This window comes from Zalophus californianus, chromosome 10 (assembly GCF_009762305.2).
Source record: "Zalophus californianus isolate mZalCal1 chromosome 10, mZalCal1.pri.v2, whole genome shotgun sequence".
NCBI lineage: Eukaryota > Metazoa > Chordata > Mammalia > Carnivora > Otariidae > Zalophus > Zalophus californianus.
In genome coordinates this window covers 88,611,428-88,899,103 of record NC_045604.1, presented here as the reverse complement: position 1 = coordinate 88,899,103, position 287,676 = coordinate 88,611,428, and the positions used below count along the sequence as shown (strand labels likewise).

General features: G+C 45.3%; 3 protein-coding genes across 18 annotated transcripts; 2 read left to right on the top strand and 1 right to left on the bottom strand.

Annotated features, from left to right (window-relative positions):
- The first annotated feature begins 30,629 nt into the window (after nucleotides 1-30,629).
- TNRC6A (trinucleotide repeat containing adaptor 6A) lies at nucleotides 30,630-133,475 on the top strand. 8 transcript variants are annotated; one of them, XM_027609822.2, is made up of 25 exons: nucleotides 30,630-31,081; nucleotides 31,461-31,508; nucleotides 55,451-55,538; nucleotides 64,128-64,149; nucleotides 84,188-84,619; nucleotides 94,268-96,850; nucleotides 98,253-98,429; nucleotides 99,594-99,769; nucleotides 100,948-100,980; nucleotides 102,537-102,617; nucleotides 102,967-103,018; nucleotides 106,984-107,126; nucleotides 107,498-107,644; nucleotides 107,812-107,949; nucleotides 108,440-108,499; nucleotides 108,907-108,984; nucleotides 109,232-109,442; nucleotides 112,604-112,735; nucleotides 122,010-122,168; nucleotides 123,367-123,507; nucleotides 125,006-125,113; nucleotides 126,428-126,649; nucleotides 128,926-128,996; nucleotides 129,730-129,869; nucleotides 130,321-133,469. In XM_027609822.2, exons 1-25 carry the CDS (start codon nucleotides 31,077-31,079, stop codon nucleotides 130,694-130,696), a joined length of 5,823 nt encoding a protein of 1,940 aa, XP_027465623.1. In that variant the 5' UTR covers nucleotides 30,630-31,076; the 3' UTR covers nucleotides 130,697-133,469. The 8 variants fall into 8 exon arrangements, with proteins under 8 accessions (XP_027465623.1, XP_027465622.1, XP_027465625.1 ...); XM_027609821.2 differs by having other exon boundaries at nucleotides 30,631-31,081; nucleotides 108,371-108,499; XM_027609824.2 differs by lacking the exon at nucleotides 98,253-98,429 and having other exon boundaries at nucleotides 30,631-31,081; nucleotides 108,371-108,499.
- Nucleotides 133,476-153,417: 19,942 nt separating this feature from the next.
- On the top strand, nucleotides 153,418-198,987 carry SLC5A11 (solute carrier family 5 member 11). Of its 3 annotated transcripts, none has more exons than XM_027613261.1 (16): nucleotides 153,418-153,859; nucleotides 163,289-163,445; nucleotides 165,260-165,331; nucleotides 166,534-166,638; nucleotides 167,854-167,913; nucleotides 168,576-168,680; nucleotides 169,852-169,957; nucleotides 172,475-172,555; nucleotides 174,279-174,484; nucleotides 186,655-186,790; nucleotides 193,657-193,764; nucleotides 194,120-194,270; nucleotides 195,989-196,157; nucleotides 196,524-196,739; nucleotides 197,372-197,540; nucleotides 198,680-198,987. In XM_027613261.1, exons 2-16 carry the CDS (start codon nucleotides 163,311-163,313, stop codon nucleotides 198,880-198,882), a joined length of 2,022 nt encoding a protein of 673 aa, XP_027469062.1. In that variant the 5' UTR covers nucleotides 153,418-153,859; nucleotides 163,289-163,310; the 3' UTR covers nucleotides 198,883-198,987. The 3 variants fall into 3 exon arrangements, with proteins under 3 accessions (XP_027469062.1, XP_027469063.1, XP_027469064.1); XM_027613263.2 differs by having other exon boundaries at nucleotides 153,623-153,859; nucleotides 163,289-163,389; nucleotides 198,680-198,882; XM_027613262.1 differs by lacking the exon at nucleotides 163,289-163,445 and having other exon boundaries at nucleotides 198,680-198,882.
- Nucleotides 198,988-202,312: 3,325 nt separating this feature from the next.
- On the bottom strand, nucleotides 202,313-286,421 carry ARHGAP17 (Rho GTPase activating protein 17). Of its 7 annotated transcripts, none has more exons than XR_003522992.1 (22): nucleotides 286,249-286,421; nucleotides 252,585-252,624; nucleotides 249,182-249,286; nucleotides 243,943-244,016; nucleotides 242,931-243,042; nucleotides 242,598-242,674; nucleotides 239,157-239,268; nucleotides 236,766-236,834; nucleotides 236,525-236,606; nucleotides 231,624-231,751; nucleotides 229,723-229,834; nucleotides 229,077-229,158; nucleotides 226,672-226,752; nucleotides 224,769-224,882; nucleotides 223,335-223,426; nucleotides 221,253-221,409; nucleotides 219,321-219,551; nucleotides 216,897-217,057; nucleotides 210,986-211,606; nucleotides 209,782-209,817; nucleotides 208,002-208,050; nucleotides 202,313-202,860 (listed from the first exon to the last, which is right to left on the bottom strand). XR_003522992.1 is itself a non-coding variant. In XM_027610970.1 (21 exons), exons 1-20 carry the CDS (start codon nucleotides 286,299-286,301, stop codon nucleotides 208,043-208,045), a joined length of 2,511 nt encoding a protein of 836 aa, XP_027466771.1. In that variant the 5' UTR covers nucleotides 286,302-286,421; the 3' UTR covers nucleotides 202,313-202,860; nucleotides 208,002-208,042. The 7 variants fall into 7 exon arrangements, 5 of the variants coding, with proteins under 5 accessions (XP_027466771.1, XP_027466770.1, XP_027466769.1 ...); XR_003522994.1 differs by lacking the exon at nucleotides 209,782-209,817 and adding an exon at nucleotides 203,710-203,793 and having other exon boundaries at nucleotides 202,731-202,860; XM_027610970.1 differs by lacking the exon at nucleotides 209,782-209,817.
- Between the last annotated feature and the right edge of the window lie 1,255 nt (nucleotides 286,422-287,676).

The window sequence follows — 287,676 nt, the reverse complement described above, 5'->3', positions numbered from 1 at the left end:
ACGTGACCAGATTGAATGCTTTAAAAAGAGCCCTCTGGTGGCAGTGAGGAAAGTGAACGGGGTTTTAAGAGTCAAGGCAGGGCCATGCCGTAGGATGTCTGGTGTGGGCATGGACCAAGGACAGTGAAGGTGACACTAGGACTGGAAGCTAAAATATACACATTGATGAGGATTATTCCTCAGACTCCAAATGCTCTGAGACTGTGGGACTGTGGGACAGGCCAGGAGAAAATTTGGGAATATTTTTTCATTCATCCAACACGTTTGTTTGAGCTCTTCTGTTTCAGCACCGTGCTAGGTGCTGGGGAGAGAGCAGTGAATGAGACAGACACAAATTGCCGCCCTTGTAGAGCCAACATCTTAGTGGAGGAACAGACGATAATGAAAATGAATAGGTACACATATAAAATTGGTTATATGGTGCAGCAGGGAGTCTGCTTCTCCCTCTCTCTCTGTGCGTGCGCGCTCTCTCTCCCTCTCTCTCTCTCTCGCATACGTGCACTCTCCAATAAATAAATCTTTAAAAAAATTTTTTTTTAAATTTGTGATATGGTGATCCATCCTGTGAAGAAAAATTTTAAAAAGGGAAAAGAAATAACGAGTTGGAAGGGAAATTATTTAGGGGCGCCTGGGTGGCTCAGTCGTTAAGCATCTGCCTTCAGCTCGGGTCATGATCCCAGGGTCCTGGGATCGAGACCCGCATGGGGCTCCCTGCTCAGCAGGGAGTCTGCTTCTCCCTCTCCCTCTCCCCATGCTTGTATTCCCTTTCTCGCTGTGTCTCCCTGTCAAATAAAGAAATAAATCTTAAAAAAAAAAAAAGGAAGGGAAATTATTTAGCCAGAGTTTCCTAATCCATGCCCCTCAAAAGTAGAGGTTTTTCTCAACAAAAAGCCTTGAGTACCTTTCCGTATTCTGTGGCTGACTAGGGACACAAAGGTAATTACTATTATGATAAAATAACCCAAATATTTATTGGGTGCCGACTGTATGAAAACCCAAAGCATTGTTCTAATCTGTTCACAAATATTATTTTACTTAGTCTCCATTTTATAGATAAGGGAACCAAAAGCCAATAATGAAAAGTAAGCCACCCAAGATGGCATAGTGACATTAGTTCTGGACCTGGGTCCATTCAACAGCATCCTGTTTTCCTTTTTGATTGTATGATGCTAACTGAGTAGGGTCCCAAGTCCCGTTTCTCAGCAGCTACTAGCGGTAATATTAGAAAAGACAAGGAAAGAGAAAATGAATTCATTATGAAGGCTCTGTGTGCCTAGATGAGTAAAATCTTCCAAAGGTATCCATGAGAGGAAGTATAAAGGTTTTTAAAGGGTGAAGATAGGGGCACCTGGGTGGCTCAGTCAGTTAAGTGGTGGACTCTTGATTTCAGCTCAGGTCATGATCTCAGGGTTGTGAGATCGAGCGCCACGTGGGACTCGGCACAGAGCATGGAGTCTGCTTGAGATTCTCTCTCTCCCTCTGCCCCTCCTCACCCCTCACTCTCACTGTGTGTGTCTCTCTCTAAAAATAAAGTATTTAAAAATAAAGGGTAAAGGGGTGCCTGGGTGGCTCAGCCGTTAAGCACCTGCCTTCGGCTCAGGTCATGATCCCAGGGTCCTGGGATCGAGTCCCGCATCAGGCTCCCTTGTTTGGCGGGAAGCCTGCTCTCCTCTTCCACTCCCCCTGCTTGTGTTCCTGCTCTTGTTTTCTCTCTCTCTGTCAAATAAATAAATAAAATCTTTAAAATAAATAAATAAAGGGTAAAGATGTTACAGGATTTCTTTTTCTTAAGACCAAGAGCCAAGGCTCTTGGTCACACCGCTTCAAAGGAGGAAGAGGTAGACCAGATGAAGAGTGGTGGGCACCAAAGCCAAGCTTATTGAGTGACAGTACAAAGCTACCAAAGAGGGAGGAGACCCAAGGAGGTGGCCACCAGAGTTTCTAAGTCTAGGGGTTTTTATGGGCTTGTGGGTGGGTTGTTTTAATCTGATTAACCCTTCATGCGCCTGCCATCCAATCAAGTTTTTGCCATCTGTCATGAGGGAAAGGGTAGAGGGCTCCTTCCAGGGCAGTGTAAAATCCTTTTAAGGGTGGTTTCCTCTTCGGGTGGGGTGGGGGAGGCTTGTCCCTCCCTGCCTTTCTTCCAACTCTCCATCATCAAAGATAGTTAAGGCTGACCTCAAGAAGCGGCTAGCCTTTTCACCACAATTCTTGCTTATCTCTATCTCTGTGGCCCCCACATTTCCCCATTGAGCACCCATAGTCATCACCTCCAGGGGCTGCCTGGGGTTTGTGGGAGGACAGGAACAGACACAGAAGGTAAAGAGCTTTGGAACTTGGAGCACTGAGTCAACCAGATTTCAGCGAAAGGACTCCTTGTTCCTTTCTCAAACAAACAAATATTGTTATGGAAACCACTTGGGGGCAAAAGATTCAAGGGCAAAAAGAGCAAAGGGTGCTTTGTGGATACCCTTACTTGGGGCCACTTCACTCCTCTCTCACTCACATGTCTGTTTGTTTTTTTTTTATTGTGAGTTAAATTGTTGGAATGCTATTTTAATTGTATACATAATACTTGAATGGATTCTCCTTTTAAAAAAGAATTAGGGTACTTGGGTGGCTCAGTCAGTTGAGTGTCTGCCTTCGGCTCTGGTCATGATCCTAGGGTCCTGGGATCCAGTCCCGCATCAGGCTCCCTGCTCTGGGAGAGGCTGTTTCTCCCTCTGCCTCTGCCCCTCCCCACTACTCATGTGTTTTCTCTCTCTCTCAAAAGTAAATAAATCTTTTTAAAAAATTTAAAAAAGAATTAAAATGTGACAGATAAAGCTAAAGTCCCCTTTGGTCTCCATCATCAATCCTGAACCTCTTTTCCCTGCCCTTGTTCAGGGTGTTTGGAGTATATCCTTCTAGATGTTTCTCTAAACAGATCCTTTTCTATAGAATTTATATACTGTTTGCTATGTGCTTTTTTTTTTTTTAATTACACAAATAGTGTCATACTGTACATGTAATTCTGTAATTTCCACTCTTTATTTAAGAGGTAGTCAACCCTAGGGGCACCTGGGTGGCTCAGTCAGCTAAGCCTCTGACTCTTGATTTAGGCTCAGGTCATGATCTCAGGGTCATGAAATCAAGCCCCAAGTTGGACTCCATGCTCAGTGGGGAGTCTGCTTGAGACTCTCTCTCCCTTTGCCCCTCCGCCCCCATGCTTTTTTTCTCTCTCTCTCGCAAATAAATAAATAAATATAAAAAAAAAAAGAAGTAGTCAACCCTAGATATCTAACACCTCACCAGGAATTGTTCTTCGTGAAGACCCAGGGAAGAAAACTAATATTTATCACAGTTTCAATAGGTGCCAGACACTGCAGTGAACCTTTTATTGCAAATCCTACAGGTCTCAAATTTGAGTCAAAGCTATATTTAGCTGAGGGTAAATTGGTAAATACATTCCCAACTGCTGTATATTTAAAATAATAATTTAATAATAATAGTACTATGAAAAAGTAATAAACATACTCTGACAATAGCAAGGTGACTTAGTGAGCTGTGGAGTCTTAGTTTGTTCCCACGAGATTTTTTCCCTCCCTTGCTCTATGAAGAAAATCAGACTTTGTGTTCCCTCCTCTGAAGGGGCTTGGGTGGTATGGAAAAAAGCAGAAGTAACCTCTAAACAACCTCCATCTCTGGCTTTGTTCTCCAAAATATTGTTTGTCGTGGGACATATGTTGGGTCATCTCTGAGGATGAGGGGAGAAAGAAAAGTAGCTTAGATGGAGGGGAAGCAGGAGGCCCCAGGACTAGAAATGGGCTGGAAACTCAGCAGGTCTTTCCACCCTGCCCCCCCCCCCGCCCCCGCCCCGCCATCCCACCTCTTAGGACACCTGGGAAGGAGGCAGTGCCCCCAGGGGAAATGACCTCACAGGCTCATTTGGACTGGGGCCCGCCTGGGTCTCCAGCTTAGCCAAGGCCCCTGTGCTCAGCACCGGAGCAGTCAAGCCACTTAAAGCCACTTATCTTTAAAAAACCCAACACGCGGACTCAGACGATCCAAAGGCCAGACTGAGAGCTCTCTGAGGCCCAGCACCCACTAACGGCTGAGCTGACACTTCCAACAGGTCCAGCAAGCTGTTGGGGCTCCCAGGCCTTTCATGTGATATAAGAAAACCCACAAAGTACTGTAACTTTCCTGGCACCTGAGTATGCTGGGCCTGTCCCACCAAGCTGGCTTTCTCCTTCGGTAGCTGAAGAAACTGAGATTCTCGGAAGTAGGGTCAGGCATTTAGCAAGTAGTGGGAGGACGAGCTACCCTCCAGTTTGTCTGACGCTGGAGCCCTGTGTACAATCACCCCAGAGTACGATGCCTCCCTGTATTAGCTACGGTGCTTTCATCTGTCTTGTGTCACCTAATACAATGGTCCAAGCATGCTGTACGTAGGTCACAAACCCTGTGACTCTTCTTTTTCTCTGAGTCTCCATTCCACTTCCTCAGAGTTGGCTGGGTTTTCAGTTATGGTCACCTCCTTGGGATTTCAAGAGGGCATCCTGAAGTTCCTGAAGCTGTGGCCATCTTTGTTGACATGCAGCATGGAAAAGCAAGTTTGCTTCTCCAGCATCTCAACCCAAAGCCCTGGATCGAGTCTTTTTAGCTCTGCTGATTGGTTTCACTGGTGAGGTTTGGTGGCCACGATGAACATCTCTCCTTGATGCCCACATGCCCTCTCCTGATCCTCTAAGGTGCCACAATGCCCAAGAGGCTGCCACTGGGGTCACTCCCTGAGAACACCCTTGTTAACAGGCCCAGGTGTTCCCAAGGAGGATAGCCCCTTTATCGTGGCGCTGGGCTCATCAGAGTGACTGCCTATCAACCGGTAATGTCAGCCATTGTGTGGGGGTCCGGGGGGAGGAGTGCACGGCAGCTCAGATCTCTGGGGACTCCAGTTCTGCTGACTTCAGCTCATCTATCAGAGCACCAAAAATGCTAAAGAGACTCATAATATGCATCACTGAATAAAAATAAGGGGTAGATATGGGCATAGGGAACTCACATCTCACAGTATCTTATTTCCAAAGGACATTGCATGGTTCAGAAGCATTCTTAGCCTTGACGCTGGTTCCTCGTGCTAAAACATAAGATTGGTCCAGTTTTCAATCCAATGATTGATTTGGCCCTGAACCAATCTCTAGTTAATTTTATTTTATTTTTTTAAAGATTTTATTTATTTGACAGAGAGAGCACAAGCAGAGGGAGAGAGAGGGAGAAGCAGGCTCCCTGCTGAGCAAGGGGCCCGACGTGGGACTCGATCCCAGGACCCTGGGATCATGAACCGGGCTGAAGGCAGCCGCTTAACCGACTGAGCCACCCAGGCGCCCCAAATCTCTAGTTTAGTGATGTGGGGCCCACTGATCCGGCTTCAGTTACAGGCTCCACCCCTTGAGCCTGAGGTTGATCAGTTTGCCAGAACATAGAGGGGTGCCATGAGGATGGGCTGTGGATGTAGTAACCCTCCCTCCAGGCAGTGTCACAATGCTATTGCCTCAAGAAGGGGAATGGCTGATTGAAGAGGGGGTGGCGTGGAGGGCTGTTCTCCACTGCTTTCTTCGTGTATCTGAGAGTTTGAGAAGCTTCCTGGGGAAGAATTCATGCTAAAAGTGTGTCTGGGTTCAAAGACAATGGGTCAGAGGTGAGACTTCTGAGACCAGCCCTCATATTATCCTCTCAGCATCCCCCCTTAGACACAGACAGCCCCGAGACTTGGAGACAGGAAGATACTATTTTATTAATCCTGTAATCTGAGTGTGACAAGAAGTGATGTGTACAGGCCTCTGGGCATAAGCACAGACGGTGGCTGAAATTGCCAATTGCTTACCTAATATCCATCCTTCTCGTTCTTCCCTGTTTCGTTTTGGGCAGGACTGTGCACAGTCACCTTCTCATCCTTCCTTGAAGCTAGTGGTGGCCACGTGAAGGCATTCTTTCCAATGACCTGTAAGCAGAGCTTTGCTAGAGGTGTGTGTTGGTTAGCTTTGGCTTTTGTATTAAAAAGGTACACTCAGAATTGGCCCTCCCCTTTACCCATCCCCCTTCTTTTTGCCTTGATCACTGACTTGATGGCCGGAGCTGAAGCAGCCATTCTGTGGCCAAGAAAATCACAGCGACACAGACTCTGATAATGTTAAAATGTTAAACCAATGGCAGATACTACCTACCTCTTGGTATCTTTTCATTTTTCTTTTTCATACTCTTTCTAAAAATGTTTGTTTATATGCTTGCTTTTCACAGATTTCTGAGAAAAACAAATGCTTACTGTTTAATTTAGGTCCTTGTCAAGTAAGTGTGATCCGCAGACCCGCAACATTGACATCACCTGGGAGCTTGTTAGAAATGCAGAATCTCAGGCCTGCCCCGGATGCCAAATCAGAATCTACAACATCCTGAGTTGATTCATAGGTACATTAAAGTGTGAGAAGCCATGATTTCAGTAATGTGTAGGAGTGTGGCTGAATGCAATTTAACCAATACACAGAGATTGGCTGGACCCCTGCAAGATCGCATTAGGCGCCATTTTTTAAATCATCAGTAGTGGGAGATCATCACAGGCATCTGGAGTGGGAAAGAGGTAACATGGCAGGGCAGCCAGAAGGACTGGTTTGTGGAGCATTTTCTGGATAAGTTTTTTTTTTAAGATTTTATTTATTTTTCAACAGAGAGAGACAGCAAGAGAGGGAACACAAGCAGGGGGAGTGGGAGAGGGAGAAGCAGGCTTCCTGCTGAGCAGGGAGCCCGATGTGGGACTCGATCCCAGGACCCTGGGATCATGACCTGAGCCGAAGGCAGACGCCTAACGACTGAGCCACCCAGGCGCCCCTGGATAAGTATTGAATACTTATATGGTGTTTACAGTTCCAGGCACTATTACAAGTGCTATGCCAATGGTAGCTTACTTAATCTCCATGGCACCCTTAAGATTCATTTCACAGATTAGTAAAACTGAGGCACAGGTAGGGTAAATCGTAGAGCTGGTAAGTTGACTCTGGAAAATTCTGTTTCTGGGATCCATGCTCTCCCCACTGTCTTTGGGGAGAATATTAAGAGAGCCGAAGAACCTATTATAGAAAGGGTAGAAGGTGGTTAAGTATTCTTTCATGCTCCTATTTTTACACCCAGCTAGTGTGGTCTGAGAGGCCTGGGCTAAACAAGTATTATCTCATGTCACCTCCAAAACTTCATTCCTTCAGGACGTATTTGTTGAGTGCCTGGTATGTGCCTGGAACTGGGGACACAAGAATGAGCAAGACAACCCTCCAGCCTCCACAGACTTGTGGGGGGCGGGGTGGGCAGGTAGAGAGTTCTGGGTGTGGTGTGATTAGTCCTATGCGGAGGATAAGCAAAGTGAGTAGCACTGTGGGAGTGCAGAAGAGGGACACCTGACCCAGGAAGTCTTGCAGGAGAAAGGAAAAAGCCCGCTGAGGCCTGAAGGATGACCGGGAGAGTTTCAGGCAAAGCTGGGTTGTGTAAAAGGGGCGTCTGAGGGCACAACAAAAAACAGATGGGCAGAAAAGCACCACGCTGGCGGGCCACCGCTACTATTTCTTCCACAGCCAGCCCTGAGGGCTACAGATTATTAATTCCCATTTTACAGATGTGGAAATAGTCTCCAAGAGGCTAAGCAATGTGCCACATGTTAGTGTTATATGGCAAATAAATAGCAGAGACAGGCTTTTAAAGTTTTTTTTTAAAGATTTATTTGTTTATTTGTCAGAGAGAGTGCACAAGCAGGGGGAGCGGCAGAGGGCGAGGGAGAAGCAGGCTCCCTGCTGAGCAGGAAGCCCAATGTGGGACTCAATTCCAGGACCCTGGGATCACGACCTGAGCCAAAGGCAGACACTCAATGGACTGAGCCACCCAGGCATCCCGAGACAGGCTTTTAAATCTAGACCTGACACCAAACGCTATGTTCCTTCCACTACACTTTATCTAGCCCTTTCTAGAATCAGGGACCCTATACCTCCTGGTGTCCAGAGACTTTGACCTGCAGTAACCCCAGTATCTGATAATAACCGACATCAAAATTGTCCCTGAGGGCGCCTGGGTGGCTCAGATGGTTAAGCGTCTGCCTTCGGCTCAGGCCATGATCCCAGAGTCCTGGGATCGAGCCCCGCATCGGGCTTCCTGCTCCTTGGGAGCCTGCTTCTCCCTCTGCCTCTCTCTCTCTCTGTCTTTCATGAATAAATAAATAAAATCTTAAAAAAAAAAATTGTCCTTGAAGGGGGTGCCTGGGTGGCTCGGTCGGCTGAGCATCCAACTCTTGATTTCAGCTCAGGTCATGATCACAAGGTTGTGAGGTCAAGCCCCCTGTTGGGCTCCACGCTGGATGGGGAGCCAGCCAGATTCTCTCTTTCCATCTCCCCCTGCCCCTCCCCGCCCTTAAAAAAAAAAAAAAAAAAAAGGTGTCCCTGAGGGATACCTGGCTGGCTCACTTGGTGGAGTGTGCAACTCTTGGTCTTGGGGCATAAATTCAAGCCTCACATCGAGTGTAGAGATTACTTAAAAAATTTGGGACGGGGGGGCTCCTGGGTGGCTCAGTCGGTTAAGCAGCTGCCTTCCAGTCATGATCCCAGGGTCCTGAGCTCCAGTCCGCTTTGGGCTCTCTGTTCAGTGGGGAGTCTGCTTCTCCCACTCCCTCTGCCCCTCTCCCGCTCATGTGCAAGCACTCTCTCTCTCTCTCTCAAATAAATAAATAAAATCTTTAAAAAAAATTTTTTTTAAGGTGTCCTGGAGATTTCCCTCACACTCTTCCCATTCTCCTGCTGCATTCCTGAACTCTCACTGTCTGTGGCTCTCCAGGGTGGAGGTGCTTGGTTGGCTGTGCTCAGTAACTAGGTTCAAGGTGATGGGTGCTGAGCCTATCCAGTAGGCCTTCCCAAATGAGATCCCGGCCCTGGGGAATATCCCACCTACGTGTTTCCATCCCCGATCCCTGATCTCACACCATTCGACATTCTCCACTTCTCAACACATTAATTATCTTTTCCAGCTTCTTTAACAAAGCTCTGGTCTCCTCCCATTCCACCTTCTCCTGTGGCTAACAAGGAGGACTGACACATTATCACACAGACTTCCCTCTGCTCTTTGGATTTCTTTGGCATGGACCCAATGCCAGGAGGCTGCCAAATGGAATCTGGTCATCCCAGGCTGAATTAATGAAGGCATAGGGCCCAGAACCCGGGAGGTGGACTTGGATCCGTCCTCATCGGGCAAGAACATTCAGTTCTGGCAGGAAGGTTGCCAAAGGCAGCCAGTTCACAGGAGATTGTCCAGAGTGAGAGGCCCAAAGCCAAGATGTATGAGTAACACTGAAAGAATTGGGGTTGTCTGGCCTGAAGCAGAGATGACTCAGGAGGAGGTGGCTCCCAAACAAGGCTGCAGGGAACTGGAGGGGAACCCTTCAGGAGCCGGGTCTCCTGCCACTCCAGAATTCCTTCCTCTGCTGGCCACAGGGCCTCTGATGCTCCCCGAGTCCCCTCTGAGTTCCCTACCCGCTCCCCCTCCCCTTACTAAACCCTCAGCAGCTTTCCCTGCTCCTCAAACCCACCATCCTGCTCTCTCTCCTCTCATTTTTGCAAATGATTGTGCCTCCTTTCCTGAGAAAATCGAGGCCAGTAAGGAAAAAAATTCTCTACGCCACCAGCTAATTAGTATCTGATCTCATCTGTTCCGCCTTCCTCTGGTCTTATGGAAAAGAGACTGGACTCCCTCCAAGGTGATTTCTTCCACCCAGACTCTGGGGTCCATCCATCAACCTCATGCCTATTCCTTCATCTCCCCTTCTGCTGGTTCTTTCTCCTTCTCCCATACAGAAGGCCAGGCCTCAGACATAAGCTCAATCAAATCTCCAGTCCACACCCGGGCACCTGGGTGGCGCAGTAGGTTGAGTGCATAACTCTTGGTTTTGGCTCAGGTCATGATCTCAGGGTCGTGAGATTAAGCCCTGCGTTGGGGCTCTGTGCTCAGTGGGAAGTCCGCTTGAGATTCTCTCCCTCTGCCCCTCCCGCTCATGCTCTCTCTCTCTCTCAAATAAATAAATAAATCTTAAAAACAAAAACAAAAAACTTCAGGCCATACCACAGTCTGCCAGTGCTATTGAACACACTGTCAAATACTAGGTTGAACCATATGAAATTGCCTTTTTTCTGGCAATAGCTTTATTGAGACATAATTCATATACCCCACAATGCACACATTTAAAGTGTACAACTCATGGACACCTGTAACTAATGTAACATTATGTGTCGACTATACTGCAGTAAAAAAATAAAGCGGGACGCCTGGGTGGCTCAGTCGTTGGGCGTCTGCCTTCGGCTCGGGTCATGGTCCCAGGGTCCTGGGATCGAGCCCCGCATCAGGCTCCCTGCTCAGCGGGGAGTCTGCTTCTCCCTCCCCCACCCCCCGCTTATGTTCCCTCTCTCACTCTTTCTCGGTCAAATAAATAAATAAGATCTTTAAAAAAAATAAAAATAAAACGTACTATTCAGTGGTTTCTAGTATATTCACAGAGTTGTGCAACCATCACAATCAATTTTAGAACATTTTTATCACCCCAAAAAGAAATCCCAATATCCTTTAACTGTCACCTCCCAGTCCCCCAACTCCTCACCCATACTCTAGGCAACTACTAATTTACACATCTCTATGGATTTGCCTATTCTGAACATTTCATATAAATGGAGTCATATAATATGTCATTTTTTTTTTCTCTCGGGCTTCTTTCCCTTAGCGTAATGTTTTCAAGATTCATTCGTGTTGTAGTGTGTGTCAGTAATTCATTCTCCCCCCTTTTTTAAAGATTTTTTTCTTTATTTGAGAGAGAGAGCACAAGCAGGGGGAGGGAGAGGAGGAGAGGGAGAAGCAGACACCCTGCTGAGCAGGAAGCCCAACATGGGGCTCGATCCCAGGACCCTGAGATCATGACCTGAGCTGAAGGCAGCTGCTTAACCAACTGAGCCACCCAGGCATCCCCCAGTCCTTCATCCCTTTTTATGGCCAAATAATATTCCATTCAGTGGATATGCTCCATTTGTTTATGCACTCATCAGTTGATAGACATTTGGGTTATTTCTACTTCTTGACTATTATGAACAGAACTGCTGAATACATTTATGCACAAGTTCTTGCCTGGATATGTGTTTTCATTTCTCTTGGGTAGATACTTAGACATGGAGTTGAGGGATCCATACGGTAACCATGTTTAACTTTTTGAAGAACTGCTACATTGTTTTCCAAAGTGGCTGCACCATTTTATGTTTCCAACCACAGTGTATGTGTTCCAACTTCTCCACATTCTTACCAGCCTTGTTATTATCTGTCTTTTTGATTACAGCAATCCTAGTGTGATGAGTGATATCTCACTGTGGCTTTGATTTACGTTTCCCTAGTGACCGATAACGTTGAGCAGATTTTCATGTGCTGTTGGCCGTTCATATAACTTCTTGGTGGACTGTCCACATTGGTCCTTTACATGTTTCTTATTTGGGTTACATGTCTTTTTATTCTTGAGTTATAAGAGTTCCTTCTATTTAATTTCTAGATACAAGCCCCTCATCAAACATATGAGTTGCAAATGTTTTCTTAAATCATATGGGTTGTCTTTTCAATTTCTTGGTAGTGTCCTTGGACACACCAAAGTTTGATGAAGTCCAATTGATCTATTCAACTAATCTATTTTGTTCTTGTGTTTCTTGTGTTTTCAGTATCATATCTAAGAAACCATTGCCAAATCTGAGATCATAAAGATTTACTCCTATATTTTCTTCTAAGAGTTTTACAGTTTTTAACCCTTACATTTAGGTCTTTGATCCATCTGGAGTTGTGTGTATGTGGCATGAGATATGGATCAAGCTTCATTCTTTCACATTTGAATATCCTCTGTCCCAGCACCATTTGTTGAAAAGACTACTCTTTTCCCCATTGAATTGTTTTAACATCCTTGTTGAAAATCAACTGATCACAAATGTGAGGTTTACTTCTGTATTCTTAATTTTATTCCATTGATCTGTCTGTCCTTGCCTTAGTATCAAACTGCTTAATTACTATGTTTTGTGGTAACTTTTAAAATTGAGAAATGTGAGTCTTCCAACTTGGTTCTTTTTCTAGATGCTTTTAGCTATTCTGGGTCCCTTGCATTTCCATATAAATTTCAGGGTTGGCTTGTCAATTTCTATAAAGAATACAGCTGGGATTCCAATACAGACTGTGTTGTATCTCTTGATCAAGTTGAGGAGTGTTGCCACCTTAAAAATATTGAGTCTTTTGGATGTCCTTCCATTATTTAAATCTTTTCTGATGTAATTGCTATTTTTGTAATTCCAAAACAGTTGAGTATTTGCAATTTGGTATGGTTCAACTTCATATACAGTGAAAAGAAAATCCTTCAAACTTTTCCACAAAGCCAGCATAATGTTGATATGCAAATCAGAATAAGTAGCACCGCAGAACCATAGTGCACCACAACCTGTTAGCAAGGACGGTGGTGGTTTCCTGTGGGGAGGGGTGTAGGGTTAAAGCTGGGAGGAGGATATGGGGATCTTCTGGGAGTGGAGTTGCACGTGTGTTATTAACCTTAATAACAGTTCATCCAGCTTTGCACTTTCCCATAAATACATAAGTTTATTTATTTATTTAAGATTTCATTTATATATTTGAGAGAGAGAGAACATGTGCACAAGCGAGGGGGAGGGGCAGAGGGAGAAGCAGACTGCCCACTGAGCTGGGAGCCTAACACAGGGCTCAATCCCAGGACCCCGAGATCATGACCTGAGCCAAAGGCAGATGCTTAACCAACTGAGCCAGCCAGGTGCCCCTGGTTGATTGTTTTATAAAGGAGGGGGCAAAGGCACAGAAAAGCTAAGAAAGTTGCCAAGTGGGCAATTGGGAGATCTAGAACTTGAACCAGACAGTGTGACCCTCAAATTCTTTGTCACACAGACTCTTCATTGATATTAGAGGAACCCTTAATAATGACTACAGGAGAATGACCACATGACCCTTCTTAGAGACTAAAAGAGTATTTAATAGGGGCGACTGGGTGGCTCAGTCGTCGAGTGTCTGCCTTCCGCTCAGGTCATGATCCCGGGGTCCTGGGATCAAGCCCCACATCGGGCTCCCTGCCCAGCGGGAAACCTGCTTCTCCCTCTCCCACTCCCCCTGCTTGTGTTCCCTCTCTCGCTGCGTCTCTCTGTCAAATAAATAAATAAAATCTTTAAAAAAAGAGTATTTAATAAATTTCAACATCCATTATTGACATGATAAAAACACGTTTCAGTTTTAAAATGCATCATGTTTAAGATTGGGTGCTAGAAGCATTTTCCATTGAAGCTGGCAATGAGATAAGAGGAATGTATTGCCACTATTATTTAACATTATTCAAATGTAACAAGATTAAAAAATAAGAATTTTAAGAATTCCGAAGTAGAGACAATCTGATAGTTATTTTTAAGTAATAGAATTGTATATCTAGATAATCCAAGAATACTAATTGAAAGTCTCTTATAAATAGTGAATTTAATCAGAAAGTTAGTTAGTTATAAAATGAATACCCCAAATCAACAGCATTTCTATGTTTCAGAAAAAAGCTAGGAAAAAAAAAGAAAGAAAATATTGTACTTAAAAAAGCGCCAACACCACCTATTACCACATCAGCAACAACAAAAATGAAGGAAAATGAAAGAAGAAACAAATGAAAGACATACCCTGTTCACCAATAAGAAGATTTGATGGTGTTAAAGATGCATGTTTTCGCTACACTAAACTTTACATTAATTTTATATCAATAAAAAGTACACTGTGAGGGTTTTTTTTGGAAGTTGACTCACTGAGTCTAAAGTTCAAATGGAAAAATAAACAAGTGAGACTAGCCAGGAAAATTCTGAAAAAGGAAAGTAATGAAGAAGGATTAACCCTAGTATGTATCGAAGCATACTATAAAGCTGTGTTTATGAGAAAAGTTTGGTACTTGTACATGAGGAGAAAGGCAGATTAACAAAACAGATTAGAATCTAGAAATCAACCCAAATATATTTGAGAAGCTAGTATACAGTAAAGCTGTTTTTGAATCAGGGAGGAGAGCGCCTGGGTGGCTCAGTTGGTTAAGCATACGCCTTCCGCTCAGACATGATCTGGGGGTCCTGGGATCAAGTCCCACATTGGGCTCCCTGCTTCTCCCTCTGCCCCTCCCCCCACCTTGTGCACATGCCCTCTCTCTCTCTCAAAAATAAATAAATAAAATCTTAAAAAAAAAGAAAAAAATGAATCAGGGAGGAAAAATAAAATTATAGTGCAGTAATTGGTGTTGGGGTGATTGGCTAGCCATTTGGAAAAATATAAGTTAATACTGGATGCCTATCTGATTCCATATACCAAATAAATTCCAGACAGATAAATAATTTAAATGAAACAAGGAGGGGCGCCTGGGTGTCTCAGATGTCCGACTCTTGATTTTGGCTCAGGTCATGATCTCAGGGTTGTGAGATCAAGCCCCATATAGGGCTTCACGCTGGGTGTGGAGCCTGCTTAAGGTTCTCTCTCCCTTTCCCTCTGCCTCTCCACCCCCTCGCATGTGCATGCACACATGTACACACACACTCTCTCTCTAAAAAAAATTTTTTTAAATGGCTGCACAGTATAAAAATAGCACAGACTAGGGGCACCTGGGTGGCTCAGTTGGTTAAGCACTTGCCTTTGGCTCAGGTCGTGATCCCAGGGTCCTGGAATAGAGCCCCGCATCGGGCTCCCTGCTCAGCGGGGGGTCTGCTTCTCCCTCTGACCCTCTTCCCTCTCGTGCTTTCTATCTCTCATTCTCTCTCTCTCAGATAAATAAATAAAATCTTTAAAAAATAGCACAGACTAAGTTAAAATGTAGGTAGCAAGCTAGAAAAAAAATAGTTTTAAAATCCAGACAACAGATAAAAAAACCCCAATGTCCTGAATATACAAAGAGCTCTTATAAATAAAAAGGAAAAGAAAAAGGAAGAAAAAATTGGACAAAGAATATAAAGATGTAGCTCAAAAAAAAGAAATACAAATTGCTTATAAACACATAGAATGTTTCTCAACTTCACTAGTGACTAAAAAATATAAATTTAAATGAGATAACAGATTGGCAAAGATACAGGTGTTTCATAGTGCCCCAAATAAGTAAGGAAATAGGTGCTTTCATAAATTTCTGGCAAGAGTATAAATTGGCACAATCTTTTTGAAAGGCAGTTTGATAATATTTATTATATTTTTAAATGTTCATATCCTTTGACCCAACTAGTCTACTTCTATGAATCTATGCCACAGAGATCTCAGAAACGATAGAATAATTTTCTTTAACCATCACAAACTAACAGAAAAGTGGAGGTACAGAAAAAGAACTTTTTTCTGGAACTAACTGCTGACACAATCTGGAAATAGACCCAAATACATGTCTCATCACCATGGAATAAGTTATGTTTCCCTACAAGCTAGGAAATTCTCCTCAACACAATCACTGAAATCAGGAAATTAACATTGATGTTATCTAATCCTGAGACCACTTTTAAGCCCATAATTATCTTAATAATGTCTTTTTAGCAAGGGGATCCAGCTGAGAATCCCAACATTGCTATTTTTTTTTAAGATTTTATTTATTTGGGGGGAGGGGCAGGAGGAGGGACAAGGAGACTCGAGGATGAGCAGGGAGCCCCAAGTGCTGCTCCATCTCAGGACCCTGAGATCATGACCCGAGGTGAAATCAAGAGTCAGCTGTTCAGTCGACTGAGCCACCCAGGCGCCCCTCCAACATTGCTTTTAGTTGCGCCATCTTTCGTCTCTTTCAACCACAAACAGCTCTTCAGTCTTTCCTTGACTTTGATTAACCTTGACACTTGAAAAAATAACAAGCCAGTTATTCTGAAGAATGCGCCACAATTTTGTTGGTCTGAGCTTTCCTCACGATTAGGTTCAGGTTATGCACCTTTGAGACGAACAGAGCTAGAGCTTCTCACTGCATCCTACCAAGTGCTGCTAGATTTTGAGGTGTCCCATTCCTGATGACATTCACTTTGATGGCTCGGTTAAGGTGGTATCTCTCAGGCTTCTGTATTGTAAAGTTACTCTTTTCTCTTTAAGTGTCTTGTGGGAGGTGTTTCGATATTATATAAATATCCTGTTTCTCGTCAAACTTTTTGTTTGTGGAAATGGCCTATTGCATATTTTAAAATGTGTAATCTGGTAAGTTTTGACATATGTATACAGCTGTGAAACCACCACCATGATCAAGATAATAAACCTCCATCACCCCCCCCAAAATTTTCTCCTGCCTTTTTGTAATCTCTCTCACCTTTCCTGCAGCTTCCCTATCCCCAAGCAAGCACTGATATACTTTCCATTGCTATAGAATAAGTTACGTTTTCTAGAATTTTATTTGACTTGAGTGATAGTTTCTTCTTTCTTGGGGTCTGAGTTCTTTCTATCAGCATCATTATTTTAAAATTCATCCATGTTGTGTACAACAATAGTTCATTCCTTTTAAGTGCCGAAGAATATTCCATTATATGGATATACAGCAATTTGTTTCCTCTGTTGATGGATAATCAGGTTGTTCCTAGTTTGGGGGTATTACAAATAAAGCTTCTGTAAACATTCACACACAAATCTTTGTATGAACAAATGTTTTCATGTCTCTTGGGTAAGTATGTAGGACTGTAATGGCTAGGTCATATGTCAGGTGTGTGCTTATTTTCTTAAGAAACAATCAAAATGGACCTTATTTGAACAAGCTTGCCTTTATTGAGGACCAAACCATGTAATGGTAACTTGGACTTGAATAAAAGGGAAATGAGTTTGAACTGGAAAAAAAAAAAAAAGGAACAATCAAAATGGCTTTCCAAAGTAATGGAGTGATTGTACATGCTTCCCAGCAGTGTATGAGAGTTATAGATGCTTCACATCTTTACCAGCAACAGTACGACCAGTCTTTTTAATTTTGGACACTTTTATAGGCGTGTGGTGTTATCTTACTGTGGTTTTAGTTTGCATTTCCCTAATTAAACTAAAGACGTTGAGCATGTGGGTATCTTATGAACTGAAGTGTCTGTTCAAATTTTTGGCTCATTTTAAAAAATAGGTTGTTTTCTTATTATTGAGTATTATATCTCCTTTGTATATTCTGGATGCAGATTCTTTATTGGATACGTGATTGGCTGTATGCATATGTTAAAACTTATGTCCCAGTCAGTGGCTTGTTTTTTCATTCTCTGAATAGTGTCTTTTGAAGAGCTGAATTTCTCAATTTTTATGCATTATGGATCATGTTTTTGGTAACTATGAAATCATTGCCCAACTCAAGGTCACAAAAATTTCTCCTATATTTTCTTCTATAAATTCCATAGTTTTTGTTTTCATATTTAAGCATAAGGTCTGTTTTGAGTTTATTTTTGTATATGTATTTTGTATATGATATAAGGCATGAGTTGAGGTCCTATTTCTTCCATATGGATATCCAGCAGAATTGTCTTAGTACCCTTTGCTGAAAACAGATTGACCGTAGGTGTATAGGTTTATTTCTGGATTTCCTGTTCTGTTACATTGACCTATTTGCCTCTCTTGATGCCAATAACCCACTGTCTTAATTATTACTGCTTTCCAATAAGTCTTAAAGTCAGGTTGTCTACATCCTCCAATTTTGATCTTTTTCTTTTTTTTAATTTTTATGTATTTATTTTATTTTTAAGTAAAGCTCTATGCCCTACGTGGGGCTTGAACTCATGACCCCAAGATCAAGAGTGGAGTGCTCTATGGACTGAGCCAACTAAGAACCCCAGTTTTGGTCTTTTCAAGATTGTTTTGGCCATTCTATCTCCTCTTCAGTTCTATATGAGATTGAGAATCAACTTGCCAATTTTTACCAAGCCAAAAAAAGCCAAGCCTGCTGGGATTTTGATTATTATTACATTAAATCTGTAAGTCAATTTGGGAAGAATTGACGTCTTACCAGTATTGAGCCTTCTGATCCTGAAACACAATATACCTCTCTATTTATTTAGGTATTCTTTAATTTGTCTCAGCGATATTTTGTAGCTCTCTGTGTAGAGGTTTTGCACATGTTTTGTCAGATTTATCCCTATTTCATATTTTTTGAAAATGGTTGTGCTTTTAGTCCCAATTTCTTTTTTTTTTAAGATTTTATTTTTAAGTAATCTCTACACCCAACGTGGGGCTTGAACCCACAGCCCTGAGATCAAGAGTCATACACTCTACTGACTGAGCCAGCCAGGCACCCCTTTAGTTCCAATTTCTGACTGATCATTTCTACTGTACAGAAATGGCAACTGATTTTTTTTCTGTGTTGCTTTTGTACTCTACAACCTCGTTAAAGTCATTTATGAAATCTAGTAGCTTCTTCGGAGAGGCCATAGAATTTCTGCCAAGATCATCATATCATCTGTGAAGAAAGATGGTTATATTTCTTCCTTTCCACTCTTCTGCATTGGCTAGAAGCTCCAGAACAATGTTGAATAGAAGAGGTTCAAGCAAGCATTTTTGTCTTGTTCCTGATATTATAGGAAAAATATTCAGTATTTCTTCATTAATTGTAGAATTTTTGTCCATGTCCTTTACCATGCTCAGCAAGTTCCCTTCTATTCCTAGTTTTCTATGAGGCTTTTGCTTTTGGGGGAATTTTTTTGTTTGTAAAGATTTTATTTATTTATTTTAGAGAGAGAGAGCGTGCACAGGCATGTTAGAAGGGGGAGGGGCAGAGACAGAGGGAAAGAATCTCAAGCAGACTCCACTCTGAGCACAGAGCCCCACACAGGGCTCGATTTCACAATCCATGAGATCATGACCTGAGCTGAAACCAAGAGTTGGGCACTCAACTGACTGAGCCACCCAGGTGCCCTAACTGATTGCATTTCTGGAATAATACCACTTGGTTGTGGAATATTGTCTGTTTTATATAGGGCTGAGTTTGGCAAAAAATTTTAAATTTGTACATTTGTGTTCATTAGAGATACTGGTCTGTGGTTTTCTTTTCTTACAATATCTTAGCCTTTGTCACTGGAGCGATGTGGACCTCCCTGAAGGAATTGGGAAAGAGTACCTTCTCTTTAATTTTCTGAAAGACTTTGATAGGATTTGTATTATTTTATGTCTTAAATATTTGGTAGAGTAAATGAAACCAACTGGACCTGGAGTTTAATTCGTGGGAAGTTTTTAACCACAAAGTCAAATTTTTATTTTTATTTTTTGTTATTTTTATTTATTTTTTTAGGGGGAAAGGGGCAGAGGGAAAAGGAGAGAGACAGTTTTAAGCAGGCTCCACACTCAGCCTGGGTCTGACATGGGGCTCGATCTCATGACCCTGAGATCATGACCTGAGCTGCAATCAAGAGTCAGATGCTTAACTGACTAAGCCACCAACGTACCCCACAAAGTCAAATTTTTAAATAGATATAGGACTATGCAGGCCATCGATTTCTTCCCGAGTGAGTTTTTCAGTTTGTGTCTTTCAAGGAATTTGTTCCTTTTACTTGTCACTGATTTTGTGGGTATAAACTGGTTCACGGTATTTTCTTATTGTCATTTTATTTTTTTATTTTTTTTAAAGATTTTATTTATTTATTTGAGAGAGAGAGAGCACATGAGAGGGGGGAGGGTCAGAGGGAGAAGCAGACTCCCTGCCGAGCAGGGAGCCCGATGCGGGACTCGATCCCGAGACTCCAGGATCATGACCTGAGCCCAAGGCAGTCGTTTAACCAACTGAGCCACCCAGGCGCCCCTTATTGTCATTTTAGTCTCTACAGAATTTGCAGTAATATCACCTCACCTATTTCTGATATTACTACTTTGTGTCTTCCATCTTTTGTCTTGGCCAAAAGTTTGTAAATTTTATTGATTTTCTCAAAGAACTAGTTTTTTGTTTCATGGATTTTTCTCATTTATTTTTGTTTTCTGTTTCACTTATTACCACTCTGAGCTTTATTACTCCTTTTCTTCTCTTTATTTTGATTTTCATTTGCTCTTTTTTTCTAGTGTCTAAAGGTAGAAACTAAGGTCATTGATATGAGACCCTCTTTTCTAATATGGATATTTAGTGGCTATAAATATCCCTCTACTGCATTAGCTACATTCTACAAATTGTGGTGTGCTGTGTTTTCATTTTCATATATTCATACATTCTAGTTTTCCTTTTGATCTCTCCTTTGACCCTTGGGTCATTTAGAAGGGTGTTGTTTTGTTTCCAAATGTTTTTTTCCCATCAGGGATTAATGTCTTTCATTACTTGATTTTCAATGTCTTAAATACTGTTGTTTTGTAAATTTTGTGTGTGTCTTTAGTTGTTTTAGGAGGGAGGGTAAATATAGCTTTGTTTGCTCCATCTCAGTTGGAAGTAGAAGTCTTTGTTCTTCATCAAACATTGGATGGATGGATGGATGGACGGATGAATGAATGCAATCCATTTGTATCTATACAAACATATAGTTTCCTATTTTATTGAGTGGGTTATAATCCCTTACTGTCCTTATTTTTTTTTAAGAGTTTGTTTATTTATTTGAGAGAGAGAGCTTGCACACAGAAGGAGAGGGAGAAGCAGACTCTCCACTGAGCAGGGAACCTGATGCGGGGCTCGATCCCAGGACCCCGAGGTCATGCCCTGAGCCAAAGGCAGATGCATAACTGACTGAGCCACCCAGGCATCCCCTTTACTGTCTTCATTTATTTTAATGTTAAAATTATCCCAAGTTTGGTCATTGAATATAAAAATTTTAAAATATAAAAATGCTTTCAATGCAACATTTCTCCACCCAAATGAATGGACTGAGAGTGAAGAAGATTGGCCCTCAAGGAAAAACAGGATGCCATTATCACTTGGTCCATTCATAGAAAAAAAAATCAGAAAACAACAACTGATTTTTTTTTAAAGATTTTATTTATTTATTTGAGAGAGAGAGAATGAGAGATAGAGAGCACGAGAGGGAAGAGCGTCAGAGGGAGAAGCAGACTCCCTGCCGAGCAGGGAGCCCGATGCGGGACTCGATCCCTGGACTCCAGGATCATGACCTGAGCCGAAGGCAGCCGCTTAACCAACTGAGCCACCCAGGCGCCCACAACTGATTTTTTTTTGAAAGATTTTATTTTTAAGTAATCTCTACATCCAACATGGGGCTCGAATTTACAGCCCCGAGATCAAAGGTCATATGCTCTACCAACTGAGCCAGTCAGGCACCACAATAACTGATTATTTTAACAGTGAATGTCTGAGGGACTTAGTAAGGGGCAGAAGCACCCACTTTCTTCTCAAACAGTGAAGGCACTTGGTCGATCTGATGGAAAACAAGTGCATTATAGAAAGAATGTTGTTTGCATCAACAAGATAAAGCAAACCCCAGAAGATCTAAGAAGCCAAGCAGATGTTTAGATGAATCTAGTTCTTGCTGGCAGTGAAGACGGTAACAAGCAAGTACCTGGGAGAACAATGATGCTCCTTGACACAGATTATGAACTGCTTGGAACAAAGGCATTCATTCTTCATCATTCAACAAGTATTAATTCAGTGTTTAATACTTCCTAGGCACTGCTGTAGGTCTTGGGGAATACAATGCTGAACCCAACAGACAGGTCCCCACTCTCTGGGGCCTTCCATGCCAGCAGTGCTTGGATAAAATGAGTTATCTCATGAGAACATGTGAAATTCCAGCCATAAAGGCTCACGGGGTTCTCTCCAGAGGACTGAGTTTCCACCTGAATAGGAGGGGACAAGAGTCAGCGATGTCTACGTTAGTACTGGTACTTGAATCCCATCTACATCTTTATGAGGTCCAGAGAATCCCAGGGAAGGCTAGTCAAAACATTTGAACCAGGCTTTGAAGCAGGAGTTTGTTAGGTGGACGTAATAAGGAAGGTGTTCCTCTCAGAAGAAATAACCTGTTCAAGTCATAGAGGCATTGAAAAACATGAGAGAGTAGGGATGATTCAGTATCATTGGAACACAAAATAAGAATTCTAAGAAATTGGGCAGGCTTGATTAGTAAGAATTCTTGAAAGGCCTTTTATGCTAGGCAAGGGGGTTCAGATAGTATCCTACAGAATATAGAGAGCTAGTCAGGAATTTCAAGCAGCAGCAATACCTGACCAGATTTACTTAGTGAAAGACCATTTTGGTGGCATTGTGGATGTTTAGTTAGAGGGAGGGGAGCAATGCATGGAAGAACCACTCCTTCACTTATTATTATTAAGAGCCTAATATGTAGTAGGCATTGTGATAGATGCTAAAGATACAGTGAGAACAAGGCAGGCATGGTCCTTGCGCTCCTGGAGCTTACAAAGAATCCAGAGAATCAAAGATTAAACAAATAATGACGGAAATACTACATCGCAAATGTGCTCGTGCTTTAAAGAAGTAGAGAATGCCTTCAGAATATGTAACTGGGACGCCTAACAGGTGGTGGTCAGAAAGTCCTTCCCAGGTGTGTTACACAGGGGTTGGAGAATGAGTGGATGTTGGCAGCGGGCCGGGTCAAGGAGCTGCGCACCTTTTAGAAAGTGAAAGAAGGTCCCTTGGATTACCTGGACTTAAGAGCAGGGGGAATGACCAGAGATACCACTGAGGAGGCACCACAGACCGTATTAAAGATGTTAGGCTTTGAATCAAGAGCCTTGGAAAGTCTTTGAATTATTTTAAGCTGGAGAGTCAGATGATTAAGTTTTCATTTTAAGAAAAAATCATGAAGGATGCTATGTGGAGAACGATTTCTTTCTTTCCTTCTTTTTTTTAAAGATTTTATTTATTTGACAGAGACAGACACAGCGAGAGAGGGAACACAAGCAGGGGGAGTGGGAGAGGGAGAAGCAGGCTTCCCGCTGAGCAGGGAGCCCCATGTGGGACTCGATCCCAGGACCCTGGGATCATGACCTGAGCCGAAGGCAGACGCTTAACGACTGAGCCACCCAGGCACCCCTGGAGAACGATTTCAAGAGGTGAAGAGTGAACACGTGCAGTCCTGGCCAAGAATGCGAGCAACAGAACTCTTCCCGGGTTTGGAAGGGTAACCTAGTGTAACCACTTTAGAAACATTCTAGAGTTTCTCCTAGAGTTAGACTCTCATATACACTTATCCTGTGATTCAGTAATTGTGTTCCTAGCTATTTATCCAAGAGAAATAAAAACATATGCCAAATGTCCACAAAAAAAGATGCGTACAAGAAAGTTCTTAGCAGCTTTATTCATAATAACCCCAAACTGGAAATAACCCAAATGTCAATCAACAGAAGATGGTGAACAAGCTGTGGTACATTCACTCAATGGAATACTTCTCAATAATAAAAAGAAACACATTTCTGATACTTTCAACATCAATATCTCTCATAGACATTGAGCGAGAGAAGCCAGGCACAAAGGGTAGATACATTGTATGACTCCATTTACGTGAGTTCTAGAACCAACAATACTCATTTATGGGGACATAAGTCAGAAGCACAGTTTGCTGGTGTCGGGCGTATGGATGTGTTGCGGGTAGCAGATGAGCGACTGAAAAGGAGCCCAAGGGAATATTCTGGGGTGATTGACGCGTTCTATATATTAACTGTGGTAGTGGTTACATGTATGTATTTATTTGCCAAAACTTATTGAATTTTTCAGTTCACACAGGTGCGTTTTATTTTACAAAAACTATACCACAACCAAAAAATAAAAGAGGGAGAAAGGGGAGAATCTGTGGAGTTTTTAGGGAGGTGGCAGTGGAGAAACAAAGGAAGGGAAATGTAAGAGAGAAGTTTAGAGACAAAATAATTTGATGCATTGGGTGAGGGGGAGGGAAAAGTCAAAACTGACTCTTAGGTTTCTGGCTGGGCAGCTCAGTGACTAATAGTGTTATTACTAATAGTGCTATTACCCTTGGGGATACGTTTGTGTGTGGTGGAGGAAGGGAGCAGAGCAGGATGAAGGAGGCTCAGCTTTGACATGTCAGTCTGAGATGTCTGGGAGGCATCACTTGACCCCATTATGCTATACTTACCCTGTTTTTCCTCCTCTCTCATTGGTTTCTTCCCTGGAGTATGAAACTTCCTCAAGACTATTCTCATTCCATAGCAGTGGTTCTCAATAAAATAATACCTCACCTCCATTCCTCAAGGGGTTTGGGAAAACCATTAAAAGTGGTTTTAGTTGTCACAAAGTGGTGGAGGGTGTGCTAAGATTCAGTGCATTGGAGCTATGGGTGCTGGAGAGTCCCACAAAATGGAAAACCCTCTCTTGCTGGACACTCACACAGGTGAAAGGTGTGTTTATAATTATCCGAGGACCTAACTCCTTATGTTTTCAGTTTTAATAGACCCTAACATTAATGCAATTGCCATGTCAGTTGAAGGAGAACTATTGCCTAGTTGTTCAGAACTTGAAAGTTGTTCTGTATTCCAGAAAAATTTTGCCTCCAACATCACTACCGTTCTTAGTGTGTGAGTAATCAATGTGACACCACCGTGTCAGTCTGCATTTGTAGCAGGGATTCTGCACATAGCTGCTGGCATCTGCCTGTTTTACTGAAGCTTCCAGTGGAGACCATTCCCAAGCATTTACCTAGTGAAGGATATTTCATTTTATACTTGCTTTTCTCTTATTTCTCTTTTAAATCAGAGATAAGTCATTATATACACGTTTTGAAATTATGTGTTAGGTAGATTATATTATCTATGATGATTTTGGCATAGTAAGGGGTAGTGTTATAAAATATTTGTTATTGGGGCGCCTGGGTGGCTCAGTTGGTTAAGCCACTGCCTTCGGCTCAGGTCACGATCCTGGAGTCCTAGGATCGAGTCCCGCATCAGGCTCCCCGCTTAGTGGGGAGTCTGCTTCTCCCTCTGACCCTACCCCTTTCATGCACTCTGTCTCTCACTCTCTCTCAAATAAATAAAATCTTTTAAAAAAATAAAAAATAAGGGGCGCCTGGGTGGCTCAGTTGTTGGGTGTCTGCCTTTGGCTCAGGTCATGATCCCAGGGTCCTGGGATCGAGCCCCGCATCGGGCTCCCTGCTCTGTAGGACACCTGCTTCTCCCTCTCCCACTCCCCCTGCTTATGTTCCCTCTCTCGCTGTGTCTCTCTCTGTCAAATAAATAAAATCTTAAAAAAATAAAAATAAATAAAATATTTGTTATCAAAAGGTCCTGCAGAGTTTACTATGGTTGAGATAAACCAGTCTACAATGTAGTGGTTAGTAACATGGGCTCAGGAGTCAAATTGCTTGGTTTTACTACCACAATTTGTGTGACTTTGGGCAAGTTAATTATCCTCATCTGTAAAATGGGGATCACATTCCTACCTCATGAAGCCATGTGAGGAAAACAATGAATGTTTAGTTAATATTTGTAAAGCACTTAGAACAATGCATGCCTGGCATATATTAAGTGCCAAATAAATTTTAAGAAAATAAATACTCTCTCCAGGAAATCTAATTCATGTTCATGTCTTCAACTCCCATCTATACATTATTGTGGAAAATTTTCTAAATTTAAAAATATTTTGAGTGAGCTTTGCCTAAAAAATACATACATAGATATATCATGATGACATATGGTAAAGACTTGGGAGAAAAAAAATCATTTTCTTTCAAGCACATAATTTCCCAAGTCAAGGTAGTCATTTACTCTTCCCAGTGAGATAAAGAAGAGAGGGTTAGAGAACACTTATGTTCTGGTAACCTCAGAAACCAAAGAAACAAGAACCCAAAGAAAGACGAATGGAGAAAAGGTCTAACTTAAGTTTAAATTTGTATAGCCTCTGTTTCTTATTATGCTCACTAAGAAGAAGCAAGAAGTTTTCTGAGATAGTTACAGGTTATTTCATAAAAAGTTATCGTTGGATGTTAAACAAACAAAAAAAGAAGGTAGTAGGAAGGGAAAAATGAAGGGGGCGAAATCAGAGGGGGAGATGAACCATGAGAGACTATGGACTCTGAGAAACAAACTGAGGGTTCTAGAGGGGAGGGGGTGGGGGGATGGGTTAGCCCGGTGATGGGTATTTTTTGTTTTATTTTAAAAATTTTTATTTATTTATTTGACAGAGAGAGAGACACAGCGATAGAGGGAACACAAGCAGGGGGAGTGGGAGAGGGAGAAGCAGGCTTCCCGTGGAGCAGGGAGCCCAATGCGGGGCTCGATCCCAGGACCCCGGGATCATGACCTGAGCCGAAGGCAGATGCTTAACGACTGAGCCACCCAGGCGCCTCCCAGTGATGGGTATTAAAGAGGGCACGTACTGAATGGAGCACTGGGTGTTATATGCAAACAATGAATCATGGAACACCACATCAAAAACTAATGTAATGTATGGCGATTAACATAATAAAATAAAATTTAAAAAATGTTATCGTTGGAAAGGCATTTCATGTTATATCCAAATTCTCAAACTGTAAACTTCAATAATGAGCCATGCAAAATATTCTAATATTCATTGAATCTAGGGAATATGCTTATCGTAGGAAATGGCATTTGCTTACTTCAATGAGCAGTGGTAATGAAACCCATTACTCTATATACAAGACCTTGTTTCTGGTTTTGTTCCGAACTGATTATGCGAGTAAAATAAAAATGGTGGCTCCAGTGGATTTAAAGCCAAATACAATGCAAAGCCTGTTTTCATCCACAAGGAGGATGCCCAAATGTAAATTCCCAGCCTGAGAACTTTCCTCTCCTGTTCCCTGGGTCCTGGTTGGCTGCCCCTCACCCTTCTGGTCTCAGAAGCTTGACATTTTCAAAGAAACCTTCTTTGACCACATACTCTATGTTATGCTCCTTTGTTTTACACTTGCTTAGAACAACATTCCTTCTGTGTACTTGTCATCGTTTGTAATTATACACTTCATAGTTTGCTTTAAAAAAAAATCTCTCTGCCCCGTTAGACTTACTCCACCAAAGTAGTCCCTCACATATGGCAGAGAACCAGGCCCTAACACGGTAGCTAGCATACAGTGGGTGCTCAATAAATATTCGTTGCATGGGTGATCTGTTATTTTGGCATTTTGCGGTATACACGTGAGATATGGGCTAAAGCTAGGAATTTGAAAATCATCCGCATTTAAACAGTGTTTAGACACAAGAGAATGTATGAGAGGGCGCCTGGGTGGCTCAGTTGGTTAAGCGACTGCCTTCGGCTCAGGTCATGATCCTGGAGTCCTGGGATCGAGTCCCGCATCGGGCTCCCCGCTCGGCAGGGAGTCTGCTTCTCCCTCGGACCCTCTTCCCTCTCGTGCTCTCTCTCATTCTCTCTCTCTCAAATAAATAAATAAAATCTTAAAAAAAAAAAAAAAAAGAGAATGTATGAGATCACCCATCCCAAGGAGAAAGTGGAGAGAGAGGGTGAAAAGTCTGGAACAGAGCCTTGGGGGTCCCGACATTTATTTGGTATTAATCAGGAAATGTGGGCAAAGGATACGAAAAAAGAAGGAATGGATAGAGAGGTAAAAAGAAATTCGGGGAGAATGTGCTGCCAAGAGAGCCAAGAGACGAGACTCTCAAAAGAAGGTAGGAGTGGCTGGTTGTGGAAATACAGCTAAGAACTAAGACCAGGTGAGAAATATTGCCATTGAGTTTGACAGATTCAAGGTCATTTGTGACATTGATAAGAGCAACTTGGGGGGAGGAATAGCAATGTCAGGTGAAAATGGCTTGGGACAGGAGGTGAGCAACTGGAAGTAGCTGGTGTATAATACTTTTCCAAGAAGCTTTGCTGAGAAGGAGAGCAGGAAAACGGAGCTGTGGAGGAGTGAGGAGGCATCAACTGAGTTTGTTGTTGTTGTTTTCATTTATTTATTTATTTTACTCTACCGTCTTTATTGTTTTAAAACAACTGTCTACATGAATTCCAGAATGGTCAGCAAATCCATTCAAAGAAATAACCCATTTCTCCATGTGAGGAGCAAGGAGCATTTTTAGAAAATCATTTGAACACGTATCTTTTTAAAAATAAAGTATAATGAACATACAGTGCTATATTAGTATCAGGTGTATAATATAATGATTCAACAATTCTGTACTTTACTCAGGGCTCATCATGATACGATACGTGTACTCTTTTTTTTTTTTTAAGACTTTATTTGTTTATTTGACAGAGAGAAACACAGCGAGAGAGGGAACACAAGCAGGGGGAGTGGGAGAGGGAGAAGCAGGCTTCCCGTGGAGCAGGGAGCCCAATGCGGGGCTCGATTCCAGGACCCCGGGACCATGACCCGAGCCGAACAACTGAGCCACCCAGGCGCCCCATGATATGCATACTCTTAATCCCCTTCACCCATTTCACCCATCCCTTTACCCTGCTTTGTATGTTTTCTTTTTAAATTTTAATTTTCCAGTACAGTTAATATACAGTGTTATATTAGTTTCAGGTGTACAATGTAATGATTCAACAATTCTATACGTTATTCAGTGCTCATTGTGTTAAGTATTTTTTTTTAAAGTGGAAGTTACTAGCATATGTACGATAATGTGAAATATTCATAGAAAGAGAGACTACTTATTTAGTAATGAGAAATGATAATAAGAAGACAACATTCCTTAGAAGTTTACTGATAAGGAATCCCTGCTGGCCTTACAAGGTCATTCTTCTTTGATCTACCTCTATGCATAAGAGCTCATTAAAAAGTGATTAGCATGACTTCATAATGCAGCCCTGGAAGGGTCATGTCAAATCACTCTGGAAAGATCTTCAAGAAATGCTACTTTCTCAGCTTCCCTGGGGCTGGGAATTAGCTCTAGGGTTTCTCAATCTTAGGTGCTAATGGCATTTTGGTTCAGATACTCTTGTGTTGTGGGGCTGTCCTTTGCATTGTAGGATGTTTAGCAGAACCCCTGCCCTCTACCCAGTAGATACTAGTAGTTTCCAGTTGTGACAACCCAAAACCAGACATTGCTAAATGTCCCAATTGACAACCAGTGGGTTATTCAAGCCTAAGGAAGTCTAATTAAAAAAAAAAAAAATCAGCTAATCTTAACAGCTCTGTAAATGTTGATAGTTTTCATTGTGTTACGCTGTCATGGAAAATTATTCATAAACCTGGTATGAAAGCATACTGTGCTATACATACATGTTCATATTTTTTAACTCCTAAAGAAGTGATGTAATATAATTTTTAACATTTTAAGTAGAAAGAACCATAAAAGAAAAATCAGGCGCCCCACCTGATATTTTTTTTCTTTTTAAGATTTTATTTTTGGGGCGCCTGGGTGGTTCAGTGGGTTAAGCGTTGGATTCTAGATTTCCGCTCAGGTCATGATCTCAGGATCCTGAGATCAAGCCCTGCCTTGGGCTCAGTGCTGGGCTTGGACCCTGCCTAAGATTTTCTCTCTCCCTCTGTCCCTCCCTCCTCCCTCTGGCCCTCTCTCTTAAAAAAACAAATTTTATTTTTTAAGTAATCTTTACACCCAATGTGGGGTTCAAAGTTACAACCCCAAGATCAAGAGTCATATTCTCCACCACTGAACCAGCCAGGCGCCCCTATAAACTTGGTTTTCTTAATTGTGTGTGTGTTTTAACATGCTCAGTGTATAAAAATGAAACAAAACAAAAAAGCCAGATACATTAAAAAAATTAAAATCCTCATAATACCATCCCTGAACATTTTGGTGCATATCCTTTAGGACTTTCTGTGCAATCATTCATTTATTCATTAACTCATTTATTACACATCTCCCTCAGAGAGGATAAAAACGGGGCAGTGAAAGGAGGTTTTGTTTTTTTAATGGGAGAAATTTGGGCATGTTTTGAAAAAGCCAGTGGAAAGAAAGACCTAGTTTAGAAAGAGGAAAATGGGATGATCCTTCGAGTGAGGTTTCCGAGAAGGAATGGATTTTAAGCACAGAAAGGAGGGATCATCTTTTGATTAGAAAAAAAAAAAAGGCGTTTTGAGAGGACGGAAAGAAGATCCACATAGACACAGGAACACATGTATCTTATTGTATCTACATGTAAGTACATTGCTGTATCTGCTTGTAGGTATGTATGAATCTCCCTGGACACTTAGGTAGATATTTTTACTTTACTACACATATATATCGTATTGTATCTACGTTTCCTACCGTGGGAGCGAGTTTGGAACCCGCTTTTTCACTTACTCTATTGTAACCACTTTCCCCCACGCCGTTACTCTTCCCATCATTTTTGCAGTACCGTAACGCACGCCAGTAGTTGTTTTTAAACCCACCTCAGTGTTGGACATTTTGGCCGTTTACAATTTTTCACCATCATCATTGCCGTGACTTAACATGTTGACGGTGAAATATTTGTAGATACCCAGGATTGTTTTCGGAACAGAAATTCGTGCCAGTGGAATTGCTGAGTCAAACAGTCTGCAAAATTCGGTGGATAAAAATCGCTTTTAAGCCTCATAGTCCGCCTCAGGTATGCATTCTTTACCTGAGGAGGAAGCAGAGGAGCAGAGAGGTTAAATAACTGGCCCAAGGTCAAAAATAATTACAAGTGGCGGATTTCAAAAGCCGCGCGAGCTCATCTTGCTGCGGCAGGGGTAGAATTTGCGGTTTAGCTTTTTTTTTTTTTTTTTTGTGTTTCGGTGGGGGAGGGGCCGGGCGGCAGGGAAGGAAACTTGTGTCGCAGCAAAGAAGGAGGAGGAGGAGGGGCGGGACTCCAGTCGGATCGCAGCCGGACGAGGCGACAGAGGCTGGGCCCGGGCTCGGCGGGCCCCCCAGCCGCTGTGCGGGGCGCCTCGGAGGCGGTGACCCACCCCGCTCAGGGAGGTCTGGCCGCTAGCCGCGAGCCGCAGCCGGGCGGTTGTCAAGGGCCTACCCCGGCTGCTGGGTTAGTTGCTACGGCCTCCATCTTGAGGCCGGTGGCCGCGGCGCCCCCGGAAGGGGTTGCCGAACAGGGCATTCACTTCCGGTCTGGGGCCTGCGGCGGCGGCGGTGGCGGCGGCGGCGGCGGCGGCGGCGGCGGCAGCGGGTCGGTGTAGAAAATGGCGCTGGTGCAGCGGCTCGGGCCTCTCCCCGCGGCGCTGCGGAGGGTTTGAGGCTCGCGAGCCTCACTCGCCGCGCCCCACTTGCTCGTGCACTTTACACACATGAGGTGAGTGGGGCGGGGGCCTCCATCCGGGCGGGAGGAGCCTGGGGCGCTGCCGCAGGGCCCCGCGACCGCGGGCGGCGGCGGCAGCAGCGGCGGCGGGCGTCCCCGAGATCTCGGGCCCCAGCGGGGGGCGGGGGGGGTGCGGGGGCGCCGCTGCGGAGGCCGGGCGGGAGGCCCGGAGGGGCAGCGCTGCGCCGCTGGGGCCGGGCCGGGGGCTGCGGCTCGCCCGCGCCGCCTGCCCGCAGTCCGGGCTGCAGCCCCGCAGCTTTGTGAGCACCCCCGGGCTCCCCTCCCCCCCCCATCCGCCTCGGCGCGAGCCTCTGCCGCAGCAGCTCCGTTTTCATGCGCATCTTTCCTTCTCTCTCTTTCTTTTCTCTTGCAGAGAATTGGAAGCTAAAGCTACCAAAGACGTAGAAAGGAATCTTAGCAGGTAAGATGGGCGAGCTTCCGTCTGTCGCCCCATTAATCGTGTATTTCCACTCTGGTTCGCCCTTTCTGGGTTTAGAAGTTCCCCCGTGTCATTTTCTTTTCGCTCGCAGGGAATAGACATTGGGGAGAAGAGGCCGGAGGGAATATTGGATGGAGGGATTGCGGGGAGATGCGTAATTACGCGTGTGTTCTTTTCTTTGGGGGAAGAAAAAAGAGCGAAAAGCAATTCTTGTAAACTTAGTTAAAGCATTCGCACCCTTTTAGAATTTAATTAGGGGACTTGTGCATTAATTACTATTGTAAATGGTTGCAGGCATTGTGTGACTCATGATTGAGGCGGCCCTTATGGCGGGCTGTCAAACTGTTTTGGCTTCCCCGTTATTACTTTGTAACTCAAATTGTTGCCTTTATAAGAAGATACTATGTTCGCATTTTCCCTCCCCAGCACATTGTAGTCAGGCAGATTCTGTTGCACTGGGAACGGTTTTGCCCTTGAACTTTACTGAGCATAAACTGCGTTTTGTTTTCTTTTGAAACTACATTTGTGTCTATGTTCGGTGTGTGCTCTTTTTTTATCAACTGGTAAAATAATTAAAAAATCTGTTCCCAATAAGTGGTTATCGTTTCTACTGGGCCTGAGTGTTTTTGCACTGGTAACTTAAATCATCACCACAAAGGGAGTTTTTTGGTTTTTAAACGTTGCCTTTATGGAAACGTTTAGCTTTAGTGAGCTGTAATTGCTTAGAGCATCAGAGTGTTGCACCGTATTTAACTCTTTTTCAAATTCATTTTCTTATGGTCTTTTCTTTATTGGCCGTTTTCTTTTGAATCGTATCGGGAGACTCAGAGAAACTTCTAGATGAACCTTATCAGTGAGCTGCTTTCTTTTTCACTTGGACAGGATAAAATAAAATCTCTCCTATTTCAGGTCTTAATGTAGTTTGTCCTTGACGATTGTAAGTTTTAGGTTTATGGTGAGGTTAAATAACAGTTCAAATCATATGAATATTTTTCACCATATAAAATCATCCCAAATTGCTGGTCTTTGAGTTTTATAGATATTAATCTGTTAAGGTGATAGTTAAAAATCTTTTCAGTGGGTGAAGGATGGACATCATTGGCTTACCGAATAAGAGATTTTCTTATAATTATCATTTCTTATAATTTTAGGGACTGGTTCAAGGAAATTAAGCCTGACATCACTGATTAAACAACTGTTCTTTGGACATTTAATAAGTTTTGTTGTCAAAAGTTTAAAAAAAATTGTTAAGATATGAGACCATTAAAGAAAACAGGTTGAATTTTCAGTAGCAGAAAGGAGCTTGGAGTCTGTTTCTCCTCCCATTTTTGTTTTGTCAGGTAACTATATCAGTATAATTTCTATGGAGGTTTTCTGGGGCTTAATTAAAAATTGCCTCTACCGCAGGTATAATTTTCATTATCTATTATAGTTGTAGAGAACTTAAGAGTCTCTATATGGGTTATGTATCAGAGTTTGAATCCCAGCCCTGCCACTTACAATATGACCTTGACTTTTGGCAAATCACTTAGCTGCTTTGTGTGTAATCTATAAAACGAGAGGTTTGGGCCAGTCAGTTCCTAAGGTGTGTGAGCCCCCTTGGGTTGTATAAAAAGGAGTTAAATGTCATCTCTGGCCACAGAGAGCATGTACAATCTGGTAGGAAGACTGTCATATGTCCATAAATAACTAATACAAGGTAGACGGTGTAGAGGTTAAGTTACCATGTCATTCCATATTTGAGGATGACTCTACAGTAGGTCATCAGGCATGAAAAGGAAGAATAATTACTAGGAGGTTACAAGGCAGCACATCAAGACTGTGAGAGGGTAGTGTTGCCTAAAGGTTAAAAGGTTCCAAAAAGGGAGAGGTGTGATTAGGTGGGCAAATGCTTTCCTTCTACTCCATCTCTAGCTCTCTGCTTCCTTTTTTCCAAATAAGGAGAGTGTGTATGTCTTGAAGCATTTATGCTTTCCCCGGGAAATCAAGGCATTATTCTGTATTCCTTTAGCAAATATTTCTTGAGCATCTTCTGTGTTCCAAATGCAAGGCTAGGCACTTGGGAGGGGAAGAGCAGAAGTAGCTAAATGTACTGAATGCCTACTGTCTGCCTGGCGCATTCTTCTGAAGACTTGCATGGACTCATCCGATCCCTGGATCACTGTGTGAGGTAGGTACTATTATTCCTGTTTTACACATGATGACTTTGAGGCACAAAGAGGTTAAGTAACTTTCAGGAAGCCACATCACTGGTATGGGAGGAGCTGTCAGGCTTCGGATCATAGTGTATCGTCTCTTACTAGAGCCATGGTTCTTCATCTTGAAAAATTTGAAAATATCTTTGAGGAGGCAGAACCCACAGGTACATTCGGTACTGCTAGATCAGAGTTTCTTAACCTGGGCTCTGTTGACGTTTTGGACCAGAGAGTTTATTATTGTGAGGTCTGCCCTGTGCCTTGTGGGATGGTCAGCAGCATCTGCTTGTAGCACTCCCCGCCCAGTCGTGACATTCAGAAATGTCTTTAGATATTGCTAAATGTTTTCTGGGGGGCAAAATCACCCCGGGTTGAGAACTGTCATTCTAGATCTTCATATTCCCTGAAGATAACCAAACGTATGAACTTTTAATGTTAAATATTTAAATGTTAAATTAATTTTTACATCTTTAATACCATGGAAGTCCAAATCCTATTGTGTGGGCCCCTAGTTTGAACCCTCTAGCTTCTGAATGTCAGTGTTGTGTTGCCATTCTCCTTTCTCTCTGCTAAGTGGCAAATTTTTTTTTTTTTTTAAGATTTTATTTATTTGAGAGAGAGAAAGTAAGTGAGAGAGAGCACGAGTGGGCATGAAGCAGAGGGAGGAGAAGAGGGAGAAGCAGACTCCCCGCTGAGCAGGGAGCCTGATGGCGGGACTCGATCCCAGGATTCTGAGATCATGACCTGAGCCGAAGGCAGACGCTTGACCAACTCAGCCACCCAGGTGCCCCAGCGGCAAATCTTCAAGACAGTGTGCCAGGTAGCCGGTGCCAGTTAAACAAAATCGGCACAAGAGAAATTTAGTTTACTACCTGGGGTAAACTATATTTCTTAATTCACTGTTGGCCATTAAAATTGTCACTTTATGTCAGTATCATGGGCATTCAAATGAGGGAACTGTAATGTCTAGATGGGGGTGGTCACCATTGGAACTGAACTTTATTATTATTTTTTAAAATATTTATTTATTTGAGACAGCGCACAAGCATTAGGGGGCGCAGAGGGAGAGGGAGAAGCAGGTTCCCCACTGAGCAGGGAGCCTGATGCGGGGCTCGATCCCAGGACCTGGGATCATGACCTGAGCCGAAGGCAGACGCTTAACCGACTGAGCCACCCAGCCGCCTCTAGAACTGAACTTTTAAAGTATGAAGTCAATTTTGAAAGGCAGAGAAAAGGGCAGTGTAAAAACAACAGAACTAATGGCACAAAATCCAGGAAGTACGGGGAGTTTTGAAATAGCAGTGGGTGGTTTGGTTGGGTTGGCGCCGAAGAGCAGGGGCAGACGCAGAGGTTCTTGACTATTAAGTTGGGGACTTCTGGCATAGATCTTTTCGGTAGTATGGAGCTATTTATTACATGCTGTTGGGTAGGGTAGTGTGATATGATAGAATAAGGCAGGTGTTGTTGAAGACCTGAATTACAGTGGTGGGACAAAAGAGCTGAGAGTGGGAGATACTGAGGAAGTGGAATCTGGGATTTGGCAGCTAACTAAGCTGGGATTAGTTGTGAGAAGGGGCTAAACACCATCTTGGGTGAATGGGAGATTGACCCAGCCTCTGAACAGAAGAGAGGTCAGAACAGAAATAGGAGTTTGGTGAGAGAAGATGGTAAGTTACATTTTCTAGTTGTAAGAAAAATCTAAGGCAACTGATATAATTTTAAAAAATTATTTTGGGGGCCAGAGCCATAGAATCATTCAGTGTTTAGAGAGAGACTGACCAGTATTCTGATCTCTTCCATTTTACAAATGAGAAAGCTATGGTTAAGACAGATCCAGTAACTTAGTCAATGTTCTCTCAAGTGACAGAGTTGGGATTCCAGTGGGCCTTTTGACTCTAACTACTGAGGTCTTAAAAATGTGCAATATTTTATACGCACAATAGAAAAACAACTTTGGTTTCTCCTTTCTTTCTGAAAATGTAAGAACATTTATCTCAATGTATTTTGTTCCATTTTAGTAATTAATTTATTACTATAATGTAGGGTAAATTGTCTAACAAAAATGTTACGCACTTCATGTTAGCTGATTTTCCCCCCAGACCAACTCTTAGAACACCATCATTTAAGAAAAATTGTTAAAGATGCTGTAATGCCACATAATGCAGCATCTAAACTGGGACATTGTTGTCTGAGGCACTTTTGCCTGGGACAGGTGCTAAATAAGAAAAGACCAGGGACAACAGGAATAAACCAGAGCATTAGGTCTCTCTACTTAAGGTGGACCCTACTCTTGGAATTCATCAACCTTTATTTGAAAAAATAAATATATATATATATATCTTCCAATTTTGTTAAGCTTTTCTGTTGCCTTCCTGTGATAACGGCTTGTAGGCCCACAAATTCATATCGGTAGGTTTCTTTCTAGCTTAATTTGGCAGCTATGTGGTAAGTCAATTGATAGAATAAATGAATCACAAACTGTAAGCTTAATTTAAAAATGCATAACAACCCTCTGGAAAATTTAAATATGAACATCATTAAAAAGTCTGAGTACCACTCTGTAACCTCTTGTGTTTTTGGCATCTGAAGTAAGTCTGCAAGTATAAATTAAAGTCCCTTACAGTTCTGTTTTCTGTCAACCTCAGAAGCATTTCCCATGATTGAAGAGACTAAAATAGAATGTGCTGTATGTTTTCTGCTCAGACTTATGACAGTCTCTCACTCAAAGTCAAGAAAATGTCCTCCCATTTAAAATTTTTAAAAAATCATTCTGACCTTCAGCAAAATAGCAAGAATAAGGTGGTGAACACCTGTATCTCTCCCTAGGTTTACCAATTATAATATTTTGCCATATCGTTTTATCATGCCAATTCATCCCTAAGTAAGACAACACCCGTCTCCTGAGAACAAGGGCATTCTGTGTAACAATCACATTATCACGCACGGGTAAGTTTAACTTTGTCACAATGCCTTTCTGTCCATATTCAGATTTTCCCAACCATCCCAGTAATATCTTTTTAAACATGTTGGGTTTTTTCCCCTTCATTCCCTCACCCAGGATTGCTTTTAGTTGTCTGTATTTCCCTACCTCAGGAGCAGCTCCTTACCCTCTTCTTCCCCTTTCATGACGTTACATCTTGGAATGGTCCCGACTAGTTTTTGCGGGCCTCAGTTTGGATTTTTCTGATGGTTTCTGTAGGTTTAGATTCAGTGAAACCTTTTTGGCAGGAATAGTGCATAGGTGATGTGCTCTCAGGACATCACATCAGGCTCCTTCCCCCACTATTTTTAAGCAAATTAGCTGAAAGTGGACCCAGTACTTTACTTTTACCTTCATGCTCACTCTGTTTCTTTCATTTTCAGACATGCCAACAATTAGGTCAAACAGATATAATTTTAAATAGTTGAGGTAACAGTAATTACAGGTCTTCGTGTTTAAACTGATCGCTTGTAACGATTGCACTTTTTTGAAGGGTCGTTCTGAAGGTAGCTCCCTAATTGTTAGACATAAAAATTGCTTGTTTTCAGTTTTCACCACTGATAAACTGACAACCTGGGTAAGAAAATGAAACATAGGGCTTGGGCTTCTGATCTGCATCCTGAAAGGATGCCCCACTGAACAGAGATTTTCATCCTGGATTCCACACAGGGATACAGATGGTATGAAGCAGTTTGAAAAATTGAATGTGTGCTTTAAAAAAAAAAGATGGTCCTTAGCATTTATCTGGTTTCAAAGGGTCATGGCTCCCCAACGAGTAAGAAACAACTTGTTACAGGGAGGATATCAGAGGAGCTGAATAGTAGCAACAAAAAGGGAGATTTTAAGATTGAAAGAGAGAAAGTAATGTTCGACAAAGGCGTAGTTTCTTTCTTAAAGAAAAAAAAAAGACCCATGGAAATAAATATAGTTTAAATTTCCTATGAAGGTGGTCTTATTTTAAAAATGATTTGCATACTCTGGGCGTGTGAGTTGGCTATGAAGCAGAAATCCTAGCCTTTCTACTCTTGTAACTAGGGAAGAGCATTTTGAATCTGCAGCAGTATGTTGTATGCTGATGACTCAGCCGACTTCCCACTTCAGATGGAATGTGCACGACAGATTGAAACCCGGTTAAGGAATTTTATACTTTGAACCTTACAAGATATTTTCTGCAAACAGCGATTGATTGGATTTGGTATAATAACCAACAAGATTAAACCGAGTCACTTGTTTGCTGTTCTTACTAGGGGTTTTGAGTCAGCTAGCATTTACTGAGCAGCTTGCTGAAGTGATAATTGAATATTTTTATAATTTTGACATCTGTGTTTTGTTGACTTTGGTCTTTTCTTATTCTTTTGAAGTATCCCTCTAAAACACAAGGAAATAGTACTGTGTGGTGCTCAAATATGCACTGCTTTTAAATGTGTTTTTAGGCATTACTTCACTGTTTGATAATTGACCATACAGAGGATGTCAGAGAGAGAGGTTTTGCTTAGTATTCTCCTTGTGAAGCTCTAGGTGATGTGAGGCATATGTGTATGTGAGACTCTTTCATGTGAAGATAGGAAAGGGCATCATGTGCATCCTCTACACTGCTGCAACTTTTTTTTTTTTTTAAGATTTTATTTGAGAGAGAGAGAGAGAGAGAGAGAGAGAGAGAGCATGAGCAGGGGGGAGGGGCAGAGGGAGAGAGAAGCAGACTCCCCGCTGAGCAGGGAGCCCGATGCGGGGCTCAGTCCCAGGACGCTGGGATCATGACCTGAGCTGAAGGCAGACGCTTAACTGGCTGAGCCACCCAGACATCCCTACACTGCTGCAACTTAATCAACCTCAAGCCACAGTTCTGAGCTTGTCCCTTGATATTTCTTCGAAACCTTGGCTAGCTCCCCAGTGACTAACTGGAAGTTAAGCCCAAACTCTTGCTGTGCTCAGCTTATCTATCTCTTTAGTTTTGTCCCTTCTACACTTGCCCTATCCTCAACTCTTCCTCTGAATGTCTCAGTTTCTCCCTCTTTTTTTTTTTTTTTAAGTAGATTCCACACCCAGCATGGACCCCAACACAGGGCTTGACCTCACGACCCTGAGATCAAGAGTCTTATGCTCAACTGACTGAGCCACCTGGGCACCCCCATCTCCCTCAAAATTTTTTTTTCTAAAGATTTTATTTATTTATTTGACAGAGAGAGCCAGAGAGCACAAGCAGAGGGAATGGCAGAGGCAGAGGGAGAAGCAGGCTCCCAGCTGAGCAGGGAGCCCGACGCGGGGCTCGATCCCAGGACCCTGGGATCATGACCTGAGCCGAAGGCAGACTCTTAACCATCTGAGCCACCCAGGCACCCCTATACCACATTTAAAAAAAATATTTTATTTATTTGAGAAAGCAAGAGAGCACAAGCAGGGGGGAGTGGCAAAGCAGGAGAGTATAAGCAGGGGGAGTGGTGAGAGCGAGAGGGAGAAGTAGGCTTCCTGCTGAGCAGGGAGCCTGATAAGGGACTTGATCTCAGGACCCTGGGATCACGACCTGAGCTGAAGGTAGATGCTTAACCAACTGAGCCACCCAGGCACCCCACACCAGGTTTTTTTTTAAAGCTTTTCCTTGTTTATTTATACACTCAGTGTGGGGCTTGAACTCACAACCCCGAGATCAAGAGTCCCATGCTTCTCTGATGGAGCCAGCCAGGCGCCCCAATATACCACATTTTCTTTATCCATTCATCAGTTGATGGGCATTATTAGGGTTTTTACTTTAGGGCTATTATGAAAAACGGTGCTGTGAACATATGCTTTCAATTCTCTTGGCCACATACCTAGAAGTGGAATTGCTGGGGCATATGGTAATTGTGTTTAACTTTGTGAGGAACTGCCAGACTGTTTTCAAAGTATCTGAGCCATTTTACTCTCCCACCAGTGATGTATGAGGGCTCTGGTTTCTCCTCACCAACACTTGTTACTGTTTGTTTTTATTGTCATCATCTTGGTGTGAAGTGGTATCTCATTGTGGTTTTGATTTGCATTTCCCTAATAACTGATAATGTGAGCATCTTTTTGCATGTTTATTGGCCACTTGTGTGTCTGATTTGGGGAAATGTCTATTCAGATCCTGTGTCCATTGTAAAATTTGGTCAATTTTCTGTTGTTGAGTTATAAGGATTCTTTTTTTTTTTTAAGATTTTATTTGAAGAAATCTCAAGGGACGCCTGAGTGGCTCAGTCAGTTAAATGTCTGTGTTCAGCTCAGGTCATGATCTCAGGGTCCTGGGATTGAGCCCCATGTTGGGCTCCCTGCTCAGCGAGGAGCCTGCTTTGCCCTCTCCCAATGACCCTCCCTCCCTGCGCTCTTGCTCTCTCTCTCTCTCTCAAACGAATTAAAAAAAAAAAATCTTTAATCTCTACACCCAACATGGGACTTGAATTTACAACCCTGAGATCAAGCGAGATCAAGAGTCTCATGCCTGGGTGCCTGGGTGGCTCAGTTGGTTAAGCGTCTGCCTTCGGCTCAGGTCATGATCCCGGGATCCTGGGATCGAGTCCCGCATCGGGCTCCCTGCTCCTTGGGAGCCTGCTTCTCTCTCTCCCTCCCTCTCCCTCCCCCTCTCCCCCTCTCCCCCTCTCCCCCTCTCCCCCTCTCCCCCTCTCCCCCTCTCCCCCTCTCCCCCTCTCCCCCTCCCCCCTCCCTCTCTCCCTCCCTCTCCCTCTCCCTCTGTCTCTCATGAATAAATAAATAAAATCTTAAAAAAAAAAAAAAGTCTCATGCCCTACAAACTAGCCAGCCAGTGCCCTACTATAAGGGTTCTTTATATGTTCTAGATACAAGTCCTTTTTTTTTTTTTAAAGATTTTACTTATTTATTTGAGAGGGAGAGAATGAGAGAGAGCACATGAGAGGAGGGAGGGTCAGAGGGAGAAGCAGACTCCCCGCTGAGCAGGGAGCCTGATGCGGGACTCGATCCCGGGACTCCATCCCGGGACTCCAGGATCATGACCTGAGCCAAAAGCAGTCGCTTAACCAACTGAGCCACCCAGGCGCCCTAGATACAAGTCCTTTATTGGATACACGATTTACAAATATTTTCTCCCATTCTATGGGTTGCCTTTTTTCTTGATGTTGTGCCTTGAAGCACAAAAGTTTAAAATTTTGGTATATCCAGTTTACCATCTTAACCAATTTTGATTGTGCATTGCAGTGACTTTAACTACATTTTCACAGTGTTGTGCAGCTGTCACCGCCATCCGTCTCCACAACTCTTTTCATCTTGCAAAATTGAAACTCTGCACCATTTAAACAGTAACTCCCCATTCTTCGGTCCCCTCAGCTCCTGGCAAGCACAATACTGTCTCTGTGAATTTGACGGTTCTAGGTGCCTCATGTGAGTGGAATCATGTGATATTTGTCCTTTTGTGACTAGCTTATTTCCCTTAGCATAATGTCCTCCGGGTTCATCCATGTTGTAGTACATCAGACAGTTTTTTTTTTTTTTAAAGATTTTATTTATTTGAGAGAGAGAATGAGATAGCATGAGAGGGAAGAGGGTCAGAGGGAGAAGCAGACTCCCCGCTGAGCAGGGAGCCCGATGCGGGACTCAATCCCGGGACTCCAGGATCATGACCTGAGGCGAAGGCAGTCGCTTAACCAACTGAGCCACCCAGGCGCCCAGTTTTTTTTTTTTTTTTTTTTTTTAAGAGAGAGTGTGTGTGCACTCACACACGCCAAGCAGCGGAGGTGGGGAGGATGGCAGGGGGAGAGAGAATCCTAAGCAGACTCCACAGCCAGCATGGAGCCTGGTGCTTGGCTTGATCTCACGACCCTGAGATCATGACCTGGACTGAAATCGAGAGTTGGATGCTTAACTGACTGAGCCACCCAGGTGCCCCAATCAATTGATTATTGTATGTTGATCTGTATCCTGCAGCTGTGCTAAACTTAATATTTCTAGTAGTCAGTGTGTGTGTGTGTGTGTGTGTGTGTGTGTGTATTCTTTAGGACTCTCTCTCTACAACATCAGTGAACAGAGATGGTTTTATAACTTCCTTTCTGATCTCCGTGCCTTTTGTGTATTTTTCTTACCCGGTTTTTTGAATGGAACCTACAGTATATGTGTATTTTTCTTGCCCAGTGTTTCTGAATGGAACCTACAGTACAGTGTTGACTAGAAATGGCAAGAGCAGACATTCTTGTCTCAATTCTCATCTTGGAGGAAAAGCATTCAGTTTTAACCATTATGTGTGTTGTGAGCTGTGGGCTTTTTGTTGATGGTCTTTATCAGGCTAAGGAAGTTTCCTTCTATTTCTATTTTGAGTGTTTTTATCTTGTCATGAAAGGGTGGATTTTGGGGCACCTGGGTGGCTCAGTCATTAAGCGTCTGCCTTGGGCATAGGTCATGATCCTGGGATCGAGCCCTGCATCGGGCTCCCTGCTCAGCAGGGAGTCTGCTTCTCCCGCTCCCTCTGCTGCTCCTCCTGCTTGTGCTGTCTCTGTGTCAAATAAATAAATAAATAAATCTTTTTTTTAAAGGTGGATTTTATCAAATGCTTTTTCTGTATCTAGTGAGATCATCCTGTAGTTTCTGTCCTTTGTTCTGTTAATATGTTGTATTACATTGATTTTCATATGCCAAACCAACCTTGAATTCCAGGGGTAAATCTCACTTGAGCATGGTGCTTAGTCCTTTTTGTATGTTGCTGGTTCAGTTTCTTAGTCTTCTGTTGAAGATTTTTGTGTCTGTATTCATAAGGGTTACTGGTGTTGGAGTTTTGATATCTTTGTCTTCTTTTGGTACCTGGTACTTGGTCTGGTTTGGAATCTGGGGTCTTGAATTGTTCTGGCATCTACCTCATTCTTCGTTGTGCTTTAATACTTGTTTTTATGTATTGAGTTCTGTTTTCATTTTTGCTTTTTAATTTTTTCTGGCTTTATAAGGATATGATTGATGACTCATTCCCCCCCCCCCCCCCCCCCAGTGGTTAGTGCATTGCCCTTGTGTGCTGTTTTTGTTTTTGTTTTTTTAAGATACTGGACTCTAACTGTGTAAGTTGAAGGTGTAGAGTGTGCTGATACGATACGTTTATGTATTGTGGTATGATTACCACCATAGTGTTAGCTAACACGTCTGTCATGTCATGTAATTAGCATTCCTTTTTGGCGAGAACATTTGAAAGCTAGTCTTTGAGCAACTTGAAGTATATAATATAGTATTGTTGGCTATAATCACTATTCTGTTCATTAGATTTGTAGAACTTATTCCTCTTCTAGTTGCAAGTTTGTATACTTTGCCATCTCCCCAATTCCCCCATTCTCTAGCCCCTGGTAACCACTGTTCTGCTTTATTTCTGCAAGTTCAACTTTTTTTAGATTCCATGTATAAGTGATATACAGTATTTGTCTTTCTCTGACTTACTTCACTTAGCAAAGTGCCCTAAAGGCCCATCCAGGTTATCGCAAATGGTAGAATTTCCTTCTTTCTTGTGGCTAAATAATATTTCATCGTGTGTAGAGACACATAACACAAGACACGCGTGCACCACATCTACATCATTCACTGATGGACACTTGGGCTGTTTCCATATCTTGGCTATTGGGAATCATGCTGCAGTAAACATGGGAGGGCAGATACCTTTTTGATACGTTGGTATTATTTCCTTTGGATATATACCCAGAAGTGGGCTTAGTGGGTCATTGGTAGTTGTATTTTTAACTTTTCAAGGAACCTGCAAACTGTTTTCCGTAGTGGGTTCACCATTGTACATTCCCAGCAGTGCACACAGGGTTCCTTTCTTCCGTGTCCTCACCAGCACTTGTTACCTTTTGTTTTTGTCTTCTTGATGACAGCCACTCGAAGAGCTGCATCAGTTCTGTTTTCTACTGTAGGTTCTCCCTTCAGTTGGAACCTTTGTGTCCTAACCTTAGCTTTAGTGCAGTGTTTTGTACCTAAGTCTTGTAGCTAACAATGAGTGTACAACATACTGTGCGTCTTTTAAGTGCTTTCTCTGCATTACCTAATTTAATTTTCACAACAGCCCTTGGGAGGAGGTACAGTTTGAGACTTCTCATAAATGAGGAGATGGAGGCTTAAGAGAAAAGAAAGAAAGTGCTTACACAAGTAGGTATTGGAGACTGAAGCCCTTAAGTCGGATGGTCCTTAAGCAGAATGTGGGTAGAAGTAAGAGTGAAAAAAATGCTTCTTTGGTGGTTGGTGATAGGGTTAGAGCATTAGTAAAAGCAAGGAAGCCTGAATTTAATTGCAGTGCCCAATGCTGGGGAGTACAATACAAGTAGAACTGGTTTTTGCCCTCAGAGCAGCAATTAGTCCTATTTGGAAGAGTGAGATTAACATCTGAAATAATTAGAAAATGAGCATTGTTTAATGAGAGGTCAAGGGTGAGGTTTGTGGGAGTTGGAAAGAATCAAGAAGGAACTAGTAATTAACTTAAGCCTCAAAAGAAGGTTAGAGTTTATTTTATTTTATTTTTTTAAGATTTTATTTATTTGACAGAGAGAGACAGCGAGAGAGGGAACACAAGCAGGGGGAGTGGGAGAGGGAGAAGCAGGCTTCCTGCAGAGCAGGGAGCCCAATGTGGGACTCGATCCCAGGACCCTGGGATCATGACCTGAGCCGAAGGCAGACACTTAACGACTGAGCCACCCAGGCGCCCAGAAGATTAGAGTTTAGGAGGGTAGTTTAGCAAACTAGGTTTTGGGTCAGCCTTACCACTACCTTGTACCTACTGTACAGGTCACTTCGACTTTCTGATCCTTGGTTTCTAAGTGTCAAATAGGAAGAACATCAGTTCTGTATGTCAGCATTGTAGGTTCCAATGGATAATCTCTCAGAGCGCTTGCAAACTGTAGAGTGCTTCTGTCATTGTGGAGGGTATCTGTTTTCCTGTTTCTAATCTCACCCAATTGTCCTCCACCTAAGTTTCTTATTTTATTTATTTATTTATTTTTAAAGATTTTATTTATTTATTTGACAGAGAGAGACACAGTAAGAGAGGGGAACACAAGCGGGGGAGTGGGAGAGAGAGAAGCGGACTTCCCGCTGAGCAGGGAGCCCGATGCGGGGCTTGATCCCAGGACCCCGGGATCATGACCTGAGCCGAAGGCAGACACTTAATGACTGAGCCACCCAGGCTCCCCCTAAGCTTATTATTTTAAAATAATTTCAGATTTAGAGAAATTCTGCAAGAATAGAGCAAAGAATTCCTGAATAGCCTTCACCTGTATTCCTCAAATGCTAGCATTTAACCTCATTTGCCTTATCATTCTCTCTTGTTACATACATACTGTTTTTTCCTGAACCCTTTTAGAGTGACATGAAGGCATGATGTTCCTGTGGCCCTAAAAACTTTTAAATAGTCACTTCCTAAAATCAAAGACTTTTTATTAAGTAGGTTGCCAACACAGGGCTTGAACTCACAACCCTGAGATCAAGACCTGGCCTGAAGTCAGATGCTTAAGCGATTGAGCCACCCAGGCACCCCAAAGACATTTTCTTAGTAACTACAGTACCATTATCAAAATGGGGAAAGTAATATTGGTTCAGTCTTAATAGCAAAGCTGTAGACCTTACTCAAATTTTGCTAGTTGTTTCAATAATGCCTTTTAGAGCAAATCAAAAAATTGTTTTTTTCTCAGAGATTCAACCCAGGAATACAGGTTGCATTTAGTTTTCATGTTCGTTTAGTCACCTGCATGGAAGTTTCTTTGTTTTTGAAGACCTTGATACTTTTTGAAGAGTCCAGGCTAGTTATTCCATAGGATGTCTCTCAGTCCATATTTGTGTGATGTTTCCTCTTGATCAGGTTCGGGTTATGCATTTGTGGCAGGAGTAGTCCAGAACTGATGTTGTGTGTTAGCTAGTGCGTCCTGTCAGGAGGTGTGTGGTGTTCATTTATCTCATTACCAGTGATGGTAACTGCAATTACTTGCTTAAGGTGCTATATGTCAGGTTTGTGACCATAAAGTTCAGATTTGTGCTTTTGTAGTTAATAATTATTGTTGGGAGAACTTTGAGACTGTGTAAAATACCTTGTTTTTCATCAGGATTCTTGCCTGAGTCAGTGGCTCGCCAAATAGTGACTTTCCAGGGTTGTCATTCTTTCTATATTAGTTGATGTTCTGCCTCAGGGTCTTTCCCTTTATCCTGTTCGTTCATCGACCCATCCATTTGTTAATATCAGTAAGGACTCACGGATTCTTACTTTATTCTATTCAGTGGGTTGTAATCCTTTATTTGCCTTATTTTGTTGCTCAGATTATGGGGCCGGTGGAAGCCCCCTTTATGCCCAACCTCTTACTTTTTGAAGAGATCCAGACTGTATCATCAGATAAGACATTGCTGTCTCTGTCCTATTTTCCTATTTTCCCCTTTTTTCTTAAAGGGAAGGTTTGCTGACTTCACTACCACCCGTGCCTCCAAAGCTAAGCTTTCAGTCTGTGCTTTATGGTTCAAAATCACATAGTATCTAGAAATACACAGTATTGTTGCCATCCTTTCTCTGGTCCTTTTGCTCCCCATATTCCTGCCATGAATAGGTATTATTATTTATGTGTGTGTTTCCAGAATTTCTTCATACAAATACGAACACATGGGGATATATATTTTTATCTCTTCCTTCCTCTTAACACAAAACACAGTGTACTGCACCTTAGCTTTCTTCCAGTTAACTGCACGCCTTCCAGATCCTTTCCTACCAGAACGTGGAGGTCTTCTCTGTTACATAGTTGCACAGTATTCCATTTTATGGACGCGTCACTTTTATTGAACTCCTTCAGCATTTGTGGAGATTAAACTAGCTGTGACTGGAAACTAGCCTCTCTTGTGCCACCCTCTCTGCCGCCACTTCTCCAGTACTTTTATTCCCTGACCCCTTTTCTACCTACAAACAAGTATTAGTCATCTTTATTTGTAAAACTTCATTTTTATTCTGTTTTCTTCATATCACTGCCAAGGGTTTTGAAAACTGCAAACCTCTGATTTCATTCTTGCCTATTTTTGCTGCAGCTGGGTTTCCATCTCTACCATGTGGCGAGATCATAGTTTTGACGGTTCCCGGTGGCTTTGTACTGTGGGGTGCTAGACTGGCTTTGGTGATTAGCTTACGTGTAGGAGGGCAAGAAGGACAAAAAGGGAAGGGAGGGTTGGCAAGCAGCTAGAAAAGAGGAAGCAGGAAGGCTGGGAGAAAATAGAATAGAGTGTAAGGGGAAAAGTGGGAGAAGAGCATTTTTGGCAGAAGATGTGAAAGGTATTTTCATAACCAGCTTGTCACCTAGAGCTGGCTTCTGCTTGGTGACGAGCAGCCTTATGGCAACTTGCTGACTGATAGGCTAGTTGGGCCCTCTGGAACGCTGCCCCGGGTCTTCTGTTTCATAAAACAAGATCTAACCTCTCGTCCCATTACCGTATGATCAGTTTTAACAGCAGAGCCTCCATTTCTAAATGTTTGCTTTCTAAAATCTGGAGTTGTCATTAACCTAGCTCTCCTGTCGTTCTTAATACTGTCAACCATTCCAGCTTCTCATGATTACCTTGGTGTTATTCTTTGCTTTTCATTTCCAGTTCAGTCCGCCATTGTGGCTCGGTATTGCACATTTACTCGAATAATTACAGCGGCCTTCTCACCCTGTTTAGCAATTTATGTCCTACTTTTACCCAGCTTTTCCTTCCTTTTTCTTTCCCTGTCCGTCCTGCTCCCTGAAATCACCATGCTGACAAGTCTCCCTGCTTTGCTGGTGTCTGTGCCCTTCTGTGCTCCCTGGCCTGAAAAGGCCCACCTCTCTGTCTCTAGAAGAGTCTTCTTCAAGATCCTTCAGGATCAACTTCTTAACTGCTCCTTGAAGCCTTCCATAGCTGTAACAGCTCATGTGCATGTCTTATTTTCCTAAACTTGCTTACAGCCTCTATCAAAAGACTGCTTGTTTCCTTCTTTCAGGTGTGTCCAGTTGTTTCTACAAAATTATTGTTTAAAATCATGTTTTCTGCTTAGGTTCTCCCAGTCCACAGAGACTGCTTGGCTTATAGGAATTCCTAAGCACAGTTTTATTGGTTTATTGACTAAACATTGCATAGGTTATCACGAAATAATTTTGGATTCAGAGTCAGCTCATCCAGGTACCTTGAGGGTCTGCTTCCCTGCTGTACTGTGGAAAATGTGTACTTTTTAATGGGATTTTCCTCTTGTTTTTCTAACAAATGATAAATTGATCTGAATATTGACCTTCTTTTGACTCAGCAGTGTGTCCTAGAGATATTTATCTGTAAAGCCATATTTGTCAGGTGGTCCCCAAGACCACCCTCAGGTTTGATGATTCCCTGGGATTCAGCACACAATTACACTCATGGCCATGATTTATTACATCAAAAGTATCAGCAAAGGGAAAAGGCACATTGGACAAATTCCAGAGGAAACTAGGTGCAAGTTGCCAAGAGTTCTCTCCTTGTCATGTCACACAGGACATGCTTAATTTGTCTAGCATTGAATTATGACAACATGTGTGAAATGTCTACCAGGAAAGCTCATTAGAAATTCAGTGCCCAAGGTTTCTGATAGGGGCCAGTCACGTATGCATCCTCTGTCTAACACGCACCAAAATTCCAGATTCCCAAAAGGAAAGGTTTTCAGCATAAACTGTATTGCTTGTACAGTTTACTCTTATCAGTTAGGGAATGGTGGGAACCTCTCTGAAATCCAGCTTCCTTGACACCAGCCAACGGCCAGCCTTTCTAAGGATCACAGTCGCAGACCTGCTGTGTTAACTCTTTTGCACACCATGGAAATCTACAAACCTCCTTCCATTTCTTTCTCTCTCTCTCTCTTTTTTAAGATTTTACTTATTTGACAGAGAGAGAGAGACAGTGAGAGAGGGAACACAAACAGGGGGAGTGGGAGAGGGAGAAGCAGGCTTCCCGCGGAGCAGGGAGCCTGACGCGGGGCTCGATCCCAGGACCCTGGGACCATGACCTGAGCCGAAGGCAGACACTTAATGACCTGAGTCCCCCAGTGCCCCCCACCCCTTCCATTTCTTAAACTACTGTGTAGGATTCCATGGTATGAGTACATTATGGTTTGTTAACTTTTCTCTACTGACTGGCTGTTAGGCTATTTTGCAGTATCTGTTTCTTTACAATTTCTTTTTTTATGGGTTTTGATTGGAATTGATGGGTCATAACGTAGTGACATTTGAAAATCTGATATGAGATACTTCCAAATTCTTCACCAGTGGGCTTTATTAGTCCATACTTCAACAGCAGTTTCTAAGAGTACCCTTTGGAAGTGATCACTTACGATGGTAGTCATGTTGGCGATGTAGAAAAAACTGACCCATCAAGCATCAGGAAAAGCAGGACAAGGAAGGACGTTCTAGACCCCAACTGTGCCCTGCTGCCATCACGGGCACTCGCCTTACCCACCTCTTCCTGCTCCCGGGACTCTTGGTTCTGACACTCTTTCTGCTTCTTCCTTTGTCTCTAATCTCCCTTCTTGTTGCCTTTAATCATTTGTGTGGAGGCTTGTAATTTTTTCTTTTATTATGGAAAATTTCAAACATACACAGATTAGAAGAGAACAGAATCAGGAAGATACATGCACCCATTACCCAGTTTGCATTTTTCTCTTTTCTGTTTTTTTTGAGCAGTGGGGTGGGGCCTGGATAGTGAAAGGAAATTCTGGACATTATGGTGTTTTAAACATTACTTTGGTACTAATTTACAAAAATGTACACGTAACACAACATTTCAAATTGAGATACATATATATATATATATAAAAGATTTTATTTATTTATTTGACAGAGAGAGACACAGCGAGAGAGGGAACACAAGCAGAGGGAGTGAGAGAGGGAGAAGCAGGCCTCCCGCTGAGCAGGGAGCCCGACGCGGGGCTCGATCCCAGGACCCTGGGGCCATGACCTGAGCCGAAGGCAGATGCTTAACAACTGAGCCACCCAGGTGCCCCGATATATATATATTTTTAAGTTTATTTATTAAATAATCTCTACACCCAACGTGGGACTCGAACTCCCTACCCTGAGATCAAGAGTCAGATGCTCTTCTGACTGAGCCAGCCAGAGCTGAGATGCACTTTTTAAAAAATGTAATAATTTCTTTAAATACTTGGTCCAGTTGTGAGGTTACTCTGATATTCCTAGTTCAGGAGGGTGTTTCCTCGTGTCTTTCTCTAAATTTGTATAAAGTTGTTCACATACACATACAGCTTGAATAAAGTACGGGATAACATGTTCACATTTCTGCAACTTGCTTATCTTATTTTAAAAATGGAACATTCCTGGGGCACCTGGCTGACCCAGTTGGTGGAGCATGTGACTCTTGATCTTGGGGTTTGGGGTTTGAGCCCCACGCTGAGTGTAGTGGTAACTTAAAAAAATAATAAAATCTTTAAAAAAATTTTAAAAAATTTCCTTTGATTTAATAAACAGATCAACTCCTTTTCAGTACAACATGCTATGCTATACCATAGAAAAGCCATTTCTTTATTGAGGGACATTCTGTTTTTCTGCTTTTCAGCCTTTGTGAACCTTGCAGTGAACTTTGATGTGCACATGGCCTTGCATTCTAGGGGTTTATTACCATCAGATACGTTCTGCAGAATGGGGTGGCTGGCTAGAATGTATATAACTTCAGTTGTTAAAATTCTTACCACATTACTTCCCAGAAGATTGTAGTAGTTTTCCACTGGCAATGTAAGAGAACCTCTTAACTCTCATTCTTGCCAGCACTGGATATTACTACTCTTGAACATTTTATCAATAAAATTACTAAAACAAAAAAAAAAAGAAAAAAGGTATAACATTAGAGTTTCATCTTTTAATTTGCATTTATCGAAAGGAAAAACTAGCAGTGTGTTTTTAAAAAAATAGTATTTATTTAAAGATTTTATTTATTTATTTGACAGAGAGAGAGAGAGAGAGAGAGCGCACAAGGGGGGGGCAGTGGCAGAGGGAGAAGCAGACTCCTTGCTGAGCAGGGAACCCGATGTGGGACTCGATCCCAGGACCCTGGGATCATGACCTGAGCTGAAGGCAGTCGCTTAACAGACTGAGCCACCCAGGCGCCCCAAAAATAGTATTTAGAATTTGGTTTATACTAACAAATGCAAGCTTGGTTCACTCCTAGAAAATCGATCAATACAATTAATCATACTAGCCATCAAAAGATGAAAATCATATAACCATTTCAATAGATACAAGAAAGAAATCTAACAAAGTATAGCATGCACCCGTGACCGAATCTCCCAGCAAACCAGAAACCGAGCGAGAACAGTCTTTTACTTTTTAAATATTAAAATTTACTCATTTAATATTAATGGTTGGATATTTTTTAATAATTAAGTTTTTAAAAGATTTTACTTATTTGAGAGAGAGAGAGAGCACAAGTCGGGGGTGGGGCGAGGAGAGGGAGAGGGAGAAGCAGACTACCCACCCAGCGGGGAGCCCAATGCGGGGCTCAATCCCAGGACCCTGAGATCATGACCTGAGCTGAAGGCAGACGCTTAACCTACTGAGCCACCCTAATATTTAATTTGTTTAATGCTGTCATTCACAGATGAATCAGAAATTAAAATATATGAAAAGGTTTGTACAGTGAGAGACTTCCTCCCATCCCCCACCTGCCCAGTTCCTCCCTCCTCCCCACAGTCGCTGTTTGTTTCTTAGGTGTTCTTTCACAGTCATTTTGTACACATACAGGGAAAGGGGAGTGCATATGCTCTCTCTTGCTTTTTACACAGATGATAGCGTACTGTGTACTCTGTCATGCACTTGGCATTTCCATGAGTTTTTCCTCAAGGACATTTTTTTTTTGCTCGTTTCTGGTACCATTCTAGCTACCTTCCTATTTCTCTCTCTTTAAGTTATTGAACTCCTCAGATGTGGGACCTTACAGCCATTCACTAGTTGCATCTAGTTGTTTCTCCCACATCGCCCTCCCACAGACATTCACAAAATAAATGCTGCAGTTGTGTTTTTTTTAATATTTTATTTATTTGATAGAGACAGCAAGAGCAGAAACACAAGCAGGGGGAGCGAGAGAGGGAGAAGCAGGCTTCCCGCAGAGCAGGAAGCCCAACGTGGGGCTCGATCCCAGGACCCTGGGATCATGACCTGAGCTGAAGGCAGACGCTTAATGACGGAGCCACCCAGGCGCCCCTGCAGTTGTTCTCTTAAAGATCACCAGTGCCTTGTCCCCTCTTGAGACCAGTGGCTGTTCAGTCTTTGTCTTTGATTTTTTTTTTTTTCCCCTGTTCTTGCTCCTGATCACATGGTTCTGGGAACTGTAATACTTTGTCTTTCCTGCAGTACATTCTGTTATAAGTGTTCTTGTACAAGGTGGAAGGAAATAAGGAAAGGATTGGGGAGGCACACAGCCTGGGGAAAAGATATATTGTAAGTAAGAAGATCTGGCAGTTAATCTGTCTAAGGCAAAAGGATTTATTCTCTGTGGCTCCTAAAAGGAGCTAGTACTTTACTGTGGGAGGTTTCATACTGTAGAGGAAAGACCAGGACATTGAGAGCCTTGATTTGAATCTTGTCTCTACCCTGTACTAGCTATATGACCTTGGACAATTCATTTCACTTTGCTGCGCTTCAGTCTTTTCATCAATAAGAGGGTAACATCTATCATTTTTTAAAAAATAATAATGAAGTGGGAAAATATACATAAAGTGCCCAACATAGTTACTCACATTTACTTAAATTATTTATTTATAGAGGGAGAGAGAGGGGCGGGGGCGGGGAGGGGCAGAGAGAATCTTAAGCACACTCTACGGTCAGCACAGAACCCGGTGCAGGGCTTGATTTCACAACCCTGAGATCATGACCTGAGCTGAACTCAAGAGTCCAGCGCTTAACTGACTGAGCCACCCATACACCCTTAGTCACTGACATTTTAATCACTCTGAGGCTTGTTCTCATTCCTAGGTCTAGGACTTGCAGATTTGGGGTACCCTGCCACTAACCTTCAAGGAGTGAATGATTGCTGACCGGAATGTTGTCTTTGTGGAGCATATGTCAAATATGATGACCACTTTGACCTATCAGATCCAACCCTTGCTCCTTTTGATAGATATGTAAATGAGGGAGTCAGATGTCTTAAGTAAATCTACTAGCATTTAAATCTGAAAGCCGAAGTGTTTGAGCACAGGTGTTTGGGCACAGGTGGTATATTTATATTTATATGTATTTCCCCTGGACTTTCTGAAGGAGGAGATGTGGATCAGGTGTGGTCAGTTGGCTGTAGTGACAGTGCTGAAGAACAGAACTCTCCCCTGTGCTTACAGTATCAGCTGATACTGTAATAGTTCCTTGAGAGCTAACGTGCTACATCTCTTAACTACTAAAGCCACCATTTTGGGCCAGGAAAACACTTGCTAACCTCATCAAAAAGCCTTCAAAATGAAATTTGAGAAGAGAGAAAAAATTCCAGGTAAATCGTAAGGGAGCAGCCATAGGCTAGAATTATAGTGACAGAAAACAAGATTGGACAAGGACCTGTGTCTAATTCACGGGAGGACACAGAGAACAAATGCTGAAGATTCTGATGTTTTTGCATCATAAGTGCCCATAAAATCTTGACAGAAGTAAAGACAGTCCTGGGTGCCGCTGAGAACTGGTGAGTGGAGTTCATAACTAGGCATTTGAGTGCTCACTAGAGACACTGTGTTAAGAAAGTGCTCTCCATTTAATCCTTACAAAAATGTTATGAAGTAGAAGTACAGAAATTAATCTCCAATTTTAAGGAGGACACTGAGGCTGTAGAAGGTTAAGTAATTAGAGCTAGTAATCTGCTTTTGATGGATGACATGACAGTGATGTAAGTTCATTTGTTTAATGATTTTACTTTTAATCATATGCTGTGGCTAGGTCGGTCCCTGGCTTACCCAGGATTACAGTGTGAGCTCACTTGCTTACTCTCCTTGCCTCCTTCACACAGAAGAGGCGAGAATGAGTCATGGTTGTGGTTGGCGTGAGTCTGTTTTGCTACTCCGTTAGCCACATGGCAGTTCTACTGGGAACAAAATGACAAGGGAATATAGCAACAGTTCTCTCTTTTCAACTTCTGACTGATTTTAGCAGTCACATACTCAACCTTGCTGGATCACCAGCAGTCATCCAAGATGTCACTCTTTTTTCGCTGCCTGCCTACCTGTGGCTTCTCTTCAGTTCCTCCGTCAACAAGCCAGCTTAAGTTGAGTGTGTTCCCCTTGTGGCAGCCCTTGCAGTTTCCTCTGTATTTGCTTGTCTTTCTCATTTTCTCTTCTGCATCCCCACTGCCATCTGCATTTCAGCCTTGATAAATTATTTGCAGTTCCCCAAATGTCTAGTTCATGTTCCTTGAACCTTGCCTTGTCTGTCTGTTATTGATAATGTTCCCTCTGGGAAGCTTCCTCCCTTCCTCAGGGCAGAGTTAGGTATTTTCTCTTTGTTGATTTTCTTCAAGTATCTGATTTTTGGTTGTCTGTTGATATTATGGATGAAGGTTTAGGTTCTAGAATCTAGGGTTACTAATGTAGGTAACTGGAGTAAGTCTCCTCTTAACTTTTCCTCCAATTTTCCACATTCCTTAGTGGCGCCTGCCTTGACCAGAATGGCTGGTACTGAGCTCTGTGTCTGAGAAGTGTGGTGATTGGCAGGCTTCACTGTAGGGTGTGATGGAGGAGAGTGGTGGTCGTTTCCAATAAAGAAGACTTTGATCTGGGGCACCATACCCCTTGCAGGAGCCCTGCCTGCCTCCTGCCTAGGTTTTGTTTCTTTAGAGAGTGTTTCTTCAGTTTTAGGCTGGATCAAGTGTAGCTGCTGTGCATGGCCATGTCGTCAAGGGGTGGGAGGTGGGTAGGAGGGGTTGAGTAGTTTTGGCCTTTCTATCCTTGGGCAGTCTTTTTGCTCCACGCCTGTTTCTGCTCTCCTTAGCTCTGTTGGAACCTCTTTAGAACTCCACGGGAGGATGGCACATGCATCCATACAGGACTTGTCTCCTGTTTATTCTTGCGCTGTAGCTTTCTTTGCTTTTGTCTGTATGCCTCAGCTCAGAAGAGATACATTACCTTGTTTCCTATCATTTCAATAAGGTGGAGTGGAAAGGAAGAAGTGGACCCATTTACCCAGTCTCTCTATCATTTTGAAATCCTGAACCAGGGGTTCTGTTGACAGCTTTCAGCATTTGTGATTTTAAGAATTGAAACAAACTTCTATAATGAGTGTGTTATTGATTCCCAGAATAGTTTGGAATGTTTATGGGATATGAAATTATTGTAAAGCTGAACTACATGATTTTTTTATGAATAACTTATGTTTAAAAAATAGTTAAAGCTTTTTAGAGCAAGGAAAGCCAACGATACCCCCACATACCTGGGCAGGGAGGGGATTGTGGGGAGGTCTGAGGCATTGCTACTAGCTACTAATTGATAATTGGGGCCAGAAGCAAGGTAACTCTGGTTCACATGGTGTTTACGTTCTAGAATCAGAGGGAGTAGCTTGTTTCCCAGAGTAAAATTTGCTAATTTTAGGTTGTCTTCTTTGACATGAAGATCAAAGCTCTGCTACTTGTGACTTACTAAAACAGAGTACTAAATAGTAGCTCCAGAGTTAGATGGAGGTTGCAAGCTGGGGTTTATTTCAATGAATGATAATAAAAAGAGTAATTTCCATGTCTTCTAATAAGAGTGAAAATGAATCTGTATGCAACATTATTTTTATCTCTTAATACATTTTGGGAAAGTTAATTGCAACTGTGTGGTTCAGGGATTTAGTGCAAGAAGAAGAACAGTTGATGGAAGAAAAGAAAAAGAAAAAAGACGACAAGAAAAAGAAGGAAGCTGCTCAAAAGAAGGTAGTATATATGTATCAACTATCTATATTAAACGGTCTGAATAGATTTAAAAGGAAAACTACTCTTATTGGATTTTTTAAAGCATTTGATCGAATGTTTTAATTTCAGTGGAGATTCATTTTAATATTTAATGTTTTTGATTATACATATGTAGTAACTTGCCAAGTGTGTACAATTTAATGCATAGTTATTTAATCTTGCCAATAGTTTTTTTTCAAAGGTAAGTGCTTTTTATAGGTCTTTATCTTTCAATTAGCTGTTCCTAGGTTTTCATGATATATGCATCTCTCTGTACGTGAGAAGAGCATTGAATTTGTAGCTGCATTGAAATCTGGCTCTCCCACTTGGCGTGCTGTGCGGTGTGTCCTTCAGCTTTGTTTAGCCTCTCTGAGCCTTAGTCTCCTTATGTTTTGTAAGATGAGAGTTTAATAAAATGAGATAATGTAATACACATAATGCATATAATAGGAAATAAAGTGTCAGTTTCATTTTCACTTTTTGTTTAGTACCTGGGCTGATTTCAGGAATTTGCTGTTTACAGTAAGATATTTGAAAATAACCCTAGGACATCATTTGCTGCAGAAGATCTCTAACCCATATGTTGTCAGAAACTGGAACCAAAACAATACAAATTATAGAAAAAGAAAAGATTATGTTCATAAGTATAAAGATTTTTTACAAATTAATATGAATCCTGATGACAGCTGGGCACTCATCTCCTGCTGTATCAAGGTTTCAAGGACCTTGAAAATGTTCTAAAAGGTCACGTGAAATTACTGTTCCACTTCTGTATTCAGTGACAGTTCTAATTTCTGACCTATACCTCTTTTGTGCCCGGTACGGTGTTACAGCCGCACACTTCTCTTCATATTATTTAATAGGGAAAAACACAGCAACCAAATCTGTGGTAGGTAGGGAGCTGTTGAAACACAGAGAACCGCTTCACTCAGCCTGGAATGGGGCCGACAGAAGGGAAAATTTTCTTAGGGTAGAAATTAGCCAGGTGAACAAGGAGTGGAATAGAAAGGGATTCCAAGCAGAGTAAACTCAGCGGTGGTGAGGGCCCACGGCCTTACAGAAGTATGGGTTTTGATTGGTGGGGGTGGGACGCCAAGGGCAGAGGTGTCAGAGGATGAGCCTGCAGAAGGTGGTGTCAGCTGTGGGCTCTTACCCGGGTTTCAGCTGCTAAGTGTTGGGGAAAACACTGAAGGCATTTCAGTAGACTGATGTCAAAGTTTGTGCTTGAGAATGTTTACCTGAGCAAACTGTGGGCTTGGATTGGAGGAGGTAGAAATTAGAGGCTCAGATGCTGGTGGAGGGACTGTGGAAAGAACCCACAGAGTTTGTTGGAAGGATATGAAGGGAGAGTGACTTCGATTGATGCTCCGGTTCCAGATTGAGTGATGGGAGTATATCTCGGGAGCAGTTAACCAGGTTAGGGAATAGAAAGGGGGAGAGAGAATTTCCGTTCTGGAGTGCTGAGTTGACAGCGTGATCATCCAGTACTGGGGTGGGGGGGGGGGGTTAGAGCATAGAGCATTGGACGATGGAGAGTGAGGAGGTGATAGGTGGCCTTAGCATTTGGCCTTTTGCTTGCTCTCAGGAGTGACCGGGAGGGATGCGTCTGTAATTGTCATAGTCATGGTTTAGAATCAGTTTCTAGTATAGAGTTTTGGCATTAAAAATGCCATAGACCTGTCAGAGGCCTGTTGATACAGGTTGGTCTTTGCAATGTGATCAGTCTTTAGCTGAGGATTTGTTGTGGAAAACGTATCCTCTGTGAGTTAAGTTTGGGGGAAGCTTTTGAGACGCTTGGTCTGTGCTGTGAAGGCCATTTACTGAGTGAAGAGAGCTTCTGAGAAACTCCGGAGACTTGTTGAAGAAGATGCTTAGATGTACTTTATGTAGAATTGGTAGTTTGGCAAGCATCTGAGTGTTGTATTAGCCCCTGTTGATTCCTGCTTCTGAGGTATTCCGAATGTAGCTGGTAAGTTAGGATGTCTGTGAAATGGCTAGAGAAGAAACCTGAGGTACTAACTATATAATAAAGCATGTTTATTTAGGATTTACCCTATTTAGTGAGAAAATTCTGAGAAAGGGAGGAGGTCACTGGAATGATTTCTTTAAAATTTACAATTTTAAAATGTGTGATGTGAGTAAATTTTTTAAGGTTGTAACAAATTAGAATGGCTCTAATTGCTAAGGTTCATCTTTATATTCTTTCATAACTAAATCTCTGACTCACCAAGTCAGTGTCTTTAACATGTGAATGATGACTTTTGTGTCATTTGGCCTCTCACCAGATCTGAAATGACAGCTTTTCACACTCTTTCCCGCCCCATCCCTGCCTCACCCCGTTCCAGGCTCTCACCCTAACCACATTCTACTGGAATCATCACCGAGCCTTAGCGATGATGGGGAGTGTTTTCTTCCTTTGCCAGATCTTCAGCATTGGTAGGGTATTGCTTGTGTATCCTGTGGACACAGTAATATCTAGCCACCGAAAACAATGTATATATATTTTTAAGATTTTATTTATTTAAGAGAGAGAGAGAGAGCACAAGTGGGTGGGGGGGACAGAGGGAGAAGCAGACTCCCCGCTGAGCAGGGAGCCTGATGGGGGACTCCATCCCAGGACCCTGAGACCATGACCTGAGCCGAAGGCAGATGCTTAATTGACTGAGCCACCCAGGCGCCCTGGCCACTGAACACAATATAAAGGAAAAGTTTAATATTTCTAATAAATGTTAAGCATAGTAGGGGAGACTGCCACTGTAAATAAGACTGTTCTTCAAATTCCAAATAATCAGTTTACAACAGAATTTGAATAACACACATTGGTGAAGCGAGGACAGCTGGTATTTCTATAGGCTGTTACCAAATAGCTATTAAAAAAACAAAACAAAAAAGAATCCCAAGTTGGCACGCTTACAGCCCATATGAAAGATTGTGAGTCACAAGAGTTTTAAGACAAGTTTCCTCAAGCTTGTTTTTTTGTCTGTAGAAGGAGCCAGCAGGTGTATGCAGGTAGGTGGCAGACATCTACATAAGACAGGCAGGCCCATTTATATGAATGTTGGAACATAAATTCACTACAGTAAAACAGTCTGCCTGTTTTATGTAATGTATGCACATGTTAAAAACCTATATATTTTTATTTCTGAAAAAGACTTCAGATAACTGTTCTGATCTATTCATTAAAAAAAATTTTTTTTAAAGATAGAGGTCAAGCATTAAAATGAGTTAAAGTGGCCAACTATGGTTTTGTCAGGGTAACAGAACTAGGAATAGGATGGGAAGCTCCTTAGACCCCCAGCTGACACTTTTCCAAAATTAGGTTGCCATGGTGTTGTCCTTTGTCCTTTTTTTTTTTTAAGATTTTATTTTTATTTATTTGACAGAGAGAGAGAGCAAGAGAGGGAACACAGCAGGAGGAGTGGGAGAGGGAGAAGCAGGCTCCCTGCTGAGCAGGAAGCCCGATGCGATGCGGGGCTCCATCCCAGGACCCTGGAATCATGACCTGAGCTGAAGGCAGACGCTTAACGACTGAACCACCCAGGCGCCCCTTAAGATTTTATTTTTGAGTAATCTCTACCCTGCATCTAGGGCTCAAACTCACAACCCCGAGATTCAGAGTCGCGTGCTCCACTGACAGCCAGCCGGGTGCCCTTCTATCCTTTATACTTTTTGCTTTATTTTTCACAACCTAAAGGTGAACTTTAAAGCCACAAATAATATATCGAGGTAATTTCTGTAAAGCATTTAACAAGTCTTTATTCCGTGTGTACAGAAACTTGGTCCCCAGTGGCCACTGTAGTATTTTTAAGGAATTCAAATTCAGATCACAGATTATTTTCTATTTTAAATAAAAGCCAGGTAACACAGCTTCTGTAGATGATAATGTTTTTACTATGATAGTTTTTTATTTTGTCTATTTAAATATAAATTTTAAGTATCTAAATTCCTCTTTGAAGAAATTGTACGTGAAAATGACACGCTTTTCATCATATTTCAGCCTCGGTACATCTCTCACAATGAGATCAGTGACTGGATGACTTTATTTTTAGTTTTGTTTTTTGAAAAGCTTTCTATTTCATATCTAAGAGTCAGGGCTGTTTACTTATCTCTTGTAATTCCAAGACTTAGGAAATAACTTGATACAGTATATGGGAATGTAGCTTCTGCACTTTAAAAAGGGCAACAATGGTAGCAGGAGCTTGTTACCATGGATTTATCTTCAGGTTCTGTTTTTAGAAGAATTCTAGAAGGAATCTTGAGAGAAATGTAGTGAAGGGAAAAGGAGGTTGAGAAATAGGTTAATTATAGAGGGATAATTTAGTATAACCTTTACTTTAAGCATGTAATTGTTCCTAGAAAGCATATAATGGTTGAGGGGCCAGAGGGAAGCAACAATACAAACTGGGATCTTTTAGTGTTGAGAATGTTTTAAAGCCAGCGTTCATTACTATTTTTGTTACTGTGTTAGGAGCTGAGGGGATTGTTATAGGCTTTGTGGATTTAAATGTACTCAGTTTGGGTTTAAGCAAGACTTACATTATAGAAAACTTCGAACTTTTGTTCCCCTTTTCAGAAATTTTAGTATCAATCATCATGTCTCCCGAAGGCCGTGTTGGTCTGAGGCTACGGATCCTGTTCAGCGGTGCAAGGAGCCAGGGTGGTAACATCATCAGGCCTGGAGCACTGCAGCCCTCTAGGGCAGCCAAGTGTTGGCTTACAGTCCTGCCCCCGATTTCAGCTCACTGGTCTCCACTGGTCTCGGTTCCTTTTTTTTTTTTTAAAAAAAAAAAAAAAAAACAAACTCTGTATGCAGCCGACCTGAGGTCTAGGCTGAATGCTGCTTGCTAAGTCTTAAAAAGCTTTCTGACCCCTAATTATCTCATTCAAAATAGGCGAATTTAGCCATCAATTCTTTATTCCTGATGTTAGTTTCGGATACCTGGCACTGTGAAGATACGGTAGATGATTAGGAAAAGAAAAAAAAAGAGACTTGGGGGTGCCTGGGTGGCTCAGTTGGTTGGGCGACTGCCTTGGGCTCAGGTCATGGTCCTGGAGTCCCGGGATTGAGTCCCCGCTCAGCGGGGAGTCTGCTTCTCCCTCTGACCCTCTTCCCTCTTGTGCTCTCTGTCTCTCATTCTTTCGTTCTCAAATAAATAAATAAAATCTTTAAAAAAAAAAAAGGACTTGGGAACCTGGAGTGTGTTTGAGTTGGGCCATTTCCCAGGGTGAAAGGACTGAGCCAGGGCACCAGCTCTTGCATGCTTCCTGCGTGCCAGGCAGGGTCCTTAAGCATGTGCCTGCCCCCCCCCCCCCCAACTCTTCATGATTTAGATACTTCTAGGCTCACAACTGCTCTGGGGTAGGTGTTTTTGTTCCAGTCTTACAGATGAGGAAACTGAGCATTAGAGAAGTGAACTAATTTTAACCAAGGTCACATCAAGTGTTAAGTGGTAGAGCCAGAATTCAGAGTCTGGCTTCAGACACTGAGCTCTTAGCCGCTCAAGTATGCTTAGGGAGCTTAGGGGTCAGGGGTTGGGACAAGTGGTGCAGAGCCTGACAGAAACAGCGTGGCATGCTGTGTGTCTGCCAGTTGTCTGATACCTTCCTTATAAGAACTGAGGCAATTGTAGTAATTGCTTGTGGAATCACAGCTCAGGGTTTTTTTTAAGTAGGCTCTATGCCCGACGTGGGGCTCAGACTCATGACCCCGAGATTAAGAGTTGCATGCTCCACTGACTGCGCCAGCCAGGTGCCCCTGTTTTTGTTTTTGTTTTAAGAAAAAGGTATTCAATATGGAAATAATTTTGCTTCTAGAGTTGACAGAATCCTTTAATTCTGTTGTACAAGAGATTCTACAGTGATACCTCACATTTGAATAATGTAAAAAGTCTTTCTGTGTTGTACTTGAGCCTCATAATAGCCCTGAAAGGTAAGCAGTACAGTCCCCCCCCCAACCCCCCTCTTGAGGAATTAGGAAACTGAGACCCAGAGGGTTGTTTTTTTTTTTTAAGATTTTTTATTTATTTATTTGACAGAAGCACTAATAGGCAGAGAGGCAGGCAGAGGGAGAAGCAGGCTCCCTGCTCAGCAGGGAGCCTGATGCGGGACTCAATCCCAGGACCCTGGGATCATGACCTGAGCCGAAGGCAGCCGCTTAACCGACTGAGCCACCCAGGTGCCCCATGAGACCCAGAGGGTTTAAATGACAAGGTCATGTAAAAGTAAAAAAGAAATTTGAAGTTAGTTTTAACATATTTTATATAACCACATATATCCAAAATATTCTAACATGTAATCAGTATCAAATATTATTAATGAGATATTATACCATTTTTTTTTTAAAGATTTTATTTTATTATTATTTGAGAGAGAGAGAGAGAGAGCACAAGAGGGGGGAGGGTCAGAGGGAGAAGCAGACTCCCAGCTAAGCAGGGAGCCCGATGTGGGACTCGATCCCGGGACTCCAGGATCATGACCTGAGCCGAAGGCAGTCGCTTAACCAACTGAGCCACCCAGGCGCCCCTATTATACCATTTTTAAGTATAAAAAGTAAAAATCTGGTATTTTACACGTAGCAGGTTGGACTCAGTTTACCTCAGGGATCAGTAGCCACATGTGGACATGGCTGCCATTTTGAACAGTGTAGACAGATACTCTTTGTTTTTCTTTTTCTTTTTCTCTTTCTTTTTTTTTTTTTTTTTTTTGAGACAGATACTCTTAAAATCACTGATCCCGTTTGGAAAATTATCTTTTGAACAGTTTGAGTAATATGCTAAGTCCCTGGACCAACCCACAAAGACTTATTTTAAAGAAGTGGCACTTGCTGAGTTCTGTTTCCTCTTAATCTGTTAGGAGCTCTTGGGTTCTGTTACTCACATTCCTTCAGTATATGAGTCAGTATTCTGATGGGCTGACACCTTTGGATGTTTTCTTGATTCCATTCTCTGTAGATGACAGAATACCGAATGAGGTTGACTGTTGTTCTGAAGCAATGTGGACTTGTTTTGGAGTTGTTTTTCTGGCCTTTATGTTAAGGCCTGCAAGAGCAACACGGTTTATCTTGGGGTTAATGTGATCATGGCTTCTGTGTATTGTAAGTTAGTTTCCTTTTGAAGTAAACTGGAAGAGACTAGGAGAGTTTTTAAAAAAGATTTTCAGCATGTAAAACAATTTTTGTGCTATAATGTTTTAGCTTCAGAAAATTATGTATTTTGTTTGCCATGGTACTTCTCATAAAGTATTCATATACCAAGTTCTCTCTAATAAGACTGTTTTTTCTACCATCAGATTTTAAAACCAACTTCTCCAGAAGTAAATTAAGTGTTCCAGCTAGTTCACTGGTCTTGCCATTGTCCTTCCATCAGTTTTTTGTTTTTTTGGTTTTTGGTTTTTTTTTTTAGTTTTTGATCCATATGAAGTGAAAGATGGGCCTCCATTATTTAGCATAACAGTAGTGCTCTAAAACTTGGTAAAGGAGCTCACTGCCTAGACTGACTCACTGGCTCTCCAGGGAAAGATTGTTAGGCATGGCTTCAGGATTAGGATAATTGCCATGTAGTCCTTTACCGTCTAATTCTATAATGATCTAATTCAAAAAATGCTATTTTTAATAACAGTAATTTAATATGACTAACCAAAATTATTGTGTCCCATAGCACTTAAGGAAACCTTTATCTTTATTTAGGAACAATTCCTGGTTATTTGGCTATGAATTATTCAGTTTTTCCTGCCTATCCTTGTATCTTTTATTTTTAGGACTCCCATGTAATTGGTCTTAACTAAAAAGTTGATTTTTGCTTGTGGCCTCTGTCTGTAATCTGTTCCTTCTTTTTGGGGCCCTTGAAGTTTGAGTGAGGTACCTTGAGGCAGCCCTGTTCCTTGTTAGGTCAGAGACAGTGGACAACGGGGCAGGCATGGCAAAGCAGGGTTGGTGTCAGTTTAGCTTCTGAACACAGTAATTTTAATGAATTATCAGATGTGTCAGAAGTGACAGGTGTGTGTGAAATTTTTTCCCCCCTCAAAAATACTTAAAAGTTAACTGTGTTTAACTGAAAGAGCAGCCTAACCTCCAGGAGTGAAATTTATTACTGATTTGGCAAAATGGTTATATTCAGCTTTTCTTCCAGAAAACTTAATTCATTTTTTTTATCATTTGAAATAAGAATTTTTGAAGCCATTTTAAACTTATGCAAAACTGAGTAGATCCATCACATGTTAAAGGTGACAGTTATAGAAAATTCTTTTAAAAACTAAATAATGAGAAAAGTACAGTACCATTTTTTTTTTTATAATTTACTGTCATACAATGATGTCTCCTCTGCTTTGTATCTAAAGAAACATTTCAAACTTTTTTAATAAACATTGTATCAGGGACAATGGGGCACATCTGTGGGAAAAGCATGCTTTCTTTGCATATCTTTTCCTATGCAGTTCACCTAAATGACAAATTCCTTATTTAATAAAAGTGTGTATGTCTTATATAATAGTAAAATATGAACATTTTATCATTAACAATCCATTTCTTTCAGTTTCATATTTACATTGTTTTTTGTTTGTTTGTTTTTATTTTAGGCCACTGAACAAAAAATCAAAGGTACGTTGTTTAAAGCTATTTTTATCCTTTTTTTTTTTTCATGAAAGCAAGGTTGTTGATATGCATTTTATTCACCTCCAGGATTGGGGGAGAGCAAGGAGCATGAAAGAACAGAGGGGTGGGGACAGACTTCTTCAGTGACATTACCTTGGAGTCATCCCTTGGGGTTAATGGTTTCCTATATTACCACTTTTAAAATATATCTACCTTACAGCTGTCTCCTAGGATGGGCACCATTTCCTGATATACTCCCTTGATTTGAGTCTTTGAGCACATGTACCTTCCCTTCAGTCTTCCATGTAAAAAAGTCTTCTTTTCTGGGGTTATCTCTGGGACTCTCACCTCATCCCTTGCTTTATTCCTTGGTCTCTGTATTCACTTGTTCCCCACTCCTTCCTGGAGGCAGACTGTGATAACCCACTCTATATTTAATTACTGAGAATAGTAGATTGCTAACCTGATGGTCATTTTGCCAGCTGAACAGCTCCCAGTACACATCAAGCAGGAGCTTTCCAGCTGCTAAAGAAACAGGAACATCATTCCTCTCAGATTCTGAATAGGAATTCTTCACCCTCCCAGGAGTTCACCGCCTGGTAATGAAAGGTGTAGGGCTCTCAGATGCTGAACTTGTTAGGCTTGAAGATTCTGAATTTTTACGTGTAGCTGAATCAGAGGTATGATCTCGGCATTTGTTTGAGATATAGAGCTCAGTAATGCCTATTTTTATTTGAGGTCAGCATTTGTTAAGGGAACATTTGCTAGGTGCAAGTATGTGAGAGTGAACAAGAACAGTCTTAGCTTATATTTTATCAGAGAGAGTGGCAATAGAAGGACACACCTAAACACAGCATAGTATGTGATTTGCTTCAGGTAGAAATGCCATGTTGTCCTGGAGCACAGAGGAGTAATGAGTAGCTTATTTGACACAGGGGGTTAAGGAAAATCTCCTTGAGGTTATGAATCGTAAAAGATGAAACAGCCAATCCAAGAAAGGATGAAATGGCAGAGGGATCAATCAGCGTGATTGAAGGTACAAAGACAAGAAATAATTTGGTGATATTTGCAGTAGATATTCCTAGAGCATTAAATATCCAGCAATAAGTGGATAGGGTAGAAGGGTTTTTCTGAAGAGATAGGTGGGGGTTAGGTCAGAGGAGGCCTTATATGCTCTGTGTACTAAGGAACTTGGACTTCTGTTTTATAGACAGGAGCCACTGAAGGGTTTAAGCAGAAGAGTGACATTGTTTGTTTTTGTTCTTTCTTAAAAGCTGTCAGTCACTGTGCATGGAAAGTGTTGGCTGAAAGATGGAGCGAAGAGAAGAAAGGCACTCTCTGGGCAGAGGAAGCAGGTGGACAAGAAAAGGGAATATTCAGAGAATAAGTGTGGGAGTTTTGGGGGGAAGGGACAGAATATAGGCCTGGAGGTAGGGGGAAATCGTAGGGCTTCATGCTCGTTAGAGGGGAGCCAGCCTGGGTGATACATGGAATTGGTGAATCACTATATTATACACCTGAAACTCATATAACACTGTATGTTAACTCTACTGGAATCAAAATAAGTAAACTGTCAATTTGAGTCTTAAAAAAAAGAGTGGAGAGCCAGCAAAGGTCACAGTCATAAGCTGTGCTTTAGGAGAGTTTCTTTGTCAGTAATGTCTAGCATCACCAACAGAGGCAGTACCAGAGAGGGAAGAGGGGGAGTAGAGAGGGTAAAAATGATTTGAACTGAGGTCTTGGCAGCAGGGGTAGGAGATGGATGGAAGATGTGTGAGGTCTAGAATTCACAGGATTGCAACTGGTGAGATCAGAGGGGGGAATTGAAGGTGACATTGTGGCTTTGAATCTGGACGTGTAAGAAAGTTACAGGGGTGTGGAATGATGTAGGGGGGAACATTGCCAAATTAATTTAGTAGGAACATGACCAAATTCAACTTCTTCAAGCTCCACTTTCTGCACACCACTCCCCTCTATAGGGATGTTAAGTTGTCCCTTTGCTCTGCTTCAAGACCAAACTCCTGCTTGGCTTTCAAGGCCCTCTTTAACCTGACCTCTCATGATCTAACCAGCCTGTTGCCCCTCACTCCTTTATACTTTTCAGAGCATTCTCATCTCTTTCATGTTCATTCCTGTTTATTTTTCTTTTTGATCCAACTCCTCAGCCAAGGAGGCCTTTCAGTGTTTCCAGACCTCACAGAGCTCATCTTCTAATGGCTTGCTCCAATGGCCATTGTTTCTCTCTTCCTGATTTCTCAGGATGTTATGATGAATCTTAAATTTGGGCTACTTGAATTATAGTCCATCTTAGAGTTTTGACTGGCCCATGGGTATTTGTTTCTCCAGCATGATCTTTGAATGCCTACTGTTTATATTGTTTCCAAATGTAAAATCATCCTTTTACATCCATACATAAAATATGAATATATTTGAATCTTCTTGATTTTAGACTTTCCACAGTTCTGAGTATGTTAGGCTAAGTGTATGAAAGTCGCTTCAAAATGTATTATGTTGTTTTGCCAGCTATTTTACTCCATCCCTCTTTTGATGGCAGCTCCGTGATTGGTCACATTATTCTGATTTATGAAAATGTATTATTTATTTTTTGTGCCGTGTATAATATCTATATGGTATTTGTGATTTGGGGTTCATGATGATTAGAGATTACAAACTGGAGACTTGTGGGACAGGTTTGGCACACACAGTTGTTACTGTTTACTAAATGTCTGGTTTCAGAATGATTTATGACTTACAGAAAAGTTGAAAAGGTAGTAGAGGGTTTTCCCACATACACCTCAGTCCGTTTTCCCATGATTGACATCTTGCATTTCTGTGGCACCTTTGTCAAAACTAAGAAACTGATACTGGTATTAATGGAACTGCAGACTTTTATTGAGATTTCCCTCTGTCTCCCATTAACTTATTTCTAAAATCCAGCGCCAGGTACAAAAATGCATCTAGTTGTCTTGCCTCCTCAGTCTCCTTTGGGTCTCCACGCAGTGTTTTTGTTATTCTTTATGTTTCCGATTGCCAACATTTACAAATCAGGAGACTCTGTGTAATTGAGAATTGCAGTTTCTCTTGCAGTTTTTACGATCTGCATCATTTTTTGTCCTTCTATAGTAAAGTCTGTATCAGGCCCGGGTCTAATAACTTCTGGCTATCAAGTACTTGAAGGAAATGGGGCTGCTGTGACTGAGGAACTGAATTTTTTTAATTTTATTAGAGCCTTTGTGATTGTCGGGAGTCCTGATCTTAGTGTTCAGACTGAGCGTGACTAGTTAGGCTGCAGCACCCTCTATGAATTCTGCCTTAATGAGCTGTTCCTTCTAAGGCTACTGCCATTTCTGGTTAAATAACACTAATGTTGCTTCCACCCAGTGGTAAGACAGTTTGTATAAAAATGGGGTTTTTGTAAAGTATCATAAATTAAATTCTTGACCAGCTTTCTTACATGAAGACCCGTCAGTGTTTATTTCTTGGTGCAACGGATTCATAACTCATCTAATGAAAATGTGGACCAACATAATGTGAGACATAATGAAATTCTTGAAAGTTTTATTCTTACCTTGTACTTGAACTTTGAAAAACCATAAGGAGCATGCATATTTGAATGTTTGAATATGTGAAATGTCTTTTAAAAATATGTATGAGTATCTCCTTGAAACAGCAGGGGAGTGAAATGCTGAAAAATTTATGGTGAGGTATAGGAATAGATGGAAACATTTTAAGATGCCCTGTGGCCTACATAATGTAAAGGCAGGGAAGGAGTTAATATTCCCTCTTCAGAATGCCTTTGGGAACTTGATTAAGAAAAGTAATTTTTCAAAAACACAGCTCTGACACTGGCTTGTTTTGGAAGCATGCTCATGATACATTCCTTGCAAAAGAATAGCGCTGTTAATTTTTGACAGCTAACACCTCTCTCTCTCTCACCCACCCTCTCACAACCCCCCTCGTCCTCTGTCTCATGCCGGTGCTTTCTTCAGGTGATTTTATAAGCAAGTTAATATTCCAAACAATAACAAACTGCAGAGCTCTGAAGAGAGATGAGAGGAGGCTGGAATGGAAGCAGGAATGGAGAATAGTGGATAAAGACTTTTTTTTGGTTTTCTGGTGATCCCATAGGGAAGCATAGTTTGTTGCTGCTATTCTCTTTCTGGACTAATTAAAAACTCTTAATGAAAATTGAATCAACATTTAAAACACATTTTTGTTCCTTTCCACATTTGGAACCCATTATTCTTGCTCAGTTCTTCTTTATTTTAATTCTTAGGTCTAGCCTCACAATTTTTTTCAAAGATTTATTTATTTGAGAGAGAGAGCGAGCGAGAGAGAACGAGAACCAGTGGGAGGAGGGAGAGGGAGAGAGAATCCCAAGCAGACTCTGTGCTGAACGTGGAGCCAGACACAGGGCTCGATCCCATGACCCTGAGATCGTGACCTGAGCTGAAATCAAGAGTCGGACACCCAACTGACTGTGCCACCCAGGTGCCCCACATTTCTTTTTTTAAGTCAAACATGATTTTATTGTTTAGCTCCATTGCTCCTGGGGAGTGATCAAAATATTCAAGAGCTATTAAGTCAACGGCATGTCCAATCATATTGGAGACATCATGGTAACTAACTTTGAGCACCTACTATGTGTCAGGCACTGCTTTATATTTACTTCATTTAATCAAGGGGAATATTCTAAATATTTAATCACTAATAATGAATGGTTACCAGTGATTCAGAACACATACTGGAGCAGAGTCCTAAAACCTTCATATGCTAAGAGTAATCTTTTAGCTATTGAATTTTGGGAAATGTTTGGGACTTAGAGGGGGGGGCCAAGGCAGTAGGCTGGGAAGTCTGAGGCTTCATGAAGTAGGATATTTAAAAACTAATATGGGAGCAGGGCTTCATCAGTGTGTACTAGAACAATATAAATCTGCATTTAATCCCTTCAGCAGCCCTATGAAAGTAGATCATAGCACATTTAGAAGTCAGATTGAGGCTAAGAAAAGTGACTTGCATTTTGGTTATGCAGCCGGTGAGTGTCTGAGCCAGGATTTGATGACTAACTCTAGTGAGCTCTGCTGCTGCTTTCTCTTTGAAAACAGTCCTGTATTTACACGGAAAACAAAGTAGGAAGGCTGCGCCAGTGCTTTAATAATATTCAGTGAATGAGCTAAGACAATGCATGTTTTAAAAATATTCCCAGAAAGATCTTTTAACAGGTTTTATGATATTTCCCCGAGCACAAAGAAATAAATAAAAAATTGTATCACCAACATAATTTTGTGAATCAGGGAGCATCTGACAACTGCAGTGTGTAAAGTGGTTGGCTTTTCAGGAATTATTAGAGAAAGCTCTGAAAGTGTGTACTTCATCTTTGTTGATGAAAAAGCATAAGAGTTTTGAGGACCAAGCAAGAAGCTGATTTTCTAAAAGCTTCCTCCCTGTGTTAGACCTCTACACAGTGAAAACCAGTCCCTTTTTGGGACAAAACCTGACTTCTAATTAAGTTTGAAATGCCTTGTTCTGCCTCTTTTGGAGAGATGTAAAGAGACTTTGACAAAAAACCCACCAAAAAACCCACATCACCTCCATTTCATGCATTCTTCAGAAGGAGAGACGAAGTACCTTCTGAGGAGCTGGGCAACAGACAGGTCTCTTCTTTTCAGTATGCTTATTGACCGAGAAAGCTCATAAAGGCATAGGACACAGTTTAACTGTGGCAATATGATTGAGATGACTGTTTGAGTCAAAGGAAGAAAGTGTTTAATTTGCTCCCTTCTCATTAATAAGTAAGCACTCTTTCCGTTTTCATTGTCACTGCCAATATCAGCTGTGTTGTGCAATCTCATGAGGTCATCTTGGGAAACAAAGATAAATGAAAAATAATTGTCTGTTAATCCGTTCCTCCGAAGTTAGGATCCATAAAATGTCATTGTTTTTTTTTTCGCTTAACATTTGTGAAATATTTATTGTGTGCCGACCCTGTTTCGTGTACTGTTGTGGTCACTGTTGTGCATGAACAAAACCAACTCCTTGTCCCAACTGTGCTTCTGTTCTGATCTTTGTTTTAGTTTAGTAGAGGTAAATATATTTACCTGTGGTCTCAGTGTATTCATAAGGCCTTAAGTCTCTCAGTTGCAGTCCTCTGATAATGAAATTCAGGAACTTCGGTGGCTTGGCAAAGAGTTCCTATACTACACAGATCTTTCAGAGGAGAAACTGAGGCCTAAATAGCTGTGACTTGAAGTGTGTTGCCTGACCTTTTCACATAGTGGCTTACATGGAAAATTGATATTTGTGGGACTGTTAGGGAAACAGAAGGGGCTGCCCCCAGCTAACGCTGGCAGGCACTCCTGCCCTCGGCACACCTATGACCATTTCTGTCACACAGGTAAGGAAGTTCTATTAGAATTGGGGCTTCCATGCAGTGTTTTTCTCCATAATAGTAGAAACATGACTTCTGTGTTATAGGCAGGTATTAAGTAATATTGGGCAGACCAGGTTCTGATTCCAAATGTGCCGTCGAAGTACGTTCACTTTACGAGAAATTGTGAAGGCAAGGAGAAGCAGAGTTTCTTGCTGGTGAAGAATTTACTAATGGCAAACGTCTTTCTTCCTATGGAAGATGTCTTTGAGCTTTGTAACTCTTTGTAGCTCTGCACTAACAGGAGGGGGGGAAATGGCCTCTGCTTCCAAGGGAAATGGTAGAGGTTTAGGTATATCAAAGTCACCATTTTTCCTTTACTTATATTGAGAAAGGAAAGTGATTTGTATAGATTTATATATAAATCTAAATTTATATACTCAGTGAGGTAGTGAAGGATGCTGAGGACCCCTTTATGCTTGTAAGATAAGGGCCATTTTATTTCTAGCAGATGTAGGTGTGTTTGCTTATAAATACCAACAGATTATTAAATAACATGAAAGATTTTGTAACTTCAGATGTTTGTGATGAGCCTGGGGTGGGGCAAAGACGGGGAAATAGGAGAAAAGCAGAGATCAGTGAAGTCAACAAAGCAAACTGTTGTTGGAAAGTAGATTCAGGGACCAATGATCCCATAGTTGTTGGATGCTTGTGGGAGTATCCTAAGGTTGTGTCCTAAGCCCTGAGATTCTGCCTTGACAACAGTCAGGTCTTCAGTTTCAAAGAAAACAAATCAGGGACGCCTGGGTGGCTCAGTCAGTTAAGCGTCTGCCTTCAGCTCCGGTCGTGATCCCGGAGCTCTGGCATTGATCCCCATGTCCGGCTCCCTGCTCCATAGGGAGTCTGCTTCTCTCTCTCCCTCTGCCCCTCCACCCTGCTCATGCTCTCCTCTGGCTCACTCTCAAATAAATAAATAAAATCTTTAAAAAGATAAAACTACGGAGGAACAAACACACCTTTAAAAAAAAAACTACAAATCAGGAGTCTTCTGGTTTAAATTTTGGAGAAGTCAGGAGAGATTAGCAAGAATAGCTTTATCAGCTATAACCAGGTAAGAGAAAGCTCCAGACTAGGAAATAACACAGTATATGTCCTAATTTGCACTTTTATGTTCTTCAGTTCTAGTAAGAGCAGTAGCTGTGCTTCAGAACGTGTACCGAGTGAGAGCGCTCGCTCTGTTATAGCCTCAGTGGAAATGCGCTTGATAAAACTGGCTGCAAAGACAGCATTTGGCCTGAAGCAAAAAGTATTGAATCTTCTACTGAAGATGATAATCATGGAATTCTAGCATAAATACCACATGGTGTTAAAAGTCCAGGCTTCTGAGTGAGATAGCATTGGATTTGAATATTGTCTTTATGGTTCTTGTTTTTCTGACCTTGGGCAAGTTCCTTAACCTCCATGCCTCAGTTTGACTCTGTGGAAAGGAGGTAATCCAGGCTACATGATGTGGGAATGAAATAATATAGAACATAAATCACAGGACCGGAGGCTAGTAAATGCTGAGTATAGACATCTTATTATAGAAATTTTTGATTTGCAGCTTTCAAAGTGACTAAGCTATAATTAGTGACTTTCCTATTTTTGGTTAGTTTGATTTTGCTCTTGTAAGTAAGGGGAAACTTAATTTGTACTAGGAGGAACACTGGTTTAGGGGTCTAATTAGTTTTAAATTTCAGCTCTGCCATTTACTAGATGTTTGATCATGGGCAGCCTTTTTCTAAGCCTTAATTGCCTCGTCTGTAAAATGGAAATAATATTTCAAAATTACAGAATCCTGAGGCTAGAGCGATATCAGATATAGTGCCTGGCATCCAGCTGATACTTAGTGAATTTTAATTCCCACCCCTATGGTTGCGCAGTATCCTAGCAACCTTTCAGCCTCTTGACTGGGCATACCAGCAGTGTCCCCAGTCACTTCAGAGTTCCTCCTCACCCAGATGATGATTTGGTTTTCCCTCTCATTAGAGTCCAGCCCAGCATGGGTGAGTCACAGTGCGGCGTCTCTGCCATGGTGCAAGGAATAGGTCTTGCTACACGAGAATGGGATATATCTTTATAAATTCGGCAGGCCCAAATTGGTACTTCATTGCTTTGATTTATATTTGTTTTTATTAGTAAAAGGGAATATCATATGTTTAATTACTTGTGCTTTTTTCATTTTATGAATTGCCCATTCTTGTTCTTAGCCCATTTACCTCCTGGACCTTAGAGCTTTTGTTACCAGTTTACACGAGCTCTTTGTATAATACACTTATTAGCATTCTGTCTCATATAGTTGATGCAAATATTTCCAGCATTATGGACTATATCATATGTTTGAAGTTGTTCTGAGGATGAGATACCAGGCAGAAATATCTAAATTTTGCTCAATAGTAGACCCTGCAAGGCAATATATAGGCAGAGGATGCAAATATATATTTCAGAAGAAGAAAAGCAAAATTAAATAACCTTTATATTTTTAGCTTAAACTCTGGCCCTAAACTCTAGTGACTCTGTGGAATGTTTCCTTGTGTTAGCTTTAGGGGCCTTACCCCAAAGCAGTACCTCTTTTCCTTCTGTTAGGGAATGTTGGGGTAGGCAGTGGGAGGGGAGAGAGAGTCCCTTTAACTTGTTCTAAAGGGCAAATATTTTTCCAGTTTGCCTTTTCATTTGGAATAAACACACACACACACACACCCTTGCAAAAATAAACTATACTGCATAATTTTATTTGGTCAAACTTAACAATTTTTTATTAATTACTTGACTGACTTATGCTGAGAAAACCTACCGTTTACCCAGATTTAGAAAAAAATTTTGCCCGTGTTTTCTTTGTTTTTTTTTTTTTTTTTTAAGATTTTCTTTATTTATTTGACAGAGAGAGACACACCTAGAGAGGGAACACAAGCAGGGGGAGCAGGAGAGGGAGAAGCAGGCCCCCTGCCAAGCAGGAGCCTGATGCGGGGCTCGATCCCAGGACCCCGGGATCATGACCTGAGCCAAAGGCAGACACCCAATGGCTGAGCCACCCAGGCGCCCCTTGCCTGTGTTTTCTAAAAGCTTTTAAAAATGCCAGCATTTTATAGCATTATTAACTGTTTGATTTATCTGAACTTTATTTCATTTTTTTAAGAGAGAGCATGCAAGTGGGGGGGTGCGGAGAATCCTAAGCAGGCTCCATGGGCAGCTTGGGGTCTGATATGGGCTTGATCTCATGACCCTAAGATCATGACCTGAGCCGAAATCAAAAGTCGGATGCTTAACCAACTGAGCCACCCAGGCGCCCCCTGAACTTTATTTTTTTTTCTAATAAAAAAAAAAATCAACTAACCATCCTGTATTTCCTAAATAAATTTGTTATCTTCAGTGATTTAGGACATTTCCTTTATTGCATAACCTTTGTGGTCCTTCTTAATTTTTTTTTTCAAATTTCAGTGTTTTGGGGACTTTGGTTGTTGCTCCTGTTACTGACTTCTAGTTGAATTGTTAGGTGTTAATCTTTTTTTTTTTTTTTTTTTTGAGTCACAAATGGAAGTCAGAAGCTCTCTAGATGTAGCTGCAGTATCTGCCAGAACAGTTTTCCAAATTTACTTAGACATGAGAACCACGTGTGACCCTTGTTTTAAGAAATACAGATTCTGTCTTAGTAAATCTGTGAGGCTAAAGAATCTTTTTTTTAACAAGTATCCCATAGCAGTTATAATTAAACAAATTTAAGGATCACTTCTAGAATTGTAAGTTATGAAAGAGACTGCAGGGCAGTCTTTTTTTCTTTTAAAGCATGTGCCTCTCTTCCTGAAAACTGTATCTTTTATCATCCCACTGTTGTGAATCTCACATATTTGGACAAGATTTGATGGATAGGTTAACTACAGATCTTGGAAATACCATGCTGTGAATATTGTGTGGATATCCGCCAGCTGTTAGAAAAGGTCTGTACTTTAGAACAGATTACTCAGGCATTTTGCTGAAGAGTAGAGGATTGTATCGAGGCAAATCAGCTATGTTTTCTCTTTGTGTTAGTAATTTGAGGTGGGAGATGTTTGAGTAGGAAGATTGAGTTCCCGGAGGGATTGGAGGTAGGTGCTTCTCTAAGACCCAGGAAAAGGTATGCTTGCTGTTTCTGGATGATTTGTGAAGCGAATTAAAATTAAATGAATTCAGTGTAATACTTACTTTAAATTCAGTATTTAATTTTGAATCAATTGTTTATGATATCTTGTTGCATGATATTTTTCCTTACTTTAGGAACTTTTTAACCGAAATATTAAGATTTTTTTGTACCTGTGTAAAGTATAAATATGGTGTGTTATATTTCATATTAGTTTTTAAGTTGTAAGTTGTATTTTTCAAGTTGTCAAAATAGCCATTTAGTTCAACCTACTTGGCTAAGGATTAGCAGAAGTTAATGGATTGACAAGCATTTAGGTATTTTCCAGGCTGACTAGTGGCACTTAAAACTGCAGCCGTTTGTCCACAATGAAAATTCTAGCATTACCTCTGTGTGTATCAACTTAAAAGCCAGACTTGCCCCCTCTGTGCCCTTCAGCATTCCAGAACGAACTGAAGTTAGTATAGGACAGGGAATGTGTATCATACAGGGGAATTATATTATAAATCATCCAGGATACTTATTAATGAATAAGAAGAGGATTTTTATAGTAATACAGCGTTTGGCCAAGTTGTAAATAAATTTGATTTATAGGCTCAATTTTAATCGAACAGAACGCACTTCGCATTGTTTAACCAGCTGGCTTCTTGTTTCCCCTCCTGTCCCTCTTAAAATACAAGGCGATGGAGTTTGAGTTACTGGGCCTCAAATACAGGGGAAGCTGGCGACCAGTACCTCCGTAGCAGTAAAGTGACACTGTACCTTTCCTCCATTTTCTGTGGAAAGCAGTGGAGTTGGAAGGCAACAGAAGTTGGAAACCCCCTTCTTTGGAATTTGTTGGTATAGAGAATTTTCTCATCTGCTTGAAGTTTTCATCAGGTGTGTGCTTTTTGAAGCTGTGTCCCGATGTGACATTGCTACTGCCGTTCATCAGGAAAGCTGGAGAACTGATTGCACCTGTGCTTGTTTGCGCTGACTCTGATCCTGAGGCAGATTCTGTCAGGTGAAGACTAGTGAAAACTGCAGGCAGCTAGAATGATTGGTTTGAGAGTTTAGGCTTAACAAGATGATTGATTACTTATTGGAAACATTAACTGTAGGGAAGAAAGACAAATCTTATATGTGGTGTTGCTTGATAATGCAGTTACAATTTAAATATACTACTTGGTAGCATGTTACCTTTTTTCCCAGAAGTTATTTTGTGGCTTGTAAGAGCATAAAATCATTCTCTGTGATGAAGATTTTAAAGAATGTTTATAGATGACTTTTATTTTTTAAAATACCATTTGAGCAATGGTAAGGATTTTCCTAAGTATCAAGCATTTGGAGTTTAACCTAATTATTGACAGCTAGAAATGTTGCCTTTTATTTTCTGGAAACACTGGCTTGTTACTAAGTTGCTTTAGTACATTTTTATCTTGTTGATTACACCTACTGATATTTGAGAAGGTAGGAAATTTTCTCTTAAAAAAATAAGAAATTCTTAGGAAAATCCTGTACTTTTGCTTTTATGTGAGAATAACATTTTCCAACTAGGAGCTTTCATGGGTACTCACAATTTGCCTTCAAAGAGCTTAACATGATGGTTTTGTTTTTCCTGTATAATGATAAATTTTGAGATTAGAAATAGTTACTTTAGGTAAATTTAAAGTTTACCTAAAGCAGTCTTAAAAAGCACCGTGTATTCCATAGATGTGTATTAAGTATTATTTTAAACTTTTAATTTCAACTATTTCAATTCTTTTAAGAATTCAAACACAAATCTGTATATGGTTTTTATTTTTTGGAGAGCAATTTAATGTTTCATTCTGTTAAAATGAAATCATGTCTTAAAATGACATTTTTGTATACTATGCTGTTACTTAAGCCAGTATTTCTAGAAGATTTACAATGTAGCCAATATGAAAACTCTTACACAAAGCTAAGTTATAGACTTTGGTGGAAAGATACAAAAAAAAGGGAAGGGCTTGAGGTATTAAGTGGTGGTAATTCAGGGTGTTGATGCTGCTTTATATTTAGACTGTTGTTTCTATTAAACTTGTAGATAGCCAGTAGGGAAGTTCACTCATTTACTATTTTCTGAAATAAATTTATATAAATGGCATTTTAAATGTTATTTTAAAGCTTAAAAGAAGTAAATATTAATATTTTAATTATTAATAACAATAATAAAATATTTTTACAAATTGAGAACTTGGTATATTTAGGATTTGGGATATTAAATTGTCTCTTATCTGATCTTGGTTTTTTTTTTTACCTGAACGTAAGACGGTTGCTGTGGGGTTCCCCCCCAATTAACAGACTGTTTTTTCGAATAGCTTCAGGTTTACAGAATGATAGAATATTTATACATAAGAAATATCAAATACATGAAAGCAAAAATTAATAATTTAATTGTAGTATTGGTTCTTTTATTGTTTTGCAAAGTGGGAAATCTTGATCTGGATCATGATTTAGGAAAATGTTGGTTTAAATTCTTTGCATGAGTAATTTCTCCATTCTAAAAAAAATTTTTTTAATTGTTTATTTCTGGGCCTATTCATATTTTGCCCATCTGCTTTAAACCGTGCGAAAGACCAGTTGGGTCACAGTATGGCAAAAAAATGTAACATAAAAAAATTGTAGTGCCTATGTGTGTTTTGTACTGACTGAATGAAATTCCTTCAAAATACTTTTCTGGTGTTAAGGACAATATGATGTTATGGCTGATAAGGGTATCTTCCCAGATTAACAGTCATATTAACTTGTTCTCTGGATGCCGGCTTTGGGGTTTTTGTTTGTTTGTTTGTTTGTTTTTTGAGCAGAGATCTGTAACCACTGAGTTATCAGCAACATACTAACCAGCTACCATCATCTTCCTTACTCTTTCTGCTTCTCTTTATCATTCTCTTTCTTCTTTACTGGTTCTCAATTATTTCACCTCTTAAATGTTAACGTGCAATGTCATTCGGTACTGTTCTGTGGGTTCACTCATCTTATATGCTGGTAGTTCTTCAGTTGTTCATTCAGCTAGCAGTTCTTGACCATTTGCTGTATTTGGTGCTGGGAATGCCAGTGATAAAGGGAAGGAAAAGCCAGCACTTAAAGTAAGCACGTGCAGTGAAAGGGATGCATTAAGAGTTTTTTGGGAATAGAGGAGGGTAAATTGCTTGTCATAAAATGCTTTTAAGATTAGCAGAACATAAGGTGGGGGTGGGTGGCGATTAGTTGTTTCCTAGGAAAGGTGGACACAGATTTCCAAGAAATGCATCAAGTCATTTTAGACACAAAGAACATCATGAAAAAGAATGGTACCTTTTGGACTGTTGTACACACTTGGTGTGAGAGAGAAGGAAACGTGTGTGGACGTAACAGGATATGAATCTGGCCAGGCCAAGGACTTTAGATGATTTCTGAAGTTACTTTAGTGATATAGATAACTTGGGCAGAGAGATGAGAGATTTGGGGGAGAGGGTGAAAATTGGGGGGGTGTCAAGATGTAAGCCAAGGAAGACCAATCAGGAGGTTTTTGCAAGAGTAAATTGATGGAGGGCCAAAATCACAGCAGGGACATAGATGATAAGGATGCATTTGAATTCTATCAAGGAGATAATCTGGGGATAGGGAGAATCTGAGGAAGAAATCCCTGCTTGAGTAAATAGACCATTTTCTAAAGTAAATGACCCGTTCTCTCCTACCTCTCTAGCAGTCCTGACTTATCTTGCCTTTACTTCTCTTCTGTCTGCTGTGGGAACCCAACCTTTAGGTCTTGCCATTTCTTCTCATTCTACTCTCATGATTTTTTTCCACCTGTATGATGAATCCTAAATTTATATTTTTAGTTCATATTTTTACTGAGCTTTAGAACCATATATTCAGTTGCATTCTACACATGGCTATCCTATATCAGTGGTTTTCAGAGTTTATCTGAAGATTTCTGAGAGGCTGCCTGAAACTGTCATGAGATCCACAAGGTCGAACTATTTTCATAATGATAGGAAGACTTTGTCTTATTCACTTTTTTTCTCATGAGTACATAGTGTTTTGTAGAGGTTCCATAATGTGGATGTTACAACAAATTGGATGCAGAAGCAGATGTGAGACTACCTGCTTTTCTGTTAAGCCACATATTAAAGAAATTCGGAAGAATGTAAAACAGTGTATGCTTTTCAACTGGCTTTTTGTTTTGGAAAATAGTTATTTCAGAAAATATATATTCATTCATGTAAGAGTTTATTTTTTAATGAATTAATATTTTTTAAAATTTCCCTGTTTAAATGTCAAATATGGTAAATATAATTGTAACCCACATAGATGATTTTTGGTGTTTTCAGTAACTTTATTTTTTAAGATTTTATTTATTCATTTGAGACACAGAGATACAGAGAGAGAAAGCATGAGCCAGGGAGAGAGGCAGAGGGAGAAGCAGGCTCCTCGCTGAGCCAGGAGCCCGATGTGGGGCTCGATTCCGTGACCCTGGGATCATGACCTGAGCTGAAGGCAGACGCTTAACCGTCTGAGCCACCCAGGTGCCCCTCAGTAACTTTTAAAAATGCAAAGGGGTCTTGAGACCAAAATCTTTGAGAATTGCTGTCCTGGAGTAACAACCAACCTAACACATGAAAAACTAAACTCTCTCTCGTGCATTTCCCAAACTCAGTTTTTGTCTTCTGTTTCATGTTTTGGTAAATGGTACCACTGACTACCCACCTTCCAGGCCAGAAACCTGAGGGTCATCCTTACCCCCTTTTTTTTTTTAACCTAGGTGGTAAATAGTCATCACTAACATTTATTGCGGTGCCTGGTACTATTCTTCAGTTCTTTACATCCATTATCTTGTTAAAACCTCACAACAACCCTACATGGTAGAGGTATTCATACTTATCCCTGTTTTACAGACAAGAGAACAGAGGTACAGGGTTGTTAAGTACCTGGCCCACGGTTTTGCATCTATTAAGATGCAGAGCCAGGATTTGAATCTAGTCAGTCTTTTGAACCTGCACTTCTTTGTTCTGGAACAGTTTATATAGATTGATATAACGTTTCTTGAAGATTTTATATGCACATTCCCTATAAAGTCATCTGGGCCTCGTGCTTTTTAGAGAGGTAAATCTTGGAGTTTTTCAGTGTCTTCTGCTGTTATTATAGGATCTTCTCCTCTATAAGCTGATCTTGGTAAATTATATTTTATAGAGCAGACGCTGAACAACTATAGCTTGCAAATTTGGCCCATTGCCTATTTTTGTATATCAGGTTTTGCTGGAACAGAGCCACATCCATTCATTTATGTGTTGTCTGTGGCTGGTTTTTGTGCTACAACAGCAGAGCTGAGTAGTTGCAAGAGAGACTGGATGGCCTGTAAAGCCTAAAATGCTTACTATCTGGCCCTTTACAGGAAAGATTTGCCAAGCCATGTTATGGAACACTGTTCCATTTAGCTGGTTTTCTGTTTTACAGGTATAGGTTATACATAGTATTTTCTTGTATTTCCAGAATCTCTACATTTGGAGTTATGTCTTTTTTTTTTTTTTTTAATCCCTGGAACTACTTGTATTTCTTCTTTTTTCTCTCCATTGTTTGGGATTACTAAAATTTTGTCAGACTTACTTGTAACAGTGTTGGTGTTCCATCTTCTGCTGTGCTCAACAGTTTAAATAGCATTAGACTTAGAGTTCCATGTTTCTTAAAAGTATGCTAGTAAAAAAAAAAACGTATGGCAATATTGATCAAACTGTCTGATCCTGATGGGTGATTTCATCAATTCCTCCATTTCTTCTATGCTAATTAATCTTTATTTTCTTGCCTCTTTGGGGGCCAGTGTTAAATCCTTCCTCCATCTTTTCACACTATTTATAGAGTTGAACCTAAAGAAATATCTTAATTTTAAAAAATCATCTCATTTTTTTCCATTTTTGTTTTTTAAAAATTAGGTTAACTAGTTAATTTTTTTCATAAAGTCATGCCTTGGAGTTATTAGTTTACCTCTAAAGTCATTGATTGCTACTTTTATCTTCACTGATTCCTTCTTCTGCTTCCTTTAGTTCATTTTTTTAACTTGAGTAAGATGCTTTATATTCATTCTTGTTTGTTGAAAATAATTAAGACTAGGAATTTTTCCCTTACTGCTGGTTTAGTCATATCTTAAAACTTATTATGTGTATTGTTTTCACTGGGACTTTCTTGATAACCCTGCAGTTCTGGTATTTCTTCTTCAGCTCAATACTTAAGGCATTTTTATTTGCTGGTTTTGTTGTTTCTAATGTGATTGCATTGTAATTCAGAAATACCATCTGTATTATTTGTACTTTTTGTAATTTAGTGATGTTTTCTATAGTGCTGTATGGTTGTGTGTGTGTGTGTGTGTGTGTGTACACATACGTACTTTCTATGACTATTCCATGGGTATTTGTCAAAAAAGGTGTTACCTGTTTTTAAGGTAGGTGGTTTTGCTTTTTTTTTCCTTCAGTTTTTCTGTCTCCATTTGATTTACATTTGATACTAAAGTTCAGTACATAGGATTCTTAGCTGTTTATATCTCTTTAGTTGGTTTCTTTTATCAGTATGAGATATCTCATTCTTTATGATGCTTTTCTGATTGAAATTTTTAAACCTGACATTAATGTTGCTTTTATTTAAATTTTGTTAGCATTTTTGGTCCTATATCTGTCTTTGTACTCCCCCCCCCAACTTCCTGTATTGTTTTATTTCAGGACTGATTTTTGCAAAGTATTCCTTAAGTTTTTATTTTCTTAACAAACTAAAGACCCTTTATTAACAAGTGAATTTAACTCATTCATATTTATTTTGATTACAGATCTTTGGGGCCCTATGCTGCGCATCTTCTTCTGTATTTCTTATTAACTGCAGTTCTGGAATAATTCTTTTATTGCCTTTTCTGTATCTGTTGAATGGATCAGGTTTTCTTGTTTCTCATTTTTTTCCCTCTTTCCGGTGGTTTGGATATTTACTGACATAATTAACGTAAATTTTAACTGCACATACACAATAGCCAAAATTACTCAGTAATTATATCTGTTACCCAGCAACCCCATCCTTACCTCCCTACCTACATACACACACTGTTAACTTCTCCTTTATTCTTCTAGTATGTTTCATGTTTACATCTGAGATTTTACTTCAGATTATTTAGTTCAGTTTTATAATCAATAGTTACATTGTCTTAATGTTTTTACTGGTTTTGGTGAAATTTTCTGGCCCTAGAAATGAGGCCCTATCTCAGCCTTACTTTCCCCATGACACTTCATCGATAAGTACAGCAGCTCTCTGAATTTGAGGTAGGGATGGGGCTGCTACATGACAGACGTAAATCCTGCTTCTGAATTCGTGGTCATTTTTAATGGAGTGTTGAGGTTCTTGTACATTCTTCGTGTAGGCCCTTCACAGTGTTTGCCTGTAGGTTATCTTCTAGTTCCTTGAATGTATTAAAGAGCATGTTCCTGTTGCATCTCATATAAATATCTTGTTTGGGTTTTAAATTGTTAAAATCTTTTCCTGTTAGTAATAAAGTGGCAGGCAAGCCTGTATTTTAGTACTGGATAGTATTATAAGTGTTACAAGGTTACATTCAGTTGCAAAATACCAAGCTGAGCCTGGTACTAAACACATAAAGGCTGAGTTCGAGTTTTTGTGTTCTCCTTGATTTCATAGTTACATGTACTTTATCTTTTTGTTTGTTTCAGAGGTACTTTAGAATATTCTAGTACCTTACTTTCCTTGTGACAAAGGAATATACATTATTGGTACTTTCTGGAAGCATTAAATTGTCTGGGAGACAAAAGTTTCATACATAAAGTAATTAGACCTAGAATGTACTTGACTCAAATTCTTAATGTGAGGCTTTTCAGTTGCCTTCAGGAGGAATGAAAAGACTCCAAGCCACAGATAGAATGCTTGTGAGTTTTCAGTGCAGGTCCTTCTGAATGACAGTTTGCTTGTATTACTTCAGAAAAATCAGTCATATTTGAAAAAGGCTAGATCACGTATAAAAAATATATTAGCATGAGTGATCTAGGCTGAGTCCACCAGTGGCTCAGAGAGAAGGCCATAGTGAGGCCAGACTGCTAAATGAAGGAGACTCTGGGGGCGAGGGGCTGGGGGGGAGAGGAGAGGTGACATGGGGTTCGGGTGGCTTACTGGAAACCATACTGGTGACCTCTTTGCTTCAGCATCATGCACATTGTAGGCATTGGACAAATATTGCCTTTATTTGGCTCACGGAAGAGCTTCTGTTTACTTAGTTTTTACAGTGTACTGGGTACTAGACCAGGCCTGCCTGTACTGTGCAGGCAAGGAGAAGGACGCAGAGATAACCCAGTTCTGAGGTGGGCTATTCAAATTTCAGGCCTGGAGCTCTCAACCCTTGAGCAGTGCTTTCTCCGAGTGTCCTCACTGGTCACATGGAGACATTGCACTTATTTATCTGACAGTGGCATCTGTAAAGATGCATCAAACTCACAGAAACGTTCAACTGTTAACAAAAGTGTAAGGTGGTATTGTGCCAATCATTAAAAAATACCCACTATTTGTATAGCCTTGTATTTGGTGCTCTGTAAGTGGTAACATACTTAGCTTTAGGGTAGCCCTGCAAGGTATAGGTTTTATCCCCATCCTACAGAGGAGACCATAGGCTCAGTCAGGTATACACACCTTGCCCAAAGACACAAAGCTTAGTAAAGGCAGCACTGGGATTAAAACCTGGGTCCATCCGGCACCAAAAGTTCATACACCATGCTGCCTCTCTGTAGTTTCAGAGATTGGGTATATCTTCACCAGTTTAAGGGATTTCTATCAGTTTATTTATTTAATCTCTTTTAAGAGTCTAGAAATCCACTTTATAACTTCACATTGTTCATAAGTAGACAAATGGCTCTTTCAGATTTGCTTAAGACAGGGTATCTAGGTTATTTCTCCAGCTTTGATTAGTTTCATAGATTTTGCTCTGTAATATTTGTGTTGACTCCTGCTTTCTGAGTTTGTCCTGTTTGATCCAGACGTTACATTTTAACAACAAAAAATGCTGCTAACTTTGCTTTTTTGTAAAGAAACAGATTGTTTTCTACTCTTTCTATCTGTTCTTGTGTTACGTTTCAAAGATGAAGAATAGAGACCAAACACATTAAAAATGAGGCAGATTAAGAATAGTTTCCAGGCAATTGAGGATTCTTTTAGGATGACCAAAACTTGATTCGCCACTTTTGCTCTTTGAGCTGTTGTGAGTTCCATAGTTGTAGAACCAGTGCTTGTTCTCTGATTAGAATAACACGGGCCAGAGCTGGTGAGCAGGAGGTGCCACCCAGGCCAGGGGATGCCACTGGCATCCGTGCCCTTGTTGGAGGGGTCGTTGCCGAAGTAAAATTGGACTCTCCCGAGACAATCTGAGCCTGTGAATGAGGGTATCCTCGCACTCTTGAACTTTCTGTTCCTTTAGGGTTGTTTTTCTTAGTGCCTTTTTACTTAGATGGCTTACTGTGGAGGTACACTTTACTGGCTAATCTTTTCCACCCCTTTTCTTTTGTTGGGATTAGTGCCAGAACAGATAAAGCCCAGTGTAAGCCAGCCTCAGCCTGCCAACTCTAATAACGGCACTTCCACAGCAACCAGCACTAATAATAATGCCAAGCGAGCCACAGCCAACAATCCGCAGCAGCCACAGCCGCAGCCACAGCCGCCACAGCAGCCGCAGCCACAGCAGCCGCAGCCACAGCCGCCACAGCCACAGCCGCCACAGCAGCCGCCGCAGCCAGCACAGGCCTTGCCTCGGTATCCTCGAGAAGTGCCACCACGATTTCGCCACCAGGAACACAAACAGCTTCTAAAGCGGGGTCAGCATTTTCCTGTCATAGCAGCAAACCTGGGATCTGCTGTTAAAGTGTTAAGCAGCCAGTCAGAAAGCAGTGCTTTAACAAATCAACAGCCACAAAATAACGGAGAGGTGCAGAACAGCAAAAACCAGTCAGGTGAGAGAAGGCCTTTCTTACCAGACTCCAACCGTCCTCATTAGCAGTGCAGCAGGGTGACACATTCATGGCTTGTCGGGGATCTGTCTGTCCATCAGTATCTGCGTTGCAAAATAAGAGTTCCGTGCAGGGAGTTACAAATGGGGAATCCTAAAAGGTGCCCTGTAAGCTGACTGCCCATCCTACTTTTTAAATGATTGTTTTAATCACCTTCTCTCCAGGTTCTACCCATTTTTATAAGCAGCTTATAGCTTAAATCGATAAGACTACAGCTAAAATTGAGCACACCCCGCCCCCCCCATAAGCATATGTCCTAAGCGGTGGTACATATCATTGCAATGAATCCTCAACAGCCCTGTGAGGCCTAAGTTATTCTTATCCTCACTTTTCAGTAGAGGAAACTGAGGCACCAAGACTTTCAATCATTTGCCCCATGATCGCTCGGTTACCCTGTGCCCAAGAAAGACTGCCGCAGGTGGAAATGGTATTCAGACAGCACGTGCATTCAGTGATGGCCACAGAAGGGCCTTTCTGAGCTCCGTAATGATGGGGAGGCAGAAAATGTATGTGATTACGGTTTTCTCAAAGGCCAGTTTGTTTCAGTATGTTCTGAAAGGCTCTGACGGTTTTTTTGTCTGTTCTTTCTCAAACTGTTTCGAAGCATTTACTACAAGCCAGATAGAGAATTGAGGAGAATCAAGGTTCCCACGCATGAAAACACTTGCATATACTGGTTAAGAACAAAGTCTCTAGAGCCAAATGGACTAGGTGTTTAAATCCTAGCTTCACACACACCAGCGTTTGTGACCTTGGTCACAACTTAATTGCTTCATTGCTCCATGGGTCTGCGTCTCATCTGAGCAGCCATTGCTCACCGTCCCAGCAGGAGTTACGCTCTATCTCTGTGCTCTCTCCTCTGTATCAGGAACTCCTCTGTCCATTCTGTTATGGTACTGCACAGCAGCTAAGCAGCAGAGCTGGCGTTGATCAAGATCCGCCTGACTCCAAAGCTGTGCTTGTAACAGCCTTGCTGTACTTTGGCAGCACACTGGATGTGGTAGGTAAGGACGGAGAGGACACAAATGTGATTTTTCCAGCATGGGTAATTAGAGCAGCACATTATTATTGGAAAGGATACAAACTTAGACTATGACCCTGAGTTAGTACTACCCCCATAGCCACTTACTGCCTTATGTGGGCTTGGCCAAATCACTTAACTTACCTCAATCCTCTCCTAAGCTGTAAAGTATGGACATTAGTGCCCAACCTATATGGTTGCTTTGAGTATTAAATTTTTTTTAAATTTTTATTGTTATGTTAATCACCATACATTACATCATTAGTTCTTGATGTAGTGTTCCATGATTCATTGTTTGTGCATAACACCCAGTGCTCCACGCAGAACGTGCCCTCCTTAATACCCATCACCAGGCTAACCCATCCCCCCACCCCCTCCCCTCTAGAACCCTCAGTTTGTTTTTCAGAGTCCATCGTCTTTTGAGTATTAAATTATGCGATGGGTTTAAGCGCATAGCTTAGCACCTGATATTTGGGTACTGAATTAATTTCTTCCCTCAAACTTTTACAGAAGGACCCATACTTTTCAGGAAGAGTCTGATTTAGACATATGACATGTAACACCAAGCAGTTAATTTGGCTTGACGTTCATCTGAGAAATGAGATTGAAAGCAGATACAGTTGGTCATCAGTATGTTTTTTAAAAATGTGATCAAAGCCTGAGGAGAGGTTACTCGCACAGCGAATGCTTGAGTACCTATAACAAGCTAAACAATGGTGGTATCACACTTAACAAAATGAACAAGGAAGTGGGCTTAAATTTAGAAAATGGTATGTTGGGTACCATTTTCAAAATTTGGAAGATGAAAGAACAAAGCTGTTTTTGAAATGGAAACAGTAGGAGTGTAAGGTTTCTCACAAACGGGTATGGGTCAGAATCCCAAAAGTATTACAGATACGCATTCAAATGAAAGGAAGACCTATGTGAGCATAGGCAGAAGTCTTCAACAAAGGCTGAGAAGGACAATTCTCTTGTTTCGCAGAGGACTTTACGAGGGGGCACTGCGTTCATGTGGAGGTGGGGATAGAAGCCAGGAGGGTGCAGCAGTCTCTGGCTGAGGTCTGGAATTGATGTGGATGATGAAGGCAGAGCACTCTGCAAGAAAACCTGATTTGTGCTTTTGTCTTTTTTAAAAAGCATTTGTGAATCCCCACTTACCAGCATATGTCATTTTAATTTACATTAAAATATCTGTGTAGGTGCTACGAGGAGTAGCAACCTGAGCCACATAAGAGGCCGTCGGGTATCTGAACTAGGGAGGGCTTCTTAGACTGTTAGGTCTGCCCTGGCCTCTGAGGTTATTTACAATGCTAAGGATCATACTGACCCGGTGACTAACCCTGATGGGGTGTTCGCTACAGCACACACACTATGTTAACATTCAGTCCTCACCTTACAGATTAGAGATCAGTGAAGAGCAATGTCGTGCACATTATAAACAGCATCAGTGATAGTCCGGAAACACAAAAGTTGTGTGTTGTGAATCACAGGTAGTTCAGAACTGTGCAAACATAATCTTAACTGCTTTTGTTTTTGTATTTGTGTTTCACTTTTCTGTTTCCTGAGCAAATACAGTTAATGGAATAGGTTTGATGGGTAGGTCAATACATACAATAAATACATACACAGATATTTACTTAAGTTTTCGTGATAAAAGTGAGGGATGCAGTGCTGGATACACCTTCCTTGTCCTCACATAATTCAGTTCTTGTTCATTCCATGCAGTCAGAGAGCAGGGATAGTCCTTAGGTGGGAGTAGGTACTTTATAAATCAATCTGAGGTCCTAAGCTAAGCACCTTCGCAGGCTAGCAGGTAAGTGAAGTAGAAGATGAAAAAGAGTGATGGGAACAGGGGTAAAGACACTGACTTTGTACCCCACCCGAATACCTTTACACACCTTTAGAGCCCTACTCTGGTCAAACCACACAGCGCTGCGGGCTCAGCTGCTGGTTTGTGGCTAGACCTCAGACACTTGGTGATGCTTTCAGTCAACATCAAGACTTCTCCTGGGCAGTTGATTTCTTAGAGCCTTAGGATGTTGGGCTCTGCTACTGCCCAAATAACTCTTCAAGCTGGGGGGACTTACAGGGCTTCATGTAATACAGGATCTGGGAGGGGGGGACTCATACACCTAACAGGGCTGGTGGCAATTGTACTTATGGTCCAGAGTGGCCCAACCCACATTTTATCATTCAACTGACATGTACCGTAAAGCTAAAAGAGTAGAGAAGCAAATACCCATGTCCCCTGCACCCAGATCCAGCAGTTAATGTTTTCACATGCATACCTCCTTCCCACTCCTCCTTCCTTCATCTTCCTTGTCGACCGGACGTGTGCACCTTCCCCATCGTATGTACATACATATGCACATTCATTATACTTCACCTTTAATACTTCCACAGGAAATTCCCTAAGAGTAAGGATAGTCTCCTATACAACCATGATACCACGATCCACCTTAGGCAAAAGGGGAGACACATTCAGCAAATCCTGTAATAGGTAGTTTGTGTTCACGTTTCCACTGGTTGTCCCAAGAATGTCATTGTTTGTTTCTAGTATGATACCATTTATATAAAATACAAAGCTTTCATATTGCTTAGGGATGAGTTCAGATTTTGAGTGGTTACCATTCAGTGACCCACTGGGGAAGGACGGGAATGTGGTCAGAGAAGGGGTAGTACACAGGAGTTTTCTTTAGAAGTTAGTGTAGTAAGGGGAGGAGTATGTGGGTGTTGTCTGTATCACTCTTCATAGCCTTTAGTACGTTTGAATTTTTCTTTTTAAAGAACCTCGACATTTGAGCTATATTGGTGAGCGACCAGGAAATGGGGCCGTTTTAATGAAAAGAAATGTTAAAGTTCCCAGAGACATGTAACGATGAAAATACTGCCCATGTGCCTCTGCTCTTCACTGTCTTTTCACTGATGCCCTCCATCCTTCTTGTCCTGGAACTTCTGCTCCTTTCTCTCTACTTGGACCTCTTCCCCCTTAGTTACATTTGTATCATTAAAAAAATTGAACCCCCAGTCTCTTGAGGACGTTACAGACTTTCTCTCCTCCCCCTTCTTACAGAATAGTCTATGTTTGCAGTCTCTAATACATGACTTCAGTCCTCTGTAGTCTGGCTCCTTCCCACTTGACTAAAATAGCTCTTACTAAGGCCATTGGTTTTCTGAATGTCAAATCCAGGCTTACTGATTTTCAGTTGGAGCTGTGGTAAAAACAGCCTTTTCCACTTTCATCTTAATAGACACATTTTTTTTTTATTGTTGATCACTTCCTCTTCCTTAAAGCTCTTTCATTCTTGCTCTCTTCTTCGACCAGTTTTCAGATTTTATTCCCTCCCATGACTTTGCTTCAGATCTCTGAGTGTTAGATTCATGCCTTCCGGATGTCTTCAGCTGATGCCGGGCCCCTCAAACTCCACACATCCAAAATTGAACTCCTTGTCTTGCCGCATACCAGTGTCATTTGCTGAGTTCTCTTGCTCAGAAGGTTGGCACATCCAGTCACCACCCACCTAGAAATCTTAAAATCATGTTTGGCCATCTCCGTGTCTCATAGGCCACTGGTTTCCCATGTCCTGCCGATTCCAACTCCAAAACACCTTTCCGCTCTCCTCTCTTGTGTGCACGGCCGTCACAATGGACCTGACCCCGTGGAGGGCCTCGCCATCCGGTCTGGAGGGGCAGCCCCTAGATTGTCTTTTATGGCTGTCTCCCCACCACCCTCACCTCATCTCTCAGACCAGAGACCAGTCCTGATCCATGCCTTGCATTTGGTTGGGAGTATTGCTTTTGTCATCTTTAGAACAGAGGGTGGCTTGCAGCCCATTTCGGTCTGGTTTTATTGGAAGGCTGCCATGCCCACTCATTTACATGTTGTCTCCGAGTGGCCGTGGCCGCAGTGGCAGAGTGGTTGCCGCAGACACCGCTCTGGCTGGCAAAACTGAAAGTATTCACTAATTGGGCCTTTACAGAAAAAGTTTGCCAGCCCCTGGACTAGAGGCCAGAATACTGAAAGAAACATTTTGACCTTTGTCACTGAGTGCTGTTTGAAATGGTGCCTGCCAGGTTCTCTCATATTCCCAAGTGATACTATGTCATACTTCCCAGAAATACTCTAAAACCAGAGTACATTTACTTCTGAAGACTTTGCCCTTCTGGTGAGAATGAAAAGTCTTTAAGGCAGAAGGCACATGTTTAACTATTTTGTTTGTTACATGCTGTATATTTAATAAGAAAAATAAATTATTTTTTCTGGACCTAAATTCTTCCTGAGCAGATTATTGTTTTTTTACAAATCACTTGAATCATCGCCAGTCTTTGCTCTGCCTCCACATAATCCCCTTTGATCTTTGGGAATAGGTGCTATGAGATGCACTATTCTTTCGGAGGTGTGGTGCTCGAGTTGCCCCCAGTTCTCATAAGGTAATTTTGTGTGAGAATAGGAGCTGATGGTATTATTTTGGATTTCCAGTGTTCTTTAGTAAGGCATAATCTTCCAAATCTTCATTTGCCTACATCAGTGCAGTGTGTGAAAATTTGTATTTTGCACCATGCTCAGTAAAACTCAGCTGCCCCCTTTCCTCCCACCAGCTTGGGGCCTCACAGTCTTACTGTTTCTCACTGTTCCCTGGAAAAACCTAACAGGATTGTTAATTATGTTCCTCTGTGTTTATCCTCTGGATCATTTGTGATGATGGGTTTTGGCTTCCTGTCTGTAAAGGAAACACTAAAATTTTCACCTCTCCCCAATCTGAAAGAGTCTCAGTCTCTGTGAAACATTTTAGTTGAGATTGCTGAGGAGTCTTTTTTTCAAAGCTTTAGTTAGACTGGGATCTCCCCACTTCTGTCTGAGCTACACGTTTTTCATAACCAAAAGATCCTTGGTGAATGCAGTTTTTGATATAGCCTTTTAATTTGGGGTTTTTTGAAAGTAGCAAGTAGTTTTTAGATTAAAAATGAAATTAAAAAAATTTTTTTTATAAAATGAAATTTTAGCTAGTAAATGCTGATGGTGTCTCTCATTTTCTGAAAATACGTAAGGATATATAGCAAAAGACAAATTTAGACCATGCCCCGCCCCCATCCAAACCAGGTCATGACCAGATTCTGAGAGAAATTTTTACTAACATTAAAGGTGGTAGAGTTTGGTTTGCAAAATGGATCCTGCTATTTGCTGGGGGGTTTTTTTGTTTGTTTCCTTGCTTGCTTTTGATGTATTCTGACATAAAATGACTTCACATTTTGGGTAAGTAGTCAAATCTGTGTCATTTCTCTTGTGGTGTCTTTGCTTTTATGTATAAAATATTCTCATTCACTGGTAACTTCATGGTTTCATCTTTTAACACATTAATCATTAGACGAAATTATTTTTGATTGTCTGATTTTAAGAAATCTTTTTAAAGTACCAAATATTCCTTTTCTCCTGATTTAAAATACTAACATTTGACAAACACTTGGGTCTGTCCCTGGCTTCCTGGTGCCGTTCAGCTGAAGCTTAGCTGCTCAGCTGGTGTGGCGCTCGTTAGCTGTCGCGTGACCCTGCGGCGCCCCCTGCCCCCCATCCCGCTACTGAGATTCTCTTTCTCATTCTGTCATGTTTTATGTGAATTTTTAAATCACTTTAACCAAGTTGCAGACTCTTGTTAGCGATTTCTTGTAATTGAATTATACTTTAAGAAAGAATATTATTCTTTCTTCCTATCCAGGAACAAGTTTCTGTACTTAATCAAGTTGTCTTCTGTGGCCTGCAATAAAACTTAATTATATATGACTTTACATATTTCTGTTAGCTTTATTCCAAGTTGCTTTATAGTTTTTGTGGCTGTTGGGATCTTTTCTCGGTCACATTTTCTCGTCGACTACTTCTGGTATATAGGAAAACTACTGCTTTTTACATGTTAATCTGTTGTGTTTCTTTTCCACTATCCTTCCCTTTTTTCTGGGTCCCCTTTCATCGGTCAGTACTTCCAGCAGAAGGCTGAGTATTAGTGTTGAGGACAAGGACCCTGCCTTTTCCCTGTCGGTATGAGAATGCTTCTGCTGTTGCGCTGTTAAATTCCGGGTTTTGTGTTCAGCCTAGGTCGTTTTGTCTGATGTTCCCAATCTTGCTTTCTTACTCCTGCTGGGTGGAAGTGGCAAGAAACGCTGGCATGTGTGAGAAAAAAATTGTGGCAACAGGTACTTTTACTCACATCTTTGAGGTGATGATAATGGTGATGGTGGCTTGACTGTTAGATCTGGAGAAAAGTGGATGAATTTGGGGCTTGGTGGTGTTTGGGATTTGCCATGCACAGTAAGGTTTTAGGAAACTTAGATGAAGAAAACCATAAAGAAAGGATTTTTTTGGGTTGTGGGGGGAGAGGCATCTGTGGGGGAATAATCCAGGAATTAGTGTTCTGTTTGAGATCTTTAAGTAGAGACTTAATGTAAGCAAGTTGTATGATTTCTAATTTTGTTCTCCATGAGATAGACATGGTGGAGTGGAAAATGTGCTTTGGAGACAGGACTGAAATAATCAGCAGAGTCGTCAGTATGTATTAATTAGTGATAATAGCAGCCCTCATTTATTAAGTACCTAATTTGAATCAGATATGGTTCAAAGCATTTTTAATTATTAACCACTTAGTTTTCCAGCGACTGTTTCAGCCAGGTGCTATTATTGCTCCGCCTTTATAGATGAGGAAACTAAGGTACAGACAGATTGAGGATCTTGCCTGTGATCACACAAGGAAATGGCGGAGTGGCTTTGAAACGCAAGCAGTCTGGCTGCACAGTTGGGCTATTAATCACTGTACCAAACTGCCCCTTGCTTGCAGAGCCCTTCTTTGAAGCTGGCACTGAGCTAAATACTTCACAAAGGATAGTATAGTTAACAGCTGGATAAAGAGGTACTGTTTGTAGCCCTGTCTTGCAGATTTGGGCATACAACTGCTGCATAGAGACCAGACATGAATCTTGGTGTCTGTGAGAGTACCAGCCATGTTCTCAGTCACCTTGCTTTATTATCCAATGCTGAATCCTGCCTTCTTCATGTGATTTGCTATAACTTAACCTCTGGGCCTCGATTTCCCCATCTACAAAGTGAAGGTAGTACATCTGTGCTCTAGGATTGTTCCAAGGAGTTAGTGACAAAAATCCATAGAAAACATGTGATCCATGATCTGTGCTGAATGATGTTGCTGGTGGTGCAGGTGCTGGTGTATTTGTTTGTTTTGACCCCGTGAGACAGACTATTCGGTATCCTGTGTTTCGTGAGAAAAACCTTCTCATGGGCACTGAAAGATGACACACTTCGTTTGGCAGCTTAAAACAATGATTCCCAAACAGGGAGTGGAGATCAGAGTCTCTTATGGAACTTTAAGATTCATGTATTTGGTGAATTATATATACACTTTTGGTCTCTCTCTAGTCCTTTTTTCTGCTATTCTTTCTAGCTCATAGTGTTTTGCTGCTTGACAATTGTGCTTTGCGAGAAAATGATGCGAGATGAACCTGATTTTCCATATTAGCAATATACCAGTAGTGAGTTACATTTGTTTTCTAGGCCTGCGATCCCTGGCAGTTGGTTCATTAGGTCTGGGATGGGACTTGAATGTGTGTGTTACTTAAAAGCACCACATAGGATTCTGAGTACTACTCTTATCAAGAACTACAATATAAGCCATCCCCTAAAGACAGTCTAAATGCAGACATCTTATGCAGGTTAATATCTCTGAGGAACTTTTAACTACCAGATCCTTAAATCGAATGACAGGAATGAATCTGGGGAAGTATTAGAAGCATGAGAACTGCCTGCCTCCTACCTGCAGGAAAACAACTAGATGATAATATATAGCGGTGAGTCCAAGATTATAGGATTCTGTGATTGGTCATTAATGGTGTTTAATGTCAGCACTTGATTTTTTAATTGTCATAATTCTCTGATCTCTTATAATACATGGCTGTGAAGGAGAATGCAACTAAAAATACTTGTGTGCAATATTTCAGGTTGAATAAAAACACTAATGAAATGGAAATAAAATGGAAAAGGCTTTGTAGTTTTTATAAACTTGTTCTAATACCCAAAGAGTTGCGTGAAAAAGCTCCCCTGAGAAAGGGAAGACGGGAAAGGATTTCTGGTATGTTTCTAATACATGTAGTCAAGTTCGTCCTGTTCACTTGTCCTCACACATCTCCTTCCCAGCCCCTTCTGTCCCATGTCAGGCCTCTAGGCTTGGGTTGCTTCATTATCCCAATACATTACTACCACCTAGTTCTTCTTCACACCAAAATTCTTTTACTTGCTGATAAATACCAGTTTGTTCATTCAGCAGTTATCTACTGAGAGGAGCTCTTATGTTCCAGGTACTGCCCTAGGCTCATAGGATAGCATCAGTGAACAAAGCAGCAAAATACCCTGCCTGAGTGGAATTACTAATTGGATAAGAAAAGTTGGTGGCTGGGATATAACCAGTGCCCTTGTAACCATACTGCCAAGTTAATGTTGAGGAACCACATACGTTTATAACATTTATTGCCTTTTCAAACACTTCATAAGTTTTTGTACTTCTCCTTTATTCTAGATATAAACCACAATACTTCAGGATCCCATTATGAAAATTCGCAGCGGGGACCTGTGTCTTCTCCGAGTGACTCTAGCACAAATTGTAAGAATGCTGTTGTAAACGACTCCCCTGAAAAAGAAGCATGGCCCTCAGTCCCTGGCAGTGATCCAGAGTTGGCTTCAGAATGTATGGATGCTGATTCTGCCTCCAGTTCTGAATCAGAGAGAAACATCGCTATCATGGCTTCAGGAAGCACCAGTGGTGAAAAAGATGGCCTTCGGAATAGCACTGGACTTGGTTCCCAAAACAAGTTTGTGGTTGGTAGCAGCAGCAATAATGTGGGCCATGGAAGTAGTACTGGGCCATGGGGTTTTTCCCATGGAGCCATAATAAGCACATGTCAGGTCTCTGTGGATGCTCCTGAAAGCAAATCAGAAAGTAGCAACAATAGAATGAATGCTTGGGGCACTGTAAGTTCTTCATCAAATGGAGGGTTAAATCCAAGCACTTTGAATTCAGCTAGCAACCATGGTGCCTGGCCAGTATTAGACAACAACGGACTCGCCCTCAAAGGGCCTGTAGGGAGCGGTAGTTCTGGCATCAATATTCAGTGCAGTACCTTAGGCCAGATGCCTAACAATCAGAGTATTAACTCTAAAGTGGGTGGTTCTTCCACCCATGGTACCTGGGGAAGCCTTCAGGAAACTTGTGAATCTGAAGTAAGTGGTACACAGAAGGTTTCATTCAGTGGTCAACCTCAGAATATTACCACTGAGATGACTGGACCAAATAACACTACTAACTTTATGACCTCTAGTTTACCAAACTCCGGTTCAGTACAGAATAATGAACTGCCTAGTAATACAGGGGCCTGGCGTGTGAGCACAATGAATCATCCTCAGATACAGGCTCCGTCGGTTATGAATGGCACTTCCCTTTCTCACCTTAGCAATGGAGAGCCAAAAAGTGGAGGCTCTTATGGTACTACGTGGGGTGCCTATGGTTCTAATTACTCTGGAGACAAATGTTCGAGCCCTAACGGCCAAGCTAATGGTGACACTGTGAATGCAACTCTAATGCAGCCTGGCATAAATGGGCCTATGGGCACTAACTTTCAAGTGAACACAAATAAAGGAGGAGGCGTGTGGGAGTCTGGGGCAGCGAATTCCCAGAGTGCATCCTGGGGAAGTGGAAATGGCGCAAATTCTGGAGGAAGTCGACGAGGATGGGGAACTCCTGCACAAAACACTGGCACTAATATACCCAGCGTGGAGTGGAACAAACTGCCTAGCAATCAGCATTCCAATGATAGTGCAAATGGCAATGGTAAGAAGTTTACAAACGGATGGAAGTCTACTGAGGAAGAGGATCAAGGTTCTGCCGCATCTCAGACAAATGAGCAGAACAGTGTGTGGGCCAAAACAGGAGGTACAGTGGAGAGTGAAGGTAGTACAGAAAGCACTGGACGCCTCGAGGAGAAAGCAACTGGGGAAAATCAGAGTAGAGACAGGAGAAAAATTGATCAGCACACATTACTCCAAAGCATCGTAAACAGAACTGACTTGGATCCACGTGTCCTCTCCAACTCTGGTTGGGGACAGACTCCTATTAAGCAGAATACTGCCTGGGATACAGAAACATCACCTAGAGGGGAAAGAAAGACTGACAATGGGACAGAGGCCTGGGGAAGCTCTGCAACACAGACTTTTAACTCAGGGGCATGTATAGATAAGACTAGCCCTACTAGTAATGATACCTCATCTGTATCGGGGTGGGGAGATCCCAAACCTGCTCTGAGGTGGGGAGATTCCAAAGGCTCAAGCTGCCAGGGGGGATGGGAAGATGACTCTGCTGCTACAGGAATGGTCAAGAGCAATCAGTGGGGGAACAGCAAAGAAGAGAAGTCCGCGTGGAATGATTCGCAAAAGAGCAAACAGGGATGGGGTGATGGACAAAAATCAAACCAAGGGTGGTCCGTTTCTGCCGGTGATAACTGGGGGGAAACTGCAAGGAGTAACCATTGGGGTGAGGCTAATAAGAAATCTAGCTCAGGAGGTAGTGACAGTGACAGGTCCGTTTCTGGTTGGAATGAACTTGGTAAAACTAGTTCCTTTACTTGGGGAAATAACATAAATCCAAATAATTCATCAGGATGGGATGAATCTTCTAAACCTAATCCTTCCCAGGGATGGGGAGATCCTCCAAAGTCTAATCAGTCTCTAGGTTGGGGAGATTCGTCAAAGCCAGTCAGCTCTCCAGACTGGAACAAGCAACAAGACATTGTCGGGTCTTGGGGAATCCCACCAGCTACAGGCAAACCCCCTGGTACAGGCTGGCTGGGAGGACCTATACCAGCCCCAGCAAAAGAAGAAGAGCCCACAGGCTGGGAGGAACCATCCCCAGAATCCATACGTCGCAAAATGGAGATTGATGACGGAACTTCAGCTTGGGGAGATCCGAGCAAATACAACTACAAAAATGTGAACATGTGGAACAAAAACGTCCCAAATGGCAGCAGCCGTTCAGACCAGCAAGCACAGGTACACCAGTTGCTACCATCTGCAAGTGCCATCTCAAACAAAGAGGCGGGCAGTGGCTCCGGTAAGTTTTCATTTAACGGAGTCCGACAGTGTTACAAGATACTTCACAGTGTTGTTAGCCTCGCTTCAGTGTACTGGTGCTGCTGTAAGATTTGTTTAACAGAGTATTTGGATATGGCACACAAAGGGCTTTTCCCCTCTGATCCAGGAGGAGCTTCTAGGGAAGAAAATAATAGGGCGTTTAACATCAGGGAACAGAGCTCTGCCTATAGCCGCATTGGTTGCGGGTCTCACATGCTCTGTTCTCTGCTAGGAAGACTTCAGAAGGCAGAGTTGGGAAAGTGATGTCAAGTAGGAATTCCCTACACTTCTCAGTTCTTCTGAGTCAGGCTGTTACTTTTTGGTTTTGTTATTTGATTACAGTGTCCCCAGAAATAAAACAAGCATCCAAGCATAATACTCTTTAAATACCAGGTGCTATATTTGGCCTTAGAAGGGATTTATTTAAGTAGGCATGAAATCCAAGTCTGTTAAGTTATACAGCGTGTATGTTTGTGTACTTAAAACATTTGGTAGTACCTTTCTGACATATTCCCACTCTCATAACAAGGAGCTAATTCCTATCTGCAGATGATCTTGACAATGACATTTTCATGTCATTTTCATTAAGTGTCATTGGAACGCATTGTCTTTGTTAATGGACGTTTTATTGAGTAATAATCAGTCCCTTCAGAAGTAGCGTTAGGAGTGTTCATGAGCGAACCTTTCAGCATCCAGTTTTTTTCCCTCAAGTATAGTTTATTAATTTAGATTCAATTCTTACAAGAAACAGGTTACGTATCTAAGGGAAAGGCTGTTTTGGTTCTTTTGAACAATGTTTATGGCTTTGCTTTGGACAACCTGATACCTCAGAATTTTTAAGAAGCATTGTCCAGCATGTATAAAAATAGGATGCCTAGGTATTTTTAGTCTTGTAGTTATTTTATTTTATTTTATTTTATTTTATTTTATTTTATTTTATTTTGCCCCAGAACGGTGATGTTGAAAGGTTGCACTTATGGTAAAAATTATATACACATACCGTTACCCAGCTTGATTACCTGCTTGGAATCAGTAGGTTTGGCTTAGAATGACTTGACTTTTCCAGGAATTAAATTCTTCAAAGGAGGATGACTTGCTATAATTAAGGTCATTCAAAACAATCTGCTCTACACCCAGAGGGCAATTATGAAAGAAGAGGTGGGGGAAAAAATTCACACCGTGTAGTTAAATTATGATAATGGGAAATGATTTGTCTTCTTTGCATAAAACAGATGCCATTGTTTTTGCCCATCGCAGCATCATTATTCGATCTGTGAATGTGAAGGTCTTCATCTTTGGTTCCCTAAGTATTCCTTATTGCCCCTATTCCACCGCACCACCCTACCATGTGCTGATGACTTCTTTTCCCACACTTTCTAAAGGCTGGGGTGAGCCCTGGGGGGAGCCTTCTACTCCAGCCACAACTGTGGATAATGGTACTTCAGCATGGGGTAAACCCATAGACAGTGGTCCCAGCTGGGGGGAGCCCATTGCTACGGCATCCAACACATCCACGTGGGGCTCCAGCTCTGTTGGTCCTCAAGCATTAAGCAAATCTGGTAAGTTACTGATAATTCCTGGTAGCTATTTTGTCGCAGTGGTGGTCTCTCATTGTCTATAATTAAATAATTGGATAATGCTTATATCATTGATAAGTGTATCCGTGTCTCATCATACTAGATGATTTCACTATTTGCCTCTTTGAATTTGTAACTTGGTTTGCTCTTTTAGCTTTCTGAATTTTCTTGTCTTTACTTAGAATTGTGTTAACTAATAGGGATTTGCATGTACTTCACCAAATCTAAGTTATTATTTTACCAAATAAGATTACGTATTCAAGCAACTTTCATGTTACCTAGCATGAGAGACTGGATATATAATCGTGTGGACACATATCCAAACTGTCTGGCTCAGGTTCCAGATTACTCCCTGAATATTATACAGAAAATGAACAAAGTTCAGGAGGGACCTGATTCAGCATTTGGGTGAACGTTGTCACTATCCCATAAGTTGTGTGTGGGGTACCCCATAGGATCCTATTCCAAAGGCTGAGTCTAGAGTTGAGATACTCTCTGCTTATGACTTGCAGTACTTTGTGGCCATCCTCTTTGAAAATATATATCAAAATGAATTCTTTGAAATTTCCTCATTCCTCTTTGCCCTGTGTGTTGCTATGCAGATTATTAAATGAGTATGAATAAGAAGGCCACCATTGTTCCATGTTAGGAGACTTCTGTTTGTAAAAAGCATGGGAAATGTTTCATTGATTTTTTTTTTTTTTTAAGTAGACTTCACACCCAGTGTGGAGCCCAATGCAGGGCTTGAACTCATGACCTGAGATCAAGACCTGAGCTGATATCAAGAGTCGGACACTTACCTCACCGAGCCACCCAGGCACCTCTGAAATTTTTAATTTAAAAAAATTTCTTGCTTAGGCGTGCCTGGCCAGCTCAGTTGGTAGAGCAAGCGACTCTTGATCTCAGGGTTGTGGGTTCAGGGCCCATGTTGGGTGCAGAGATTACTTAAAAAAAAAAAAAAAATCTTGCTTAGTGGAACCTTCAACTCAGTATAAAACATACATTTCTACCATGCAGATTTGGGAAGGGAAATAGGGGTTTTCTTAGGGTCCCACCCCCACCTGGCCCCCTTAATGAGTGCTCATCCTCCAGAAAGAATTGTTTGATTAAAGCATGTTTCTCTTTATATCACAAATCCACGATCAGGGCCAAAATCTATGCAAGATGGCTGGTGTGGTGATGATATGCCGTTGCCTGGAAGTCGCCCCACCGGCTGGGAAGAGGAAGAGGATGTAGAGATTGGAATGTGGAATAGTAATTCATCTCAAGAGCTTAACTCATCTTTAAATTGGCCACCATATACAAAGAAAATGTCATCGAAGGTAAACATTTCAAGGGCAAAGCCCTTGAAACTTTATTCCAAAGATAGTTCACCCTCAGAAAATTAATGTTCTTCCTGCCCATTTGTGGCAGTCAGTACAGTCCAGGCAGTCCCCAACTTAGCTATAGCCTCTTGTATGGGCGGCCACCTAGACAACCATAAGACCGCAGGAACTTCTTTGTCCCCACTGCTACAGCTTGGGATTTCTCTCCTCCTCCCCCTCCACCAGTGCTGGCTGGGACACCCGTCACCCCGGGGTGGTGCCTGCAGTGGTGGGGGTGAAGAGAAGGGCAAATCTCCTTGTTGACGCTTTCCATCCCACTGCCAGTTCATCTCCCATTCCACCTCACCTGCAGTCCCCGACCTCCCCTTCCACCCAGAATCACCATCTTTCTTTTTCATCCCCCATCTGTAGCCCTTCCCCGCCTCCCCGCCCCGAAAGGTCCTATGACAAAAATCCCTAGGAATGAGCAGAGTTTGATTTTTCTCTTTCTTGTATGTGGACAAATCTTATTCGCAAACCTGTTGGTACATCAGAATCCTATGGCATCTGTTGCAAGTACAGCTTCCTGTACCCCAGGCCTACTATATAGTTTTGGAAATTGGACCCCAAATGTGTCTGATGTAGAGCCAGAGCTGAGAAGCACTGACGCAGACCACTGGTTCTTAAGAGGTGGTATTGGATGCTGGTGTCAGATTCTCTTGGGGACCATTTTCAAAATATGTGCCCAGACCCCTAGGTGGTTCTCCCCTCTCACCCTATTTGAGAACCAGTCCATCTCCACCCCACCCCCCACCCCTGTCCCCAGACCTTAGAGGTCAAATATCCAGGAGTTCCACTAGCTGCCCACCAGGATCCCCCCGTTTTAATCCTTGGGTTCTCAGTCTAGGACCTACCATTTTCATTTAAAAAGATGTTTCATTTGGCTGAATTTGCCTATTGCCTCTCCATATAGCTTATGAAGTGCTTTCCCATATTTTACATAAGCCATTTGGTCCTCATGACCTTCTGAGGTAGAATACCGATGAGGAAATTGAGACCGGAAAAAGCGGTGACTTGCCCAAAGATGCATAACTAGTAAGTGACAGAGCAAGGACTTAAGTTTAGGTCTTCTGATTCCAAACCCTGTGTTCTTCCCACTGGACCATGCTGTTTTGTGACTTTGTCTTTCCTTACAGGGTCTGAGTGGCAAAAAAAGGAGAAGGGAAAGGGTGTGTAGCCTTTTTACTCTTTCTCCTTTGTTTCTGCTAGTAAAAATCTTTTAGAAAGCGACTGCAAACATTTATTTAGCTTCTGCTGTGTGCCAGGTACTGTGCTTGGTGCTGGGGGTTCAAAAACACTAGGAAATGAGCTGTACCCTCGAGGAGCTCGGAGTCTAGTGTGGGGCTGTAGGAGAGCACTGAGGAGTAGCCACTTGAGTTTGGAAGATGCCTGCGGGTGGGATGTGCCAGGGAAAATAGTAGTCTGATATACTAAAGTGTAGAATTTCTGGAAAGAGGTAACAAGAGATCTGGCTCAATAGTTAAATTAATGGCAGGTAGTAGAGTCTTTTCAATACCATGCCAAAGATAATTTGAACTTTATTCTGTATAAAATATGGAGCCAATGAAATTTCATAGAACGCAACTTGAGTTGGGTTTTTTAAGTTACTTTCTTTAAAGAAAGCTAACCGGTGATCCTATGAAAGATAATTGGCACAGAGGAGAGACCAGAGTTGGGGGATCCCAGTCAGGAAGCTTCTGGTGAGAAGTGAGGGCCTGAATTGGGAAGCCAGAGTGGATATGTAGTGCAAGGGACTGATCAGAGAGGCATTTCAGAATAGAAGGGACAGAAGGCCTTGGCAGCCATATAGGCATGGGGCGGGGTGGGGGCCAGAGGAATCAAGGAGGACTTCAGAAACCTTGGCAAGGGTTAGGTGCTTGCTTCAGAGACCTGCACTTTGGGGGGTGGGAGCGGGCAGTGTGAAGCTGTGTTCTGTCCCACGGTCAGAAGGAACAGGCGGTAGCAACGGGAAAGGGGAATTAAGGCGACAGACCGAGAATGGCTGGCCCCGTGGTCTTCGTATTCACAGGAGACCTTGGTCCCTGCGGTGTCCAGCCTCCCTGTCAGCCAGGCTCGTCGTCGTGGACCATATTCCCTCAAAGAGTGTCTCAAAGTCGTTTCTCTACTGCCCATGCCCAGCCAGCCATGGCAGCCAGCACCAAGGCGGGGAGTTGGAGGACCCCCAGCCTCAGCTGCCGCTGGGGTACTGTGTTCTCGGCAACACGAATTAAAATTTTAAAATAGCTTTTCATTTGGAAACATGTGGTGCTTTCTCAGTACAGTGCACATAGCATAATTAAATTCCGGGTCATGTTGGTTTCTTTGGGCTAACCTGTGGAACCTAACAACCGCTTTTACTTTAGTGTGGTGTCAGAACCCCACAAATCCAGATTATAATTAAGCTCTTAGAACACAGTCCAGTTGTAAACTGGAGACTGTGATGAGCAGTTCTCCGCCCTTTGCTTCCGTCTTTTCCTTCTGACTGCTTGCCTTTAGAGATTTCTCTGTACGTTACAGCTATACCAGAGGACTGGAGCAAAGGAAGCTGAAAATCAAATAAGTTGATTTGTAATTGTTAACAACTCTGCTAAGAGTTGGTTGGAGGAGAAATTAATTGGCTAAAAATGAGAGTGGGGATTGCCTTGAAGTTTTATTATTAATCCATCACTGTGCCCAGATCAATAGAGGCGGCCATGGTAGCTTTCTACTCTTTTGTTTTGCAAAGGGAACCATGAAAGGTGGAAACAAACAAGAAGAAGCATGGATAAATCCATTTGTTAAACAGTTTTCAAATATCAGTTTTTCGGTAAGTGTATTCTTCCTAGCAGCCCCCTCCCCTTTTAATGGTCGTCTGTAAATTTACCCTAAGTTCAGTTTTTTATTTTCTTAACAAATTATTATTATCTTTCAATCCTTATGAATATGCTGGAGGTTAGAGTAAAATTGGCCACAAAGCCTTCTTTATTTTTATAGTTTTAGCTAAAAACATTGATCATGTATCTTATTTTTAAAACTTTTTCTTGTTAGGCAGTGAAAAGAGTTTTGCAGTCCACTTGATTTTTGACAAATAATGAAATAAAGTAAAATTTTTCATTTTTAATTTATTTTCATTGATAAATTAAGGACTGCTAACACACTGTGTTTTCTTACTTCAGAGAGACTCACCAGAAGAAAATGTACAGAGCAATAAGATGGATCTTTCCGGAGGTAAGGAAAAGTTAAATCAGTTGGGGTTCGTATTCCTCATGGATGGACAAATGTATCTGTGACGTGTTGGTTCTAAGTGAGCACTGACCTGGACCAGGAGAGGGGAGATCTGGGTTCCTATCACAGCATTCCTGTGCTCTCAGCATACACTAGAGTGTGGTGGTGTATGAGTGGACTGCCTTCGAAGTACAAATCACTGTGCAGATCTAAGGTCATGGTGATTTTAGTCTTTGATTACCTCGGATCTAGTCCTGTCAAGGAGGAGTTATTCAGGTTGGGTGATAAGAGTCTTAGTAATTTCGGAAACAGTAGTAGGTGCAAAGGCCCAGATCATATGACAGAGACAGCTTGAACCGTGCTGGAGAAATGGAAGACGTTGCATGCAGTAGGAGAAGAAATGTAAATTGGTTGTGGTGGTGGGAGTGTGGTGAGGAGAGAAGCTTTGACTAGGGGAAGGTGCTGGAAAACGAGGCAGGTGCTGAATCATGAGGAGCTTTGGGGGGGGTTGAACTTCATTCTGAAAGTACGGGATTAAGTAATTTTAAGCAGGAGAATGACATTGGGATTTATGTTTTTTTAAAAAATATGGCTACAGGTTGAAAAGATCCTAGGACAGAAAAGATTGGTGGCAGAAGACTGACAAAAAGATACTAAACATACCAAAAGCAGTTCGAGATTTGTTGCAGTAGCCAGTGAGGATTTCAGAGCTCTAAACTAAGATAGTAGTGGGAAGATTCTTAATTCAGTGGAGATGAGGGAATTAGAATCAACGAAAGTTGATAACCAGTCTGTACCAATTCATTATAGAGGTAGGGGAGTGGGCGTGGTAAAAGCTGATTTCCAGCTTTTTCTTTTCTTTTTTTTTAAGATTTTATTTATTTATTAGAAGGAGCAGGGGGAGGGGCAGAGGGAGAGATTTCCAGCTTTCTTGCCTGGACGCTTTAGTAGGTGTTAGTGTTATTCTTTTAGTCTGAGTCCAGGCAGGAGAGCGAACTACACAGTGATTTGAACAGGAAGGTTTATTGATAGAAATATAAAGAATTATTAGCATAATAAAGGTTTGGCTAGTAAGAGGTAAAGAGACCACAAAAGAATATAGGGTAGCAGAGGTAAGGAGAAGTCACTAACCTTAGGACAGAGCTAGTGTGCCCATGGAGGAGGGCATCTGAGCCAGGGCTGAGATCCAGACTCCTGGACCTGGCCCTCTGCTCATCGCGTGGCAGACATGTCACTGTGGTGCCACTGCATGGAACCGCAGGAGATCCGCCTTCTGGGGTGGTGTCTCACTTGAGCTCTGGTACAAAACCTCCAGAGCGGCTACTGGGGGGAGCCGTGAGCCCGGCCAGGACCTGCGGCTGGGGCAGCTGCCTGTGCTGCAGGAGAGAGCACCCACACCTGGGAGACACTGTCTGTCTTCTGGCTGTGTCTCCTGCACCCTCTACCATCAGCTGGCAAAGGGAAAAATATGTAAAGCATCCAGATCCGTTTTTTTTTCAGGGCAGTGAGAGCTGAGAGGCAGTGGGTCGATGATTGGTACAGTTCACGCCACCCTCTGATTGCCCATCTTCTGCCTGCACTTTTGTTCCACTGTAGTGGCAAAGCGACTCCATCTCTTTTCTTAGCGAGGTACAGCTTTCTTTCCTACAAGTGAGGAGGTCTGCCCTCTCACCAAACTGAGGAGACAGATATGGTCCCAACAGTCATTGCACTTATCATTGGCTATATTATTACTGCTCAAAGTCCGTCACAATTGAGACCGAAAGACTAAGTCGTAAAGTTAACTTTCAACAGCTTGTGAATAAAATAAAAATGGGAAAGAGAAGGAAGAAAGTGGTCAGCCTATACAGACAACCACGCTTCTGTAACGAGCCTTAGAAAGCATGCCGAGCGAGTCCTGCCCTCATTTCTGTCGTGATCACAAGCTGTGCTTGGTGTCCATGGCTTCTTTCTTGCAGCACCCATTCCTAGTGCCCTACTCTCAGCCACACCTCAGCATCCTGGGTTCCTCTGCTGGTGGAGTGACCCAAACCTCTGTTCCCAGAGGGTCTGAGCCCTTTATTCATCTGCCTTTTCTTGATTGCTGTAGTTTTTCATTAACCTTTACTAGTGGGCCTGGAAATACTAAGGAGCCCCCCCTCCGGCCCCCGGAGGAATCCCCCTGGGTTCCAGAGTCCTCGTGGCCTTCATTTTGTAATAGAAAACCCATGTCCCCTTGGGATGAGAATCAATCACTCCAGCCAGTAGACAAGCCCCTTTTTGCCTTGTGGTTCAGTGGCACAAAAGAAGGCAAAATGACAAGGTGCAGTGTGCATCTTACAGTTCAGCAGCCTGATGTGTGTCCTGGTAGAAGCATTTTCTCTCTTGAGGATTAAGATCTCCAAACTTGCAGAGTTGCCAGACCAGGAAGCTAGAATTCTCTGAGTGGCTTATGAGGTATGATGGTGAGAGAAGCCACTCCAACTCCCACCATTTGATTCCTAGACCTCTTTATTCTGGTGATGTGGGAGACACTGTGTCCTGTGAGACAGAAGCCTAGCCCACCCCCCTCTTTTTTTAAGATTTGTTTATTTGAGAGAGCGCACAGCAGGAGGGAGGGATGAGGGGAGAGAAAAACTCAAAAGCAGACTCCACATGAGCACAGAACCCAACATGGGGCTCGATCTCACAAACCTGAGATCATGACCTGAGCCAAAACCAAGAGTCGGACGCCTAACCAACTGTGCCACCCAAGTGCCCATCCTTTAAGGATGTTGTCCCCTGACTTGCTTTGTAACCAGTTCTACCTATTAGTTTGGCTAGCTACTTTTGGGTGATGATGTATGTGGTCGGACCAGTTGATCCCATGGGCATGATCCCATTACTGTTCTCCTTTTGCTGTGGAGTGAGTTCCTGGCTCAGACACAGTTGCTGTGAGAATAAGGCCTTCTGCGAGACCATGGATGGCAGAAGCTTTACAGGCAGGAAAAGCAAATTCATATCCAAAATATGGGTCTATTCCTGTGAGGACAACACTCTGCCTCTTCCATGGCTCACTGAATGGCAGAAGTTGCTGTGTTGCTGTCCTGGTGGAACTTGCTGGAAATCTGCCCTCTAGGGTGCTGGGAAAAGCTGTTCATAGAGAGGTGTCTCACCGTTTGGAGGTATGTGGGAATGCTGGGAGACCTGGCCAGGGGGTGTTGCTGAGCACTCTGCACAGCCAGAGTGGGGCAGTGGAGAAGCTGCCAAGTGAGCACATTGAGCTTCCTCCTGCAGCAGCCCTCCAGCGCCCTCTACTGACAAAGCCTTGGTGCCAGGTGGCAAAAGAAAAATGTAAAGAGTCCACATGTGCTTTCACTGAGCAGTCAAAAAGGGTGAATTTGGAGCTGAGAGACATTAAAGCAATCAATAAGTGGCCGTTATTAGAGATAAGAAATATATAGGAATAATACGTTCGGTAGACAAGAAATTGAGTTTAAAGTTGCAGAGAAATCAAAATGAGAGTAATGGACAGAGGAAGACCCGAGAGAGGGGAAAATGTGAACCGGTCTGGTCTGCAGTTTCCTCATCTGCCAGATGGAGGTGATAATAGTAGCATTACCAGCATTAAATTCGAACACACATTTTGAACAGTGCCTGGCACATAGTGTGCATCTATTTGATGGTGATTTGTCTTGGCTGTTTTTGTTATTTGTAACTGGGAACTATGTTTTTATTATTATGTTAAGCAGATTAAAGATGACCAAAGAAGTCTTAACCATTTTATTACTGGTCTGTTTTCAAGTTAATTGTTTTAGTAAAGTAACAGGATCTGCTAAACCCAACTTTACTTCTGAGGAATGCAAGATTTATTGAATGCATTTTTCACCTGTTCTTGTCAAGGCAGAAGTCATCTAGGGGGAGTGAATATTTTGCTTTCTGCTGTAAATTTATCTGAAGCCAGTGAGATTGTCTTCCTACATGATAACATAGTGTCCTGCATTTCTTAGGAATGTTACAGGACAAACGAATGGAGATAGATAAACATAGCCTAAATATTGGTGATTACAATCGAACGGTCGGGAAAGGCCCTGGTTCTCGGCCTCAGATTTCCAAAGAGTCTTCCATGGAGCGCAGCCCTTACTTTGATAAGGTAAGTCATTTGTTTTGTTTTACCCCTGTGGCTGATAAACCAGTACACTTAATAGCATAATTTTCTCATTAGTTGTCTAGGGCATTTAATATAAGGTACCGTAATCCGGTGCTATTACTGGACTTGTAGTTCATTCTCCTCTTTATGTTTCAGTTTAGCGTAGGGATTGCATTTGTATTTTCTTCTTAATCCCGCAAGATGTGTCTGGTTCTTTTTATGTACTCTAGAATTAACACTAATCTCTTCTGTTTTCTACCCGTTTCCTGTTGGTGCTGCAATGTCACGTGACTTCTCTTCTGTTCCTGCAATGATTTCTCCCTTCTGCTTGTTTGCTTGGCTGGTGTTGCACATCTTTCTGTCTGTCCACTCAGGATGGCATTGTAGCAGATGAATCCCAAAACATGCAGTTTATGTCCAGTCAAAGCATGAAGCTTCCCCCTTCAAATAGTGCACTACCTAACCAGGCCCTTGGCTCCATAGCAGGGCTGGGTATGCAAAACTTGAATTCTGTTAGACAGGTAAGTCCACGTGTGTATTTTAGGCTCTCTGTTGAATGATTTGTATAAGTAATGAAATCTCTCTTACATGTAGTTACCGTGTTTAAATCAATAAAACAGTGTGGTATTACGATGTCTACCCCTAAAGAATCCCACTGGTATTCTGTCGCTGTTTCTTGGTTTTGTAGAATGGCAATCCCAGTATGTTTGGTGTTGGAAACACAGCAGCACAACCCCGGGGCATGCAGCAGCCTCCAGCACAACCTCTTAGTTCATCTCAGCCTAATCTCCGTGCTCAAGTGCCTCCTCCATTACTCTCCCCTCAGGTAATCACTCCCGCCCTGCTCTCTTCTCTTGACCTGGAAAAATGTGGTATTTGAATGAGGTGGCTAATTGCTCATCCTTGTGTCTTTGAGATGCAGCTAATTCAGGATCAGCTGTCCTTACGGAAGGATGTGGGTAGGGTGAAGAAAATGAGTCCAAGTTAAATTACCTTCCGTAAAACATCTTAAGGGGAGGAGGACAGTAGCAAAGTAAATGGGCTGGTTTAAGATTCACCCCGTCATCTTTCAGTTAACCCCGGAAAGTATACATGAACAATAAAGCAGAGGAAGACAGAACATAACCAGCCTTCCAAGTACTAGTCCAAAGATTTAATTGCTCTATTGACAGTTCAGAATACACTGTACATTTAGTTAGTTTTGAGTTATTTGATCAACATTATTAACTTGCCGTTGTGATCCTAAGGTTCCAGTTTCATTGCTGAAGTATGCACCAAACAACGGTGGCCTGAATCCGCTCTTTGGCCCTCAACAGGTAGCCATGCTGAACCAGCTATCCCAACTAAACCAGCTTTCTCAGATCTCCCAGTTACAGGTAAGTAGAGTAACAGCCTTAGTCACTGTATGTGTATTGAGTGCCTACGGTGTGCAGGAAGTGTCGCAGCAAACAAAGCCGGTGCAGTCGCCCCCAGGGAGCTTACGGTCTGTGGGTGAGGACAGATGGTGAGCTCGAATGGCAGGATGCTCTGCGAGCACCCCCAAAGCACCCCTAGCCGGGTTGGGGAGGGCGGGGGGAGGGTGATCGGGGAAAATGTCCCTGAGGAAGTGCAAGTTTAGATTGAACGAGAGACCGAATTGGACAAGGGCTTGAGGCCAGGGAGGCCCAGGAAGAGGGGATGCCAGATGAGGTTGCGCCGTGGGTGCGTGCGTCCGCTGCAGTCACCTGAAGCGCGCAGCTCTGACACCGCGACACTGACAGCCTTTTCGCCCTCTTCCCTCCAGCGATTGTTAGCGCAGCAGCAAAGGGCCCAAAGTCAGAGAAGCGTGCCTTCTGGGAACCGGCAGCAGCAAGACCAGCAGGTAGATGACATCCTTAACCGGAACTCAGTGCAGTGGAATTGTAACGCGAGATGCCTTTATTAAAATAGAATGAAATACGTGGTTTGTTAAGTCTCCTGTTTGCCCAGAAGTCGTATTAACTGGTATACGGTGACCGTGCGCCTTCCTGCTGAGGAGGAGGGGGTGAATTCGGCGGTGAGGGGGAATATGTGGCTGTCTGGGAAGCCTTGCTGTCCTCCAGGTTTCCCAATCATCTCACTGTTTCCAGGGTCGACCTCTTAGCGTGCAACAGCAAATGATGCAGCAGTCCCGGCAACTCGATCCCAGCCTGTTGGTGAAGCAGCAGACCCCGCCATCTCAGCAGCAGCCGCTCCATCAGCCAGCCATGAAATCTTTCCTTGAGAACGTCATGCCCCACACTACACCTGAGCTGCAAAAAGGGCCATCACCAATAAATGCTTTCAGCAACTTCCCAATAGGTGGGTTTCTCGTTGCCCTGAGCATTCAGCTGATGCTCAGGGGCCACAGGCTTGCTGGGTCTTCTCCCGGAGCGGCACAGTTCCGTCGCCTCGGGAAAACCACGCTGGCCCCAGGACCCGTTCCTCTCCCGAGAGCTGCCTTGCCTCCTGCAGGTTCAGCCCATCTTCTTGCTTAGGGGAAGGCCTCTCTCCATGCAAGAAAATGACGCTGTTTCTAAAACTCTTTCACAGTGGGTTAGAATAAAGGTGAAGTTGCTCTTAAGCCCCAGGTAGCTTCATCGTCGGGTAGAAGGGGGAGGGTTATCAGAAACCACGTGCGAGAGACACCCTGAGCCACACTGCTCTGCAGGAGCAGCTGGGAACAGTCACTTCTGTGCTTTCGGAACCTGGAATTGTGATTCTCGCCTACATACTTAGGGATGGTCTTGGTTTGAGTGTAGAAAATTGAAGCGAGAGAAGGATTGCCTTGGTTGCCCCTGCAGTTGCTCCCTCTTCCCTTTATTCGTTCTGTCCCCAGGCTTTTATTCCTTCTGGAAATTTCAGGGCTGGATGTTTTCTCCTTCTTTGGGTCTCTTTTCTCTTTGTGCCTTTGATTCTCTTTTGAGCCTTGATTGTTCACACCCTCTTCATTTTGCTTTTTCTTTCTGTCTTTTCTCTTAATGGTATTTTCTTGTAAATCAGCTTGGTTGGTTACTGGCTCAACTGGGTCTAAGATGGTTAGTTAGGTCGCGTGTTCTGGGCTGTGGGCAGGGCCTGGGGCCTGCTCTTGCTTCACTCTGGCTGGACTGTACATGATTTGGCTCTCCCTGGTATTGCTGTGGACTCTCAGCTAGGACATAGGTTGCACTTGGAGTCCTTGGGATTGTTAGCAGTCTCTCTGTGTTTCTAGAAGGCGTTCCCTTGTCAGTTACCACCGCAGGTGAGTACCTTAGAAGCCACTTGTTGGTGACCTGATGATCCCAGAGACAATAGAGTGGTGAAAGAATACTCAAGTACAACTGAGACATTGTGATCTTACCAGTGAAGGGAAGTGACTCTTGCCTTTTGCATACTAGACATATAAATTAGGCCAGTGAGGAGATAAGTTTCTGACTAATGGGATTTCCTGTTCTGACTGGCTTTATAGCAAGAGATACTTCTTCCAGGGGTACCTGGGTGGCTCAGTCCAGCTCTTGGTTTTGGCTCAGGTCATGATCTCAGGGTGGTGAGATTGAGCCCCATGTCAGGCTCTGTGCTCAGCACGGAGTCTGCTTGGGATTCTTGCCCCCTCCCTTTCCCAACCCTCCCTACGTGTGTTCACATGTGCATGCATACGTGCCTGCTCTCTAAATCAATCAATATCTATCTATCTTACAAAAAAAAAAAAACTACTTCGTCCTGGTTAAGAAGTCTGCCAAACCCACACAAACGCATATGGTTGTCTAAATCAGGCATTGGCAAACTAGAGCCTGTTGACCAAATTTGGCCAGCTGCCTGGTTTTGTAAATAAAGTTTTATTGGTACACAGGCATGCTTTTTTGTTAATGTATTATTCTGTGGAGCTTTTTTGCTACAACAGAGTTGCATAGAGACACTGAGACTTTGTGGCCCACAGAGCCTGAGATAGTTACTGTCTGAACCTTCCCAGGTTCGCAGAAAAAAAATTTGCCAGGTCTTGGGTCTAGTTGAGGAGTGCAGAGAGCAGCAAATGTAATTGTTCTCCCCAAAAATGGGGATGATATTAGAGAATTCACATTGTTAAAGTTTTTAAGTTTGACTGACCTGATATCACATGGACTGTCATGAGACCCGAGTATTTAAAACCATTTGCTTTGAAATTTTAGAACAAGAACCACCTGACTGTGTGTTAAACAAAAATTCTGGTTCCCACTGAACTCTTTTTTTTTTTTAAACAAGCATCTCAGATGATTATCCTGGCTTAGCGGTCAGTTTTCTGACCAGAATATCTAAGATGGAAATTTCCATCCTTGTTCCAAGAGAATATCTGAATTTGATGTGTGTCATCAGCAAAGTTCAAGGAAATTGTGCCTTGAGAGTCTTCTCACCGTTAAGTATAATTGTTAGAGGAAGGTATTTTTACCTTTTTTTTTTTTAAGATTTTATTTATTTATTTGACAGAGAGATAGCAACAGCAGGAGCACAAGCAGGGGGAGTGGGAGAGGGAGAAGCAGGCTCCCCGCAGAGCAGGGAGCCTGATGCGGGACTCGATCCCAGGACCCTGGGATCACGACCTGAGCCAAAGGCAGACGCCCAACAACTAAGCCACCCAGGCGCCCAAGACATTTTTACTTTAAAATGACAGTGTTTTTTGTCTGGCCAGCCAGTTGAAAACTGTTGTTTACAAGCAAAAGATAGCAACTGAAAGTGATTATTAATATTTCTTCATGTGTGGTGCTCTTGGGGGAAAGCTAAAGAGATCTATTTTAGGGGCACCTGGTTGGCTCAGTTGGTTGAGTGTCTGACTCTTGGTTTTGGCTCAGGTCATGATCTCAGGGCTGTGAGATTGGGCCCTGTGTCGGTCTCCACGCTAGGCATGGAGCCTGCTTGAGATTCTCTCCCTCTCCCCCTGTCCCCCACCCCCCCGCCCCACCTACCCGCCCTCCCCCATGCACACACTCTCTTGCTCTAATACATAAATAAGTATTTTTTTTAAATAAAAAAGATCTGTTTTATTGGAGATAAACTTTAAAATTGTCTCTTACCAAGGAATTTAAAAATAATCAAAATTATAAGGAGAAATAGTTTACCACAGTTGATGCAATTATGGTTTTAACAGTTTTATGGTTTGAAAACATTGGGTTACTGAATATTAGAATAGTTGTTTAGGATTTCTATTTGTTGCTCTTTCTGATAATGTAGCCATGGCTCTCTCTTGATGTTATTTCTGCACAGCCTTGGCCAGGGGCCCAGAGTGTCTGTTCTGCCTGCCTTGCCTTTGTCTGTAATCATTTGGCTGTGCCACATATGCAGGGTGGTATTTATTAAGGAACATTCACAGGATTGAAAACACATTAGTTACATGTACTTTTCTAGAAGATGGAAGTTGTGGTATCAGAAGGAAGGAGGAGGAAAGCAAAGCTATAATAGTAGGTGTGGAGCAAATCGCAGACAACTATAGTTTATAAACTGGTTTTTCTGTTAAAGTATTGTTTTATTTTTAGGCTTGAACTCTAACTTGAATGTAAATATGGATATGAACAGTATTAAAGAGCCACAGTCAAGACTAAGGAAGTGGACTACAGTGGACAGCATTTCTGTGAACACATCTTTGGATCAAAACTCCAGCAAACATGGTAGGAAATACATTCTTGTATATTGCACTTAAAAAAAAAAAACCCTGTAGAATACTAAATTTAGGCCTTTGTTTTATTTTATTTATTATTTATTCATTTGGTTTTGGAGGGCGTGGTGGGGAGGGGCAGGAGAGAGAATTTTAAGCAGGCTCCACACCCCGTGCAGAGCCCGGCTCAATCTCATGACTCTGAAATCATGAGTCGGATCCTTAACCGACTGAGCCACCCTGGCGCCCCTAGGCCTTTATTTTATTTTAAATGTCTTTTCATAGCCAAATCCTTAGAACCTTTCCTCATTATTAAAAAATGCTTTATTAGTTATTAAATCTTAGTTAAAATGAAAAAGCAAAATTAACCTTTATTACACTACTGCACAAAGTAGAGATTGAATATACATTTGTATTTTAAAAATTATTCCCCCTTTGATGGTCATTTAGGTTTTTGCAGTTGATTTTATTGTTCTGATGTTCTGCTTAACATTTACTCAATTTAGTATGATGGGGAGGGCATTAAAAACTCCAAGCATAATTTGATTTCTGCCAGTTTTTTGTATAATGGCACATTTTCTTCATACATTTTGTTGCTGTGTATAAATCATGTAGGTTCAATATTATTGTTTTCTCATACGTTAATTTTTTTAGAAACCTTTTCATCTTATTTAATATTATCAGTTCATCTAGCAGATGTTAGTGGAATATCGTCTTGCTTTCCAAGGACTGTGCTGGGCCACCTGGAATACACAGATACATATGGGCATGCATGCACACAGTCGAGCATATGTAAGCCAGGAACAATACCCTGAAGGAACTCATCTTTTGGTCGCAAAAATAAGCATGTGAACAGCTTTAGGTATGCTGTGATAGGTGCTATAAATGTGAATCCATATAATGGTACAAGTAGTATGATAATGCGCAGTGCATTGGAAGATTGAGTCAGGAAATGAGGAACTGTGGGTGTGGTGGGTGTGGAAGCCTTTACCACACAAAGAAGTAGAGAAAGAATAACAAAAGAGTATATAGCATTTGAAAAGTTCAAAAACAGGACAGCCTGGTGGGTTCTGTTGTGTGGGCCTATCACGGAGGTGAAGGGGCAAAGAGGAAGGAGGAGGAAGGCAAAGCTACCATAGTAGGTGTGGAGCAAATCGCAGACAACTTTATGCCATAAATCATTTAAAATTTGAAAGTGGTGGTTATCCAGAGGCACAAAAGACTCAAAGCAGTGTGAGACAGAAGGCAGTGGACATGGAGGGAGTGCATCAGAAAGAGTCTTAGGATTAAGGACAGGAGGGCTGGGTAAGTAATCTAACTCTTTGGGTGAACACATCATTCGTGATGTACCTGCGCTCGCGTGGTCGCTCCATTGAGCACACTGTGGCACTGTGAGCATTCTCGGGGCGGGGAGTGTGCGAGCTCAGGAGTGCAGGTAATGGTGGTAGAAATAGGGGAATCAAAGCAGGTGTGGCGGGACAGATACTGAATTGGTTTTAGGCTTGTTGAGTGAAGTATTTTGGGGATGGCACAACATGGAAAAGACCAGTAAGACATTAGGAATAGAGGCCAGCACTCAGAAGAAAAAGCTGAGCGTAGAATAAGGTTTGGTATTCATCAGAATGTTGAGGTCATGGACATAGGTGAGGTTGCCCAGAGGGACAGAGCCTGGAAAAGAAGAAGGACCGCATCCCAGAGCTGCTAGTGGTGAAAGGAGTGTCTGGAGAGGTCAGATGTGGAGAGCTAAGAAAATGCTTCTACCATGTGGTTTTCTGTCTGCTTGAGTTAAAATGGATGTTTCTGTGTCTGCCTTGCTTATCTGAGCCTCAGTTTCTTTGTAAAAATGACCTACCTCTTCCCTTCCTTGCACTGCTGTGGCAGGTGGACCGTCCCTCATACGTTCTCTGGTGTTTGGCGTCCTGGCAGATGATGTGTGTCATACACAAGGGGTTCTCGGGCAGCGTAGGTTTTGAAGTCAGATAACATCCCCATCCCCACTTAAAAAAGTCTTTTTTAAACTTAATATCGATCATTTTTTCACTGCGTTTTATTGCATACACTGTTTTCTTTTGCACAGATCTGTAGTGTGAGCAGTAAATTGTTTTTAGTAATTAGCTTAGACATTAAATGTCTTTATTCTTATATACATAGCAATCCAATGAATATTCTAGGAATGTTCTTCTCTTCAGAATAGGAAGGAAGAGGTCAATACTTTTTTTTTATTTCAGTCTAGATCCCTCCCATTCTTTTTTTTTCCCCCCTACTATTCTTCATGTACTTAATTTGACACTTGAAACTTAGTCATTCTTGGGCGCCTGGGCGGCTCAAGTCGGTTAAGTGTCTGCCTTCAGCTCAGGTCATGATCCCGGGGTTCTGGGATCGAGTCCCGCATCCAGCTCCCTGCTCAGCCTGGGAGCCTGCTTCTCCCTCTCCCTCTGCTGCTCCCCACTGCTTGTGCGCGCATGCTCGCTCGCTTGCTCTCTCTGCCAAATAAATAAATATAAATAAAAAAACGAAAGAAACTTAGTCGTTTTTTCTCTTTGGTTTTTTTGTTTGTTTTTAAAGATTTTATTTACTTATTTGACAGAGACACAGCGAGAGAGGGAGGGAACACAAGCACGGGGAGTGGGAGAGGGCGAAGCAGGCTTCCTGCGGAGCCCGACGCGGGGCTCGATCCCAGGACCCCGGGATCATGACCTGAGCTGAAGGCAGACGCTTAATGACTGCACCCAGGTGCCCCTCTCTTTGTTTTTTAAAATTATTTTTCTGGGACACCTGGGTGACTCAGTTTAAGTGTCCAACTCCTGATTTTCGGCTCAGGTCATGATCTCAGGGTCGTGGGATTAGGCCCCACGTCAGTCTTTGCACTCTGCGTGGGGTCTGCATGAGATCCTCTCTCCCACTGTCCTTCCCCCTGCTTGTGCTTGCTTGCTTGCTGCTCATACTCTCACTTCCTCCCAGAAATGCTCCTTGATCAGTAGCTCCTCCTCTTATTCTCTCTCTCTCCTGGCAGAGACTTAGAATCTTCTCAGGCACATTCTTTTTATTTGTTGGCTTTGTTTTCCCTTTTCCTTACATTAAAAAGAGAGAAATGTTGATCATCCTGTCCCTTATACTTTAGCATAGTTTCCCTTACAAAAATAAAATTCACATTTAGCTGTATTCAGGAGAGCTCCCAAAGCTGCCAGCCCACAGACTGATGTTTTGTTAGACCCTCACTATTTTGAAAGTCATCTTTCTGAACCAACATCTATGTAAACATTGAGGAACTTTCATGTACAGATTCAGACTTCTGGCATCTCCTTGGAAATGCGGAGGTCTAGCAGCACCGAGCTCCGAAGCAGTAAGCACCCAGAGCGGAGCAGCTGCGGCCCGTGTGCTTGTGGCTCGTTGCCCCTCCCCGTTGTCTTCTCTACTCAACTCAGTGGTGGTGTCATTTGCCATTTGCCTCTGCACTTACTGGGGAGTGTGGTTTGTTTTGTTTCATTTCTCTTCTCACTCCCCTCACACCCATTCCCTCCCCTGCACTGGTGGAGAGAGATTTTCTTATAGTCCCTAACCAGAGAAATATTTGCCTATAGTCATGCTTCTATTTGGGGAAGGACCATGGGATTTTGCCTGTAGCCAGCCTCCTTCACTTCTTTATAAACCCCAAGCGGCCTTGTTGGCATTTGCATTTCCCTGTTGTAGAGAAGAGGATCTGTTGTCCTCCAGCGTGGAGCAGTGTAGAGGTCATTGTCAGGAGGGGCAGTGTGATAGTGCTCTTCAGGCTCACATCAGACCTAAGCTGAGCCCAGGGAGGGAAGAGGACTACGGGGAAGGCCTCAGGCTGGCACTGACCACTTGCAGCACAGTCTTAGGTGGGTTCTCTTTTTATCACCATTTAGTGAAGCTTAGAGAGCTAGTAAGTTAATTGTGGAGCAGAGAAGAAAGGGCAAATGCAGGAGACCTCCTGTGTCAGAGGTTCCCAAGACCACTTTCAAGTTCAGTGATTTGCCAGAAGAATTGACAGAACTCAGAAAAGCTGTAATACTCATGGTTATGGTTTATTACAGCAAAAGAATCAGATGAAAATCAGCAGTGGAAAAAGGCACATAGGGCACAGTCCAGGAGAAGTTTCCTATTGTCCTCTCCCAGTGGAGTTTCACAGACCTAATTTCTCCAGAAACGATGTGTGAAACCACATACAAAGTATTGCCAGCCAGAGAAGCGCCCCCAAGCCTTGGTGTCCAGGGTTTTTACTGGGGGCAGTCACATAGGCATCAGACACCTGCATGACTCGATCTCCAAGCCCCTGCAGACCTCTCAGAGGTCAGACATAAACACAGTATGACCCAGGCCTCAAGCAAACAAAAACAGGTGTTCACCAGAAGTCATGTTGCCATAAACTGTCTGGCCTGGCTGAGGCCCAGGGTCTGCAAAGGTGCTCTTATACCTGTGGGATGTTTGCGGGCTTAGAGAGAAACCCAGGAGTGGTTGAGGGCCAGGCCTGAAGCGCTTCACAGTATGTATGCCAGGCCTACTGTGCTAGCCCTTTACTGTGCACCCTCCAGGGTAAGAAAAGCCAGATTTGTTAAGGAAAGTAAGGTGGAATGGAGGCAAGGACATCTGACCAGGAAATTGTGCGTCACAGAAGGCTTGGACTGTTATTTGCCATGCTTTTTGGTCCTAAGATCCTGTGACTAGAAGGCAGTTTATAAAACCTTTTCCCTTGTAAGCCAGCACCCAGCACAGTGTTCTGGGGAGGGGGCGCATATATAGAAGAATATTTCAGTCTTCGGGTTGAGGGCATGGATTCCGGAAGGCCTGTGATCTCTTAAGCTGAGATACGAAAGATAACAGGAGTTAACCAAGCAGAGGTGATGGGAGGGGACCCCAGGGGTGGTGTGGAGGCCTTATATATGAAGACTTAGAGTGCTAGCCCCTCTGTCCTGGAGGGCTCACTGTTGCAGTGTGTTAGGCCGGAAGTGGCATGATGTGTGTTTGGAGATTATTCTGGCTGCAGTGTGGCCACCTGGGGAGTGGAGGGGGACGGCTGTAGCCTGACCCAGTGTAGCAGTGCTCTGCCATCAAGAACTGTGCCTTCATTTCACAGTATATACAGATACCGAATCGTCATGTTGTACACTTGAAACTAATACAGTGTTCTATGTCAGCTATATTTCAGTAAAAATTTTTTGAAGACAAGATTAAACAAGTTAAAAAGACACCCACTAAAACAAAAATAGAAGCCCTCCACATTTTCAGAAAAGATAGATACCACGTTTTCAAAGAGTTTTTAAAGAATCTACAAAGAAATAAAAGGCATCATATAAAATAATGAGAAACTGGGACCAAATATACGCCAAATTGATAAATATACATGGGCCGAACTAATTTATTTAAAAAAAGAAATTCACATTGAATCATAAAGCAGAATCCAAATCTTGGCTGCATACAAGGGACCGAAAACAAAATAATTTAGAAATCTTTACAGTTGTGCCAAAAAACAAAACAAAACAACTGTAGGAAGCAGAATTGATAGGACTTAGTGATTTAAGATAATGGGAGGGGAGCCAGAAAGAGCCTCTCTACTTTCAAGCTTAAGCGACATCTGTTCCTCTGATTAATACCAAAAGGACATTTTTGTGACGTTCATTCCTTTCTGTTGGATTTTATCCTGAAACTTTATTTGACTAAACTTGGCTTAAAGGTCAGTTTGCTGGTTTGTAAACATTGGACTGATGATTATCGGAAATTGAAGGTGAAATTGACATGTGGTAGAAAGAACATTGGACCCTAAATCAAACAGACCTGAATTCTAAGTTGAATTTGCCACTCGGTGGCACATCACATTTGGAATTTTTCTTTTTTTTCTTTTTTTTTTTTTTTTTGACAGAGAGAGACACAGTGAGGGAGGGAACACAAGCAGGGGGAGCGGGAGAGGGAGAAGCAGGTTTTCTGTGGAGCAGGGAGCCTGATGTGGGGCTCGATCCCAGGACCCCGGGATCATGACCCGAGCTGAAGGCAGATGCTTAACGACTGAGCCACCCAGGCGCCCCTGGATTTTTTCTTAAGAGTGGGAATTGTAGGGACACCTGGGTGGTTCAGTTGGTTGGGCGTCTGCCTTCGGCTCAGATCATGATCCCAGGCCCCTGGGATCAAGTCCCGCATTGGGCTCCCTGCTCACTGGGGAGCCTGCCTGCCTCTCCCTCTGCTCCACCCCCTGCTTGTGCTTGCTCGCTCTCTCTCTTTCTCTCTGATAAATAAATAAAATCTTAAAAAAAAAAAAAAAAGTGGGAATGGTAGTTGACTCGGGTGACAAAATGGCAGATTAATACAGACCCTGGATTTGAGAGCTTGCTGTGTTGCTTATTAGCTACGGTCAAGTAATTTAACCTTTATCTGCTAAATGGGAATATAATATAGTACCTCCTGTGGTGTTCGAGGCTGAATGAGGCAACACCTGTGACGCACTGACGCACCAGGACAGGGTAAGACACTTAAGTGGCCCGTCGGTGGGGGCTTCCTTATTGTTGCTGCCTCCACTGTTGGCTACCCCCACGCCTGCCTCTAAGAACAGCGTGTGTCCATGCGAATCCAGCCTGCTTGCATCCAGCTGCACCTGCCACCTGGACAAACATACCTTCCATTTTCTGCACCTTCTCCCATGTAGCGGTTAATAGAATATGATTGGATCATAGCTGCCTCTGGGTCAAGCCTATTTTCCTTTTTAATAAAATGAAGTTTTAATAAGTAGAAATGGATTTTTTGTACTGAAAGGGAGGAATACTTTTATCAGCTCAGATTCTTATTAATCACTTAAAATGTGGCATCTCTGTTCGCTTACTGTATTGCTTGCAACTGCTACTTTATTCATACCACTGAGCTCCCAAGTGGTTTTAATTCACTTTACAGAAAAGATACACAGTTCATTCAGATAAAAGTAACTAGATAGGGAAGTCAGAGAAGAGAGGGGTTGGAATTGGTGGACTAACTAGGCCCTAGTCACGGATGGGTTAGCGCCCACCAGGGATGGTGCCCTGAGGTCTCATCAGGCCGTCTCTGCCCCCGAGTCACTGATACAGAAGCTTGGGTGTTGTGACTGCTTCCAGGGGAACGTTGGTCACTGAGTAAACGAGGCTAAAGCAACATTCAGGGCTCTGCTGTGTTTCTCCGGGAGCTCACAGCATCTGTGACCAGGGCTTTTCCTCAGACCTGCCTCAGAGCTGGCACGAATGGGCGGGTGTTTGGTTTTCCTCCTCAACCCTCGCTCCTCCTCAGCTAACAGGTGTGCCTCCTTCTATCGGGTTATTGAAGCTAGAAGCTTGAGAGAGATCCTCTCTGTCTCTCTCTCTCGTAAGTTTATTTACTTATAATACATATAATTTAAATATAATACAATTCTCTTGATAAAGTGTTCCATTCGGTGGATTTTGGTATACTCTGAGTCGTGGGAGTCGAACGTTTCCCTGGTCCCAGAAGAGTCCCTGAGGAGTTGCTCCCCGCGCCTCCCGGACTTCCCTTCCCTCCCAGCCATGCAGAAACACAAGTCTGTTTTCGGTGGCTTTGCCTCACTGGACTGCTCGCGTCACTGGAAGCATGTATTATCTGGTCCTTTGTGACTGGCCTTTTGGGGGCGTAATGTTTTCAAGGGTCATCTGTGTTGAAATATGCATTAGCGCTCGTTCCTTTTACAGTTGTGTTGGATGATGCCGCCTTTGGTTTATCCAGCCATCCTGTGCTGCCTATCTGGGTGTAAGAGATGTTCTCAAGGGGCACCTGGGGTGGCTCAGTTGGTTAAGCGACTGCCTTCGGCTCAGGTCATGATCTCAGGGTCCTGGGATCGAATCCCGCATTGGGCTCCCTGCTGGGCAGGAAGCCTGCTCCTCCCTCTCTCGCTCCCCCTGTTTGTGTTCCCTCTCTCGCTGTCTCTCTCTCTCTCTGTCAAATAAATAAAAAATCTTTAAAAAAAAAGATGTTCTCGATTTCTTCCTTTCTCCGACTTCCACATCAGTCCATCTGTGAATAGTGCCCATTCTCCTTCCAAAATGCACAGTCCGAGCATCCGTAGCACCTCACCACCTCAGCAGCCGCCTCACGGTCTTGGCTCCCCTGCTTCCGTTCTCCACACGCCAGCAGCAGGGACCTCAGATGGATCAGGTTGTCTAACTTCTCTCCTTACAGCCCTTGCTGTGTCCTGCAAAGCCCCGCATGAGGGTGTTGCAAAATCTGATGCCTTCAGGGGACAGGCAGGGCCAAGGGCAGCGGGAGCAGGCACTCCTCACCTCAGGACCTACCGGGTCATCTCTGCAACGCCCTCATGTTCTTCACTCTCCCGCTGCCTGGTTTTCGAAAAAACAGCCTTTCTGTTCCTCACACAGGCCAAGCTGCTTTTGTCCTCGGGTCTTTGTGCAGGCTGTGCCCACTGCCTGGCATCTCCTCCCTGGACCCTTTCTTCACGCCAGCGCGGCCCCCCCCCCACCCCTCCCGTTGCCCTATCTGTGCTCGGCCCACTCCCCGGGCTGTGGGGAGGACCTGCCCCAGCGTCCGCCCGCCTCCCCGGGGCCAGCACTTAGCGTGGCTGCCGGAGCTGGTCCACTGAGGGAGGGGTGTGCTTGCTGCGTGTGTCAAGCATTAGTCATTTTAAGATGTGCTCAAAGATGAGTGTGGAGAATAAATCGCTGGAAAACAAATGACCATTTCTAAGCAAAAATAAGTTGTCTTTTTGTGGGATTTCACACTCATTTGGGTAACAGGTATCTTTACTGATGCTGTGTATAATCGTAAGGGAGTGTGTATAGGTAGAAATGTAAACCTCCTCATCGAAAAGGATATTTGTTTTCATTATATACAGGGGTGAGAGCCAGTTCCTGGATTCTCGGGTACACCTCTCTGCCACTTAGAATGTTCTCCACCACAATTCTTTCTTTACCGTTGTATTTCTTCCCCCTGGTGCTCCTCATGCACCAACAACACACGCAAAATACGGGTGTTTTAATGATTTGGAAATAAACTGGGACCCATACTCTGGTCACTTATTGATGATTATGATCCTTCTTATCCTCCTTGAAATAAAATTCACTATGATAATGTTTAGATCTCAGGACATAAGAGAGTTAAAAGTGATTGACGTCTGGAAGAGTTCGGAGCTTGCTTTCCTCCTTGACTTTTCACACTGTCTACAGAATGCAGTTTGGAACCCACAGATCTCATACAGGGTATCCTGGTGATATTTGAAAAACTACAAGAAATAAATTCACTCATGTATTTTGCCTCACATTCACTATCATTTTTTCTCTCTTTAGGTGCTATTTCAAGTGGTTTCAGGCTGGAAGAGTCTCCATTTGTTCCCTATGACTTTATGAACAGCAGTACTTCTCCAGCCAGCCCTCCGGGTTCAATAGGAGATGGCTGGCCACGTGCCAAATCGCCTAACGGCTCTAGCAGTGTTAACTGGCCACCAGGTAAAGTGCTGACCGCTTCTTTCACGAGACTCTGCTTCCCTTACTTGTCATTACCGCTAGATGTGCTAGTGATATAGGCCCGTTCGGGCGGGCCGGCCTGAGCTCTGCCACGGGTGGGAAGGATGCACACAGGACGCACGGAAAGCTGAGCATCAGGGCTCAGGCAGAGGAGCCAGTCTGGCCTGTTACCAGTGCCTTTATGCTCCAGGCAGTGAAGGGGGAAGGAGTCCCGCCGGCCGGCATGAGGAATAAAATAAAACCTTTGTTCCGGGTTCCTCTTCATCAGCACCAGGGGTCTGGACTGAAGCATTACCAGGAATGGACTTACAGCTTTTTTTTCTGTTTGCTTTGCTATGGCTTGTGATTTAATAAAGCATTTAAAATGTTACCGTTAGGGGCGCCTGGCTGGCTCAGCCGGTAGAGCACACAACTCTTGATCTCGGGGTTATAAGTTTGAGCCTCACATTGGGTATAGAGCTTAAAAATAAAATCTTTTTTTTTTTTTTTTTTTAAGATTTTATTTATTTGAGAGAGTGTGAGAGAGAGAGCACAAGCAGGGGGAAAGACGGAGAGAGAGAAGCTGACTCCCTGCCGAGCAGGAAGCACAGTGTAGGGTTTGAGCCCAGGACCCTGATATCCAAGATCATAACCTGAGCCGAAGGCAGGCACTCAACCGACTGAGCCACCTAGGTGCCCTTATTATTATTATTTTTAAGATTCTGCTTTTGGGGTGCCTGGGTGGCTCAGTCGCTTGAGCGTCTGCCTTCGGCTCAGGTCATGATCTCGGGGTCCTGGGATCGAGCCCCGCATCGGACTCTCTGCTCGGTGGGGAGTCTGCTTCTCCCTCTCCCCTTGCTTTTCCTCCTGCTCATCCTCATGTGCTTGCTCTCTCTCTCTCTCTCTCTGTCAAATAAATAAAATCTTTTAAAAATAAAATAAATTCAAAAAGTAAAATGTTACTGTTTAAAAAATATATAAACCCCGAGAAATGATTCCAGTTGCAGAAATACGCAAGTTATTCATAAACAGCAGCTTATGCTACACTAATAGTAGTACTGAATCAGTCTCTCAGAGTGCTGGCATTAACTGGAAAATATTTGATAATTGCATAGGCTTTAGGAATACAAGTTTTGCTTTTTTAATAATGGATCTCTAAGTGATGATTAAGCCTGAACTAATTTTAAGTTTTCATTTCCAGAATTTCGCCCTGGTGAACCATGGAAAGGTTATCCAAACATTGACCCTGAAACTGACCCTTACGTCACTCCTGGCAGTGTCATAAACAATCTTTCAATTAATACTGTGCGGGAAGTTGACCACCTCAGGGACAGGAACAGTGGTACGTAGGCGGGTACAAGACAGAATTTCTGAATGATGCCGGATGACGCTAAAGTTTAAGGATGGTTCACAGAGGATGTGATACTTTCAGCCCATCACAGCATCTGACATCCGAGGGAGTCATGAAAATAAGTGAATTCTCAATTTTCCCATAGGTGGTTCTTTGCCACTTTAAAAATGATGAGGATTTATTATAATTTGATATAGTAAACATATACATTCACCTAACACAAAGGACCAACAAAATTTGCTTTCCATGAATTATAGTAGCAACTGAAAGGTTGTTACCTACTTTATAACAAGTTTCAGTGTTGTGATTAAGAAATGGGTGTTTCATATAAAAGATGTTATATTATCATTCATTTATACATTCTTATTAAGGAACTTTTGTGTGAGGAAGCAATTTAGCTTTCTTTGTCTCTCCAAAAGTGTAAATTAAGACCAATTGAAGGGTCCCTCCAGTTCAGATGCACTTTTTAATGGGTTATCAAACACAGTCATCCTACCACCTACCGTATAGTTTTCCCTCACCGCAGTCATTTAAAGTATTCTCTGCATGCACCTGAAGGAAGGCGAAGGGAGTGAGAGAAAATCCTTTGTTTCCGTTCGAAACCTACATCCTCCTATTCCTCTAAACAGTTTATGACACATAAAACCGCATTTTACGTTAAGTATATGATTTTGTTAAGAGGTGTTTGCCGTATCACAATGGTAAGGAAAGAATCCTCATTCTAAAATGGCTGAACAGACCACTGTATAGAAATAGTTAAAGTACCTGTCGCTGTCCCAGCAGAACAGGGACAGAGCCAAGGGGAGAGCCTCATGGCCTTGTATGTAGTTAATAGAAGAATCTGGCAGCTTGCAGAAACAGGCTTCTTTGTGGAAGATTGTTAGTCAGGAGAGGAGTTTAGATTGATGTTAGAAGACATGAACCATTGACGGTTTTGAGTGGAAGTCTTGCCATTGAAGGCAGGTAGTCTGACAGTGGCGAGCAGAAGGGATGGAGTGGGAGGCTAGGTCGGAGTTATTACAGATCCAGACGACAGTCCAGGCTGGAGCGGGGCCTAGTAGTCGAGGGGGTCTCGAACAGAGGGGGAAAGCCTAGGTTTGGGAGGCTGCTGTGGGGCATGATGGAGGGTGAGGGCCTGCTGGTGCCAGGGTGCCCCGGGGGGAGGGGGTGGTCTGGTGAGAAGTCGCTGGAGTTCAGTCAGGGGTTTGGGGGCAGGAGGACCTAGCCCGTCTTCTGGAGCCCAAAGTGGGACGCAGAGCCAGTGTGGTCTCAGTGTCAGGCAGAGGAGGGAAGCTACCTCGCTGAGCCACAGTCAGAACAGTGAGCCAGCCCCCTGGGCGTGCTGTCGTGAAGGCAGGAAGGAAGGTGCAGTCATGGGCACCGTCCTGGGACCCCAGCATCCGTTTCCCTCACCGGAAGCTTCTGCTCATTCTTCAAGCGCCATGCCCCTTGCTCTGGGGATAACTAACCGGGCTCTTCCCCTACATAGGGTCATCCTCATCCTTGAACACCACGCTGCCTTCAACTAGTGCCTGGTCATCCATTCGTGCCTCCAACTACAACGTTCCCCTCAGCAGTACAGCACAAAGCACTTCAGGTGGGCCTTATCCTGGGCTTGCCGATGCCCTGTCAGAGGAGCGGGGTACTCAGCACCTGGGGCTGGGGCTGCTGTGGGGCAGTCTGCTCTTTACCTGAAGTCTTCTCGGGGAGGTAGGAGAGTATATTTTGGAACCTGAGAAGAGACTTGTAGCACTATTTGTCCCTTTCTGAGATTGACTGGACCCAGCAGTCATTTCTAAAACAGTCCCCTTTCCCTGAGCCGCTCTCGCTCTCTCGTCTGAGAGCCAATTCGTTAAATGCAGTTTCATTCGAAGCAATTCTCAAATGAGGCAGCTTTTATTTTTGTAATTTCCAATCCTTGGCAGACTGATATTTCTGTAACGTATAGCAAACGTGACCTTGGAATTGCTGGAAAAGCAATCATACTTGAGAGCCGGGGCCATGTCTGGTTGCTGTCTGCTTTTGGACGCTCGCTCTGCATTTCTGTGCTTGTTCTGTCAGAGACCAGGGAGAGCCCGTGTGGTGACCAAGCTTCCCACCACACTTCCAGTCTCGCTGACTTAAAGGATGTTCACTTTATGAATCAAGTAGAGACATAGTGAACAGTGACAGAAGTTACAGAATTTTCCATCCACTTCTGCCCCCTTGTGGTTTTGTAGGATTATGTTGAACGAGTTGCACACCCCCATGGCCATGAGGCAGCACACATCAGGAAGTGAGCTTTCTTCTCCTCCTCCTCTTTTTTTTTAAAGCTACACAGGCCTGGGGTTGAATCTTGGCTGTGCACAGGACCCATAGGCAAGTTGTTAACCTCCCTGACCTCGGTAGGCTGTGTGTCAGGACTAGAGCTAGTCTGCACCAAGTGCTGCTCGGCACGGAGAGGTGCCCGGTGGACGTCGGCTGTGAGGACTCTCCCTGAGTTGGGGCCACTTTTGTGGTCCTTTTTCCCATGTGTAAATCAGAGTTCTAAAATGTATTTAATGACCTATGTGACGCTCTCAAGTGACTCAGTTATGGTCATAAAGGTAAGGAGTTCCCAGTTGCTGTTTTAGAGCGGTTGAAAGCAGTGTTTTTTGTTTTGTTTTGATTTTGGTTGCAGTATAGTTTTGTACACTGGGCTAAGAATTTCATAAGTCTTGAAATTTTTAATAGACCAATGGTTTGAGTGTTTTGAGTCAAGGGAGCAGCTTCCTTTTGGCTTTTGTGGGGTTTTTTTGGCAGTTTGAGTTGGGGACTTTTAATAGAGCTTCTTTTGGGGGGAGAATTGGGTGCTGTCGTTATTTAAATTTTCTCTTTGCTAAAAGCATTATCTCCCCCCCACCCCCCCGCTGTGTTTTTTCCCTGTGAGTAGCCAGAAATAGTGATTCCAAATTGACATGGTCTCCTGGTTCAGTTACAAACACCTCTCTGGCTCATGAGCTGTGGAAGGTCCCTTTACCACCTAAAAACATCACTGCTCCGTCCCGCCCACCTCCGGGACTGACTGGTCAGAAGCCACCCTTGTCTACGTGGGATAACTCTCCCCTTCGTGTAGGTGGAGGATGGGGGAATTCTGACGCCAGGTACACCCCAGGTGAGACGAACATGATGCTCGGGATGGTTTCTTGCTGTTTCTTTGCTGAACAGGAATGCACAGTTGAGTCTAACAGAGACCTGTGCGTTACCCGCTATAAAGTAGGATTCAAACTTAGACGTGCGACTCCCCGCACATTGCCATCTTCCGCAATTTTTAGGTCTTTGTGAGTCTTAAATTTTACTTGAAAATGTACCTGGTTTACTTAAGAACACGTGGCCAAAGCCACACTAGTCAGTGGTCAGGTTAACAGAATGGACGTCACGTCTCTTTCAGAAGTTCCCCGGAGCCTGAGAACATCTGCTCACGTCCTGCTCGTGGCAGGCACGCAGGGTCGCAGCGTGCTGGGCAGAGAGGCTGGGGAAGGGGGAGCAGCCCGGCTGGGCCTGTTTGGGTGGCAGCTGGGCCTGCCCGTGTATGATTTCAGCAGGGACATGTGAGAGTGGAAGGAGGTACTGGGAGTTAACCATGCGGGGCCAGCAGTCCCAGGAAAACCGCCCCCCGGCGTCCCCTTCCTGCTCTTCCTGCACATGACTCGCACTGCGTTCGGACTGGCATTGTGTCCCCACCCTGACACTCACACACACAGATTGAACTAGCTGTCTACCAGTTGTACCAGCAAACACAGTCTTGGTCTTCATTCTCCTCCATCCCAGGACTGTAGCCGACCTTCTCATCTCTAGGCTGAAAATAGTAAAAACTTCATAGCGATGTCCGAGCTTTAGATAGGTGGTTGGCTGAAAGGAAGCTTGCCAGTGTTTCCTTTGGGAAAAAGTTCTAAGGGACGGGGAGTGGAGTTTTGATTCCATGGAAGGGTACAGCTACTGAATGCACATGGATGGAGTCGGTGTCCTGTGTGAGCGGTTCTTTCGGGCCGCAGGCGCTTCTGGGCACCAGCTGCATGGCCGGTGGTGGCACGGTGACGGGAGAGGGTACGGTGCCCGGGGCCCCGCACCCAGGGGGGCTGGTGGAACCGAGTAAGGGTTGACCAGGCAAAGCAGAGAGGACACGTATGCCAAGGCAAGCAGGCCAGGAAAGCGCTAGCAGTCCTGTGGGAGTTGCCAGAGACTTGGGGTGGGGTGAGCCAGTGCAGGGAGAGATGAGTAGGCAGGCGCCATGTCACAGCGCAGTCTTCCTCAGGCACGCCGACGTGTTGCTGAGGTACCTCAGACACTCAGGAACGACTGGATCCAAAAGTCGTGCTGCTGGGAGCTCGGGCGCCCTGGGGCTGAGCAGGAAGGTCAGTCTGGGAGCTCCTCGGGAGCCAGCCAGACACAGAAACATCTGGGCGATTGCAAGCTCACTCTTTCCGATTGAAGTCCAGTGGACACACAGCATGCGGTAGTTTCAGACGTACGACTCAGTGATTGAGCAGGTCTCTACGTGACGCTGTGCTCACCTCAAGTGTAGCTACCATCTGTCCCCACACACTATTCCAGTACCATCGACTGTATTCCCCATGCTGAACCTTTTCCTGTATCTTCTTCATTCCCTAACTGGAAGCCTGGACCTCCCTCTCCCCCTCCCATTTTACCCACCCCAACCCCCACCCACCCTTGCCCCAGGAACCTTCAGTTTGCTCTCTGTGTTTATAGGTCTGATCCAGCTTTGTTTGTTTGTTTGTTTTTTTAAGTTCCACATACAAGTGAGATCGTATGGTATTTGCCTTTCTCGGACGTATTTCAGTTAGCATAATACCTTCTAGGGCCATCCATGTTGTCACATGAGGCGAGATCTCATCCTTGTTTGTGCCTGAGTAATACTCCATTGTGTATTTATGCCACATTTTCCTTATTCATTTGTCTATTGAGGGACACTGATTAAAGGTTTTTAAATCCCCTTAGAGATTGACACCCTGTGACATATGCCTGCATAGTCATCAGACCATACCTTAGATCATCACAACCGAGGCCTTTCCCCAGAAGTTCTATTTTGAGATCGTTTTAGCTTTATAAACCAAAGGATGGCAAAGGGTTACGGCCCTTTGTGCTCCCTTGCCTGCTGTGTGATGAGCTGGGGGCTGTCTGAGCTCACTCTCCCCAGAGGCAGAGCCACCTGGCCTGGGGAAGTAAGGCCTGGTCAGAGCTGGTATGAGCGGCCCCCAGAGCCACGGGGAAATTGCCGCAGTAGAAGTGCAGGCGGCTGGGCGGGCAGGGCAGGGTGCCAGGGGCCCAGGTGCTCCTCCCAAGCAGCCATCACTTGACTGGAATGTGTTTGTCCTCAGTGTCATTCGGGCCCCAGCTGTGGAAAACTGACTTGCCCTTCTTTGTCCTTAGGTTCCAGCTGGGGTGAGAGCAGCTCAGGGAGAATAACAAATTGGCTTGTTCTAAAGAACCTTACACCTCAGGTAAGAATATCAGGCATCCTGGCCAATAGGCACAGGCCAGGTAGCACGGGAACAGAGGGTTCCAGGCTTGAGAGGAGGTCCTACCCAGGCCTCCCACAGGCTACTGAGTAGACCAGGCCGAGGAAGTAACAGAGGATGATCTTTGGATGGCTCAGGCAGGCTGTGGTCTGCCCCAGTTTGTTTACACTACAAAATGTGCACGGAGCGGACCAAAATTGATTCCTCAGTCTCGCTCCAGAGATGCTGCTGGAGTAGGAGTAGGTCCGGGCTAGAATCGGGGTCTGTACTTTCATGCAGGTGGTCCTTGTACTGCAGTCGAGAAACCCTGGCCTGCCCTCGTAGATGAGAACATCTCCTTAGGCCCTGGACCACCCCTCCTCTGGAGGCTGGATGTTAAGAGCCCACCCCCTCCTCTCCCAGGGAGCAGTGCCTTGATGAATCCTGTCCTCAGGGCAGGGAAGAGAGAAGACATGAAGCCACAGCAGGGGCATGGCTAACTAAGGAAGTGGGGATCTGGGGAGTGTCCAGGAATCTAGAGGCCACAGAGGTATGGCTCTGGGACCAGTGGAGGTGGGGAGGGGGGCACAGCAGTGAGTCCCAGTGAAGAGTGTCAGCAGGAGCACAGAACCTCGGGCAGGAAAGAGAGGAGCAGAGTCCCAGCCTGGGACAACCTCCCTGGATGGTCCTCGTGACGGATCATCTAATTGGCGGCTCCCCACACTCTGTCTCCTAGATCGATGGCTCAACTCTGCGTACTCTGTGCATGCAGCATGGCCCACTGATAACATTCCACCTGAACCTCCCACATGGAAATGCTTTGGTCCGTTACAGTTCAAAAGAAGAGGTAGTGAAGGCACAAAAGTCTCTGCACATGTAAGTTGGCTGTCTGGTGCCCTCATGATTGGAAGAGTTTGAGTTCCCTTGTGTGTGGAAACAGCTGATGACACTGTGTGTCATCTCCGGGCCAGCATGTGGGGCCCTGCAGTAAGAGTGCTTCGTAAGGCGGCAGCCTCGCTCTGTCTTGGGTTCCAAGGTCAGTACGCCTAAGGGGAAGCATCACCCCTCAAAATGGCCCTAGACAAATCTCTTAAATCACTTATAGGAGACAAAAAAAGCCTTGATCTGTCTAGATACCACAACCACACGAGTGGGTCAGGTTTTGCCGTGGGCCCTGAAGAGCCCTGGGCCAGGCCTGGCGCCACCACCCCTCTCCGCCCCTCCTCCCCTCACCTTTTGAGCAGAGGCTGAGTGCTCCCCTCACTTCGAATCAGACCCTTGAGACGCCCCGAGTCTTCACCGCATCCCCTCTGTCTCTTCCCTCCAGGTGTGTATTGGGGAACACTACTATTCTTGCTGAGTTTGCCAGTGAAGAGGAGATCAGCCGTTTCTTTGCACAAAGTCAGTCTCTGACCCCTTCTCCCGGCTGGCAGTCTCTCGGGTCCAGCCAGAGCCGGCTGGGCTCCCTCGACTGTTCCCACTCGTTCTCCAGCCGGACCGATCTCAATCACTGGAATGGTGCTGGGCTGTCGGGAACTCACTGTGGAGACCTTCACGGCACTTCACTCTGGGGGACCCCACATTATTCCACAAGCCTGTGGGGTCCTCCCAGCAGCAGCGACCCCCGGGGAATTAGCAGCCCATCCCCCATTAACGCTTTTCTTTCTGTTGACCACCTGGGTGGGGGTGGAGAGTCCATGTAACGTGTCAATGTAGACTCACGAACTGTGACCTCAAGAAGCGTAAAGAAAGGAGCACTAAGTTGGGCTCGCCGCCTGCAGCCAGGGGCCACCTGTGGGAACAGCTCTTCTCTGCACATTTTCCACTTTGTTTTCCCTGAAACATATCAGTTTGAATACTTGAATCATGCAGGCCAATATTATAATGTGAAAAGGTATCTATCTATTTACACTCCCAAATAGCGCCATACATGCTAAACCGTATAGAATGAGCTCACTTGTGTATATTCATCATGTTTAGCCTTTGGGTTCTTTTTTTTCCCCTCCCCACCCCGTCTCTCCTTCCCTTCCCAATTTCCTTCCCCATCCCTCACCCCCCGTTTTCCTCTCTCTCTCTTTTTCTTTTTCGCTCTTTTTTTTTTTTTTTTTTGCAAAACCATTTTTTTGGGCTGATAATGTATGAGCTTTTAACTTTGCACTGAATGATGTTCTCTCGTCTAATCGGCAATATGGGGGGGCAGCTGTTCCGGTGTAAATGTTTACTCAAGGATGTTCTTAAAGGTGTGCGCTCTCTACTATGCCTTGATGTTTGCCTACCTTACTGTGGTGTCGTGGAGTTTAAAAGACCCGAGTTCTGATGCTGACGTAGGACTATAAATGAAAGTATTGCACCAGTGTTTTCATGTTCTAAAACTAAAGAATTTCGCTCTGCAGTTTGAAAAACTGTGGCCACAGCTGTGACTTGCAGCCCCCCTGCCACCCAGGACGGGCCCTGCACTTTGAATAGGCTTTCCATTTTGTTTTGAAGGTTCCCACGGTGAACCTTCTTGTTTACAGATTTTTTTGTTTGTTTTTTGAGAAAAAAAAATGTTTACTCTTCCATCATTTAAAAAAAATTTAAAAGACAAAAAAAAATAAAAAACAATGGAGGATGATTTACAAGATGCTTTCTATCTCTGGGAAAAAGGAGCAGCATTTGGCCATGTTCTTTTGTTTTCTATTCCTGTCCTAAATCCAAGAGCATGGTTCTCAGGAAAACCAGTTACCCAGTTAGGAAAAAAAAAAATTTTAAAAATAAAAAAATAAAAAAATATCTCCTTGTAGTTTCTTATAGGAAAAAAAAAAACACGAAAACCCCAACTTTTAGCACTGATACTACGTATTGCTCTGTTAAAGAATTTTCTCTGCCAAAAAAAAGAAAAAAAACAAAAAAACGCTTAAAGCTGGAGTTGACATTCTGCTTTCAGATGCTTTTTATTAGTGAGTGATGATGGTTTGCTAATAATCAATAGGTGATAATTTTTTGTAACCCCATCAAGTGGCTCTCTCTGTTTCTGCTCTCCTGTGACTGTGTTAATGTTGAACTGTTGTACCTTAAAGCCGAAATCAGTAACTATGCATACTGTAGCCGGTATTGGGCTTACAGAATTGTTCGTTGTATAAAGAAAATTTTAAATGTTGTTGCAAACTAACGAGTTATACCATTTTTAAACTTACTTTCTCCTCGCCCCCTTTTTTTGCCCACAAATGGTATTATAATGCTTGCTTAGTCAAAGAAGACGGGCCAAACAAGGGTAAACATTTTAACAGCGCAGAATTTGCCATCATTTCATTGCCTTGATCTAACTGTTTGTGTCCTAAGATGCAAAAGAAGTCAGTGGCTTTTAACTGTTTACAAATAGAATGTGATTGTAAAATGTACAGTTTGGTTGTGTTTGAATTATGAAATCCTTCCCGATATAATAAACCATGACTTTTTGGCTGCTCAACATTAATTGTCTCTTTTTTGTGAATTTCTTTGTACGCTCTTTTTTACAATGAACGTTTCAGCGTTGCTGTATATGAGGGTCCTCATAGAGCAACCGAGTACAAATCTAAGCAAATATTTGAACATTCTATCCGAACTTCTCCACAATTTCACCCTGAAATAATGTGAGGACAATGGGAAACTGTAGCTTGCTCCTTCCTACCCTCTCTGAGCATCTTTGGGATCTTGTTGCTCAAAGCTCTCCTGTGACTTCATCTTCCCCACCATTTGTGCCCATCTCAAGCCTCAGCAAGAGACCATTTGGAACATGAAGCTTAATGACTTGCCAGTGTTCTAGTGTTAAACTCTCATACCTCTGTTACAAAATGAGAAATGCCACAACCTGGACTGGCCTTTTTCTTCCCCCTTCATGGCCCTCTCTCCTGACCGCGGGAGCTCTGGGGCAAAACCTGTGTGTGTATCCCAGCGTATGACTTCAAATCCTGCTCCGGCTTGCCAGGTGTGAGCTAATGTTGGACACCTTCCTATAAGCAAATGTTGTTCAATGCATTCAATGTATATTGACTTCCATACTGGTTTTTCCAAAAACCAAAGGTAGCTTTGAAAAACCACGTTTGGAAATGTTTGGAACGTTAAGCTGATTGACCTTTTGGGGCTTTGAGTAGTATATAATTGAATTCATAACTGCGTTAATTGTATTGTTAAAGTGTTTGGGAGTTTTTTGCGCTTGTTATGTGGAAATAAAGTGTTTGATTTAAAAAATTAAAAAGTGGTTTTGGTTTTTGCCTAGTCCTTAAATCATTACAGCTCTATTCCCTGAGCGGCCGTGTGACTCCGAAGTCCACTGTAACCTCTCTCAGCTGCTGGGGCCTTAGTCCAGGCCCTTATTCTGCCCTCGACATTCCCCTGGCCAGATCCCTCGAGTCACGGCCCGCCTGTAGGAGGCGCTCTAAACGCCTTCGCACATCCGGTCATGCATTATTCCCACGTACAGCTCACAGCAGCCACGAGGTTCCCGCAGCCCCGGGAGCGTGCCTGGCCCGGCTCACCCGCGTGCACGTGCTGTCCCCAGCACGAGCAGGCACCTCTGTCCCACCCCCAGTCACAGTCGCTTGATACGGGAGCGTCATCCCCCCTCCGGTCAGTATCTTGAGGCACTGGGCCAGGCCACCGGCTGGTGGCTGAGCTCTTGCTCATCTGGGTAGGCCATGTGCTCAGACGCGTGGTAGGTGCCAAGTAAATACTGGAAGGAATGACAGCCCATCCCCCCTTGACATTTGAGAACCGAAAATCGCCGTAGTGCCACTAGTCGAACTGGGTGCAGCGGGGACAGTTGAGGTGAAGTTCTTGACAGGTGGGCGGTGAGTCAAATCTGGGTTCAAGGGTACGGAGAGAAGAGCGTGAAGAAGGGTGGGGGGTGAAGGGGGCAGATTGTGTGTTTGGATCACACACAAATGGAGGTCGCACTGAGCAAGTTGGCTCGCTGTTGGGTTAAAAGACCATTTCCGAGCATGGGAGCACTGGTCTCCCCCTTCTCCAAAACTTAGACCAATTCCTGTGGAGCCTTTGGTGCCAGATGCAGGCAGCGGGGTCACTGAGCCAGAGCCAGAATCGCAACCCCAATGAGCTTTGGGGGCCCCTTCCAGACACCCAGCCCCGGGCCCTGGCAGGGCTTCCTCCGAGCAGGCATTCACAAGGTCATGGGAAAGGGGAACGACTGTGGTGGTTAAGTTAAGGGTCTTCCGCATGCCCGGTGCTTCAAACTCCTCTTTCTCCCCCGGCCTTCAGAGCACCCCAGCCCGGCCCTGGAACGGGAAACGAAGTCTTAGCGCAGTGGCTCTCAGGTCGCCCGCCAACACACCCCTAAAGTTCAGTAGAGAATGGAGGAAGTGCATCTTGGGATTGGGGGCAGAGTTTTAAGCTCTGCATTTTAGAGTTAAAACAACACCACGTAGGAATGTTGCATTCTCCGTGGTATCTGTTTTCATCTAGAAATAAGTGTTTTCGGGTAGCCAGTTACATTGCTCTGATGCGTGGGAGCGACGGGCCATGGTGAGGCCCAGGAGCCCCACTTTGAGAAGCAGGCTCAACCCTTGGTTCTGGTCGGCTTGAGTAGCAGAGACTGAGCTCCAGCAAAGGGGCAAGAGAGTGACTTCCCCGAGTCTCGGAGCCCCGTCCAAGCCTTGGAGATGCTCCTGTCCTGGCTGGCTGTTGACCCACTAGGTAGGGAAGCACCCCAACATGCTGGTAGAGCAGGACTCAGCTCTGGACAGTGAGGGGAGCTGCATCTGAGGTCCAGCCAACTTACAGGAAAAGACAAACTTCAGGTGACCCTGGGACCTGAGCAGTCCGTAGGCTGAATCCAACTCATGGACCTCCATTACGACATTACCCCACCACTGGACCACCCAGGGTTCCACTGACTTACTTGGTTTTTTAACCAACTTTTTAAAATCAATTTCTTGACAAAGTTGAAAATTGGCCATGTCCTTACCGTGTGGAAAATCAGTGCCGCTTGCCATACACAAACGGGGGCTGTCAAAAACTCAGGCACACAAAAATGTCCTCAGTTCTGTATTCAATCCAATTCGGTCAAAGTTAAAGGGGGAAATTAGAAAGTTGGGGAGAGAGAGAGAGAGACGTCCTGCCCAACGTGGCCAGACGCACGGCCAGGGCAAATCGGTATTTGTGCGTGATGCAGTGTTACCTCCTTCGACTAAAAAGCTCTCAGGTTACCCTCAGCCCCGGGGGTGGTTCCCCTGCACTCAGCAGAAACCCCAAGCTGCTTCCCTCGGCCTGCACAGGCCCTGCGTGCCCTGCCCTCCCCCGCTGCCCTCCACTAGCTCAGTGCCCTGGGCCCTCTGGCTTCCCGCCCATCCTCCAGCACTCCTGACTCTTGCTGTCCTGTAAACTGTGGTGGCCCCGTTGGTGAGGGCTGGCTGCTCCTCACAAGGGGCCTGGGGACCTCCTCCTCCTCCTCCGGTCACAGCCTTCGGGAGCAGCCCCTCCCTGCAAGACTTGCTGAGGAAAACGGAATCGGTCCATATTCAGGGATGGGAGAGATGCAGTTTCCCCAGCGATGCAAGGACCAGCGCGAGCTCCTGCTCTGGAGCTTCAGCGGGCAGAGTGTCGGGGGTGGGGGAAGGTTGTAGGAACCCGGGGAAGAAAACTGGGTCTGAGCCGTCCCGCTGTCCTAGAAAGGCGGCCATCTGGGCGGTGTGTGCGAATGGTGATGGGGGAAGAGGTCAAGCCGGAGAGGGGCTTGCAGTGAGAGCCTGACAGACCCCGGCAGAGCACGGCCAGGTGAGCACGGCCAGGTGAGGGGAGTGCAAGCTGCCCAGAGGAGCCAGGCTTTGGAAGAGGCAGGAAACAGGGTTTCCGGAAACCAGAAGCGGAGGGAGGGTAGGCAGGGGAAGTTCCAAATCCAGATTGAGAGTAGAGTTTCAGAATAAACAAGACGGAATCTGGGATGGTTAATTTTATGTGTCAGCTTGGCCGGGCCATGGCCCAGTATTGTTCTGGAGGTTTCTATGATGGCGCTTTTGGATGAGATTGACATTTAAATCAGTAGACTTTGAGTAGACTTGAGTAGAGCAAATTGTCCTCCAATCAGTTGAAGGCTTGACTAGAACAAAAAAGGCTGCCATCCCCTGAGCAAGAGGAAATTGGGCAGCAGACAGCCTTTGGACTTGAACTGCACCATCTTCCTGGTGCTCCCGCCCTTGGACTACCCTGCAAGTTCTGGACTTGCCAGCTTTTATAATCATGTGAGCCAATACCTTAAAATAGATCTCCTTCTCTCTCTATGTACACATCCTATTGTTTCTGAATTTCTGGAGAACCTTGATGAATGAATCACAGAGTGAGACCGTTCTCAGAAAGCTGTTGAGTGTGTGGAAGCTGGGTCAGAACCGCTCGTGAGTTACTGGATGTGGAGTAGTTAGGAAAACAGTACTTAGCAAAACTGAAACTATTTCAAGCGTATGTCTCCAGTAGGTTGTGACTTCTGCTCCCACTCCAAGAGCATTTACTTGTTTTTTTTCTTTTTAAGATTTATTTGAGAGAGAGAGAGCATAAGCAGTGGGGGCGGGGGGAGAAAGAGAGCATCTCAAGCAGACTCCGTGCAGAGCCCAACCCGGGGTTCGATCCCACAATCCTGAGATAATGACCTGAGCTGAAACTAAGAGTTGGACACTTAACCTACTGAGCCAGCCAGGTGCCCCTCCTTCTCTCTTTTTTTTTTTTTAAGATTTTTTATTTTTAAGTAATCTCTATGTCCAACGTGGGGCTCGAACTCACAACCCTGAGATCAAGAGCTGCATACTCCGCCAACTGAGCCAGCCAGACGCCCCTACTTCTCCTTTGTTAATAACAGCTTTATTGAGATACAATTCGCCTGCCATACAACTCACCCACTGAGAATGTATACACCAGTCACAAAGTTTGTGCCCTCGTGGCTTCAGTCGAGTTTAGGACCTTTCCATCATTGAGTCCTCACTAGAGCACTGATTACATATTTTCTCTCCAACCACCCAGCCCCAGGCAACTACTAATCCACTCTGTCCCTAGAACTCTGCCTCTCCTGGACACTTCGTATAAACCCTCTAGGGCCTACATTGTGTATCTGCGTCCGGTGAGCACAGGTTCCACGGAGCATCGTGTTTTCCAGCTTCCTCCACGTTGTGCCATGGGCCCGCATGTCCTTCCTCCGATTGCTGAGCAGTATTCCACTGTACAGATGGACCACATTGTGTTTATCCATTCATCGGTCGACGGACCGTTTGGGCTGTTTCCACTTTTTGGCCGTCGTGGATAAGGCCACGCTGAACATTCACAGTGTGTGAGCGCAGTAGCTTCCACAGAGAATGTGATTGCCTGCTTCTCGACCATGTGGTTCATGGCGAGCGCACAGCCACCATGCAGGGCACGAATGCTTGTCCACGGTCCCTAGTATTTCTGAGTCCGCTTCTTCAGGTATAGGCCTATGAGCTGAGTCTATCTGAAATCCAGAAAATGCTGGAAGCCAGAGGCTCTTTGGTAAGTTTGTCGCAAACCGTTTGGGGCAAGACTGGAGGCTCTTCACTGGTCTTATTGATAGCGTGAAAGGTTCTAGGTCTCACTGCAGAAATGGAGATGTGCTTGATGATGGCTGACTGCCCGAGTCCTTATCGAGTGTTCTGTAAAATACAGGAAGAACGACAACAGTGGCAACATCACCACCACTCCCAATAATAATAAAGGTGTTATCTGTACAGAACTGAGATGAAACGGAGTCTCCCAGATCCAGCCCCAAGAGTTTGGAATGAGGATAAAGCCCACCTCCGGGGTGACGGTGCGGGGATTAGAGGAGCACCGTGTCAAGAGTAGCCATTGTCGGGGGCACCTGGGTGGTTCCGTCAGTTGGGCGTCTGCCTTCGGCTCAGGTCATGATCCCAGGGTCCTGGGATCGAGTCCCATGTCGGGCTCCCTGCTCGGTGGGGAGCCTGCTTCTCCCTCTCCCTCTGCCTGCAGCTCTCCCTGCTTGTGAGCTCTCTCTCTCTCTCTCTCTCTCTCTCTGTGTCAAATAAATAAAAATAAAATCTTAAAAAAAAAAAAAAGAACGGCATTGTCGCCATCGTGGAGTGTGGCGTCAGGTGGGCAGAAGCTCCCATTTTGAGGAAGTTCACAGTCTGCTGGGGAGGGTGGGGGAGGCACATGGCAGGAGTTTTACAACTGAGTCCAGAATGCCAAGCAACAGATAAGGTGAGTAAACTGAGGCTTTCAGATGTTTATGTGCCTGGTCCCAAGTCACGTGGCTGGTGAGCAATGGAGCCCAGGGATTTGAACCTACATCCTCCCGACTTCAGAGCAGCGGTCTTGGGGAGAAGGTCAGAGAAGCCCCCTGAGCCACAGGAGCTCTGTTACCCGCCGGTGAGAATGTAAAAGGGCACGACCAGTCTGAAAAATGGTTTGGCAGTTTCTTAAATAGTTAAATATACACTGACCACGTGATCCAGCCTTTTCCCGCTTAGGTAGTTACTCAAGAGAAAGGAGGAGATGTTCTACTCGCAGACTTGTGCTGTTCGTAGCCCTTTATTTACATTCATCTGAAACTGAAAAGAGCCCACACATCTGTCAACATGGATAAACAAATTGTGTTATCTCCATACAGTGAAACTATTGATAAACACGATATGGATGAATCTCAAAATAATTACGTCAAGTGAAAAGAGCCAGAAGAAAAGAGTGCATATTGTATAATGCTTTGGGGGACAAAGGATCATATCTTGTGACGGTTTCATACGTGCACGCATATGTCAAGACTCATCCATAGGACTTTTTTTTTTAAGATTTATTTATTTATTAGAGCACACGCGTGCAGGCTGGCGGGGCAGAGGGAGAGAATCTTCGAGCAGACTCTGCTGAGCGCAGAGCAGGGCTCCATCCCAAGACCCTGAGGTCATGACCCCGAGATCACAACGTGAGCCCAAACCCAAGAGTCCGACACTTAACCGAATGTGCCCTCCAGGAACCCCCCTCCCGGCGCTGGACATTTTTTTTTTTTAAAGATTTTATTTATTCATGAGAGACAGAAGGACAGAGAGAGAGAGAAGCAGAGGGAGAAGCAGGTTCCCAAGAAGCCGGGAGCCCGATGCGGGACTCGATCCCAGGACCCTGGGATCATGACCTGAGCCGAAGGCAGACGCTTAACCATCTGAGCCACCCAGGCGCCCCGGCGCTGGACATTTTTAATGCATGGTTTGCGATGCATCTATTATGCTTCCACATAGCCATATTTTTTTATTTTTATTTTTATTTTTTTTAAAGATTTTATTTATTTGAGAGAGTGAGAGAGAGAGAGAGAGAGCCCAAGAGGGGGTAGGGTCAGAGGGAGCCCGATGTGGGACTCGATTCCGGGACTCCAGGATCATGACCTGAGCCGAAGGCAGTTGCTTAACCAACTGAGCCACCCAGGCACCCGCCATATTTTTTTAAAGACAAAAGAAAAAAAAGAAAAGGCTCTCTTTGGTCAGTCTGGCATTATAGTGTTAAAAGTACTGAGCAACACTTACGTGACCTAATGCTGTAGCTGTTCTGGCGGGGCGTGGCCTTGAAGCCCCCCAGCCAGCCTCAACGAGAGCATAACCCTCCGTTGCTGTGGGTTTTCCAGCTCTTAGGTCTGGGATTGCAAGGTCTTTTAACCCAAGACCCACTTGCCTGTAAGTGGAGAAGGCGGCCACCAGGAGGCGCACTGTGACTCCCTTTTTCTGGAAGAAGCCTTGAGACGCTAACTAGGAGATTAGCAAGCAGGCTTTCCCACGCGATCCTACTTAAACCTTTGAAAAGACAAAATCAAAAACGGCCAAGCAAACCACAGTCAAAAACTTTTGTAAAGGAAGACGCCTGGGTGGCTCAGACCGTTAAGCGTCTGCCTTCGGCTCAGCTCATGATCCCGGGGTCCTGATTCTCCCTCTGCCTGCTGCTCCGCCTGCTTGTGCGCCTGCATGCGCACAAATAAACAAATAAAATCTTAAAAAAAAAAAAAAAACTTTCATAAAGGGCCGTCTTCCATGGACCAGCAACCCCATGTGGAGGATCTGACCTAGAGAGGGATGCAATCTCTAGAGCACAGTATTCACTGCAAGAATGGAAACCTGCAAACAAGGGAAACGCCCTTCATTAAATGATCAGAGCACTTCTTCTCAGACTTTAATGTGCATGGGATCGCCTGGGGATTTTGTTAAAATGCAGAGTCTGGGGTCCCCTGGCTAGTTCAGTCCGAGGAGCAGGGGACTCTTGATCTCCGGGGCATGAGTTCAAGCCTCATGTTGGGTATAGAGATGACTTAAAAAAAAAAGTCATGCTAGAAACAAAATTTCTCCCTCTTTAAAAAAAATGCAAAGTCGGATTTCTCAGATGTGGGGTGTGGCTCAGGCGACGCGGATGCTGCTGGTTGGAAGGCCACGTGCTGAGGGCCACGTGCTCCACCAGCTGGACTGGAGACCCCAAATGCAGTGGCTTCGGCAACAGAGAACTGAGGCCTCTCTGTCACTCAGCGGTCTGGCTGTAAGGAGTCCATGGCTGGTACCCATGCTCCCTCTCTCCTTGGTTTCCTTCATCAGCAGGGACTGCGATATCTCCCTCCCACAGTCACGTGCTAGCTAGTGAGAAGAGAGACAGTGGCCCGGGGAGGGCAGGACCCCAATGCTCACGTCCCATGAGGCAGAAGTTTATGGCGCCCACCTGGGAGGCTGTGACTTGCGATCTTTATTCTGAATGTCATGCCCTGCTCGAAAATGTGAGTGTTCTGTTATTAGAGAAGAAAGGGGAACTGGATATTTGCCAATAACCAGCAGTATTTGCTTCAAGAAAGGGCTGGTCAAATATGAGCTATATTGTTCATCTAGAAGCTGGAATGTTGGGCCACTAAGTCAACAAGATGAAGCTACGTCAACCACTACGGAAGGGGTCTCTCACATTCGTAAGTGAAAAAGGTCGTTGCAGAAGACCCTCTAAGTTTCATCTCGTTTTTACTGGAGGGAAAATAAAACCAGTGGGTTGCACATGCATCCTAAGCCTATAGTGCTTAGTGTAGAAAGAGTCTGGAATGGTTCACAGGTGCGTAGGGATCCCCAGGGGGTTGTGTGCTAGGAAAGGAGTTACAGTAAGAAGATAAAGGCCTGTATCTATCAGGCACATCCATCCTCTCCCAGAAGGACATCCGATTTCCGAGAGGGGAAGGATGTGGCCACACATTTGTGGGAGAACCCATCACAAGCCGTGTCCCAGCCAGACGTTTTTCATTCTATCCTCCTAATGAGTCCTGAGCAAAGGCAGTAGATAGATATGCATTGGTTTTGTCTGTCCAGCATACCTTCTCCCTTCTAGAAATTCCTTGGGAACACCCCAAAGATCTCAGGGACAAAGAGCTTGCCTGCCGTGGCCCCAGGAATTGGTTCAGGAATAGGCATGTGACCAGGGTGGACCAGTAAGAGTCAGGCCAAGGACTAGAAGGGTGATTGTCAAGTCTGTTGAGGAAGCTTTGTTTCCTACAGGATTTGAAACTGAGTGGCTGTTAGCTGGGGCTTCTCAAGACCATGATGAAGAAAAAGGCTGCTTGAGGACAAAGATAAGACAAGAAAGCACAGCTGGAGAAATCAAGTCCTGCTGACATGATCTGAGACACTGGATCTTGCCGGACCTGAAGCTTTGGATGGTCCCGCTGTGTGAGCCAGTATTTTTGCTTAAACTCCTTTGAGTTGGGTTTCTGTAGCTTGGACCCCAAAGCAAATTTAATGATGCAACTCCCCATTGCCTGTAGGAAAAAAGGATTTTTTAAAAAGATTTTATTTATTTATTTCAAGAAAGAGAGAGAGCGCGAGGGGGGAGAGGCAGAGAGAGAGAATCAATTTTTTTTAAGATTTTTAATTTATTTATTTGACAGAGACACAGCGAGAGAGGGAACAGAAGCAGGGGGAGTGGGAGAGGGAGAAGCAGGCTTCCCGAGGAGCAGGGAGCCCGATGCGGGGCTCGATCCCAGGACCCTGGGACCTTGACTTGAGCCGAAGGCAGACACTGAACGACTGAGCCACCCAGGTGCCCCAGAGAATCTTAAGCAGACTCTGCATTCAGTGCAGAGCCCAACTCGGGGCTCGATCTCACGACCCTGAGATCATCACCTGAGCTGAAAATCACTTAACCAGTAGAGCTACCCAAGCACCCCAAGATTTTTTTTTTAAATCAACTCTACCCCCAGCATGGGGCTCGAACTTGGACCCAAGATCAAGAGTCACCTATTCTACCCACTGAGGCAGCCAGGTGCCCCAGGAAAAAAGAATTTTTTAAATTACTGCTTGAAACAACAGACAGCTAGACCCAGGGAAGACCTTCTCCTGGAAAACCCTACTGAACTTTTGTCAAAAAATAAAAGTATACTTACGCACCCAAAGTTCCAGGAACAGAGGAGGGAAGGTAAACATGTGGGAGAATAAAATCCCAGTAGAATGTGTCATAGGGAATTTGTCCTGCTGACAGTGGGAAGCCTTGGGAGTCAAGATTCTGGCATGAAAGAGAGATCACGCTCAAAAGAACTTAAGTAAAGATAATTTCATAAAGAAACTGTTTATTGAGATTTATGCAGCATTAGTAGCACCAACGAGGGCTGGTGAAGCACCTGTAGTCAGGCTCTCGTGGGAGCAGTTATTCCTGGGCTGAAGAGGGTTCAGGAATAACCTGCAGAGCCATGGCCTGGAGGAATGAAGCCACCCCCAAACCCCAGGGGGCCAGTGAGGGAGCAGGGCTGGTGTGGGGCAAAGGGAAACACAAAATCCTCAGCCACCCTCCTCCACCCTCTGATCTCCTGCTGGTGCCTCCCATTGGCCAAATTTAACTGGATGCCGGATAGCAAAGCAAGACCAGGTGACACAGCCCATGGGACTCAGCCTCCCGGGGCACAGAGCCCAGCAGGCAGAGCAGAAAAACGATCTAGGATGGGCGATGTGGTTGAACCGTGGAGATTAACCATTTCCCCCTGGATGGTTGTGGAGGAGGAACTGGGATGGGAGTTGAGGTTAGCAGGGAAACTGGAGTGGAATTAAGGCAAGACATTAGAGCAGTCTGAACAAGGACTGTGGTGTAGAGGTGGCGGAGAAGCTAAATGCAGCGGGGGAGAACCCGTGAAATTGACTTGGCTCTGTGAAGAGTGAAGGAGAGGAATCTAGGACGGCCCCCGAATTTTTTACTTCGCCAACTGCTACTATCTGGGCAGGGGTCCTAGAGTTTAAGAGTGGGTTTCCTGGTGGAGGGGGTAGCAGAGAGTTTGGTTTGGGTCTTGATGAGTCAAAGAGCCTGGCGAACAGCCCAGTGGAGCTATCTAGTTGGCAGCTGGGTGGACGCTATATGTGGACACTGTATTTCCTCATCGCTGTACCCTTAGCTCCTAGCCCACGGCCTGGCACATAGTAGGTACTCAGAAAATATTTGTTGGAAAGAAGGAAGGAAGGAAGGAAAGCTGGAAGGAAGAAAGGAAGGAGGAAGGGAAGGAGGGAAGGAAGGACAGGTGGATGGATGGACTGGTGGATGGATGTGTGGGTGGATGGACGGATGGAGGATGGATGGATGAGTGGAAGAGTGGGTGGAGGGATGGATAGATTATATGTATGTATAAGAAAGAAGTCACAAGGACACCTGGGTGGCTCAGTTGGTTAAGCGACTGCCTTCTGCTCAGGTCATGATCCTGGAGTCCCGGGATCGAGTCCCACATCGGGCTCCCTGCTCAGCGGGGAGTCTGCTTCTCCCTCGGACCCTCCCCCCTCTCATGCTCTCTCTCTCTATCTATCTCATTCTCTCTCTCAAATAAATAAATAAAATCTTTAAAAAAAAAAAAAGAAAGAAGTCACAAGTAGAGATATCAGTTGGGGTAAGGGCTGATGCTGTGGAAATGGCAAAGGATGTAGAGTGAGGGTTCAGGTAACACCATCATCTGAGAAACAGAAAGGAGCCTAGATGCCGGAGAAGGGAGAACCAAAAACTAAAAGAGGCATGGGTGGAGGGATGGCAGGAGAAAATGGAATCTCAAGGGCGCCTGGGTGGCTCAGTTGGTTGGGCGACTGCCTTCGGCTCAGGTCATGTTCCTGGAGTCCCAGGATCGAGTCCCACATCGGGCTTCCTGCTCAGCAGGGAGTCTGCTTCTCCCTCTGACCCTCTTCCCTCTCGTGCTCTCTATCTCTCATTCTCTCTCTCTCAAATAAATAAATAAAATCTTTAAAAAAAAAAAAAGAAAATGGAATCTCAGAACCTGGGGGGTGGACAGACAAGTGGCCAGTGCAGACGAGCCTCTCAGGGAACTGGTCTACAGAGAGAAAGAGGGACAGACTGAGCAGCCCCTAGAGGGAGAAAGAGGGCCAGAAAAGTTTCCCTGCGTTTCTGGATTTGAAACACTCGAGTGTGGTTTTCGGCTGGAAGGAGGAGCCCCTGGAGAAGGTGAGCCTACAGAACGAAGGGAGAATAATGATGCAGTGGGGCCCATGAGCGCAGGTCTGCCCGGAGCTCTGCTTCATCCCCGGAGCTCAGAACGTGGCCTGCCACAGAGCTGCACTTACCACATGATTGAATCCATGACTGAATCCATTCGGGACATTTTAACACTGAAGGGAGGAAACAGAGCACCAATGCATATGCCGTTTAAATGTAGAAATGTACTGAAAAGAGGCACCAGGACATCCAGATCCTCTCCATCTTCATTACCATGCCTGGTGGTGTGCACACGACTCCGTGGACGCTCCTAGAAGCCAGGCAGTTCCCCCAGCCCTGATGCTCTTTCTGGGCTTCCATCCTTGCCCTTGTCTTTCATGCTGTGATGGTTTACGTTTCTCTGTAAGAATATGGTTGTGGAAAAACTTTTATGCTTTTTTATTTTTTTATTTTTTTAAAGATTTTATTTATTTGAGAGAGAGAGAGAATGAGAGATAGAGAGCATGAGAGGGAAGAGGGTTAGAGGGAGAAGCAGACTCCCTGCCGAGCAGGAAGTCCGATGTGGGACTCGATCCCGGGACTCCAGGATCATGACCTGAGCCGAAGGCAGTCGCTTAACCAACTGAGCCACCCAGGCGCCCTATGCTTTTTTTTTTTTTTTAAGATTTTATTTATTTGAGAGAATGCTTGTGCACGAATAGGGGGGAGGGGCAGAGGGAGAGAAGCAGACTCCCCGCTGAGCAGGAAGCCTGATGACACGGGGCTCGATCCCAGAACGCTGAGATCCTGACCTGTGCTGAGGGCAGACACTTCACCGACTGAGCCACCCAGGCGGCCTTAGAAGAATAATGTTTACATTAAAATCCTCAAAATAAGGGAGCCCGTGTGTCTCAGTCGGTTGAGTGTCCAACTCAGTTTTGGCTCAGGTCGTGATCTCAGGGTCCTGAGATCAAGCCCCGTGTCCAGCCCCACGTTGAGCCTCACCTCAGGCTCTGCACTCAGCACGGAGTCCGCTTGAGATTCTTTCCTCCTTCCTTTCCCTCCCCCTCTGCTCCCCACCCCCTCCGCTCTCTAAAATAGATAAATAAATAAATAAATAGATAGATAGTAAGATCTTTTTAAAAAAAACCTCAAAATAAGGTTTTGTACAAAATAAATTTTATTTTGTACAAAATAAAATGTTTGTAATGGCCTCTTAGTCAAACCAGAGGCTTCCAAGAATGGCTTATTTTGTTCCAAGACAGTCGCTTTGGACTATGTTCCCTTCCACTCACATTTCTACCCCGAGGGTTTTACTGTGTTCTGAGAGGAAAAGATGGGGACAAAAGTCTTTGCTGTCAGTGCCTTGTACTCTGGGGACACTAATCCACCAGGTGATGCTGTAGGCAGGAGGGCAGCAAACGTTTTCAGCAAAGGGTCAGATAGTAAATATGTGTAGGCTGTGCAGGTCTCTGTTACAAGTACTCAACACTAGTCACCGTAGCACACAAGCTGCCAGAAACAATATGCAAACCAATGAGCATGGCTGTGTTCCAATAAAATTTTATTTACAAAAACAAGCAGGGGGCCATAACCAGTGGGGAGGTGGGGAGGAGGAAGGAAGCATAGTTTTCTGACCTCTGTAGGTAATGGCATATTGCGGAACGCCTCCCCTTCTGCTGCTCATGATGGGATGGCCTTATTATGATGATGGGTGTTGCAGAATGTAAAGGACATTAGAGACAATGATATAATAGGTGACCTGAGTCACCTATTATATAGTATTAAGGTATACACTAGCAGTGATGGCAACAGGTACTGTGAGCACAGTGACATTTCCTAAGGCACAGCCACTGGGTCCCATTGTCTACCTTCTTTATTTTAATCCCTGTCCCCATGGTCTGTGGCTATGTGGGGACAGGGAGGGACCTGGGACTGGAAACCAGATGTCTCGGTGATCACCCGCTGGACAAAACACCTGCTAGATTTGGCGATCAAGTAAAGATTCAGAACGACTGCAACAGGTGGGAGTTTATGAGGCAATCTCTACCAGAAAATTCGAAAACAGTCACTAAAATAAGAACACTCACTTCTTTAGCATTTACACAATAAAACTCAACAGCTCACATGGATTATCTCATTGGAGGCTTACCACTATCCTGTGTGGGAGGTACTCTGACTTCTCCCTCCCTTAACAGATGATGAGACCAGAAGTAAATAGGGTAGGGGTCACTCACTCAGTGGAGTCTAAAAGCAACGTTGGGGACTTTGCACAGGAGTAAGAATGTGTCACTCATAGGTTTTCTGTAACGAGACAAAACTAGGTGTGTCCTTCTGGAGACAGACAGCAGGGTCCTAACTGCAAAGTGCACTTACCCAGTGCTTCCTCCATTTTGCAGGGTAAAAGGCTGGGCTGTCCTAACCCAGACCCATTTAGTGCGTGGGAGGCTCCAAGTCAGTGGCTTCTCTGCTTTGTCGAGAGCCCAGACTGCTGGCCTCCAAGTCACCATCCTGTCCAGTGGGAAGGTGGGAAAGAGTGGACGTTCCCGGCCTGGGGCTCCCTCTTAAGCAAGGGAGGCATTGCCCTGGTTCCATCGGCCGCACCCCACCGCACTGGGTTGGCCAGTGGGGTCCGAGAAGGAAGAAGGGCAGATTTTGCTGGCCAGACCCCACCCCGGATCATTCTCTTATTTAATCCTTAACAACAACCCCATTTGACAAGCGGAGAGCCTGAGAGGCACGGGCGGGGGAGGAAGTTGCCATAAACCACAGTTAGTAGGGCCGGAATTTAACCAAACACAGAAGGCAGAGCCCAGGCACCCGGGTGCACCCAGCTCTGGCACTCACGGCGCCTGTGACAATGGGTCGACCACACAACTGTCTCTTCGAACCCAGGCTTGGGCTGGTGGCAGTTTCAGTCAGGCTGGCTTCCACAGGGCCCTGTTCTACTCTGATAATCTCCAAATGTGTAGAAGTGACATTTCAAATACCAGCCTCTCTGCTGTGAATGACCCGCTGTTAAAGCGTTTAGCAATTAAGTTGTAGAGTTCTTGTTCATTCATTAACGATCCACTCCACACTGACCAGCTAGGTCTCTGCAGTTGCAAACATCTCTCCCCACATGGACCCTCACACCACAAACAGGCTTTCTAAGGAGGGCTTACTTGCCGCAGAATACACCTTTTCACACCTTGCATGGGTTTGGGTTTAAAGAGAAGAGTTCACAAGAGTTTCCCCCCATGCACAGATTCCTACCAGCAGTTCTCAGACTTTCTGGTCTAGGACTTTTTACAAGAACCCCAAAGAGCTCCTGTCTATGCGGGGTTCTATCTCCAGCAACTTACGGAATTAGACATTTAAATGAGGAAGCAATTTAAAACATGCATTAATTATTTAAAAAGTAACAATAACAAACCCATTGCATGTTAAATAAATAACTTTTTTTTTGTTTTAATGAAAAGCAACCATCTTTTCCTAAAAGATTTAGTGAGATGGGTGGCATTGTTCCACATATTTGCAAAGCTCTTGAATGTCTGGTTTAATAGGAGACAGCTAGATTCTCACATCTGCTCCAGCATTCTGTCCGTGGTGACATCTCATTTCATGCGGCTTCTGGAAAACTCCACCGGATATTCGGGAAATAATGAGAGGAAAAAGAGAAAAGTAGCATCTTAGCAGTATAAAGAACATTATAGGAGCGCCGGGGTGGCTCAGTCGGTTAAGGGTCTGACTCTTGGTTTCAGCTCTGGTCGTGATCTCAGGGTCCCAGGATGGGCTCTGCGCTCAGCGGGGAGTCTGCTTCTCCCTCTCTCTGCTCTCCCCAGCCCCCACTGCTCATGAACTCTCTCTCTCTCTCTCTCTGACAAATAAATAAATAAATCTTAAAAATAAATACAAAGATGAGGCACCTGGGTGGCTCAGTCATTAAGCGTCTGCCTTCGGCTTGGGTCATGGTCCCAGGGTCCTGGGATCGAGCTCCACATCGGGCTCCTTGCTTGGTGGGAAGCCTGCTGCTCCCTCTCCCACTCCCCCTACTTGTGTTCCCTCCCTCACTGTGTCTCTCTCTGTCAAATAAATAAATAAAATCTAAAAAAAAAAAATACAAAGAACATTATAGGTATTATCTCATTGAGGCTTTCTGATAAAATAGCTCAGCACTATGATGACATCTTCATTTTTCAGAGGAGAGAATGTGGGCTCAGAGCACTTGATTCATTTATACCAGAACACACAGCTAGGAGCAGAGAAGCTGGAATGAGGACCAGGGTCTGCCTGCCCTGTCCCCCGCCAGCCCCCCACCCCATGGTCCTGCAGCTACTGGCAAATGGAAGTCCACCCAGGTTTGTGAGAACCCTGACCTGAGGAACAACAACAACAACAACAACAAAAAAAAAAAAAAAAAAAAAGAGAGAGAGAGAGAGAGAGAGGAGGAAAAATGAAAAATGTACAATTTTTCCTCATTGGATCCATCAAAAAGAAAAAGGCTTTGAGATTCTCAACTAAATGCAAGGCAGGCAGCTCATGGTTTAACTCCGGGGTTAGGTGAGGAAGGGAAGGAAGGAACCAACGTGGACCGTGGACCGAGCACCGTCCCAGGGGAGATGCTTCTCAGGGGATCTTGTTTAATCTTCGTTTATTCCCCTGTGAAGTGGGCATTAGGAACATCCCTTTGCACCGGGAGGGAGCTGAAGGCTCCTGGGAGGCACAGAGACTTGCTCCAGGTCTCAAAGTTACTAAGTCAAAAAATGTGTCTCGTTTTACTCTTGCGTTTACTTATGGGCTTGGTTTTACTGGACTTACCAGGTTTCCTCGGAACCACCCCAGGCCGTGCGCTAGAAAAGCTTGCCTTATCCAGGGGTAAGTGTCTGGGTGGGTGTCGGTGTCTCTAAAAGACTGTGGAAAACCTCAGGGAGGAATCCCTACCTGGAGTTGAGGTCAGCCTGGGTTCCAGATACTAAGATTGTGACCCCAAGCCCACGACCGTGTGGGTCTTTCCCCCACACCACCACGCAATTCTGTGACATCAGCGGGTGTCCTACAATTCGGCTCAATTTTGACACCGATCTACTTGGAGACAGTGTGTGAACTCACAGGTGCCGGGCTCGGTCCCACGAGACTGCCCCCTCCCCCACTTTGGAAGTCCCAGTCGTCTCCTGTGCTTCTGACCCACTCGCTCTAGATGGAGGTTGCTAGAGTGGCTCACAGAGCTCAGAGAAACATTTTACTTACTGGATTAGCTGTCTATCACGTAAGGATCCATAGGCAAGGCAAGGGGGAAAGAGGGGTGGAATTTCCACACCCTCTCTCTCCAGGGACCCCACTCTTCCCCAACCCCCAAGTGTTCAACAACCCCAAAGCTCTCCAAACCCTGTCCTTTTTGGTTTTTTATCGAGGCTTTATTACACAGCCACGATTGATTAAATCATTGCCACTGGCCATTTATTCAACCTCCAGTTGCCGCTGTCCCCAGAGATCAGTGCGTGGGACGGAAGGTTCCAACCCTTTTAGGCGCAGGGTCCTGCCCCCACCCTTTTGGGTGGGTCCCAAAGTCACCTCATTAACATAACAAAAGTCACCTTGATCTCTCTTATCTGCTCAAAAAATTCCGAGGGTTTTAGGAGCTCCGTGCCAGAAATGGAGACGAAGACCAAGTATCTGTTATTATAAATCACAACATCAGTATCACACAGGGTTACAAATGACAATGTTTTAACTTCTTTTTGTTAATATCAAATTACTTGCCAAACCTTATAAATCAGGAGGGTTCACGTAAAACCCAGACTTAACTTTGGCAACATTGGGACTGCATTCTCCAGTGGAGACAGGAGGCTGGGACTAGCTCCTGGGAAGTAATAGTTGGGCAAGGATCACAGCCTCTACCACCAGAGAAGCACGGACTGAATTTGCACAACTCCTTGTTGGTACATTCTCTCCTGTTTTTGTTTTTTAAGATTTTATTATCTGAGAGGGAGAGCGACCATGCAAGCACGGAGGGGCGGGGGACAGAAGGAGAAGCAGGCTCCCCGCTGAGCAGGGAGTCCGACAAGGGCAGAATTCGATCCCAGGACCCTGGGATCATGACCTGAGCCGAAGGCAGGCGCTTAACCGACTGAGCCACCCACCCAGGTGCCCCCACCTTTCCTGTTCTTGAATCTCATAGAAATGGAATTGGAAGAGGACTTCAGCAACCTTTCACTTTGACCTTAACTTTTCTAATTTGATTAAGTTCTTGGGCATCTGGGTGGCTCAGCCTGCATCACCCTCTCCCTCTGCCGCTCCCCCTGCTTGTGCTCTCTCTCTCTGCCAAAAAAATAAAATCTTTTAAAAAAAATAACGGATTAAGTTCTTTCCAGCTCATCTCAGAACTCAAGCAGAAGGCTGGGCAGGGAAAGCATCCTGCGTCGGACCTGAAGCTACCCCCTCCAGCAGTAAGGACAGCCCTGAGCCAGCAAGACCCCACCCATGATTGACCCAAAGACACTGATGACCTGACCTTCACTGCCTACCTTTGATTCACGTGTTCCTTATGTAAACCTGGAAGTATTTTCCACACTCTGGACAAAGTTTCTCTGCCTTTGGAAAGATTTTGTTGGCGGCTAGCGGCTGGACCTGGTCTGTGCGGGGACCCTGGAGCCACACCCCCACGCTCCGGCTCCAGAATCATAAGGTATGTTTCCTCCTTCATGTCTGCCTCAGCTTCTGAGGTCCATCTGTGGTGGTGCCTGCAGTGGCTTGTTCCTGCTGAACACCAGCAGGGTCTTCCCCATCCCTTCGCCCATGGATGAATCCTGGGCCTGTCGTGAGCAAGACCACAGGGTAGGTTTGTGTACAAGTGGGAACGCCTCTTTTCATTTCTCCAGATAAACACCTGAGAGCGTAATTGCTGAGCCACAGAGTGGGGGGGTGTGTTCACCTGGGTAGTAAGAAACTTCCAGAATTTCTCCCAGCTGGTTGTGCCATTGTCCTCTCCTGTTCTTCACAGCCCCAAGAGAGGGTAGAAAATCAGGGAAACGGTCAAAGGGGATGAGCCCGTGGCCAGGGAGCCACGCCTGGCACGCACAGATGAACAGTCATGTGACTATACAAAATTTTGGACTTATGTTTCTAGAACAAGTGGAAGGTGTGGCCCCATTGGGCCTGGGTTCCCCACATTAGAGCTGGGTCATGACTCTCCCCTTTGGCTGGGACACATGCTCTCCAGTGCACGTCCACCTGGCCGGCCTGGCTCACCCACATGCCTCCTCTGTAAGTGCTGTGACCCCCAAACATGCCTGTGGCCCCCCACGCACGCCCAAGCGGTCAGGGCTGGGCCCCCCGGGCTAGGGGAGCAATGTAGCTTCTGTAGCACCCACTGCCTTCCTGGTGTTGTGGCCTATGGCCCCAGACCACAGGCGCAGGCTAGCCATTCCCTGGCCTTCTGTCTGCTCCCCTCTTCCAGGCCCAGCGGTCTCCTCTGTATGCCCGTCCTTCCAAGGCAGACTACCCCTTCTCCCCTGCTCCTGTAGGACTCTGGGTTCAGATGCGAATCCTGCTGTTCACAGCTGGGTGGCCTCAGGCAAGTTACTGGCCTCTTTTTAAAAAAATATTTTATTTTGAGACAGAGCATGTGCGTTCACTTGTGAATGAGGTGGGGAGGGGCAGAGGCAGAGGGAGACAGAGAACCTCAAGCACATTCCACGCTGAGTGCAGAGCCTGACCCGGGGCTCGATCTCACGACCCCGAGATCATGACCTGAGCTGAAATCAGAGTCAGACACTTAACCGACTGAGCCACCCAGGCACCCTGTTACTGGCTTGCTGTTTCAGTATTTCTTTTCCTTCGGTGCCCGGGGTTCTTGGTCAGTCCTCTTTGAAGAGCGAAGAGGTAGACCAGACGAAGAGTGGTGGGCAGCAAAGCAAAGTTTATTGATCAAAGTTTCTCAGTCTAGGGTTTTTAGGAGGTTATGGGCGAGCTGTTTAATCTGCTTCACCCTTCATGCACCTGTCACCCAATCACGTTTTTGTCCACGTGTTCATCTACATATCAGGTAGTTGTTCACATGGGAAAGAGGGGAGGGCTTCTTCTGGGGTGACCTAGCCTCTGGGACCAAAAGGGTGGAGGCCACCCCTGCCCTAAGGCATGCCAGCCAGCCTTAGGCCACGGATCAAGCTCTGTTTAAATAACCCAGTGGCTGTTGAGCTGGCCCCCCGGGGCTTGGGTTAGGCCACCCAAGGCCATTCCCTTCCTTTCTGGAAAGCCTAGAACTGGATAGGGGGCTTTTTCCTTTTAAGGGTAGTTTCCTTTTAGGATGGGGACCCTAGTCCCTGCCTGCCTGTCTTCCCACTCTCCTCCGTTACTGCCTTTACCTCTCCTTCCTCATCAGTGAAAGGGAGATAGTCAGACAATTTGTCTTAGAGGGTCGTTGGAAAGACCAAGTGAGCAAAGACATGGAAAGCAAGCCCTTGGAAGGAACGAAGCCTGGTGCGTAGTCACCATCACCGGCCTTTCAGAATCATGCTGTGCTGGGCCCTGTGCACCCAGGGCCCAGCTGGGGCTACTGAGGGAGACAGGTGGGCTTGAGGTGGGGGTCTGTGGCAACAAAGGGTGGCCATGACTCTGCTCTGGCCAGTTGCTGTCCTGTGACCATGTGGACTTGGTGTGGCCAGATCTTCAGAATGTCCTGTGAACGTGGGAAATCAGAGCCTTGTTTCCAGTCTCCTGGTTTGTACATGCTAGTACCTATTTTTTTTTCCCCGTGAAAGCCTTCTGCTGTCCTCCATTACCTGCCTGTCCTGGTGTCATGGGCCCCTGGCCGTGGCTGGGTCACTCCTGACAGCTCCCCGGGGCTCCAGATGCCTTGTCTTTTTTTTGCCCTGCCTTGGTCTGGAGCACACCCAGGGAAAAGGGGCTGAACAAAGCTTGGGCACTGTCCCTGAGGCCGCGGTGGTGGGGCCCTGGCTGCAAGGGCCCTCCTGGGATTTTTCCGCTGTCCCCGGCCTCCCTCGGCAGCATCCCTCCTCCCCCTCCCCCCAGCCCGTCCCAAGCCCGCCTGTCCCCAGCGTGGAGGCGGGCCGTGGAGGAGTGGGTGAGTGAAGCAGGACAGTGCGGGGCTCCAGCTCCCCTGCCCCTCCCTGCCATGGGCCCCCCTCCAGGTGAAGGCCCCCCATGGAGGCTGCGGAGGGGCGGAGCTCAGGGCATGCCCTCCTCCCCACACGGGCCTGCGTGGAGTTCAAGTTCAAGGGTTCAGGGCTAGGCCTAGCCGCTCCTCTGCCTGGGGAGATCATTCTCTTCCTCTGATCCCTGCTGCAGTGAGGCTGGAATTTGGAGTTTGACCCGCAAGGAGGCTCTCAGCTGTAGGCGGTGCAGGAGAGGGTGGCCACTGTCCTCTCAAGCTTTGGCTGTGAGGGGAGAGGGAGCCCAGGCGTTCCCCCATCTCGCAGCCCCCTCCTGCCTCCGAAGCCACGGACGGCCCCCCGCCCCGGGCAGGCGAGCCCTGAATCTGGAGGAAGGTAAGATTCCTTACCTGCCCCCCCCCAGCCAACCTGACAGCCATTCTCCAAACTGGGGAGGTTGGTCTGGGGACAGGAGGACATGGTGGCAGAGAGGACTCCAGCTGTGAGCAGGGGGCCCGGGGGTGGGGGTGTGGGGCATGGCTCCTCTCCCTGGAGAAGGCTCCTCGCATACCAGGCCACTGGAGTGCGTTTGGGGGGGGACAGCCAGGGACACCAGGCATGTGTCCCTGTTCTTCCATATCCCAAGTTCAGAGACTCAGCTCACTGAGCCTCAGATTCTTACCTGTTTGTTTTTTTTTTTAAGATTTTATTTATTTATTTGACAGAGAGAGACAGAGCGAGAGAAGGGAACACAAGCAGGGGGAGTGGGAGAGGGAGAAGCAGGCTTCCCGCAGAGCAGGAGCCCGATGTGGGACTCGATCCCAGGACCCCGGGATCATGACCTGAGCCGAAGGCAGACGCTTAACCTAAGACTGAGCCACCCAGGTGCCCCTCAGATTCTTATCTGTTAAAGGGGATTATAAACCCCAGCCCAGCCCAGCCTCTAGGCGTGGCGTCTCCGAAGGACCCAAAGAAAAATGCGGGTGGAAATATCTATGTAACAGCAGAAGGCTGGCGGGATACGTTGCTGCCACCAGGGCAAATCTGAGTTTCACTGAAACGTGCTGGGCACGTGCAGAGGGTCTCACTGGACAGTCATCCTGGTCTCACTAGGACACAGCCACCCTAACTCACAGACGGACAGAAAGCCATTAAGAAACATGCCTGAGTTTGCACGGATCGTGAGTGGCAAAGCCAAGACTCAACCGTCACAGCCGCGAGCTGACCCACAACGTCTGGGTTTCCGATAGTGTTCTTTTGAGTGATCCTGGGGACGTGGGAGGAGAGAAGTGCCCTCCCCAGGTCCTGAGGATAGGACTTTGGGGAGGAGGGCCCACAATGTGCAGGGGTATATGTATATAGCAAAAGCTCTGAAAATCCCATGTTTGTTACACAGATGTATATTGAGTGTCAGCTTTGGGGACACCAAGTGAGTAAGGCAGACACAGTCTCTGCCTTCAAGGAGCTTCCAGGGTCTCGGGCACAGGCAGTGATGGGACTCGTACAAATCAGATGTGCTGTTTGATTCGACAGACAGTGAGGAAAAAATGTTTGCTATGATGGCAGATCACTTAAGGACCCAATTTAGATTGAGGCTGAAAGAAAGCTCCTCTGGGGGGCGCCTGGGTGGCTCAGTCGTTAAGCGTCTGCCTTCTGCTCAGGTCATGGTCCCAGGGTCCTGGAATCGAGCCCCGCATCGGGCTCCCTGCTCTGTGGGAAGCCTGCTTCTCCCTCTCCCACTCCCCCTGCTTGTGTTCCCTCTCTCTCTGTGTCTCTCTCTGTCAAATAAATAAAAATCCTTAAAAAAAAAAAAAAAAAAAAGAAAGAAAGAAAGCTCCTCTGGGGAAGGGACAGTTGGGTGACATCTGAAGGATGGGTCAAGCTGGTCAAGCTGAGGCCGTAGGGAAGAGCATTCAGGCAGAGGGGAATGAATTAGGGACCATCAGATTCTGGGAATCGAGAAAGAGACACTGTAAATGCTTTGGTGGTGTGTTGGCATGCCGTGGCTGCTGCTGTCCTCAGGCACATGGTAGGTGCTCACGGACCACTGGATGGATAAGTCAGTGATGACCGCAGGACTTTAGGCTCACGAGTGTCTTGTATGAGCATCAGGGTGGGCGAAGTGGCCTCTTGGGTGGGATGGGGGTGTGCTGAGGTTGAAGAGCATGGTCTCCAAGTAGGATGTGTTTTGTTGGAGAGGCCATGTTGGCATTTGGATGCTCTATTCTCTAGGAAATTATGAGACAAGGTCATCACTCCTGGAATTTTCCCTGCCAAGGGTCCACGTGCCAGGCGGTAGTTACGAGCTCAGGGGTTAAGCCTGGGCTGGACCTGGGTTCAGTCATTTACCAGCATTGTGACCTTGGGCCCGGGGCCTCGGCTTTGTTTTCCTCACCTTTCAATGGGGTTAATCCAAGACCTGACCTCTTGGGGTGCTCTGCATTTAAAATGAGATTTACACATGCAGGTGGTCAGGATCTGCTGGACCACAAAGTCCAGGCTTTTTTTTTTTTTTTATAACAAGGACAGGGACAGACCCAAGTATTCTAGACCTAATCATGTTATATAATGAACTCACCTAATGCTCTTAACAAACCTGTGACAGGTCTGATTACTATCTCCATTTGTTTTTTTTTAAGTAGGGGCTTTTTTTTTTAAGATTTTTATTTATTTGTCAGAGAGAGAGAGGGAGAGAGAGTACAAGTGGGGGGGGCGGCAGGCAGAGGGAGAAGCAGGCTCCCTGCTGAGCAAGGATCCCGATGCGGGGCTCGATCCCAGGACCCTGGGACCATGACCTGAGCTGAAGGCAGACGCTTAACCGACTGAGCCACCCAGGTGCCCCAAGTAAGAGCTTTTTTAAAAAAATTGTTTTATTGTTATGTTAATCACCATACATGACATCATTAGTTTTGGATGTAGTGTTCCATGATTCACTGTTTGTGCATAACACCCAGTGCTCCACGCAGAACGTGCCCTCTTTAATACCCATCACCAGGCCAACGCCCCTCCCCTCTAGAACCCTCAGTTTGTTTTTCAGAGTCCATCATCTCTCATGGTCCAAGTAAGAGCTTTTTTAATGCGGGGCTTGAACTCAGAACCCCGAGATCAAGATCAGACACTTAACCGACTGAGCCACCCAGGTGCCCCTCTATCCCCATTTTGTAGATGGGGAAACTGAGCCTCAGAGAGTTTCCTGGCCCAAGATCACGGAGCTAGTAAGAGGTAGAGTTGGGATTTGAACCAGGCCAGCCATGTAGTTCTAACATCTTTATTAGAGCACATCTCTTTTCCGGAGAGTTTTTGTCTATAATTAAAACTTGTAGTAAAGCTGTCATCTCTGGTCCCTGCAGGGCCCCTCCCTAGTATCTGTCTGTCTTTCATTCTCTGTCCCCACTGATGTGTTTGACATTCTTCGGCAAATAAGCCTGCACCCTGGCAAAATACTCGAGCTATTTTGTGTCTTGGAATGTATTTAACATACGCAGATGGTTTTACGCTGTAAATTTTGTTCTGTTCATTTTTCTTTTGTTATGAAATGTTTCAAGATGCACAAAAGCTAACGAATGATGTTGTACGCTTCCCCGCCCACCGTGGATGCACACAGGGGAGCCAACCTACAGAACCAAATGCCCCCACCCCACCTGCAGCCAAGTTTCCCAGTCTTGTCCTCGCACTGGGGCATGGAAAATTTCCACATCTGCTATGGCAAATTATGTAACGGCTGCAAGGAAAAGGGTGAGCAGCCGTCCCTGGGTGCTGAGCTTCCTTTGTTCTCTGGCCCATCGGTGACTGCGAGGCCAGGGTGTTCTGACAAACAAAGCCGATGTTACAACGCTGGCTTTGTCCAAAGCCAGACTCCCCTTAACCCGGCCCTCCCACACAGAGGGTCCCTCACAGGAGGGGAAGCCGGAGCCCACCCCCAGCTTGGCCATTCTGGAGCAGTGCAAGGGCCAAGGGCTGCCAGGGGCTGGTGAAAGAACCCACCAGGACAAGGGACCATGCCCGCCTTGCTCACTACTTTGTCCTCTGTGTCTAGCACAGAGCCTGGCACATAGCTGGTGCCTAATGTGGAAGAAAACCAGAAGGATGGAGGGAAGGAGTGAGGGATTTGAGCAGATGGGGAAGGAGGTTGGGAGGAAGGGAGGGAATAAAGACAGAGCAGTCAGTATTGGGTGATGGCAGTGCCTGCAGTTGAGGACCTGGTTTTGAATCCCACCTCCGGCATTTCTGTGCCCTAGAAGCAAGGGGCTAGGACCCGAACCCCAGCTCACTGTTCCCTCTTCATGCCTCCCTTTCACACCTGTAAGGGGACTGGTAACTGTGTCTGCCTCACCAGGGTGACCAGATGCGGTAAGAGGCCAGCTGTGAAGTGGGTTCCATGCCTGGTGCACAGTGCTCACGGAATCGCCGAGAAGGGGCGCGTTAGCTTGTGAGCGTGTGGCCCAAGCGGCAGCAGCGGGGTTCCCAGCTTCACTGGTCCCTGCTCCTAGTCCTGCTGTGCAGAAGGGCCAGTCCCTCCTGGCCCCTGGCAGGGCCCCCACCTCCCGGGCACTCAGGAAGAGCCTGGAGCCGGTGCCAGTCTGCCCAGAGCCGCGATGAATAAGTTGTTTATCCGCCCCCACCGCCCTCGGTGCCTGGCGGGCAGAGGCCTGCAAGGGGCAGCTTGGGGGAGGGGCTGGCCCCATGGTCGGCCCACTGCCCGCCCCTCCTGCCTCCCTTTCAGACCTGTTGGGTTCTAGAACAATCTACCCTCCTGCCCAGTTCAGCATCAGTCTCCACCTTGAACTGTTTCCCAAGCTCCTAGCCCTCACCTTTCCCAAAGGCCCTGGATTTGGAAGCAGCAGGTTGAAGTGTTTAAAAACAGGCTGTGAAACCATACAGATGTGGGTTCGAGCCCTGGCTTTGGACATGATGCCAAACCTCCCAGAGCCACAAGCTCTCACCTTGCCTGTAATGTGCAGTAACAGTACCTAATAGGGATTTCATTCCTGAGATAACGTGACAGACCATCTCCTCGAGCCTCCAGAATGTGCCTTTCCCTCCTTTGTTATTATTTTTTAAAATTTAATTTTAGAGAGTGTGAGTGGGGGAAGGGGCAGAAGGCGAGAGAGAGAGCGGGGGCGGGGGGAAGAGAGAGAGAGAGAGTCTCAAGCAGACTCTGCACAGAGTACGGAGCCTGTCTCGGGCTTGATCTCTTGACCCCAAAATCATGATCTGAGCCAAAACCAAGAGCAGGATGCTCAACTGACTGAGCCACCCAGGCACCCCTTTCCTTTATGGGCCTCTGTTCCCCCCCTAGAAACTGCAGCCTCCTTCCCACTTCCTCGCACAAAGGCTTTGCAAGTATCTGGTCCAGGTGGGTTCGTCCGGAGCAGGTTATTACCCCATTTCATAGATGGCAATGATCATGAAATCTAGACTGAGGGGTGAGGGGAATCCCGGCTTCTGCTACTTCCTTCCTCCCGCATTAGGGCACAGTAAGTGTCTGAGCTGGACGAGCCCAGGAGCGGCTGTCTCCCTTCTCTTCCTCCCTCTCCCGCTCTGTCATTTTTCCTTTCCATCAGTGCAGTGGATCCCTGCTTGCTTGGGTCCTCCTTCCCCGGGAGAGGGCCACCACGTCCGAGGTCTGAGCAGCGATGAGCTCCCTTGCAACAATACAAAGCAAGGTGCAGCCCCAGGGAGAAGTCCAGAGCGTGGGAAGGGAACTTAAGATCCTGGAGCGCCCCCCTGAGGCATCTTGTCTAAATGAACATCCAGCTGCCTTGTTTAGGGCAATAAGACATCTCGTAGCAGGAGGTTGTTAAACATCCTACAGTGCACAGGATAACCTTCCCACCCCATAACAGAATGATCCAGCCCAAAATGTCAATAGTTTTGAAGTTGAGCGAATTTACTCTAGGAACAAAGAACATCCTGCTCAAGTAATCAGGTAGTTCTGTCTGTGGGAGGCTCTGATCAGAAGCACGAAAGAAGCATTACCCTGTTGACTAATCACCAAGCCCTACTGATTTTAACCCCAAATTACTTCTCAGATCCTCTGTGCCCCGCTCTCTACTTCATCTCAAGTCTGAGTCATTACACTGTGACCTTCCTGCCTCCCTTCTTCTACTCAAGCTTCCCCCACCCCTGTCTGATCACACTATTCACTTGTCCCTTAACCTAGAGCAAGGGCATACAGCGGATGCATTGCTGCCCATTGGGAGATGCACTGAACATGTATGGGAGCACTTTCAGTTGTGACCATGATTTGGGGGTACCATGGAGGCCAGAGATGCTAGACTCCCCGAAATACACGGAACTGCCCCATGCAATATGAACTTTCAGATATTCTACGAGACCTTCATGTGGGTGAACAACATGCTTATAACTGAGACTAAAACCTACCTTCAGTTTACATGAAACACAAAATGTTGGTTTTTTTTTTTTAATTTTAAAGCAGTGAACGTGCCCGCTTTTATCTCGACAGCATTGTCTCAGATATTTTTCAGAGTGCTTGGTCTTAAAAAGATGGCATATCATGGCAATTGCTTGGACCTTTTTTTTTTAAAGATTTTATTTATTTATTTGACAGAGAGAGAGACAGCGAGAGAGGGAACACAAGCAGGGGGAGTGGGAGAGGGAGAAGCAGGCTTCCCGCTGAGCAAGGAGCCAGATATGGGACTCGATTGCAGGACCCTGGGATCATGACCTGAGCTGAAGGTAGATGCTTAACCATCTGAGCCACCCAGGTGCCCTTTTTTTTTTTTTCTTTAGATTTATTTATTTGAGAGAGAGCGCACGAGTGGGGAGGGACAAAGAGAGGGGGCGTGGAAGAGGGAGAAGCAGGCTTCCCACTGAGCAGGGAGCCCGATGCGGAGCCCGACCCCAGGACCCCGGGATCATGACCTGAGCTGAAGGCAGACGCTTATCCGACTGAGCCACCCAGGCGGTCTGGACTTTGGGGGATCCTGGCTGGCTCAGTCAGTAGAGCATCTGACTCTTGATCTCAGGGTCATGGGTTCAAGCCCCCCACTGGGCATGGAGCCTCCTTAAAAAATAATGAAATCACAAAGTATGCTCACAAATGCAAGCATTTTGTGTATATACACTTGACCCTTGAACAACATGGGTTTGAACTACACAGGTCCACTGACACATAGATTTTTTTTTTTATAAATACAGTGCAGTACTATAAATGTATTTTCTCATATTTTTTTTATATTTTATCTTCTCTACCTTAATTGTAAGAATACAGTATATAGTACATATAACATACAAAATATGTGTTAATCAACTATTATTGGTAAGGCTTCTGGTCAACAGTAGCCTATTTGTAGTGAAATTTGGGGGAGTCAGTAGCTACCTGTGGATTTTCTGCTACACGGGGGTGGGGGTCAGAGGCTGTTCAAGGGTCGACTGTTCAGTTTCTATGCTGGTGTTCCTTTGCAGATCCACTTTTTATTCTGAGTTTGGGGAATAAAATGGCTTCTGACTTTATTTCTCTTAAATTCAAAACTTAGTATCGTAGGTACAAGTGTCTGACTGCCTCTTAGGGTCTGCCCGTGGAGTGAGACAGAATGCAATTGCATGTTGATGTATTCATCATTTTATCATTAATTGATTTCCTTTTATTTCTCTTGGAGTTAAAGCATTGACTTTTTAAAAAATTATTTATTTACTTAATTTTTAATTTTTTGTAGTTTCTTATTTAATTTTTTTGAAAATTTTATTTATTTGAGAGAGAGATTGAGAGAATGTGTGGGAGGAGGGGCAGAGGGAGAAGCAGACCCCCTGCTGAGCAGGGAGCCTGATGGGGGGCTCAAACCCAGGACCCTGGGATCATGACCTGAGCCAAAGGTGGATGCTTGATGACTGAGCCACCCAGGCACCCTACTTACTTTAGAGAAAGAGAGAGAGTGGGCAGAGGCAGAGGGAGAGACAGAATCTTAAGCAGGCTCCACACCCAGCATGGAGCCTGATGTGGGGTTTGATCTCAAGACCCTGAGATCATGACCGGAGCTAAAATCAAGAGTCAGCTGCTCAACCGACTGAGCCACCGAGGCTCCCCAGAATCTGGTGGATTCTTAACTGTGACATGCTTATTTGCACCTCAGTGTGTAGATGCTGTTGTCTTGGCCTGGAATGCTCTCTTATCCCTGCTCTCACATCTAGAACCACCGACTCATTCTTCAAAACTCAGCTTTTATGCTACTGTTTGGATCTCTTCATTGACAGTGAGGTGGTCTTTACCTCACTCACTGAATATTGTAGACAATCCTGTTAATCATGATAATAATAGTGGCCAGAATTTATGGGGCACAACTGTGCAAGCAGTGCACACAGACCTTCATAAGTATGAGCTCACCGCGGTCTCTCAATACACACTCTTATTGACCATTTAGAGAATTTGTCCTGGTTCTCAGGATTGCCCAGTGGTGGAGCCAGCTCTGTGGCTTCTAAGCCCCCATCCTTAACACATCTGCCTCTAAGCACCTCCCCTATATGGAACATCTTTATGTTGTTATCTGATGAGTGAATTTCCCCATTACTGGGCTGCCCGTCGTAGAGGTCAGGGACTGAGTCTTTTCATTCTCATCACCCCAGAGTGGAGTCATACATTAACACAGGAATAAGTCAATGCTTAAATCACTTATGGTCAAAAATCACACTTGGGAATTTTATTAGTTAACAATTACCAGCAGTGTAGCAGCTTGAAACAACACAGGGTTATTATCTTACGGTTCTGGAAGTCAAAAGTTCTAAGTGGGTCTCACTGGGCTAACATCAAGGTGACAGCAGAGCTGAATTCTTTTTGGATGCTCTAGGATGGAACGCATTAATTTGTGTTTCCAGCTTCTAGAAGCCACCTGAGTTCCTTGGTTTGTGGTCCCTATTTTTCCATCTTCAAAGCCAGCAACATTCGGCCAAATCCTTCTCACACAGTCATCTCTGGTTGTCTCTTCTGATTCCCTTTCACTTTTAAGGACCCTGTGGTTGCATTGGGCTCACTCAGATAATCCAGGAAAAAATCTGCAAATTTGATTGTCCTCCGGCCATGTAACTAACATATTCACAGGTTCTGGGGATTAAAATGACACATCCTTGAGGGGGACATTTACCTGCCTACCACAGAAATCCCTTAAATTACACACAAATGCAGGATACTGAGAAACAGCTTAGGATAGTAGTTCAAAGTATGGATTCTGGAGCAAGATCGTTTGCCTTCAAATCCTAGCTCTGCCACTTGAGCTGTATTACCTTAAGCAAGTAACTTATCTTCCCTGTGCCTCAGTTTTACCATCTGTAAAATGGGGATGATGACAGTAGCACTTACTAATAGTAAACACTTAGAATGATGCCCAGCACTTAGGAGGCACTATATGTATCACTAAATATGTGCAATTTTATGGGCCATCCAGCATTGGAATAAGATAGTAGTGTCTAGCTGACCCTCGGACAAAATGGTCAGCTTGACCTTCACCCAGCTCAGAGGTTCCTCAGAAATGGGGAGTAACCCAGGTGTCTTGCTTTACTTACACTCTTGGAGTGGGAAACCGTTTGTACTATTCATGCTGTTTATTCTTTTTAATATTTTGCCAAGTGAGTGACTGAATTGCTAAAAAATCAGCAGTTGATTGGATGTGACTTCACTGTATATGCTGAATGAATGAGTGAACGGATGGACGGACAGATGGGTGGGTGGCTCTGCCTTCCCGGGGGACGGGTCCCCACTACACATCCCCCTGCACTGTCCTCTGGTTTGCGTGCTCCGAGGAGGCAGCCGCGGAGAGGGTGAGAAAAGCGCCTCTGGTTCTGGCATCTGATGCACATTTGCACTTCCCGCAGGAGTGAACGTTTGCTCAGGACCATGGAGAGCAGCTCCAGCAGCCCTCAGCTCACCCAGTCAGAGCCCCTGGAGGCTTTTCCACAGAGGAACCTGGAGCCAGGTGACATTGCCGTGCTGGTTCTGTACTTCCTCTTTGTCCTGGCTGTGGGACTATGGGTAAGCCAGGCCAGGGAAGGCGGGGGAAGAAACTCGCCTAAGGTCATCAAGTAATCCAAACTTGACACTTGTAAAAACGGACCGAGTGTGGATCATAAATCAGGTGTTGTCTTAGGCACTTGCAAATTTGTGTTACCCCATGTACTTTGCACAGATGTCTATGAAGAAGACACTACTACTGTACCCAATTTATAGGCAAGGAAACTGAGGCTCAAAAATGTAAGCTCCTAGGGGCGCCTGGGTGGCTCAGTCATTAAGCGTCTGCTTCGGCTCAGGTCATGATCCCAGGGTCCTGGAATCGAGCCCCACATTGGGCTCCAGCCCCACATTGGGCTCCCTGCTCGGTGGGAAGCCTGCTTTTCCCTCTCCCACTCCCCCTGCTTGTGTTCCCTCTCTCGCTGTGTCTCTCTCTGTCAAGTAGACAAAAAAATCTTTAAAAAAAAATGTAAGCTCCTTGTATGTTAGTTAACAGAGCTGGAGTTAGAAGCCAATATTTCCTTCACTTTGAAAGTCATGTTCTCTTTTCTTTTTTAAAGGAAGATTTGTTTTTTGTTTTGTTTTGTTTTGTTTTTTTAAAGGCAATACAGCCTCATGGTTCAAAAATAAAAGCAACTTAAAATGACATACAGTGAAAAGTCTCACTACTACACTTCCCTTCACAGGTAACTACTGTTGTTAACTTGTTCGCACGTTAGTTTGAGTTTCCTTATGGAAATCCAAGCAAATATTATTGTGTGTATTTACCTCTTTCTTAAATGGGAAATTGCTTATTCTACACATTTTTAAAAAAGATTTTATTATCTGACAGAGAGAGACACAATGAGAGAGGGAACACAAGCAGAGGGAGGGGGAGAGGGAGAACCAGGCTTCCTGCAGAGCCGGGAGCCCGATGTGGGGCTCGATCCCAGGACCCTGGGATCATGACCCGAGCCGAAGGCAGATGTTTAACGACTGAGCCACCCAGGTGCCCTACATGTTGTTTCTTCACCTTGCTATTTTTCACCTATCATAGTCTCTTGGCTATTTTTTCATATCAGTACATAGATGCTTCCTCGCCTTAAAAGTTGCACAGGATTCCATGAGATGATCGTACCGTGATTTATTTAGCCTGTTTTCTTCTGAGGGTCATTTGGATTGCTTCCTGTCTCTTACTGTCACAAACTATGTTGCAGTCAACAAATCAACAAATCTTATACACTCATTATTTTGGATGTGTGCAACTATAATGTAGGATAAATTCCTACAACGTATGAGGTTGTCAGACTGAAGGATGTAGGAGTCTGTAATCATTGAGACCTGGGTCTGAATTCCCGGCCTTTCTGCTCTCTAGAAATATGGCACAAGATAAGTAACTTTGCTTCCAAGCCTCAGGGTCTTCATCTGTTAGGTTGTGGTCTAATGACACCAACTTCATAGAGGTTGGTAGGGAATAACATGAGATGAGCTCTAGAAGCTTAGCATGGTGTCTACCAGCTCTGTTACTGTGATGCTATGCTGCACTCGTTCTCAGGAAATGGTGCCCATCATGAGCTCTCCTACATAAGCCCTGGGTTGAAAACTCAAATACGTAGGTGAGCCGTACATATGCGAAGCAGGGTGTGGCAGGAGTTGTATTGACCCGAAGAATTTGTCTCCTCTAAAGCATTCAAATTAAAATCCTCTTAAACCATGGGTTTAAAAAACAAAACAAAACAAAAAACCCTAAACTATATTTGATGTCCAGATCTGGCCTGCTGGACTCTAGTGGTTGGTAATCTATGGCTCAGGAGCTCTGGGATGCCTCTGATTGTTACCTGCCCTCTTCTTTGTTTCAGTCCACAGTGAAGACCAAGAGAGACACAGTGAAAGGCTACTTCCTAGCTGGAGGGGACATGGTGTGGTGGCCAGTAAGTGATCTTTGATTCAATTAAAGTCACTTCTCAAAGATTCTTCGAGGGCTGATGTTCTGTTTAGCCTTGGGTCTCGCAGGACTCCGGTTGTATGTAGTGTGAAAGTCACAGTCTAGAGAAGGCTTAGCTCCAATGCAAATGTGTTTGAGCAAAAAAGATTCATCAGCTCACCCAAGGGAAAAATCTAGTTAGGCTGGTTTTAGGGATGGCTGAGGGCAAGGGCTCAAGTGTTGTCACTAGGACCTGTTTTCCCTCCCTCCCCTCATCCCTTCTTTCCTTCTTTCCTTCCTTCCATCTGTCCATATCAACTTTTCTTCTTCTGGATAGACACTATTCCCAAACAGGGCCAACTTCATGGCAACAAGATGGCAGACACTGCTCCGGACTTTTCATCTTCTTAAGTTCAGTCCTGTATGGGAAGAGCACCTGCCTCCATGGCAGTATCCCCGGAAAATATTTTATCTCTGATTGTGTCCCATGCCCACCTCTGTGCCAGTCTCTGCCAATCCTCCTGATTACATAAAATAGAAATTCACAGTTTAGTACTAATATATCTTTATCAACCTTCCATCACTGGCTAATCTCTATGTTTAGCCAAGAGAATGCCGGCCTCAGTGATCGAAACTAGCTAGGATTTAGTAACAGAGATTGTGTCCCAGTTCCAGATTTGCAGGAGAGAAAATGTAATTGATCCAGCTTGGGCCAGGTGCCCAGGGCTGTCTGGTCCAATCAGTTGAGACCAGGGATTGGGATCACTGAATATAAGCTTGGCCACTTAGTGTTCTACCAGGAGGGTTATCTACATGCTAAATTAGAAACAGAACTGGAATAGAACACAGGCTTCCTGATTCTCATCATGAAGCACCTTCCACAATACCCGTCATCCTTTTCCCTGGGGTGCTGCATACAGTTGTTCATGTTGTGCACTGCACAACCCTATGGCGCACAATTCACATTTTAGCCATCATAAATATACATGTTTATTATGCTAATTTTTGATGGTTGGAAGTAAAAGAGTCTTGGGGAAGAAGAATCTTTTTCTAATTTGGAAAAAAAAGGTGTCAGATAGGCTAGGGATGGCCCTGCCTCCTCTACTTCTCCTTCTATCTTGGTCCCTCTGGAGCATGGGAAGAACTGAGGGTGGGGAGAAGGTACCATAGACCATAGCTCCAAGATCGGACTTGTCCATCTCCTAACAGGTGGGCGCATCCTTGTTTGCCAGCAACGTGGGAAGTGGACATTTTGTTGGCCTGGCAGGGTCAGGCGCTGCTGCAGGCCTTTCTGTCACTGCTTATGAATTAAATGTAAGTATTTTACCAGGGCGGGTACAGCTCACCCTTTGCCTACTAGGTAGATCCTGGGGGACAGTGTGAATGCCTCATACTTTCATTTATTTATTTTTGTTAAAGATTTTATTTATTTATTTTAGAGAGAGAGAGCAAGAGAGGGAGCGTGAGTGGTGGAAGGGGTGGAGGGAGAGAATCCCAAGCAGTCTCCATGGCTGAGCACAGAGCCCGGGGCGGGGCCAATTCCCTGACCCTGAGATCCTGACCTGAGCTGAAACCAAGAATCGGATGCTCAACTCACCAGGCCACCCAGGCGCCCCTACCCCGTACTTTTTAAAAATAGAGTTGTACTTCATGAGAAAACAAACAAGCACCAAAGGCACCCCTGGTCAGCAAAAATCAGTTTGATCTGCAAGCTTCAGGCTTGTCTGGGTTTGCTTGATCCTGGGACCAGAAGGCCGGGACCCTAAAACACCAATGTGCAGGAGAAGAGGACTCAGAAGCTCTCCCTTGTGGATGCAGAAGATAGAAGGACCTGAAGGGTACCAGTCAGCCATCACAAAAATGTAGTTCTGTGGTTCAGTGGTTCTTAACCTTTTTGGCACCCCACAGACACCCCAGAGATGGGACACACTGTCCTGTGTAGCAGGGCTCGTGCAGGGCATGATGTTCATTGACCGGGCAGGCATGTACTCTTAGTAGTGAGTTTCGTCTTCACAGTGACTAACAATTTTTTTAAAAAACAAGCTTTATTTATTTATTTATTTATTTATTTATTTATTTATTTATTTTTAAGTCGTTTCCACACCCAGCGTGGGGCTCGAACTCACTACCCCGAGCTCGAGAGTGACTCGCTCCACCCACTGAGCCGGCCCCTTAGTGACTAACATTTTTAAAATGCTCATTCTGTGCTGCACACTGCAGTACACTACGCATATTACTGTATGATGGGGTTCACTTAGGGAGCCCATCCTGGCTCACGCCTGGATGAAGGGGGACGACGTGAGGTTTTGGGGGACATTGAATGAGGAGTCACGGGAAAGCTTCTATTTCCACGCTTCCCTCCTTCTTCCCCTTCTCCCATTATCAATGTGGGAATATGATAACCCGGGGAGGATGAGGTACTGAACCCAAGCCTGAGCCAGGCCAGGTGACCTCCAAGTGCGGAGGGAAATCCAAATCAGCACCTCGATGTAGGTGGGAGCTGAGTCCTGATTCTGTTTTCTCGGGCAGGGCCTGTTCTCTGTGTTGATGTTGGCCTGGATCTTCCTCCCCATCTACATAGCTGGGCAGGTGAGTTGGGGTGCTCTGGGATGCGGAGACCCTTGGGGAAGGTCACCCTCGAGTTCCCTCCCTCCCACCTGAGGACATCCGTTAGCCAGTCCCTGGGAGCTCCCTGCATGGTGAAGGATGCTGCCCAGGCGATACCGGGGAGCCCTGTCCTCAGCACCTCCCACCTCCTGGCCCATGAGGAAGATGGGCACAGGCTTTCAGATGTTTCATGTTTCAGAAACATTTTTTTTCAGTGCCTCACACAGTGATAGATGGGTATATCCCCCTGCACAGAACCCCAATTCCTCCACACCCCACTCCTCTGCCCGTTTCCTCCTTCCTTCTTTTTTTTTTTTTTTTTAAGATTTTATTCATTTGAGAGAGAGAGCGAGCACAAGCAGGGGGAAGGGCAGAAGGAGAAGCAGGGTCGCCTTGGAGCAGGGAGCCCGACTCAAGACTCGATCCCAGGATACTGGGATCATGACCTGAGCCGAAGGCAGATGTGTAACCCACTGAGCCACCCCCTGCCCCCATTTTCTCCTCCCTTCTTAAGTCTATGATTAAGAAGACCATCAGTGCTGCTGAGTTTGGAGAGGACATGGGGAGGGGAGGGGAAGGGCCAGTGCCCTGAGGCCATTTGCCCCAAATTGGGTGGGTGGTGACCGCTCAGCTCTGGCCCCCAGGTCACCACGATGCCAGAATACCTAAGGAAGCGCTTCGGTGGCAACAGGATCCCTGTCATCCTGGCTGTGCTCTACCTGTTCATTTACATCTTCACCAAGATCTCGGTAAGGCGGGGACGCAGCCTGGCCACGTCCCTACAGCCTGGTGAGAAGATCGATTACAGCCATTAGTCGTGTGTCCTGCGCATGCATTTCCTACCCTTGGGCAGGCTTCAGGGAGCTTGGTAGATGGGAGGGGTGGGGAAGAGGGTAAGCATGGGGAGGAAGTTGGGAGAAAAGGTAGAGGGAAGGACACCTCTTTCCACTCCCGCTTTGGCAACATGTCAGGGTGGTGCAGGTCTCAGAACGGGACTCTTTGAGAGCCCTGCCAGGCCTTGGTGGGGGGCTGTTCTTTTCCTCCTGGGATCAGGCCGTCATCAGGTATTCATCAGGTGTGCTGAGGCGCATTGGGCCTGCCCCATCCTGGCCTTTGGTTGGATGGGCAGATCTCCAGAAAGAGGCCAAGAGCAGATGCACTGCAGCCTCCAGGCACGTGTGCTCAGCCAGCCTGACTCAACGCTGATGCTGTCTCCGCTTCCAGCTGGGGCTGGGGAGAGCTTGCCCCAAGTGGGGGGGTGGTGCAGAGAAATTGCATTAATCCAAACAACAATAATGGACTCTACACCAGCTGCAGGCTTGAAAGACAGACGTTCGATGACAGCATCCTTTCAGAACTCTGCCTCTCAGTCTGGTGGGAAGCTATAGATGTGGGGAAGCTTTCACAGGGGAAGTTATGACCGAGGATGATTACCAACTGGGGAGAGGGGGACTGGCATTCCAGATGGATGAGCAGGGCTTGTTAGGGAAGCAGGGAATGTGAAGGGAGTGAAGGAAATGAGGCCAAGGGGCGAGCAGACTGTGAAGCTTGGCATGCAATTCTAATGTATTTATGTAGACATTATCATGGGGGCCATGGGGGGGCACTGAAGAATTTTAATGAGCAGGAGAAGGATGTTTGATCATGACAGTATTTGATAAAGGTTGCAGTGTTGAGGGTGGAAGGTGGAAGCCCAAGAGTAGAAGCAAGACCACTGAGGAGGTTGTTGTATTAGCCCAGTGAATGGGTGTCACATGTAACTGCCCACAGGGCTGCAATTGGAGAACCCTGATCTGGGAAGAGGTGGCTGAAGAAAGGGGAGTAGAGAACTCTTCCATGTTTGCCAGAATCCAGGCCTAGCAGAGCCTGTGCTGAAAATGTCCCTCCTTTCATTCATCTGGCAACTTCCTGTCTCCCCAGGTGGACATGTATGCAGGCGCCATCTTTATCCAGCAGTCTCTGCACCTCGATCTCTACCTGGCCATAGTTGGGCTGTTGGCCATCACGGCTCTGTACACTGTTGCAGGTGTGTCTGAACAAGGGGTGATGCTTGAGAGACTGTGGCCCACCGCCCCCCCAATCTTTTCCTGGCCCATGTTCTGATGTTCCCATGTGTTAAAACCATTCATTTATTACATCTCACTCCACAACCCCAGACAAGGTGATTTCTCTTAGCCATTGTCCAAAGGAAGAAGGTTTCCCAGTTAGAAGGAGGATTTAAAAATGCACCACAACTGCATCAAGCTATTTTCCATTTGTTTATTGAAGAACTATCAGTGCATATTTATTCACGTGCACTCTGTAAAGCTAGAGGGTAAGCGGCTCTAATTCTGGAGCTGAGGTCAGGCAGCCTCCTCTTTCCCCATCAGAGCTGCATTGTAGGAGAGAGACTGGCCTATAGTAGGACCCGGACAAGTATCTGGTTTGGAATATTTGCCTTTTTATTTTCATTCTGCTCCAGCTTCACCCTTGTCTGTCTCCTTTTGGTGTAATATAATCCCTTCTGCAAATATATCTGTATATTACCTAGTATGTGCGAGACATCATGCTAGGAATGGGGCAGAGCAGTAAACAAAACAGACAAAACCTTTACCCGAAGGGACTTTATATTCTAATGGGGAGACAGACAACGAACAAGGAAACGAAGATATTTCTTGGTATATCATGGTATATCAGGATATATTAGTATAATCTGATAAGTGTTCCGAAGGAAGTTTAAGCAGGGCAAGATGGGGAGTGATGGCATAAGGGAGTTTTGTTTTTTGTTTTTTTCCACATAGAATGTCCGGGGAAGGCCTTTGTAAAGTGATGCTTGAACCACATTTAAATGATATGAAGGCAGCTCTAAAGAGAAGCGCAGGGGAAGGGAAGTCCAGGCAGAGGGCATTTGTAAGTAAAGACTCTTAGGATGAGAACATGCTGATTTGGGAAACAAAAGGGCGGTCACTGTGGCTGACGCTGAGCGAGCAAATGGTTGTTCGGGCCACGTCCCGCTCAGCTCCAGGGGCCGTTCCCACAAGCCAGAGAGGGATGCACGCCTGGCACTGTGTGGTAGAGCAGCCCTAATGAGGGAGAAAGACCAGCCACCAGCGCCTCGCAGGGGACAAAATGTGCCTGGATTTTGTTCTAAGTGCCGTGGATCTCCACTGGAGGCTCTAAGCGGAAAAGCAACTAAATTGAACATATGCAAAGGCCCCCCGAAGGATCTCAGGGGGGTCAGCACTCATGGAAGCCCTGTGCCTGGAGCCCAGGAAAACAGAAGGGCTAGTGGCAATAGCCGGTTTATCTTTGTGTTTCCTTGTTTGGGGGTCTGTGTCCCCATTACACTGATCTCTCTGAGGACCGGGGACATGCTGTTTTGTTTGCCTCTCTTTCCCTACCACATAGAGCTTGGCGGGGCGCTCCCCAGAGATTCGGTGAACAATTGAATAAAACACTGAACCCAGTGCGTGGCGCATGATAAATGCTCATAATCGTCAGTATAGAAATAATGCTGGCTTTTAGTGGTGGGATCTCACCACGCTCAGGCCGGCTAATTGCAGCAGTGGGCTGGGGCCACAACAGACCCCGGCTCTCTCTCCACGTTTGTGACGGGGCCCTGTTCCCACTGGCAAGGAGGCAGAATCAGAGTAGAACACCACAGCTCTGTGCAGCGTTTTTTGTTTTTTTTAAGATTTTATTTATTTATTGTCAGCATAAGGCAGGGAGAGTAGCAGGCAGAGGGAGCAGGGAGCCTGATGCAGGACTCGATCCCAGGACCCTGGGATCATGACCTGAGCTGAAGGCAGGTGCTTAACCGACTGAACCACCCAGGTTCCCCTCTGTGCATGTTTTGTATTGCATACTGACTTTGCCCACTAGTAAACGTGCTCATATCAGAGAAGCATCTCTTTCCCCTTTGGGAAGAAGGAAGAGGGAGGTATGGTACAGAGAAGAGACTGGAAAGATCGCCCTGTCCAGATGTCGACAGACTTGCTGCCATTAATTATATGACTATGATCAGCTGGTCTCACCGGGCTCTGTTGAGAACAGGAGGTTGATGACATCTGGCACGGCTGTCTGGGGCAAGGTGGACTCACTCACTTGGGCGGCTGGTGGTTGGCATGGGCTCTCAGCTGAGCTTCCCCCCACCCCATGTGAGCCATCACCCTCTGGGAGGCAAGCGTGGGCTATTTAAAGAAGCACGGTGGTCTCAGGACAACACGAGAGCAAGAGCAGAAGCTTCCGGGCCCTTGAGGCTTAGGCTTCGAGCTGCACAGTATCACTCCCACCATGTTCTGCTGGTCAAAGCAAGCCATCTGGCCAAGCTCCTCGTTAAGAGGTAGAGAAATCAGCTTCACCTCAACATGGAAGGAGCAGCAAAACCACAGTGCAATATGGGCATGTGCTCAGGAAGGCAGTACTTTGGCCATCTTTGCAAACAACACTAAGAAATCTCCTCAGGCAGGTTGAACTTGCAGGTTCTGTCTGCTCCCCAGGGTAACTCCTCTCCACCATGGTACCCGACTCTCACCTCGGTGCTTATGCCCACCCCTACCCCCAGGTGGCCTGGCTGCTGTGATCTACACGGATGCCCTGCAGACTCTGATCATGCTTATAGGAGCACTCATCCTGATGGGCTACAGTAAGTGGGGCCCCAGGGCCACTTGGGTGGATGACAACCCCTCTCTCAGTGACATCTGCTTTCATCACTGTGATCAGCAAGCCCAGGGTCAAAGCATACCACGGGGGCATTCCAGTCACGGGTGATTTGCTTGAGACATGGTTATTTTAGCTGGAAGAGAACTGGGCTTATGGAAACTTACTGTTTTGTTTTGTGTTTTTTTAAGATTTATTTTAGAGGACAGGGGAGGGGAGGGCAGAAGAAGAGAGAATCTCCAGCAGACCCCCTGCTGAGTGAGAAGCCCCATGTGGGGCTCCATCCCACGACCCCAAGATCATGACCTGAGCTGAAATCAAGAGTCAGCCTCTTAAGCGACTGAGCCACCCAGGTGCCCCTAAGTGGTATATACTTCTCTGTCATTTTACTTTGAACCTATCTATGTCTTTATAAACATAGATATGTGTTTATACAAACATACATATATTTCCTATTCTTTATATTTTAAGTGGGTTTCTTGTCGACATCATATAGTTGGGTCTTACTTTTTATCCAATCTGACGATTTCTATCTTGTCATTTGCATCTGTGGGTCAAGTACATTTATGTACTGATTGATAGGGATGGATTAAAATCTGCAATCCTGTCAGCTGTTGTCCATTTGTTCCAAGTGTCCTCTGGCTCCATTTTTCTTCTTTTAAAAAATTATTTTGGTGTTGGCCCTAAAGTCTACAATGTCCATCTCAGTCTTACTTCTAATATTATCCTACTGCATCATGTATCATTTAAGAAGCTTACAATATTCCACTCCCAAATGCTCCCTCCCGTCTTCTGTGTTATTGTTATCATACATTTACACATGTCCTAAACCCCGATACCCTGCTACAAGTTTTGCTTTACACAGTAGATTATCTTTTAGAGTGATTAAAAAGAAGAAAAAAAGCCTTAAAAAAATCTTTTGGGGGCACCTGGGTGGCTCAGTTGGAAGAGCTTGAGACTCTTGATCTTGGGGTTGTGAGTTCAAGCCCCACATTGGGTGTGGACATTACTTTAAAAAAATCTTAAGGGTTGCTTGGGTGGCTCAGTCGGTTAAGTGTCTGCCTTTTGCTCAGGTTGTGATCCCAGGGTCCTGGGATCCAGCCCCGCATCAGGCTCCAGCCCCGCATCGGGCTCCTTGCTCATGGGGGAGCCTACTTCTCCCTCTCCCTCTGCCTGCTGCTCACCCTGCTTGTGCTCTCTCTCACTACCTCTTCTCTCTCTCTGCGTCAGATACATAAAAATCTTTAAAAAAGAGAAAAGAAACCAAATTGTTATTACAGGGGAGCCTGGCTGGCTCAGTTGGTGGAGTGTGTGACACTTGATCTCAGGGTTGTGAGTTCGAGCCCCATGTTGGGCATAGAGAGTACTTAAAAATAAATAAATAGTTATTAGACCTACTGCTAGGTCTTACTGTTTAATGGAGCAAATAACTACTAAGCCACAGTTTTTGTGTTTTGACAATTGCTGTCACTATATCCGGTTTCCTTTATAATCCTATGTATTTTGTATTATGCATTGTTATTAATATTCTGAGAAGCAATACACAATCACCACCAAAAGCATAAAAACAAGGCTGAGAACCTTTAAGGTGAATAACTTTCCTTGTTAGCGCTGCTACAAGTAGGTTGTCACCCACCCAGCCATCGCCTGACCACTCGCCATGGATTGCTTTGAGTTTCTGACAAATTTGGGCTTCCTCTGCGTTTTAGGTTTTGCTGCAGTTGGTGGGATGGAAGGCCTGAAGGAGAAGTACTTCTTGGCGGTGGCGAGCAACCGGAGTGAGAACAATAGCTGCGGGCTGCCCCGAAAAGATGCCTTCCATATTTTCCGAGACCCCCTGACTTCCGATCTCCCTTGGCCCGGGACCCTACTTGGAATGTCCATTCCGTCCCTCTGGTACTGGTGCACGGATCAGGTACAGGGCAGCTGATGAGGAAGCACCTCCGGGACGCTTCTTTGCTTGAGGGGCTGGAGACTGGGCTGGTTTCCTCCATCTCTTCTCTTGTTTGCTTCCCCCACCCCCGCCCGCCCCCGCAAGCTCGACTACACCTTCTTTCCTACTGCTCTACATTATTTTACTTCTTGAGCTTGCTCATGTAATGGCAAATCCAGGGCTACTAATATTTGCAAAGGGGAACTGTTTTTTGTTTGTTTTTAAAGATTGACTTAATTATTTTGAGAGAGAGACAGAGCAGGGTGAGGGGCAGAGGGAGACAATCTCAAGCAGACTGCTCAGCACAGAGCCCGATGCGGGGCTCGATCCCAGGACCCTGAGATTATGACCTGAGCTAAAGGCAGACACTTAACGACTGAGCCACCCAGGTGCCCGAGATGATACATTTTAAATGGAGTTTAAAATTGATTTCGGGTATCATTTACTCAACAAATATTCACTGGGTGCCCTCTGTGTACTAGACACTTGGAAATCATGAGTACACACATCAGACAGGACTCTCTTCTCTCCTGGAGCTCACTTTCTTCTAGTTGGGGGGTAGACAGACAATAAGTAAATTATATGGAATATTTAAAAGTGATAAATGCAATTTTTTTTTAAAGCAGGGTAGGGAAAGAGGGGTTAAGAAGGTGGGAATGCAGTTTATTTACTTTTTAAAAAGATTTTATTTATTCCTTTGAGAGAGAGAGAGAGAGCACGAGCAGGGGGAGAGGCAGAGGCAGAGGGAGAAGCAGGCTCCCCATTGAGCAGGGAGCCCAACGCGGGGCTCGATTCCAGGACCCTGAGATCATGATCTGAGCCGAAGGCAGTCACTTAACCAATGGAACCACACAGGCACCCCAGGGCTGATGGAAGTTTAAAGTAACCATCACGGAGTAGGGCAACTGAATTTATGCAGGTGACCGTGCCAAGAACAGAGCCCAGTTCCCCCCATGGGCCAGAGTTCCTCTATACCCGGGCAGTGGTGGGCACAATACGCATGCCCCTTTAAGGCGAGACCATCATTGGCAAATCTCCTTTCCCCCCACCAAGCAAATCTCAGGTAGGAGAGAGTTTGGGACACAGTATAAGATCTAGGCTAATAGCATGGGCTTTAAATGTCACAGGCCTAGAATCAAGTTCTGGGGGCATTGGAATACTAACATCTTGTTTCCTTGTTTCCTTACTAACAGTGTGGTTACTAATGGTTACAGAAGAGGGAAGCATGAGGAATTTGGCCATAATCCTTTGGTCACAGGGACAGTTAATAAACCATTAAAAACATTTACATTTTTGCGATGGTTTATGTTAGTGCTCTTGACACAGCTCACCACCAGCTGATACTTCTGAATTTATACAAATATTTCCTTGAGATGCCTCAAGCCCTTCTTAGCTGGAATTCCAGCATGCACCCTGTGAAAGCCACCTCCAACCCACCGGAGTTGTTCAGGAGCCTGGGGACTTAGTCACAGAGGACTCAGTCTCCTTCCAAATGCCAGGCAGGGCAAGAGGGCCTAGAAACCTAAGCCCACCTTGACCATGTGACTTTGGTCTTGATCACACGGTGTAGCCGCTGACCTGGGTTCTGCAGAGTCCCGAGACTACATTGCTTCACTGTGCTGGTCCTGCCCTAGGGAACGTAGAGCTTTGCTAGCTAATTTTAAGATTTTATTTATTTATTAGAGGGAGAGGGAGAGCTCACGGGCATGCGTGTGCAGGGGGAGATGCAGTGGGAGAGGGAGAGAGAATCTCAAGCAGACTCTGCACTCACCACAGAACCCCACACAGGGCTCGATCTCACAACCCTCAGATCATGACCTGAGCCGAAGTCAAGAGTTGGACGCTCAACTGACAGAGCCACCCAGGTTCCCTTAGGCTAATTTTAGAACAGGAGAAAGGCAAAACTAAGCATTTGTGATTCACTGACAGAGAATATTCCAGATCTTCCTGGGTTGAGACTAAAAAGATAAGTAACAACGGACAATCGTAATGGCACTTAAACGTTTACTGCTGCTGTGCTGTGGCCAGTCCCTGGTCTAACCATTCTACATGAATTAATTCCTTTTCATACCATCCCTCTGAACTGTGGTTCCGTTACTTGGGCCTGGGGGGTTGTCCTACAGGGGGATCCCCTTCCCCTCGGGCTTGTGGGTTTTCAAGGAACACAGATCTTTTCAGACATACTCAGCTGCTTCTTAAATTGATGTTTATATTCTCCACTTCACGGGAATAAAAGCCAGAATCCTTTTTGGTCACAGTTTTGGATCTCTAGTAGAAAGGGCTTTGTTTTCCAAAGCTATAAATGCTTTCCTCTCAGCTTCCAGAGGGACGGGCTAGGATTAAACCCTGGGTGCCTCTTTGGGCACCTTACTGAAGCAGCCAGATGTATTCTATAGACCCTGATATCCTCACATTTTACTACCACATTCTAAAGTGTTCTAGAAGGCTGCCTGTGTGGCTTAGTCGGTTAAGCGTCTGCCTTCGGCTCGGGTCATGATCCCATGATCCCTGCACTGGGCTCCCTGCTCGGCTGAGAGCCTGCTTCTCCCTCTCTCTCTGCTGTTCTCCCTGCTTGTGCTCTCTCTCTGTCAAGTAAATAAATAAAATCTTTAAAAAATTAAAAAAAAAATAAAGTATTCTAGAAAACCTCAGTAGGTATATATCTGGAGTTCTAAAAAATAACATAACAGTTAAACCAAATTCTATAAATTTTTTTAAAGATTTACTTATTGATTTGAGAGGGGGAGAGAGAGAGAGAGCATGAGGTGGGGAGGGGCAGGGAGAGAGGGAGAGAGAGAAACTCAAGCAGATTCCACACTGAGCAGGGAGCCCAACACAGGGCTCTATCTCACAACCCTGAGATCACGACCTGAGCCGAAACCAAGAGTCAGATGCTCAGCTGACTGCACCACCCAGGCGCTCCCATTAAACCAACCTCTAAACAAGGATGGCTAACTTCCCAGCTCTGAATTGAGGGCCTCCATGCTCCCCACCTTTTCCTCACATAAGCCAACCCTACATTTTAGAGTCTTTCGCTTTATGGCAACCAAACAAATATAATTTATGCCTGTCAGGGTACATTTGGTTGCAAGTGACCAAAAAAAAAAAAAAAAAAATTTCAAACTGAACTATCTCACAGAAAGGATGGGGGATGTAGTAGCTCATGGAATACAAACAGGAAGTTGAACGAACCTTCAGAAACTACTGGAACATATTCTGGTTTCCCCCTCCATCATCCATCTTTATCACCTATAATTTTGTTGCCTCCCACTGCAGACCAACAGGAAAGAAGCTGGAAACTCCCTAAGTCCCAGTCCAAAAATCCTGTAGAAGGGTCTAGCATGGGTCAGGTGCCTACCCCTGGATTAGGCAACTGTGCCCAAGATGATAGTGTAGCCATGTGGACAGGGCGTGGGTTTCAAAAGAAGGAGCAGGACACTCTAGGAAGACTACCCAATTAATGCCCACTGTCAAAAAAACTGGGAAGAATCCCAACTTTGTCCTGCTCATCATAGCAGTGGTAATGATTTGAGATTTCATTCCCTTTCTTTAAAAAATAATTTTTATTGTTATGTTAATCACCATACATTACATCATTAGTTTGTGATGTACTGTTCCATGATTCATTGTTTGGGCATAACACCCAGCGCTCCACGCAGAATGTGCCCTCTTTAATACCCATCACCAGGCTAACCCATCCCCCCACCCCCCTCCCCTCTAGAACCCTCAGTTTCTTTTTCAGAGTCCATCGTCTCTCATGGTTCGTCTCCCCCTCTGACTTAATTCCCTTCATTCTTCCCTTCCTGCTATCTTCTTCTTCTTCTTTTTTTTTTTCTTAACATATATTGCATTATTTGTTTCAGAAGTACAGATCCGTGATTCATCAGTCTTGTACAATTCACAGTGCTCACCATAGCACATACCCTCCCCAATGCCTATCACCGAGCCACCCAATCCCTCCCACCGCCCACCACTCCAGTAACCCTGTTTGTTTCCTGAGATTAAGAATTCCTCATATCAGTGAGGTCATATGATACATGTCTTTCTCTGATTGACTTATTTCACTCAACATAACAACCTCCAGTTCTATCCACGTCGTTGCAAATGGCAAGATCTCATTCCTTTTGATGGCTGCATAATATTCCATTGCATATATATACACATCTTCTTTATTCATTCATCTGTCGATGGACATCTTGGCTCTTTCCACAGTTTGGCTGTTGTGGACATTGCTGCTATAAACATCGGGGTGCACGTACCCCTTCGGGTCCCTACATTTGTATCTTTGGGGTAAATACCCAGTAGTGCAATTGCTGGATCATATGGTAGCTCTATTTTCAACTGTTTGAGGAACCTCCATACTGTTTTCCAGAGAGGTTGCCCCAGCTTGCATTCCCACCAACAGTGTAGGAGGGTTCCCCTTTCTCCGCATCCCTGCCAACATCTGTCGTTTCCTGACTTGTTAATTTTAGCCATTCTGACTTGTGTGAGGTGATATCTCACTGAGGTTTTGATTTGGATTTCCCTGATGCCCAGCGATGTTGAGCACTTTTTCATGTGTCTGTTGGCCATTTGGATGTCTTCTTTGGAAAAATGTCTGTTCATGTCTTCTGCCCATTTCTTGATTGGATTATTTGTTCTTTGGGTGTTGAGTTTGATAAGTTCTTTGTAGATTTTGGATACTAGCCCTTTATCTGATATGTCATTTGCAAATATCTTCTCCCATTCTGTCGGTTGTCTTTTGGTTTTGTGGACTGTTTCTTTTGCTATGCAAAAGCTTTTTATCTTGATGAAATCCCAATAGTTCATTTTTGCCCTGGCTTCCCTTGCTTTTGGCGATGTTTCTAAGAAGAAGTTGCTGTGGCTGAGGTGGAAGAGGTTGCTGCCTGTGTTCTCCTTTGGGATTTTGATGGACTCCTGTCTCACGTTTAGGTTTTTCAACCATTTGGAGTCTATTTTTGTGTGTGGTGTAAGGAAATGGACCAGTTTCATTCTTCTGCATGTGGCTGTCCAATTTTCCCAACACCATTTGTGGAAGAGACTGTCTTTTTTCCATCGGACATTCTTTCCTGCTTTGTCAAAGATGAGTTGACCATAGAGTTGAGGGTCCATTTCTGGGCTCTCGATTCTGTTCCATTGATCTCTGTGTCTGTTTTTGTGCCAGTACCATACTGTCTTGATGATGACAGCTTTGTAATAGAGCTGGAAGTCCGGAATTGTGTTGCCGCCAGCTTTGCTTTTCTTTGTCAACATTCCTCTGCCTATTCGGGGTCTCTTCTGGTTCCATACAAATTTTAGGATTATTTGTTCCATTTCTTTGAAAAAAGTGGATGGTATTTTGATGGGGATTGCATTGAATGTGTAGATTGCTTTAGGTAGCACTGACATCTTCACAATGTTTGTTCTTCCAATCCATGAGCATGGAACGTCTTTCCATTTCTTTGTGTTTTCTTCAATTTCTTTCATGAGTATTTTATAGTTTTCTGAGTACAGATCCTTTGCCTCTTTGGTTAAATTTATTCCTAGATATCTTATGGTTTTGGGTGCAATTGTAAATGGGATCGACTCCTTGATTTGTCTCTCTTCTGTCTTGTTGTTGGTGTATAGGAATGCCACTGATTTCTGTGCATTGATTTTATACCCTGCTACTTGACTGAATTCCTGTATGAGTTCTAGCAGTTTTGGGGTGGAGTCTTTTGGGTTTTTCACACACAGTATCATATCATCTGCAAAGAGTGAGAGTTTGACTTCTTCTTTGCCGATTTGGATGCCTTTGATTTCTTTTTGTTGTCTGATGGCTGTGGCTAGGACTTCTAATACAATGTTGAATAGCAGTGGTGATAGTGGACATCCCTGCTGCGTTCCTGACCTTAGGGGAAAAGCTCTCAGCTTTTCCCCATTGAGAATGATATTCACTGTAGGTTTTTCTTTTTCTTTTTTTTTTTAAAGATTTATTTATTTATTTGAGAGAGATAATGAGATAGAGAGAGAGAGCATGAAGAGGGGAGGGTAGAGGGAGAAGCAGACTCCCTGCTGAGCAGGGAGCCCGATGCAGGACTCGATCCCGGGACTCCAGGATCATGACCCGGGCCGAAGGCAGTTGCCTAACCAACTGAGCCACCCAGGCGCCCTCACTGTGGGTTTTTCATAGATGGCTTTTATGATCTTGAGGTATGTACCCTCTATCCCTATACTCTGAAGAGTTTTGATCAAGAAAGGATGCTGTACTTTGTCAAATGCTTTTTCTGCATCTATTGAGAGGATCATATGACTCTTGTTCTTTCTTTTGTTAATGTATTGTATCACGTTGATTGATTTGCGGATGTTGAACCAACCTTGCAGCCCAGGGATAATTCCCACTTGATCATGGTGAATAATCCTTTTAATGTACTGTTGGATCCTATTGGCTAGTATTTTGGTGAGAATTTTTGCATCCATGTTCATCAAGGATATTGGTCTATAATTCTCCTTTTTGATGGGGTCTTGGTCTGGTTTTGGGATCAAGGTAATGGTGGCCTCATAAAATGAGTTTGGAAGTTTTCCTTCCATTTCTATTTTTTGGAACAGTTTCAGGAGAATAAGTATTAATTCTTCTTTAAATGTTTGATAGAATTCCCCTGGGAAGCCATCTGGCCCTGGGATTTTTTTTGTTGGGAGATTTTTGATGACTGCTTCTATTTCCTTAGTGGTTATAGGTCTGTTCAGGTTTTCTATTTCTTCCTGGTTCAGTTTTGGTAGTTGATACATCTCTAGGAATGCACCCATTTCTTCCAGGTTATCTAATTTGCTGGCATAGAGTTGCTCATAATATGTTCTTATAATTGTTTGTATTTCTTTGGTGTTGATTGTGATCTCTCCTCTTTCATTCATGATTTTGTGGATTTGGGTCATTTCTCTCTTCTTTTTGATAAGTCTGGCCAGCGGTTTATCAATGTTGTTAATTCTTTCAAAGAACCAGCTCCTAGTTTCGTTGATCTGTTCTACTGTTCTTTTGGTTTCTATTTCATTGATTTCTGCTCTGATCTTTATTATTTCTCTTCTCCTGCTGGGTTTAGGCTTGATTTGCTGTTCTTTCTCCAGCTTCTTTAGGTGTAGGGTTAGGTTGTGTATTTGAGACCTTTCTTGTTTCTTGAGAAAGGCTTGTATTGCTATATACTTTCCTCTCAGGACTGCCTTTGCTGTATCCCAAAGATTTTTTTTTTTAAAGATTTTATTTATTTATTTATTTGAGAGAGAGACTGAGAGAGAGAGCATGAGAGGCAGGAGGGTCAGAGGGAGAAGCAGACTCCCTGCTGGGCAGGGAGCCCGATGTGGGACTCGATCCCGGGACTCCAGGATCATGACCTGAGCCAAAGGCAGTCGCTTAACCAACTGAGCCACCCAGGCGCCCCCCAAAGATTTTGAACAGTTGTGTTTTCATTTTCATTGGTTTCCATGAATTTTTTAAATTCTTCTTTAATTTCCTGGTTGACCCATTCATTCTTTAGTAGGATGCTTTTTAGCCTCCATGTAGTTGAGTTCTTTCCGACTTTCCTCTTGTGATTGAGTTCTAGTTTCAAAGCATTGTGGTCTGAAAATATGCAGGGAATAATCCCAATCTTTTGGTACCGGTTGAGACCTGATTTGTGACCTAGGATGTGATCAATTCTGGAGAATGTTCCATGGGCACTAGAGAAGAATGTGTATTCTGTTGCTTTGGAATGGAATGTTCTGAATATGTCTGTAAAGTCCATTTGGTCCAGTGTTTCATTTAAAGTCTTTATTTCCTTGTTGATCTTTTGCTTAGATGATCTGTCCATTTCAGTTAGGGGGGGTGTTAAAGTCCCCCACTATTATTGTATTATTGTCAATGTGTTTCTTTGCTTTTGTTATTAATTGCCTTATATAATTGGCTGCTCCATGTTCGGGGCATAGGTATTTACAATTGTTAGATCTTCTTGTTGGATAGACCCTTTAAGTAGGATATAGTGTCCTTCTTCATCTCTTATTACAGTCTTTGTTTTAAAATCTAATTTGTCTGATATAAGGATTGCCACCCCAGCTTTCTTTTGGTGTCCATTAGCATGGTCAATGGTTTTCCACCCCCTCACTTTCTTTTTTTTTTTTTAAAGATTTTATTTATTTATTTGAGAGAGAGAATGAGAGAGAGAGAGAGCATGAGAGGGGAGAGGGTCAGAGGGAGAAGCAGACTCCCCGCTGAGCAGGGAGCCCCATGTGGGACTCGATCCCGGGACTCCTGGATCATGACCTGAGCCGAAGGCAGTTGCTTAACCAACTGAGCTTCCCAGGCGCCCATCCACCCCCTCACTTTCAATCTGGGGGTGTCTTTGGGTCTAAAATGAGTCTCTTGCAGACAGCATATTGATGGGTCTTGTTTTTTAATCCAGTCTGATAGCCTGTGTCTTTTGATTGGGGCATTTAGCCCATTTACATTCAGAGTAACTATTGAAAGGTATGAATTTAGTGCCATTGTATTGCCTGTATATTGTCTGTGTTCCTTTCTGATCTATGCTGCTTTTAGGCTCTCTTTTTGCTTAGAGGACCTCTTTCAATATTTCTTGTAGGGCTGGTTTCGTGTTTGCAAATTCCTTTAGTTTTTGTTTGTCCTGGAAGCTTTTTATCTCTCCTTCTATTTTCAATGATAGCCTAGCTGGATATAGTATTCTTGGCTGCATATTTTTCTCGTTTAGTGCTCTGAAGATATCTTGCCAGTCCTTTCTGGCCTGCCAGGTCTCTGTGGATAGGTCTGTTGCCAATCTAATGTTTGTACCATTGTAGGTTACATATCTCCTCCCGAGCTGCTTTCAGGATTTTCTCTTAGTCTCTGAGACTCGTAAGTTTTCCTATTAGATGTTGGGGTGTTGACCTATTTTTATTGATTTTGAGAGGGGTTCTCTGTGCCTCCTGGATTTTGATGCCTGTTTCCTTCCCCACATTAGGGAAGTTCTCTGCTGTTATTTGCTCCAATATACCTTCTGCCCCTCTCTCTCTTTCTTCTTCTTCTGGGATCCCAATTATTCTAATGTTCTTTCGTCTTATCGTATCGCTTATCTCTCGAATTCTGCCCTCGTGATCCTGTAGTTGTTTATCTCTCTTTTTCTCAGTCTCTTTATTTTCCATCATTTGGTCTTCTATATCACTGATTCTTTCTTCTGCCTTATTTATCCTAGCAGTTAGTGCCCCCATTTTTGATTGCACCTTATTAATAGCCTTTTTGATTTCGACTTGGTTAGATTTTAGTTCTTTTATTTCTCCAGAAAGCATTTCTCTAATAACTTCCACGCTTTTTTCAAGCCCAGCTAGTATCTTTAAAGTCATGATTCTGAACTCTAGGTCCGACATCGTACTAATGTCAGTATTGAGTAGGTCCCTGGCAGACGGTACTACCTCTTGTTCTTTTTGCTGAGGTGATTTTTTTCGTCTTGTCATTTTGTCCAGAGGAGAACAGATGAATGAGAGAACAGAATGCTAACAGGTTAAGAACGTCTCCAGCAAATATGCTCTATACAAATCAGAAAAGACCTGAAACCAGGGGACAATAAAGGGAAAGAAAGAAGAGAGGGGAAAAAAAAAGGAAAAAGAAAAAGATAAAAACAAACAAAAACAGAAGAAAACAAAAAAAAACAGAATATGATCAAATATGATCAGGCTAGTGCGTAGATCAGTGCCACACACTAGCTTTTGGGCATATTTTGGTCTGTTAGAAGAAAGTGCCTGCTAAAATTTTAAAGGAAGAAAGACATATATGTACAAAATAAGGGTTGATACAATGAAGGGATGGCAGATGACTGTAAAGATGAAAATTATGAAAGATTTTATAAAAGGAATTGATAAGTTGTTTTTTAAAAAGAAGGAAGAAGATTTAAAAAGAATAAGAAAAAAGAAAAAAAGAAAAAAAAAGGGAGAGAATGTGATCAGGCAGGAGAATAGAACAAAGCCATACACTAGTGATTTAGGGTATATTTTGATCTGTTAGAAGAAATTGTATCTCAAAATTTTAAAGAGAGAACAACTTATATATATATGCCAAAAATAGGGTAACTACTATGAAGGGATAAAAATAGACTCTAAAAATGAAAAATAAAAAATGTTTTTTTTAAAAAGGGATTGATAAGATGTTGTTTGAAAAAGGGAAAAAGAAAAATAAAAAAAAAACAGTTAAAAAATTAACTTTGAAAAACTAATGAATTATGGTAAAAAAGCCATGAATTCTATGTGCAGTATTCCCCTAGCGCTGGAGTTCTCCCGTTCTCCTTGATCGGTAAACTTGGTCTTGGCTTGCTGGCTGTTCGTGCTGATCTTCTGGGGGAGGGGCCTGTTGCCGTGGTTCCCAAATGTCTTTGCTGGAGGCGGAATTGCCCCGCTTTTGTGAGTCCGGGCTGGGCAAGCTGTTCCGGTTTGCTCTCAGGAGCTTTTGTTCCCTGCAAGCTCTCGGTACAACTTTGGAGGACCAGGGTGAAAATGGTGGCCTCTCAATCTCTGCCCAGAGGTGCTGAGAACTCGGGGCCCCGCTCCTCAGTGTGCCCCCAGAGAAAAGCAGTCACTCCCATCTCCCCGGTCTCCGGCCGCATTCCGTGCTCACCTGGCCTGTGACCGAGCGTTGCTATCTCTGGCACCCGACCCCGTGTGGAGTCTCCAAACCCAGCAGATCCCTGCGGTGCACTTCCGCGCCACTCCTCCCTGGGGAGGAAGGGGAGTCTCCCGGCTCTGCCGCTTGTTGGGTCCCTGCTGGAGGAGCAGTGGCCCGACTGGGCCACGGATCACAGTTTATGGCAACCCCGAGCTGAGAGCCCGTGCCTCGGCTCCGTCTCTGCAGCCGGCTTCCCCACTCCGATACCTGAGAGCTCTGCCGCACTCAGGCACCCCCAGTCTTTCTGTGACCCCGAGGGTCCTGAGACCACACTGTCCCGCGAGGGTTCCACCCCCCACTTAGCCACTGCAGCGACGTCCCTCAGCGGAGCCGACTCCTAAAAGTTCTGATTTTGTGCTCCATGGCTCCACCACTTGCCAGAAGCGGCCAATGGAGGCCCCCTCCCCCGCCGTCTATCCTCCCGAATATCGCCTCGGATTCACTTCTCCGCACGTCCTACCTTCCAGAAAGTGGTCGCTTTTCTGTTCAGAGAGTTGTTGCTATTCTTATCTTCGATCTCCTGTTGAGTTCGTAGGTGTTCAGAATGGTTTGATCCCTATTCAGCTGAATTCCTGAGACCAGACGAAATCCAGGTCTCCTACTCCTCCGCCATCTTGCCACACCCCCTATAGTCGATTTCATTCCCTTTGTCCATAGTTCACTGAATCGGCTTGGCTTGTAAAGGCTCTGGTAACTCAACAAGGCCTCTGTAGCTTCTGCAGATGCTTCAAGACTCAAAGCAGAAAAAAATAGGAGAGAAAGTTCTGGGCTCATGTCAATTCAGTCTGAAGGCTGGAGGAGGATTTTGGGGGACCACTCTCCTACTCAGAAAACACTCTGGAACAAGTTATTCCTTTTCAGTAGATAAGGTTTTTTTTTTTTTTTAATTATGTGATACACATTTTTAAAGATTTTATTTGAGAGAACATGAGTGAGGGGAGGGGCAGAGAGAGAGGGAAAAGCAGACTCCCCATTGAGCAGGGAGCCTGATGTGAGGCTCGATCCCAGGACTCCAGGACCATGATCTGAGCTGAGGGCAGATGCTCAAACAACTGAGCCACCCAGGCACCCCGAGATGACTTGAATTTTAAAGAATCTTTCCAAATACAATGGCAGAGGTGCAGCCAGTGGTCTAAGCTCCTCTCATAGTTGGCAATTCTAATGGAGGCTGTAGGTGGTAGGGTGCTTCTTTCCTTTGCCTCTTCTAGGAAGAAATTCCGTGGGAAGTTGTAACTGGCCCACCTTGGATTCATACTTTTCCTCAACTGATCATGGTAGCCAGAGAAGTGGAGAAACTCTATGTAGAAATCGAATTGGCCAGGTCCAGCCCCAGGATAAAGGAGTAGGGAGGGGATGGAACAGGATTCTTAGCTTCCTCAACTGGACCACAGGGATTGGGAATAGGAAAGTGATGTTTCCTCAAGGAGAAGCTAGACAAACCAAGATCCCAGGTCTGCGATGCCTACCAAGAAGCTTTGCACACTTAGCCACTTTGGCCTCCAACCACCCCACTGTTTTCCAGGTGATCGTTCAGCGGTCTCTGGCTGCCAGGAACCTGTCCCATGCCAAAGGAGGCTCTCTGATGGCTGCCTACCTGAAGGTGCTGCCTCTTTTCATGATGGTGTTCCCTGGAATGGTCAGTCGTGTCCTCTTCCCAGGTGAGTAGACAGTGGGGAGAAGAGATCATCTGTCTTTGAGTCGCAGACCCTATGAAGTGTTCTAAACATACGACTGCCATCAGATATTGGGACTGGAGTCCCTGCAGAGTGATTTGGCTGAGGCATCTCTATCCAGACATCTGACTCTATCCTGTTTCCTAACAAGGCTTCAACAGGAATGTCTAGTAGATGTCCCAGGCCAGTACAGGGGAGACCTATTTGGGGCCTTGCCTTAAAAGAATTTTTTTTTGAAGCCACAAACTACAGGCTAAGATCTTGTGCTTCCAGATGTCAGTTTCTTAAAGACTAATGTGAGAGTTCCTGTTGTACTTTTTAGTATTTCAGCTCAATGGTTTGGTTAGTTTGGCCCAGTGTAACCCCTTTGGGGGTACATAACAAAAACCAGGGGTGTCAAAGCCTCTAGAATATTTGCCTTAGATTTTTTTTTAAATGTGGTAAAGTGATGAGATTTGCACTGTGTGGATAAACAGGACTGGGGGAGGGTGTCATTGGGAGTCACCATGATGTCAGGAACTGCTGATCTGTAGGGAAGAGAGCTCCTCTTTTTCTGAATCACTGAGCTTTCCTCTTGTACCCACCAAGGCTGTTATTAACTCAAAGGGGAGGGTAAGGTAGGTAGAGAGCTCCCTCCCCTGCATTTTATCCTACACAGTGTCATGCACAGGTAAAGAAAGGGTAGGATGGCCTAGAAGTTTTGTCTAAATAATTTAGGACAATAAGCCTTAGGAGCAAAAAGCTGGGGAAGGAAGGGGGCGGGAGCTCTCCGTGGTGCTAGACTCTGGGCTTCCCGCTCCTCCAGCGCAGAGGGCATGAAGAACCTAGTCACTGGTCCTGGTTCCAGGGAAGGTGCACAAGACTTGGGAAAAGCCAGGTCAGAGTAAGACCTGGGATTTGGGATTTGTGGTGACTTGATGGAAAATACACAGCTTTTGGGTAAGGCTTGACATATGAACAAAGAACATAGCTTTAAACAACCTACGTTCATCATGCTAAGAGTCTTACAGAGAGTGTGGTCTTTCTGAATATGGACTCTGATTTGAATGTTGCAGCCAGAATCCTGGCTCTGCCACTTCCTAGCGGTGTGACCTTGGAAAGCCACTTGCCTCTGTTCCCTCACTCATAAAATGGGGATAATCCTTCATGAGGCTTAAAGCAGTTCTCGGCACAAGGTAAGCACTACAGAAGTGTTTACTCTTATTTTATGTATTATCTCATTTATTCCTCAAAACAGCCTTATGAGGTAGGTACTGTTAGGGCTCTTTACTTTTCTTTTTTTTTTTTAAAGATTTTATTTATTTATTTGAGAGAGAGAGAATGAGAGACAGAGAGCACAAGAGGGAAGAGGGTCAGAGGGAGAAGCAGACCCCCTGCTGAGCAGGGAGCCTGATGTGGGACTCGATCCTGGGACTCCAGGATCATGACCTGAGCCGAAGGCAGTCGCTTAACCAACTGAGCCACCCAGGCGCCCCTAGGGCTCTTTTCATTTACAGATGAAGAAACTGAAGCTCATCCACTCATTTATTCTTTCATGTGTCCATCAAAGATTCTGAGAGCCAATGATCTGCCAGGCCTTATTCTGGGAGACCCTGGGGATCCATAAGTGAACGAGACAAACACAATCCCTGCCATTGGTGGGGCTCACATTCTAGTGGTGGAGGAGACACACAAGAGATAAGGAAATAAGTAAATGAGACATTCATTGATTATGTTGAGAGCTGTGAGCCATTCGTTGTGTTGAGAGCTGTGAGTAAAAGGCACAGGGAGACATCAGGGAATGCTTGGTGGGGTTTCTTTTGATAGGGTTTCCAGGGATGGCCTCTGTGAGGAGGACGAGGCAACAGTTGATCCATATGGGTCATTTTTTTTCTTTTTTGGGGGGAAGGGCAGAGGGAGAGAGAGAATCTTAAGCAGGCTCCATGCCCAGCACAGAGCCTGATGTGGGGCTCAATCTCACGACCCTGAGATCTGAGACCTAAGCTGAAATCAGAGTCAGACACCTAAACAACTGAGCCACCCAAGCACCCTGGGTGGTTTCAAAATACGTTTCAGAGTGGATCCAACAAGATTAATGATGGGTTGGATGTGGTGCATAAGGAAGAGCAATCTAGACCCCTTCCTAGGTTAAGTAACTTCCTAGAAATTAACCTGGCTAGTGCTGTGTGAGCTGGAATTGGAACCCGGGTGCATCTGCCTCCAAAGCCCAGCTCTTAATGATGGTATTGTCTCTCTTAGCAAATTACATTTCAGGCTTTGGGTCAGTGTCTGGAAGATCAATAGCAAGATCTTGACCATCATTCTTAACAGCCAACAATCATGTCAATCAACAATCATGATTAAGTGAAACATAATGCTATGCTCTATGTCCCTAAGGACTTTTTAATGTAACAGATGAGTATGGTACTCATGAAAAAGCAAGATAAGATATAAATCAAAACACTCTAGCATATGGTACTAACAATAAGCAAAAGGAATTTGAGAGTGAAGTAGGGTGGAGACGGTGAGGTGGTGAGGTGGGCATGGTGTGTTGGAAGGCCTGGACAAGTGTTTCTCAAAGTGTGGTTCCCAGTCCAATAGCATCAATGTCACCTTGGAACTTGTTAGAAATGCTAAGCCAAGATGTCTTTCAATGGATGAATGGATAAAGAAGATGTGGTTCATATATACAAAGGACTATTACTCAGCCATCAGAAAGGATGAATATCTACCATTTACATCAACATGGTTGGAACTGGAGGGTATAATGCTAAGTGAAATAAGTCAATCAGAAAAACATAATTATATGGTTTCACTCATATGTGGAACATAAGGAATAGTGCAGAGGACACAAGAGGTAGTGGTGGGAAATTGAATGGGAAGAAATCAGAGAGGGAGACAAACCATATGAGACTCTTGACTCCAGGAAACAAACTGAGGGTTGCAGAAAGGGAGGTGGGTGGGGGGATGGGGTAACTGGGTGATGGGCATTAAAGAGGGCACATGATATGATGAGCACTGGGTGTTACACTGAACTGATGAATCACTGAACATTATATCAAAAACCAATGATGTATTATACCTTGGTTAATTGAATTTAAATTAAAAAAAAGAAATACAAACTTTCAGGCCTTGTCCAAGACCTGCTGAATCAGAATCTCTTGAGGTTGAGGCCCAGCAATTTAATAAGCTCCCCCCAAAATTGAGAAGCCCTTGCCTAAAGTGCCAGGCTCCAGGCCAAGTCACTCTACCTTCCTGTTTCCATGTCTCCCTCTATGTCTGCTCTGCCAGTTCCCCCTGAATCTTCAGTTGGGTCCAAAACCACCCAAAAGGATGCTCCAATATTGAGCTATAATGAGCCTGGACAACACCTTCTTCCGCTTATCCATCTGATAAATGGTACACACTTTGAAAGGACTCATAGTGGAAATTAAAAGAGAAGCAAAACCACCCCCCAAAACAGTAAAACACAAGTCTAGAAATGTACCCATTTACAAACCCAATCGTCCCCGCCTGAGCTCTGGAATACCTTAAGGGTATGAGACCTATTCATGATATTTACTAGCTGTTTGATTTGGGGAAGCCTTTCCACCTTTCTGGGCCTCAATTTACTTATCCTTACAATAGGTGTAATAACCACATCTTCCCCATGGAGTTGTGAAGAATACAGTGAGAATTGTATTGAATTGAATATTAGCATTTGGAAATAGGAGATTTTGTGTTGTTTGGATCTGACCTTGCCAGAAGCATCCTTTTTTTTTAAAGATTTTATTTATTTATTTGACAGAGAGAGACACAGCGAGAGAGGGAACACAAGCAGGGGGAGTGGGAGGGGGAGAAGCAGGTTTCCCGCAGAGCAGGGAGCCTGATGTGGGGCTCGATCCCAGGACCCTGGGACCATGACCTGAGCTGAAGGCAGACGCTTAATGACTGAGCCACCCAGGTGCCCCCAGAAGCATCATTTATGTCAACTATCAGAGGGCCTGATAAGAGAACCCACACCATACATGAAATGGTTGATTAATTAGCCCAAGATAGGTAGGTTGTTGTTACTCAATGGTGGGTTAATGATCCATAAGGCTGTTGGTTTCAGTTGTAGCTTAGCCAACTAATATCCTAGGATGAATATATATATATATATTTTTAAAGTAAGCTCCATGCCCAGCATGGAGCCCAATATGGGGCTTGAACTCATGACCTTGAGATCAAGACCTGAGCTGACATCAGGAGTTGGATGCCTAACCAACTGAGCCACCCAGGCTCCCCGGATGAAGCCGAACAGACAAGGACAACTGCCACAAACATGCTTTGTAAACTGTGTCTGTCACGTTTCATGGCTGAAAAGTGCATGTCTGGAAGGTTAAACAACCTAAGGTTAACAACCAAAGGTTAAACTATGTAGTTAATTAAATATTCCAGGGAGAGTCTTGCTCCATCTCAGTGTACCTTGAAGAGAGGAGCTTTTGGGGGTGCCTGGGTGGCTCAGCTGGTTGGGCTACTGACTCTTGGTTTTAGGTCGTGGTCTCAGGGTCCTTGGCTCAAGCTCTCTCTCTTCCTTTCTCTCTAAAGTAAATAAATCTTTAAAAAGAGAGAGAGAGGGCGCCTGGGTGGCTCAGTTGGTTAAGCGACTGCCTTCAGCTCAGGTTATGATCCTGGAGTGCCAGGATCGAGTCCCGCATCGGGCTCCTTGCTCAGCAGGGAGTCTGCTTCTCCCTCTGACCCTCCCCCCTCTCATGCTCTCTCTCTCTCTCTCATTCTTTCTCTCAAATAAATAAATAAATAAAATTAAAAAAAAAATAAATAAATAAAAAGAGAGAGAGAGGAGCTCTTGGACAAAAAGAGGTAAAGTCCATATGATCTGAATGTGAATAAGACCTTTGCCTGACCTGGGAGGCTCCTTACAACATTCTGGGCATGGGAATGAAACTATTTCCTTATCTTCTTTTAAGACTTCTCAGAAGAATCATAAAAAGCCAAGAACTTTGACCTGTCAAAAGCATTTTTCTCAAGATTTGTTTCTGCTCAGGACTTCTCTTCAAATATCACTTTTTGTCTACAGTCTTAATTTTGTCTAAGGCTTGAACCAGAGCTTTGGAGGCATCTACTTCTATTCGGTAGCAATTGCATTATTAATTGTGGCCACAACACCCATTGGTGTATGTTCGTGAGTCGAAGGGTCTCAGCCTTTGAGAAGACATAATAATGTGTGGAGAAATTTTATGAAGACCAGTTTGCCCTTGGACTTCCCAGTGGATGAAAGGGCCTAGGGCTATATCCATTTCTTAGGTCTTACATTACATTAAAAAGAAAAAGAAGATAGAACAATACTGCATTTTAAAATTGTGGTGTCCTTTAAGTGGTTATATTTATTCAATTAGCAGTTTCAATGCAGGTAAAAATATAGAGACTAAGTGTACAACCTCATCTGGAGATACTGTCAAACATCTACACTTGGGGTCTCAGTTAAGTGGTCATCATGACCTTGATAATGCACTGGAACCAGGCAGGAAATTGGCATGAGCAGCGGAGGGCTTCACGTTCACTTGTAAACTGAGGTTCGAGATGCGGACAGGCAGCCCATCACCCTTCAAAATGAGAAGCAAGGACTGAAGACTTTGCATTGAGCAGAGGGGGCTCAGGAGGGATTTACGGGAGTTATTTCTCAGTCCACCTGGTGAAGGAGACTTGAGAGGTAGTAAGTGGCCCAGCTGGGGTGAGTGGTGTTGGGTAGGCATTGGGGCATTGGTGAGGAGCATTGGTTAACTCAGATGTCAGGAGCTGAGGAAGTCAGAAGGCGACAAGAAAGGTATCCTTCAGATGCAGGTGTCAAACCATTGAGACCATACAGAGTTCTGAAGGTCCCAGTGGCCAGGACTAAGTCTTGGGTAGGGTGCCTGCCAGACTCATTAAAGACAGAAAAGCATATACTCTCTTGGTCTTCCTTCTCTGAAAAATTGGATTTCAAGTCAGGAGACCTGGGTTTCAGTTCTGCCTCTGGCATGACCTTGCTGGGTGTTTATACTCAGGTCCCTTGCCCTGATTCTTCATCTGTGAAACGGTGGAAGTAAGCACTGTGATAGCTAGCTCTGTTCCATAGAAATTTGTTGAGCTCCTGCTCTGCCTCATGCTCTGGACTCCAAGCAGGAGTATGGACGTGTATGCTTGGGGCGTGTTCATCGTCATACTAGGAAGAGATGACGAACTGCAGATGCCAGGAAGGCTGGGTGGCTTTACACCAGAAAATCAGAATGCTGCTCAGGAGAGCAAAGACCCGACACAGAAATGCAGGAAGAGGGGGAGAGAGATATTCAGCTAGCACAGCTGGGTTGTTAGGAGCCTAATACGAGAACAGCTCTTGAGGAGCTGGGGAAAAAGAGGGATTTGGAAAATATTTGCCCTGTGTGGGGCAATGGCATTCTCCTGTGCATCCCCAAGGAACTGTAGGCAAGATATGAATTGCCTGTGTCCCCATTTCGGGGGGCCTGGGGGATGCAGCCTGATGGGGGACGCTGTGGAGAATGGCCGCTAGGTGTCTCAGTTTTATTTGGGTGAGAGTAATAACAGCCGAAGTGCATTCAGTGCTTCCTACGTATCAGTTTCTGGGCCAAGCACATTACATCTGTCATCTCGGCAAACCCTCATGATAATCGTACAAAGTAGACTTACATTACTGTCCCAATTTTACAGATAGGGCAAGGTTAAGTAAGAAGGTCGTGGTTTATAAAATCTAGGCTCCTTTTTTTTTTCACTGAGCTATACAGGTATAGACAGTCATCCTGTCTCCTGGTATGGGCCTACGTCAGGCCATGCTAGTGGCTCGGCCTGGGCTCAGAGGGTCTGTCTGCTCACCCTGGGCCTTGTTTTTTCCACAGATGAAGTGGCTTGTGCAGATCCAGAAACCTGCCTGAAGGTCTGTAGCAACCCCTCTGGCTGCTCCGACATCGCATATCCCAAACTAGTGCTGGAACTCCTGCCCACAGGTAATGTCCACTCATCCCTAAATGGAGTCCCCGTGGTGCTCCCGGAAGGGAAGACCTTGGCCAGGCCCTGATCTGAGGGAGGGACAGGATGGGAGGGCAGCAGGAGGGAGTGCACTCTGGGCTGAGGGACTGAGCCCCAGAGCCAGGGCGCTCAAATAAAACCCAGGTCCTGGCTATGCTCCCTGCTCCAGCCCCTGTCCCTCCTCATGGGTCCCACCCCTGAGTTCTGCTTCCTCCCGGTGGCACCTACTGAGATCAGCTGGTGCTGTGGGCCTGGGGTAATGGGGTCATGAGTGGAGGCAGCAGCAGTTAGCAGGAAAAGCTTGAGGCCCATAGACCTCCCTTTTGCCCCCAGGGCTCCGTGGGCTCATGATGGCTGTGATGATGGCGGCGCTCATGTCCTCCCTCACCTCCATCTTTAATAGTGCCAGCACCATCTTCACCATGGACCTCTGGAATTACATCCGGCCTCAGGCATCAGAGAAGGAGCTCATGATTGTAGGCAGGTAAGGTTGTACTGAGTGGGCCTGGGGAAGGAGAGTGAAAAGTTTAGAAACCCAGGGAGGAGAAAGCTGAGCCCACCCAGAGGCAAAGCCCGACCAGCCACTCATCCTGGAGGCTCAGCCTCTTCTGATGGCAAAGGTGACGTTCCTTAAAACTCTGTATGAATAAATCACTCATTCAAGAGATGTTTGCTGAGCACCTACTATGTGCCGGGTGGCTGGACGCAGAGCAGGGAAAAGCAAAGATTCAGTTTCTGCTTTCACAAAGCTAAAGAGAAGATAATTAAAGAGAGAGGATAATTAAGAAATCACAACCCCAATGAGTGCTATGAGGAGGAGCCAGGAGATGTAGGGATTCAGAGGAGTCCCTAGCCTCGACTGGGTGAGACCTGAGGGATGAATAGGAGTTAGCCAGGTAAAATGGAGGAAGGGGCTCTGGGGACTGGGCCAGGGTGGGGGGGTGGGGAAGGTTTCCCTACTAAGGCTTCTGTAAGGTCCTGAAATCTAGTGGGGGGGAACAGAAGGGACCAAAATGGACAGTATGCAAATCTTATGTAAAATACATGCTAATAAGCATCTTGGGGCCCCGAGGGCTATCTTAGCTTTTGGTTAGGGAAAGAGTTCTTAGGTCTGACACTGAGAACATAACCCATAAAAGAAAAAAAGAAACAAAACAAATACATTAGACTTCATCTAAAGCTAAAACTTTTTCATTTCAAAAGACACTATTAAGGAAATGAGAAGACAAGCCACAGATAAGGAGAAACTATTTGCAAGTCATGTAGTTGGCAAAGGACTTTTGGTCTAGAATGATCTGCAAAATGAGATCATAACCCTAGAAAACTATAGGGAGATACCATGACGCGCTCACTAAAATGGCTATAATCAGAAAGACAGAGGGACGCCTGGGTGGCTCAGTCGGTTAAGCGTCTGCCTGCCACTCCCTCTGCTGTGCTCTTTCTGTCTCTGATGAATAAGTAAAATCTGAAAGAAAGAAAGACAGACCGACAAGGAGATAGAGAAGTTGGAACTTTCTTAACACTGCGGGTGGGAATGTAAAATGGTTCAACTGTTCAAAACAGTTTGGCAGTTTTTTAAAAAAATTAAACATACAACTTATCATATGACCGAGTAGTTGCATTCCCAGAAATGAAAACATACCCAGAAATGAAAACATACGTCTACATAAAGATTGCATTCCCAGAAATACATAAAGACACGAACACAAATATTCACTTAGCAGCTTTTGTTTACAAGAGTAGAAAAATAGAAAAAACTCAAGTGTCCACTGACCACCGCAGGATAAACAGTGGCATGTCTTGGTAGATCCATTCAATGGAATATTTTTCAACAAAAAGAATGACATACTGTGATCATGCACGATGCATGGCTGAACCTCAGAAGCATGCTACGTGAAGGAAACTGCTGCCAAAGACCCCATGCTGTTTTTGAATCCTATTTCTGTGCAATGTCCAGAAAAGGCAAACCCATAGAAACAGGAGCAAATAAGGAATAAATTGTAAATGGGCGCGAAGGAACTTGTTTGGAGTAATGGACTTGTAAAACTTGATTGCATCGCCCAGAGTTACAGGATTGTACTCTTAGAATGGGTGAATCTTGTGGTATGTAAATTCTACCTCAATAAAACTGTAACAGAGAAAGAGCAGTAAGTGTTCCTGGGGAAGACATGCTAATGAGGGGCTCTCTCCGCCTGGCACTAGGGTGTTCGTGTTGCTGCTGGTGCTGGTCTCCATCCTCTGGATGCCCGTGGTCCAGGCCAGCCAGGGAGGCCAGCTCTTCATTTACATCCAGTCCATCAGCTCCTACCTGCAGCCACCCGTGGCCGTGGTCTTCATCATGGGATGCTTCTGGAAATGGACCAATGAAAAGGTAGCTCATCACCCATGAGGATGTCTTAGTGACATTGGTGGCATTCTGGAGGATGAGTTCTGGGGACGGAGGTGTGGGGAAGGGGCCACCTGGCCTTTGAAGAGCAACCATGGGGGTTCTGTTTCGATGCATTGTGTCATGAAACAGGAAGCTAAGTTCACAAGGAATGAGTAAATTATTCATGAGTGATTAGTTATGTGTGAAAGATAAACAGATAAGTAGCTGCAATCCTTTTCAAATTACTGACGCCTGCATCGACCGTCCCTAGAAAGGCAGGCTCTTGAAAATGGCTCATCGAGGTCTGCAGAGGCTCAGGCTGCCCCGTAACCCTGGACGTCTCTAAGATGGCCTTGCTCTGATTTGCAGGGGGCCTTCTCAGGTCTGATCTTGGGCCTTCTCCTAGGCTTGATTCGGTTGGTCCTGGACTTCATTTACCCGCAGCCTCGGTGTGACCAGCCAGATGACCGCCCCACCGTGGTGAAGGATGTTCATTACCTGTATTTCTCCATGATTCTGTCTGCAGTGACTCTGATCTCGGTGTCCATCGTGAGCTGGTTCACAGAGTCGCCCTCCAAGGAGATGGTACCTTTGGGTTTGATACCATATAACCACTGAGATCCTTGGCCGCGAGTGACAGAAAACTGACCCAAACTGGCCTCAGCGAAGATGGTTTGATTGTTCAAGAAGCTGGGACATCCAGGGTTGGGCTTTAGGGACAGCTTGATTTGGGATGGAAGACCATCCGAATCCATCCTTCATTTCTGCCCCAATTTTCAGGCGCCGTGTGGGGCTGGCAGTTTCCAGGGATTTTATCTTTTCTCATGCTCATTAAGCAAAAGCAGAAACACGTTTGTCCCAGCATTTCTGGCAGAGTTCCTGATTCCCATCGATGCAGTCAGCTCAACACATGTTTACCCATGAACCAGTTCAGTTTCTGTGGCTAGAGAAATGCACGTGCTGAATGGCTGATGGGGGGGTCCCCCAAAAGCCCCAGGTTAAGCTCTGGGGGGCCAGAATGAAGGAGGGTGAGATCCCAACAGAATTAGGGCTGCCGAAGAAAGCCAGGGGAATCGTGGGGGAAATGTCCATTGATTCTTCAGAGGGCAGGGAGCTGGAACTTGTTGGAGGTGCGGTGATGGGGGGGGCATTCTCACATGTGAGGCGGAACATGGGTTCGAGCAGGGGACCCTAATCTGATCCATTCTGCTCCTTAGGTAAGCCGCCTGACCTGGTTTACTCGTCATGACCCCATGGTCCAGAAGGAACAGGTACCACCAGCAACTCCCCAGACTCTTACCATCTCTCCGAATGGGACACCAGAGGCCAGCATCACCAACATCCAGTTGGAGATTGTTCAGGAAAACAGAGCCAAACCCCACTGCTGTGAGTTGCCTCTCCTCGGTTACAGTAGAAGCCCAAGGAGCATTAGGTGTTTAAGGGGAGATTTTTCTACCAAATCACCAGCCAGAAGGGGGGTGTCCTTGGAATGTTAGCATCCCCTGGCCCCCAGTATCTGTTCTAACTTTCAGCAGATGCTCAGTGGGGAGCAATAACAACAAACGCATGTTGAGTGCTTGCTAAAACATGGCTCACTCAATCCCCATGAAATCTCACCAGGTAGGCTGGAATGCTATTGGCTTTCTCTAAATTGCTGGTTTCAAATTGGCAGCTTGCAGACATACTGTGGTATAGTCCACCTATCATTTTAATAAAAGGTGCGTTAACATTGAAAAATCAGGAGATTTCACATAAAATTCCAGATTTCCATCTCCTTTTGAAACGTGGGAAGATGTAACAACACTGGGCCCCCATGTCTGCATGACTCACGTTGTCCGGAGCTTGGAAAGCAGGCCCTTCAGACCTGGGCTGTGCCCTTCAGTGAGCCAAGGTCCCCACCCACCCCTATTGCCCCATGACCCTGCGGCCGTGGGCTGTCAATTTACCATCACACGTGGCCCTTTACATCTATCAGTATACATGTACATACACGTAAAAACGTTCTGTGGCTTTGTATCCATGTCAACCTAACGAGATAGATCCAGAAGACCGTGTGTTTCAATAAAAATGAGAGTATCTTTCCTGGTTCATATTTTGACAAGTTTAATAAGCAAGGTGGCTCCCCCTGACCATGTGCCCGGTTCTAAAGGCCGTGGAGCTTGCAGCCCCAGCTTCAAATGGGGAAATAGTTTCCCACAAGAGTGCCCTTCTCGGCCTTGGGCCTTCTGGCAGGCAATGTGATAGAGAGGAGGGAGTCAGACAGATTTGACTTCTAAACCCACCCCTGCCACTGCTTACCCACATGGCCTCACCCAAGTCAGTCAAGTGAGGCTCTGTCTCTTCATCTGAAAGTGATGACAAGTCTGAAAATACCACTCTTCCAGATTAGGTATTCATGAATACTTTCCAGAAAAGGTACGGAAAATACTTCTCACGGGGCACGGAACACAGCTGGTCGGCCCCTCTGCTCCCTTCTCTGGGAGACACAGCCCACATCCTCATGACCTTCCTTTGGGTTCTTTTAGGTGACACGACCCCAAAGCGGTCCAAAGTGATGCGAGCCATCTTGTGGCTCTGTGGAATGGAGAGCCTGGATAAGGAGCCCCCGAGCAAAGCGGAACCTGTCATAGTTTCCTTGGAAGAAAACCCCCTCGTGAAAACCCTTCTGGACATCAATCTCATCATCTGCGTTAGCTGTGCCATCTTTCTCTGGGGCTACTTTGCTTAACGTGGGGGGTGAGCCCAGGGGTCCAGTCTGTTGTCCGCGCCCTGTTTTTGTAATGAAAGGAAATAAATAATAAAGCTTCGTTTGTTTACCGTGAGGCTTCAAAGGAGTTCATGGGCCATTTTCAACGTGACATTTAGCTCTTTTCTTCTTAAAAGGGAATGGAGGGTAGAAGGTAGGGGAGAAAAGAAGTGTCAAAGCTGCCTCTTCTCAAAAGGCTATTCACTCTTCTTGTCTATTGCGTGACACCAAGGGCGAAATTCAAACAGATAAACAAGTGAAGAGACCTGCCAGACCCCCCAGCCTGGCAGCAGCCCCATCTCCAGGGCCGAGCACTAGCATTCGGACTTTGCCCGGCTCACGTTCAAAGCGCAAGGAATGGGACCCGCAGGCCACCGCTTGCCTCCACTCCTGCTGGCTTTGGGTGAAGGAATAGCTGGTCCCCAGAGCTTTCTTTGCTGTGACACTTGCTTTTCCATATGATCTCTGGGAAGTAGACCAGAGGGGACGCCCTGGAATCTTGTGCTTTAAGAAAATCGGGAAATGTGTGCACTTCCCAAGTGCTGGCATTGACTCTCTTTCTCTGCTTAATTCCCATAAGGCTGCTTCCCCTCAAACAAGCGGCCAGAAGGATGGGCAACCCCACAGCAAATCTCTACTGGCCGAGGGGCAGTGGGGCTTTGGACCTGAAGAGCAGCCACCCCCTGTTCCCAGCCATCTTCCTTTCTGTGTTCTGGGCTCTGCTGGGGTCTGCCGGAATGACCCACACAGGCTGTTTGCCGCGTGCACGGCTAAGATCAAGGGCAGGCCCACAGAGCCAGCCCTGACGCCATCTCTGGGGGAGGCCAGTGCCTCGAGTCGTGATTCTGGTCCTGGGATAAAGGGAGCTGGGGCGGACTGGAACCACTTATTGGCATAACAGAACTCGGAACTCTGTTCTCAGAGCAGTCTCTCCAGGGACCCCGATTTCCACACCTGAAAGGAATACGGACAGGAAACCCTGAGGCTGAAGAGCCACTGGCTTCACTTAGTCACCCAGTGTGTCTCTGGAGTCCCTGCTGGTTGCTCTCAGGACCTGGGGCCAGCCTTGTCAGAGGCCTGGCTCTGCCACATTGGTCCCGAGGTCAGCGGTGGGTCCGGCGAAGGCACATCCCTGCCTTTGTGGGGAGCCGTTCGCTAACGTGGCTACTCTCCAGACCCTCAGGAACTGGCCCCTGACCGGAGCCTGGGACGGTGTGCAGCAAGTGGGCTTCAGGGGGAGGCTAAGTGTTCCTTCCCAAGGGCCCGAGGAGGGGAGGGGAGGCCCAGCAGGCTCTGCTGGGGTCCTGAGCTCCTTCCCCACGTGGCCCCCCAGCCAAGCCACAGAAACCTCTGCTGCCACTGGTGGGGGTTGGAAGTGCGTCTCAGTGGGAGCCATCACGACGGACACGCAGGCTGATGCCACCTCTCCCCCGGGTCACTGTCACAGCCTCCCGACTGCTGGCCTTCCTGCCTCCAGTGTTGCTCATTGTGCGGCCACAGGCAAAGAGAGTGAATCCGACTGCGCCACTCTTCTGCCTAGAATCCTTCAGTGACTCTCCCAAGCTCCCGGGATGAAGCCCACATGCCCTGATGGGAATTACCCCTCATGGCCAGGCCCCTCTCTGGCTTTGACTCTGATCACTCTCCCCTCGTCACTTGGCCGTGCCAGATCTTTCCTTGTCCCCAGTGCTGCCACTACGACGTTCCAAAGTGGAGGCTTAGAAACATCCACCAGTGAGCTGCTACCCCATGTGATGCAATAGACTGAGTCACAGATGTCACTTGGTGCCCCGGAATGAAGAGATGGCAGAACAGGGTCTACGGGAAGAGAGGGAAGGCTCTGGAATATGGTCACAGACCGCCAGGGCCATGGTGCTGATGGGAAAATCAGCTGGTGGGAACAAATGTCAGGTGGAGAAGGCAGTGGAGGGTCTGTCTTCATACCTTCAAATATGAGCACCTGTGGGGCTCACTGGACTTGTGGGGCACCAGGAGCTGGAGTCCCAGGAGGGGGACAAGGGTCTCCAAATGCTGGACCAAGAACAGGTTAGATGGGTCCTGAATGCAAGGCGTGGTGCGAGGAAGAGGGCCTTGACCCTGGTGTTGCCATGGGTGGGGGAGCAGAAAGAGAAGGCCTGAGCACATAGGGCTAGAACGTTCTATGAGAAACTGTTCTGAGGGAAGGAAACGGAAACCAGCATCTTCCTAGACACCAGCACCTTCCTGGATGACCAGGGATGACCACTATGAGTTTAGATTATAAAACCTCTCCTCTCTGATGGTGTTAGTGCCAGAAGGGGACAGCAAGGTGGTGACAGTCTCAGCAGGGGTAATCACGTCTCTGCAGGACCTCACAGATGCTTCCACCATGATGCGCTTGCAGCTCCGAATGTAAGCCGAGCCCCCATCAAGAAGATGGGCAGTAGCCTTGGTTTGGTATTTACCTTTGACACGCAGACAAAACCAAATTATTACCATTTTTCTTTAGATTGGAGCTGTTGGGGTTGGGAGATTTTAACAAATGAAGGAGAGTGAAAACTGAAACATTCTTCAAATAAAGAGGGTGTGTGTTGCGTTTCAGAGCCAGCAATAACAAAACACATGTGCCACTCTGGGGAGAATGTCCAGCACGGACCTTCCTGGTCCCCAGGCACCCACACCATCTCCTCGGCAAGCACGGCATCTCAGTTTCCTCCTGAGCACCAGCGCTGCAGACGAAGCACGTCCAAGGTGCCGCTGAGATGCCTCACTGCGCACAGCGGGCTCCCTGGAGAAGGGGCTCAATGCCGATGGGCAACCGACACTGAGACCTTTGGTCTCTACGAGGAGCTTGATCTACAGTCAAGGGGGGATGGCTTCTGAGGAGGGAGAGAGTCAGCCTTAAGCAAATATAAATTTAAGATATGGGGGAAATGGGTTTATGGGTGTATATTTTCAATGTCATTAATAAGTATAGGAAGTACTCTGGAGGCACAGGGATCTTTGACGTCTCACCCAAATTCTGTTTGGTTAAGTAACAAGACAACACGCATGCATGCACACACACACACACACAAGCCACAGTTTTGTTTCCGAGAATTATAAGGTTTTCATATAAACCACAGAATATATTTAATTCAAATTAAACATGAAACTAGAATAATGTTCGGTCCTTATCAAGTAGCAATTACATTGTTTAAAAAAAAAAAAAACAGTACATTTCTTTCTACATTCTGGCAATCCAACAAGGCACAAGTCACATCCAGTTTGCTGAGGTGACGGATCCAGCAGTCACCATCAATGCTCGTGATTTTGAGGGGGTTGGGGAGGCACGACCATACTTCATACAAAATGATTCTGCAGCAATTATGAAGGAGAGGAACCTCCCTCCTAATATATAAGAATGAAAGTCCAAGTAGCAGGAAGTAGGCGATTTGCATAATGCATGTATTTTATTAAATAGATAGTTCACGCGCTGCTTCTTCTTCATTCCAAATTGCCTTTCGTGCCACCTGCCTCAACGGCAGTGACAAAGATTCCTACACACATCTCGGCAATAATACTCTTTCCATTCTGGGTACTTCTTTTTTTTTTCATTTTTTTGTTTTTCATTTTTTTGGCATGATTTCTTTCCCGTGTAAAGAAAGCCAACTTCAAGACACAGGTCATTCAGCTTAAAGTGTCAGCCTCCACCTTCTCCTGGGGCTGTGGGAAGGCGAAGGCCTGCATGCCAGACCTTCTCTTCCCTTCACTGCAAGCTCTTCACTGTTTGGTCTGCAGAGAGAAGCGCGCACCTGCGCCTGTTCTGTTCACCAGGGTGAAAGGGGGCGGGGCGGGGGCGGGGCTTTCTTCACAGGGCGGTGCTTTCTGTATCGTTGTCTATATCCAACAGAATGCGTCCGGGCAGGTCTTTGCTGGCTGAGTCTGAAAGCAGGTCAGGAAAGGTGCTGCGAAGCGGCTCTGAAACTCTAGAACTGGTGTCTGGACAAAAACAGGAGACATGCTGTCAGCGTGTGGTGATGCCCACGAGGCCGCCCGAGGGCGCTCTAGTAGAAGAGAAGCTGGACAGTCCGAGTCAGCCCATGCACACACACCTTCGCGCACCACGGGCACCGTCAGCCCCTGGAAGCTGGATCGAGCCTCTCAGACCCCAGGGCAGCCGAGTGGCACAGCCCTGCCTCCTGGCTCTGGTGGCCCTTCCCGGGAGCCCTCAGAGTTGCAGCCCTTGCAGGGGGCGCTCGTTCTGACCGAAGAGAGGAAACCTCATTCTCACCAAGCCTCTCATGTGCTAACTAAAACCTCCTCACAAATCAGGGCTGAGGGGATAGGTGAGCCTCACTGGAGAGAGCCCCCTCCTCTGGGGCCCAGGAGTCTGTTCTCCTGTTACTCATGCTATGCCAACCCTGGCACCAGTGACATTTTGGGCTGGATCAATCTGGGTTGGGGGGCCGTCCTGTGCCCTGTAGCAGCCGTCCTGCCCTTCATGCATGAGATGCCAGTGGCAGACAGCCCTCTCTCCCCCAGTGTGACAAAGATGTCTCCAGACACGGCCAGATGTCCCCCGTCAACCCCTGGGTGACAATCACTGAGGCAGAATCACCAGCCTCTCACAAATACCGATTTCTCTTCTCCTTCTAATACTTATACTCAGTTCCTTTTTCATGTCTTATTATGTTGGCCGGAATTCCTCTAGCAAGAGGGCAAATGTGGAATCCTCAAGCCGTCGGTCCCTCACTCCTCAACCCACAAGAGACATCTTCACCTGTCATGGCCAGCCTCCTGGTGAGGCCGGGGAGGCTCAGATGCATTCGTTCATGAACAAGTACTTACTGAGCATCTACCTGAGATGGCACAACAGCGAACAAGCCAGACACAGCTTTAATGAAGCCAGCAGTCCAGTGGGGGAGACGGCCTCTGATCAAAACAGAATCATTTGTTTCTCTAGGAGGTGTGTGTTTTAGCAAATCGTGAGGGCCTAGTTAGAGGTTTTAGGGCCGGTGAGGGAGAGAAGGGAGAGGTTCAGATTTGCTGTAGTTTCACGTTGCCGGGCTAGAGTGCGCTGGGAGTCTCCCCGATATGTTTAAGAACTTCTTTTAATTTCTCTTTCACCTGCTCCTTCTCCACACAGGCCGGGGGCACACGCAGGTGTGCTCTGGGGGCCGCACTACTTTGAGACTGGTTCCTGCTCCAGCATAACCCTACAGTTCTGAGCTGAGCGATCTATTTACTCCCCTTTCTCACAAGGGCTCTTGGGTTGGTGGCCCCAGCCCTCCAAGTTTCCTATGCAACCACAATTCAAGAGAAATTTCTAGATTTATGGATATGCCAAGGTGTGGGGGGGGGGTTCAAGTGCTGAATGCACTTGACAATTCCGGTCTTACAATAATTGTAAAACCAACTGAACTGTGCTGCATTGCACTGTCCAGTGGTGCAGTCAAGGGTGGGCTGCGTGCACAGAACAGGGATCCAAATGTCTCAGACTTGACCTCAGCAGAAAGGAAGTCACGAGAGCAGGGACTGTGTCTGTTTTGTTCAGTGCATCCCCAATGCCTAGAACAGTGGCTGTTTAATGGCTCAATCTCAATAAATTTTGTGGCTGGCCAGCTGGATGGATAGATGAGGAAGAACCCTCCAGCCCTCCCATTTTTCCAATCCTCCCCTCCTATAGTCTCAGGCAGAGTAGTCACGTCTCAAAGACAAGACTGGTACAAGAAATCCATTGCAAATTCAATCCCTAACCCAACAAGACAGATGGTGCCACCAGTCAGCGTCTCTTTTTAGCCCAAAGAGTTTACTAGAGACTATGGAACTGCCATGCCTGGTGGGGGATGTGTGATGCAAAGGCACTATACGTACTGATTAGATTTCTACGTGTTAGTATGTGGATTTACATGCAAACCAACACCGATCAGCCACAGATCCTTTTCAGAGGACAAACTTTCTTTTCTTTTCCTTTCTTTTTTATTCCTTTTCTTTTCTTTCTTTCTTCCCTTTCCTTTCCCTCCCTCCCTCCCTTTCTTCTTTCCTTCCCAACACATATAAATAATTTCTGGATTTGTACTTTCCTGAAATTCTCTATTTATGATGAATACACACAAATTCTACACTCAGGAAAAAAAGTGTGTGGTGGGAGCATAAGGGACGTTCCTTCCCTCTGCCTCCTGCCTGCTCGCCTGGTTTGCCTGAGGTTGGCAGGTACATTATTTCCCAGCCCCGCGCCCCCTTACACAAACCATTTTTAGTTTTTATTTTTTTAAAGGCAGCTGATTTTATTTTTATTTATTTATGATTTTATTATTATCTTTAAAGTTTTAAGTAGATTCCATGCCCAACATGGGGCCTGAACTCATGACCCTGAGATCAAGAGTCACATGCTCCACTGACTGAGCCAGCCAGGCCAGCTGAACCATGTTTAAAAAGAAGACAGCAAATCTGTTCCCACACAAGAAGTAGTAAGAATCAGGATGTGTGCAGAGCCAGCTTTCAGAAGGAGACTACTCTTCATCACAATGGCTGGACCACTGAGCAGCTACCACATACCAGGCATGGTGTGGGGGGCTCCACACACATCATTGTGTCAGTTTACTGGCCCCCCCCGTGAAAGGACCCCAAGGCAGCACTAGTGTCACCGGAGAGGTAGAAAGGAGGACTCTGAGAGACTCAGTTCCACACGGAGGATCAGAGCCAGATGGGTTGGACCCTGGAGTCTGGTTCTTCATTGGCCTAGTGCTCTCCCTCTGCCCTGCAGGAGTCTGTGCGTCCTCGGGTGAGGGTCCTGACAGAGAAGATGGCCTCTGAGGATGTAACGCGTGAGTCTTAAACACTCTAGTTCATTGTAGCAAAAAGGTGGAAGAGGTTATTTTAGAAAGATTCTATTTTTTAGAAAATCTTTTGAAGGAATTCTATTTTTTAAAAATGCCTCTGGGGCGCCTGGGTGGCTCAGTCGGTTAAGCTTCTGCCTTTGGCTCAGGTCATGATGCCAGGGTCCCAGGATCGAGCCCCACATCGGGCTCCCTGCTCAGCAGGGAGTCTGCTTCTCCCTCTGCCCTTTACCCCACTTGCGCTCTCTCTCTCTCTAGCACTCTCTCTCAAATAAATAAATAAAATCTTTAAAAAAATTATAAACATGCCTCTAAAACCTTCTGGCTGCAAATTTACATAAGGCATCATTTTTCTTATATGCATTCTAAGAAGGGCTGGTTTGAGCATAGAGTTTGGAGCTAAGGTCACATGACTGATGTTATATCAAAAAACCCAAACCAAAAAGACAGAGACAGCCAGCACACTGTATCTCCTCTCGGGCAGAATGTTACCCCTGATCGGCGGCTTGGACAAATCTCACTGGGTTCCTTTCTTTTTTTTGAGTATCTGTATCAAGGAAGTTAGTCCCCCAAGGGCCAGAATGGGCCCTCTATAATTTAGGGTATGATCCTACAAGGTTTATTTGTCACCTCAACAAGATGTGCTTGTCCAAGTTTATTCGAATGGTCACTCTGAGAGGGAAGAGACCCAAATACAACCTTGAAATTAAACTTTCCAGGCATAACCACAGGCGAATCAACTTCCCCACCTGACCAGTCTGTAACCTGAGGGAAGGACCCCCTTCTGCCGCTCACCAGCTCGCTAGGGCCGTCAGAGCTTTGGCGCCCAGTTTTTATTATTTTAGTCAAAGGAGAGATCCTGTTCAGGTCTCACTGGATATTTACCTTGACATGATTCTGATGTCTAGTTATTAAAAATAAACTGCAAGTAGAAGTAAAAGCCACTGAAATGTCCGGCTATGAGCAAAAATACGCCTGCTTAACGTTAAGGAGTCATTTGAAAAGATGGTTGTCAAAACTCCATCATAACATGGGATGTAGCATATGATGCAAGATCAAAACCTATTTTTGCAAAATAATTATGATCAGGCACCCCCTGGACTTTTAGGAAAAAAAAAAAACTAGAGAAAAAATAGAATATGAATAGCAAACTTCTCCAACTGTAGAAGAGTGCCTTCTAATTAGTTCTAGTTTCCAAGTCTCCTTTAATATCCATGGTTAATTTTTTTAAATGTGTTTCTTTTGGCATATAAAAAGAGGTTAGTTTTAAAAAAGAACACTGTGAGAACCAGCAAAGTGTTGCGGTTTTAAGGACGATCCTGAGAGCGACATGGTGTATCACTGGACAGAGGATGGGTACCTTGTGGGTATTCTCAGGCTCATGAAATATCATGGAATATTAAGAAATATCTTCTACTCCTGAGCATTGTCTTTTTAACCCACGAAAGAATCGATATTGGGAAAATCAAGTGGTGCATCAGAATCTAAATATGGATGCCTGGGCCCCAGCCCTCCCGTGTCTGGGTTCTAGAAGGCTGGGTCTGGGCATATGAATTTTTAAAGCGTTGACCTATGAATCTAATACATAACTCTGAGTATCTACTTTTTTCCAAGATGAAAATTATCATAAATTACTTAGGACCCCGTGAATATTAAGAACTGTAAGGGCGCCTGGGTGGCTCAGTCGGTTAAGCATCTGCCTTCGGCTCAGGTCATGATCCTGGAGTCCCGGGATTGAGTCCCACATCGGGCTCCCGGCTCAGCGGGGAGCCTGCTTCTCCCTCTGACCCTCTCCCCTCTCATGCTGTTTCTCTCTCGCTCTCTAATAAATAAATAAATAAATAAAATCTTTAAAAAAAAAAAGAACTGTAAGATGTTTTCTTATTTTATCTGATTTAACCCCTTCAGGAGAAATTCTCACAGACGTCACCCTCTAACTGATCAGCCAGGCTGTGCCTTATCTGATGTGACACAGAGAACTGCAATTCTAATTTGGGCACGTCGGAGTCTACAGTGTCTTCCTTCTACTACACCTCAAGCCTGCCTGGTATAGGAAAGAACAGAAGTGAGAGAAGTAACAGGGCCAGTCCCGTGAGCACCCGTCACACATCTGTGAGCACACTTCGTATCCAGGGTGATTGACAGCAAGCATGAACGAAGCCAGCCTCCTTCAGTACATGCGCTGTTAGTAGGGATGCAAGCAGGCAGGGTCAGGGTGCCCGGTTAGTAACAGGCGTTAGTGCACAAACATGATCATAAAGTAGCACAAATGCTTTGGCCAATCAGGTGCCTTTTCCTTACCATTAAATATTCCAATTTCAGTTCCTACTGAATATGGCAGGTCATACATCTAAATTATTTAATAAAATGTTGAAATTAGAACACTCTTGGCTAGAATCTATTCCTTTAAAAACAGCAAGATGTAAACTCTCTTACTTTCGAAGCTAAAAGCCTTGTCGTGCTTTCTACAGTAACAATGAAGAAGGGATTCCAGTGACACCAGAACCCCTCCGTTCTCCCGGGCCGGTGCTGAACTGCCACAGGTTGGCTGCCAAAGGTGTTTGGCAGCAACAATCTCCCCCAAGAGTTTATCCTAATCCCCAAGCCTTAATTCCACCTTTTTGGGATTAACTGCTCTAAACGAATAACGTGTTTCCAGGAATCTGTCTGTGGTTTTCCATGTAAAAACACACAATGTCGTAATAAAGAAACGCCTTCCTCGGAAGTTAGGTTGAAATACCCAATAGCCATATCCAGGAATGGTTAATAATAGCGGACTCGTGAGTCCTAAATGCTGGCCTTCTGTGCGCTTCTGCGGGCAGTCTGGGCGTTTTTAAGCAATTAAAAGTTAATTCTGCAATACAAAGGTCATTGTGGTGGCCTGGAATTTCTTGAGCTTAGGAGAATTCATAACATAGATTGGTTTTTAAATACTTAGCTAATATCTTAAGGAAAAGTAGTTTTTATATAAAATTTCCCTGGCCTGATAATTATCAAGTACAGAGCCTTGCAGGACTGTACCGGATCAGTAAGATAGCTCTCTGGAATAAATACACCTGGGTGGAGAATGGTATTAAATAACAGACAGGATTCTGGTTTGCAGTTTTCTGTCTAAAAAGAAGGAAAGATCTGGGTGGAGGGGGAGAATTTTGGTGTGTCCCAAGTATTGACATGTTAAAAGGCTCAGCCTTGATTAGGGCTTAGTTACTTTACTGTTTGTGCATGACTTCCACACCCCATCAGGCAACGCCCGGCTTCTGGGTTATGAGGAGTCGGGAAGGGGGACTCATCCCTGGGCTCTCCTCTGTGTCCTAAAGGTCGCACTCTAGTTTTTCCCTTTCCGGTTTCTCCAGAAAGTCTAACTCAGACCAGAGCTGTGAATACTCTGTCGAAGTGGCCCACCAAAGGTTTAAGGCTCAGCTCAGCGGATGAGAGCAACCGCACACATAACGACAGTCTTACGGTGTCCAAATGCGGACCCAAAGGCAGGGTGTAGATGAGCCTCACGGTGCCCTTGGAAAAGCTCATATGGTTTAAGAAAGCAAAATGTAAGCATGCTGGAATGCAAAGGAATTTAGTGTGGGATCTTTGGAGGAAGATTTTTTTTTTTTGGTCCTGAGTATTTCAAACATCAAATTAAGAAGCTCCATGCGGTTAACTTGCACTTAAGATATACAATTAAAAAATTAAAGCTCAAGACACAGGGAACACGATTTTCTGTGCTGACTGCACCCGAGTCCTCTTTGGTTGGATGTGATGAGCCAATCGATGAGAGGTAAATCAGTGAGAAGAGCAGGACCCTTTAGGAAAGGCTTACCAACAAGAAAGAAGACACTCCTCGTATCTTATGAGAGTAGCTTGAAATTGGGTTCTCAATCTACTGACATCTACCTCTTGAATTTGGAGCACTGCAGCTCGGAATGCTTTTGGTAAGAACATATGGAATGTCTAATGCTACAGAACGGATGGCAGGGGCGTCAAGTAGCTGCTCCTGAGCACATAGTCACAAGCACATATGCAAAACACGGCTAAGCAGGAGCATTTGGAGCTGTGGTGCGAGCTGCTTGGGGGGGTTACAGACCTTAGTCCTGGGAACCTTCCCCACCTGTCAGGGCATCTATTGGGAAACAAACAAACAAACACACCAATATGGCTTTGTTTTTTTAAAATAAATGCTGGAGTGTCATCAGAAATTATTAACCATTTACAATACGTGCACTTATGTAGTATATTCCTGGAAAAAAAATACGGTTATCAAAAGATAGACTAGTTGGTTAACCCTCATCATTTGGGGTACCAGTCCAGGGGATACCGTTGGCTCATTTCAGCAGAGAAGTTGTGCAGTACAGCTGGTCAGCCCAGAGGTATAGTTCAGCTTCTTCTCTAAAACTAGCTCCAAGCAGGAAATTTAAAACTAAGCTGTTGTGATTCAGAGCTCCTAAGTGCCATTTTTAAAAACACATTAAACCCCCCCCATCCACCCCATCCTTAAATCAAATAGTGTATTAGAGCCCTTGGGGTAGAATTTTTTAAAGAAATAATAATTAAATAAAATGATCATGTTCTAGACTACCTGTAAAAAACAAAACAAAACAAAAAACACCCCATTAGGTAGCCCTCTGAAATCTATATAATCACCACCACCCAAAACAGGTTTCCACAGGAATTATGGGAAATTCTTGATCCTTCCCCTCCCTCACCACTTGAGGCTCGCACTCTGATGTGATCACGCCCCAAGACCTCTCTTCCCAGAGCATCCAAATGGGCACAGATCATGTTTTTTTAAAGTTATACCTGAAATGCTTCACTTACTATGAACATTTTTAGCTTTAGAAGGAAAATAAGTATCTTAAGGCGGAGTTCGCTAAGAGATGAATTTCATGCTCATGTTGTACAACACCTTCTACCTGCATTAGGTCATTATACTTAGAAAAAGGTAAAGGTAGATAGGTCTTAAACACATATGAAACTATAAATCAGAGGCCAACTAACTTCAAGGGCCAGGTAGTAAATATTTTTAGGCTCTGTGAGCCAGATACTCTCTGATAGGACTATACCACTGTTACATTAGCACAAAAGCAGCCAAAGATGGTATGTAAACAAATTAGAGTGGCTGTGTCCCAATAAAACTTTATTTATAAAAATGGGCTATGGGCCGGATCTGGCCAGTGGGGATAGTTTGCTGCCCCCCTGCTGAAAACCAAGGCCTAAACTGAAAGGGGAGAGTCCAGAAGCAATGTAGCATGGATGAGTGGGGGGAAGGTCTGAGCCGATTTCTCACTTACCTGTTACTATTTTGGAAGCAGTGGGAGCTGCATTGGTGAGGGTGCCATCCCCAGCCAAGTGGGAGCCAGGAGGATGTGGGGGTGGAGGCACACTGGGCCGGTTCCTCGGCTTTGGTACTGGTCTCGGTCTTGGTAAAGTTCCGGTGTGTGGCTGCGCCATCTCAGGGTTACTCATTGCCTGGGTCTGAGAAGCTGGCAGGCTGGGGTTCTGTTTTCCTAAAGGTGGAGTCCTAGGGGGCGTTGGAGACTGGGGAGGGGTATGAGGCGGCTGCTCAAGTCCAGGCTCACCGGGCAGTGCCACGGGGGCAGGCGGGCCCTGGCTACTCGGTCTGCTGTGCCCCAGCAGCGCGGCCTGCGTCGGGGGCTGTGGCGGCGGGTGACTGGGAGCTTGTATTGGGGACAGGCTGCTGGAGTACCTCCGGGGTGCAGAGGGCTGCGAGGTGGTGCAGGCCTGGCTGGGGGCTTGCCCCGCGTGCTGGGCGGGAGGAGAAGGGCTGCGGGTGGTTGGCTTTGGTGACAGGCTGGGTGGGTGCGGAGATGTTCCTGGAGAGCTCTGGCCCCCAGGGTGGCCAGGAGGTGGGTTTCCTGGTTTCGGGGGTGCAGGAGCAGGTTTTTTAACAGCTGCACAAAGGGGGAAAACACCTTTCAGTAAGAACAGCACAGCGAGAGCCAACACTGCCTTTATCAGGTGAACCTCACCACGGCGGATCCCAAGCACCCTGTGCAAGGACGCAAGTGGGAGGGCACTTCACCTCTGTGGTCTCCCTCCCCCAAGCCCCCAGGCCCAAGTCTAACCAGGAGAACAGCAGATGACAAACTCGAATTGAGGATGTCCTTCAAAACGCCTGACCGGCCCTCCCCCAAGCCGTCAAGGCCACGAAGACACAAGGGAGGAAGGAAACTGTCACAGCCCAGAGGAGACTCAGGAGATGAGGTGGCTGCATGCACCGTGGTCTCCTGGATGGGAGCGAGCCTGGGACAGAATATGGACGTTGGTGGAACTGGTGGAATCTGAACAAAATACAGAGTTTCGTCCATAGTAAAGCAGCGGGGTTGGTTTCCGGGCTGTGATAAATGCACCCTGGGGACCTGGGACATTAACAGTCGGAGAAGTGGGTGAGGGGCATATGGGGACAACCCACACTGCCTCTGCCACCTCTCTGGAAATCTAAAATTATTCCCAAACAAGAAGTTTATGGTAAAAAGAAAAAGTACCTTATACACATAGGGACCTTTAAAGACCTGCTGTTTATCTTTCAATTTAAAAAATTTTTACTAGGGCGCCTGGGTGGCTCAGTTGGTTAAGCGACTGCCTTCGGCTCAGGTCATGATCCTGGAGTCCCGGGATCGAGTCCTGCATCGGGCTCCCTGCTCAGCGGGGAGTCTGCTTCTCCCTCTGACCCTCTTCCCTCTCGTGCTATCTCTCATTCTCTCTCTCTCAAATAAATAAATAAAATCTTTAAAAAAAAATTTTTACTAATCTCTACACCCAATGTGGGGCTTGAACTCATGATCCCGAGATCAAGAGGTGTATGCTCTACACACAGAGGCAGCCAGGTACCCCAAGGCCTGTCGTTTGAAAAGTTCAATATGAAGAGAACTCAGTGAACGGGGGGGCCTCCTCCCTACACGGAATCGCTGCTCTAAGCCCACTGAGCTGCCCACTTGTCAGTGTCCTTCCCGCGTGATCCGAGAGCCCGGGAAGAATCAGGGAGAAGAACAGCTAGAAGAGGGTGACCCCCAAGCATGACTGATCTGCCTATACATACACCATGGCCCCTTGCCCTAAGCCGGCTTCTCTTAGAGGGCTTAACTTTTTTTTTTTTTTTTAAATAACAGAAATTCTACCGATTCAGGAATCATTTGAATTAACAGATACGCTCTGGATAGAAGTACAAGTAAGTCTAGAAGAGTTGTCTTAGCTAGATTTCTCTAAGGAGAGTTGAAGCACATCACCATCCTTCTCATACCAGTTGAGATCAGTGTCACTAAGAGGGCTTGGGTGCAGAATTTGGTACTGAGGAGGGAGAAATGGAAAACAATGGGTCTGGAAACCAGGTTTTGGGCTGGGAGAGGTGGGTGGAAAGGAGAGACGTTAGTATTTTTCAAATTGTACTGAGATCCTACTAATCTTCCCCAAAAGCGATAGGGAAATTAAGGAGGATCATTTACCCCACATCACCAACACACAAGTTAGGTCTCCTACATAAACTGAAGTCCCATTTAAGTCTCATTTAAGTCCCATTAGCTCCCTGTAAGACAGGCATTGTCATACCCATTTCACGGCGGAGAAAGCCAAGGCTCAGAGGAGTTAAGTATTCGCAAAAGATCACACAGCTAATAATTGGCAGAACAGAGGCTCACAACCATGCTCTATGGACTCCTTGAACTCTTTTCATCCCCTTCCTCCTTCCTACACTGCCTGGCTCCCTGCTCACAGGGCTCAGAATTCAGGAATGAAAAGGGTATAAAGTCTGCTCTGCTCTGCTGGCCTTGAACTTTTGACCCTGGACCTTGGAAGACCTTTTCCCAAAGAAACAACCAACCAACCGACAAAGTAAGAACTCTAGAATAGTAGCCACTCTCTGGTTACCATAAGCAACTTAAAAAGAGAAATGTCTAGCTTTCTATTCTGAGTGATATTAATTGTAAATTCCCACGGGATGAAAGCATTCCTGGCAGGAAAGGATGCCGAGGGAATTAGGAGAGGAGGCAGGAGAGTTGGGTGCCGGGGCCAGGGGAGAATGGTGGACCTCATCCAAGGCCACCTGTGAACGTCTGGGGAGGCTGAGGCAGGGGCTGAAGGATCACACTCGTCCTCTGAGGCAGCCAGAGATCCGTGGTCTAAGGAAGCAGGAAAGCCCCCTAAGGTGGCCATAAGGAGAGCCTCAACCTGGAAGCAGGGTTATACCCAGAATCCAGGAAGAGAAGACCTAATTACCCTCCGGGATCAGCTGGGGTACAGATGAAGATGATGGTGGCTCAGGAGAGAGGGTCGCCTTAAGAAGGATCAAGTGGGGTCTGTAACCAAGCAGTGTCCCTGACTTTGCCTCCTTGCCTGTAACTTATAAAAATTCCACGCATATACGACCAGCTGATCTTTGACAGGGCACTGAGGATATACAATGAGGAAAGGATGGTTTCTTCAACAGGTGGTGTTGGGAAAAGTGGACGTCCACAGGCAGAATAAAAGTGGACCCTTATCTTATATCATGAACAAAAGTCAACTCAAAATGGATTAAAGATTTAAACATAAGAGGGGCGCCTGGATGGCTCAGTCAGTTAAGCATCTGCCTTTGGCTCAGGTCATGATCCGGGAGTTCCAGGATCGAGTCCCACATCAGGCTCTCTGCTCAGCGGGGAGTCTGCTTCTCCCTCTGCCCCCCCTCCTCCCCGCTCATGTGTGCGTGCTCTCTCTCTTGCTCGCTCCCTCTCAGATAAATAAATAAAATCTTAAAAAAAAAAAAGACTTAAACATAAGACTTGAGAATGTCAAGCTCCTTGAAGAAAATACAGGGGGGAAGGCTTCATGACATCGGAATTGGCAATGGTTTCCTGGATATGGCTCTGAAAGCACAGGCAACAGAAGAATGGACGTATAGGTCCACATCAAACTACAAAGCTTCTGCACAGCAAAGGGAATGACTGACAGACGAAGAGGTAACCCACAGAATCGGGGAAAACAGTTGCAAACCATCTATCTGATAAGGAGTTAATTTCCAAAATATGTAAGGAACACCTACAACTCAATAGCAAAACAACTAATAACCTGATTTTAAAATAGGCTAAACACCTGAATGGACTTTTCTCCAAAGAAGTCATCCAGATGGCCAACAGGCACAGGAAAAGATGCTCAACATCACTCATCATCAGGGAAATGCAAATAAAAACCACAGTGAGACATCACCTCACCCCTATCAGAATGGCTACTATTAACAAAACCCCCAAAGACAACAAGTGTTGGCGAAGATGTAGAGAAAATACAACCCTTGTGCACTGTTGGTGGGAATGCAAATTGGTGCAGTCGTTATGGAAAACAGTATAGAGGTTCCTCAAAAAACTAAAAATAGAACTACCATATGATCCAGCAAACCCACTTCTGGGTATTTAGCCAAAAGAACTGAAATCAGGATCTCAAAAAAATATTTGCATTCCTGTGGTCCCTGCGGCATTATTCATAATAGCCGAGATGTAGAAACAGCCAAATGTCCATCGACGGATAATTGGATAAAAAAAAAAAAATGGGGGCACTTGGGTGGCTCAGTCGTTAAGCATTTGCCTTCGGCTCAGGTCATGATCCCAGGGTTCTGGGATAGAGTCCCGAGTCGGGCTCCCTGCTCCGTGGGAAGCCTGCTTTTCCCTCTCCCACTCCCCCTGCTTGTGTTCCCTCTCTCGCTGCGTCTCTCTCTGTCAAAAAAAATAAATAAAATCTTTAAAAAAAACTGTGGGATATACGTGCAACAGAGTATTATTTAGCCTTAAAAAAGAAGGATATCCTGCCATATACAACACCATGGATGAAGCTAGAGGACATTACGCTAAGTGACATAAGGCAGTCACAATAAGACAAATACTGCATGATTGCACTTATATGAAGTATCTAAAGCAGTCAAACTCACAGAGTCAGAGTGGAATGGCGGTTGCCAGGGCTAGAGAGAGGGTACTGGGGAGGGGCTAACGGAGAGCTGCAAGGTAACAGACATCAAGTTTCAGTTATGCAGGATGAGTAAGTTCTAGAGGTCTGCTGCACCACACTGTGCCTGTAGTACTCTTAGAGATTTAAGAGGGCAGATCTCATTGTAGGTCTTCTGACCCCAATAAAATTAAAAAAAAAAAAAAAAAAAAAGAACCACAAGAAGATGTTGTGGGTCAGAATGTTCCAGAAGAGAAAAAATGGAATGCAGAAGTTCTAAAGAGGGAATGAGGGGTGCCTGGGTGGCTCAGTTTGTTAAGCGTCTGCCTTCAGCTCCGGTCATGATCTCCAGGTCCTGGGATCAAGCCCCACGTTGGGCTCCCTGCTCAGTGGGGAGCCTGTTTCTCCTTCTCCCTCTGGCTGCCACTCCCCCTGCTTGTGCTCTCTCTGACAAATAAATAAATAAAATCTTAAAAAAAAAAAAAAAAAAAAGAGGGGATGAGCTTAGTGCGTCCCAGGAGCAGAGAGCAGACCAGCACTGCTGAAGCTTGGCGAGAGAGGGGCGTGGTAAGTGTGGGGCCCAAAGGCAGGCCGGACCACACCGGCCCCACAGGGGAGGTCTGCACAGAAGCCATTGGAGGGAGAGTTTCAACAGAGAGAAGACACGATCTGCTGTGTTTTAGAGCAACCCCGCTAACTGCTGTGTGGAGGACGGTAGGGATATGGGTGGGAACCATTCAGATCATACAGCACGCAGGACCCAGAAAGCCCCGACCTCAATCTAGAGGTTACAGCGGCTTGCAGACCCCTACAGCCTGGCTACGACAGAGGCTGTGGGGGTTTCCAAGCAGAGGGACGGCTTGGAATGCCAGATTCCTGGAAAACTGGGAGTGCTGTTTCCAAGAAACAACTTTTCGTTTGTTAGGCTTTGTGGCTTAAACATATTCTTAAATGCCTGCTTTTCTGCTCTCTATTATTTCATTTCCTTTTAATGATTTTGCTCTTAAACGACTGATTTTTCTGCCTGCCATTTTTTTTGAAGTTCTTTGTTTTTTTTTTTAAAGTAATCTCTACACCCAATGTGGGGCTTGAACTTGCGACTCTAAGATCAAGCGATGTATGCTCCTTCGACGAAGCCAGCAGGTGCCCCTCTGCTTGCCATTTTATAACAGACGTGGAGATGATCTGTCGGAAAGCCTTGCAATGTGAATCCCTGTGCTAGCCGAAGGAAGTCTGCACATCCCTCCCTAAGGGGAAGGAGTAAAGGTGGCTACTTACCCCGGCGCAGAGTGTGCGGGCTAGGGCCAGCGGAATTGTGCCCCGGGCCAACGGAGAGCTGATGGGAGCCGGCCGTCTGTGCCTGGTTCTGGCCACTGGCCATCTGACTGCCATTTCTCCCTGGGGCAGGGGCAGGTGCAGAGTCCTTGGGTTTTGGTGGACTATGGAGAGCAGAAGTCAAGTTTGATGTCAGGCATTCCCCGAGAGAAAGCTAGTCAGCATGCTATCAAAATACCAAATTCCACCCAGAGTTTTCACCTCGGCAGGCAAGGAGGTGATCGGGAATTTTCAACAGTTCACACTGGGTCTGCAAACCCACTATTTATTTGCGGACACACAGGGCTAAATATTTCAGGAGATTCACTGCCTCAATTGTATTCCAGCTACTCTGTCACTCGAATATCACAAGAGACACCATTTCACAGCTACCAACAAGAAATTTCTAGTTTGAGGGGCGCCTGCGTGGCTCAGTTGTTAAGCGTCTGCCTTTGGCTCGGGTCATGATCCCAGGGTCCTGGGATCGAGCCCTGCATCGGGCACCCTGCTCAGCGGGAAGTCTGCTTCTCCCTCTCCCACTCCTGCTGCTTGTGTTCCCTCTCTCGCTGTGTCTCTCTGTCAAATAAATAAAATCTTTAAAAAAAAAAAAATTTCTAGTTTGCTTGTACTTAAATTGGGCAGTATTAAAAAGCATGAAAGGGCTTTCGGACTTCAAAAGAAAGAGATTTGACACACGCAGTGTACAAAACAAAGCAAAAGCTGTGGCAAGATACTAACACTGTAAATTATAAAGTGCTAGGTTATTATCAATCATTTGGACTTGAGGAAAGAGTAACCCTGAGACTCAAAAATGGCTCACAGCCCGGAGCTGGTTAGCAGCAGGGTGGACAGAGATCAGAACTCGGGCCGATTCCTGGCTCAGAACTTTGTACACTAAGCTTTACAGCTTCATCTTGTCAGGGTCACTAAAGCATGAACACCATTCGTGAAGGTACACAAAATACCCACAGCACACAAAGAACAAAAGCAAATTGAGGACTGACACTCCATTTGTCCTTCTGCAGGGCATCCTAATTATTGTCTTAATGTGTTTGGCCTTGATTAAGCAACCTGAAGGCTACAGGTAAATGAAAATGTGTGCAAATACTTTTTTTTTTCCCTCAAACAAAAAAAATTAAAGCCAAAACAAAGACATGTGTGGAGCGTCAGTTTTGACAAGACAACAGGGAGCTTATGATGTGCCTAGGAAACCTTGGGAGGTGGAAGCCTTCGTGATTTTTAACCAAAATGTGAACTTCTGCAAATTCTGTGAGTCAAAAGGAACTCAGGAATATACAGAGCAGTCCAAATTCAGCTGTGAGGCTGGAATGAGATTTTTATCTCCTAAGCAGCTAGCCTCACATCCCACCAGGCACCCCTTCCCCATCCAGAGAAGCTGGATCCTTGTTCTATGCATTTATTTTACTTTGTATGTGGTTATCTAGTGCTTTATAGATGGCCATGGTAGAGAAAAGGACAAGAAAAATCATAGCACATATTCTGTAGAGGGGTTCATCTGTTACAGCAGCTTCCAGTCCTGAACTATCTGACATAGCACCTGAAGTAGCCTCCAGTGGAGAAGTGAATTCATGCAGATTAGATGAAAATCTCAAGTTCAAAGGTACTCTTTCTTAAAGTTGCTGTATATTTATACCCCACTCCAGACAGCTAATCAAAAGGTTAAGCAACAAAAGAGCCTTTTAAGAAAGTCTATCATATTTTCTACCTTGTATTCACCTATCAATTTGCCTGTAAGACTGAAAGCTAGGGGTGGGGGAGGTCTCAGTCCACCAACTGTGTACTGCATCCGGCACTCAGTTATTCAGTAAATCTGATTAGATGGATGGATGGATGGGTGGATGGATGGACGGATGGATGGATGGACAGACGGATGGATGGATGGATGGATGTATGGACAGATGGATGGATGGATGGACGGACAGACAGATGGATGGGTGGGTGGGTGGATGGGTGGGTAGATGGGTGGATGGGTGAGTGAATGAATACCACGAATACTCTAAGTAACTTGCTACATTCAAGTGTTAACTACTTAGTGTGGAAGATGACAAGAGCAAATAGTAAATGAACACTGAGTGCTCATCAAACAGGGAAAAGAGGTTTATAGTACTGCTAGCCGCCTGTTGGCTTCTAGCACCAAAGCAGTATGGTAAAGAATGCAAACAAACGTTGCTTCTTTTGAACAACGGGAAAGGAAGCAAGCAATTTGCAGTCTTTTTTCCCATCCTTTGCCAACCAGAAGAGTGAAGGCAGATCTGGTTCACTCTCTGCTGAGCGATTCTGTGGGCATGGAGGCCATGCCTGCAGGCCAGCGCCTACGAGAAGGGTGGGGCACTGAGCACCCACTGCCAGCAGAAGCCGCCTTCTTACCTGTCGCCCGGGCTTGGCCCCTGCTCCAGTGTGCCCGCAGAGGAGGGGACCGTCCCACCCCCTGTGCTGCTTTCAGCCCTAGAGCTCTGGGGAGGGGGCTCTGGGCCTGCAGGAGCCAAGGTGCTGCCATCTGTGGGCGGGAGTGGCGGCTGGAAAGCCGGGGATATGTGCTTTCTAGTTAGAGTGCCACCCCGCCGGTGGGCCTGGAAGTCCATAAGCTTCACACCAAAGCTACACAGAAAGAAGAAACAGTCAACACAGCATGCAAGCCGACTATAGAGACAGAAGTCCATTGGTCCGCATGTGTTAAAACCCACGCACGGGGAGAGCCACCCGAGTTGCCCAGCATGCAGTGAGGCGGCAAGGACCAGACGAATGGTCACTGCTGTTACCAAGGCAAGCAGCTCAACCTGGCTTTAAACCTGAGCAAACCAACAGACCTGGTACTGATCAATGTCCTTTCTCAATTTGGGTGTGAACGGCTGAAAGCACACAGGCAGACCTCGTCCTGAGTGGGTGACATCGCGTTAGCGCACCTACCTGCCTACCACCCAACGGCCGCCTTGCGTCTGTGTGTTTGGGGGACAGGGTGGAGGCTGGGGGCAGCGTCAGGATGTCACAGCGCACTCTGCCTCTACAGCTGAGGTGTACGAGCACTGGTGTGGGTGGATGCAAAGAATGTATCTGAGAGGATTCGTGACCCCGGAAAAATATCATTGCTTTTGGGAAGGAGACGGTGGCTGGGGAATGGGGAGGAGGGAGATTCACTTTTCACGTAAGCCGACTGATGGATGAACTCTCAAGCTTTTCAGTTTGAAAAATAGAGACATGTGGCTCCCTGAGCTCGTGTCAGCTGGGTCAGCTGGCGGGGAGAATCCACCCCCGGAGATAACCGAGAATCGTTTCTTGCGTGCCAACCAGGGCCAGGACGCTGCATTTTGTGACTTCAAATACGTGAAGGCTAATTGTGCGGTGGCCAGTGTGTCATCAGGAAGCAGGACCTAATATGTGATCGGGGCTTCAGAGAAGTAAAACCTCTGCCCATAAGAAATGTGGGTTTCAGAGGAACAGACGGAAAGTAAAGCATGGGCCTTTGCTATGGATTAAAAAACAACAACAAAGCAAAAGGAAACAAAAAAATAAAAAAATCAAAAAAAAATCAAAAAACAAAAAAAATCAAAGCTCACTATAAGATTGGGCAATGAAAAGAAGAGCTTGTTGTTTAGTTGTAAAACCACGTCCAGTGATGTTATTCCGTCTGTGCGCGAAAAGCACGTTACTCCACAGGCCTCTCTAACTTGGCCTTATGGGTGAGCACAGTGGCATTTCATCATTCAGACTGAACAGGTTGGCCTCTGAGGGCATAAATCACAGACAGCCTTATTAAGTTTTGAAAATCCCACTAAAATCGCCTGTGGAGCATAGTATAGAGACCTACGTCACTCACTAAGTCCAAATACGGGAGTATCTCCAGCTGAACAACAGAGTCAGGGGCTGGCTTCCATTGAGGGGCCAAGTTATACCCAGAATGGGTCTCTTTGAAAACCAAATCCGACAACTCACTGTGAGAGGTGGGTTATTCTCTCATCTGTCCACAATATTTAACTTGCCCCTGCTTTTTCTCTCCTTTCCCCCCGTCAAGTATGTTTAGGTGGCTTTGTAGCATGAGTATGATGCTTATCACAGACCAAGTGAAGCTTGGATGCATACGGAACAAATGTGTACTGACAAGCTACAAGCTGCCTTGTGGTCACGTTAACGTTTGGAATGAACTAGAGCAGAATTCCCGAAATATCTGGACCTAACGTCATGGGCGCGCCGTGGGCCACTCTCATACTACAGGCCCATTGAGGCAGTACCTGATACCAAGGGTTTAGTAATTCTTCTACATGACATCTGCTGTTGGAGGAAAGTGAACAGCTCTAAACACACCTCTCCTTCTTCACCAAGTCCCCTTCCATGACCGCCATGCTGGCAGGCCGCTTCCTCTCGAGGGTCCCTGAGTCAGAGTCATTTCCAGTGTGAGATGAGTGATTGGAATTTGGGGCGACGAGAGGCACGAATGCTTCCGATACGTTAAATTCCACCTCTGCAAGGAGAAAAAGAAACAAGTGTGCAGGCACACCTCAGAGATAAGGCAAGTTTGGTGGCAGACCACTGCAATAAGGCGAGGATCACGATTAAGCAAGTATTGTGATGAAGTGAACATCCCAATAAAATGAATTATCACAATAAAGCAAGTCAAATGACTCTTCTGGTTCCCCAGTGCACATAAAAGTTAAGTTTACACTATGCTGCCCTGTGTCATAGCAGTATGTCTACAAACACAAGGCACATACCTTAATTAAAAAATACTTTATTGCTAAGAAATGCTAACCATCATCTGAGTTTTCAGTGAGTCATAATCACCGATCACAGATCACTATAACCAATATAATAAGAATGAAAAAGTTTGAAATACTGCAAGAATTACCAAAATGGGACAGAGACATGAAATGAGCAAATGCTATTGCTAAATTGGCACCAATGGACACGCTCAAAGCAGGGTTGCCACCAACCTTCAACTTGTAAAATACTGCAGCATCTAGGAAGTGCCATAAAGCGAAGCGCCATCAAGTGAGGTCTGCCTGCACATGAGGCGTACAGCATACAGGTGCAGGAGGCTTTAAAACTCCCATCAGCCCTCCCTGTTTCACAAGTGCAACTCCCTGCCCCCTCATCTTCTCAAGAATGGTTTGCCACACCAGGGGGAGGTAAAATGAGGAAACTAGAGATAAGGAGGGGGTGTGATTCAGAATATAAGTTACACAATTCCTCTGCCCTCTTCTTAAAAAAAAAAAAATCAGGGAATATGGAAGAGGACAATAGCATGGATTACTAAAAAAAAAAAATGAAAGGTATTTACAGTTTGATATAAAATACAAGTAAAAGGCAACACCAACTCCATAATGCCTATAGAGTTTTTCTTTTCTTTTTTTTAATAATTGTTTTATTGTTATGTTAATCACCATATATTACATCATTAGTTTTGGATGTAGTGTTCCATGATTCATTGTTTGTGTATAACACCCAGTGCTCCACGCAGAACGTGCCCTCTTTAATACCCATCCCCAGGCTAACCCATCCCCCCAGCCCCCTCCCCTCTAGAACCCTCAGTTTGTGTTTCAGAGTGCCTATAGAGTTTTTCTAAGACTTGTTTTCCCAAAGAAATCTTGGGCAAAACGCCGGTATTCATTCATGCATCACGTACTTACTGAGAATCTACATGAGTGAGGTATGATTCTCGATGATGAGGGGACCCCGGGAAAGGAGAAACGAGCTTGCCCTGGGGTCATGGAGCTCACATTCCAGGGGAGGGGACAGCGGGGCCACAGGTCTGCACTCTCAAAGCTTGCCCTACCAACGCCCTCAAAGGGGGTCATGGAATCTCTGAGAACCCCAGGACTACAACAAACGTAGTCTGGAAACCTATCGCCTGTTGGCTGAAATCCTCTTTCTCTGACACGGCCAACTCCCACCTTCACAAAATGGCTCCAGTCAACCTATCCGGCTTCATCTTCCACCTTTACAAAGACCCAGCTCTCTGCCTACAGAAACAAAAAGCCATTTTCTAAGCGGAAAACTACATATTCAGTGTCACCCCTTCTATAAAGAAGTCCTGGTTCTTTGTGCCCAACATCTGAGTTTGTCGAACCATCTGCCCTTCCTTCTAACTCGCCATGTGTGATGGTATCTGTTTATGTGGCCTTCTCCAAGGGCCAGGCTCCTCCAGGGAAGACTGCATATCTCACCAGTAGACATATGGTGTCAATGGGTATTCACACTGGCTGAGTGGACAACTCCAGGGTGAAGTGAAACAAAGCGAAATACAAAATAATGTGGACGCCAATATGTCAAAGATGAAACCAATCACATCCTCACGAAGGAGCTACTGAAGCATTTTCTTCTTTAAAGAATTTTTTGTACCGTTATTGTGCTGCTTGGAAGCACTATGAAATTGAAAATGTATGTTACCTTCAGGGAAGAACCAGTCGGCGTGCTGGATGATGGGCTCGATGACCGCAACCACGTGGACCGAGGTGGCTGCTGCCATTTCAGCCAGTGTTCTGTGAAGGACATTCACAAAGTTAGACCGCTTCCCCCAGGCAGCCTCTGATTTCTGCAGGTTGTGTCAGAGCAATTTAATTACTTTGTTATTAAAAAAAATATATATGTATTTATTTATTTGAGAGAGAGAGAGAGCACAAGTGGGAAGGGCAGAGGGAGAGAGAATCTCAAGCAGACTCCTTGCCAAGCATGGAGCCCAAGGCGGGGCTCGATCCCAGGACCCGGAGGTCATGACCTGAGCCAAAACCAAGAGTCCAATGCCTAACCGACTGCGCCACCCAGGTGCCCCCAATTGAATTGCTTTAAAACAAGAAAATATTTAAGCACAAATGCAAAAACCGGATTCACGGGGTTCTGGCCTCAGCGTGTGGCAGTGATGCCCCAGGAGGAAAATCACCCCGACTCAGCTGTCACTCCTTAGTCTGCACCGTGTTAACAGCAAGTGAGCTGGTGAACAATGGTGTGTCCAAATGCTGATTTTAAGTTGGTTTCGAACAGATTTTATTTATTTATTTGAGAGAGAGAGAGCACATGAGTGGGGTGAGGGGCAGAGGGAGAGGGAGAAGCAGACTCCCTGCTGAGCAGGGACCTCCCCACCCCCACCCCCCACGTGGGACTCAATCCCAGCACCCTGGGATCATGATCTGAGCCCAAGGCCGATGCTTAAATGACTGAGCCACCCAGGCGCCCCCAAATTATCTTTTTAAATGCAGTCTGATCAACTCATTCTTCTGCTTAGAAACCTTGATGCCTCCCCAACCACTTATGACCCAAAATAAGTTCCAAACCTCAGCGAGATATGAGGCCCTTCAGAACCTGGCTCTGGCTTCATAATCCTCTGGCACAGTCTCCTGGCCCCTGCGCTCAGGTTATACAAGACCATGTGACACCACCCCCACCTCCAAATTAGCCTTTGCTTATTTGGGTCACGCCTGCAGGGAGCTATTTATCCATCCAAGTACAACCTAAGTGCCTTTTCCTCTGCAGGGCTCTCCCGGCGCTTCTCAGCCTAAGCGGTGTTCCTGCGGTAAGTACTGTGGCCATTGTACTTTATAATGTCTATAGCAGCACCCCCACGTGCACAGACATGTGTGTGGGGCTTTGTCATGGCCGTTCATCTGCCTGACTGCCCAAGGGCGGGGCCCTCTGTGGACTGTGCGCGTGACCAGCATCTGGGATGGGACCCAGCTCACAGCAGTGTTCCGAGAATGTCGGCTACGTGGAAAGACCAGGTTCAGAAGGGCAACTCTGGAAGTGCATCTTACCCGGGAACGGGGGGTCTGTCCCCCTGCGGTGCAAAGGCGAGATTAAAATACCGTGATACGGGGAAAGCTCACTTACCCTTCAGTTTTGGCCCATAATAAGTTAGGGCCTAACACAATTGCAATGTTGCTGGGAGTCATTTTATTGACATCGCTGGTCTGAGCAAGCTTTGCAAGGAACTTGATTAAATACCTGGGGGAGAAAAGAGAAAGGAAAATATTTCCAGGAACAGCATCCTCCCGCCCCAGTGCTCAGTCCCGGGTTGCTCAGGTGCTAAGTGCAGAGTGGCTTTGAATCAGAAACTGGCTCAGGTTCTGTATCTTACAAAGTCCTGTGCTCTCTGTTTCAGACAACAGATTCCGTTAGGGGTTGGAAGAGGAAAACAGCTCACAAGAAAACCTCCACAATTCAATCCCTATCTGCTGTGTATTTCCAACCCATTTTTCCTTTATGCCCTATCTATCGACCCCTCAGTAAATTACAATCTGATTAACAGTGGGCTCGATATGTTTTAATACAAACATAAAAAAATACAAGCAGAGGGACATTGCTTAAAGGAAACTGTACGTGAAAATATTTTCTGTGGTAATTATAAAAATCTCCAATTTATCATATAGTTATAGTCTCTCCTATACCAGCACAGCACTATAAAAACAAAACATTAAGAATAACTCCATTATCTATTAATAGGGTGCTGATTTAATAAAATATATCCATACAGCCATAAAAAATTGTTATGTACTGATATGGAAAAGTCTTCAGGATGTCTACTCAGCAAAGAAGGTGAAGAGAATGATGTATACAATATATACTATCATTTGGGTTCAAAATAAAAAGGAGGAGTGTGAGAGCAACAAATATATGTATCTGTGTATATGTGAGAGATTTTTCACTGGACACCTTCTGAATTCTGAACCATGGGAATGTGCTCCCTATTCAAAAAATAATTAGTCAAAATTATAAAGAGTAAAACAAACAAAATAAGAGACGAAATCCCAAATTACCAAGAACTGTAATTCTGTTTCCAACATAAGGCACGGAATAATCTAAGACTATCTGTAATTCCTAGCTGCGTGTGCTGAATGAAACAAAGAGGGATATTATAAATATTAACATATTCGTTAAGGCAAAGTTGATATTTAAGGTGTCCAGAGGGAGTATTTAGCTTAGTTTAGTGGTAGAACCCGGGACTGAACTTAAAGGTCAGGTAACATGACAGAAATTTCACCAGTAGAATATTTGTCATTTTGGACCAAGTCCTCTTATAAAATTTTCTTTGGTTTTCAATACTTTGGGCTTCTTCTCTTTATGCTTCTTCAAAGTCACATTTTAGGTCAAAAGGAAAATGGAGGTGAAATTCTAGAAATGTATTCCCCGGTAAATTTTCTTAGAAACAGTAATTCCACAAAGCAATACATAATCTCCAGTTCTAGACATTTCATTTAATAGGATGATTTATGCTCTATTAAAAATAAATTATATAGCATATATAAAAGCTATTGCAGAAAATAGAATTGTTGATTAATTTTTTCCTTTTACATACTGGACAATTTATTTTATTTTTTTAAATTTATTTAAGTAAGTTCTATGCCCAATGTAGGGCTTGAGCTCACAACCCTGAGATCAAGAGTTATAGGCTCTACTGACTGAGTCAGACAGGAGACCCCCATACTGGACAATTTAGACTCCAAATCCATCACGCAGTCAAGCCAACTCTCCATGAGAACTTTCTCCTAGTAGCTGCAGTGGTAAACTGACCAGGGGACTTAGCTGTCAGTGCAGACGTGATGCGGATACATCACACGGTGATATGTGTCACAATAACATACATCAAATCCCATTCCCAGCAACCCCCAGTCCTCTCCAAAGCACTTGTTTAGTGTGCTTGGACTGAGTGACCTCTGCTCCACATGGCACCATTCTTCGTTCCAGAGTCACTGTGGCTTGATGGCGTAATTTGCAGGATGCCGGTCATACATACCTAAAGTTAACAAAATTTTGCGGTGGCAACTTTTGACATGTTCTCCATAAATCCTGAAGTTTTTTGTCTTGATCCTGTACACTGAGGGAAAAAAAAAAACAAACCTGTATTCATAACCCTCCATTAAGACACATCATTAGTAACCCCTGAGTTAATAACAGGCTATATTAACAGCGATGCCTTCATTGACAGAGAAAACATGGCTGGAAAACGGGACGGATTTGGAAGTAAATACATTTGGAGTCAAATACCAACTAAATCTTTCACTCTGAGCAGTGAGTTAGCCTTGCCAAGACTCGGTCTCCTGATGTGCCCGCCTGGGGATAAGAATGTTGATTCTGGGGATGCCTGGGTGGCTCAGTCAGTTAGGAGTCTGCCCTTCGGCTCAGGTCATAATCCCAGGGTCCCTGGGATCGAGTCCCGCATCGGGCTCCCTGCTCAGCGGGGAGCCTGCTTCTCCCTCTGCCTGCTGCTCCTCCTGCTTGTGCTCTCTCTCTCAGATAAATAAATAAAATCTAAAAAAAAAAAAAAAAAAAAAAGTTGAGTTTGCCAAGTGATGGGGAGGTTCCAGAGGCATAACCTTAGAAACCACCTGTGCCAATAGCTGGCACAGAGGAGACAAGACACCGCTGAAAATTCTGTCTAGGAAGGTGCCTATCTCCATGAGCGGCTTGCTGGCGCCCAGATCCCTTGCTGGCCCAGCCGCAGGTGAGCTGGCCAAGCTCCCGGGCACCCAGACCCCTGAGCCTTTCCCTGCCCTTAACTCTGCTCAAAGGCTCCAGGCCCAGGAGCCCTTTCCTGTCGTGAAGCAATCGCAGGGGCTCTTCTGCTCTACGGCTTCCACATGCAAACTTCCATCGACAAAAGAGGGCCAGGTGAGGTCAGTCATTGCTGCCCGCCAGCAGGAGAGGGCATTAGCAGTTGCCCACACAGTACACCTTTGGACCTAAAACGTCCTCCACAATTGGACCCATCTGGAGTGACAGGTAGGGGGTAAACATAATTATACGTTAGAGGCCAGTCGATGTGCCACTGGGATCCTGACATTTCTCACGTAAGGAGAATCAAGACATCCATAAACAGATACCTGCTTCGAAGAGTGTATTTTCTCACTGGAACGATGCTGGGAGTCTCGGAGCTGGAGACGAATCAAGGTGCAGGAGTGGAGCAGGCTACCCAATAGAGGAGACCCTGAATGCTCTCCTACTCGACGCTGCTGTTGAGCTCTGTTTATTCAGCCCCAGAAACATGGACACTGACAACAGGATGGGCCGCACGCAGGTTCTAAGGATATGACTGTGACTACGAGTGTACTCTGACTTTTTTTTTTTTTTTTTTAAGATTTTACTTATTTGTCAGAGAGAGAGAGAGAGAGAGAGAGAGAGAGCACAGTGGGAGGAGCGGCAGGCTGATGCGAGACTCGATCCCAGAACCCCAGGATCATGACCTGAGCCGAAGGCAGACACTCAACCGACTGAGCCACCCAGGCGCCCCTTACTCTGACTTTAAAAACCTTACCAGCCGGGGTAGAGCCACCTGCCACTGAGGCCTAACTGATCAGACCCCGCAGCCTGTCTGCTGGGAATGGGTGACAGGGGAAGGGTAGGAGGGGAAGGGAGATCTGTTCCTCCTCCCTTTAGGGCTGAGGAATTAGGCCCCTGCGGGAGGAAGGGAGTCAGAACCATGAGACACAAGCTAACAAGGAGGCAGCCTGGCCGGCCAGAGAGAAGCCTCTGGGACTTGGTGGACAAGGCTGCCAACAGCTCCTAGACACACGGAAGCCGGGGGTGGGCAGAAGGCGCAAAGGACAGAGACACAGTCTTTGGGGCAGAGAGGTCTGGGTCTGAATTCCCGCTCTGCCAACTACTTGCTGTTCCCTGGGCCCCGTGCCTCCCCCAGCCTCAGTTTCCATGTCTGGAAAATGAGGCTAACCACATCTGTCATTTATGTCATTGATCATGGATGATAGGAGGTAACGGGTATCAAGATTAGTATAGTGAGCACACAGTAAGCGTTAACAACCATTACTAGTACCATCAACACTGTATTACTGCACAGCTGAGTTTCCCCAGGGCTCGCCAGGCACATCGCCGCTGGTCAGTATGACACCTGTCCCCAAGACAGGGCTTTCTTCCATCTAAAAGGGGTCTATGAACGCAGGGCCCACTACATGTCTTCATCCATATACATCATGCAAATTGAAGCCAATGCCTAAGTGCTGACTCTCCCACACTAATAATACTCAGTATTCTCACCCGACACTTAAGAACTGAGGCACATATTATTTAACGTGTGTGCTATTTTAATGTTATTTTATGACCCCTGAGAGTAAAATGATTCACAAAGGGGACGTAATATCCCATCATTACCTTTAACTTTGAAAACTCAGTGTTCTTTAAACTTACCTTGCAACTTGTGTCCATTCTTCATACAGATTAAAAGTCATCAAAGGTTCAGGCAGTTCCCGTAAATAGGACTTTAAAGCACCTGAAATTGTTAACACTCACTTTGAGTATGTCAAGGGGTAAGCCTGGGAATCTCAGGACATATGATTTTTTACAAATTGAAATGATCTCAATTACAACCTGCCAAGAATATCTAGAACAATCTATGAATCAGCGGGAGTGGTTAGAGCATGGAGTGTTCCTAAAACAAATTCTCGCCCTTGCAAAATAGATTGACGGGTCAGTAGAAAATAAAATTAGCTTCAAAGTCACCTTCTAATGGACATCATTTCCCCAGGCAGATCTAGACTGTGAAGGAGAAAGAAGGGAAGGAAATACAAGCAGGTCTCCAAATATCTGGGTTATAAGCTACCTTCACCTTTACTTAATAATCAGGAAAACAAAGAAAGCCCTCAAAATAGGAAATGGGGTGTATGTGTGTGTGTACCCTTATGCAGTTTTATTTGTCATTTCAGTTTGTCCAGTTAAACCTATATAGGGAGACCATTTCAGTTTTCTCTGAATCTGAAAATGAACATTGGATTTTTAACTGGTGATCTGTGTGAGACAGGACCCACCCTCCTGAGGGCGACTCCTTGCAGCTCACCTGCGACAGCATGGGGGTCAGAGTAGAACTCATCCAGGTGAGAAGTAGAACAGTCTAAAGCAGCTTTCAGTTTCTTTAACTTGGAGGCCCCAGCCCCAATTCGGAAAAGGCCCTAAAGACAACAAAAAGCCATGAGCATCAGGTTCAAGTTGTGGGCTTTATGCTGAGCAGCAGTACACACCTGATGGAAGAGGCTTCCGTCCCGGCCTGACTCCCACACCCCTCATCTCTGAGGGCGGGCGACCGGAAGGACAACAGGACCAAGCACATGGCAGGGGGGCAGACAGACAGGCAGAGGGCGGTTCATTCCTGATCGCTGTGGGCTCTTGCCCTGTCCCGTTGCTAAATTATCTGTGCCTATTAGAAATCAATTTAAATGCAATATTTTATACTTCCACAAGGTTGATTGCTATAGATTTTCTAAATTTAGAATTTTTTTTAAGTGGCATCTCATGAAAAATTGTTAGACTAGGTGGCTTGTCACTTTCACTGCCCTAAAAGTTACTTAGAGAAGAACACATGAAGGTCAAGCAAGAAAGGCAGGACTATGAAGACACTGGTCCAGGAGTTAAAAGATGTAGGTTTTAAGCAAAATTAACCTAGGCAGGGTTTCTCAATCTCAGTAATACTGACATTTCAGGCTAGATAATTCTTCGTTGTGGAGGCTGTCCTGTGCATTCTGAGATGTTAAGCAGCAACCCTGGTCTCTACCCACTAGAGCAGTAGCAAACCCACCTCCAAAACTATGACAATCAAAACTGTCTCCAGACTTTGCCAAACATCTCCCGAAGGGGACAAAATTGGCCTTGGCTGGGCAGCTCTGATCTCGGCTACTAGAAGTTGGGGCCACATCAGTGGGAGACGGGGCAGTGACTGGAAACAAACACAAGGAGGGCTTCTGGGCTGTTCCTTGATCTGGGTGCTGATCACACAGGTGGGTTCAGTTTGTGGAAACTTATCAAGCTGTTCACTTATGATACATACATTTTCTATGTACATTATACTTCAATAAGGTTTTTAAAAGGGGAAAAAAAAAGACTTGGCATTTGATTTTGATTGCCCCCTACCATGAACTCATTCACTTATTGATGTGAGGAGTAACAAGACCTGCTCTGCTTGGTTTGTGAGGTTTTGGGGAGTAAGGATTTTATAAAATAAGTATGTAAATACCCCCACCAAAATGCATAGTACTACCCAAATGTAAGATTCTGCTAAAGCTCACAGAAGCTCTGGTCCATTTAGTACATCTTGAAATTCAATGTCACAGGGGCGCCTGGGTGGCTTAGTCTGTTAAGCATCTGCCTTTGGCTCAGGTCATGAGCTCAGGGTCCTGGGATCAAGCGCCATGTCAGGCTCTCTGCTCGGGGTAGTCTGTTTCTCCCTCTCACTCTCCCTCTGTGCTCTCCCTCTCTTTCTCTCTCTCTCAAATAAAGAAATAAAATCTTTTAAAAAATTTAGGGGCACCGGGGTGCCTGGGTGGCTCAATTGGTTAAGCGTCTGCCTTTGGCTCAGGTCATGATCCCAGGGCCCTGGGATGGAGTCCTGCATCGGGCTCCCTGCTCCATGGGGAGCCTGCTTCTCCCTCTCCCTTTGCCTCCCTCTCTCCATTTCTCATGAATAAATAAATAAAATCTTGTAAAAAAATTTTTTAAATGAAATTCAATGTCACAAATCACAACCAGAGTCGAAAATGAAACAATCAAGTGGGGCAAAAGAAAGTCAGAGTGTACCGCAAGCAGGAAAGGGAAATGTTCTGTGAAACTCATTTCATTCACAGTGTCTGTTCCGGGTATAGTGTGCAGGGTCCCCATTTAAAATGTGGGTCACGGCGACCGAAGCTGGGAAGCCGTCAGTGTGCGCAGTGTAGATGGTGGCCCGCGGGGCCCCCGAGCACCGCTCACCTCCTCCTTCATGCCGGTCTCCAGGAGCAGCATGACGCAGGCTTCGATGGGGAGTGCGATCTCACGGCCGCTCCGCTTCAGGTGTTCTTCCAAAGGCGTCCCGAAGGCTGGCTTTTCCGCCCACTTATCTAGAGCAGCAAACCATCCATAAGGCACCCAGCGATCTCACAGCATCATTGGGGAGTTTTTTTCTCCCCAAACTAACAAAGGGGATTTTTTTTTTTTTTTTTAGCAGACTGGCAGTTGAGGCTTTGGGAAAAGGGGAAGCATCTGTTCTTTTTGCTTTGGTTATTTACCATGTACTGGAGCAAGAGTAGGTCCCAGGCTGGGGGGTTACCTGCGGAACAGAGTCCTGAATGCCCTCCAGAGCGAGCTGCCCAGCAGAAGGCGCAATGGGGCTCCTGCACGGGACAGGTGGGCTGCCTGGCGCTACCCCGAGCATTCGTCTGAACATACTGATTTCACTGGAAGGAAATTTACTCTTGCCATGCAAAGTGGCACCGGCCTTCTATCTCTGGGACAAGAAATAGACTCCTTCCATGTGAAAAAGGAAATAACTTCTTAAGATTTTAAACACAAGCCAAGCATCATCACACAAGACCGGAAGATGGCCGATGTGAACTCATATGAAACGCAACGTCTCCATGACATGCCGTGCTTCCGAATGCTGTTGCCCCAGCCAGCTCCTGAACGTTCTGAGTAGGAAACCACGCAGTATCTGCAGCCCCAAAGCAGCTGAGGCTGAAGCTTGTGCCAACAATAAAGTGATCGTTTATGTTATTTTGGGGTCACATACTCTGCTTCATTCCACAAGAGATGTGAGGCAGCTTAGCAGGAGCCCACACAATTCGGCAGTGAAATGCAAACAAGAATTTCACGAATTCCATTAGAACGAGAAGTGTTTGGTTGGGTTTGAGCCACCGGTGGGTGCGTACAGATCTCGTGCTGCCTGAGACGCTCATAGACATAGAAGAGGGGAAACTGGTCAGTGGAAGCTACTCTGCTGAGCAACACTTAGGCCCTTCCAGTGATGGGAAGGGTTCATGTCCTTCTCAGCACCGTCAATGGGGTTAACGTTGTGCAGCGACTTTGCTATTCGAACCTTGGGTTCAAAGCAGGCAGGAGGACTCTGATGTCCCCCTTACCCTTGGCTACACAGAAGAGCAGGGACAGGCCCCATTGCATGATCTGCACACAGGGGAAGGAAGAGAGAACCCCCCAGGTCCATGGAGCTGGGAGCTTGTACAAGGTTAAAATCGGTGGAAAGAGCAAGTGGGGTCCAGGTCGAAGAGGGGTGAGGGCAAGGGAGGCAGGTGCCCTCCTTGTCTCTGGTCCTGACCCCGGGCCCGGCCCCGGCCCGTGTAATTCCTGGGAGCAAGAGCATCTGGGGGTCTGACCCTTCTCAGAAGACAGAACTCTGTGACAGTCCTCTCAGAGGCCAGTCCTTCCCCTGCATTTGTCCCTTTTATCTAAATGATTCTCAACACAAGCAGAAAATGGCCATGAGAACCCTCCCCTGGGGGGTACATCAGAACACTCAGGAGAGTTCTTCAAATGGCACCTGCCATCACTACCGCCACATGCCTGACCCCATGGCGGCAAGAGCCAGGCATTCTCTGAACCCCCACTGGAACTTTCTGGGAAACGCTTGACAGTGTGCCCCACCCCCGACCTTGGAGTAACATTGGCAGAGGGCGGATGTGAGAACCAGCCATCTAGACAACTCCTGAGCCAAACTGCCCAAAGGACGCTGGCGTCTCCAACAACGGACCTGCTAAGTGCCGGGCACTGCAGCAGCATCCCAAGTTCACAGAGACTCCCCACCCTTCTAACTGGGAAGAAAAGACAAGACATACACGTGAACATACAACAGTCATTAACAAACGACAAGATATGTTTGCTAAGTCGTGGCCGGAAAATGGTACAGATCAGGGTCGCAGATGCGGGTACCCACAGGGACCAAGGAGGCCCCTGAGGTGCTGAGTCAGGCTGGGTAGCCCCCTGCCCCCCCACTCCTCAGTGCTCAACGACCCGTGTCGCCAGATTTTCGTGACTTTCAAGAGAAGCCAGAAATCAGATTGTTATGTGAAGGCGTCTGGTGTTTAAATGATGGCAAAATTTTTTGAAAAATGAGATATAGCGGTTTGCGACTTCTGGCGCAGAACACAGACACTAGGGCGACTCGGGAGACAGTGTTTGCTGTTGGCTTCAAGGAGGGGAGCTGTGGGTTCTGAATGAAACAAACCAGGAAGAAGGGCTGAGAAAAGACCAGGGATCTTGAGTCTCAGAATTTACACTTGATTCCATAGCTCTTACCCAAGGTGACGAGGGCCCAGAGAAGGCAGGACGGTGTGGGTGGAGCAGAAGGCCCAGCAGAGGGCAGAAGGGACAGACCCCAGCTACAGGGTATGGGGAAGGAGGAAGGACAAGAAGCCTCCAAGGTCAAGCCTGGATGGTTTGGAGGGAGGTGGCGTCCAGGAGACATGGAGGAAGGAGAAAAGGGCAGCTGGTTTTGGGGTAAGGGCGGCTTACTTTCTGGGATGCGTGGAGTTTCAGGGGACAGCTGGAGGAGTCTCTGAGGGAACCAGCAGTGAGGTGGTTGTGAGGGTTGAAGACATGGGTGACATGGGGGCTGGCGCCAGGAGGGGGCTCTGGGGAGTGCACAGCCCTACCGATGAAAGACAATCAGGTGCAATGAGGGGCACACATTCCATCAAGGAAGAGACAGCCCAAGGGACATCAGATGCCAGGATCTGACAATTAAGAGCCTCTGGTCCACTGGGAACTGCAGTATTTTTTTTACTCTTAATAGAAGCGTGACTGGGAGCAGAAGTGAGACTGCACAGTGTGAAGGGGGGGGCCGGCGGAAACGAGTCATTCAGAGAGCCTATGAGAACAGAGGAGGATGAGACTTAACAGGACACGGTGCTGCAGATAGGCAGGTACCAAGTCCGGTCAGCTGACACCGTGCCTGTGAGATAGGGGTGCACAGGGGCGTGGCAGCTGTGGGGTCAAGGTTTTCTTTTTCCTACTGTAAGGATGCTCTGAGTCTTTCTGAAAACAGAAGAAAAAGGAAGAGGAAGACAGGAACTAAGACAACAGGGAGATGGGAGGACAGGCAGAGGTGGAAGGGATTGAATCCCAAGGCTTGGCAACCTTGGAGAGAAAGATGGATCACATTTCCTTTGCTGGGTTTCTGCTCCCGCACACCTGCTTCTTGTTCCCTCCTCAGTCTCCTCCCTGCCCTGTCACTTGCTGACATACTTCTCTACGGAAAATAGCCTTGGGAAAAACATAGTTAAAAAAAAATAACTCGGGGAAAATATAGTTAAAAAAAAAAAAGTCCACAGGGTACTTGGGTGGCTTATTTGGTTAAGCATCTGCCTTTGGCTTAGGTTTTGATCTCAGGGTCCTGGGATCGAGCCCCGCATCGGGCTCTCTGCTCCGCGGGGAGCCTGCTTCTCTTTCTCCATCTGCCCCTCACCCCTCTCATGCTCTCTCTCTCAAATAAATCAATAAAATCTTAAAAAAAAAAAAAGTCCTGCTCACGAAACCCAATCTTCTCTTTTTTTTATGCTTGTTAGTCAGCTCCAAACCAGACTTTAATTCATTCAAAGGCTAAGATGATGATGGTTCCTATTTTGTCCTACACATGGCCAGGCACACGGTATGTATCCCACAGATACACGCTCTTGGCACTTGGAACTTGCCCGGCAGGAGCCTGCCCCCTGCAAGGCTGAATGCTGGCCACAGCTTCACTCCTTTGCACTGTGACTCGACCTCGTCATCCACCAACAAGGAGATTAGATCACTTAGGAAAGCGAAGGCAGCTCATCCTAGGAAGAGTCAATCAGACGCATTTACTCAAGATGGCCGAAGATCTGCCTATGCAGGTGGGTCAAGATAGAGAATTTTCTAATTCTATCATCCAAAACCTTTCAGGCACAAAGCCAGAAGCTGTTGGGACCTCCTCAAACTGAGAGAAGTGACATTCTTGAGGATGCCAGTGTGTGTGTACACCCCCAACACACACATTCCACACACACACCTGCCGACTCGCATTCCAGATCACGGAGTCGCCACACTCAGCACCTGGCTTGATCCTCTTCAGCTCAAGACCAAAGGTTCTGCAGGGGGAAACCTAAGCTCCCAATGTGGGGTCTACAGAAGCTAAAGAGTACGATAGGGCCAAAGAAGACAGAGCAACATCTGCCTCAACTGTGTTTGCTGATCTCTGCTGGGAGATGCTCTGACAGCAAATCAGAGAATTGGGAGTCAAAAGCTTTAATGTGCAGGTAAAACTAAGCCTCAGGAGAAAGTTCAGTCCACTCACGACTTGTGGGTGAAGTTGGCCGAGAGCCTGAGTACGGTGGGCAGAGTGTGAGTGCTAGGAACCAGAGCCTCGTAGGACCGCAAGGAAGAGGGGGAAGGAGTGGTCATGGCCTTATGATTCAGTCATGCCGATGAGGGGCTAGCAAGCATTGTCTTCTAAAATTCCTTTTCGAAGGTCCACAATATTCTCCCCAGAATGTATGCTCTTGGAATCACAGGGTCAGAATTAAACCCAAGGGACCGAATAACTGACTTGGAAGAAGAGAAGACAGGAAGACACGTACAGGCACCAGCCCCCCCCGCCCCGCACCACCAAGGGTCCAGCTTTCTCTTCAACTGAAGATGTCAGAAGAGCTGCGAATGTCCCATTAGTAGGTTAATTTGGGTTTGGAAGAAATTAGAGAATGCGGCAAGGAAGATGAAATTACGCTGGGAGATAGTACTCTCCTAGGCAGAGAGGCGTTATCCAGAGGAGATGCATGCAAAGGAGTCAGGGGGTAAGAAGAACAGAGGCGGAAGTGGCAGAGGCTTAGGAAAAGGGGCATCAGCCAGCACGCAGGTTACATTACCTTGATGGGCTCGCATTTCGGGAAGGGCCTTTTCTAAGACTGCTAATGCTTTTCTATGGTAATCTGCTTGGGCTTCTAATAACTGAGAACAGACCCACATTCAAAAACAAAAGTAACGTTAGCATCAGATGGACACACACACAATGGCTGAGCAAAACCAAAAATGAAATCTTTTGCAAAAAAAGCTAAAACAACTCAATTTTTACAATGCTTTCATATTTTGGCAAGGTGAGGGGCTTACCGTAACAAAGAATTTGCCATACTCCCCTTCTTTGGCCATAAAGTTGTACATATCTGCTGCAAGTTGATCCTGGTGAGTGGAAGAGAAAACAGGTCACTGAAGAAGATGGAATCTGAGAATTAATATCCACGGGCTCTTAGAGCAAAATGTCACAGAAAGAGCCACGGATTAAATGTCCATCAACTCGTGGGGCGCCTGGGTAGTTCAGTCGGTAAAGCGGCTGCCTTCAGCTCAGGTCATGATCCCGGGTCCTGGGATCGAGTCCCACATTGGGCTCCCTGCTCAGCAGGGAGTCTGCTTCTCCCTCTTCCTCTGCCCCTCCCCCATTTCATGCACGTGCACTCTCATTCTCTCTCAAAAAATAAAATCTTAAAAAAAATAAATGTCCATCAACTGGGATGACAAAAAAAATAAATAAGGAAGGTTATTAGGGGAACGATGAGGAGGATATCCAAGATATATGGGTAATATTCCTTATCAAGAAGTGACGTATAGAGCATTACTTATGCTATGTTACCATCGGTGTAAAAATAGGGGAGAAAGAAATATTATATTTTTACTGCCACATGTGTATCAAAATATATAAATAAAAACTTGAAAAATAAATTAAAAAAAAAAAGGAAGAGAAAAGGCCTGGCATAAGTGGAGCTCAGTAGTGTATGGAAAGACTGGCTCTGGCACTGGGAAAGTAAAAACATTTCCCTGGATTTTACAAACACAGATCTGCCTTCATGAGGCTCTGAAGTTTGATGGCCTCGAGGGGTGCCTGGGTGGCTCAGTCGGTTAAGGGTCTGACTTCAGCTCAGGTCATGATCTCAGGGTCTCGGGACTGAGCCCCACATTGAGCTACCAGCTCAGTGGGGAGTCTGCTTCTCCCTCTCTCTCTGCCCCTCCTCCCTGCTCATTCTTTCTCCCTCTCTCTCTCAAATAAATAAATAAAAATCTTAAAAAAAAAATGGCCTCAAACTGGTAATACTCTCTGGGGAGAATCACTCCCAATACCTAAGAGTCCCATAGACAAAGTCTCTCTTAAAATGAGCTCACAATACAAAATTGCAAAACATATGATACAGAATTGCAAAACACAGTAGGCAACAATCGATCATGAAGCAAACTCCCACCACTCTCATAGAGGAAACAGAATTACCAGACTGTCACTATAAGTATATATAAAATGATTAAATATTAAAAAAGAAATAGGCACTAGGAAAAAAATAATGCACTATCAACAAAGGCTAACTTGGAAGAATTAGAACTGAAATATACAGTAAATGAAATTCAAACCTCGATGTTAGTTATGTAGTAGATGAGACCTAACTAAAGAGAAAATCAGGGAAAAAGAACTTAGATCCCTGGGAATTACCCAAAAGTTAGCCTAAAGAAAGAGACAGAAACTATTTTCACAAGTTTTCACCATCTGAAGATTTTTTTTTTTTTTATTTGACAGAGACACAGTGAGAGAGGGAACACAAGCAGGGGGAGTGGGAGAGGGAGAAGCAGGCCTCCCGAGGAGCAGGGAGCCCGACACGGGGCTCCATCCCAAGACCCTGGGATCATGACCTGAGCCGAAGGCAGATGCTTAACGACTGAGCCACCCCAGGCACCCAGGTTTCACCATTTGAAATGAGAAGCTATGGCATGGAAGTTGAGAGAAGACACATCAGCCAGTTCAGACTCCTAAGGCCTCTGCCAAATTTATGTCTGATGAGTAGCCGATAGCTGAGATCCAGGTTAGACTGGATCTAAGGAAAGCTATGTAAATGACACTAGTAAAGTTACGACTCTTCTGAACAGGAATAAGCCGCTATGAAACTGATCAGAAGCATTTATCTGATATCATTTTTTTAAATACAAAGGCTATGTATGGCATGACTTTGTGAGTTCAGTTTTAATTCCTACCCACTATACACTATATTATTTTAAACAAGTCATTTTACTGCAGTTAACTGATCTTCAAGTTCACTATCTTTTTTTTTTTAAGATTTTATTTATTTATTTGAGAGAGAGAGAATGAGAGACAGAGAGCACGAGAGGGAAGAGGGTCAGAGGGAGAAGCAGACTCCCTGCTGAGCAGGGAGCCCGACGTGGGACTCGATCCCGGGACTCCAGGATCATGACCTGAGCCGAAGGCAGTCACTTAACCAACTGAGCCACCCAGGTGCCCTCTACTTGAACTTTTTTTAAAGGATGTTTTATTCTGATGATAAAGTAATGCAGGGTCTTAGAAAATAGAGAAAGAAGAAGAAACTAAAACCCACATTTCCTATCATTCAGAGTATTCTGATAGGACTTGTGTAAAACGCTAAATAATCTGCAGTATTTGGCCTTTCATCTGTCATTTGCAGGAACCAGACTGATGCAACCCACATATTTATCAGGTAAGTCTTATACCTTGCACAGTTCTACTTTATTTCCAGCTTCATCCATCTCTTCCTTTAGGGTATCTATTTTTGATGGAAGCCCCTGGAAGTTGGTTCCTGAAGATTTGTGAGCCTGGTTCCACCTGCAAAACATGGGGACAACCAGCATCTGAGAACCAGCTGCATTCTCAACCTTGTAGGGTCAAGGCCCTCAGGGAGACAGACTCTTTCTCCAGAACAGATTCTACCTGGGATAGGCTGCATACCTGGGATGTCAGCCTCCCCTGAGTTTATCCTCCAGGAACGGAAGTGAGCAAAAGGAGCCAGGAGCTCCCCACCATGCCAGGACTCTCGCTCTGAGAGTCTACCACATCTTTTCTCACACACGCCCCACTGCTGGAAATCATGCCGTGAAACCCCTTTCCCGTAGTGTCCAATCGTGGTACCCTTGCCGTGAAACACCCCTGCGCTTTTCTGCTTTGGCCTGGAATGTCCCTGTGCCACTGGGAGTCAGTCCCACTCGGGTTCCTATGACTCTTCCTGCTACCAGCCTCATCCGAGATTACTTCCAGCGAGTGAAACCTAGAACTTCGGTCAAGCAGCTAGCAATCCATAGCTAGGAAAGCGCTTGTAGAATTAAAAACAGTTGTTACAATTAATATTCTAAAGACCAAATTTATAGCAAATCTGAAGCCTAATGTGGAATATTTACATTCCCTTTACAGTATGTCAGAAGGACTGAAAAAAAGGTTATACATAGCAAGAGTAGGGGAGTGCAGGGGGGGATAATAATCTAAAACAATTTCTGTGTGCTTTGACCTTTTCTTTGAGTATGGATTATGTCTGCTATTCTGGAAAGTTCCAGCAATGTAAATGTAAACATGGATATTACAGAGATGAAAACCCATGCTAGCAACTCATCAAGCTTCCCAGCTGCTGCACTGCCTCCCCGACCCCCCCACCGCCAAACGGTATGCTCTGACTTCTCTCCAGTTCCTGAGGTGAGGCACTCCTCCAAAGCGGGGCTTCGGCGAGTCTGCCAAGGCTAAGCTTGGCGATGCTATGTAGTGTGGACAGAGCATGGACTTCGGAGTCGGACATGCTCGGGTTTGAAGCCTGGCTCTCCCGTCACTAGCTGTGTGACTTTGGGCAATGACTCAAGCTCTCTGTGCCTTAGTGATCTCATCTGTAGAACGAAGATAACAAACACGGTCTGCCTTGCAGAATCATCATAAGGAATCAGAGAGAGAACAAATATATATATATATATATATATATGCACGCGTATGTGTGTGCAGATAATATCTGCCATATAATGGATTCCTACTTAGAAAATAAGCAGTAATTAGTCATTAGCTATGATCAGCTTCCTCCAGGGAAGAGCCACAGGAATAAGAAAAGAAGAAATATTCCACTGTTTGTTTCTCTAATACCTGCTTTGATTGGTTAAGTGAACAAGACCATGAATGCAGATCAAGAATCCGTGTTGAAATCCCCTCCAGGATACATGTACTGTAGATGTAAAATTTCTGGCAGATAAGCATCTATAATGTCACTCAACCAACTCCAGTGAGGGAGCATTCTCGGCCTCATTTAATTAACCATTAGATCACGCTTCCTTATCTGGAGCAAAAAAAAAATCGACCTCAGGGTGGCCTCTACTCCTGGTCCTGACCCGGAGGATTCTAATCACAGGTGTACACGTGACGAGGAGACAAGACAGTGGACTTTAAGACAGGCTCCTAGCCTAGACATTTATCATCTTGGAAGCATGAAGCAAGTCATGTGGGTAACTCTGTGCAGGTTCCTCCCTGATCTATAAAAGAAGTCTCTTCTCAGGAGGAAGGGGTGTTACCTAACCCACAGACCCCTGTTCCCTCTCCAATCTTCACCGAGGGGCCTCTTCACTTAGTACCTAGCATGGAGTCTGACACAGTAAGCACCCAACTGCGATCTGTCAAAAATATGAATGAGCAAATGAATAGAAACGGATGGAGGAATCAAACAAGCTGAGGTCAATGCCTCGCACGTGGCACGCGGCAAGTGTATGGTCAGTGGTGGCAATTATTTTTGCCATGTAGCTAATTCCTAGATGTACCGTTTATGATCTCAACATTTCTTAAATCAGGACATGTCTTAACAAGGGATTTGTACATTGAATGGAGGGGTGTTTCTCCCCCACGACCAAAAGTAGGTATTAAATCAGTGGTGCATTGATACTCAGTGGTATCTTAGAAACGAGGAAAGGCTGCATTGTAGAATTGCTACTGACGTTCTAAATCTGCAATAAAAAACATGTGGCAGGAGAAGCTCGGGAAATGATGGCTGTCTCTCCATATATTTGCCAAAGAGAAATCATCATATCCGTTTCACAGGACTGCAATGAGAACAAACTGGCAAAATCAATAAGTCACAGAGATGAAGAGCTCAGCATAGGCAATACGGCCAATAATATGTTAATAACACTGTACGGGGACAGACGGTGACCACACTTATTGTGATGAGCACTGAGCAACGTACAGAACTGTCGAATCAATGTTGTGCACCTGAAATTAATACAACATTGTGTGCCAATTATTCTTCAATAATTAAAAAAAAAAAAAAAACCAGAGAGCTAACAACAAAGCCACCTTTTTTTTTTTTAATAAAGTTTTATTGGAAGACAGCCACACTTTCATCTACTTATGGTCCAGGGCTGTTCCTATGCTGCATCAGCAGAGTTGAATGGCTGTGACAGGGACCACCTGGGTTGCGATGCTGAAAATATTACTATCTGGCCCTTTACAGAAAGTTTAGCAACGTTGTGATAAAGTCTGAGAAAGGACGGGGCCAGGGCAGCTGCCTCCATATTCCCCACTCTCATCCGAGGAGAAAGCCACGTAAATCACTGATACAAATGCCCTTGGGGACAGAGCTAGGCTGGAGTCCTGCCATGAGGCTCTGCAGACCGTCATCAGGCATCAGCCCACAAGTCAGCAGCCCTCTGGGATGGTTACTTAGTTTTATGGGGGTTTCTCCCTCTTGAGCACAGCATTCGATTATGAAAGTATCATAACCACATGACGTCTGGACGTGGCAGGACCCTCAGAACTGCTAAGATCAGAGACCTATTTATTCCTATGGTCCCCTATTCCAGCAACAAACACTCAGAACTATCTGCCACTGACCCCTTTCCCCTTAAAAAACTTACTTAGGTTTCTTTCTTTACCTTTTTTTTTTTTCTGCCTCCCTTTACTGCTGGTTCACTAAGAACAGGATGTTCTAACATCATCCCTATTGCCACACTTGGGAGAATGAGCCCTAAAAAGCAGGTGTAAGTGGGCGTGACTTGGTCTATGGGTGAAGTGCATGAATCTGGAAACCTGCAACTTGTCCACCGAGGGGCCTTTCTCTCCTCTGCGTTGGGGACAAGGACAGTTGCTGGGGGAGGGACAATACTGCATTATTGGTTATTTTTGCAGCTCTACCTTACCTGGCTCTGACCGAATCCCAGTCCAACACCAATTTAGCCAGCTGTTTCCTCTGCTTCTGGATGTTGGGGATCTCCATCTACAAAGAACATACCATATATCCAACGGGATAAGCTTTGGGGTTTTAAACTTGACACTCGAAAGGGCAACATTTATTCACATTTTTTTCCCCCTTAGGCATAGGATCTTGTACCCTCAACTTATTCCCCTTATTTTCAAAAAGAAGCTACGTCAAAGCCACTGGTTACTGTTAAACTTGTGGACATAAGCAAACCATTCACCACACAGCCCACACTACTCGTGGCTCTTCTGTGCCATCCGGCAAAAGCACCCACCTCTGCTATGCTGCACAGAGGTTCCACAATCTCTCTCTCAACAAAGACTTCATGCTGAGTAAGTTCTAGAGCCAGCTGATTCTCGGCATCGCCACACGTCTCCAGCAGCTTCCTTTAAAAACACAAGACACCCCACAACAAGCATATGATCATTAAATCAGGTCCCTCATTACTATACTGGGCCAGTTCTGCTCTCTACATGATGGAAACACATTAGGGGGCCGCACAGTAGAACCTCAAAAATGTTGTAAGTTTTGGGCATCACCGAAAATGTGAGTCCACAGACTTATGCTTTAAAATGAAAAAGACTGTTCATGTGCATTACGAAATGTGTCTTATGCCTCTGTTAAATTGATAACTATCTTGCTAGGTTAATGTTTCATCTGTTGTTGTACAAAATAGTAAATTTATATAGCCAAATAATCTGTTTTTTATTTTTTTTAAAGCTTTTATTTATTTGAGAGAGAGAGCATGAGAGAGAGGGAACACAAGCAGGGGGGGACGGCAGAAGGAGAGGGAGAAGCAGACTCTCTGCTGAGCACGGAGCCCAACATGGGGCTCAAGCCCAGGACCCTGGGATCAGGACCTGAGCCGAAGGCAGACACTTAACCGACTGAGACACTGAGGTGCCCCTAGGAAGTGACCCTTAAAGACCGGAAGGGGCTGGTCAGAGTTTGTAAACCTGAGTCAACAGCTGGAACAGGGAAGGGGTTTGTTCTTTACACCCAAGCTCAGGGGAATAAAAACTGACCCTACCAATGACTTTTGCTCGCAGCCCTTTCAACCCATCTCTAGTCTTGCTCCTACTAAATGGAAGATTCTCTACCATCCCAATGGCCCAGACCCCACTTTTTCCCCACAGAGACTGTGCTGTTCTCCCGGTGGATGAGCCACGCCATCACGCTCACGGTCCCTCTGTCACACAGACAGCTGCCACACACCTCGTCCGCCCACCCACTCCCACTGCCCCGCAGGGCACAGGGCTCTCTCTCTAAAAGCAGCTGACTCTTACCCCAGCAGAGACTCTTCCAGTTGAGTCGATGCTTCTTGCATGTTCTGAGCGAGAGCGGTCAGAGGGAGTTTTTTCTGGAAGGCAGAAGACAGTGTGTTGATTTCACTATTATTGACACCTGCATTCTCGATGACCTGCTTCAGGTCACCCTTCAGGGATTTCTCCTCCAGGCAAACCTCACAGGTAAGAGACAGCCTGTCTGGGTTCAGATTCTGGTCTCGCAGGTAGAAGCTATGGGACCTCTGTATCTGTGTCCTCATGCCTGGATGATACAGAGGCACGGTAATAGCGCAGGTGTCCTAGGGCTGCCCGTCTACGGGGATATTCAATGTCAAGTGCCCAGCACGTGGTAAGTGCTCAGTAAGTGCTGGCTGCTAGTATTATTGTTGTGGTTGCTGTTAGCTGTTATTTTTAATTAATCAAGTGCATGCTGTGTCCCAGACACTAGGAACAGAAGACACAGACTTCGCTCTCTGATGATCTTAACAAATAAGTGCAATAAAATGCTCAATTTCAAAAACTTTTGCTAGAATACTCTTTTTTTGAGATTTATTTATTTTGAGAGAGAGAGAGAGTGGGGGGAGGGGCCAGAGGAAAGGGAGAGAAAGTCTTAAGCAGACTCATGCTGAGCCTGACACAAGGCTCAATCTCATGACCTTGAGATAACGACCTGAGCCAAAACCAAGAGTAGGTCATTTAACCAACTCTGCCACCCAGGCGCTCCTAGACTACTCATTCTTAAACTGGCTTTTAATTTGGCTGTAATCATAACGATATAGCTTCAGTTAAGTATCTAAAAGTATCTGGCTAAATATCTAAAAAAGTTTTTTTAAGGTATTTAAGCACAAAGCCATGCATTTTCCTATCAGAGATTTGTTGTTCAGCTGGACATGACCATAAGGATCATCTGATTAATGTTCTACTTGTCCAGTCAAGGGACCTGAAGCCCAGGGAGGTCAGGTGGACTGGCCGGACACCCCAGTGAGGGGCAGCAGAGCCAGACCTCCGTGCCCACGGCCTGAGCCTCAGGTCAGCACCTTTCCACCACTGGCTGATGGCTCATCTCAGAATACGGGTAGAAGGGGCCTGGAAAGTACCAGGGATTGGCGATAACACACAATCTGTTAACCAAAAAATGGGCTCAGTGCTGCAGTGCTCCACGTGGTTTTGACTCCCCAGTAGAAAGGGCCCTCGTGGCAAAGACGCAGGGTACATCCTGCTGTGGCATTGTGAAGCCTTGACCTCTCGCATGTCACCTGCCTTTCCTGCTTTCAGAGGGCTCCATGCAATACAACTTGCACTGCATTTGCTTGCATTGTAGAGAATATCTCCGGAAGGCTATACAAGAAACTACCAGCACTGGTCATTCCGGAGAAGGCAGCAGGACGCCTGGGGAACAGGACCGGGAGAGACCTCGCTTTATGTTCTTCTGTATGTACTGGATTTTTACCATGTAAATAGGCAGCCTATTCGAAACAGTATATTGAAATGCAAAGATAAATAACAACAACTATATTTACCCATCTCTTGTCTTCTCAAGTTGTTTTCAAATAAGTAAATAACAGGCTTCACCTGCCCCACCTGCCTCTCAGTTTCTACACTTCCAGACCAGGGAGAGAGGAGAAAGCGGGCAGCATGCCTTGATCATAGTGAGGGTAATTCATTCACTTTTGTAAGGCTGCCTGCCTTTTTTTTTTTTAAGATTTATTTATCTTATTTTAGAGAGAGTGAGCGCATGAGCAGGGGTGGGGAGGGGCAGAGGGAGAGGGAGAGAATCCCAAGCAGACTCTACTGAGGGCAGAACACAACGTGGGGCCCAATCTCACGACCCTGAGACCATGACCTGAGCCAAAACCAAGAGCTGGACGCTCAGCCAACTGTGCTGGCCAGGCACCCCAGTAATGCTGCCTTTCAGAGGGAATTTAAATCTAGGATAAATGTAATAATCAGGAGAAATAGACTTTGTGCAACTCTGGAGCTCTGGACAAAAAGAAATCATAAAAGAGGAGTCTCCATTGCAAGTATCATTCAAGCTCCCAGCTATAAACAGCCTTTTGGTTTCCAGGCTCTGACCCCAAAGCCACAACAATCCTGTTTCCTTATGTATACAAATAAGGATATTCCGCTTATTTAACCCTGTGCTCCTTGATGAAGTTGCTATCTACCGCCGCCATGCTCCTCCACGAACACGGCTAAGCACTTCCTAGGCACGGACAGCTTTTTTTATCACCAGGGAGTCATTTAAAAAGTTCTAACGTCATAATTTATAAAATGCGTGCCAACTGCACAAAAACCAGGCACTCCAGGTCTCACATGACGCACGACAGAAGCTCTGCCGTGCCCATGTCTTGGGCTGAGAAGACACCCCCCCGCCAAGTCTTGCCTCTGCACACGCATGGGAGCTTCTCGTGGGGTCTTTGGGGGCTCCTCCTGTGTATTCTAGAGCCCTAGAGACTGCCGCCATTTTCTCCTCATTGTACGACCTCTGTGGTCGCCTATCTCCTATCGTTTCTATGGTGACTGCCCCTCCCATGTGCACAGTGTAGACAGCCTCAGAGTTCTGTCTTTGGCTCTTCCGTTCCAGGTTGGAAAAGGAAGCCCCAGGCATTAGGTTTTAGAAATGAGGGCCAGGCACCTTTGCCCCCGCTGCCTAGAATATGCCCATCACCTGCCGCTCATTGCCCTCCTTTATGGCTGGACCACCACCTCCTCCAGGCAGCCTCACCTGACTACCTCTCTCCTCCCGTGATGCCCATTCTTGGTCCTCCCATGATACCCTGTGCACACTTTGTTACGCATGTCATTTTATAATGATCCCTTTGTGTGTCTCTCTCCCCAACCGGCTGTGAGCACCTTTAAGGTGGAGACTATCTCTTCTTCATTTTCTATCTCTAGCACTTGTACATAGTAGGTGTTTGATCAATACTTGTTTAATTTGTTTTTAAGGAGTATGTGGGACACCTAGGTTGTATCTTCCATCAGTCAGAGGGAGCGACCAGATATAACAACATGAGGGACAAAGGCACACAGAGGAAGCGGGAGACACCGGGACTGTCCGCGGAAATGGGGTCAGATTATGAAGGGCTTGTCATGCTGAAGAGCTTGGACTCTAATCCCGCCAGTGGGAAGCAGCCAGTGCCCCTCGAAGAGGCACCACGGGCATCAGGGGCCACTTCCGGTGTGAAACTATCCCTCCAGGCACCGCAGAATGCTCGGCATCTCAGTCCCCTCCGTCCAAAAGCCAGTAGCGTCCCCCAGGTCCTACGGCAACCCAAAATGTCTCCACATATTTCCAAATCTCCCCATGGGTGTAATTCTGGTCCCTCTGGAGAACCACGAAGCTAAGACTTTTTTTCAGGCAGGAGGATGAGAGTATTGATGTGTATTTCAGAGCCTTCTGGTGATCTGGCTGGAGACGTGCTGGAAAGAAAGGGAACCAGAGACCGGAGCTGGAGCTCAGGAGGTGCCCACACCATCCAGGCGAGAGGTAATCAGGTTCTGCTTTAAGGCGAAGGTGGCAGAGATGGAGCAGAGGGGAGGAAGTCCAAAGATATTCCCAATCACAGGACTTGCTACTCAAGCAGCTGTGGGGGGGGGTGAGGACGAAACGAAAGGGAACGTAAGGTAACCCTACAGTTTCTGGCTTGCATAATAGGGTGGGTGGAACTTAAGAGTCAATACAGAAGGAAGAACTAGTTACGCCCACTAAAATAGACATCTAGGCAAGGAAGTGTTTTTGCTTGGTTGAAATGGTTTAGATGTCCCTGGCATAAACACATCAGCTAGAAGCCATGAGAACAGAGGAGGTGGCCCAAGGAATGCGGCTGGGGGACTAAGGAGGACAGAGCCTTAGGGCACCATGTGAAAAGGGTAGGTAGAACAGAAGCCGTGGCAAGAGAAGTAGAGGAGCCGTGGGGACAGCACCAGGGGACTGGGTCTGGTTCTGCGGGACCGGACCTGCAGCAGGCATTCCTGCCGTCGTGGGTGCATGCAAAGTTCCACTCTTTGGTCTCTACCTAGGGCGGCCAACTAAGTATTGCACAAGAGAGGAATAACCCTGTTGTCTAGACGTCCCATAAATGTCTGTAAGGAAACATGAAAGAAGGGCGACACAGATCATCTGCATGCCGGTTCTTCCTTGTGAGACATCCGGTGACAGACAAAACACTATGGCAAATCATAGCTGCCCCTGAAACTATCACCTTAATGGTACGTGGGCTTCCAAGGGTTAGCACGTGCTCCTGAGCTAGGATCTCGGAAACCCAAGAATGGGACGGCCCCATGAGCACTGCTGCTGGTGGCACAGGAGTCGGATGCTTTGGCCAAAGGGACACATTCGATGGTTCTCCTGGAGTTCATCCCTCTTCCTCTCTACGACAGCATCCTGATTTCTCTTAGGGATCCACCCTGGTCTCAGTAAAGCCCGTGAGCCGTAGGTAGCTCCACAGCCCACGTTCTAAGGCTGGGCCCTGATTAGCTTAACCAACCAGCACATCCCACCTCCTCACCAAGCTCGCCCCTGCCCACGGTGATCAGGGTGGAATGGGAATGTTCCGGAATGGGAAATATGGCTCAGTACGGACCAACGCAATGGAAGGTGGTTTCTACCTGCCAAGGACTTGGAAAAAGAAGATTTCCCACTCCATTAAGAAAACTACTGTAAGGCACACTTTCTATTCCTGCTGAACACGCACAAGGAAGCAAGTAGCCCATGGAAGCTCCTGGTAGCCAACCCGCGACCATGAGAGGAGCCTATTTAGGGATAAAGCAGACACTGAAGAAGGCAGAAGGGACAGAAGAGAAGAAAGTGGGGTTTGGTTACACCACTGAAATGCTAGCCCAAGTTTCACCTCAAGTCCACCCCAGCTTCTGGACATTTCGGTTAGTAAGCCAATAAATTATGTCCATTTTCTAAGTCCATTTAAGACAGGCTTTCAGCTTTTTTGCCATCAAAGCATTCTTAACAGACATCTCCATTGTCTTACCAACGACAAATGGCTCATTGAGTCTTTAAAAGCACCTGGAGAAAATTCAGTGTGAGCAGGGCTTTCAGCTCAGCGATGTCTTAAGCACAAAAGAATGTTCTGGTCAGGCAGGCGTCACAAGAGTAAATGGCAATATAAGGTACAAATCTGCAGGCAACACTGCTGCATCTGCCTGAGAAAAACCAAGGGCCTGCAGGGTGCAAAGCCTCATCGAGACACATGAACAACAGCCCTGGGTCACACCCACTACTCACGTATCTCCTCTCGGCGTCCGTCCCATGCTGGCCCTGGAAACACGCCATCAGACGCTTGTGCGAATGGTGGCACACTGACCGGACCGTGTCCAGGCGCCGCTCGATCTGACAAAACAGAGACAAACGAGCCATTTGCAGGGGCTGAAGAACACACCCAGCCGCTTCGTTTGTGGCGCTGGCCCGTAGGCAGAAAAAGCACCCCGTGGTCTAAGTGTTTAGCTCTTGGATGTACATGGAAATGGTCCTCATTCACTTACACCAGGAGTTCTCAGGGGCCAGATAATTCTGGGGGGGGAGGGCTGTCCTGTGTATTATGGTGTGTTTAGCCTCATCTCTGGCCTCTCCCTACTAGATGCCAGTAGCACCCCATTCCCTGAGGTGTGACAACCGAAGATGTTGCCACACATTGTCCAACATCCCCCCCAGAGGGCAAATGCAATAGCCCCTGGTGGAGAGCCTCGACCTCCCTTACACCGAGGGGTTTCCATCTCTCAAGGGCCAAGTCTGTGCACAGGGAGGGAGCAGAGTCTGGACTAAAACCTACTATCAGAAAGAGTGGTGGCAGCCTAGTTACACACCACAGTACCAGCAAAGCCCCGGCTCCAGCCTGCAGGAGTGCAAATGAACACCTCAGGCCCAGGCCCACTGCCAAGTGGAAAAAGCCACAGGGACGTTCAGAAGCGACCTCCTGCAGACGGCGACAGCGCCTTCCGCGCACAGGACATCAGGCTGAAGGATCAAAATCAATGTTCCACAATTTCCACTCAAGGTCAGTGTCTTCAGAATGATTCCTTATTGGGTTCAGGGTGGGTTGTTGGCTTTGTTTTTGTTTTCAATAAGCCTCTAAAGCAGAAGGGACAGCCAACAGTAAGAAACACTGACTTAGGGGACCCATGCATTATGATTTAGTTTCCCAAAATATTACTGCTGGGATATGGCTGTTTATGGCAAAGAGAGCTGCTTGTCAGGGAAGGAATGCCAAAAATGTGTATTCTGATGACTCATTAAGACTGAGTGCAGGCCCTTAGGGATGCTTTCTATTTTAAAGAAAAATCAACAAATTCAAAGCAGAATGCATTTTTACCCCACAACTTTTTACCCAATGATATGGTTGTGTGCTTCTTTCTTGAAGGTCCTCACTGCCCCAGCAGCTTTTCTTCAGAGCCAAGGCCCGACCACCAGGACCCTGATCTGGCAGGCATATAAGGAGCAGATGCCCCATCACCTCCCCCTAATCTTAATAATGACCAGATTTTAAAACACTGGAAAACTAATACACATTCTTTATTTGCCATGAAAACAGGTAAAATCAAAACCAAAACAACCCCCGCCCAACTCCATTTCATTTTGATTCTGATTTCTACTAGAAAATTGTCAAGTCCACAGGGATGGGGACCTTGGTCTCTTTTGTTCACTGATTTCTCCCGAATGCCCGGAACACTGTCTGGTTCACGAATGGAAGGTGCTCATTTAATATTTGTTGAAAGGACAAATATGTATCAAGTTCCCGTGCAGGTATAACAAAAACAACAGTAAATAAGTTGTGCTTCTCGCCCTCCCAGGATTCATAGCCTCCCAGGGAAACTCCACATGAGCAAAATGAACTTACTAATGAGCAAAAAACAGGCAACATAGAGCCTCTTGAACTGATCTAAGAGGCAGGAGGACACAGAGCAAGTTAAGGGAAGTTTCACACCAGAAACAAACAAATCTCCATGGCTTATCCCTCCTGCTCTCCTGTTTAACCCATTAACTCCTGCTAATAACCCTAAGGGGTGGATACTGCCATTATCCTCATTTTAGTGAAGTGGAAACTGAGGCACTTGGGTTTAGGGTGGGTTCAGTAAATCCCTGAGGCCACAGAGCAAGTCAAGGGCAGACCTGGGTAGGGAGGCTCCAGACTCCATACTTTTACCCATTACTCTCCTTCTTTATAGCCAAAGAAGGGGAAAACATCTGTAGCAATGATGGCAGATGTGGAGTAAGTATCTGTGTCATGAAATGAGGTGTTCCTAGAAACCGGCGAACTCTTGGGGCCCCAGTGGATGCTTGTCCCTCAAGCGCAGACAGTTGCCGCCTGCCTTCCACAGGAACTCTGCTGTCCTCAAACTGCCTGCGAGGCCCTCTGGCCGCATCTTGGGGCTTCAGGGATTCAATGAGATCGTGTCTCTTACTGGTGTGGGATGTGGGAGACAGAACACGGACGTGAAAACCCAGTCGAGTTAAAGGTTAACTAAGACCAAACAACATTGCTGGAAGTCTGAAAATGAAGTTGAAATACGTGGTAAAAGCCAGTGAGGAAATATTATTAAGAATATGATTGTCTAATACATCTAGGGGGAAAAAAAGCCTAAGCCTTAATAAAGACTTCTGGTCCTTTAAAAAAAAGGGGGCTCTTAAAATCTTGTACCTGTGGCTGGCTGTCATAATCAAGAGGTCTGTTCTGACACGGGGTGGTACAAGTAACATTCTTCTAAACTATGCTGGCTCCTTCTCTCCCTAGGGAGAGCCGGCGGGGGGGGGTCACCTGGGAGCGGATCTTTGGTCTTCAGGGGTCAAGTGCACACACCTGCTGTGGGTTATGGAAATGACATGAGCAAGGAGGCTTCAGAGAAACCTCAGTGCAGGAGGGGCTCTGTCCTTCCCGCTGTGCTCTGGGGTGGGCGGGGACGCAGGGGGGCTGAGGTTGAGCGAAGGCATGTGTACAAAGGGTCCAGGCCTTCTGGGGGACACTCCCAGCCCCAAAGTTTGGGAAGCCTGTTGACAGAGAAGTGCAGTGGCCCTGGCTGAGGTCCCCACAGGAAACACCCCTCCCTACGGAGAGGAAAAGACATCCAGGTGGACGACAGGCCACCTCAGGGCCTCAGAGTGGTTCCACCAGATCTGGTCCCTGTCACCAAGACTCTAAGTCCCTGGGGACCCAGCTCAGCCCAGAACTGGAGAACAATAGCGTGAGAGGGAAGGAGAAGTGGAAACTCTAGGTTGGAGCCAGTGGGGCCCTCTGCTGCCACTGGCCGGGCCCGTGCCATCAAGGACGCCATCCCAGCAGTGAACGACAGTCCCTCCACCTGCCCGGGACCCATGACCAGGCCGCAGTGCCAGGGGACCGGCCGGACTAGACAGGCCCCTCCCCAGCCCCCACCCCAACACCTGGCACTTGAAAGCAGGACTAGCCCCATCTGAACTTCATAACATGACACCAAAGTTTCAGATCCCCTTTTATCACCATACAACCCAACTGCTTTTCATTCCTGCTCAGAACCACGTTGATCAATTTTATTCTGTTTCAGAGAATACATACACACATCCACTTCAGTTCTCACCTATGAGGTTTGGTTTGGTTTGGTTTGGTTTGGTTTTCCTCTTTAAACAAAGCACTTGAAAAAGGTTTTTATTTTGTTACCTGTAACAGATCTTCACTGAGGACTTCTGTTTTCTCGGCTCTGTGGGGGAAGGAATCAAAAGTTCAGAGTTAGGAATCCAGAAATGCAAAGCAACTCAGGAAATTCAGTAATTCTCATCCCGGAGCTTAAAACAAAATGGGCAGGAATGAATGATAACGTGGGCAGAAACTCCACCGATGTTGACATCAGAGGGCTGCTTAAGCAAAACCAAAGAAAAACCAAAGTTTGCAGAGAACCAGTTGGTCCCTGACTTGGGCTATACAGAATCCCTGGCAGGGGGGTGGGAGGGGGGTAGTGTGCCGACGTAAAATGCCAGTTTCCGGGACTCATCACTATTCTAATTCAGCAGGTCCGGAGCAAGATCCTACTGCGTTCTGAAGAAGCCCCTCCTGCCCAGAATTCCATGGCCCCAGACCCACAGACTACCCTTTAAGAAAAGCCTGCTTAGAGAATCTTAAACTTCATTTCTTAAAATGATCATTTCTGAGTTGCATGGCCGCATTGAAACAGGTTTGTCACAAATGCAGGAACAGGAGTCAACAATACATATTCAAGACAGTAACAACTGAGCATTCCCTCCTTCAGGTATCTCATCCTGCCCTTAATAAGAAACAAAGTATTTTCACAGCTTCCCCCCACCTATGCCTTCCAACCACCATTAACTACATTAACTCCGCAGACCTTTCCAGAAAGCCGACCTGCCGCCCAACAATCAGCGCAGGAGCCTTCAGAGCTGCCTGAGCCTCTGGTGCCAGATCACAGTACTTTGTTAAGAAGACTTTCTTCTGCAGTCCCAAAGGGCAGCATCACTGCCATACATAAGCCCAAAATGACGGCAACCGAGGTGCCATATTGGGACTTCCAGTTTAAACAGTGATTGAAGCCAAGTCAATGAACATCCCTAACCCAACTCCCATTGAAATGAACAAGGAAACTTTTTTTAAAAAAGATTTTATTTATTTATTTGAGAAAGAGAATGAGGGATAGAGAGAGCATGAGAGGGGGGAGGGTCAGAGGGAGAAGTAGACTCCCTGCTAAGCGGGAAGCCTGATGGCGGGACTCGATCCTGGGACTCCAGGATCATGACCTGAGCCGAAGGCAGTCACTTAACCAACTGAGCCACCCAGGCGCCCTGAACAAGGAAACTTTTAAAGGGAAAAGGAAAAGTCTGTTTCAGCCCTGAACGTTGGGGGAGTTGGGGAAAGGGGAAGACCATCAATGAACCAGAATTTTGAAGCCTTTTAAATAAGATTTATTGCAGAATGGAAGGCTGCATGATCTTGCCCATGAACGAATCTAATGCAAGAGAAGGAAAAGCCATTTGGCCAGAGAGTGGATGGGACCCCCTTAGGATGAGCTCAAAATATTGCTAAGCTCAGAGCAGTGCCAGCCAGCTGCCTGAGGTGCACACCTCCAGCCCACACTTGGGCGATGGCAGGTCAAGTAAAAGCTGGCCTTGTCACAAAGGATTCCAAGACCAGTTGTCACTGCAGTGTCCTTGTTAGCATAGAGATGCCAATGGCAATGGCTCACACACCAATTTCTGCAGGCAACCAGAACTCTGATACCTCCCAGGTCCACCGGAGCAGAGCCTGGAGATGAGTTCAGGGCCCCAGCTTTCAGAGGAGCCCAACTTTCAACTCATGAACAAGTTCTGCAAGCAGCGGGCCAAAATATGCCATCCCAGCCCTTGCTTGGCATGCATGGTGCCAGGCATTGCGGAAGCGCCAAACTAAGTAGTCATGCCAGTTAGGGAAGTGGAGCAGGGCCCCAGCTGACTAGGAGCTCAAGCAACCAGCCTCATAAAGAACCCTGACGGGCCAGCCTCGCAGGGACATACCTGGCATGAGACCTCCATAGCTTCACCGTGACTCCTGCTCACCGATAGCCTTGTCTCTCCTCTAGCAACGTAGCACCGCTAGATTGTGTCACTTCGGCCTCACCTTCTCTGGCCAGGGCCCTGTATACCTGGGACAGAACTCTGAAATCTCTTCCTTCTGTAAGTATGAGTATACACAGATAAAAGTCCCCAAGGCCTACTGAAACATTCAGAGTTCAAAAGAAGAGATTCAGAGCCAATAAGTCCTTTGATGAGACAAAATTATTTTAAAAATATAACAGAAGAGAAAAACTTAATTTTTAAAATCCCAATGTGGGCCATTAGCAGGTATGAGAAAGTTACTAATAGCTGAGAACCAACTGTGTGCATCTTTTCCCAGCAACTTGTTCAGTGACCTCACACTGGTAATTTGAAATGAAAAATCAAATACAATACAAACAAATGCAAACAATACAAATTAGGGCTTTTTTTTCGGGGAGGGGGTCTGAACATTTATGAGCACGGCACCGCAACAGCCATAAAGAAAATAAAGCAAATGTAAGAACAAATTAAGTATTAACTTCAGGAAAAAACAAAAAGTCCATTAGAAAGAGTCATAGTACACTACTATGCTTAGCTGCAAATAATTTATTGGATATAATGATGTAAACATCAGACAGAAATATATCCAAAAATTGTAATATAACTGTATTGGAAGGATAAGGGAGCAAAAGCAGAGAAAAAAGTCACACAAGTGCACGAAACCCTCATTCATCACGACAGGAAGCCAATAAGTAATAACTAAAGCTTGATAACTTGAAGGATAGCAGTTTACATATTATCTATAAATGTAGATATGAGTGATAAACAGAAATTTGAAAATAGTTGCCTCTGGGGTTGGGGAATCGCACCTCGCAGAGTGGGAATAGTAGAGAACCCACTGTGAGAAATCTTTTACTGTTACTTAACTTTTTAAACTACATGTATACATAGTTTCAAATTTTAAAAAACACGTATGTTACATTTTTCAGTGATATGCTTGATATGGTTTCAAGTGATGCGTAACTTCAAGTGAAGCATAACTCTGACTTAAAACAATGGGTCCAACTGCCAATCTGCACAAAAGTATAACAGAATACATAACTCAGAGTATCCAGAATACAAAACAAATTTGTATAATTTACTGTCCTTCTTTCAAATTAACAACTAAACCCTTTGCTTTAAATTTACAGGTACTCTACCTAAAAAGCTATCTGGAGATGGAGATATATATGGAACATATTATATGAAAATGTTAACATATTGCTTAAAAATAAATTCAACCTATGTTTCCTGCCTTTGTGGACAATCTATATTACATTGATAAAATTAATTTTATTTTTTAAAGTTTTTTAAAGATTTCTTTTATTTATTTGAGAGAGAGAGAGAGAGAGAGAGAGCATGAGCAGGGGGGGAAGGGCAGAGGGAGAGGGAGAAGCGGACTCCCCACTGAGCAGGGAGCCCCATGCAGGACTCGATCCCAGGACCCTGGGATCAGGACCTGAGTCAAAGGTAGACGCTTAACCGACTGAGCCACCCAGGCGCTCCGATAAAATTAATTTTAGAGAGAAATCTAATATATCTTTTTTTCAAAAGACTTGTTTATTTATTTGAGAGAGACAGCACACATGCACACATGCACATGCAGGGGGAGGGGCAGAGGGAGGAGAGCACCTCAAGCTGACTCCCCACTGGGCGCAGGGCTCCATCTCATGACCCTGAGATCATGACCTGAGCCAAATCAAGAGTTGATGTTTAACCAACTAAGCCATGCAGGCACCCCCACAATGTATCTTTTTAACCAGTTTTTAAAAATTCACCAAAATTATTAAAAATTACCTATTATCAGGAACAATTACTTCACTGAGCTTTACCAGCCCTACGGAGCTATAATTGACAAATAAAACTATATTTATATATGTTATATATATATTTAAAGTGTATAATGTGATAATTCAGTTTGTATATATATTGTGAAATGATTACCCTAATCAGGTTAATCACCTTCCACAGTTCCCTTTTTTCTAACAGTAGTTGTGAGAATGCTTAAGATCTACTCTCTTAGCAAATTTCAAGTATACAATATAGTATTATTATAATCCCCAGAGCCTAGATTTCCTTCTTTCTCAGGGCTCAACAATATTCTAGTGTGTGGGTGTGATGTATGTGTATATCTATATGTATCACACTCACACTCCCCACATATTCTTTATCCATTCATCCATCAACCAACACTTAGGTTGTTTCCTTATCTTAGTTATTGTGAATAAGGCTGTAATGAATACAGGAGTTCAGATATTTTTGAGATACTGATTTCATTTTCTTCAGATATATATTCAGCAAGTGGGATTGCTAGATCATATGGTAGCTCTATTTTTTAATTTTCTGTGGAACCTCTATACTGTTTTCCATAATGACTATGTTCTCACCAAAGTATACATGGGTCCCAATTTCTCCATATTGTCACCAACATTTGCTATCTCTTGCCTCTTTTATGATAGCCATTCTTACAGGTGTGAGGTGATAACTCATTATGGTTTTGATTTGCATTTCCCTGATTATTAGTGATGTTGAGCACCTATTCATATACCTGTTGGCCACATGAACATCTTCTTTGGAAAAATGTCTAATTAGGTCTTTTGCCCATTTTTAAACCAGGTTATTCACTTTTTACCATTGAGTGGTATGAATTCATTATGTATTTTGGATATTAGCCCTGTATTTACAATTTGCAAATATTTTTTCCCATTCTGTATGTAGGTTGCTTTTTCATTTTGATTGCCTCTTTGCTGTGCAGAAGCTTTTTAGTTTGATGTAGATGACAGTGCCTTTGGGGTCATATCCAAAAAATCACTGCCAAGATGGATGTCAAGGAAGTTCTTCCCTATATTTTCTTCTAAGAGATTTATGTTTCCAAGTATTACATTTAAGTCTTTAATCCATTTTGAGTTAAGTTTTTAGACTGGTACAAGGTAGGGGTCCGGTTTGCCTTCTTTTCCCAACACTATCCATTAAGAGACTATCCTCTCCCCATTGTGCATTCTTGGTGCCCTTGCCAAAGATTAGATGACTATTTATATATGGATTTATTTCTGGGCTCTCAAATCTTCCATTGATTTATGTATTCTTTTATACCAATACCATACTATTTTGATTACGACAGCTCTGTAACATACAGTGGACCCTTGAACAACACAGGAGTTAGATGTGTCGACCCCTGTACAGTCAAAAATCGGCATATAAATTTTAACTCTCCGAAAGCTTAACTACTGATAGCCCTACTGTTGACCAGAAGCCTCACTGATTAACATATTTTATGTCACCTGCATCATTCACTGTATTCTTAGCATAAATTAAGTTAGAGAAAAGAAAATGTTATTAAGCAACTTGTAAGAAAGAGAGAATACATTTACTGTACTGGACTGTAAAAAATCTGTATGTAAGCTATTCAAACCCATGTTGTTTGTTCAAGGGTCAAGTAGTTTGGAATCAGGAAGTGTGATGGCTCCAGCCTCGTTCTTTTTGCTCAGGATTATTTTGGCAATTCGGGCCTATTGTGGTCGCATCTGGATTTTAGAAGTATTTTTCTCTTTCTGTGAAAAATGCCACTGGAATTTTGATAGGAACTGTACTGAAAGTGTAGACAGCTCTGGGTAGTATGGACATTTTAATAATAGTAAATCTTGCAATCCATGAACACAGGATATCTAGGAAAGATTACTTTTAAGTGACAAAACATGATTCTGGAATGCAATATACAAATTGGGGGTGGCTCCTTCACACAAAGATACCCCCACTGGCCTATGCTCTCCCTACCTTAATTTTAGGGAACCACCACTGTCCCTACCTCCAATATGTGGTCCAAATGACTTGATCTTCCTCATCCCCACTGTAACTGGTCCAAGGCTCAGCCCTTTGTATGCTGAACTGTCTCGAAGTGTTCATCTTCACCAGAGACCTGGAATTTTTACCCAAGGAAAGTCCAGCCATTATTCAGAATACTGGCCAAGGTGCCCATTCAAAGGATTTATATTAACCACTTGGTTTTTACTGAGATGTGATTTTTTTTTAAAAAAGATTTTATTTATTTATTTACTTGAGAGAGAGAAAGTGAGAGAGCACAAGCAGGGGGAACAGGCAAAGGGAGAAGCAGGCTCTCTGCTGAACAAGGAGCCCGATGCGGGACTTGATCCCAGGACCCTGGGATCGTGCCTTAAGCCGAAGGCAGACACGTAACCCACTGAGCCACCCAGGCACCCCATCTGAGATGTGATTTTTGATCAGATTTTAAAAATTCATTAATAAAGCAAAGAGGGGGAGCAACATATTAAACTTTTCAAGGCACCTTACAAAGTGATTCAAAAATTTAAAAAATAATACTTGCTAAATCAGATTGTTTTAAATCTGACATTTTGTTACGCGGACCTAAACTTTTTGTATATGGGCCTTTTTTCTGCTTTGTCAGAGCCCTCTTTGTGTCCAGTGTTCTGTGCTTGAAAACACACTCAAATGTTTCCTGTCTGTAACTGGGAAAACAATACGAAGCAGGAAAGCACTTCCCGCCTGCCATTTTACTCTGGGGTTTGTTTTTTCCTATGCACACCACCGTGTAATTTCACGAGTCATTCAGACAAGGCTTATAGCAGGCCAGAGTATTAATTTCTTTATTACTTTTTGGGAAAGCATAACCTTCTTTCCTCATAATTCCCAAAGCCTCACAGCAGCAGGGCTGTGCAGACCTTGATGTCCACCGCCCCCCCTCCCCCCTTGACTGGTTGTGGTAACCTCGCACCTTGCAGCTGTGGCTAACAGGAGTCTCAATCAGCTCCCCTCCCAGGCCACGAGAAAACGGAAATGCTTCCAATCTGAAGTAGTTCAGCTCACCATAAAAGACAGAGATGCTTCAACTAGGACATAGGGTCAAAGGAGAATCTCCAATTGGCCCGATAATTTCTAACTCTGATCGCAGACCGATTTCTGGAGAGGTTTCTGCCATGGCTACACTCAAACGCCCGACACCATGATTGTGAACTGCCGTCCTGTTTCCCAGGATACTGACTATGTATGGCACTTGGGCCACCTGTGTGATGCATTTATTATGGGACCCACGGAAATCAGTGCTCGCCTCCACACCTCCAATGCACGCTGTGATCTTCCAAGCACTGCGCATTACTGACCTCATCCCCGCCAGCCAGAGAGTTCCAAAGGGGCAGAGACCAAGGGTATCATAGCCATCACTCCCCCGGCTCCAGCACCCTTCTTGCTAGCTGCCTGCCACACAGTAGGTGCTTCATAAATATACACTGAGTTAGTGAAAAAGTAAATGGCTGTCCCAGCAATAGAGTAATGGCTTGAAAAAAAGATCTTCCTAGATTTCAAAAGACGTAGCAAGTAAAAAAAAATTCAATAGCAGGAGGTAGAAAAGCAGACGTATGTGTAGAATTGCCTTCCACAGTAAAATCCACAATGACTAAAATTCAAAGGTGATAGTGCCTTCCAAAGTTAATGTTTTTTTTAATAAAAAAAAAACCCACAGTAAGTAAACTATGCATATTACCAGGGGTCAGCAAACAATAGCCTACAGGTGCAATCTAGCTCACTGCCTATTTTTGTATGGCCAGTAAGCTGAGAATAGTTTTCACTTTAAAATGGTTGGGGGAGGGGCGCCTGGGTGGCTCAGTTGGTTAAGCATCTGCCTTTGGCTTAGGTCATGATCCCAGGGTCCTGGGATCAAGCCTCATGTGGGGCTCCCTGCTCAGCAGGGAGTCTGCTTCTTCCTCTGCCTCTGCTCCTTTCCCCTGCTTGTGCTCTCTCTCATTCTCTCTCAAATAAATAAATCTTTAAAAAAATGGTTGAGTTTTTAAAAAAACTCAAAAGAGGAATATATAACATGATGCACGAGAATTACTTGACATTCAAGTTTCCATGTGCACAAAGTTTTATTGGAACACAGCCAGGCTGATTGGTGGACATATTATCAATGGCAGCTTTCATGCTACAACAGCAGAGCTGAGTTGCTACAACAGAGACCTACGGCCTGTGGAGCTCAAAATATTTACTACCTGGTTGTTTGCCAACCAGTGTGCCAACCCCAGGTGGACACCAGTGACTCTCGCAGGGCATGGTGCAAACCTCGCTAGGAGGGTGTTTGGAATCGCTCCGAGGACTGGTATGTGAGGCGGGTCTGGAGGTGTATCTCGTCTTCTTAGACATTCCGCCTCATGTCGGAGCAGCTGCTGCCCCAATGAATGGGGGTGGCTGACTGTGTTAATACAGTCCAAATGTGAGGCACAGCCCGGTGCTGATGATGCTGGTGACAGGGCGAGATGAGAAATTATGTCTCGCCTCCACCCACTCACCTCCCCCCAAACCACTGAAATATTATAACCATTGTTTTCTTTCTGATCCCTACTCATAAACATATTTCAGAGCAAGAGCTCAATAAATACAATCGCCTGTGTCAGGCGTGGGCCAACTTTTTCTGGAAAGGCCAAATAATAAATATTTTCGGATTGCAGGCCACACCATCGCTGCGATCACTGAGCTCCGACGTTGTAACATGAAGGTGGCCACGGACAACATAGAAATGAATGGACCTGGCGATGTTCCAATAAACTTGACTTATGGACACTGACAAGTGAATTTGCAGAATTTTTTTTTTTTAAAGTAGGCTCCATGTCCAGCGTGGAGCCCAACACAGGGCTTGAACTCGTGACCCTAAGGTCAAGACCTGAGCTGAGATCGAGTCACATGCTTAACTGACTAAGCCACCCAGGGGCCCCATGCATTCACATAATTTTCATAGGTCACAAAATATTCTTCTTCTTTCGATTTTTTTTCCCAACCATTTAAAAATGCAAAAACTCTTCTGAGCTGAATGGGGCTGGATCTGGCCCGCAGGTCATAGTTTGCTGACCCCTGATCTGTGTACAAGTGAAGTGTGGTTTCCCATGAAGCTTCAAGCCTTTCTAATCACTTACAAATGCTTCTTACTTTGAAGGGGGATTTCTGTGCTTTCCCAGCTCGCTCTTCCGAAGGCAAGAGAAGCTAGCTTCACCAGATTGCTCCTTCAAACCCTGTAGCAGCTCACTCACCTCTTCCCACTTAGTCCATCTCTACCCAGCGATGGCAAACACACAGCCCAAGAGCGAGCACTAACTTCAAACATCTGTGTCTTCCCGTTGCCCCAGGATCCCAGTGCTGATGATTTGGGTCGACAAATCCACACGAGAGATCGTAATTTTGTGGGGTTTTCACTTAAATAATCACTTAGCTATATCAATTAAAATGAATAAAAGGGGGGGCATGGAGAGAAATTTTAATAAACTGATTTGAAATTCTGGTTACCTGCAAATATCTAAGTGCATGTTTGGTAAGTGATATAAAATGTGACCAGTTGAGGAAGCTCAATATTGTCTATGGGGCAACAACACACATGGTCACTGCCTGCAGTGAAATTTATATGTGCAGGGAAATAACAGGAGCCAGCCCCACAGCTAAGTGGTGTATTTCATCCTGCCGGGAACCAGATTTTGTGCAACGCTGTCATCTCCTGGTACAAGTGTTTACAAAATCCACTTGAGCCTCTGTGCTGAGTTTGGACAGCATTTCGTCTGATTTCATAGCGAGCCAGGGGACTGCTGGGTGAGTTTTTCCTGTTCTATCTCATTAGATTAGCTGTCTTCTTAAATTTCTGGGCAGGGATCTGAAGGCTACTTAACTGGATTGTAAAAATAAAGGAACCCTCTGACACTTTATAAATGAAACAATTTGTTACGCATTCCACAAAGCAGTTTAAAAAGTCTTACAAGAGGGTTTATAGAACTCTAAAGGGAAAGTATGGGAAAAGAAAACAAAAGATTCCCATGCACTACACTGAAAAGAAAAAGGATATTTATCAGCAGGAAAATGATCAAATACAAAGTATTTTGGTAATAATATGGGTGAAATACACCTAATACTCTACATTCTATGCTCTGAATTATTTCCCCAAATGATGGAACTCTGGCCACATATTTACAGCTTTTCTGAGATAAGTAACATTTATTTTTTACTTTAAACAGCAGTAACAACACCCTTATCAATCTTAACTGACTCTCCACAATGTGATTTGAATTCCAGTCCACGACTAAGATGAACTGTTATATTTTAAAATCAACTGCATTGAGGTTTATTGTCTTCCTGCACATGTAAGCTTATGCAGCAGCTTTTTGTTTGGTCAGTTGGCTTTTCTCCCCGCCTCTGGCACACAAAATGGAACCTCTTTGCTGTCCCTGCTGTAACCACGTGCTAAGTCTGAAAGCTCCACCGACAATTTCTGCTTATGGCAAAGTGGGAAGGAAGCTCCCTGCCGCCAGCACACTGTGCAAACTCTGCCTTCAGTGGTCCCCGCCCAGGGCTGCTCGAGTCAATTACAGCATCCACTTGGACCTGGAGGCAGCTGAGTTTGAGATTTCAAAATGTATTTAAGCAGGCAGAAATACGAGTGATTTGCAAAGGATCTCAGTGTGGACAAATGCATGTGGAGCTAAATCCTATGGGGGCGGGGAGGGGGAGATCTGGGAGGGGGTCCGGTTTACTGGCATGCCAACACAAAGAGGCCAGGCGGAGCTGGAAAGCCACACACAAAAATGTAAAGCAGAAGCACCAAAGGCAAGGCCACACAAATTCAAGGGCTCGGCTCTGACTCAGTGCTGTGGCCATTGGTGGGGAGGCCCTCTGCATCTTAAGACAGGTTGTGCAAGCCCTCTTCCAAATGCTTCTTCCTGAGTCAGCACATTTGGACTTTTTAAGAGCATGTTCCCATAAAAGGCAGGTTATAAACAATCATTAAGTTCTCAGGTCGGGATCCCTTTTGCTTATACTTATCTGAAGGGCCCATTATACTTACAGCTTATCTAAAAGACAGCCCTAGGAGGCACCTATTGATTTCTCTGAGCCACGGTGAATCTAGGGAACAGTAGTAAAAAAAAAAAAGTCTGAGATAACTGATTCTCAACGATGGTTACACATGGTTATATGTGATTCCATCTTTAGGAAAAGGCCAGAAAAAGCAAATCTAGGGGCACTTTGGTGGCTCAGTCAGTTAAACGTCTGCCTTCGGCTCAGGTCATGATCTTGGGGTCCTGGGATCGAGCCCCGAGTCTGCTTCTCCCTTTCCTTCTGCCCCTCCCCCCACCCCGCTTGTGCTTTCTCTCTTCTCTCAAATAAATAAATAAATAAATATTAAAGAAAAAGAAAACCTATAGAGGCAGAAAATAGAGCAGGGTTAGCTGAGGGTGAGGCTGGGAAGGAGAATGGACTAGACAGGAGCACAAGGGATCTCATTGGGGTGATTGAACTGTTGTCCAATCAGATGCTGGTGATGGTTACACAGTGCTGTCAGTTTACTAAAAAAAAGAAAATCACTGAACTGTAAACTTAAAAGGGTTGAATTTTATGACATATAAAGCATATCTCAATAAAGGTGTTTTAAAAATAATACCTGGAACCCAACCCAGAGTGACTGAATGGGAACCTTGTGGTGGGGAGAGAGGGGAAGGGAGGGCCTGGCATTTTGTTTTAAAGCCTCCTAGGCCATTCCAAAGTATGGCGAGGGTTGAGAACCCCGGTGTCAGAAGAGGGTCAGTGTACCCACACTGGCAGGCGGCCGAGTAACCACCAGGACACGACAGAAAGAGGCTCCAGCAGTAAATGGCTGGCAGTAGCAAAAACAGTCAGAGGTGGCCCTATAGCCCCGGCCACAGACGTGCTCGGTCAAGACTGCTGGCTACGTGGTCTGATGTACGGGGCTCATAACTGAGTTTACTCTCCTGCCTTCGCAGGCAGGCTGAGCTGAGTGATAAGAAGGCAGTGGACGGCAGATTCTAAGTTGCATTGTAGGCAAAGGAGAAGGAGACAGAATATGGTACGAGCTGAGTTAGGGCTCTGGGGTCAGGCAGACCCGGCTCTGAATCCCGTTGCTGTTGCTCGGGGGCCACCAGTGTGAGCGTCTGTATCCTCCCCAGCAAGATGGGAATGATGGGAATAATAATACCACCACCACAGTGACTGTTTAGGAACACCATTTACCTCGTTTCTCTCATTACCGTGGTCCCCAGCACCCCATGAGGGTTCCTGGGGCATCAGCGGTTCTGAGCATCACGACGAACCACCACCACCTTTGGAGAACTCCCAAGCGAAGTCGTCCCTGGGAAGGACTTTTCCACAGTAACCAGGCTGTTCTGGCTTCTCCCAGAAGTTACACAAAGACACAGAGCAGTGTCGAACCTCCAGCGGGAGGAGGGCAGCCTGTTCCATCACAACAAAGGGATGGTTGTGGTAACCCCGCATGGGCTGGAGGCCACCGAAGAGAAGCACGGGCACAGAATGCACAGAAATGTAGAGACCGGGTATGTGGTGAGTTAGCAAAAACCCTTCATCACAGGATCAACGTCTTAGCCCTCCGCACCCCACACCGCTGATCCTGAGGCTGTAAAAATCCCAGCTGCGGCCGTCCTCAGCACTGCATTCACAGAGGGCCAGAGAGCTCTCTGGACAGAAACCATCTTAAGGACAGCCTTGCTACGAGATATTCGGATCTTCATTCACTCACCCAGTATTCAGGGAACCCTCTCTAAATGTCAAGAACTCGGAAGGAATGAAGGAGAAAAATGAGCCACAGTCCCCACCCTTGGGAGCTAATAGGAAAGACAGCAATGGAAACCAACTTCATTCAGCATTTCTAGGAGCAGAGAGAGAAGCCAGGAAAGGCTTCAGAGCGAAACAGCCTGAGCAGATCTCTGATAAGACAGCACACCCAAAGAGGCTGGGAGAGGGAATGGGAAGAGGGTCCTGCACCTGGGCCCAGAATCAGGGCTGAGAAGAACCAGGGACTAGGAACTAGGGGGCCGTGGGGAGCCATTGATGGTGTCTCCCCAGTGGAGTGGCATCGGATCTCAGTTCTCAGAATGCAAATTCTGACAGCACAGTACAGCCTGAAGGTAGGAGAACATCTGGATGGCCTCTGCAGTTATTCCAGGAACGAATAAGAACATAGACACGAAGCCCTACCAGTCTGATCCTGGCCAGTGTTGTGCTGCTATTTCAACAGAAATGATATGGCTGAATCACTGACTATAAACCATCAACTTGGAAAACACTTTAAAAAGTTCAAGAAAAACCCATGAAACATGGAGGTCTCTCTGATCAAGAAATAAATCAGACATAGAAGCTAGAATTCATGGGCCATAACCTAGTTGACTACCAGATTTCCAATGCTAGATGAAGTTTGCATTTGTACACTTTTCTTTTATGAAAGCACTTTTGCACATACGATTTCATTTCATTAGGACACGTACCCTTATGGGGCAATTTTCACCTCTGTTTCATGGGTGTGGAAACTGGGCAGAAACCCATTAAATAAATTACATGTGAACCAAAGTCTTTGGGCCCTCAGAAAGAGAGCAATTTTAAGGTCACTGACCAAAGCAGACTCTCTTTTAATTTGTTTTCATGCTAGACCCTGGTCCTAGGTCCACCACAAACTAACCATATGCTCTAAAAATACAACCCTTGACCTTCCTGTACCCCACTTTATTTATATTTGCACCAAGGAGCTCACACAACTTTTGAGAAACTACAATAAAACAGAATAGTTGAAAGAAAAGAGAATATTTGAAACCTTCAAAACTGTACTTGGTGAATATAGGGCTGTATCTCTATAAACAACAAGAAATGTTACACATTTTTAAAAGGCATGCAATACTGAGAATTTGGAAAAATTGTGGGTCCTCTAAGTTTCTATAAGGAATACACATCACAGATGTAGCCCAGAAAGTTCTATGATTAGCATGGTGCACAAAAGGAAGGGGAAAAATGTTCACCTGGAAAAATGGGGTGAGGCTGCTTTTAACAGATGACGGATAGATTCTGGGTGGAGAACACCATAAATCTTCACTTGCCCTTTTTTAAAGGTCAAAGAAGAGAGTGTTCCAACACCACAGCTTGATGGATGGAAGGACGTTGTTGGTGACTCAAAATAGAATATTGATTTTTTTTGTTTAAATGAGGCTTTGTCTCAAAAGGATATTCAGAATAATGAAATGTTCTCTGAGTGGAGCTATGTGGCCTGTCACTGCATTCAACCACAAGTGGGTGTCATGCATGCTTTACCACTAACCTTTTTATTTGGTTAGTCACTGAACAAATATTTGTTGGGTTCCCTTCCATGAGCCATCATGAGTAAGAGACACAGCCCCTGCTCTGACAGAGCTCAATGACTGTCGAGGAAAATCAGCAGTGAGACTCCAGTGCAGTGAGTGCTCTGCCCTGGGAAGCACAGGGCCTCTGAGGGTAGATGGTTGTCATCACCACCATCACAGATGATGTTTAGTGAGCTCACACCCTGTGCTTGGCCCTGGTCCAGGTGCTGGGTAAGAATTAATATCCCCTTGATGTTCACAAGAATTCCATGAGGTAAGTATCGTTGCCTCCATGTTACAGATGAAGAAACTGAGTCACAGAACAGTGAATGGGCTTGCTCAAGGCAGGCTCTCAATCTGGGCGATTTTGCTCCCGAGATCCTGTTCTTAATTTCTGGGTTCCAGGTGCTTTACATGTATTAACTCATTGAATCCTTAAGATAACTATGTGATCGATGCTATTACCGTGCCGTTTTTGGAGATGAGAAACCTGGGCACAGAGAAGTTAATAACGTGCCAAAGGTTAAAGATCATCTGATGCAGACCTAAGATACCAGGACGATTTTTGAAACTGGTGATGGCTTTTGAGACCTAATAAGTGAGTTGGAGTTAGACGCTTGGATGTTGGATAGCAGAAGGGTACGTTAAGGCAGTGAGGACAGAGGTGAGAGAGAAAGCACAGGGAGGACACACAAGGTGATACAGTTGCGGGAGAACCCTTGCCCCCACCCCCCGGGCCCCCTTAGGCTTGGGTGCATAGGGCCTGCTTTAGTCTGAGGGTCAAGTAGGAGAATTAAAAGGAAACTTCCAGTACTCAAGGCCTTACACAGAGTAGGATGTAACGGCAGTCTACCACTGAAGGAGGGGATGGGACAGCTGAGACACCCCCGACTCTGGGGCCACCCAAGGCTCAGACAGGCAGAGCCTGCTGAAGAGCAATGGGGACAATTGAGAGGAGCCCTGCGGACTTTGGGCCTTATATTGAATCCCAGGCACTGGCCCTCTACACCACAGGGAGGGCAAGAGAGCTGGGGAAGTTCTCTTGATGCAGCCACACAAGGCCTACTGAGTTTGAGGGTAAGGCAGGAGAACTTAGATAAACAAGACCTGCCCAAGGGGGAAGTTTTAATCCTACCCTCAAATGAGTTGAAGCCTGTGGTGAACTGAATGTATCCAAAGCAACAATAAAGCCCAGACTCATGCAACAACAGACTAGATGGATTTGAGTCCTCCCACGAATGGCCTGGCAGAAAAGGCTCACCACTCTACATTTCTGCACATATTTGGCATTCCACAAAACTCACCACAGGAGAAAAACAGAAAATATGATGCATTAGCAAGACACACAGTCAACAGAACTAGATCCAAAGACAGCCAAGATGTTGGAATTATGATAAATACATTAAAGGATCTAATACAAAAGGTGGACAGGATGAGCGAGTAGATGATGGGTTTCATCAGAGATCTAGAAGTTGAAACAAATTGTCCAAACTAAAATACAGAGAGGGGGCGCCTGGGTGGCTCAGTCGTTGGGCGTCTGCCCTCGGCTAGGGTCGTGATCCTGGGGTCCTGGGATCGAGCCCCGCATCGGGCTCCCTGCTCCGCAGGGAGTCTGCTTCTCCCTCTCCCACTCCCCCTGCTTGTATTCCCTCTCTCACTCTCTCTCTGTCAAATAAATAAATAAAATCTTAAAAAAAATAAAATAAAATAAAATACAGAGAGGAGGGCGCCTGGGTGGCTCAGTCGTTAAGCGTCTGCCTTCAGCTCAGGTCATGATCCCAGGGTTCTGGGATCGAGTCCTGTATCGGGCTCCCCGCTCAGTGGGGAGTCTGCTTCTCCCTCTGCCTCTGACTGCTGCTCTGCCTACTTGTGCTCTATCGTTCTGTCAAATAAATAAAATCTTAAAAAAAAAATACAGAGAGGAAAGAAATTGGAACAAAGTATCCAAGATCAGTCGGACGATATCAGCCTAGTATACCTGTAATAAGAGTGCCAGAGGGAAAAGAGAAAGAACATGGGGCAGAAGAAATATTGGATAAACAATGGCTGAGAAGTTTCCAAATTTTTAAAAATTAATTTATTGATTTGAGAGAGAGAGAGTAGGCATACGCAGAGGGGAGGGAGAGAAGCAGACTCTGCACTGAGTGGGGAGCCCGACGAGGGGCTCGATCCCATAGCCCTGAGATCATGACCTGAGCCAAAATCAAGAATCAGATGCTTCACCAACTGAGCCACCCAGACACCCCAGAAGTTTCCAAATTTAATGAACAATGAACAATCCACTGATCCAAACTCAGAGAACTCCAAGCAGGATAAACACAAAGAAAACACACCTAAAAAGATCAAGGTCAAACTGTGGAGAAAGAAAATCTTGAAAGCAGACAGAAACAAAAGGGCACTTAACAGGCAGGGAAGCAATGTAAGAATGATGGCTGACTTATCATCAGAAACACTATGACCAACTGACAATAGAATGACATTTTAAAGTCCTGAAAGAAAAAAAGTCAACCTACAATTGTACATCAAATGCAAATATTTCAAAGATGAAGGCAAAATAACAAGATTTTTTTTTTTTAGTAATCCTATGCCCAGTGTGGGGCTTGAACTCTGAGATCAAGGGTCGCATGGTCTTCTGACTGAGCTAGTGAAGACCCCCCAAAATAATGACATTTCTTTCAGAGACAAAGGCTAAAGAGATTTCATCTCCTGAAGACCTCACCACAGCACTGTTGTGGGGAGGGGAGGGAAAGGGAGGCAGAGAAGGAAAGAATTTAGGTGTTCAACATCTACACTGGACCAGTGTAGGGTGAGGAAATTTCTTAGGTAAGGTAGCAAGAGCTCTTACTTCCCATGCCAACGCTGATTAGTCATAGCTGTCTGCAGCCCTGGTCAAAGGAGAACTGGGAGGCTGCACCCAACCTCCCTGGGAAAGAGAACCAGACAGACTGGCAATGATGACGGAAAGATGTACCAATCGTTCCAACTATGGATGTCCCCCCCCGCCAGGCTAAATATCATTCTTGATGTCACACCTTCAGTTTCACTGTGCAGGCAGATTAGGCACAAGAAATGTTAGAAATTTTATCTACTTTCTAGTAAAGTATTAGGATAGTTTAACGTAAAGAAGACTGCCAATTTTCAGCATGCAGCTTTTAACTTCTTATGTCTCTGACATCTTGGGAGATTAAGGAGCAGTTTTGGTTGCAAGTGGCTAGGCAATTTAGAGTTAACTCTTTCTCCACCTTGGCACTTTTGACATTTTAGTCTAAATAATTCCTTCTGTGGGGGGGCTGTCCAGAGCACTGTAGAATGTTCACAGCATCCCTGGCTCCTACCCGCTCAGAAGCCAGGGGCAACATGCCCCCCTCTCCCCAGGGGTGACAATGAAAAATGTCTGGAGATAGTGCCAAATCGAGGGGGTGAGGGGGGCCAAACTGTTTCCAGTTAAGAACCATGCAGATAATAATAATAAAACAATCTTTATGGTTGCCAGAAAGGCAAAAAGATAGCAGTCTCTCTGTGTGAAAACCAACATAACTTAGTCGCATTAATAGAATGGGAGGTTTGCAGGAAGAGGAGGGATGCTCCTCTGATTCTGTAATGACCTAATAAATGATTCCTCTTTATTTTATTAGTGCTATTCCTGACAATGTACATTTGGGAGAGTCCCATATCCTGAAAAATGAAAGAACACAGAAACTTGCTTTACTTCCTTTCTAAAGACTGTTTCTTTTTTAGTTCCCTGAGACTTTTTATGAATTGGTGACAGATTTTTTTTTTTAAAGATGTTATTTATTTACTTGAGAGAGTGCTCAAGCAGGGGGGAGGGGCAGAGGGAGAGGGAGAAGCAGACTCCCTGCTGAGCAGGGAGCCTGATGTGGGACTCGATCCCAGGACCCTGGGATCATGACCTGAGCTGAAGGCAGATGCTTAATTGACTGAGTCACCCAGGCTCCCAGGGACAGATTTTTTAATTTCCAAGAACTCTATGTCTTTTTCTCAGTAGCCTGCTTTTTTTTCTTTTTAATGGATATAATAGGCTTTCTGAGGATTTTCTTACATCCTATTGTCCTGTGTTGGACAATGAAAGAACAAATAAAACAGCACTTGCTGTAGTCAACCATAGAGCTACTTCTTAAACAGTCATCTGGAAGCTTTTCTGAATGGCTTTCAGTACCACGTTTTTTAATTCCAAAGAATTTTTTTAAAAATAGCTTTCCTAACATTTCAATGGATTTCAAAGATTTACTTATTTGAGGGGGGGCAAAGGGCAAGGGAGAGAGAAAATCTTAAGCAGACTCCCCGCCCAGCGTGGAGCCCAATGCTGGGCTTGATCCCATGGTCCTGAGATCATGACCTTGAGCTGAAACCAAGAGTCAGACACTTAACCCACTGGCTGAAACCAAGAGTCAGACACTTAACCCACTGAGCCACCCACGCGCCCCCTCAATGGATTTTAATGAGAGAGAAGAAATATACACATGTTCAGTCAATCACCTCAAACTGTCTCCTGTAATGTCTTAAGTTCATGAGAGAATTTTCCTACCATGGATAATTTCAGGAACCTACCAGTGGAGACAACAGGTCAACCTGCTGTGCTATATAACATGCTATTATGATAGTTGTGTTCCTAAGGGTTCACAAAAAATTCCAAATTACGAAATCAGTTCATACAGAGGCAGGAGGGAGAATAGTCAGGATGGAGCATGTTGAACTGGCAGAGGAATTTCTACGGCATTACAGGGCAACGCATTTCCTATTTCTGGATATCACTTGAACACGGTGCTGGTCTCTTCTTATCACAAATGCTCCTATTAGCAAGAACATCTTTACACAAGTATACCTCCTTTGCCACCCACAATACTAAAAGAACAGAGAAACACTCCTAAAAGTGTGAGTTCGGAAGGTGCTCGCTCCTTGCGGGAGGATACATTGACTCAGACTGAAAGCCTGGAGCACGTTTGCTGGGGGTCAAAGCCCTGTCCACCACCTAAAAGCTGTGCAACTGTGAGCAGTTTACTTAATGTCTCTGTGCCCCCTATTTCCTAGTCTGTAAAAACGGAAACATTAAGACCTTCTAACCTACAGAATTGAGTGGATTGCAAGAGATAATATACGCAAAGTGCCAATTCCTCGAAAGCTCAAAACATGGTATTTATTGTTATGACATAAGTGGTTAAGAGTAGAGACTCTGGAGACAGACTCCCTAGTTCTGTGACCTCAGACAAGTTATCAAATGTCTCTATGCCTCTGTTTTCTCACCTGTAAAATGAGATAATACAGTATTGACTTGGGTATTAAATGAGCTGATACATGACTAGCACTTGGAGTAGCGCCTGGCACACAGTGAGCATCCAAATAAATATAAGCTATCAGTATTATTATTTTTTTCGAAGGATCTTCTGGCAACAGTGTGGAAGATGCGTGGAGGAGGAGGGCAGACATACTGGCAGGCAGGGAAACTGAGGGAGGTGAGTATTAAGAGACCGAGAATATGCGATCCAAGTGAGAAGAGGGAGGGCCCACCCTAAAGCAGGGGGTAAGGAGAGGCGGGGCTGGAGAGCCCTTACAAAGACACAACAATCAGGACCTGGTGTGGATGGGAAGGGAGAAGGAATCCCCTAGAATGATCACCATGTTCCTAGACTGGCTAGACAGTGAGGCTCTTCAACTGGAGGGACAGTTTGGGAGGCTCTGAGGGGGAGGTCAACAAGGTCAGCTCCGGAAATGCCGGACTTAAGGGGTCTGCGGAACGTGCAGGTGGAGATGTCCGGTGTGTTTTTTGCTCCACGGTCCGGAAGCACGGAAGACGCGTCTGGACAGAAAATTCCGAGCGTGCCGCCAGCAGGAGCAGCAAACACTGCTTTTTTGGGGGTGGGGGGGTGGAGTTCGCTCGGAATGCAGATCTGCAGAGAAGAGCTCGGCGCAGAAACCTGATGAGGAACCCAGTGGGAGAGCAACCGGAGCGGCGAACAGCAGAGCAGCGTCTAGGGAGGGCAGGGAAGAAGCCGGCGTGTGGTGCCCCTCAAGCAAGGCTGGCTGGCTGGCTGAACCTGCGAACGGTGGCACAGGGGACAGGAATGCTCACGGAGAGCCAACATGCAGGGCGTTGACGGCAGACAGAGCCGCAAAGCCCCGCGCGGGACGAAGAGAGCGGGGGACGACGACCTGAGCGTCACGAGTGGCTGGGTTCTTCGCGGAGAGAGGGAAGCTGGAAATGCAGAGCGGACAGGGAAGCGCCCCCGCCCTGGGGAGAGTGGCTCGTGGAGGGGGGTTCAGTGACCCCTCAGACCACTTAGACTGACCAGCTTGAGCCTGAGGGACCTGGACGGGGTGGCAGTGGCCAGATTTCCCTGGAAACGAGGAGGCAGGTCATCCGAGGGGAGTGGGTGTGTCTGGAGTCGGGTGGAGTGGGTCTGAGAAAAGTCAAAGTCTGGCAAAAGCACTTAGGGAAATGGGACAGGAAACTGAGCCAAGGGCTGGGAGGCGGTCTTCAGAGCCCAGCGAAGCTTGGAGGCCAGAACATCTTGGCTGCCCTGACCTGGGAAGTGGGATGAGCTTTCTGGACCACACCCTGCATCCCAGGTACAGGCGGGAAGAACCGCCCCCCCCCCCCCCCCCCCCCCCCCCCCCCCCCGCCCCGTGACCTAGTCGGGCTGTCCGGCAGCAGGGCTGGTGAAGGAAAAAAGCCAGCTGGACAGAGTGCTGAAAGTGTGGTCAGAGACCCTTGCCAAGACTGACTGAGGTCAGAAAAGCAAGAGGACTTAAGACAGCACGGAGCGGGACTCTGGGAAAAGGATCCAGAAGGATAAGAGATTGGGGGATGCGGTGGACGATTTGGGATCCGATCTTACAAGTGGTTCTTAAAACGCAATGGCAAATTTCTTTTTGGAAAAGAATGCCAGTTTATATTCCCACCTGGGTATGACTGGATAAACACGGCCCTTGTCGGCTCTCCCAAGACAGGAACGTATCATTATTTGAGCTTTGCCAATTTGGTAAGTGAAACATGCCGTCTTGAAGCTTTGTGCTTCTGAAATTAGTTGTAGTTTTGAAATGAGTGTCATACACTTACTGGTCCTCTGTGAGCGTTCTGTTGACGGTATTTGCTTATTAGAGTGCACTTCTTTAAACTGATTGATAAGAGAGCTTTATACACTAAGGACATTAGCCCTCCATTGTGGCTGTTCTCAATTGTTTCCAACTAGTCATCTGTCATCATTTTAATTATGATATACAACAGACAGAAGTTTAATTTTTGCATGGCTGAATCTATAGGTTACCTTTTATTATTTATTCTCTGTACTCTTACGCCAGAGCATGAAGAACTTTCCATCTTTTTTTTTTTAAGATTTTATTTATTTATCTGAGAAAGAGAGAATGAGAGACAGAGAGCATGAGAGGGAAGAGGGTCAGAGGGAGAAGCAGACTCCCTGCTGAGCAGGGAGCCTGATGTGGGACTCGATCCCGGGACTCCAGGATCATGACCTGAGCCGAAGGCAGTCGCTTAACCAACTGAGCCACCCAGGCGCCCCTCCATCTTTTCCTCTATTTTATGGTTCGGTTTTTTACTAGAAACCCTTAATCCGTCTGGAATTTATTTTGGCCCCTGGTGGTGAGGTGAAATCTAACCTGCTATTCTTTCCAGTGCTAACCTGCTATCTCCTACTGCTTCCTCACTGTCTTAAGATGCCCCCTACCTCATGCCAACTTCTTTTTTTTTTTAAGACTTTATTATTTATTTGACAGAGAGAGACACAGTGAGAGAGGGAACACAAGCAGGGGGAGTGGGAGAGGGAGAAGCAGGCTTCCTGGTGAGCATGAGCCTGATGCGGGGCTCGATCCCAGGACCCTGGGATCATGACCTGAGCCAAAGGCAGATGCCTAACAACTGAGCCACCCAGGCACCCCTCATGCCAACTTCTTAAACCTACCAGGGCTGGTCCCCGTGCGGTATCGGGAGCCCGGTCTGACCAGTGTGGGAGCACAGCGGGGAGGCTCGGGCAGCCAAGGTCAGAGAGAGAGCTGGTGGACAGCACAGACTCACGTCCAGCTCACCTTTTACTATACTCCAGCTGCCCTATAGCGGTTTTAGGTTTTTAAAGCCCTCATCTAAAAGCTCTGAAAACATTCTGGAATGAAGTCACTGCCAAAAGAAGCCGATTATTCTAAGGTGACCGCCACATCTCATCATCCAGAATATCCCATTTTGGCTTTTCTGGGGGAGGTTCCCACATAGAGGTCAAGTGTGTGTTTTGGAGAACATGTGAGGCGCACGCCTGTCATAGGCGCGGGAACTGCAGTTACACATCTCTCCAGGAGCTAGCAGGATTCTTTAATCCCGGGGTTCTTGGCCCTGGGCTGGAAGAGGTGGGTGAAGGCCGGGAAATTATATGCAATTTGTGTGTGTGGATGATTTTTTTTTTTTTTTCGGGGAGAGGGCTGTTAGAACCTCCATCTAAATCCATGGGTAGCAAGGTTTCTCTTCCTAAAGACTGCCCCGAGTGCCAAGGCTGCAATTAAGTCCACTGCCCCGTGACCTGCTAACCACTTCTTTAGAAGTTACATTAACATACTGCTAATTCTGCTCCATTTCAAATTTCTCTTCCAGTTTCTTCCTCAGTCCAAGTGCACTGCCGTTGTTTTCTCCATATGGTTGAACTACCACAAATTCAGTATTCTGCCTTTAAGCCACACACCTGCCAATTTTAGGACTAAGCTCACAGGTCAGGCATACTAAAAGGTGTGTGGCTCCAAGAAGACAGAAGAAAGGCTGGTAGATTTCCATCAGAAACCACTCAGATTAGGACATTTGCATTTAAACAGGGCTTTACCAGTCCTTCTCACATTTTTGGAATGCCTAATGGGGTGAAATCACATGCCCTTTATACAATATTGCTGCAAACAATTATACAGCTACACATTATTTTGGAGTCTAACCCATTAAATGAGAGATGAAAGAAATAATAGCAAAAGAAGAAACAAAAACATGACGTATAATACTATATACACAGAAATTCAAAGAAGTAACAAAATGATCAGCTGCAACTAGTTTAGTAAAGTAAATAAATATATATACAAACATGAACATCACTCATGTTTACCAATTAAACTAATTAGGCACTATTTCCAACAATAACAAAATACTTAGGAAGCACATAAAAGCTTCATGTATAGGAAGAGATATGCCATGCTCCTGTTGAAAAGACATCAACTCTCCCCAAGGTTTAGCTTATGGACATGCTAGACCATAAACACCTGGGATTTACTTGTTTTTGTATCCTCCGAAACTACACCATTGCAGGCACCCAATAAACATTATGTGGATGAATGAACTCTAGACCAATCAAAATCTTAAGGGACTTTTTCTAGGAGCTAGAAACAAAGGGATACCAAAATTCATTTCTATACAGAAAGAGAAGCACCTAAGAAAGAAAAGCTAAAGAAGACCAGCTCTGCCAGATTAAAAACACATTACACATTGGTAGTTATTATTAGCACAGTGTGGTGCACACACACACACCCAAAGCCATACACCAATGAAAGGAAAGCCAACAAAAAGTCAAAGCTGGCATGAGAATTATATGTTTAAAAAAAGAGAAGCATCAGAAACGAACGGAAGTGAAGAATCACTGTGTGACCTATTTCAGTAGATAACATCCAGCCATAACCCAAATCACCTAAACCCTTCCCTTTCTCCCTTCTTCACCCCAAGCACCATGGTGCTAAACAGGTTTGCAGGTCAGTCCCCACGCCACGGTCCTACTCCCCCCAGCCTGTGACAACAGTTTCTTTCAATTTCCGCTCCCCTTCCCCTTCCTCCACAGTCCCAAGTCACCTGCCACCAGAGCGGTCCTCCTAGACCACCAACTTTGCTTTCTCAACCCTCTGCATGTACAGGCTTCCCCCAATTCTATTGCAATGGTTTTCAAACCTTGATCTCCCAAAACTGGCACGGAAGCTTTTCTAACGACGGTCTTCCACAGATGAGAGCAAAAGCCAGTCAACACTGCCGGGCTCTAAAAGTTGGTGTCCACAGTCATAGGTGCTCATGTGTTTTAGTCCTGCCATCCTGGGGTTGTTTGGGGAACGTTATGCATCCTAGTGGGTCTGAGAATGCAAAAGCAATGAGACTATTGAAAAGGTTATAAGAGGGGATGAACGAGTATGATGAAAATTAAAGAAATTAAAAATGGCACTGTGAGAAATGATGCCTCCATAGAGTTTCAATGTATAACAAAATTGTCTCTTTTGGAGAAAGATGGCTGTCAGTTTTTATTAGGCAAAGGGAATAAGAGTATGCTGCTTTTAAAGCTTTTTAAAACTTTGTAAAGAACCAACTTACTCCATCTATTGGATGGGAATGCATCCAGAGGCTTGTGAATTTAAACACCACAGTCACTCTGGGCTTAAGTACATGTGGATCTACAAAAAACCATTAGTTCACTACCTACTTTGAAAATAAGAGCTAGACGGAGTTTTCCCACTGCTAGCAATCAGATATTTGATATTTGATATATTATATTATAATGTATAGACAAAAAATATTAAGTTAATTTGTAGACAAAAACATTAAGTTAAAGGATAAAACTGTCAGTGGGTTAGGTTTCCCGAGAATTCTTCTTCCCTCTGGGAGTTGTCAATCACCCGTCATCTCTACTTCCTGTTATCAAGATTGCTCAAGTGTCACATGTCAGAGAAATCTTCCAGAACCCCAAGGCAGTGTCCATGCTCCATCTATCTTAGCACCCACCGTATCTAGTGAAGGAGAAACACTTTGGTGTATTTCCCCAAGGTACAGATGGGCATGGGTTCAACTGGCCAGTCCAGCCCACGTATCTGAAAGTATCCAGTGACCACGTGAAATCCAAGCTGGTAGACTTAGAAATGTTCACACTGACAGGTCACAGGTAGCTGTTCATTGCTCAGAAGAATTTCTGGGCGGTTCTGAACATTTATTTATTTAAACTGTCATATCATTTGAGTACCTATTTACTTAGTCTACCATTTATTATTTAAATTCTTTAGGAGTCATAAGTTTGGCTAACCCACCTAGAAACGGTAGAAGACCTGCTAATGAAACATTTAAGGAGAGATTAAGTGGACTACTAGACCAAAGTATCTCTGATAAGGAAGACACCTAAAAGGAACTGTGGGAAAGGACAGTCGAGAGAAACATCTTGGGACTAATCAAAAGGAAGCAGCCTAGGCAAATCATTAATAAGCTGTAATTCACAGGGAATAGCAAGACATTAGAAACAAGTCTTACAGCCCGGAGAGCTTAAGATGAACTTAATATTGTTTTCACATCACTGGCTACAAATAGGCCGACATATTCCAAAGCAGTGTCTTTGGGGCGCCTGGGAGACTCAGTCGGTTAAGCGTCTGCCTTTGCCTCAGGTTCTGGGATGGAGCCCCGCACTGGGCTCTCTGCTCAGCGGGGAGTCTGCCTCTTCCTCTCTCTCTCCCTCTCCCTGCCCCTGCCTGTGCACTCTCTGTCTCATTCTTTCTCAAGTAAATAAATATGTTTTTAAAAATTAAAAAAAAAAGCAGTGTCTTCTATAAATCACAGGGTCGGGTTTTCAACAGAATCTGCTTTATCTTCTGAAACTTGTATCAAACGTGTACATGGGCATGAACTGGTTCCTTCAAGGTACCATCCCTGCACTCATTATGTAATGTACCCAAGGACGAGAATTTTCACTTGTTTATATTGTGATAAATGAATAAATCAAGCTATGGCATTAATATTTCCTTACTAACACCCAAGATATTGCTAGAATAGGTACAACACGCTATATTCGAATTATCTGCCTGGAGGTCTGTCTCCTGACTCAAGTTCCTAGGAATCGGTGATCTTTTTAACCCCAGCCTCTGACAGGTTCTCAGTAGACATCTGTTGAACCAAAATGGTAACAGAACAATGAAATCGACAACGGGACATTAATTCCATGGCAATTAAATGCACAAATGACACAGACAGAAAACTCATAAAGAGATACAAATACATTTCATTCATTTCAACCTTAGTGGAAAAAATTTAAATAGATTGCAAAGTTTTTTTACAAGGTGATATCGATTACTACTAGCATAATAGTGAACCATGACATTCATCACGGTGTGCACAATGACGTGCGTTCTGGGGGACATCATTCGTTGCACTAAAACTAAAGGACAGTGCTGTCACGTAGAAGGCCATTTAGCAATACTGTGACCACATCCATATTAATCTCCTACAAATGTCATGATTCTGGACTCCAGAGAATTCATCAGAAGAAAATAATTTAGAGAAGAATGGCTATGATAAAATTGTGACTAGCCATGCCAAGCCAGAGTGGAGGCCTAGATGTCCCACAAAAGGGATAAAATCCAGGTCAAGCTAGCTAAGCCAGGTGGAAGACAATTTCGAGTCCAGGTTTTAAAGGAAAAAAAAAAAAAAAGAAAGCTTGAAGGCCATCGAGAAGCAGAGACCAAGTCAAAGATGCTCCAGAGGCAGAGCTACCAGACCATGGGGAGAGCCTGAATTTAAAGAACATGGAGGAGAAAGAGGGGGACTCAGGGATGACAGAGGAGGTGTGGCGTGACATTCGATGTGCCAGGGCAGGTGTCCACAAACACTCCCTGTAAAGGGCCAGAGAGTAAACAGCATGGGCTCTGCGGCCATATGGTCCCAGAGGAATGGTCTGAGAAAACAGGAGAGAAGGGGCATGTCTCTGTCCAAATATAATGGCCCTTCAGATCACTGGGGCCCTGGAAAGGTAGGAACATCATAGACTAACTGCCCCCCTTAACCCAAACTTTTTAAAAAGAGGCTCCTATTTTTTTTAATAAAGATTTTATTTATTTATTTGACAGAGAGAGACACAGCGAGAGCAGGAACACAAGCAGGGGGAGTAGGGGAGGGAGAAGCAGGCTTCTCGCCAAGCAGGGAGCCCGATGCGGGGCTCGATCCCAGGACCCCGGGATCATGACCTGAGCCAAAGGCAGACGCTTAACGAGTGAGCCACTCAGGCGCCCCAAGAGGCTCCTATTTTAACAGAGACAAAGCAGATAGGAGTGTAATAGTATCTCTAAATGGATTTATACTTGATTAATTATTGTGGCATCTACTTACATTTGAGAAACAGAAATAGAATGATATATGCCAAACTTCTACAGTCTGACAAGAATGCATGGTGCACATACTAATTCTGGGACCCTACACCAGAATGTCAAGTCCCTCGGGCGGGGGAACGGCGTGGGAGGGTCTGCTAGGGACAAACTGGGAGCCACTAACACAGAGATCATTTCAGATGAGAATAACATGCTGCCTTCACATGTAAAACCGATGCCACAGGACCACATCTGTTTAGGGTTCATTTTTGTTTCAGTGAACAATGGGTTTTCACGGACCTATAAATACGCTGTTTGATATTGCAGGATTTCACAATATGTAAAGTGCGTAACAAGGCCCTGCAAGATCAGACTCGGAAGAAGTTGCAAAGAGAACATATTTCTTTCTCCCTCTGCTCTATGCAGACGCTGGGTGGGGTCCACTCAGATTGAGGCAAACAAACATCACTACCTCCCCTTTCTCAGAAATCCTGTTCAGAGCTCCCCTGGAAAAGGCTGGGGAAATCAGTGTGTAGAGTAGGTGAGGGATGGAGAATGTTCTTGCTGACAAAGGGAAGGATATGGTTTGTGATGCTGAATACAGAGAGGGCTGTCTCACGGAAGAGAGACTGATTCTTCGTGGCACCAGAGGACTGCCCTGGGATGCTCAGGCAGAGATGCATTTTATTGTTTTTAAAGGTTCTATTTACTTACTTGACAGAGACAGAGCGCACAGGCATAAGCAGGGGGAGCAAAAGGCAGAGGGAGAGGGAGAAGCAGGCTCCCCGCCGAGCAGGGCGCCCGATGCGGGGCTCAATCCCAGGAGCCTGAGATCATGACCTGAGCCGAAGGCAGACGCTTAACCTCAGAGATGCATTTTGACTCGCTGTGAGAATCTGCGTTGCCCCTAATACAATGGGCTACCTCGAGAGGCAGTGAGGCTTCTGGTTCTGGGGAAGGTCATTAGATTTCTGTGATCAGGGAGGGGTCTGCAAGGAATGTAACACAGAAAAGCAAGGCAGTAGGGAGTGGGGCAAAATGGATGGTTGACGTCCAGTCCAGAGGGGACAGCAGCTACTCAGCCACTACTGCTTGTACGGGGGAGCAACTCCTGACATCGCCAGGTCTTCATGGTGGTAGAAGAACCTGGAAATCCAGGTTTTCATGGGAAAACACTGAATCTTTAAATATGGGCCAAGGATTGTAACAAATACATACTTAAGAATTCAACCAAACAACATATCGATGCCCTGCAAGCAAACAGTGTAGATCTTTGGTTTTGACCATTCCCATATCGAGAATGTAAAAGGACTAGACCAGGGTTTCCCAACCACAACACTCTTGACATTTAGGACCAGATCATTCTGTGTGGTGAGGCGGTCCTGGGCATGGTAGGATGGTCAGCAGTATCCCTGGCCTCTCTCAGCAGGTGCTGGAGTACCCTGCCCTCCAACCCAAGTCCTCCCAACAAACATGTCTCCGGACATAGCCACATGCCCCTGGGGGACCATCCCTGGTAGGAGCTACTAGACTAGAGCAACATCCAACTCTGAGCTTCCAGGATTTTAGGAGAGCGTCCCACACAACTCCAAAATGGGGTTTCTCCAAGAAGAGTTGCCCACGTGAAGTGCGGACTTACAGCTGATTTGGAATCCCAGACCTGGTTTCTGGTTCATGACAGCTCTGCCATGAACTAGCCCGATGACCTCTTTTGAGTCCTCCCTTCCTCATCATTCAACCAGGAATAAATAACATCACCTCTGGGACTTGCTGTGGAGAAGGCAGTGAGATCATTGACGCAAAGCCTCTAGCCCAGCAGCTCAGCCAGCACCAAGGGCACTGAATCCACATTAACCCTTCCCTGGTGAATCAGGTGAAAAGGCAGCCGGACAGGGTGTGTCCTCAGAAACACGTAGGATGCAAAGTCCGAAGCTCTGGCCCCGAGTCCTGCCTCGGCCACTGAGTAGCTGGGCATACTGGGCAAGCCATTTTTCCTTCCTCATAACCTAGACATGATAAGCACCAGTAGGCGAGAACCAAGCCAGGTGCTCTGGGACAGCACTTGGGAAAGCTAACCCACTAGAGAAGTACTGACGAGTATGACTATCAGATCTTTGAAAGATTTCTGAAGAGGACAGAACAAGCTCTTCCACGAATCCAAGAACCGAGAGTGCAGTCATATCAGGGTAAGGTACAGGAGAGAAAAGGAAAATTGTAACAGGAATCCTTCACCTCCCGATCCTTTTACACACGCAAGTGCCAACTGGTGACCCACACACAGACCAGGTCTGGCCACGGACAGATTCTGTTGAACCCCACATCGTGTCATGGTGGTGGTTTAATTTGCATTAAATGCCACCTGATTTTCATGAAAGTCCAGATTTCAGGCCTTCTTCGAAAACTCCAAAGCTCAGGCCACACTGGGCCCATATTCCCACATGCCCCTTGTTGAGACAAACACTGGCGAGGTCCCCCTTGGCCCTCAGCTGTTCTAAGTCACTCTACTTTCACTAGCCTGGAGTCTGTAACCTTGACTTCTCTAAAGGCTACTATCTAGGAAAGCATTCGGACCTGCAGGGAGTAGTACTTCAACCTTGGTACAAACCGACACCCAAAGAGACACTCCCTTCCAGAGCCTCACCTAGGTCATCATCTCTCTTAGGTGGTGGCTCAGATTCTTTTGCTCCTTGACACTTCTGCCTCACAACTCAACGTTCCTGGGTTTCCTCACCTTGGTATACACCTTTCTCCACTGAGGCTATCACCTCCCCCAAAAGTACCACCTGCACTGGGGATTTTCAAAATGCATCTTTCTTTTTAGAGCAGGACTACAAAAGACAGGGCAGCTACTTACCGTATCCTGACCAGCACTCCTTCTTCCCTCCTGCTGGTAACAGCACCCAGTGTTCTCTGGGGGGCCAGCAGTCCCCCATTCCCGGTCCCTGTGGTTTGGGTGGGGCTGACTCCATTCCCATTTCCAGGGCAAGGCATGGGACCCAGCTGGACACATTCAGAGTCAACCCTGGGGCTCTGGCCACAGTGAAAATTAGTCTCTGTCCCTCTGGAACTTGAACAGAGGAGGAGGGAAAACTGGCTGGGGGTGGGGGTGTCCCCTTGGGACACAGCCTATGTAGAGAGTGGAACCCTTGGATCCAGCCCTGGCTGCAGCCATACTCCTTTTGGACTCCGTGGGTCACATACGAGCTAATGAAATTCCCATCTTGGCTTAAGGCAATTCAGGTTGGGTTCTCTTAGAAGCAAAAGAGACCTAATCAATAGGAGAGAAAGTTGAAAGAAGTGCTTACAGTTGGGGGGAAAGGCTCTGCTCCAATTTTCTCCTGGTTTGCTGGTGTGGGTTTGGTACCTCTCTCCATTCACTGAGAGTCGAGTGTTGCTCACTGTATTAGCGATCCCTCTCTAAGCACTTATGTCATGGTCTATAATTATTTCTTGTTTGTCTATCTCTTCCACAAATCTATTGAGCCCCTTCAGGGCAGAAACTGGGCTGTGTTCACTTTTGAATCTTTAATACCTTGAACAGTGGCACACAGTGTGGGCTCAACAAGTGCCCCTTGATGAATCAATCAACCATCGCAATTCTCTTCTCTGGGACACCCCTGTCATGAGACCACCACATTAGCGTGGTGCCTGTGATACACAAAACGTCTGCTGAAACACACCCATCCTCCCATTGGAAATACATCGCATCATGAGGACTCCCTCCTTCCAGCCATTCCTGATTCTCCCCCATGTTCGTCCCACGGAACCTCACTGTGGGGTTGCTCACAAGGTCCTCGATCTTGGGACGAGAATGTGGCCTTGCAATGCTCTATGAATGGGTAACACACAGGATGGGTGTGCCATTCACACACATGACCTCATTTGTGGGTGCAGGGGACCTTCTTTGCCCTCTAGGCTTCCTCTTGTGTTGAATGCACCCAGAATCCTGCTTCTGATGTCTACCAATAGCACGATAACACAAAATCACAATTCTAGGCTCTCTCCTGCCTCTGCGTTCCCTCCCGAGGCTTTTACAATGACTCGAGTGAAGAAATACAAATGTATCGAGGAAATTGACAGCACTGAACCAAAAGCTTCCCCAGAAAAAGCTTTGATTTGGGAAGCATAACTGTCACACCCTTCACAGCTCTGGAATAGGGCCTCGGCTTCCACTGGCATCAAGCAATAAAGATTCTCAAAGAGTCAAAGGTCAGGGCCGGAATTACTGTCCCAGTATGAATCACCATTGACTCTATCCAGTTTTCATTTTCCCATACTTGGGCTCACACCGCCAGGGCCATCTGGGAAGAACTAGATTCACACTGGATGTGACAATCTTTGTGGAGTTTCTGCCCTATGCAAGGCACCACAGCAGACGCTGGGAAATGAAAGAGAAAGACAGCAAGGGCTCTCTCAAGGCATTTCGTTTACTGGAGAACAATAACAAGGAAAATGGCCACTGCATTATAGAAAACGAGGTGCTGGGTGGACTTCTGAATGTTCCCGGGGCTGGGGCCATCCAGTCTGTGTTGGAGCATCAGGGAAGGCCTCTTAGAGGCAGACACCTTTGCGTGGAGAGCTGAAGAATGAGTAGAAGGCAGCTACAGGGCTGGTGCAGTGAAAGCGGCTCCGGAGAACTGCAGGTAGAGGCTCACGGGTAAGAAGCCTCGGCCTGCCCTGGGAACTAAGAGTGGGGCACCTAGGGCCGGAATCCAAGTGTGAAGAGAGAAGCTGCTACAGAGGAACTGGGGCCAAAGAGACCCTGCCAGGCTTGGTAGCTTGAAAAGGCTCAGAACTGGGATGCCTGGGTGGCTCAGTCAGTTAAGCATCTGCCTTCGGCTCAGGTCATGATCCCACCGTCCTGGGATAGGGCCCCAGGTCAGGCTCCCTGCTCAGTGGGGAGTCGGCTTCCTCCTCTCCCCCTGCAGCTCCCTCGACTTGTGCTCTCTCTCTCTGTCAAATAAATAAATAAAATAAATAAAAGCCTCAGAACTTTGGGCAAAAAGAGCAAACACTCCTTTCCTGACACAGTGTATAAACAGGCCAGAAAGGCAATGTGACAAATCTGTCTTGACACTCACCGAATATTGATTTCTCAAGCATGTTACTAAGAATGTAAAGGAGGGCGGGGGGAAGAAAATTCACAAGGAATTATCTTAGAATTCATTTACAGATCTCCGATGAAACATTGGCCCCCGCTACTACCCTGTCTACAACACTCTTGGCATTATTTCTATCATTTTCCTATAAATGACAGAAAAGTAGGCACTGCTAGGGTTTAGGGGACAGGCATCAACTCTGGAAACAGGATAAATGCACAATAAGATAATAGGGTGGCGTAGCAACAAAATTGGACAAAAAAACTAAGCCACTAAGCAAAAAGTTAGGGGGTGGGGAGGTGGGGGGAACCGAAACAGTAAAAAGCAAATTTAGAAAACGGGAGGGGAAGTAAAAGCATTTTGGTACACACACAAAAAGAACTATCTCCACGTGCTCTGGTCAAACCAAACTCCCCCTTTGACTCAACTGTTGAAAAAAAAAGAAGCAAAAGCTGTGAAAAACTCACACTTTCATATCTCTTCCCAGAATAAACAGTCAGTAGGTCCAGTAGAGCCAACTGCCCTAAAAGACCTTGAAAGATGTGCCCCAGATAACGGGGCACATGACAAGCACCTCCAGGAGCTCTCAAAACCACCAATCGTTCCTGTTGCAACAGCCTGATCGTCTGCAAATTCCTGTCTATTCTGTCATTTCATAATCGATAATGTTTCTTGTCAAGCATTAAAGCAGTCCCAAGAAACCTGGAGAAGAATCAGCTTCCAAATCCAAAGGGAGAAAGGGTTTTGTAAAAAGCTATTAAAAAATAAACTAAAAGTCGTCCCAAGGCGTTTCCACAATTCTTTCCTCCCAGTTCCCAATTTCTCAACGTCAAGATCTTGGGCAGTCCGGTCCATAGGGGCCCGGGTTTGGAGACAGCGGCACCTCTACAGTCCCTGGATGGACGCCCGAACTCCCTAGGCGGATCCATCAGGCTCTGGGAGGTGGAGGGTCTGCAGCGGCGGGGCGACCCGGAAAGCCTGAGATCATCGCCCCCAGAGCACAGCGTCCGCTCGGCCTCGGGCTCACCGGTTACCCGAGTTTTCGCCCAGGGCAAACCCCGGGGAAGGGGAGGGGAAGGCTCGGTCCAGTTCCCCCAGGGCGATGCTCGGCGGGGCCGGGACAATGGGCGGCAAGGACCCGCTCCGGGGCCGTCTTGGGAGGCCGACCCACCCCGCTGCTCCCGGGAGCTCGGGCGGCGGCTCGAAGCTGGGCTCCAGGCCTCGGCGTGGCGCAGCCCCGGGCCCGGACCCCCCAGTGCCTGGTGCGGGGCGGCGGCAGGGGACCGGAGCTGGCGACCCGGAGAGCAGCCGGACCGCCACCGCCCGGCCCCTTCACCAGCTCCGGGCTGCGACTCCGTACACCGGTCCCCACCCGGCGCGACCCCGGCCGCCACCCCGCGCTCTCCCTGCGGGCCCGGATCCGCGCACTCGCCTGCCCACGGTCTGGTTGGCCAGCTGCTTCATGCGGTTGAATTGCTTCTTCATGGTGGCGGCGGCGGCCCGCGGGGCTCGGGCCGGGCAGCTCGGGGGACGGCCTGGCGCGGCTACATCGCTTCCCGGCCCAGGCGGCGGCGGCTCTCAGGCCGGCGCCCCGCCCTCGCCGCGTCACTTCCAGCGGCGCCGCCCGCCGGGTCAGCGCCGGGCCGGGCGGGTCGACCTGCGCCAGGCCAGGGACGCGGTGCGTACTCGGGCCTCCGCCACCCGAGACACCGGCCGCCCTGTGCAGACCAGGGGACCCCCTGGCCAGGCACCGCAGCCGCGCCCCCGCAACCGCCTGACCGGACTAGGCCGCACACGGGCTGGAGGCGGCGGAAGGGCGGTGCGTGCGGACGCCAGGGAACCGCCAAATCCGGCTTTGGGACGCCCTGTCCCCGCAGGGCTGACGGGGCAGGGAGGGACAGGGCGCTCTGGAGGCTCTGGAGGCTGGAAATGCCCAAAGTCTCCATGAGGGCTGTGCCTCTGCGCAGATGTAGACATTTGTCATATGCACCTTGGATCTGCTCTCCCAGGTGAATGGATGCGTGTGACTGTGTACTATTAACCTCTATTAAAAAGATACTGTTGTGTGGAAAGCACAAGCAGCAGGAGTTTGTGTACCTTAAGGGGAAAATCCAGGGCCAGATGCATTTTCTGTGAGCGGGCACCTGGGGGCAGTCAGGCAGGAGCACTCACTAGGGGCCCCCCAGGACAGCCAGGAAGCAGGGGGAGAAGGGGAAGGGGCCCAGCCCTGGGTGGGAAGTCGTGGGGCTGAGCGGCTGGGACCGGGACCAGTGGCCAGAGTCGGCCTTGGGAAGGCCCAAGGCCTAGGCCTTTCCTAGCAACTTGGCCTGCGCGGGGGAGGCGGGGGCTGCGCCCACACAGACATTGCCTAGATATGCCTATTATCTTCTGATTCTTAGCCTGGCGCGGGCAGGGGTTCTGGGACACTTGGCGGGGTAATCCGACTGCACTGGACGCTTTTCCACAGTGGACCGCGACAACTATATGGCCCGCGAAGATGTGCTCCTGGGTTGGTGGCCTGGGCTATGGCCTAAGCCATTCCCTGGGGGAGTTGGGGGGGGGTGGGGGGTGGATGGCAGTGAGACTTCCTTCACCGGCTACAACTCGGATCTCACGATGGACTTTGCTGATGTCATATCATCTCAGACACAAATCAATAGACTCCTCAATGAGATTGAAACACTGGAGGGCTGAGCTTTCACTTTGGAAACGTTTGTCCAAGGGACCGAATAGCTCAGACTCCAATGCCACCTGGAAACTGAAGAGCACCATCAGGGACCTAGAAGAGCGGAGGATGAGGGAGATTGAGGAACATCAACTCAGAGTTGCGACCCTGCACAGGGTCCATCAAGAAAAACTG

Coding starts and splice junctions, on each gene's coding strand:
- TNRC6A (XM_027609821.2), top strand. Junction 31,509..55,450: donor GTAGAAAGGAATCTTAGCAG/GTAAGATGGGCG, acceptor TGTGTGGTTCAG/GGATTTAGTGCAAGAAGAAG. Junction 108,985..109,231: donor GGCAGCAGCAAGACCAGCAG/GTAGATGACATC, acceptor CACTGTTTCCAG/GGTCGACCTCTTAGCGTGCA.
- SLC5A11 (XM_027613261.1), top strand. CDS start 163,311: ATGGAGAGCAGCTCCAGCAGCCCTCAGCTCACCCAGTCAGAGCCCCTG. Junction 169,958..172,474: donor GGCTCTGTACACTGTTGCAG/GTGTGTCTGAAC, acceptor CCCTACCCCCAG/GTGGCCTGGCTGCTGTGATC. Junction 194,271..195,988: donor GAGCTCATGATTGTAGGCAG/GTAAGGTTGTAC, acceptor GCCTGGCACTAG/GGTGTTCGTGTTGCTGCTGG.
- ARHGAP17 (XM_027610968.1), bottom strand. CDS start 286,301: ATGAAGAAGCAATTCAACCGCATGAAGCAGCTGGCCAACCAGACCGTG. Junction 236,607..236,765: donor ATGGCAAATTCTTTGTTACG/GTAAGCCCCTCA, acceptor GTCTGTTCTCAG/TTATTAGAAGCCCAAGCAGA. Junction 229,835..231,623: donor AGACCGGCATGAAGGAGGAG/GTGAGCGGTGCT, acceptor TGTTGTCTTTAG/GGCCTTTTCCGAATTGGGGC.